Below are 288,358 nucleotides of genomic sequence, written 5' to 3' on the forward strand. Positions count from 1 at the left end.
TACCGTGTGATGTAATGGTCAGCTAGCTGATTTTTAGAACATATTGTTTACCCTTAACCTAATTGAATTAAATAAAAATCTGAAAATGTGACTAACCTGTTAAGAATTTTCAAGGGATCATTTATACAATTCAGTTAATTTTACAAAATATGGACTACGTAAAGAAAAACCCACCAGTGAGATGCATAGTATGAGTTTGTTTAAAATATTTTCTTTTCAGAATCTGTGATTTACTGGTTCTGGCTGTTTATGGAACTACAAATATGTGTTCTTTGACCCCTGTATAATTAATTTAAACTCAAGCTCGGTAACTGTAAATGCAGTTATCATCACAATACTTCAAACAATGGTCAGCGATCTGTGAAGCTGCACTGCACTGTCTCATTAAACCAAAAAACCCCCAACAGTCTGAAATAAGCACAGTCTAACTGCCTAACAATTAGATATGGTATCTTACAAAAATGTGTGCCACACAACCATGAACTTTGTGCTTAATTAAACCTCCCTGGCAGCCGACTCTCCTCCACACACACCTCCTTAAGGAGTCTTGAATGTCAAATAACATTATTTACAAAGGCAGTGCTGTCAAATACTGACTAGCATGCTATTTTCTTCCCAGAAGATCTGGCTGTTTTCTGTGGCAGGCTTTGTGCTTGCAGCTTTGATTTTTTTTAAGGAAGATGTCAGAGTCAGGCAGAAGCTGAGATATGGGAATTCCAGAAGAGTCACAGCATCAGAGAATGATAAAGAATCATGCCAGGAAGTGGTACTCTAGGTGTGGCCATGGAGAGATTTGAGCAAAAATGGAGATATGTGAGTTGAGGGCATAGAGATATGAGCTGGCAGAGAGACACAATTTGAATGCTTGGCCATGGTTTAATCCAGTTCTAAGATTATCTAATTTTTATACTTGGTAGATATTTATTAAACATGTAACTATGTACAGGCACTCTACAAACTGCTGAGAACACTGTGTTTAGCAAACAGAATTGTTCATCCCCCTGACAGACATTACTATTGAAGGTACCTAGGAGCAAGAGAGGAGACTATCAGTTCAAATGCAAGGTAAATGAGCACATTCAGTAACTATTGGTGACTTCCTACACTGAGGGCCTCAGAGATGAGCATGAATTATAGGCGGGGAACTCATTATAGAGGGGAACTGATATGTAAGTGAGAAACATATTTAGAGGTTTCACTTTGTGTTTTGCATTGTGCTGTGTTGTCTCTGATGTTCTGCTTCTCTGTCTTTAACTTGTGATCTCTTGTCTGTCTTTCTCTTAAACTGTAAATAGTGGTTTTTATATAGATGTCCTGATATGTGGTCTCTAGATATCAGTGCATAAAGTCCATTGAGTAAGTAAATAGTAAGTTGGTAAGGTCAACATAGATGTCTAAGAAAATAAGCTCTGTTGCGTGGAGCAACACCACACTGATAAAGAAATGGGAGCCATGGAGCAGGCTACATAATGAAGGATGCTGCTGAAGAGAAAGATCCTCGTCTTTTTATTGATCAGTTGAGAGGAAGGAGGACAAAGAGAAAAGGGAGGGGTGAAACTAGAAAAGGTGCTCTGTTATCTATAGTACTGGTTGTGAGTCTCCCCTCTAGGCACTTCTCATCTGCTTGATGACTTGGTATTGTGATTGAGATCAAACCCTAGATCCCCAGCCATGATTTAAAATCTCATCAACAAGGCTTTCCACTGATCAGCTTCTGGAGTCCCTTGTTATACATGGGTGCTTGGCCCCCTGGGTGTTCCCAGTCATACCTCTTGATGTATAATTTGGGAAGTTGGAAGTACCTTAGTACCTTTTACGCATCAGTTATCTGCTCTCTCCCCACTTCTGCCCCCCGGGTGTTAAAGATCATACCTCCTGATACATAGCCTTCCCAGAGTGATCCAGCTTTGTGCACTTCTTTGATTTAAAAGGCAAATTATAGGGGTGGGCTCTTATACCTAACTGAATGGGTCATTTTGACCTTGCTTAAGATTTAGAGCTGTAGGTAACAAAATGGTGTCCGAACAGGCCGCTTAGGAGTAGCAGACCCACAAACCCCAACCTTAGTGATTAGTTTTTGAAAAACTCTTAGAGTATCCTGGCCTTGGACAGAAAAGGTATTAGGTTTTAGGGGACAATTGACCTGTGCTGAGATCTTGTCACCCAATAGCCATGTGAGATAATGAAGCAGCATCATTAATACGTAAATTTGGTGACTGTTTTCTAGAGAAATTAAGGTAAGTCCGAACTGGATTCTCTCGTGCAGTACAGCTTTTTACCTTTCTTTTTAAGTAGTAGGCCCAATGAAAACTAGGCTTGAACAGCTGCAAACAGCAAGTCAGATAAAGGTAAATAAATGTCAGAGTTATTCAAATGTACCTTGTGCTTTAGTATTTGGCATTAGTGATGGGAAGAGTCAATCTAAGAGCCTTATAGTCTTATAGTCATGAATCAGATATAATAAAGACACAGCATATAAAAGCTATAAAAAAGAAAAGAGCCCTTTTATTTTCATGGGGTCTGGCCTTTGGAGCAGCTTCCTGAGAACTATCATTTCAGGCTCTGATATCAAACCAGCAGTTTCATAAATGGCTAAGATTGTAGGTTAAATAAAGTAGTTGAATTTATGATGAATTTCACACCAGGGGACTGTCCCTATCACTCTTAGCAGTTTCAGAAATAGCAACACACACATGTTCTTCCTCTCTAAGAGGTGCCAGAGTGCAGACAGGCTGACCTGAAGGGCTCACCAACAACAGCTGGAAATGGAAGAAATCATGTGCACATCTAACCTAGATTTCAAACCTTTAATTTTCCTTCAGTTTCAAAGCTGTTTTGTTTTGATACTGTACCTTTGATTTGGTATAAGAAAGAAAATTTTTCAGATGATTCTCTTGTTTCCTATCTATCGTTTAGTATATATCAGGGCATCTATTACATACTAATGCTCTATACAATTGGAAGAGGCACTACAATTTAATGGAAATAACAGGCATAGCCCATATGAAGTTCTTAGTAAAGTACATGGCACAAAATGGGCAGTGAGTCAATATTTGTTGTTATTATTAAAGACCACAAGGAAATTTGAATTTTGTGACCTGATTTTAAGTTCTGGCTCTTTCTTCTAATTGGGTGACCTTATTTATATAAATATATATGTATTTTTTTTTCAGATTTACCTTGGTTTCCTTATGTAAATTAAAAACAAAAATTGAAAGTAAAAAAGTGAAACTAGAACATGCAAAAAACCAAACTAAAACCATGTGGCTAATTGTATTTTTAATTATAACAGCTAATAAAGATAATACAGAATTAGTAAGAAAAATCAGTCTATGAAAAAAAATCAACTCATTAGGAAGCTATGATAATTATAAACATGTATGAATCAAATAAAATAGTCCCAGCATAAATAAAACAGAAATAGATAAACTTCAGGAAGACACTGATAAATATACCACCATAGTGGGAGACTTCAACAACTCTCATTTATCAGGACAAATGGCTAAAAAAAGGTGAAGATACTGAAGATCTGAATTATGCCTGGACAAACTTGAGTTAATATTGATTTGCTAATAATGTAGTGCTCTGAACCGAACAATTTGTGGTACACTTTTATGAGTCAGGGGGTGCTAAATTATTATATAAGGACAATAAGCAATAATGAGATTCACCTAGACCAGTTGGTCATATGGAAACCCTACTTCTATAGAACCTGTTATACAACAATTATTAGAACAATTTTAGAAACAGAAGAGAACATTAACACCATTGACTTAGCTACAAATCAAGTATCAACATTTTATTTATTTATTTTTAATTTTTAATTTATTTTTGCATACAACTGGGGTGTAGGCAAGAGGTGTGGGGGCGGGGTTTGTGAAATGATTCACCAGAGACAGAGTGGGGAGCAGAACAGGTGGAGCTACTGAAATTCACTGCTGAGGGGAGGAGGGGGTGAGACAGGAGAGGTCTGCTGCACCACATGAGTAGCTCCCTGGCCGTCAAACTCTGTGATAGCACTGAGACTTAACCCGTAGGCCACCAGGGAGGCCCCAAGCATCAGCATTTTAAAAAACATTATTAAACTAGACCAAACACTGAACACACTACAATTAGTTTGAAAATCAATGACAAAACATAAATTTTCCCTTCCCTTCTATATTAGGCTTATTAAAATATACAACCATTTCTAAATTATTCATAGGTAAAAGAAGAAATCACAATGAAATTTTAAAATAATTGTAACTAATGAGAAAACATATGAAAATATGAGGACAGAGAATATTATCTAAAGAAAATTTCCAATTTAAGTACAAAAATTAAAAAGGAATTGCTAAAATGAATGTGATATCTGAATTAAGAAATTAATGAGAAAATTAACCCAAATAAACCCAAAAAAGTAGAAGCAAGAAGACAATGAAAGTGAGGATGAAAATTAATGAAATAGGACAAAGAACTAACAAAGTGTGAAAAAGACAAAATTTGTCTCTGAGAAATTTTAAAATAGACAAACTTTATGACATTTCTCAAGAAAAAAAGAAAGAAAACACCAACAAAATACTAAGAATTGAAAAAGGGCAGAAATACAAAGATAGACAAGATTAGAATATCATGACAGCAAGTATGACAAAACGTTTGAAACAACAAAAATTACATTTACGGAATTTAAATCTACATATTTACATAAGAACATAATTTTTAAGTAACAAATCATTGCATGAATTTCAGCTTAAAAAATAAGTACTAGATCATAATGGAGGAAAGAAGTTTTATTATAGAATCTCCCTTAAATGTAATACTTAAGTAATGAATAGAAATTAGTAAAGCAGGAATATCATTTAGGATCAGTATATCCAAATAGAAGTATATTTAAAATGTTCTATTTATTTTCCTCTACATAAAATCATGCTGGTGGTTTCATAGAACTGTGAGTGACCATGTCTTACACCAGCTTTTGATTCCTTCCTCACTAGATTGTGATTCTTGTCCTGATATTCTAAGTTAGTAGCTAAAGTTCCACTGATCACTACCTTGTGTCAGGCCAACTGCAAGAATAATAGAAGAGAAAACAGCAAAGGAAGTATGTCTGTTATCATTCAAGGAGGGCGAGTATAAAGTGCTAGAAAATATCTCTGCCTGTGTTATAGAAACTAAAACTTAGTCATGAGCCTATACTTACCAACAGAAGATGCTAGTAAATGTGATTTTTCTCACAGCAAACATGTATACAACAATAGAAAAATGTTCTAACTCAGGAAGAAAGGAAGAAGACATAATGAAGGTAGACAACACTATTCTCTGACACAACCAGCAGTGAGTTCACTAGCTACATTCAAATACGCAAAGTGATTCAACCTCATAAATTTTGAAAAGTGGCTGATTCTGGTATGATGCAGTTTAATCCTTATCCCTCTCTGCACTTCTCAAATGCTTTCACAAAGAGAAAAAAAAAGGATGAATTGAGAATTTTCTAAAAATTCTTCGAAAAACAGATTGAGAGGATAATAAGGCGGCCTAGAGAGAAATCTGAGAAAATACTCAGAAAAATAGAATCTTCTCTATGACAACAGCAGTATCCAACTTTCAACAGAGGCAGGAATTACCACCAGGGGTCACTGTGTTCCAGGAGAAAGATCCAAAATCCAAGGGGGATACTTCCACATGAATAATATTCAGTTGAATTCTGTGAAAGAACTCTACTAGAGACTCCTCACAAAATCTCAGAAGAGTAGACCTTGTTTAAAGACTGCACTCAAACACAGCTTCCCTTCCTCACCTTCAAAATACCAAAAGTACGTATAATAAAAAATTCCCTTTCTTTCTTTTCTTTTTTTCTTTTATTTTCACTTCTTTTCTTTCTTCTTAGGCAATGTTTTACAACACTATGTATGTTTTAGGGGTGTAGATTCACACTTCTACAAATTTAAATTACCACACCATGCCTACCACCATAGCACCAATAATCTAACATAGTTCATTTAGCCTCCTCTTCCCTTTGCTCCCATCTCTACCTCCCCATGCACCCTTCTTCTGGTAACCTCAATTCTGCAGTCAAATTTCCAGGATTTTGTTTTGGTTTTGTCTGCTCCTTTACTTTGAATACTACAATTCTTAAACTGTGGCTTGATTGGATGCCAAACAGCTATAATTTAATGTGTGAGCGATGGCAACAAAAATTCACCCATATTACATAGGAGAAAATAGAAATTCCTGACAAAGCTGATAATATAAAGCCTGAGAGCTAAGAATATATGTAATCTAGCAACTAAAAATTTCCAGAGAAAAATAAAAAGAAAGCCAACAAAAATCCTAGAAGATAAACATTACCCAAATAAAAGAAAAAATTGTGATTTTTTTTTGCTAATAGATGTAATAGAAAATTGTTTTCATTAATAACTTATTGCTATAATAATATATAGGAATCACTTCATTATAAAACTAGCATATGTATATATATCCTATGTATATATAATACTATAGTACATATATGCATTTGTATAGAGAGAAAATAGAGATATGTGGTATTGCTCAAAACTGAATCCCTAATTCAGAGTTAAAGAGATTACAGTAGTTAAAGAAAAGATAGAAAAGTCAAATAATCGGTATCAGAATTCCCAAGGTAGAAACCAAAAATAAAGAAAAAACATTAACAAAAACATAATGATTTATTTAAATAAAGGGAGAACTAAATTTGAAAATCAAAGGAACTATGTTGTTTGAGGAAATCTTAGCATAGAATGAGCAACTTTAAGACATATCCTCCTTAAATTATTGATAAAGAGCTCTTCAGGCATCTAGATGGAACAAAGCAAGTCACAGTTAAGAGAGTAACATAGCCATACCAGTAGACAACCAAACAATTTCTACATTGAGATAAAAAGAGCTAATTTTTGTTCAATTATAAAGACCGGACCAAACTATGAAAGAATGATAGAATAGAGCATCCATGATCTATTCTTGATAAAAGAGGTCATCAAGACAATGATAATGTCAGATTTGACCAAGGTGGTAGTACTGAATATGGTGAAAGGAGTCAAATTCTGGATATACTGAGAATGTAGGATTAGGGGGCCTTTTCTGATATACTAGATATTGGTTATGAAAGAGAAGATTGCATTGGTATCAGAAGTTTGTTGTTGTTTTTTATTCAGCCTGAGTAACTGAAAGGATGTTATCTTCAATAGAGGTGTAGAAATCAACAAATCACCATGTACTTTATAATTACTTATTCATTCATTTATTGTTTGGTTTGTTATTTGTTAAAAATTAGTTTGGGGCATGTTGGATTGGAAATTTCCGTTAGTTATCCATATAGAAGTTAAGTGAACTATTTGATATATGAGTTTGAAGTTCAGGAAAGACCATAGGTCATGATTTATTGGGAGCCCAAGAATATTTGGCTTTGAAGTTGTGTAAGTGGATGTGTGTAAACAGAAAAGAGGTCCAAAAACTTGAGTCTTGGAGCTCTACAATGTTAAAAGGTCAAAGTGAAAAGACTAGTACAGGAGACAAAAAAAGGAGTGCCTTGTGAAGAAGGCTTTGAAGCAAAGAGAGGAAAGTATTTCCAGAAGGAAAGAATCAGTTCTATTAATACTGCTGTTGGTTCATCTAAAATGAAGACAAATAAATTGATGATGGGATTTAATAATGTGGAGATTAACAGTGGGATTTCAGTAGTGTGGTAAGAATGCAAATTTTATTGGAAAAGATTTTAGAAAAAATGTGAGAACATTTATAGACTAAGTACTTAAAAATGTATTTGGATGGTAGACTGTATGTCTTACAATTTTTCTAATAAAAAGCTAATACTGTTTAAAAGGGAAAACTGTTTAAAAGGGAAAACGTTTTAAAATACAAAGATTCTGTTTATTTGTTTTTATTGAAAGTTTTAGATCTTTTAGAAAAAATCATTTTTATAAAGAAATAAGTATTACTAATTCTATCTAAAATATTTTCTGAATTACAAGATTATTCTTCTCTGAAACTCAAGTGAAATTAACAACATTCAAAACATGATACCATTTACAAATTTTTATAGCCTAGCTGTTTTCTGTCTCTATATTTACACCAAGAGGTAGATAAGTTCTATTCCCTTTAAGCTCACGTATATTTATGATATACTACGCAACTCCAAATTTAACAAATAATGTATTATTTTTATAAAATTATAAAAGTAGGTTAGTCTTTAACAAAATTCCTGAAAAGAAGGAAATATGGTTATGACTCTTGAACAACTTGGGATTTAAGAATGCTGACTCCTACACATTTCAAATCCTTGTATAACTTTTTAACTCCCCCAAAATTTAATTACTAATAACCTGCTGTGGACCAGAAGCCTCACAGAAAACACAAACAAACAATTTTATATGTTGTATATATTTTATACAATATTGTTATATAGAAAGGGTATATAATATTCTTAGGGTAATATAATCAAGAGAACAGAAAATGTTAAGAAAACCATAAGGAAGAGAAAATACATTTCCAGTACTGCACTATATTTATTGAAACTATAAATTTACCTTACAAAATCCACTTACAAGTGAACCCTTAGAGTTAAAGGGTCAACTGTATATGTTATTAAATCCTGTTATAAGGACTATTATGTGGAGTGTGATTTACTATCCTCCCATCTGCTTTTCTGCATCCATGTCTGTATGTTAACCACTTGTACCCTATTCAAAACACAGTCAGGATTATGCTCTTGGTTCAGCACTACTACATTTTAACTTTTTATCTAATACTTGCCCAGTAGCAGCAGATGCTGGATAAGGGCTTAAATTGCCAGAATGTTATTCTGAAAAAGGAACTGATTTATTTATTTTTTTTACCTGAAAGAACAATTTATTTATTTATTTTATTTTATTTTTTTAAATAATAAATTTTATTTTTATATTCCCCATACAATTTCAACCCCCCCATTCTGACCCCAATCCCTCCCCTCCGGCCCCCCACCTCCCAAAAAGTGTCTCTGGTTCATAGTTTTTTGTTGATTTTGATTTTCACTTTCTTACAGTTATTCATTTTCCTGGTCCCTTATTTAAGTTTTCTAGATTCCTGCTATGAGTGAGACCGTCTGGTATTTTTCTTTTTCCTTCTGGCTTATTTTGCTGAGCATGATCCCTTCCAGCGCCATCCATGTTGCTGCAATTGCATGTGTTTTTCTTTTTTGAATGCTGAGTAATATTCCATGGTATATATGTACCACATCTTCTTGATCCAGTCATCTATTTTTGGGCATTTGGGTTGTTTCCAAAGCTTAGCTATTGTAAATAGAGCTGCTATAAACATAGGGGTGCAGGTGTTCTTTGGAATTGATGTTTCTGTGTCCTTTGGGTAAATACCTAGGAGTGGAATTGCTGGATCATATGGAAGCTCTATGTTTAGTAGGTCCAGAAATCTCCACACAGCTCTCCATAGTGGTTGGACCAGTTTGCATTCCCACCAACAGTGCAGGAGAGTTCAAAAGGAACTGATTTAAATAAATCACATTAATTTTGGAATTCTTTGTAAGTTACACCTAACTCCTCCAGGTATATTGACCAAAATATGTAATGATAAATATATATCTGTGAGGGTGAAATTTCAGTGTAGATATTTTGAAACAATATATTCTGCATGGGAGGTAAGGGGCATCACTTGAACAATATCATTTTTGTTAAAATCAGCCTATCTTAGATTCTCCCTCACTTTGTTATTCTATGAAAGTGCGAGTAAGCCCTTGACACATTTTCATGTTAAGAATCTATGTCTTTTGAGTGAATATAAATAGCACTGTATTTATAATTTCCCATACTGAATGTGAACATGGGTCCAACTGTAGAAATCATTAAGTATTAAACAATTCAATAATATTTTGATATAAGTGAGAACTGGCTTTTCTCTGCACCACAACTCTGTAAGGCAGAGGTGGAGGAGACACTGAAACTATTTCAAAATCATAAGGGACTGTAGAGAATCATCACTGTGAACACAGTTGGCATTCCCATCAAGAGTACCATGAACAGTCCTACCACCACACAGTATGCCAAACATATATACAACTTCATCTTGAAGACTGGAGCTCTGTGTGCAACATTGATTCCCGAATGACCTCACTTTCCTTCATTTCACCTCAAGAAAAATGAAATTATGTTTGTACCAGATAAAGATTATTTTCTGATTGTGATTCAGAATATAACAAGTTAGTCTTTAGATACTCGGTGTCATTCCTTAATTTAATACTCCCAAAAATAATCATTTTAATCATGTTATCCAACTGACAGTTGGAAATCATCTTAGAGCCCACTCAGGCCGATCCCCCACAAAGTCATCCTTCTACTGCCAGTCATGCTTGAGCCCTTGAAGGGCCCACTTTCCTCACTTCCAGGTTTTGGAACAACAGCTTTTGAGAAATCTGTAACCTGCTACCTTCTGACCTTCAGTTAACTTTGTCAACCTTGGAAAAGGCTCTATTTCTTTGAAAATAATCAAAGTACTTTAAAAATAAAATAAAATTCTAATCTCAATATTAACAATCCCATTTTTATTTAAAATATATCAATCTAGGAATCAGATAAATATCTTCCTATAAAATATTATTACAGCAAATACATTTGGAAAATTTCTAAATCAAGATTTTGAAAGATTCAAGAGTACCTTAAATCAACAAACCATGTAGTCTTGAAATACTAATGGAAAACTTAAATAAAAAAAATTAAAAGGATCTCAATAAATTTGTAGATATAATCTTTTTTTCTATTAAAAATGTTAGCTGAACTGGAAAAATATATGATTTAAAATAAAAATTACACAGAACTTTATTAACTGGTTTAAATGAACAGTCAGAAAAATAGTAGTCAACTGACTTGCCATTTGAATAAAAATTGAACATAATAGAGTTGATGAAATGTAACCACTTGCCAATAGAGACCCAACAGTTTCCTCTTGAGGGATCAATAGCTGAAGAAAGAAGTTTACAAAATTATAGATGAATGTTGGTGGCATTTCAAATACTCTATATATTGATAAAGATAGGTTTTCCAGTTTACTTTGGAGAGTAAATAATTTTAGTCCCAGTGTTATAAAGACATCATGTTGTGCTGGAACTGAATTATAACTCTAAATTCCACTCATGCTGAACTTTTGTATTTTTATATGCTTATGCTAGCCATTAAGCCTGTTTCCCAACAGGTTAGGCAGGCTATAAAGAAGAAAAGTAAGCTACTGACAAGCTTCAATAAATTTTCAAACGAAGAGCACATTTTCATATGCCATATATCATCAAATAAATAAGTTTTCCTCTTACCCCCAAATAATGTGTCACATATTTCATGTAATTTAGAAAGACAACCTGAATCCCAACCAATAATGATGATTGAATTCTCAGCGAGTTGCTTTTTTGTTTTTGCTTATTACTATTATAGAAACTAGATACACAATATTGAAATAACAAAAGTGCCAATGATATCTCAGATATATGTGTCAAATGCTTAAAGTACTAGTAAACTATTGTTTGATCACTTCAATTCTATCTTATCTAGTTACTTTGAACCTTCCTGCATCCTTCCCAGATTAAAATTCTAAGATTCTTGTTACATGATATACAAACTGTTGTTGTTTTTCCCCACAACATAATTTGTTCACAAGGTAGTATTTCATATCATTTCTTTTGATACTCACATCCCAAATACATGCATTCTGGTCAATGATCAAAGTCTGTTGATTTCAATTTTAACAATCCAAGGGGCACACTACTATGTTTGCTCAGAAAAATTCAGGATAACATTTGCAGCCATAAGGAGAGTAGTCTTATTAAAAAGACTTGCTTTTGTAATATCATTTAGAATATTGAAGATTATAGTCTCCTTGTTACATATTTCTTACAGATGAATTTTTTTAGTTAAAAGCATAAAAGTAAATTTATGATTTGCTGTGCAGTTTTTCCTTCTGATTGAATTCTCAAAGAGATTTTATGTTTTCAGAGGATTTTTTTTTTGTCTATTCATGTAGAACATTTTATTTCTCATGATAATGGATTTTTTCCTTGATTTTAAAAAAGAAAGACATTCTGCTCTTTCTGTTATAAATGCATTCTAGTTTGACATCTCTTGGGTACATAAAATTTTGAAAGTATCAATGACATATCTTTTAATCCATTTAAATCTTGATAATATAATTTGTTTGTTTCTCAGACAATGGGGATTGTTGAGGTTGAGTTAGAAAATCCACTTTTCCCAAATGAAATGACAATTTGAAAAAGAGCACATGAAAGAAATTCTTCGTTCACATGAGCATGCTTATTTATCAGGTTATAGTCTCTAAAAACTTAGGCATTAATTAACATCTCTTAAAATTGTCTAAATATTGCTGAAAAAAATAGAATTCATGAGAAGTGTCTAATGAATCTCCACAGGTAAGAAAAACAGATAAAAAGTAGTTATCTGAATTGATAGCCCACCTCCACTAAATTGTGTACTCTGTCAAACATCCTTATTTACTTTTCTCTTAAGAGATTTATGAAATAATTGCATCTGGTTACCATTTTCATGATATGAATATTTAAATTATAGTACTTACATACCCAATGTGCACTGTGATTATTGGAGAATAACTCTGATACCTTATCATTATAAATACACATTTACAATGCATTATGAAAAAAATTACATGGATAAAATGATGTTTATATATCATTATGCATTTAAGAAACTTATACTTGAGTTCTAAAGCAAGACATACATAAAATAAGCAAAAACAATTAGGGTTATCTCATATAGCAACATAATAAGTGATAAATAATGTTGACAGAATTTTAATAAAGTATTAACCTTTAGTTGTGGAAAATTGAAAAATGGATCATGACAAGGATTCTTGAAAGATGTTTCAATCTTAAATATCCCATATTAGTAGAGAATATTCTAGCCACAGATATATATGAAAATTTTGGAGATCCAGAACTGTTGGCTGGTCTGAGAGGCTCTTTTGAATCCCTGCTTCCTTATTATAAAATGATATTTATGTGTTAATTTATATAATGTGTGTGAAATGTTTTAAGGTTGCTGAGCACAGAGTAAATACTCAGTACATAAATTATTGTCTACATTGTAATATAAAGTTGTAGGTGTAGTTTGGGATTATACCAGCGATGGTAACCAATGCCAAGTTTCAGAGTTTTAATTTGACTCTTTAGGAAATAGAAAGCCATTATGATTTTTGATCAAGGAGTAAATATATAAAAAAACAGGTATCAGGAAAATTAATTCATTCTACCCTATTGACCAGTGCTTATTAAATTGAAAGCAAAAATAAGGGTATCAGTTGAGGAAGTGAAAGCAAGAATAAAGGCAAATTCGGATCTGTGAAATCTGAATAACATAGGTTAGTGGATAGGGACAGATAGTAATAACCAATTTAATAAATATTAAGTGAGTCCCTTGAGGGGGCCATGCACTTTCTATACCCTGGGGATAAAATGAAGAAAAAGATGTTCTTCCCAAAATGTCCATCGAACCACAATTATGGGTTTCCTAGGACAATTAATTTTCAGTGTTTCAGTTTTCTCATCAATGAATTGGGGATGATGATAATCTTTTTCATTGGGTTACTTCAAAAACTAAATAAATTGTACCATGAAAGTATCTAGACAGTGCTAGACATAAATAAGTGTTTGTAGCTATTTTTTTTTAATTATACAGAAAATGAGAGCACAGAGTATAAAAACCCACCAAAAAGAAATGGAACTGGGGCATCATGGGTAGTTGGAAAAGGAAAGCCTCACCCAAGAGGTGATAAACAAGTACTGTGGAGTCAGTTTAGTTTAGTATAACTGTGGGATCAGGCCAAAATTAAATTTGAATCTTTACCAATATTTAGTAGTCAGTCTCTATAGCAAGGTTTCCAAATTTATAAGATAAGAATTAATAACGACCTATTGCAACAGTTTGTGGTGAGAATCTAATGGGTTAGTATGTGTACACAGTGCCAAATACTCACTTTAAAATATGAAAAATACTGTTACTAATAACAAGATTTTCAAGAATTCCCAAACTTTTTGTAGCCACACCAGTAGGAAAACACATTCTGACAGATGAGCAGCATTTGTAAAAGAATTATAACAGGTTCAGAGGGTGTGGAATTGCTTGCAAACTGTAAGATTGGTAGAAGAGGACCTGGATGCATGAAGTTTACTTTGGAGAGAGAAGGACCCTGCTCATAAAAGAGGTTCTTGAACACATGCTCAAAGTCTTGCTCCATCCATGAGGCAATGGAGCGGTAACTGCGGGGTGTATAATGAGCAATACATGATGTCGGCAAGCATCAGTTTGCTGGCACAAAGTGAGTGTATTGCAAATGGAGAATGTATGTATCAGATGCAAGAAAGATTTGAGATTAGGAAACTGCTTATCAGATAATATGTGTTTTAGGGGGAGTTTTTGTTTTTGTTAATTTAGTATTTGAGTTGTGAGATGAGAATACCTGAATTAAGATTGGAGATAGATAAAATTGATATTAAGGAACGGGCATGAGTCAAGAGAGTCAGGTATAATAAATTTTATGGTTTTTAGCTTTAGTGGTCAAGTAGATCGTGACTTTGGCAGTGTATTAGGGAACTTAAAAGGATCTACAAGTTTATGGAAGTGTGGGATGATAGATTTATAAATACTGAGTGTGAAATTCTTCTAGGGCATCAGGCCCGGTAAAATACAAAAATAGGCAATTTTTTTATGATTATTCTTATTAATATCATAAGCAATAAATTTTGTTTGAGACACTAGTATATAGCAAAGACTTCAACAATCAGTGGATGATATGAAATTGAAGTTTATGAGAGAGTACAAAGGTATAGTTGAACTATGAGGAGTTTCATGTCCCTTTAGGAGAGACTACATAGAGAATATCAGACATTTGAAGACTGTCTCTGACGTATGACTCAATGTCAGAAGAAGTAAATGAACTCATCAAGAAAAGACTCCATAGACTGGAGCAGCCCACAATAGGAGAGAATATGGACAATGTAGTAGCACAAAAATGGAGAGAAAAGTGATTAGTAGAGTACAAACTTCTACAAACTCCATTTCTATTTCTGTTTTATCTCTAAGGACTAAGAGAGAATTATTATTTGCTAAGTTGTTGAATGTGTAGATAATGGTTTGGAGATGGAAATAATCATACCTCCTATGGTCCGATATATGAAAGAATTTTGTTAGGTACAGTAATTCCAACAATAATGTTACATGGCACAGTTATTCCAATTTCACACACAAAAAAGTCCATAGTGCAGAGGATTTAATATAAAAGTAAATATTAGAATGAGGAATTGGTTGTAATTACAAAACTCAGGTCATGTGTTCTGAACAATGCTGTCTCAATAGCATGGCATAATGACAGCATTGGACCAAGAATTAACAGACACAGTTATAGTCATGTGATTTTGCAGTCTTTTAAAAGTAGCCTGAAATTAGCTACTCCAAGGAGAGCTCTTCAAATAAGGATAACTTGTGTTTTGTTAGAAGATATTATCAGAAAAATGTATCTGATCAACTGTGTCACATGCTGTAGAGAACTCGAGATAAGGTCTAAGAAAAGGTCATTGCATTTCAAGATCAAGAAATCATGGGTGATTTCTAAAAGTGAAGTTTGGTTGAAGAATGGGGACAAACTTTCGAAGTAATGGATTAAAGAATTTGTGGGGTAGGAATTAAGAGATGGGGGCAGTGAGAGTGTTCATTTTAAGAAGAGTAATTGTAAGAAGGAGAATACTTAATAAACAGGCCAGCAATTTGTGGGCAGATAACAAACTTAAGGAAAAGTTTTAAAGATAGAATTTTGAGTATTTGTAGATGGAAAGGAAAGAGACAAAATGTGTCTGAGGATTAAAAACTGGGAACTGTGTCACAGAAAAGATTTTGGCATTTACCTTAAATATATAGACTAAGACTATGGCCTTAGTCATATTAGGTGACAAAGATAAAGGTAGAGTGAAAACAGGGAGAATTGTGGCAATGGTGATAAAGGAAAATGATGATGCTATGTGTCTGCCATGGTTAAAAACCAAAATTCACAAATTTAGAGGCCTCGTTGAATTTATTAATGGATTCATCTTGATACTACAAGGGATTACACAATATTGAGAGTATTTGTAGACAGAAAAGAGGGTAGGACAGATATTTAGCAAAATAAAAGATTATTTCAGGTAAAACTACTTCCCCTCATGGAAAAGCAAGGGGTTGGAGGTGACTGATCTTGCAGATGACCTCAGTTGGTGCTGATTTAGAAACTCCATATTGATTTGGTTTAGGATTACGCTTTTGGGAGAGGCTGAAACTACAGTGAGATTAAGAATTAAATCTAGGTGAAAAAATGCAAATGGCCCAGTATGAATGATTCCATTTGGAGCCATTTGCGTTTTTTCATTTTTACCAACATCTTTTGTCACTTAACTAAAACAAAATTATTTTGGCTGAAAATGTGCTTGTCATTTCATGTTATTTAAATTGTATTACTATTTCATGTGATATCTATGAATTTTTAGGGTCAACTATGATGTCAATGCATTGCTGAAAACTTTTTTCTTCCTCAGTTGGCATAAAGGATATCAATTTTACATTGGGCTTTAATTTCTGGGACAATTAGACATAGCTATTTAAATGTAAACATAATACATTTACCAGGTGTCAGCACAAATTGCTTTTGATTTTCATTAGCTTATCCTTCTGTTCATCAACTTTACTTGTCCATTAACCCACAAAATCAATTTCTAATTTCATATTTCTATAGAGACCATTTGCACTGATTGTGGGCTTGGTGTGATGCCTAAACCTTGGAAACAATTTACAAAGTCATATGGTTTATTGAAGGGATGGATAAAGAGGATAGTGGGAGCTTTCTATAATTAGTTTTGTATCTGAGATCTACAGATACTAATGTGAATGCCAAAGGATGGCGAAAAGGACTTGCAGAAATGGGCAGGAAATAGAAAATAAAGTCAACGTTAAAATTGAAAAATGTATAATACCATTGGTAATTCACCATCTTTTGAAAGTATTTGTTAGAGGAACAGTGAGGCGCAAGCTCCAAGCCAGAGAATGTTCTTCTAATGAATTCCACCCATCTCCATGTCAACAAGATCACAGGTGCCAAAGACTATAACCTAGTATGCCATAAACCTGACATCCTGAACAAGGACAGTGGGTAGGGGTGGGGGCCGGGGACTGACAGGGGAGTCGATGTGAGCCAACATATTTGACTCAAAAGTCTGACTATGTGCATGCACATCTCTTACTTTTCTAGGTTCGGCTTGCATTCTAGTCTCCGTTCAGAGTAGCTAGCAGGGCATATTGACTAATCTTCTCTCTATTCTCCCTCTCTTACTCCCTTTGTAAATTGTATTAGAGACTGTAGAGCCTAATTTTGGAAAACATTTGGGTTTGTTAAGATTTCTCCTTGGTCAAAGATCAATGATTGTAATTTGACTCCTTAAATCCTTATGTTTTATGCTAAAGTATCAACTCTAGGACTTACTAAGACAACCTCAATGTTCCAATCCACCTAACTAGACTTTATGTAGTCTTCTTCTTGACACTGGACCTTCACCTCCCTTTTCTTATAGCATTTTACCTTAGAATATATTAATTTCAGATCCTTTCTCTTTACCTTGGAGATGTATATAAATCTCATATGTAAGTCTCTTGACAGTTTTATCTTTCTCTCAGTTGTTGAGGAAGGGTAAGTACTTAACTTCAGTGAACACCTTGATGCAAATTGTAAAATTAACCTCCTATCATGAAGATGCAAGAAATTCACTTTTCCTTTTGGTAAAGCCAGTTAACAAACATATAACTTAACATATAACCTTGTTTTCCCTTTCACCCCAATGCTTTTAAAAAGTCTCCCACTGTTCATTTCACCAGAGTGGAGTTCAGACTTTACTTTTAGTTGCTCTTCCCTATTGGAGTAGCATTGAACAAATTATTCCTTACTTATTTAACATTATTTGGTGTAGTTTTTGTTTTTTTGATGTAGTTTTTGGAGTTGATGGGTTTAGAGAACAGGGTCCTTGGGTTCACTCTGGGAAAGGTTTCACCAGAGCTCCCATTTCAGTGGCATATGGCAAGTTTCCCAGGTAAGACAGAGATGCTAGCTATATTTAAAAAGCCGATTTATTAGGAAAGGGACAGAAAAATAAAGGACACTTGCATAGACAGCAGTTAGAAAGAGCTACAGCTGGGTTAAGGGTCATGTTATCCCCCTCTACCCCCATCTCCTTGTGTGAGTCAGGTTTTAGTCTTGTGATGCCTCCTTTAGGTGTTCTGTTCTCTCCATCATTTTGACAGACCTTGTCGGCCCTTGTATAATATCTAATATCCTCTGTTATCCTTATGTTACTGGAACCCCTTTAAGTTTTAATACTGTAAGTATTTCTTAGTCAAAACCATATATCAGTAACTTAGAAAGAACTTCAGAACCAATAAAAATTGATGAAAATAAACCCTGATTCGTATATCATTGAATCTTGGAATGATTGCTGAAATGTAGAAAACAAAATCATTTCCTAAGATTCAGTGTCCTCAAATTTATTTATTATAAACATACTTTTTTTCAGATCTACCTTTTTCTTTTTTTCCCAAAGATTCATTCATTCATTCATTCATTCATTCATTCATTCATTCATTTATACAAGAACCAGGGTGCAGGCCAGATGTGAGGGAGGGTGTGAGAATTCACCAGAGAGCAGGGAACAGAACAGGCAGACTGACTGAAATACACTACTAAGGGGAGCAGCGGGCGAGACGGGAGAGGTCTGCCACTCCATGTGGGACCCTTGCCAGCCATCTGGGATTGAATTGGCACTACAGAGGTTGCGGACAGTTTCACAGCACTGCGCTCTACCGCCTGCGCCACCAAGGGAGGCCTTTCAGATCTACCTTTTTCTTGCTCAATTTATTATGTATGCTTTTATACAAACATACAGAGAAAACACATCTTCCTCTCTTTTTCTGTTATCTTTATTTTTGTTTAACTAATATATTGTAGTCTGGAAGATTGTGGCAAAGTGATAATGCCAGGCTTGCCTCTTGCAGAAAAAGCCAAACCCCCTGAAGAAACACTGATTATCAGCATACTCAATAGGAGCATCAGTCCAAGGGGAAGGGGTTTGGAAAAACTCTAAGTGAATTTGTTTAAAGTAATCATAGGGCAGTGCACCCCAAAAGAGAGAGGAATAACTGCAGTGCACAGCCCCATATATTGGGGCTCATAAGACATAGCACTACACTGGATAAGGGGGCACATGAGTAGGCACCGGGGATATAGGGTGCATTGTGGGAGAGCAACAGAGGTGAAGCCACAGTCTGAGGAATACTGACTTGAGTCTGAGATTCATAACACAGAACAGCTGTAATTTGAATCGGGTCAGAGCAACTAGATTTCCTAATAGAAGAGAATCTACTGAAATCCACACTGAGCTATCAAAACACTGGCTACTCCCCACAAAGAAACCCTTTACAATAGAGCAGAATCTCAAATTCCTGAGTCTACTGGAAGTGATCCTTTCATGCCTATTGCCCTGGTCCTCATTTAAACTTACTACCCCTCACTGGCACCAGTTCCCTGACTATCACAACAACTAAAATACATAGAAAATCAAAAATGAATATAAAAATAAAATAAAAAAAATTGAGGAGGCAGAAGATCATAGTACAAATGCTAGAACAGAAAGCCCTGAAAGGAACCCAGCCTCAATAGCGTTGCAGAGAATGGCAGAAAGGGAATTCAGGGACAGGCCTGGAGACACTGATGGAACATTAACAACAACAAAAATGGGGTATATAAAACAACAAAAGAACAACGATAATGAAAATATGAACAGCTACTTCAGAAATAATGGATTTAAGAAGCACTGTAGCTGATTTGAAAAGCATAATTGAGGGCCTTAGTGGTAAACAGAAACAATGGAGAGAATACATGACATTGAAAATACAATACTGTAGAACACCAGAATAGAACAAGGTAGATAAAAAAGAATAAAGGTAATAAAAACAGTGTAAGAGCTCTCAGACAACTAAAGAGAAACACTATCCATATCATGGGGTTTCCAAAATGAGAAGGAAAAGAAAAAGGCTTAGAAAACCTATTTAAAGAAATGATCACTGAAAACAATTTCATTCTGGGAAATAAACCAGAAGTGGTGACCCAAGAATTCCAAACAAAATAACACCAAATAGACATTCACTAAGATACATAATAATAAAACTGTCATAAACCAATGATAAGAAAATATTACTAAAAATATCAAGAGAAAAAAGGATAACGTACAAGGGAACACCAATTAGATTATCAGCAGTTTTTCATTAGAAACTTTATAAGCATGAAGAGACTGGAAAGAGGTATTCAAAGTACTTAAAGAAAAAGACTTCTTCCCAGAATCTTCTACCAAGCAAGATAAACAATGAGACAGAAACAAGGATCTTTTCTGATAAGCCAAATCTAAATTCATTAACACCAAGCTGCATATGAAAGAAATCCTAAAGCAGTTATTATAAAGCAAAAGAACAATAGCAAGACAAAATGCACCTAAATGATGTAACATAAAGGAGAAGGAATGTAACATGTGGCCCATTAGAACCAACCAGAGGGTCACACCAATAGTCGATTATCTACTAATCTCAGTAAACCTCTCAAACAAAAAATAAAAGGGACACATAAAATGAAGGAAGTAGGACCTAAAAATAACATAATAGTAAACCTTCAAAAATAAAAAAGGCAGACAAACCAAAACCAAAACAAAACAAAACAGCAATAAGCACCTATCTCTCAATAATCACCTTAAATGTAGATGGCTTGAACTCACTAGTTTAAGATACAGAATGGATAATGAATGTCAAAACAAAGCCCAACATTCTGCTGTTATAAGAGACTCACCTTGCCGACAAACACAGACATAGAATTAAAGGTTGAAAGACAGTTAAAAAAGCAAGTAGCCAAAAAAAGCTATCCTTATATCTGATAAAATAGATTTTCAATTAAGACATGTTAAAAAAAAGAACATTATATTTTGACTAAGGGCCTAGTACAAAGAGAAGAATAACACTTTTAAGAATATATGCTGCAAATGATGGAGTACCAACATACATAAAGCAATGATAGAACTAAAGAGATATTGGTAACTATACTATAATACTAGGGGACCTTAATACTCCACTTACAACAATGAACAGATCATCGAAATAAAGTATGAATAAGGAAACAGCTCTAAATGAGGAACTATACCAAATAGGTCTAACAGACATTCATAAAACACTTCACCCAAAATATTTTTCAAGTGCACATGGAATATCTTCAATGTTTTGGGACAGAAGTCAATTATCAATAAAAACACAAAGATTGAACTAATACCCGGTACCTTCTCTGACCACAGTGCCATAAAACTTGAAATCAATGGTAAGAAAAAAGAAGGGAAAACTGTGAATACAAGAGGATTTCAAACTTGCTCCTTAATAGCAATTGGATAAAACAGGAAACCAAATTAGAAATTATAAATTACCTTGAGATGAATGAAAAGGATAATATAAATTACCAGAATCTATGGGATGCAGCAAAAGCAGTCTTACGGGGGAAGTTAATTGCAGTAAAGTAAAAAATAAAAAAAGAAAAAGCAAGAAAAATCCCAAATGAGCAACCTAACATCAGACAACCCGAGGAAGATGAAAAATTAAAACTTAAAGTTAGTATAGAAAAGGAAATAACAAAGAATGGAAATAAATAAAATATAGATCTAAAAGACTATACAAAAAAGAAATCCATGAAACCAAGAGCTGATTCTTTGAAAAAATAAACAAAATAGTTAAACCTCTAGCTCTGCTAGCAAAAATAAAAAGAGAGAGAGAAAACATTAATAAACAGAATCAGAAATGAAAGAGAAGTCACTACAAATAGCACAAAAAATGAAATAAAATTATAAGAGTTTACTGTGAACAACAGTCAATAAATTCAAGTACCTTGAAGACATAGATAAATTTCTAGATCAACATAATCTACAAAACAAGCATAGAAAGAAACAGATAAACTCAAGAAACCATCAAAAACATGAAAGTTGAAAAAGTAGTAAAAAATATGATAAATAAAAGCCAAAAAGCAGATGACTTTATAAATGATTTTTATCAGACTTTTATTTATTTATTTATTTATTTTTTTTTATAAATTTTATTGTTATATTCCCCATACAATTGCAGCCCCCCATTCTGACCCCAATCCCTCCCCTCCCGCCCCCGCCCCCCTAAAAGTGTCTCTGGTTCATAGTTTTTTGTTGATTTTGATTTTCACTTTCTTATAGTTATTCATTTTCCTGGTCCATTATTTAAGTTTTCTAGATTCCTGCTATGAGTGAGACCATCCGGTATTTTTCTTTTTCTTTTTGGCTTATTTCGCTGAGCATGATCCCTTCCAGCGCCATCCATGTTGCAGCAAATTGCATGTGTTTATCTTTTTTGAATGCTGAGTAATATTCCATGGTATATATGTACCACATCTTCTTGATCCAGTCATCTATTTTTGGGCATTTGGGTTGTTTCCAAAGCTTAGCTATTGTAAACAGTGCTGCTATAAACATAGGGGTGCAGGTGTTCTTTGGAATTGATGTTTCTGTGTCCTTTGGGTAAATACCTAGGAGTGGAATTGCTGGGTCATATGGAAGCTCTATGTTTAGTAGGTCCAGAAATCTCCACACAGCTTTCCACAGTGGTTGGACCAGTTTGCACTCCCACCAACAGTGCAGAAGAGTTCCTTTTTCTCCACACCCTCGCCAACATTTGTTGTTGCTAGTTTTTTTAATATGTGCCATTCTCACTGGTGTAAGATGGAATCTCATGGTAGTTTTGATTTGCATTTCCCTGATGACAAGTGATGTTGAACATTTTTTCATATGCCTGTTGGCCATTTGCATTTCCTCTTCAGAGAAGTTTCTTTTAAGCTCTTCTGCCCATTTTTTGACTGGATTATTTTCTTTGTTGTTGTTGAGTCTCATCAGCTCTTTGCAGATTTTTGTGATCAGTCCTTTATCATTAGTGTTGGGTGCAAATTTTTATCAGACTTTTAAAAGAAAAACTAATGCTCACCTTACTCATATTGTTTGAAAAATATGACAAGGAATCCTCCCTAATACATTTATCATGCTAACAATGCCCTAATACCAAAAGCAGATACAGATAGTGCAAGAAAGGAAAAATATAGACCAATCTCCTTTGATGCAAAAATTTAATATATCACTTATTAACCTAGTATTGTGCATCATGTATCCTGAAAACTTACCGATTAACCGAAGTGTTCACTTTCATCCAGATGTTGGAAGTAACATCTATATTTTGTTGCTAGTATGTCAGAAAGTCAGTATTTAAGGGTTGTTATATTATTTTGAAAATATTCTTTCTCACAATTTGCTCATTTCTTTTGCTATCACAGTAATATACAAATGAAATGAACTTTGAAACAGAAATCTGTCACTAACATACTAAATCTAGCTGCACACTAGGGTAAAATATCTGATTCTTATACAGTCTTGCTAGCAGATATTTAGAGGTTATTTTCCTTTAATGTTATAATGCAATGTTTTTTGCTTTTCAAATTGAGCTATTTGTACCTTTCTAGGCTTTATTCCAGAATTTCCAATTTGAAGAAATGTATCTTAGTCTTTTTATATGTGTGCCCTCTATTTGCTTTCATTTTTGTCGGTGAAAAAGATTAGGCTCTTCTGAACTTGCAGAAAGAAAAGAGTTACAATAAACATTTCTAAATAAACTCACTGACACACTATTTTTGAGAAAGGTGTTTCTCTGAGTCTTTACACTTTAAGTAACTCATTCATGAAAGTTATTATTTTTTATGTAATTTAAACTAAGAAAAAAGTAATAGTTGAGTTAGAAAGTTTGGATATCAATAATCATGGCTTCAGTTCTTGCTCCACAATAACCTATTATCTGCATCACTTTGGAAATTTTCAACTTCTTGACTAGAAGTTTCTTTATTTGTGAAGGGGTTGTTGAGGAGGTCTTTTATGAAAAACACTTAGCAGTATGGTTTGGCTTTCAACAAATGTTAATACCTCCTTTTGTTGGAAAAAGATAACTAACACATCTGAGAAAATAAACTGATTTGATCTGCAAATTATGCATCCATCGCTTCCATATTTTAATGATAAACACATGGAGAAGTGAGAGCTGGTCAACCAAACTTAAGATTAAATTTGAATGACAGAGGTGTGTTTTCTATGTATCTACCCAACAAGTGTATGACTTGTAACACAGCTCTGGATCGATGACTATGTCACCATTAAATATCAGTTGTCACAATGAGTTCATTAGAGAATTCCCCAGGGAGAACCTAAAGCTGCTAAACCTTTAGCAGGTCACAAGTAGCTCCCTCCTGAGGAAGCTTTTGGCTGAGAGAGAGGAAATACTGTCACTGCTCTGAATGGAAATGACACCCAGTAAATTACTTACACTGAGACTGCCAGGCCAGCATAATCTAGTGCAGTGATGTGTCATCATCACTCCTGGAAAATTAACCACAGCTCCACACTTCTGTGACCAAGAGCAGGCTACTCACTCTCCAGAGAATATTTTGGAAAACATAATTGCCTTTCCAACTACTGTAACCATTTTTGTTTTCCAGAAGGAGAAATAGAAGAAAACTTCTGAGAAAGACAGTGAACATTTAAAATAGAGTATTATTGGGGCCTCCCCGGTGGCGCAGCGGTTGAGCGCTGGGTTGTGAAGCTGCCCACGGCCTCTGCAGCGCCGGTTCGATCCCCGGCTGCTCCCCGGCCACCGGAGGAGGATCCCACATGGTGCGCAAACCTCTCCTGCCACCCGCTGCTCCCCTCAGCAGTGTACTTCAGTCCTTCTGCCTGCTCTGCTCCCCACTATGGCTCTGGTGAATTCTCTCACCCTCCCGCGCTTCTGACTGTCCCCAGTGCATGTATAAACCAAACAAACAAACAAATATAATAAATAAATAAATAAAAGCATGCCTCTATAAAAATAAATAAATAAATAAAATAGAGTATTATTAATCCTTTCTTTCTAATTTTATTACTTTCTTATATGCTTCCCCACCCTGTCCCCAACTTCCAGGATCTATTTTCTCCCTCTTTACATTGATGGATAGAGCAATTAATTCAGAAAATTAGAATTAACACATATGAACCCAAATTTGTTCAATATTGGTATTCATTTTTTGTTAAATTTGGTGATACATGTCAGAAGGACAAACATTGGATGATTTCACTCATTTGTGGAATATTAGGAAACAAAATAAAGGAACAGACAAAAGTAAATCAAAACAAACTTTAGAATTCTGACTGTAGAATTGAGGCTACCAGAATGGGAAGGTGGGAGTTGGTAGCAAAATGAACCCAGTGGACTATGATGGGGCATTATAGGTGATTTGTAGGTGGGCATAGTGTGGTAATTACACATCTGAGTGGTATGAGCCTGTAGCCCCTTATCATGTACAGTTTCTTAAACCAACATTACTTTAGTAAAAAAAAATACAATTTAAAAAAAATAAAATTACAAAAACAGAAATACAAAAAGAAATCTTTTTATATAGGCAAACATTTATATTTCATTACATGTATGTTCTCCAGATAAACAGTAACTAATTCTCAGATAAGAAGATTTGCCAGCATCATTTATCAAATATAATTTACCTCAAATTGACCTAGTTATTAGAACAAGAATCTGTGTTAGTCAATTGACTTGATCCAAAGGAAAATAAACTCTTCGTATCTCATGACAAGAAGTAATTTTGGAACTTAGGGATAGGCTCCCTCAAAAGGTAGGCACCTACCTGCCCATAGAAACTGGGGAGTAGAGTCATTGTCTTCCTTCATGATTGCATTTCAAGATCATTATGAAAAAAAAAAAATGAACCGACAAAACTAAACCAAAACAAAGCCTATTAATAAGACTGCAGTATTGAGGCCATTAAAGGGAGTGGGTGGGTGTAGGTAGGACTAAGGAGGGAGAAGTCTCATTGGTGTATGGTAAAGGACTATGGGTGCTTTGGTGGTGGTGTGGTGTCATGACATACATCTTGAGGACATGTGAATGTATTTCCCTAAATCATATACATGGTTTAAACCAGTTATCTCAATAAAAAGTTAATTAATAAAAGAATAAAAAATCGTTATGAAGTCGTCCTTAGCAAAGATAATAGTTGGTCCTAAATTTGTGATGAAGGTTATTTAGATTTTAAAAGAAGTTACAACCATCAGGGAAATGAAGTTAAAGGGAAATGAAATCAAAATGACAACAGGATATCACCTCATACCTGTTAGAATGGATGGTATCAAAAGACTAAAGATGTGATAAGAATGGAACCCTAATGGATTATTGGTGGGAGTATATATTAGTATAGCCATTTATTTAAATATGTATTTTTTTATGCATACAAGAACTGGGGTGTAGGCTAGAGGAGCAGGGGTTGGGGTGAGAGGATTCACCAGAACAGAGTGGGGAACAGAACAAGCAGATTGACTGAAATACACTGCTGAGGGGAGCAGCGGGCAAGACAGGAGAGGTCTGCTGCACCATATAGGTAGCTCCCTGCCTGGCCGGGGATTGAACTCATGGTGCAGTGGCTCCAGGTAACTTCATACTGCTGAGACTTAACCCCTTGCACCACCAGGGAGGCCCCAGGATTGCCTTTTTTTATAAAAATCGTATTTGTTTATTTGAGGTAACATTGGTTTACATCACTATATGTGATTCAGAATAAGTTCACAGCTCCTGAGATGTGCATCAACACACCACACCCACCCCAGATCACCCATATCCCTTTATCATACACCATTGGGCATACTCCTTTCTGTGCCCCAACCTGCTCTCTAGTGGCCTCAATTCTGCGGTCATTTCTAGACTTTGTTTTGGTTTAGTAACATCAGTGTCAATTCCTTTGTTTTGTTTCTCGTTCTTCCTCATATGAGTGAAATTATACAGTATTTGTCTTTCTCATTCTAGCTTAGCACAATCCCTTCCATTTCCAATCATGTTGTTGCAAATGGCAGGAGTTCATCTTTTTTTAAATAGCTGAAATAGCATTCCATCATGTATCTATGACTCATCTTAATCCAGTCATCTGTTGTTGGGCACTTAAGTTGTTGAAGAATTTTATGTATGTTATTCAAAAAGCTAAAAATAGAAGTAGCATATGTTCAAACAATCCCACTTCTGGGCCTGTGTTCAAAGGAAATGAAATTAGAATCTGGAAGAAATATCTGTGTGTTCCTATGTTCACTGCAGCATTGTTTACAATAGCCAAGAAATAGAAAAAAAAAAAACTAAATGGTTTTCATCAATGGATGAAAGAATAAAGAAAATGTGGCATATACGTATAATGAAATACTCAACCTTACAAAAAGAAGAAAATTCTGCCATTTGTGATAACAGGGATGGACCTAGATTACGTTATGCTAATCAACTAAGTCAAATACACAAAGAAAATACACTATGAGCTCACTTACATGTGGAATCTAAAAATGTTGAACTCATGTATATACAGAATATAATATTGATTACCAGGGGTTTAAAATGAAAGTAATCAAAGTGTAAAAAGTTTAAGTTATGCAATTAAGTAAGTTATAGAGTTGTGCTATACATCATAGTGACCTTAGCTACCAAAATTATATTGTATAAAGTTTTCTAAGGGGTTAGGTTGTAATAATGATAGTGCTAACAATAATGATGGTGCTAACAATAGTAATAATGATAGTGCTAACAATAGTAATGAAGAGATTGAAGAAACTTTGGGAGGTGATGTTTATATCTATGGCCTAATGATGGTGATGGCTATACAAATTTATGTTTATTCCCAAACTCATCAAATCATCTATATTAAATATGTACAGTTTTTCACGCATCAAAATAACCTCAATAAATTAGTTTAAATTTTTGTTAAAGATTTACATAATTTCTTAGAGACAGAGAAAGAATTTATAATTACATTTAAAAAGTTAATATTGTAAGAAAAAGTAATGGGGTGGGAGTTATTGTCCCTTATTTTCAAAAGGGAAAATTAAGTTTTCTATTTTTGATTTATAATTATCCTTACAGTCTCTTCCCTGTATTACTTATTATAAAATGGAGACATTACAATTTTTAATTATTTATATTGCTGCTTCTACCTTTGTACAAGTTGCAGCTGTCTAAATATTCAGCAGGTTGTGTGGAGATTTCTGGACCTACTAAACATAGAGCTTCCATATGATCCAGCAATTCCACTCCTAGGTATTTGCCCAAAGGACACAGAAACATCCATTCCAAAGAGCACCTGCACCCCTATGTTTATAGCAGCTCTATTTACAATAGCTAAGCTTTGGAAACAGCCCAAATGCCCCAAAATAGATGACTGGATCAAGAAGATGTGGTACATATATACCATGGAATATTACTCAGCATTCAAAAAAGATAAACACATGCAATTTGCAGCAACATGGATGGCGCTGGAAGGGATCATGCTCAGCGAAATAAGCCAGAAAGAAAAAGAAAAATACCGGATGGTCTCAATCATAGCAGGAATCTAGAGAACTTAAATAAGGGACCAGGACAATGAATAACTATAAGAAAGTGAAAATCAAAATCAACAAAAAACTATGAACCAGAGACAGTTTTTGGGGAGTGGGGGGCAGGAGGGGAGGGATTGAGGTCAGAATGGGGGGTTGCAAATGTATGGGGAATATAAAAATAAAATTTATTATTTAAAAAAAATAAATAAATATTCAGCTGGTCCATTGAAAAGCCAATCAGTTATCATAATTACTGTAGAACAACAGAATCATTAAATTATTTAAAAGTCCGTATTTTCTTTTTTTTGCCTTGGAGGAATATCTTTTGAATCTATCTTATCAATTGTGAATAGTGAAATCAGACTCTTGATTAGCAATGCACAAATATTTTTCTTAATCATTCATCACTTTTGCCAGTTATTGTGGTATCTTTATTGCTTGTACTTTCAAATAATCAATGATCTAAATATTATTTGGTAGTTCCTTATGAACCCTTTCCCAATCCAAGCCTACGAAGTATTTTAATTCTAGACACAGATAATCTAAAATTTTAATTAAGAAATCCCCCTGCAAAATATGGTATATATTTCCTAAGTTTCCATTGTGATCCATAAGTAGGATCACATTTATATAAAATTTAATTCTTTAATAATAATTCTATCTTCCCCAATAATTTTGTCCAAGTATGAAATATAAAGAGATCTATGAACATCATGTAGTGTTAGGGATTTATTACGTGGTATCCACTGAAATATACAGATTAAACTTCCAGTGTTTAATTTATATGTTTCTAATTGTTTCAGTATCGAGGACGAACCTACTCTAGAGGACATTTTTTGTTGCATCAATGTAAATAAATATGCTATTATAATACTCAACCAAATCTCCTTGAATAATAGATACACTGGGGTTACAGAGAACATATATTTCAAAGTTGATCAAGTAATAATTTCTATCTGGGCCTCCCGTGTGGCACAGGTGGTTGAGTGCTGCTCTGTGAGGCTGTCCATAGCCTCTGCAGCACGGGTTCGATCTCGGCCAGCCCGTGAGAATCCCACATGGCGTAGCAGACCTCTCCTGTCTCTCCCGCTGCTCCCCTCAGCAGTGTATTTCATCTGTTTGCCTGTTCTGTTCCTCACTCTGTCTCTGGTGAATCCTCTCACCCTCCTGCACATCTGGCCTGTGCCCCAGTTCTTGTAAAAATAAATAAATCTTTAAAAAATATTTCTATCTGTAAATGTTTGTCTGTTAATTAGTTTTTTTTCTACATCCTCCTTTGCTAATCAAACCAGTTAGCAAAACATTGTGTGTGTGTGTGTGTGTGTGTGTGTGTGAGCGAGAGAGAGAGAGAGAGAGAGAGAGAGAGAGAGAAAGAAACAGAGAGAGAGAGAGAGAGAGAGAAAGATAAGGTATGAGTACTTGGGGGCATATTAGTTACTTTTGTTATTACTGAAAATTAATGAAAATGGGTTTTTCTATAGTTATAAAATGTGACTTAGTCAACTTTCTCTAGTCACTAGTATTCTTTGATGTGGTAGTCTGGCTCCTGACATGCTGACTCCTTCAAAGGAAAAAAATCTGCTGTTTTCAGAATTCCATAAAGCAATAAGTGCTCCTCTCCACGCATGGGGTTTTAAAATCATGCTTTGGAGTGTATCTACAAAGCTCTGTGGAGCAGAGAAAAGTAGACGTTAGGAAGGACTGGCTTTCCTCACTGATGTAAGAAAAATGTAAATTATATGACATTTTGGTTTTCCTGAATTCTTCAGTTTAGCAGCTTATTTGTTTTTTTTCCCAACAATTAGTGCATCTATTCTCTATCATATTGCCTCCATACAGGAGCACAATCTTTTATTAAATTTTCAGTTATATTCCAATCAGGTTTCCTTATCATGTCTCCTTCCCTAGCTATACAGTGTGTCGATGATAAAGTACTCTTAGAAATGGATTTGGAATCAGACTTGAAATGGACCCAGGGCTAGGCTACCAGGCACCTGTATTCTTAAACAGAACAGGTGATTCATTACAAGCTAACAAAGTTGTTCCCTCATTGTTTTTTATGGGAAAATCCACTTGACATGAACTACTGATTAAATGACAATTACCTCACCCTTCACCAAAATCAGTTTCAAACAGGAAGGGATAAAGGCATACAGGGGAAGAGAGGAAACAGAAGAGGAAAGCGGAGGAGACTGCGAAAGGCAAAGAGCCTTTAATTCTCACATTTCCTCTTCCATCTTTCAGCAATACCAGTTATTTTTAATACTTTTCTTAAAATGTTATTTATCTCATTAATACCAGTACTTAATTGTTTGGAATGAGCAATAAGAGCTCGAGAAAATACATTAAATTATCCAAAGCAAATGAACATCCTTAGATCACTGTAATACTTGATTTTCATATATCCATACCCACTTGACAGATATTACCCCTTTAAGAGAAGGACACACAGGGAATCTTGGTTTCTTATATTTTCGAACCACATGGTGATTCTGAAAGGATTTTAGAGGCCATATTACCCATGCTTATTCAGAGGTAAAATAATTTGAATTTGAACAGTTTAAATTTGGAAAGGATGGTTCATCTGGCTAGTATTCCAAACCAATAGTAAACTGGATGGGAGATTTTGTAATTGATCATCTCTCTCTTTTTTAATGTTTTATTTATTTTTGAATAGAAGAACTGGGGTGTAGTCCAGAGGTGTGGGAGTAAGAGGATTCACCAGAGACAGAGTGGGGAGCAGAACCGGCAGACGTACTGAAATATACTGGTAAGGGGCATGGCGGGCAAGAGACAGGAGAGGTCTGCTGTGCCATATGTGGGCTGGCTCCCTTGCTGGGGATGGAACCCAGGCCTTAGTGGTGACTGCTTTGAGACTTAACCCCTAGACCACCAGGGAGGCTCTGATTGTCTCTTATTTGACTTTGTGTGGACACAGACCTTCAAATGGCCCACTAAATTCAGGAATTACCAGATATCTAAGATGGCTTGCACGACAACAGTTCTGTTGCCTCAGAGAAGGCGATCCATTTCAGATCAAGAGATTGGGTGGGACAGTCCCTCTTTTCCTTGTAAGCATGGTGTACTCCTCCTTTAACCCATCTCTACATATTGAATATTGTTCCTTCAAAGTTGTGTGTAAGTGGATTCCAGTTGTGAGTGTTATGCTAATCCAAACACAACTATTTAACATCCAGAGGCTGGCAAACTGCCCTTTTATCACTAATTTACAACCATATTATTAAAGCTTCTAATGGTTTATTTGGAGTAAGAAACATGCTCAGTTCTCAACTGTGCATTGTGTAGTTTCTGTCTTGTCACTGTAGCTGAGCCATTAAGCTTTGTTGCATTCTGCCCATCCGGAGATTTGATCTGAACATTACCTTCACTACCAGCAGTAAACTTGTGTGATCTTATGGTTTACCTTATTGTTATTCTCTCAAGGCAGTAATTATCCCTGTATTGCCTTCAAAACATTATCTATCATCTATCTATCTATCTATCTATCTATCTATCTATCTATCTATCTATCATCTATCTATGTGTATACATACATGTATATGTGTATGTATGTATAGATGTACACATATATGCATGTATATGTATATATGTGTGCATATATAGATATATGTGTGTATATATAGAGATAGAGATATATATCTCTGTATATGTGTATGTAGATATATATATATATTTTTGAAGATTTATTTATTTATGCATATAAGAGCTGGGGTACAGGTCAGAGGTACATGGGGTGGAGAGGATTCACCAGAGACTGAGTGGGGAACAGAACAGGCAGAATGACTGAAACACACTGCTGAGGGGAGCAGTGGGCAGACAAGAGAGTCTGTTTTGACATGTGGGTTGTTCTCTAGCCTCTGGGGATCCAACTTGTGCTGCAGATGCTGTTGATTGCTTCATAGTGCTGTGCTTAACCCCTTGTGCTACTAGGGAGGCTCCTATATATATTTTTTTCCTTTCTGACTTGCTTAGGGTAGAAATACCCAACTACTATTACGCCATCTTGGTTGATGACTGTTGATATTTTATTGGTAAGTATTACAGTCTCAGTAATATAGAAGACTTTTCTTAAAAATAAAAGGAATCATATTTTCTTAGTGAATAAATTTCTTGAAATTAAGTTAGTGAAATTCAAAAAGTTCTTTCACAAGAGTCAGAATGTACTACTTAGCTATTACTTGGATTAAAAGTTAACCTTGTGTCATTTCTGCTTATATATTTGTAAAATCTAGTTTAATAAAGTCATTTATACTATTTTATTTAGAATTTTTTGAAAATTATTTTAAACTTTAAATATTATTTCCTTTTTTCTCAAACTAATTCAAAAGGACTATAAACACATTACTGCACTACTCTCAATGGCTAAAAGTCCCCTATTATTAATGTAATTTAAATGAAAGAAATATTCATTAACTTTTATAAGGAAGACCTTAATAGAAAAGTACCTGGAAATGGGCACAAATAATATCCATTTCTAAAATAAGTTCTGGAATCTTGTGAGTCCATTCATTTCCTATACCATATTTTTGTTTAATAAGAAATATAGTCATGGAAAAAGCAACACTGAAGAGTAAACTAAAAGCATAGTTCAGAGGAAGACAAATCTCTCCTGCTGTTATAAAAGTACCTCTTAGCATGATTTTGCTTAATTCTGACTCTTATGCTTAAGCAGAAATTCCAGTAAAATAAGTGATTACATTTTAATTATGACCTACTTTCAAACAGAGTAGATTGGCAGAACTCCATGCACTTAATAAGTAGCTGTATCTCCTAAAATGCATTTGGACTAGCAATGGTTATTGCACACATATTCAATGAATACTTCAAATTAAAACAGCTTGCTCTATGGATTTGTTAAGTAAAGATCAATTTACATTTTTCACTACTTTTCTCTTACAATCCTTCAAGGTAGAAGAAAAATAACTTAATTTCTCACTATAAGTAAAACAAATTTTGGTATTGAGACCCAAGCTATTCCAAAGACTTGTCCATTCTTTTGTAGTCTTCCACTGATTTACAAATAGGTGGCTTACAAAGTCATCTTACATTTTAATTTGCTTGTTTATGTACAGTTGGGACAAAGGGAATAAATCTTATACCTGCCTTCTTGTTAGCAGTTCTGACAATGAGCAATTCATATTGGAGGAGTTATAACTAAAATAATATGGTTGTTTTTATTATTTTTGAATGTCAGTGACCCATATAATTTCTCTTCTCATGGTGGATAATTAAGATCTGATTTTCTTATAATCAGGAAAATTGCTTGGTGCATGAATAAACCAAGATTATGAAGAGAAGTAAGATGAAGTGTTGAGTAAAAACTACTTAATGTGAAATCCATATCAACTGTTCACTAAGTTCAGTCAACTGAACTTTTAAGCTTGGGAATATACAATAACTGGTCAATTATACAACTATGATAATAAATATTAGGAAAATATTTGGCATGCTATAATTAGGAACTTGTCAGAAATAACATTTAACTGGATCTAAAGAAAAATATGCCTGATGTTTTTCTAAGCAGATTTTTCTTTTTTCAAGAAGTAAACTAAAGTTGATATTCAATTTTAATTTAATTTTCAAACTAATAATCAGACCTTAAAGGTGACATAAGTTGAATAACCTCATCATAGTTCAGTGTTGAAAATAGTTTTAGCTTCACCTACAACAATACTTTCCAAAATATATTCTATGGTATGCTAGATTAGCTGTTTATGATTCAAGAAAGAAAGAGCTTCATGGTTAAGGAGGCTTGGGAAATGCTAGTTTAAATGTATTTCTTTACAATAGGGACCTACTTATTCTTATAATCCCAGCAAATGTCCAAAAAGGGGAATACAGTATGCATTTTCCCCAAACTGATTTTGCCACAGAATTCATTTTGTGGCATATACTATTTAGGGAATAGATTACATATACTATTATTAGTTTGAAAAAAAAAATTCAATACCATTTGGAAAATTAACTTTTCCAGCTTGAGAGGAAAATACTTATCTGAAAGGACAAATTGAGTGATTTATATGTATTACCTCAGAAGACCTGATAAAATTTTTGTGATTATTTTAATTTCTGAAGTGTATTATATGTCTGAGAAAGCTGTTTTTACCTTAAACAGTGAGTATCTTTTCTCATGAACATATTTTGTCAACTTTACTGATATAATATTAAATTAGCATGTTTAATCAAAAATTAATTTTTTGACGTAGCTGGTACAAAATTGGAAATCTTCTTTTTCCTGTCTCTGCCAAGTGTCACCATGTTGGTCCTGTGAGAGTCATTTCCTTGTTGAGATTGTCTGAGAGGTAGATGAGAATCTCTGATTCTTGACACAGCAAGAAATTGCATTTTGTAGTGCTTTTGATGAAATCTGAGCTCTTTCCTTCCTTGCAGAAATCTGAAAGTTACTCTATAATTATTAACAGTCGGAGCTCTGTGGAGTTATCTTTCCTTCTCCTAGAAAAGCAGGGATTAAATGCAAATTTCTTTCACATTTCAGGAAAGAATAATTTATTTTCTCTGTATTGTCAACTTTGAATTTTTCTCTTTACCGATTTTTTTTCTTTATTGTCCTGAGAACACTTCTGACCCTCTCAAACTTTATCTTCCAGTCTTGCTTTTATAGGCTGTAGTTATTGCCCTTATTTATGAAAAATTCTTTCTCCAGACACAATACATGCTTATATAAGAGGGTTTGGGAGCATGTAAATGGGAGATCCAATCTCATGTATTTTACTGAATAAATCCCATAGTAGTCAGGTTTCTACTCTGTTTCAGTTTGACAGTCAGCAGTCTGGCAATAATGCAGGCATTAGGTTTCTGGTGTTTCTCTTCAAATACTTTATATTCCCACAATCTGCAATTACTTTATACATTTTTTTGATTCTTAAGGTATCATTTAATTTCCTTCTGAATTTCAGTATTCTTTTGAATTTAATGTATTGAAATCTGTAACAATTAACCACCTCATAAAATTTGGGCATTACCTCAAAATCTTACTATTGAGAGAGAGAGCTCTTCAAATCAAAGTTTGTCAGTTTTTAAGTCAAATAATTATGAGAATACCAAACTGTCCTTGTATTTCAACCTGCAGTAAATTGAATTCAGGGCTGATAATAATTTTGCACATAGACGGCTGCTTCTTGGAAATAAACATCTTTGAAGCATCTGCAGTCTCATTTGAGAATGACAACCCTTTCACTTTGCCTCTAGTTCTTGCTTATCAATCTAATCTCAAGATATTGCCACAGTATTGTACCCTGAGTGGCATTTTAACCACAGATTCAAGAAAATAAAATTATTGTAATAAAAAATCTCACTCAAGAACTCATTTAATTCAATCCATTCTATTTAAATCTTTAGAATATTGAAGGTATGGGAGGTGAATAGGATGAAAGGAAGCTGGTAAAGTGAATAGTCTTTTTTTTTTCTTGCCTTGGTTTGCAAGGTTATATTTTGACAGCAAGCCATTGACAAATAAAAGAGCAGAAATAGGTTTGGAATGTGTGTATCTGCACAGAGAGAAATAAGAAAGCATTACAAAAAGCTAAATTGCAACTGACTTGGTACAGAGAACAAAATTTTTAGCTTTAATTAAATAAAAACATGTAGCACTTTTTGTTTATTTTCAGCACACATAGCTCATAGTTGAAATTATAATTTTTGTCTTTGGTGGCAAAAATAATTTATTTCATAGAGTAGGTATAAATTAGCAAGAGAGGTGAAAGTCCTTCAGTTTCACAAGGCTCAATCTTTATATCAGGACCCTGATTTTGTTACCGAACAATCCTAAACAAACAGAACCTGAACCAACATTTAATGCTTTATTTTTCAGAAAAACTTGGTAAGTGGTAATAAATAACCTTCATAAAAATAACTTTTATGACAAATGTGACTACTAAAAACATTCTCCCAAGCAGATACTTAGATTATTAATTGCCATGTAACAGTAATCTTTGCATCAGTCTGTGGGATTCTTCCCCTAATACTAGATTTCTCTTAACAAGAAAAACTACATTAAAGATCATGATTATTTTATCATAACTTATATTTTATGTGCATTCATACTCTGATATTTCACATTTAATGGCAGGCAGAAAAAAGTCCTCCTTTCAACCCAGTCAGAGATGCTCAGATATCTAAATTTCAAGATGGATTCCTTTAACTTTTGACTTTGCCCCTCATTTATAGTATAGGTTTATCCTTGTTATTGTCAGCCTATATTATTACAGATATTCATGATCAAAATGACAACATATTGACCAATTTATTGATATTTACTACTAAAAGTTATTATAATTAATAGTGTAACAATAATTAAAGACAATATTAATGATAATACTAGTATTTGGGAACACTAGTATGTGGATGGCTACAATGTGGCAAGCACTATACTGGTTATATTTGATGTCTTATTTAGCCCTCAAACTGATCCTATGAAATAAATAGTATTTCTTTTTTTCAGATTTGCAAACTGAGAACTAGAAAGGTTAATTAACATGCCTAAAGCACTTAGCTTGTAGATCACTATACATGATTTAGATGCAGTTTTATTCATTGAGTTTCTGCAACTCTTTTCAGATTTTCTTGTAAAAGTCTCATAAAATGGATAAAATTCCCTGCTTTTATTTTGCCCTTATTTCCAGCTAATTTTCTTAATTATTTAATTAATTATGCTGAAAATGACAATAGAACAAAAAAAATATATCAAGAAACAGTTAACCAGTCTTTCTTTTCTCTTTCTTCATGCTCTGTTGAGGGATATTCCTCCATACTAGTCTCTGTACTCAAGCAAACATATAAAGTGCTCTGTGATTTTGACAGGAGCCTTCATTCATCACAATATTCTTTGATGTAGATGATTGTTGTTTCCTAATTAAATAGGTTGAAACTGAAGAAAAGTGTTTCCATGATGTTTCTTTGAGAAAATGGTGTGACTCAGCCTTGTGAGATGAAGACCATGTCACTCGCTTGGAGGTTTCCAAGTCCCTTGTGAAAAGAGCCATTTTTGTCTGGAGAAACGCAGTGACTCTGGCTAATTGAGCCTAAGTGTGAATCAGGAAGGGAAAACATGGACTTGATGTAATTTTTAGCCTATTAGCCATAAAAAAATCCTTTGAACACAGAATCAGCTTTGCTACCTATGCTACCTTGGCACAGAAATTATACTGCACTATTATTTGACACTGAAAGATACCCTAAAAATACATTCAGCCTAATAACACAATTCATTTTTATTTGTAATAAGAATAAGAGAACAACACTCTTGAGTAATATTTTAAAAGTTCAAATATGTAACTGATTTTTCAGAGCCTTCTATGTGTTAATAATAGTTGTTCCAAGTTTACAGCATAATGTAAATATGACTGTGTGTTTATATTCTGCACACAGTGTCTATATCTGTAATCAAAGGCTCTGTCTAGTCTATCAGTGAGAAATGCATTCTTCACTTGGGCCAGTGATATCAAGATTTTTAAACTGTTTACTACATACTCAATGCTTGCTTTCTGCCCTCTGTTATAATCAGTCAAAAATTTCTACCTGGTGTTAAAGGTATTTACTACCTTAATCTACATATTTTCAAACACAATTTGGTTTATACATATTCAGTTGTTCTAATACTCAGATAGCTTGTCTCCATAATATTGATTTACAGGTGCACGGATAAAGAAATATGTGCCTGAATGTAAATCAAAGTAAAACACGATTTAAGTTTAAATATCAATTTTGATTACAAGTTTGTTTTCTAGTAGCTTTCCTTATTTAATAGAAACATGTAATTTACAAAATGATAGTGTACCTGTGATTTTATAAAGTTCAATCAAGGATAAGTCAAAAGAGATGCATATAGGAATAAAAATTTCACTATGTTAAAAATAATCTTGGGAAAATGGATGTCTATATAAGATGCAGAAAGAACATAAAACAGAAATTATAATGACTCAGAAGCTTAACTTCAGTCACAAAATTCACAGATTAGAAAACAAGAAAGAATAAGTAGGACATTGAGAGGCAATGAAAAACAGAATATTAATAAGACCCATGTAGCAAAGATCTACAAAAATCTTTATTTCTGTTATAGGTAGAATGAAATTTCTTAGAAAGCATATAACAATATTATCATGCCAAACCCTAATTACCATTTACTACTCTTCATTATTTAAAGAAATGTTAAATTTTAAATAATGCTGCATTTACTGACACATCTTGGGGATATGCTGTCTGTCTTACCCATTTCTCATGATTCCTCACCAATACCCACCTCTCTGTGTCCTCCTTTCATTTCTTACCTTTCCATATCTCTGTCCTTCTTACTAAATGCCTAGATCCCTGCCACTCACCACTTTCATAACAGGACACCTCCATCTTCAGGAGTCTAGTCCTTGCCTTTCTCAAGTCATTTCAAGAGGCCCTGGTAGGGTTGCTAAAAAAAAGACAAAAATTTATTTATATATAAGACATCAGTTAAATATGTTTGGGCTATACACATACTGAAAGTATGTATATATTACACTTCTGAAATTCAAACTTAGAGTCCTTTTTTTTAATCTGTTAATCTTAGCAAGTTCCAGCCATAACATATATTTATGAATGACTGCCCCAGGGAAGGATATTTAAGATGATGATCATTATTATGTGGAGCAGGCTAGAAAGGTGACAATAGTCAAAGAGCACCTTCATTCAATTTCCCACTAGTGGTTCAATCACTTTGAAGAGTTAGTTAATTTTCCAGCAACTTAGATGAAACTTATTGTAAACTTAGTAACTCATATTTAGGGTTATTTTTAGGCTTGATGATCCTTATTTACAAGAATGTAAATAAAATGTTTTGATGATCTTTATTTACAAGAAAAGCAGCCTCAGTTTGGTAATTACTATGTCAACTTAGAATAATGATCAAATGCCTACATTTAAATTTATGGCATTTCTCCTTCTCTAGCACAGGCCTTCTGAGGACTACCCTTTTGATGTGGAAAAGGCAACTTCTCCTTATGTCCACCTTTGCATTTCATTCCAAAGGCTGCCTTTGACTTCAGTTTGAGCATGAGTGGAAGAGGAGCACTGAGGTAAGGAGTGAAACCTTTATCAGTTTTCCTAGATTCTTGGCTTCATTAGAATTAGCAGATAAATTTTCTGTATTCAGATTCAAATTTCAATTTGTTTCCAATTTTGGAAACAAACTATCAATTGAGACAAAGTCCTTTGGCACAAAGCAGATTTTCACTGATTCATGATTTAGTTGAATTAAAATATATATGATATCCTCAGCTTCATTTCTGAGTTGGTGGCTTTTATAAAAGTAATGAGGACAAAAATATTTTAAATATTAGTGCTTACATGTATACAGACTGCTTCTAAAGACAGGATACATAGATGGGGGGAGCCGTGGGGTCATAATATATAGGTCAAGTCTTGATCCATTTGCCCTTTATTCTAGGAAAGGGAAAATTCAGTGTAAAAATATCAAATAGTACATTGGCATTCGTGGCAGGTACCAGCATTAGCAGAATTTACAATGTTTTTGAAGAGAAGTAATGAGAACTTCTCTGCAGCTTCAGTAGCAATGTTTAACACAGCACAATGAAAAATGGTATTTTAATTTTCATGCATGACCTCCACCAAAGGTGTTAATCCTGTTCTAGACCCTATAATTCTCCAACTATTTGAGGCAAAAGAAAAATTATATTCCCTGACTTTCACAGATAGGTCATATATTTTGGGGAGTCTAGATGCTAGGAGAATTTATTCATGTGTTAAAAAGCAGGGACCACATGGCAAAATCCAGCTATTTTGCAACTGAATAGGGCATTAAACAATAGATTATTCAATCAAATTCTAAATTTAAGAGCATATTCTACCTATAAATAAAGATTAAGATATAAAATTATTAAAATTTGATCATATTTACCTGAGATATTTTTGCAGTGATTATTTTTGAAGGTACTTAAACTTGTCAAAGCATTTGCCAGCAGTCAGGTTTTTACAAAATGTGACTTTAAGGGCAACTAGGGGTTTCTGTGTAGTTAGGAAAGTCAGTTTTAAAAATAAGAACTGCTAGTGTTGAGAGATCTAGTGAAGGACTTGGAGAATGCCTGTGCCTAGTATTATTATTATGAAGACAATAAAAGGACAGATAATAGCTATTTTAGGAATTAGTGTAGGAAATCAAATAGACAATGGGATTATTTCAAATTACTCTTTTTTAAAAGATTTATTTATGCATACAAGAACTGGGGTACAGGCCAGAGGTGAGGGGAGTGAGAGGATTCACCAGAGACAGAGTGGGGAACAGAACCGGTGGATTGACTGAAATACACTGCTGAGGGGAGCAGTGGGCGAGATAGGAGAGGTCTGCTGTGCCATATGGGCAGCTCCCTGGCTGGTCGTGGGATCGAACTCGTGCTGCAATGGCTGCAGATAGCTTCATAGGCTGTGTCTTAACTCTTTGTGCCACCAGGGAGACCCTATTTCAGATTACTCTTCATAGCAATAAGTAGAATGGGCTATAGCAGTTAAGAAGGGCCTGCCATGTAAAGGGCAAGTGAGAAGGGTAACCTGAGGAATAAGAAATTAGGACAGGTATTGTGTGGAAAGGAATAAGATACTGAACAAAATGTGAGATCTCAAAGTTGAGTTCTTGCTCTCTCCTTCATGCTTGCACATGAGACACCTGCCTGATTTGGCAGCAGCAACTTTTCTAAGAGGTTGTGTCTTCATTACTCCTCCCTGAAATAAGGGTTATCTAAATTAGTAGCTATCAACCCTGGCTACTTGGTAGATTAAACTGAGACATTTTCTAAAAGTTCTGATGAATGTGTCTTTTCCCAAATATTTTGACTTAATTTGTTTGTTAATTAAGTGAAAGTATTCCAAATGTGTACTTAGAGTTGAGAATATCTGCTCTAGATGAGAATAAACATGGATATGAAAAATATCCTTCCTTGGAATGGACATATAAAACAACTCAAATTGTTGGCTGCCAAACCATTGACTGATATACCTAAGTGTCCTCTTTCCTGGAGATGAATTTTGATACTATATCCATGCAGGAAATGGCTTAGAGAGACACTCATACTCACCTCAAGCTTTGTTAGCTTAAAGACATTCTTATGTGAAAGCCAGAGGAAGTTGAAAAACACAAATGTTCCCTGATACCATTTAGGGTAAATCATGAAGCAAGCTGTCTATGAATTGGTGGGATGGTGCTATCTCTAAGCCTGAGTGCTAGGGGAGCTATAAGGAACTGTGCATCCTGGAAACCACAAAAGGGGGCTCTAACCACTCAGCCCTGCTGTGACCATTAGGCTGGCAGCACAGCATTACCTTTAATCCTCTGAATCTTAAAAAAAAAGCCGTAGAGATTGGATTTTTATGTGAAAATTTGCAGTGGTTGATCATTAGGAAAGAATGCATAGCTTTTTTGAACACTAATGAGCAAACAAAACACCTCCATGGGCTTGGTGTAACCTGGGAGATGCTAGTGGGAGACTGCTATTGTACATTTATGTGTGTCTCACAGTGTGGTCCTTTGTTCATATGCCTCAAAATCTTCCCAGATCTCTGAATCTGCTGAGCTTCTCTTTATAGTTACTACACTTTTGGTATGAGTCTCAAGCAAACTTTTTAGGAGTTTGTAAGTCAATTATGTAGTTACTGTCTTTGTAGGGAGAAAATATGTCCTTGTATATGTCTGTTGCAAGTGATTGTAAATAGTGCTGCCATTCACTCTCAGAAGAGAAAGATGAGAAAATAATGGTTATTCATCTAGAAATGATAGCTCAAATGATAATAGCGACAATAACGACTAATTATGAGTTTGGTGTTTATTGTTTTTCTACTGACTTTACTAAATTAGCTAGATTTTGTGTATTTTCTAATAGTATAGAAAATAAAAGGTAACCTTTCCCTGTTAGGAATACCAATAGTAAAGCTATACTTTTTTAGGAAAAGGACATAGCCTTGTGGTCAACAGAGAAGTTCTGTTGAAAACAGAGCAATCTAATCCTTTCCTTTTTTAAGAAAGCACATTTTTTAAGTTCTTTATATTATATAAAGACATATTACTAAATACAATTTAAAAAGCAATCCCCCGGTAGGAGTGGAGCTTAATTCAACTCCCCTTGGTCATGGGATGGACTTGGTGACTCCTTGCTACCAAATAGAATATATAAAGGAAAAACTTGTCATGTATCACCCTAACCAAGGTGTCAAGGTTAAGTTTACCAGTACAAGTAATGTTGATATCATCTGCTCTCTGATACAATGGGATGAGAAGAACATCTGACTTCTATAGCATGTAATCATGAGAAACTCTACAAAGCCAAAATGATGAACACTCTATAAAAATATCTAACTAGTAAACTTACACTAAGTGTTGAAGAGAAGGTAAGAATGAGAAATTGTCACAGATCAGAGGAGAGGCTAACGTTATGTATATTTCAATGTGGCACTGTATCCTGGTTTAAGTCCTGGAAGAGAAAAATCAGAAAACTGGTAAAATGTGATTACATTTTTTTTTTTTTTGTGGGACCCTCGCCGGCGGCCGGGTTACAAATATAGATGCTGCAGAGGCTGCAGGCAGCCTCGCAGCCCAGCGCTCAACCGCTGCGCCACCAGGGGAGGTCCATGATTACAATTTTTAACTTAACCAACAGGATTCTACCAGTGTTAATTTCTTAGTTTGATGAATGAACTGTGGTTGGTTAAGTAACATTCTGGAAAGCTGGATGAAGAGGGATAAAGGAATTTTCTGTGCTATCTTTTCATTTTTTTCTATTATTCAAACATTCCAGAATTAAAGTTACTACTGAAAGATACTATCTCAACTCATTGTTTTTAAGTATAAGGATATGCTTAAAATTTATATATACTTGATATACAAGATATATACTTGAATTTTATTCTACCAATAACTTAACCTTCAGTAAATAGAACGATGTTGTGAATTCCTAAGCTCAACACTTTTCTAGTTCAAAGTAGCTGCTAATAAATACTTGTTACATGAACAAATGGGTCATGTTTGGTTTAAGTTGGGTTTCTTTTCATGCATTTATCCCTCTAATCTGGATTACCAGTCTTCCCTCAAAAGGTGGGAAAAATCAAAAGTCGCCTTTTCACATGAATTACCCTTCCAATATATTCATAGCTTTTGTGAAAATAAGCAAAGCAATATAATGTCAAGGTCCTTTATGCTTAGAAGTTAATATAAAATCTTAGTATAAGATTTAAACAATGATTGAAGTATTATAGGAACGTTTCTACATAATCTATGCTAACCACAGATTTATTCCCAGTCATGAAGGAAGTGATTATTTCTAATAATTTTATGATTATTTTAAGTTAATGATTCTCGTCCCATGGAAGAATAATATGCCTCGGACCAACTTGATATTAAAATTATTCTCTGTGATTTGGTCTTGTATAGCAACAACTTTCTTTCTTTGAGCTGTCAAAGTGAAGCTTTGAATCTTAATTTACCTCTACACTTGTTCTCTTTCTGAATGAAAGAATTAGGGAGTTTATAAACATATAATATATCAGCAATGGGGCTTCCCCCCATCACTGTTTCATTGTTATTGAAACAGCTATGATCTTAACTTTTCTGGAAGAAATTAATAGAACCTTTTTCAAACCTCCCTACTTTTTTAAATCTCAGTTTTCTTTGTTTTTATAAAATGAACTTCATAATTTTATGAAATGAATTTTTCAATCTTCTTTGAGACTGCTAATAATTTATCTGCAACATAATTTGAAATTTTAAATTATGAAAAAAAATTCCCACAAGTAATTTGTATTTTCCCACACCATTTTTTAGTAATTATGAGGAAATTACTGCTTTATATGTTTTCCTAAGTTTACAAAAAGTTAAAATTGCTAGGCTGACAGCAGAAAGAAATTTATTAAATAATAATAAAACTATTAATTAGCAAGGTAAGGAGCTCAGTAGTGTGGACAGACTAAAGGGAGCTATCATTTCACAAATGTGCAGCTTCATTTTAACTAGCAACTGGATCTTCCAGGTAACCTGTTCACAGTTGGAAGTTGAGATTCATCAGATTAGAATTGAGAAGGTAGATACTAAGCAAGAATGTAGTGCTTGGAATTCTTAACTTATGAGCAGGGGATTTGTCCCAAAAGAATTTGTTTATCTCACAAAGATTAAAACCCAAAAACAAATCAACCAATGAAGAGAGAAGCAGAAGAATGGTGTGAACACATGAAAATCAGTTTTCAGAAAGCTCTAGAAAAGAGAACCCAGAAAATTAAATCTTAGGAAGAGGTTAGCCCAGCGAACTCTCTGGACTCCTGATGAAGAAAGCTGATGTTGCCCCCCACTTACTCCGTGAAGGCACCTTGTCCCTTTGACTCCAAAGACACCACAGAGGACTGACTGGCTCCTACTTACCATTTCATTTTATAGTCCAACATACTATTTTGTATACTGTGCTCCTTGTAATTCCTCTGTTTTTTTTTTTTTTTCTGTCTCTACAACTGTTACTGTCGCTCATATTTCAGTATCTTGGTGCCTTTTTTGAGGTCTTCCAGTTCTTGAACATTCCTTGATTTTCAAACAGCCTAGGAAATGGGATCATAGTTATATGTTCTGCATATTAAAATTATAGCTTGACAGGTATTACATATTATGTATGGATATCATATATTCACATTGATATGAAGTCCTTTTTCCTGTTTTATAATAATGTGATGATTTGATAAATAGTAACCAGCACTTTGTCATTCATAAGTATTGATTCCTATTTAGGTGATTTGCATTTATATGTACTTGTTTCTTTTTTTCTCTCTCTATCGACCCTTTACCCCCCCCAATAAATTGAATTTCAGACAAATGTGGAAATATGCAATACTAGGGGAAAGTTATTTCCTACATCTATTTCCTGTGACTGCATTTCATTTTTAATATAGCAGCTATAAAATATGGACCTTTGAGTGTGAAGTCTGTTTTCGCATTTCAATGTGACGGCACTATTGTTCAGCAAGTACCTATGAAATCAAATAAAAGACTAAAACTCCCATTCAATTAGCTGGAAAATTACATTGGCCTCCTCATTGCTTTAAGTTTTTACACTGTTGTCTAAAATATTCTGGTATCTAAGTACTCATATTTTAATAAATAGAAGAAAAGAGACTAAAAACAGTTAAAAAATATTCATGGAAAACATTTGTCACTAAAAATATGTAATAAATGTTAATACAATAAGTCCATACCCACTCTAGTTTGATCATATTTATTGGTAAGAGAGAAGTGTTGAGAAAAGATCCTGAAACAATAGACATAAAGATATGCATTTGCCTATTCCTGGGTCATGGGAGAATTATAGACCATAATTTATTTATTTATTTGTTTGTTTGTTTGTTTGTTTGTTTGTTTATAAGATTTATTTATTTATACAAGAACTGGGGTACAGGCCAGAGGCACAGGAGAGTGAGAGGATTCACCAGAGACAGAGTGGGGAACAAAACAGGCAGATTGACTGAAATACACTGCTGAGGGGAGTAGCAGGTGAGACAGGAGAGGTCTGCCGTGCCATGTGGTATCTCCCTGGATAACTGGGAATCAAACCTATGCTGCAGAGGCTGCGGACAGCTTCACAGTGCTGCACTCAACCCTCTGCACCACCAGGGAGGCCCATAGACCATAATTAAATAGGCGCTTTTTAGAAAGAGTTAATTACAGATGACAACAGTAAGTATATTGTTGTCATCTGTAAATAACTACAGTAAAGTATTTCATTGGTTACACATACATAACAAACAGCATTTGCAATTAAAGAGAAGGGAGAAAATCTGAACAATCGAAAGACTGATTACTTAGCTTAGTACCCAGTGCAATACTCTGAAATCAATATAAGAACTTCTCGTAACTTTAACTTCATAATTTTGAAATATTAGATGTTAAAGGATATTTAATGCACTTTCCACTATTTACTTCATGATGGGGAATAGGTGTTTTGAAAACAGGGAACCAGGATGGTTAAGTTAATGTTGGTAAGAAAAAAATGTAAGAAAAGCAAAAGTTTTTAAGAGTGGTGTCAAGATTTGTTGAGGCAAAACTCAGTCTGAAAGATAATTTCTCCCACTAAATTCAAAAAAGTCTTTAATATTCTTTGCATTATCTTCAGAACAAAAGATATTGGAAATTTCAGGTTATTCAAAGACTGAAGGGATTTTTGCAGAGCACATTTGAATCTAAGGTAGATTTTGCATATCTTCAGATTTTAACTTGCTGCAGATAAAAAAAAATAGAAAAAAATAACTAAGACCATAAAATACAGCTGATCAAAAGCTATATTCAAGATACAAAGTCTTTATATTATAAAGAATATATATGGAGGAATTTCAGAGTCTACAATTAGCATATAGGTTCTGATATTTCCACAGGGCAGTAAAGTCCAACATAGAAAGGAGAAATAGAGAAGAAGAATAAGAGGGAATATAGAACTAGAACAAATAAAGGAAAAGATCTTGATTACCCTGTTTATGTGTTGTGGGGATGATAGTGGGTGAGTGTGTTAGTAGAGAGAGTGAGATAAAGGCCAGAGTCAGAGCTGGGAAGGGAGACTGACTATCCATAAGTCTATGACTAGAGACCTGTTCAACTGTCCCCATTGTTACCAGATTAGCATGCACTTATGCCCAATTTTGAGACAATCTACTTATGTTCATATTATCGGAAGATAATTTAGGGCTGAACCAAAACTGTAATGGTGTATAGCTTCCAAGAGAATGACTTTGAGATCATTAGGATATAAAAAAATCAATGGAACTGAATGACTAACTGAATACTGAAGAAGTCTGCTATGATTTCCACATTCTATATTTTAGAAATGGTGGCTAGGTGGATGTTTGTTTCACATGTTTACAATGTCCTATTCTTAGTTCACCGTAAATAGGTCCAGGTAACTAGACAATGAGCTAATTATTTAGCAATGGCTGTGTAGGTGTCCCTCTTAAATTGTAGACTCAGGTTCTAGGATTGTTCTAAAATGACACCTAATGACACCTTAACAAAATTACTCATGAGAGTGGGAAACAGAATTGTCTCTCTCTAAGCTTTAATTCCCTTCTACAACTTTTGAATCTTGAATTCACTTCTTAACATTCTAGTTACCAGAAATCATAAGATTTACTTGGAATATTGGAAAATGGGGCACTCTGTTTTTCTTACACTGCTCAATCGTCACTAATGAATTATTTTTGCCAGGCCAAGAGAAAAATGTCTTTATTTTTAAAATGTATTTTAAAACAAAATCTTAAGCTAAATGAGTGAATTGTCAGCTGCTTAAAATTTCTCCTTTGTGTTAAGATAATTTTAAACCTCTACTTAAATATGTATATGTATGTGTGTGTACATGTATATATATGGTTAATCATTATTGGTTAATTATTATTGAATGAAGAAATTATGAAGGAGTTACCTTACTTAAAAAAAATTATTTGGCAGCTCAATTTGTATTTGTGGTATTATAGTACTATATATATATAGAGAGAGAGAACAGATAGTATCAAGAAAGGCAAACTGAATCATCACTATAAAAAAGAAGTTTCCATCCTTTATTGATGAAACTTATCTATTTTCCTGTGAGAAAATGATAAACTAAGTGGGAAATTGTTATTTTTTTTACAGTGATGAACATTTTATGATCTAAAATTCTATTAGCAGAGTGAAAGAAGAAAATTGTGACTAAAATTTAATGGTTCAAATATTTCCTTCCTAGTCCCCCCAAATAAAACCAATAAAATGAAGTTATTAAGGAGATTATGAGACATTTCCTAAGCAGTAGAAAATTTCTCATGAAGAACCCCAATTTGGGCCTAGGAAACACATGTATAAAATAGTACCTCCCACTTTTAAGAAATCAAATTCTTATTACTGAAGGCTAAAAGATCACAAACATTTTATGTCTATAATTTAAAGAAATCTCATAAAGATTACATTGACCTAATAATGAAATCAAGTATATAATTTGCCCAAATCAACTTTGGGCAAATTATAATAATATAAAAATAAATAACTCTGCATCAAGATGACCTACTTTGTATTTCCCTTGGTTATAATGATGTATATATAGTGAAGCTTCTTTTTTTTCCAGTATGTCCTTTGTCGAAGTTACGTTCTCTATGATACTTTTTCCCTTTTTTTCCAAACTGAGTTTATTTCTCTATGTAAAATCATACAATCAGAAATTTAATGATGTACTATCTTGTGTTGTTCATTCTGTTTGGATTTTGGTGTTTGTATTTTTCAACCAAATTAAGTCCCTTCAGAATATGGAAGAAATCATACATCTTCAGGCTCTTCAGAGTACTGAGCAAAAAATAGGTACCCAGAAAATGCTGTTGATTTATCATCTTGAATATTAAAAATTCATCAGAAGTAATTGTTTTCTGATACTAAAATATCACTGTCCTAAATATCAGGAGAATATTATAAAGTTAGAATGTAAAATATTAGAAGCAGACGAACTCTGTGGTTAGAAGATTTCTAAAGCAAACCTTTACCAGATGTTCATGTATTAAAATATGAAATGCTAAACAGGAAAATAACTTTCAGAGAGCAAAACAGGTGTTAATATAAACCCCTGAAGGTTGACAATAAACTGTAAAAAAACAAAAACAAAAACAAAACAGATGCACAACTAATAAAAAAGGCAAAAGATAACTTTATAGGATATTGCCCATTTCAGATTAACAGATTAAATTCCTCAAAATAGCACTCTCAGTAATCACTTTCTGTGGAAAACAAGCAGGTGTGAGATAAGTAAAATTTACATGCTCATGTGATTCTATATAATTTACATCTGTCTATATGGACTAGGCAATTTCTTTAATAGATTTTAAATTTAAGATTTTATTATAGCCACTGCAGAAATTTTTTAGAAATTTACTATATTTCATTAACTGAGATTATTTACCATCATTCATACATTTTTCTGTCAGTCACTAAATATGTTGGCTATTCTTTTCTATTAACGGTCTTTACCACCAGGCATTTTTTTTAAGATTTATTTATTTATGTATACAAGAGCTGGGGTACAGGCCAGAGATGTGGGGAGTGAGAGGATTCACCAGAGACAGAGTGGGGAACAAAACAGGCAGACTGACCGAAGCACACTGCTGAGGGGAGCAGCGGGCGAGACAGGAGAGGTCTGCTGTGCCATGTAGGTTGCTCCCTGGCTGGTCGGGGATGGAACTTGTGCTGCAGAGGCTGCGGATTGCTTCATAGTATGGTTTTAAACTCCTTGTGCCACCAGGGAGGCCCAGTACCAGGCATTTTATTTCACAGCCAATATTTCTTTTCTATTAAGTTTGATAGTCTGCCATTATCTTTCAGCTTCTATTACATAATTTTTGCTACCTGTGGTATGGCTCAATTAATTTTCTTAAAATAGCACTTTTATCCTTTGAGTGGCATCTCAAATTTGCTTCATACATATACATATCAAACATATTGATTCTTTCTCACATATTGCATCAAATTTTTATACTGTGACTTGACTTAGAAAGATCTCAATAACATGGTACTAATTACCGGTCCACACTTGTTTATTGTCTGAATGCAATATTCTATGAATGTGTCATTTTTTTCTTCATCTCTGTGAATTAACTCAAAATATTTTATCTGAATTTTTAAATTCAGATATTTTAATTTTATTTTAATTCCATGATGCTGAGCATGCATGCATTAGAATTAAGTACTGTGTATAATGACTTCAATTATATCCAATAGACATAATTTTGTATTCCTTTTCTGACTTGTGGTTTTGTACATTTTTGACTGCTTAATCATTCTATCTTCACCTAAGCTATTTTTTTAAGATAGGGATAATTGCTCATTCATGTTAATACTTAGAAGTGTTGAGTGCATATTATGTAATATGTAACATAAATTACATACATTTCATATCATTCAGCAATGAAGTATCTGACTGTACTTCTCATACATACTGCCAGGGCAAGCATTATGTAATAATCTATCCTCACACTTTTTTTCTTCCATTGCTAACAAAAATGTATTATACATATTGGCACATAAGATAAAAATTCTTCCCCTAATCAGGTAATATAAAAAAATGTAATATACTGATATAATCTGGTATCAAAGTCCTCAAAATCTATATTTAAAGACAATTAGCTATCAAGCTAAAAGAATAGAGATTTATAAGCATACCTGAGAAATTACTGGTGCCCAGTATCTAAAATGAACCTCCATAACTCAAAAGTAAAAGACAAATAGTCCAATAAAAAATCTAATAAAAAATTGATGCTTGGCATACAAATGGCCAATAATTGCATGGCAAATGGATAAGCATCATTACTTGTCAAAAAATTATAACTACAAATATACTAAATCAAATATGTTATAACAAAATAAAATTTTAAAGACTTTTGTCACAAAATGTTGGTAAGGATAAGCAACTTTATCCAATTCTAATTGGTGAAACCACTTTGAAAGCTTATTCAGTTTCTTATAAAATTAAATTGCCCTACTCTCCATCATAAGATGCAAAACTATATTTTTAAAAAGTCCTGGTATACCTCAACATGAGAATTGATAAATTTTGATCAATTGATACCACAGAAAACGATCTCGTAATAAAATGAAACAAACGTACAACACACAATAACATGGATGAGTCTCAATAACATTACGCTGAATGAAAAGGTCTTATGCAAAATGTCAAATACAATAAACATTTATAATGTTATGTCATTCCAGAACAAACAAATATTGTTCTTGAAAGAGGGAAAAAGTAATAGATATTATCTTGAAGTAGAGAGGGAGGCAAGTACACACTGCAAAGAATGAGTAAGTGTTGTGAAGATGTTAATGTTTTACGTCTTGGTAGCACTATGGATTACATCACTATAGACATTTGTCAGACTCTAGTGGATTTTTACTTAACATGTGTGCAAATTCCGGAATAGTGAAGTGATTAGATGTGTAACAAAGCAAACCTAGTATATTGTTAATAGTAGGATACAGGTGGCAGGCACATCTGTATTAACTGTAAATTTGTTTTAAATTTACCTTACAATATGTGTATTTACCTTACAATACATGAATCTAAAGCAACAACTCAGAAAAATAAGAGTTAAATCTGATGCCTTTCCTGAGAAAATCTGTTAAACCTGAGAACTTGGGGCTTCCATTTTATAAAGAAGAAAAGGGCAGAAGAAAGTCTAAGCATACACAAGATGGGCGGGGGCTGAACTATACTGTCAATGAGAATATAAATCAGAAAAAAGCCTGCTCGCGCGCGCACACACACACATACACACCCCTTGCATAAAAGGAACTAGCAAGGAGAATTACCTGCTTTGACATTAATTTATGTGAAGGAAGAACAATTTTTGAAAATTGAAAATAACAGACTCTCCAATAAGATTGAAGCTCAACTTTATACATTATTTGAAACCTGTGTGGCTATTAATGAAAGGTCCACTGGATTAAATCAACTTTGTTTAAGGACAACCAGGAAAGCAGACATTTAATTTTTTTTTTAAAGGAGAGAAAGTACATTGAACTTTATTTATTTTTTAATTTTTTAAATTAATTAATTAATTAATTGAAGCACTAGGTACAGTCAGAAGCATGGGAGGGTGAGAGAATTCACCAGAGCCAGTGCGGGGAGCAGAGCAGGCAGAAGGACCGAAGTACACTGCTGAGGGGAGCAGCGGGCGGCAGGAGAGGTCTGCGCGCCATGTGGGACCCTCCTCTGGTGGCCGGGGAGCAGCCGGGGATCGAACTGGCGTTGTAGAGGCTGCGGGCAGCTTTGCAACCCAGCGCTCAACCGCTGTGCCACCGGGGAGGCCCCAAACATTTAATTTTTAAGGTCTTGCAATGGTGATAATTCCCAAAATAACTGTACCTTGTTTTTCATCCTGAGGACTATATAAATTTGCAATATCTTCTGTAATGAGGATTCTTAATGAAGAGTTATGAAAGAGTGTTTTCTAGAGACCTGCACAATCAATAGAAAATACGTGGATGAAAATAACATTATTTAGGACTCACATTATTATTTAATTTAAAAAACATCCAACTTACAAAAAAAAAAAAACCAGGAATATAATTATTTTTTAAATCCCTGATTTCTGTGGTTTCCAGCTAGAACATGTAAAGCTAATAGAGCATAACCACCAACCTAACTACAAGGAGAGCTAGATAATCTACAAGATTATCATTTTTCTCAAGCCAATCAGAACAAATGTTGTATAGCCACCAACTAGACTGAAATTTAAGAAGGGCTAGAACAAGAACATTGGGTCACTTATGACAGAGTTTGGTAAAATAGAACACTAGACATAATACAAATGAATAACAAAATGTAGCTAAAATTTTCAATGAAGTACTGAAGACTCAAGGTGGGATAACAAGAAAGTATAGAATTTCTAAGACATAGGGTAGTTAATCATTTCCTGTAGGCTTTTCTCTACCAGCTGCTCACAGGGGAAGAATTGGAGGAGCTTCCCATCATTGAGCAGACCTGGAGACAGGAAGTAGCACCTGCTGTGGGAAAGATATGAAGTAATACTGGAACCCATTGTCTTAAAGAGCAAAACCTTCAGTCATTAAGGGAGAGCAGCAACCCTTGTTGCTCCAAAGCACTAATGAAGACTCACTGGGGTTCAAAAGGCACAGATAAAATTGCCTTTAACTTTGAGAAGGATGGAAATAATCCTAGACCCAGGTGATGAGATATCTCCTCATTGTAGAAGCAAATAAAGGACACTGAGAAAACCCCATAATTGAGACATAAAGCAAAGTGCCTAATAAATATAAAGCAATAAATGTGATACTTCACCACCAGCCTACTAAGTAACATGCTCCATTCTACCCTTGGGAGAGGCACAGGAACATGGACAAATACCTTCTCTGAGGATCAAGAACCCAGGGAGGGCTGAAAGTTGAGAATGGAGCAGAACAATATGCATTGTTTTACACTTTAGGAGGATAAATGGTATTTATCTCAATCTCTACTCTCCTACATTTGATGTCTGTTTTCAAAAGGAAACCTATATATGTCTTTGTTCCTTTTTTCAAAAACATTTGATTTCATAACTTACTATAAAGATAATATTTAAAATAGTTTATTGTTAGTGGAAGTTAGAAAAATGTAACAATGAAACAGAATAGATTATTAGCAATACACTCAAACATGTGATCAATTTATTTTGGACACTTGCAAAGATGACATAATGAAAAAGGTATAATCCTTCAGTAAATGGTCCTGTAACAATTATACAATCATATGTACTAAGAAGAAATGCATTCAAGTTCTTTCTCAACACACAAAAACAATCTCAAAATCTATCATGGCCTTCCCTGTAAAGCTTAAAATTCTAAAAAGGAATATAGCACAGGCGAAAATATTTGTAATTTTGCATTAGTTTATCAAAATTAAAAACTTATGCAGTTTGAAAGGTAGTTAAAAGAATGAGAGGACAAGTCACAGATTGAGAAAAATGTTAACACAATATATCCATTAAAGTATTTGCATTCAGATTATATAAAAATGGTCTTCATGTATATGAAGAACTCTCAAAATTCAGTAAGAAAATAAGAGTCTTAATTAAAAATAGGCTAAGGATTTAAACATTTACTTTACTAAAGAAGTCTTGTTTTCTGGGAATATCTATAGTCCCTACTAGGGGTTTGTTTTTTTGACATTTTAATGATTCAAAAGCAATACATATTCAGTAGAAACTATACTTCAAGATTTGACTTCCTGGATTTGTGAGATGCAGTAGGACTCTCATGTGATGTTGGGCAGTCACAGTGAGCCAGAGCTCCCATCAGCCACATGAGGATAAAAACTTCTACCAGTTATTCTCAAGTCTCATCAGAAAAGAGAGAAATTGATGACTCTGTCAGTATAGCATCACCATCATCCAGCAATTAATTTTAGTTCAGTGCTTCAAGCATTCTTTAGGCCTAGTGTGCTGTGTGTTAATGATGTAAATTCATCCAACCATTTTGTTTTTCATTTTCAGTACAAAATTTAATAATTACATGTGCTATTCAATACTTTATTATCAAATAGGTTCTGTGTGAGATGACTACTCAACTAGAGGCTAATATAAGTATTCTGAGCATGTTAAGGTAGGCTCAGCTAAACTATGATGTTAGGTAGGTCAAGTGCATTGTATATATTTTTGACTTATGATATTTTAATTCATGATGGATTTTTTGGGATTTAACTCCACCATAATTGGGGGTAGATCTGTATATATATAAATAAAAATAAATGATCAAATGCAAATTAAACCACTTTGAGACAAAAACATACACATACTACCTTGGCTAAAAAAATAGCTATACAAAATGTTGCTGAGGATACAAAACAGCTCAATTTCAGAAACACTGCTGGTGAGAATATAAAAATGGAGTTTTAAAAAACATTTTTTGTAGTTGCTTCTAAAGCAAACATATAAGTACTATCATATACAATAATTCTACTTAGAGGTATTTCCCAAATAAAATGAAAACTTAAATATATATAAACGTTTTTGCAAATATTTTCAGAAATCTTGTTCATAATTGTCCAAAATTGTTCAGTCTCAGTAACTGGAAATACAAAAGATCCAGGGCTTTTATTTTTTATTTTAACTCATGGAACAATTATAAGACTTTATATGATAGTAGAGCCATGAAACAGATTACAAAAACATTTTTTTTTAAAGATTTATTTATTTATTTATACAAGCACTGGATACAGTCAGAAGTGGGGGAGGGTGAGAGAATTCACCAGAGCCAGAGCAGGGAGCAGAACAGGCAGAAGGACGGAAGTACACTGCTGAGGGGAGCAGTGGGCGCCGCAGGAGAGGTCTGCACGCCATGTGGGACCCTCGCCCGGTGTCTGGGGATTGAACCCGCGCTGCAGAGGCTGCGGGCAGCCTTGCAGCCCAGCGCTCAACCGCTGCGCCACCAGGGAGGCCCTACAAAAACATTTTAAAGACTATTTTTTGCAGACTCAAACTACAAACTGGAGAATATGAAGCTGCAATTACTAACATGACAATATCAATATCTCTACATATAGAAGTTAAAAAGGCCCTTGTAAATAATTCATGAGTCAGGTAAAGCATTTTATATATATATATATATATGCATATATATGCATCAACATATACACATATATATGTAGATATCATTAGTTGGGTATTAGTATGTCATAAAACACAATCTTTTAGTAAATTTAAAGTTATGGAAGTTAATATTATCATCCAATTTGCTTTTAACAGTTTAATTATTCCTGATTCCTCTTAACCATTTTCACTCAACATCTATTCTCACTCTCGGGTAATCACTGATTCACTTCCTGTCTATATGGGTTTGTCTTTGGCTTATACAAAATGTGCAACTCGCTTCCTTCATATGATTCATCCATGCTGTAGCACATAATAAGTGTTAGCAAATAAATAAACAGATGTGTTCATATATTCCTTCTAGCAATATAAACTGGAAAAACCAATTTTTCTAAAACCTATTTTGACAGTTTCTTAAAAACATATAAACTTATATGACCTGGAAATTCTACATCTATGTAGCTACCTTAAAGAAATTTAACCTATGTGCACACAAAGCATTGCACTTAAATATTCATAGCAACATTATTTACAACAACCAAAATTGGAAACAATCCCAAATGCCCATCTATTGGTGAATGGAATGTACCATAATTATCAAACGAATTATTATTTAGCAATAAAATTGATTTATAGTTTTAAAACTGCTACCACAATCAGATCCTAAAAAGTCATTAAATTCATGAACTATTTTTAATTCATTGATAGTCTGTAATGACAAGCTCCTATTTCTATAAATTATGTATTATATTATTATTTTATATTATCATCAGGATATTTAAAAGACTTTATCAGTTTTAAAATGGGCAACTTTAAGTTTAAATTTGTCATTATTTTCAGTACAAAAGAAATTTCTAGAGAATCATTTAGGCTTCCAGGTAAAAGTAAAGTCTACCTTTAAAACTTCAGAAAATATATAAGGAAGATGGATAATATATGTCTGCTTCCCTTTATTTTGTACACAAAATATTTTGTACACAACGTTCTTGTGATAAGACCTAAGTCTCAGCATTTACAATGGTGAGATATGGAAAACTGAACTTAATCTTGGTGCTGGCTGAAATTCTTAGGTACAAGTTAACTATTTGAAAAGCATATGACTCACCACCATTCCATTAAGTTACTGCTAGAAGAGAGGTTCTTACAGGTACTACCTATTAGAATCTTCTGGTGTGTTTGTATAAAATGTAATTTCCAAAACATCACCCTCAGATATTCTGATGAAGTGTTTAAATATAGAGACCAGCAAACTGTGACACTAATAATCACCATAGGTGATTCTAATTTAGTCAATCCATGGCATGTGGGAGCCCCTTCTCTAAATGAAAACCCATCGCATAAGTGTTTCCAGTGAGGACTACACAGAATCCCAACCACAGGACTCAGTCAAAGGCTATTTAAAATATACTGTATGCATTATGAAGGAACACTGATTACCTCCAAAGAGTTACTATTATTTTAAGAATTATATATTGCATTACTAGCTATAGAAAAAGCACCACACAGCAATTCAGTTTTATGAATTTTCTGCACAATAAGGGGTAATTACAGTTTTCCCATTTCTAGAAAAAACACACTTAGAGACAAAGCTTCATTTTGAAAAAGTGTTCTTTAATCAGTGCAATCAGACAAGTCAACAAATATTAATTCAATTCCTTCTTTACATAGAGTGTGGAACATGATCAGAATAATGTATTTTCCTAGATTTTTAGGAAGCATATAACCTTTTGTAGTTTCAAGAAATGTAGTCAAATAAATATAATATTAACGAAAGCAAAGTTTAACGATTTTGAATAATAAACATTTGAGTACTGATTATGATAGTGATCACTGTATCTGGGAAGAGCATGTATTCTGTTTGATTTTCATAAGAAACTGATGACATAAATATAATCTTATTAATTATAATTTTATAGATGGGAAAACAAAGGTTCCCAGAGAGTGAATGGTGGAGTAAGGTGGGGTACTAGATTTTTCTGTCTTCATTTCTGGAAAGCACTCTTCTATGTAAAGAGATGTTTCAGAGTCTAAATTAAACTTAGATTAGAGTCAATAATTTTCTTTGGAAGGGGATAGCAAATAATGGGGAAATAAAAGCACGCTAAAGAAGAAATATATGTACTTGAGATTTCTATATTCTTGAAAATTAGAGGACATTCAAGCAAAAGAAGGAGATGTGAATGAAAATGCCATGATAAGAGGGATTGAGTAACATTAATGTGCTGGTTCATAAGATGTTTGGTATAGGTTTAGGAGAGAAGGGGATCAAGTAAAGATTTAGTTGAGCCTTCACTGCCCTGCTAAATACTTTGAAATTTAGCTTATCTGACGTTGGAAACCACTTTTTAACTTTAGGAACAACATAATATACTTAACCAATTTCTGAGCTGCTCTTAAGTACTAGGCTCCTTTTGCAGTATTGAGAGCACAGTGATGAGAAGATGGACACTATCACTAAACTATGATAATTCTTAAGGAATACAAACAGTATTTTTAAATAGCAAATAACTTAGAACAAAAGAACAATACCTGTGCCATAGATAGGGTGGACATGGATGACTTGCCTAAAGAGGTGAAATATAATTGCAATCTAGAGAATAAGAATAAATTAGTCATGCAACCTGAACAGATATGGTTCCTATAGAAAGCTTATAGGGTGATGGAAAGTTGGGTAAAGGCCATGAGTAAGGAAATTCATATGAAATTTGAAGAAAGAGAAAGCAATACCAGGTGACTGGAACTAATGAAGGGAAAAAGAGTGACGATGAATGTAAAAGCATCAGCATGGATGAGCCAGATTTTTCAGTTTTTATGTTAATAAGAACTTTTTGCCTCTCTGTGAAGAATGACATAGCATGGATAGGGCAAGAGTAGAAGGAAAAAAGAGGTTAGGTCAATTCCTGATATGGAGTGGTAGTGGACTGGTTTAGATTGGTGGTAAGTAATGCCGGCCTTGAAGTCTATTTTCCAAGTGTACCTATGAAGTTTATTTTCCAAGTGTACCTGTGAAGTATATTTCCCAAGTGTACCTGTGAGTAACACTTTATTCCTTATCCACTGAAGTTTCTGTTTAAATGTCTGATCATACCCACACATGATAGAAGACGTAACTGGAATTGCATTCACTTATGTGCTAACATATACCAAGACAATGGTTATTCAGAGGGGTCTGCAGTTTATATGTTAGGTACAAGTTCTGCTTCTCCACTGAATTGTGTAATCTAGGGCATGTCACCTAATCTATTTTGGCCTTATTATCCTCTAAATCATATAATAATAATAATAATAATAAGAGCTATGTGACTTGTTTTTTTTATGAATGTTAAGTGGAATAATACTTAATTTACAAAGTACCTTTCACCTAGTAAGAGTTTAATAAGTGTTGGTTGAGGCTCAACACAAGCAAATGCTATTTTTTAATGAATAAGATAATTATATGTACATTTCTTCTGAAATTATCAGAATATTAATAAATAATATTCCCTAACAAAGCATGTGACAAAGTGTGTGTTCCATTCTGTGAAATTCTAAACTGATTATCTGCATCTCGTTTTAGCAAGAACAAGACAACTATTTTAAGTCCAAATACCAATTTTTTTGAAGATACATTGTTTCTGCTATTGAAGTGTGAGAGTTCATGTAACCATATTTTTATTTCCCTGATAAAATATTAATTTTAAATTCTGGAAAAGAGAGTGTATTCTACTTATAAGCAAGGCACTAGTGTAGACAGGAAAATGTTTTTTGCCCTAGGTTTGCAGTTTTAGTCTCCTAACCTCATCATAAATAGGTCTCCCCTTCCATAGAACAGAACCATTAGAGCTGGAGAGAAGACCACTGAATCTTTGCCATTAAATAAAAAGGGTAGAATTTCTATTTCATTAGATGGTTTTCCAGTTCAGAATCACCACCAGAGCCAAATGAATAGGAATAATGTTATATGGCGCTTCAGGAACAGATTAAGAACTGAACTGAATCCTATATGATTATCTTTAAGATTAGTCAGAAGCAACAAATCCAAGAAGTTGTTATTGGAGTAGTAATGTCCACAGCTGATATAATACCAAAAAAAGCCATATTTATAGAAATTACATGGGATCATGAAAAATAACATTCTTGTGATAAGACCTAAGACTCAGCATTTACAATGGTGAGATATGGAAAACTGAACTTAATCTTGGTGCTGGCTGAAATTCTTAGGTACAAATTAACTATTTGAAAAGCATATGACTCCGCCTAACTTTACTTCCTTGTTTTCTTTTTTAACAATGTTATCTATAGCTTTTCCCCTTGGAGTTTATCCCCCCTCAAGACCGGAGTTGGGCATATTCTCTCTCTCAGACTTTGCTGTCTCCAAAAACAAACAAAAAACCAAAATCAAATATAAAATTTACTTATTCAACAAATATGGAGCACCTACTATATGACTGATACTGTTCTCAATTCTAGTAATGCAATAGTAAACAATAATAAAAATATTTAACTTAATCAAAGTTACATTTTAGACAGGTTAGGAAAAATGAATTAACTAGATAAATATTTAAAATACATCATGTTTGAATGTTCCAAAACTAAGTAAGTGGGAGGGGTACATGAAGTTTATGTTTGGCCAGCAGTGGTTGGTATATAGATAACTAGACCTGGAGTGATCTAACTGAGAAGTAGAGGGGTAAAACAATCCAGGCAAAGGAAATAGTCAGTGCTAAGATCCTGCAGAGAGTGTACTTTGTGTGTCCAGATAGTATGGCTGGGGCACAGATGTATTTGGAGAAAGGTTATTGTAGTAGGAGGAAAGAGGAACACTTCATAAAATCTGGTAGGCTATCTTAATCCATTCAGGTTGATATAGCAAACTATCATAGGCTGGAGGACTTATAAACAATAGATATTTATTTCTCACACTTCTAGAGGTTGGAAGTTCAGGAGCAGAGTGCCAGTATACTTGGATTTGGGAGAAGTCTTTCATTCAGGTTGCAAACTACCAATCTTTGGCTGTGTCTTCACATTGTGGAAGGGACAGTGAGCCCTCTGGGGTCTCTTTTTGAAGGACTCTAGTCCTATTCACAAGGTATACACTCTTATGTCCTAAGTGCCGCCCCAAAGTCTCACTTTTTTATTATACAAGCACTGGGTATAGTCAGAAGAGCAGGAAGGTGAGAGAATTCACCAAGGCAGAGCGCGGGAACAGAAACAGGCAGACCAACAAAATACACTGCTGAGGGGAGCAGCGGGCGCAGGAGGAGAGGTCTGCGCGCCATGTGGGACCTTTGCAGGTGGCCGGGGATCGAACTGGCGCTGCAGAGGCTTTGGGCAGCTTCGTAGCCCAACTCTCAACCGCTTCACCACCAGGGGAGGCCCATCCCAAAGTCTCACTTTTTAATACAATGATCTTAAAAGTTAGGAATGAATTTTTTTTTAAAGATTTATTTATTTATTTATACAAGCACTGGGTACAGTCAGAAGCATGGGAGGGTGAGAGAATTCACCAGAGCCAGAGCAGGGAGCAGAGCAGGCAGAAGGACCGAAGTACACTGCTGAGGGGAGCAGCGGGCGGCAGGAGAGGTCTGCGCGCCATGTGGGACCCTCGCCTGGTGGCCGGGGAGCAGCCGGGGATCGAACCGGCGCTGCAGAGGCTGCGGGCAGCTTCGCAACCCAGCGCTCAACCGCTGCGCCACCGGGGAGGCCCAGGAATGAATTTTAAGAAACACAAACCAGACCATAATACTGCCATAAAAAAATTTTAACTTTCATTTGATGTAATTGCAGCTGTTTATCTTTGCCTTCACTATCATTGCTTTGGGTGATATGTCTTTAAAGATGTTACAGAGGTGTATGTCATGTAGTGTTTAGCCTATATTTCCTTGTATATATTTTATGGTTTCAGGTCTTATGTCTAGTTCTTTAATCCATTGTGAGTTGGTTTATGTGCATGATGTGAGGTAGTAGTCAAGCTTCATTCTTAAAAGGGCACCTGCACCCCTCTGTTTATAGCAGCACTATTTACAATAGCTAAGCTATGGAAACAAGCCAAATACCCAAAAATAGATGACTGAATCAAGAAGATGTGGTACATATACACAATGGAATATTACTCAGCAATCAAAAAAGTTAAAGTCATGCAATTTGCAGCAACATGGATGGAGCTGGAAGAGATCATGCTCAGTGAAATAAGCCAGAAAGAAAAAGAAAAATAGCGGATGGTCTCACTCATAGCAGGAATTTGGAAAACCTAAATAAGGGGCCAGGAAAAAGACTAATTATAATAAAATAAAAATCAAAAGCAACAAACAACTATAAACCAGAGACATACTATGGTGGGGAGAGGGAGTAGGATCAAAACAAGGGGGTGGGAATTGTATGGGGACTATAACCAAGATGAAAATGCATACATTGTGCAAAAATGAAAAATAATGTAAAATATATAAAAATTACAATAATGTAATAAATTTAAATAAATAAATAATTTGCATGCATTGTGCAAAAATGAAAAATGATGTAAAATATATAAAATTAAAATAATATAATAAATTTAAATGAATAAATATTTTTAACTTTCACTTAAAAGTCTTTTGAAAGTATTCTTGATTCCCACAGAGAAACAAACATATAAAATAAAGCAACCGAAAACTAATAAATCTTACAGAACCATTGTCAAATTGTCATTGTCCTTTTTTATCTCTTAATTCCTAGAAGATCTCCTTTTGTCCTTTGATTTCCTGTTAAAAGTATGTGAACCTGTAACAAATCAATAGATATGAATTCATATTCATTTAGGTACTTATGAATCAAATGCAAAATTTGTGTTACTAAAGCTTCTTGGATTAAGTGATTCCAATGCTGTCAGTGAGTATTCTGTGACAAGACTTTTCTTTACATCACGTGTTGTATATTTCAGGATGGAAGTTGAAGCTTGAATTTCCTCATGGACCACAGCCCAACCTGTAGCCTCTTTCTACTTCCAGTCAGGCCTCTAGTTATAGACTAAAAAGGTACAGTTGATTTTTTTTCTTCAAGGTAGTGTGTTCTGATTAGTGTATTTTCAAGTGGTAATTACGTATTGATCTTCTGTCCGAAATTTTTAACAGGCATAAGCTATTTGCCAAGGCATAATCTTTTCACAAGATCTTCATGCTAATTAAGGGCAGGCTAGGTTTAAATGCCGTATCTCCATGAATTCTATTTTAGTGTGGGGATCAAATGCAACAAAACAGCTTTTTGCAGCAATAACATTTCCAAAGGTTTATGAGAATCTTAATTTATGGAATTTTATTTTAAAAATTGCATTGTGTGTGGAGACTGTAAAGTATGTTTCCAATATCCCAGTGGAAACATAGAGTCAGTGAGGTTTGAAATATCTAAATCTCAAAGAGTCATAAAATGCCTATAGCACAGGGACTGCATAAAACAACAAAGGGGAGAGAATTTCTGAAATAGTGAAAGTCATAATATTGACTCCAATAGAAAGTTAGATAAAAGAACATCACAATTTTATGTTCTAATTCCTAGAACACCAAGCTCAATGGGAAATATATGGTAATAGAGTCACAATTAAACCACAGATATTTTCCAGAAAATATACTTTTGAAAGATTTTATTTTGAGGATGTGGATTATAATTTGGGGGAACCAAGCCATGCTTTACATTGAATTCACTGAATAGGCATTTTATTCTAATGTCATGCTTTGGGGAGAAGATAGGTTATGTGAGGTTTTCACTTCTTTTTCAAATTAAAGGTGTCTCTATAAACCAAATATTATTTGAATAAAAATCTTGACTTAGCATTGACTCTGACATACATAAGATATTAACTTTTTTTTGTGTGTGTAGAAGAGCTGGGATATAGGTCAGAGGTTTGGGAGGGGTAAGAAGATTCACCAGAGACAGAGTGGGGAGCAGAACAGGCAGATTTTTACTGAAACACACTGCTGATGAGAGAACAAGGTGAGACAGGAGAGGTCTGCTGTAAAATATGTGGGTTAGATTCTTGGCCGGGATTGAACTCAGGCCATAGGGTGATGGTACTGAGACTTATCCACCACCCGGGAGGCCACCAGATATTTAAATTCTTTAACTATTTAAATGTCGAGTATTACTGTATAAGCTGTTTTCTGTGTTCAGAATTGTACATGAAAATCTCATGTTTATTAAATCAAGATACTGAAAATTACCTTTTTCTGACAGCATGTCTGATAGATTTGTTGTAAGTTTCCTGAAAGACCTAGTTCTACATCTATTTCAATGAAATTAAATACTCATAATTCCTTTATTAAAATGTGTCCAAAATGTATATAGTACAAAAGAAACTACCATGTTAATAACCATGTTAATATATCAAAATTGGATTTTGTGTCCAACAAATATTTATAGAATATTAGATACCATAAATAAAGTAAAAAAATAATGTTTAAGGAAAACATAATTATTTCAGTTTTACTATTTTTATCTTTTAGAACACATAGTTTTGCTCCATTTTTTTTTCCAAATAGTGATTGCCAGGCTGAAGAGTAAATTAAACTACAAATCTATAGCTTAGGCTCATATCCAAAGTTTGGTGTCCAAATCTCTTCAATATGTATTTAAAAAAGTTTATCAGTTTATCAGTACTGAGAAGCAATAAGCCTTGTTAACGAAAGGAGCAGCAATGTCCTCTCTCAAGGATAGTTTACCAAGGAGCCATAAAAGTGAGATGGGAGATACAAGAACCTTTAGGAAAGGTGAAGGTCAAGAGAAAGCATTGATTCTCATCAGGAAGATAAGACTAAACATCAGGTAGCACATAGGCTTTGAATGCACTTGGGAGGCCTTGTGAGGGGACAGAGGATTGAGATGGATAGTAATTAAGGTGAGATAGTTCAGAAAGATAATATAATGCCTTGGGATAAGTTTCTCTGAAAGACAAAGTAGGTTATCCTTTTTTATAGCTAAATCGTATTCCATTGTATGTGTGTATGTATATCTCACTCACATTTTTCTGACCTACTACTCTCCTTGGGCACTTAGGCGGTTTCCATGGGTAATCTATTATACATATGGCTTCAGGAACATGGGAGTATACATAAGCCTTACAATTAGTGTTTTTATATTCTTTAGATACCTAAGAGTGAAATTGTTGAGTCATATTGTAGGGTGTGTACAGGTTTGAATGTATATAACAACTGGAGCAAATACAAAGATGGAGATGTACTTTATCTCAATACACATTATTTGGGGAAAAAAAGAAAGTAGGAATGAGGCATTCTTATATGTTTAAACAGTTAATGTCTGACTGAAGAGATTTGAGTGATACTTAGTTTTTGGTTTTTTTTTTTAGATTTATTTATTTATTTATACAAGCACTGGGTACAGTCAGAAGCGCAGGAGGGTGAGAGAATTCACCAGAGCCAGAGCAGGGAGCAGAGAAGGCAGACTGACGAAATACACTGCTGAGAGGAGCAGCCGGTGGCAGGAGAGGTCTGCGCGCCATGTGGGACCCTCGCCCGGTGGCCGGGGAATCGAACCGGCGCTGCCGAGACTGCGGGCAGCTTCGACCCAGCGCTCAACTGCTGCGCCACCAGGGAGGCCCGATACTTAGTTTTTAATGGAAGAAGGAGTCTTACTCTATAAACATGTTAGAAGCTAGCAATACACTGGTTAACATATGCTTTGGTTTTTCATATTTATCACTTTCCTTAAGGTTTGCAAACATGTTGTTTTTTTCATGAGGTGAAAATCTAGCAAAGCACTTGGGTTTCTTGTGCATTGCAATGTAACTATTTTGACACAAATTTATCTGGCCTTGGAAGTGTAAAAATCCAAAACTCTTCCTCTTTGGTTACTAATTGTCACTGCTCAGTGCCCTTTAAGGTATATTAGTTGCAAAGTAAAATCTTTTAATAAGAATGTTAGAGGATTTAATTTCCTTTCAGAAAATAATTCATTAACTGGAGTCCTAAAATATAATATTTATTAAAGTTATTTTTATCATTGAGAAATATATAATGGCTTTATTTTATAATGACAATGGGAAACTATAAATATTCCCATTGGCAAAACTTCCTTAGAATTTACAACATATTCATCTGTATAACTGTGATTAAAGTAGAGTTAGAGGTGGCTTGTAAGTCTTGATGATTTGTGTGCAGGGCTTCAGGCAACAGGGAATTTCAAGTATTTTTGTTCATTCCAGTTGTAATTTTAGCTGATTTTCTGAGAGTGTATTTTCCTTTGACCTTCAATTAACATAAGTTTTCTGGCCACACATACATTAGCTAATAAGTCAGAAATTTGCTCTTCTATTTTACACTGTTTCATTCCTTTTTTCCTTTCAGTTCACATTTTCCATCTCTCTCACTTCCAACCAAAAGATTTGAACACCTTTATCCCTTTATTTATCAACCCAGAAATATACTTGTTTTTAGCCTAAGTTCTTTTCTCCTCTGAGTGGATTTTACTGTCTTTCACAAAGTCCAGTTTATGTATGTGTACTCTGAGTCTCCTCTTTCCTCCTTTGGAACCTTTTGTTTATGCATAATCCCGTTTATCTCTATTCTCTCATCAGTTTCTCTGACCCTAAGATCATTCACATAAACAAAAATCACATTATTTCCCCATCTTATATAAAAATACAAACAAATAACCTCTAAGTGCCTCTTGCTGTTCTTTCTACATTGTGTAATCTGCTTTGTCATTAAGCTTACAAATTGGAATATTAACATTACCCCTGCAAATACCAATGTATTCTTGTTCTTATTCCTTGGTATCCCTGCCACCAGGTTAGCTGGTAAGGAAACCATCAGGGTAGTCCCACGTTACTTATAAAGTGAGGAGTGACTATTTATATACATGAAAAACCACCATCCTGTTCAAATATTTCTGTCATTCTGAAAAGATCTCATATGTTCTGTCTAGTCAAATCCTATATATGTAACTATTATTCTGATTTCCCTCACCACAACATAGTTTTACCTCTTCTCGTACTTCATATAAATAGAATCATAAAAAATATATATTTTCGTATCTGGATTATTTTGCTCAACACAATGTTTTTTTGAGTTTTGTGATTTAGAGAGTATCAAATGGTTATTCCTTTTTAATGTTTTTGTTCTCTCATCTGTATATATTGCAATTTTTTAATCTATTCACTTAATGATGTATATTTTTTCCTAGCTTTTGATTAATATAAATAAACTTTCTGAGAAAATGTGTACAGGAATTTGGGGGGAGTGCATGTTTCATTTCTATTGAGCAAATAAGTAGAATGGAATTAGTAAGTTATGGGTTGTTTGCACTATAAAATACTGTCATTGTGTTTTTTCAAACGGTTGTAAAACTTTTTAAATACTCCCCATCATTGTATGAAAATTTGAGCTAGTCTACATCTTCACTAGCATTTAATATTTATAGGTTTTAAAAAATATATCTAGTCTAATGGATAAGTGTTGGTATATATTTTTATTTCTTTATCTCTGAAGAATAAATAATTAAATATATTTTGAGTGCTTATTTAGTATTTTGTGAGCAACAAATTCAAATTTTTATTCTTTGAAAATGTTAATAAAATAAACTAGTGCTTTCCAAATATTTTTAATTATTAATACATCTAGAAAATTATGTAATTATTTAGCATTTAGGGTTGACTGGAAAGGCTGCTCAAAACTCAAGGGCAAATGACTCACTGGTACTGGTTTTCCCAGCCTCCAAAGTATGTGGAGATCTTTATATAGAGACTTGAAAGAATAATAAAATTCTATAACACTGTGAATGTTAAAGGAAATTGTCATAGTTATAAAGATATATAACTAAACAAAAACTTGTTAAAACAATGACAGAAATTGAATTAGAAGAAATATTTCACAAGAATATTTCTAGATGGAGTCTGCATGGGGTCATTGTAAGCCTATAAAATTTTCAAGTCAAGATGCATTCCAGTCCTTTATGAACGTTTCAAAGAGAAGGAGTAGAAATAGTCTCAGTTTTCTGTGAACAACATACAATGGATATAAAATCCAAATTTGGACAGAACATAAAGGAAAAAGAAAGGTTGATTCCAATACTCCCTAATGAAGCCCTGTATTAAGCTTTTAGAAGCTCAAGATTTGCCAATAATTTAACTACCTGCTAAAAAATATAAACTCATATCTCTCCCAAGGAATACAACAAAACCCAGAGTTTCTAAAACAAATAACCTATAATGTCTAGTGTACAATAAAAACTCTAAGCATTCATGAATAAAAAGGACAATGTACACATAGTCAAAAGAAAAATGCTCATATCAACTGTTCTATCACATAGAGAAATTAGAGTACCAATTTAAACTCTTCTGGAATTTCTAAGGCTTTATCTAAGATCATTAGTGATTTTTTTTTCTAATTTATTACTAGGATTTTAGTTTCAGATAATTATTTCTAATTTTGATTATTTGTGGAAGTTCCAATTTATATTAATAAGTCAAAATAGAACAAGAAGTCAGGTAAGTCAATTTTTTCCCTCCCAAAACACTTAGGAGGAGCCAAAAATTTAAAAAAAAAAAAACAACTGAAAATAATCTGTACTTCAGTATTATTCCATATATTTAGTAAACTTATAAAATTAAAGTTGATTTATAATTTTCTCTAGTACATTTTATTATGTATTTGAATGAGTGGTAGTATATTTAATGTAAACTATGTGGACAAATAAGAGGCTTCAGCCAAAAATCCATTAAATTTATTCAAACTAAAATGATTAAAGAACTAAGGCTTTAAAATGCTTACCTCATTACTTTGCACTTTTCTGATTTATTGATATTCTTTGTGTTGTGGAAAATTAATGTATAGTTTCTAGACTAATGTTTTCCCTGATACTGTGATCTATGCCAAATGGCATATTAGCTAAATATAAGACAGTATTGAACTTAAGTTAAATCATATTACTTTTCACAACCTGTAATAATGGCATAAGTTAATCATAGTTATTTTATTTTTAATAAATCCTTTAAGAATGATTTTAGATTTACTGACAGTTGTGTTACTTCTGTACAACTTATCCTCAAATATTTTAAGGAAATAAAAAAGTACAAACTAAATAGAAAACAAAAAAACAGATTTTTTACACATTTAACCCCTTTCTGTAAAAAATAAAAGCAGTTATTCATATTTTTTTATGTAATACACCAAGGCATCAGAAAACAGGCCAAAGGAAATGGAAATTATGGCAGTTACTTGTGTCATTTGTCTTAATTTTCAAATATAAATGATCTAAAATAAGTGATAAAGCATATGGCTGTAACTAAGAAAATGAAAGAGACATAGTCTAATGAAAATGGCATTGCCTATACAACATTAATACAGTCATTCAGTTGAGACACTTCAAGTAAATATACTTTCGAAGTAAACTGAACTGTGTATTAAATTGACTTCAGCTCTTGGTTTACTTATAGGAGTCACTGCTTTCAACATCAGTAGCCTTGCTATTCTGATTGACAGTTGGAGGAGACTCTGCTTTTTTCAGAAAGGATCATAATATAAGGTATCTAATGATTTGAGTATACTTTCCAGACTTTATTTTAGATAAATTTGCTCTGGGCAACATAGAAATTCATAATGTAAATTTTCTCGTGAATCTATTTCAGATTGGTTGTTCTGCATTATCCATAATCTACTATATAACATATTATGATCCAATCATAAGGTTAAACAAAATATATCTCTCACTGATTAAATGCAAGGATCATAATACTTCCTATATGTTTTTTAGCACCCCATTTCATAGAATACATTCATAACTTGAGTGTATTAGTTTTGAGTGAAAAAAATCCCTCATTTTTTCCTACAGACATCTGATATAGAACTCATTGCAGTAGCTGACATATCACATGTTTATATGGAGAAAGTGCAATGGCTCAAAAAATTTTTTTTAAAGCACAGCTGTTATTAGTGTCTTTGGAAGTTTTAATTTAGATCTGTTAATTTGACATCTTATAAACAGCTTCTGTTTTCCTGTAAACTAGGCCACCATATTTAGCAACACAACAAATTGCCCAGAATTATAAATCAACAGAGCAAACATTTATATTTTCATTCCCTTTCATAGCAGACATACTGAGTTTTAATATCGAGTAATTTAGCAAAAGATCTCCAAACATTTTTACTGATCCAATATAAGCTCAGTACAACATATTACTTCATGTTATTTATTTTTAATAAATGAGGTAAAGATTTTATTTATAAAGAAATAAATTTTTATTGTACAGTTATATCTAGAACTACCAGTAGTGTTATGAAATGCTGCTACTTATAAGTCAGATGTTTTCAGACATAGAAAAGTATGCATCTTAACATTGCTTGGTTCATGTTAATTTTTAAACTTTGTAAAGTATTAATTCCTTTTAAGGCCATCACTTAAACAACTTCCATATTTAAGGATTGTGCTAGAAATTACAAACAATATAATAATGATCTTTACTTGAGTAATAATTACACTTCAGAAAGTCAACAATAATATAATTTATTTCACATATATCTATTGTGTTCTATTGTGTGCTAGTGATAATTATATAAATGGGAATGATTCTTGTCATTAAGACCCAGATATGGAAAGGAATAGAAGAAGTAAAAAAAAAAATACAGCCAAAAATAGTGTGAATTTGCCATAATAATATAAACACAGCTAAAATGCTGAGTAAATGTATTAAATGCTATGTAAGAGAAGCTATATAGACACTAAAGAGATGAATAAGAACAAGGTAACATAGGAATAAATCTGACAAAAGATGTATGTAACCCATGCATTAAAAGTTACATAATATTCCTGAGAAACATTTGGAACAAAGACCTGAGTAAATGAGTATGAATATTGTGTCCATGTCTGGAATGACAAATTATTTTTAGTGTCAATATACTCCAAATTTATCTTTAGATGTAGTATAATCCCAGTCAATGTTATGGTGACACTTTACAAAATCGATAAATTTATTTATCAAAATTCACATGGAAAACAAAGCATCTAGAAGAGTTGAAATTAATTCAAAGAAAGAAAAAAGTTGGTGGATTTATACTACTTGACTTCAGAGCTCGTATATCTATAATAGTCATAAGAATATAGGAGGCATCAAGATAGACAGGAATAAGAGTCACAGATATATGCTTAATGTTCTTTTTTTAAAAAACAATTTAAAAGAATAGGTTTATTAGGAAAGGAGAAACAAAAAGAGCAGCCCTTGCATAGCCACAGGTGTGCAGGAGAGATGCCTCTGGTATTTTGCAAAGAGAAAAATTTTGTGAAGAGATACTTGCTTAGTCACACAGGCAGGAGTGTTACCTCACTTTTCAATAATACTGCAAGGGAATTCAGTGGAGAGAGCTTATGTTTTCAACACATGTGCTAGAACTATGAAATATACATATGGAAAAATTAAGATGTATGCATTCCTAATATCCTATGGAAAACAACTAAAATTTGATTATAGATAATAATTATCAAACCTATACAACATTAGATGGGAACAGAAAACAATTTTTATAGATTTGGATTACACATAGATTTGTTACATATGAAGAAAAAAAAGCCCATTATAAAACAATTGATAAATTTATCAAAATTAAGAACTGATCATCAGAATACACTTAAGAGAATGAGTATAGAACCAGTGATTGAGAAAATACTTGCTAATCATGTATCAAATAAACTGAATATAATTTGCATAACTCTGTAATAACTGAGAGAATGTTTTAAACAGATAATTCAACAGAAGAAATTTATAAATAACTCATGGTGGTGGGAACCCAAAACTCTATACCATAAATCATGGGGTGAAACAAATTAAAACAATAATGAAATATACCCATATATCTATTATAATGGTGAAAATTTAGAAGACTGATCATGCTAAGTATTAGTAATGGGTTTGAGGATAAAGATGCTTATGAAAAACATTGCGTGGGGGGAAACTAGAGAAATTTAAATATATAATTGATGATACTATTAAATGAGTATTAATTTAGTTGTGAAAATGGTAATGTGCTATATAGAATACCTTTATTTGTATGCATTGCATGATTTTTAGGAGTAGTGTTATAACTTTCAGATGATTTAATGAAAATAAAATGGTTAGATACATAAATAAGGTAAATGCTACAACTAAAAAGTATTTATTGTGCTATTGTTTCAAGATTCTTGAGGTTCCTGAATTTTTACACTGCTCTAAAGTTGCAGTGAAAGAAAATATAGACTACTTTTGTTACTCCTTTGGAGAAGTAACTTGACCTTTTTTTGTGCTTTGGGGAATCTTTAAAACAGGCAATGGTAGTGAAACCCTTCCCACAGGGTTTTGGTTGAGATATAAATAACATAATACATGAAAACGATGAACACTGCTCATCACATAGTAACTTCTCAATAAATGTCTGTTCATATTACTACTTACTAGTAATATTATTGCCAGTTGGGGTTTTATTGACTGAAGATTTATGGATAATGAGGCTTGAAAGTTAGTATTCTGAAATCACCCTTTGATGTTATAAATATGGGATGACTACCAATATCACAGCTACAGAAGAAAATATAACAGCACAGAATTGATTTTACATATAAGTCTATATATGTTACGATGTCTCATATAAGGTTGCCAATGTAAGATTAAATCATTTCCAACTAGCCAGCTAAGTACTCCTCATAATCTTAAAATGAAATTTAATAATACAAGCGGTGAAACCATTGCCATTGCTTTCTCAGAATCTGTGAAGAATAGAAGGGCACTGTCAGCAACTTAAGAAACCACTTGCAAAATGACCCTGCTTAGATGCTTTGAAGCCAAAGGGTAATTAAAGTCGGGCTCTGAGCCACATGTGAAAAGTCTATTTTATCCTTTTAATTAATGGCAGCATTACTACCTCATTCTGCTGTGGCGTGGGACCTCACTAGAATTAGCACCACTATAAACCACATTAAAACAAGTTTCATCAGCAGCATGGATAACACATAGTTAGTTTAATTTTACGAGGCAATAAATATAGACCATAACATTATGGGGTATCAACATTGACATTTTCACTGTAGAGCAAGGAAGCAGTTCACAAAAGAGGTATTTACAACATGCTTGGAAGAGCTTCAGCTCCAAAGATGTTGATAACTGAGTAAGCTTCATGCTGTGCACCACCAATTTCTATGACAGAGATCCTGGGTAATTTAAATTTATGTTGCATAAAATTTGTCCATGCAAAATAAGTTTTTACATTATTGAAGAGTAAGGTAGGGAATCTGGAATTTCTCTAAACATTTCATTTTTAGTGGTTTCATTTGATTCATAACCATTCATATTATCACAGAGAAAAGCTTTGGCATTATCTCTATGTAGATAATTCAGGGTTATATTTATTAAAAGACAGTTCTGTGGTTTTCATTTGTTTGGTTCATATTAGATCCTCTCAAGCATATTGAACACTGTGTCTTTATCAATATAATTTAATAAAATTTTTAGTATTGTTTGCATTTCAATTTTAAATGACATTTAAGATTTGATGTTTCATTTGAAACAAAAACTTAGGACAGGGCCTCCCCTGGTGGTGCAGCGGTTGAGCGCTGGGCTGCGAGGCTGCCCGCAGCCTCTGCAGCGCCCGTTGGTTCCCCAGCACCGGGGAGAGTCCCACAAAAATAAATAAATAAATAAACAAACAAACAAACAAACAAACAAATAAATAAATAAATAAATAAAACTTAGGGCAGCACTCTACAAAAACTACAATGTGCATACAGTTCCACAAAATTCATACTTGTTTTGAAGATGTGTATTGTTCCAACAGGATTTATATTTTAGGAAATAATTTAAGCATTTCTAAATTTTCATTTATTTATGTTCCATTTTGTCCAGAGGAAACACTGGCTAAATGCCAACACCTGAACCCAGTACAACCAACCTACTTAGGATTGTTCAAAATGCACATGGATATACACCTATAGCATCTACCAGGTACCTCAGTTCACATCATAAAGGTAAAGGGGTGTGTGTGGTGGGGAGGGAGGTGTTTTGTTTAAGGTGGGGAAGAATGGAATGTGTATAACTACTTATTGAAAGAACATAGTAAAGATTAGAAGGAAGTAGGAGAAAGAGAAGAAAGAGTGAATAGAGAGGGACAAGCATTCAGGAAGATGACTGGATGTGTGATTCAGATCACACAGGAGCAATTAACTTTCCATTGGAGAACACTATAGCAGGAGGTAAGGAGGGATAGTATTGGAATGATTTGTCAAAGTTGGTGGACAATATGATGGTATAGTTTGCTTTACATTTTATCTTTTTGGAATAGAAGTTTGAAGAGTGAAGCAGGTCTGAAACATTGCAAAAATGATTAGAGGCAGAGTATAGTGAGTGCCCAGCTAAAATTGGTGAATTCATGGAGGTACCAGTAGGTTGGGATCTATTACTATTATTTAAAATGGTATATGTAATAATTCATATAACATTTAAAATAATAAGTAGTCACATAAGGAATATAATAGGTAATATGAAAATAAAATTAAATAATATATAATCTGAAATAAGAATGATAAATATATAGAAAGAACTTTCTATGTCGTTATCTTCTAACATATTTAAGTACTGCATAAAGTTTATTTAAATGAAACTTCATTGGTGATTTAAGTTGTCCTCCAAATTTCCCTGTGAAGGCATTTAGATAAACATCCTTATATCTCTGCCTATACATACTTTGCAATACTCTTAGGATAAATTTCTACAGAAGTGTAAGTTGGGTCAAATATCATGTTAATTTGCATTTATAGCAAAGAGATATATGTACATATTTAAAATATTTTTATGATACTATTTTATGATACTATTTTATGATAGTAAAATAGTATGATAGTATGATACTATTTTAGGGTTTCAAATGAAAAACTGTATTGTTTGCCATTAACCTTCGCCATCTGAATTCACCCTTCCTGAATTGAACTTCTATTCTTTTATTTTCTTCTCTTCATTTTTTTTATATTGCTCTGTATTGACATTTCAATTTAGACATTACTTGTTACTTCTTAAAATAGAAAACAAGTGCTTGGTTCACACACACACACACTCCCAGTGCTTGGTTCACACACACACACACTCCCATACTTATATATAAATACACAAATTTCTAAAATCAATAGTGTCTTTCCCATTAAAATAATAAAGTATTGCTTTTTTTTAAAAAAAAAAGATTTATTTATTTAAGCATGCAAGAGCTGGGGCACAGGCCAGAGATGCAGGGTGTGAGAGGATTCACCAGAGACAGAGTGGGGAGAACAGGCAGATCTACTGAAATACACTGCTGAGGGGAGCAAAGGGCGAGACAGGAGAGGTCTGCCTCTCCATGTGAGTTGCTCCCTGGCCGGCCAGGGATCAAACTCTTGCTACAGAGGCTGCAGATTGCTTCATAGTGCGATGCTTAACCCCTTGCGCTGCCAGGGAGGCCCTAAAGCATTGCTTTTAGACACATATTGTTACCATGATAACGTTTTCTTTTTAATTGCACTATATTTTTTTCCAGAATAAATTTATTTCAATTCCAGGTTTCCTTTAAGTCTTAAAAAATTTCAATATGATTAAATCAGTCATATTCAGTATACACCCCTCCTCTTTTCTCCTTTTATTTTCCTCTTGGAGGTTTTCCTATGGCATTTTCTGATTCTCTGTTTTGTCCTGCTGTGATTGATGTCTTCATTGCTTTAAACCAAAAACATGAGTCTTCAGCATTCAAAAGTTTTCTTTAGCGTTGTTCTCAACTTGGGGACCTGTTTTCCTTTGGCTCCTTGCAGAGAAAGGGTGCGTTAGAAGAAAATATTCTGACTTCTTGCAAATCTGAAGAATCTAACCTCATATTTGATGTGGCAGTTCATCATTTGACTTTTTTTTTTAAAGATTTATTTATGCATACAAGAGCTGGGGAATAGGCCAGAGATGCAGGGGATGAGAGGATTCACCAGAAACAGAGCAGGGAGCAGAACAGGCAGACTGACTGAAATACACTGCTGAGGGGAGCAGCGGGCAAGTCAGGAGTGGTCTGCTGAGCCATGTGGGTTGCTCCCTGGCCAGCCAGGAATCGAACTCGTGCTGCAGAAGCTGCAGATTGCTTCATAGTGCGGTGCTTAACCCCTTGCACCACCAGGGAGGCCCTCATTTGACATTTTAAATAATATTAATCTTCCTCATGATTTTTAAAATATTACTTCATTTTATAAATAGGTTTTGGTGTGGTTGTGGTTAAATCAGATACTTTTCTGATAATTAGTACTTGGCACATGTCCTTTCACTCCCCTCCTATTTGTTCCTCTAGTAGATTTTAGGATATGTATTTTTTAAACCTAGATTTTTTTTTTTTAATGTCATGTACCTGTCCTGAGCTGTGAATCTTTTAACATTTATTGAGCTAAGCAATGACAATTCTTTATAATGCGAACACTTGTTTCCCTAACTCATAGGACATTTTTTGGTATCGCATTAATTTAAATAGTTTCTCCCTTTAATGATTATATACAAACACTGTGTATGTCTATAGCTTCTGCTTTCCACAAGTATTTTCAACTTTATCTTTCCAATTTTTGAGTACAGTATTTATTTCAACTTCTTCATTTTTCCATTCACCACTCTGGGTGCAGTTGCTGTCAACTTCCTGTATTCTATCAATATCCTACAAATTTCTTCTCTTTTTATAATTCTTAGTTGTATATTATGTTTGATATCAAGGCACTGGAAATAGGACTGGGTTTGTTTGACTGAAAGTATCATGACATGGAGAATCACAAGCTCAGTTGATGTAATTTTATGGCAAAAGTATGATTTCTGATATTCAGGTGTTAAGTAGATGCTACAAAATTGTATCATTTTTGCTCTGTGTTATATTGTACCACATTTCACTCCTTTGCTTTTAGTTTATATTTTATTTTTGATTAATTGGTTTATTATTCAGCATTTAATTTCCCTTTCAGGTTTTTAGCACAATTAGTGCATTACTTTCACTGATTTAGGGATAGAAAAAATGCTGTCTTAACTTTCCATAGTTCTATTTTATACTTAATTTTGTACCAATTTATGAAAAGGTTAAGAATATTATGACTATTTTCCTGTAGTCTCTAAACATATTTTAGGATAAATATAAGGTCTATAAACTTTACCATGTAAATATACATTTTTCTTAAATTAGTAAGTTTTCAGAGAATTCAAGGAAACTATACTTCTTTATACATTCACCACTTCTGATGCCCTCCAGTCATTTCTCATAATCAGTCTTTTCATTTAGTCTTATTTTCTTTCAAACTGAAGAATTTCAGTTGACATTTACTTGATACACTTCTGCTGTCAACTAATTGTGGTAGGATTTATTTACATGAAAATGTCTTGCTTTCAGTTTTGAAAGTTAATTGTAGTTAGTGCTTATATTAATATGCAAGAGCTATCTCAAATAGATAATTTAAAAACTAATACTTAAAGCTACTTGATAAAGAAGAATATGCAATGCCAAAAGTTAGTAGAAGGAGAAAATAAAAAAAAGAGCAGAAATAAATTATATCAAAATTAAAAAGAAAATACAAAAGATCAATAAAAGTAGATGAAATTGACAGACCTCTAGGTAGGTCACAAAGGAGAGAGAAAATTTTAATACATAGAATTAAAAATGAAAGCAAGGAAATTAAAATGGGTAGAATAGAAATACAGAGAATCAGAAAAGACTAATATAAACAAGTTTCCACCAATAACATGTAATCTTGATGTATTTATTATCTTTTTCAAACTATTTTCTTTTATAACTATTTCCTAACTATCACCTTGATGCATGATGGATTTTTAATAGAAATTCCTTTAATTAAATAATGTGTGCCAAAGTGCATTATGGTAATTCATAAGCTTATGAATTTTGGTTAAAAATAATTCTTTGATATTTGAATTTTTCCAAATCATACATTGGTCTAGAATATAACTGTACACATTGTATTGTTTTCTTTATTTTTAGTTGTGTTATAGCTTCATGAAAAAAAGTATTAAAACAAATTTTACTAGATTAATTGAACTGAGTTTCATATTAAAATGTTCAAATCCAAATTTACAATTCATAGTATGTAGCTAGTAGTTTTCCTTAATCTATTTCATTGCTTTTTCAAATTAATGAATATAATTTATCTTTGTAAACATTAATTACTATGTAGAATGTAAGTCGTCTTTTAACATATATTTTCATTTGGTAATTTAAGTGTCCCTAGAAACTGATATATCAAGTTCTATTTGTTTGAGGTCAATTGCCAAACCAAAGGAAAGAAGAAAAAATAATATAGCTATAAAGTCCTTCATCAATTAACATAAGTTATAAATACTAATTTTCCCACAATTAAACAAATATATTTTATTTAAATTACAATTATCATGTCATTTCTCCCTGAGAAATCATGAGAAAATAAATTCTATAAAGAAAAAACATCTGAAGTCATAACGTCAATCATTTCCCAAACAGAACAAAAGCATTATAAAATTGATTTAGCTAGTTTCTCATCATTAGAAGCAAAATATCAGTGTTTAATATATTGATGATTTTATTTACTCTTCATAAAAACTAATGGATCCAATGCTTGGTCTAATCATGCAGTAAGAAGTATGTACTTCATAACATTGCTTTCTTCTCTGCAAAATTCATCCATTATTGAATGCATTAAGATAAAGATAATGTAATTTTTTTCTTGATTTGATAATTATACATGAACACACACATACATAGTTTTGCAAGACAAAATAATCAGTCACAGTTGTTGGCATTACTTCTTGGATATATTTTCTTCATACCATTTTCATGTTAATAGTGGTTGAGAAATTCACTTATTTGACCTCTATTCTAAAAATTTCCAGTGTTGATTTTATACTTTAGAGTAGAGAGAAACTTGGTTTAATGGCAGTTTGACAGCTTTTCTCCTGGTGATAAAATAAAATTGATCAAATGTACATTAGAGCTTTTAGACTCTGAAACATTCAGTAACCCCCAGGGAATTCTGCTTGAATAGTATATGATTTATCAAAACTACTTTATGTAGAGGCAGATCATTCATACTAAAACTCTAATCTATTTGGCTCACATTGTATTTCTTTCTTTTTACAAAGTGGTTGATAATGCTTCTGAAGTGAAGTTCTCATCTCATGAGAATTTGATGATTTTACTCAGCAGTGTGCAGGTGCCAAAAGGTCTGTAAGGCAGGATTTTCTACCCCAGAAATCAGGTGATTCAATTTTGTTTAACAGTAGTTCAACTCTCTAATAATTTCTCTTAGACTTCACCAATCATTACTAGTGAATTACTCAATAATTACTCAGACAAATAGAAATAAAGAAAAACTATCCAGTTGTATCTAATGATTTGCAGATGCAGTTGGCATTATTGCTAGGGGGTTGTGTAAACTTACTTGATAATTTACAAATAACCTACTTCATTCATATAAATCCTCACATTTCTAGCAAATTGCCATACACATTTTAATAATAAACAAGAAAGTGATAACAGAATTAGATAGGAACAATATTTTTTAAGTCTAGGTATTACTTTTATTATTATTTTATTTTATATTATGTATTTTTTACATCATTTTTCATTTTTGTACATTATATGCATTTTCATTTTGGTTATAGTCCCCATGAAATTCCTACCACTCATTCATTCTTAAGATTAGTTTTAACACTAATTTCTGTTAATAAGATATTATTGATGTGAAATGATAACAGTATTGTTTTACAGGGTATGTTTGTAACTTACATATTTAATAAACACAGCCTTTGAAGGAGAGATGAAATGTCTATTTCTTTGAAGATTTCTTCCATTTATACAGTCACCTTAGTATTTTTCCTTCTCATTATGCTGATGGAATCACCATATTAATACAATAATCTGCATTATGATGACAAAATTTTGACATTATATTAGTAGATGGTGAAAAAAAAAGATTCTATAAGAGAAAGCATGTCTTTCCGCATTGGGTTCCTTTATTACCTTCTATAGAAAGGGTCTATTAGGTGAAAATCTTACAAAATACTAAATCTAAAGATAGTCTTTACTAGCATTTTATTGAGTGATTATTTCTGTCACAAGAGTAATGATAACATCCCTTCTGCATTTATAACCTTATAGTCAATTATTTGTGCCCAGTTTTAAAGTTGACACATCAATTGTGATATCATCCAAAGACAAATAGTCTTCTGTATTTTCCTCTCCAATATCTCTCTCACCTCCCTCAAGAGAAATATTTAAGAACATTGAAATACAATAATCTTGGATATGATTGCATTGTGGTCCTTAGAGGACACACAGAAAACATCTGATTAAAAAAAATGACCCAGAGGGAGAGAGTTCCAGTGTTGCAATTTACAAGTGAATAAAGAAGTCTTTTCTTTCTCAAAAAGATTATCCATATTCATATAAAAGGTAGGCAATGTAGTTAGGTACAACTATTCCTAAAGATCTGAATATACTACTCTAGAGTGAAGACAGGCAAGAATATTATTTCCTGAGTTAATTTCAGCTCACCTCATTCAATTTTCTACATCTGCAGCTGCACTACAAATTCTTTGTACATATGTTTTTGGTTTACAGCATGTCAAAAAAATAATTTTAAGAATTTTGCAGTTCCAATTGGTAGCTGTTCTGAAAATTTCACTCTTGGTTCTGTTTGACCAGTATGTAGCCCACATTCTGGTAAACCAAGCTGTGATTTGGATATCGGTAAAACTGCAATAAAATAACTAATAATCATCTTTGATTTTTCCCTCAAATTATAGTAGAGTGGTGCTCAATTAACAATGCCACATGTCATTAAAATGTGGTTTTTCAAGTAATAATTTATAATGGGAGAAAACTAAAAAATAAACTTACTTTGGCAAAGCAAGGGATTTTTGGTAATGGACTAAGTAATCCTATTCAAAATTGAGTAACACAATTTTTTTTTAACTTTCTAAAGATGTAATGAAAGCACTCAAGGCATTGCACATAATAAGTTGAATAATAATTACATTGTGTGTTTTAAAAGTTTCAAAACTGAATGCATTTGATGTTGTCTAAATTGTTCCTAAATTATTCTGTTAGATCCCAGACCCTTTTGTTAGATTTATCTAATTCTGAAAAAAATGGATGAGCAGAAATACGATATTGTTGATACCAGTTTAGTATTATTTGTTATTACATTTACCTCATATATATGTCATATAGAGATATAGAAATATGGATATATGTATTCTAATATTTAATAAGCATAATATTGTGTATTTGGATATGTAGATTCAAAAGACAGGATTCCTAAAATTTAGGAATTCATAATTCAATGGGAGTGTTACATATATTAAAATGTTTGTATTAACGTAATAATTACCATTATATAGTATACTATAAGTGAAAGAAAGATTTATTTCAACACAGAAAGTGTGGAAAGGCTTATTTGAAAATAAGAGTTGAATAATGAGCTGTAATTCTAAGTAATGATAGATTATAGGTATGAATCCTTGGAGAATATAGTTTAAGTAAAGTTAGAGTTATTCAGAAAATGATAAGGAGAATGATGTGGCTAAGGCATGCGTTTCATAAGTGATGTAACGTCTTTGTCAAGATGCTACTTTATATTTTAATAAGAGTCATGCAAGTCTGGTTTTATGATGACTAGCAATTCAATGAGTTAGATATAATAGGTGAACTGTCATCAACCCTGTTCCTCCCAAATAAAGTTCTGTCTTCCTCTTTCAAACATTTATTTGTGAGATAACAGTTGTTTTGAAGTCTAGATAGAATGATATAATTAACATGCAAGTATTACTTTGTTTAGTTTTTATTATCGGCTTCCATATATTCATCAGTAAAACCAGAATTCCCATATTAAAGATTTTTTAAGTAGGAGATTTGAAGTTATATGTATGTGGGCTACTACCCTGATTTTATCACTTTTCAGGCAGGTGATCTTGAGTATGTTACTTGACATTGTTTAGCTTTAGTGTCTGTATCAATAAAATTAGGAAAATATCATTTGCTTTCTTTGGTTGCTTAGAGAACTAATTAAAATTTATTATAAGATTTATAATATTAACATTCATTTTTTAAAAAAAACCAACATACAAAGATGCTTTCTCCAATCCTTACAAAATTCTTATGAAGGCAAGCCTTAGTAAGTCTATTTTGTAAAACTGAGATTCAGGGAAATTAAACAACTTACTTAAGATTACACAGACGTCAAGGGGTACTGCTGGAGCTCAAAATAAAGTTTACCAGTGCCAGGAAGCATGTTATTTCTACATATTAGTGCTGCTGATAATAACCTCTTATGAATTTGAGTTTCCTATTCAAGGTCTAGAGTTTGAACCTAAAAAATGGTCATGCAGTCCAATGCCTTACTTGTTTATAAGAGGTTGGGGTTGGGGGAAGAGAAAAATCCATTGTGCCTGCATATCTAAACCTTGGGTCTTTGTCATACACCAATATGTTATTTATTATTGAATCATTTGAACTTTTTTAGATATTTTTTATCAAAGGGTGAGTAATAATTGTTTATCCCTCTACTCCAGAGGCTGCAAATGTGTTTTGCATTCTTCATTTGCATTCATAAATTCTGCAAATTTATGAGACCTGTGAATATGTCATTTTAATTCATGTAGTTAGCCTGACCCTTTTGTCATTACAAAATCCAGTGCTATCTGTAATAAAAGGGACTGTAGCCAGACTCATGTGATATGTTCCATATGGTACATCACCAAATATTATTTGAACTTGGCATCATGATTTCTTGGTAAATGAAAGTTAATATTATTTCTTTAATACAAATTATTCTGACTTTGTTACATTTCCTTACAACCTCAAAATAAGTTTGATATTCTTCTTTACTTAATATTCACTTTGTTTTGGATATTTCCTTTTACATATCTTTCCTTGAAGAGATTTCTTTACTTATTTGTAATTCTCAAATGCTATTTGTGAAGTTTCACTCATAGGTACTAAACAGCACAAAATAAATAGAAAATGACTAGACATTTAAAATATAAACATTAATAATTGATTCCATTGAATAAAGAGCCGTATTCTCTTGTCAAGGAAATGTTACCTGTCTGATAGCTACTCCTGAGTAGTAAAGAAGAGTAAATGAAGAGAGGGAAAAAGAGAGGTGGTTGGTATATCTAAGTTTTCAGCTTAAGTGCCATAAGAGGATTCAGGTGCTTTTAGAATACACTTAATGTTTTATAATATTTAAAAAATAAAATATCAGAAATCTTACCACCTACACAAACTTCCTCTTAAAGGTAATTTTATTTATTTATTTTTTTTTATAAATTTTATTGTTATATTCCCCATACAATTGCAGCCCCCCCATTCTGACCCCAATCCCTCCCCTCCCGCCCCCGCCCCCCTAAAAGTGTCTCTGGTTCATAGTTTTTTGTTGATTTTGATTTTCACTTTCTTATAGTTATTCATTTTCCTGGTCCCTTATTTAAGTTTTCTAGATTCCTGCTATGAGTGAGACCATCCGGTATTTTTCTTTTTCTTTTTGGCTTATTTCGCTGAGCATGATCCCTTCCAGCGCCATCCATGTTGCAGCAAATTGCATGTGTTTATCTTTTTTGAATGCTGAGTAATATTCCATGGTATATATGTACCACATCTTCTTGATCCAGTCATCTATTTTTGGGCATTTGGGTTGTTTCCAAAGCTTAGCTATTGTAAACAGTGCTGCTATAAACATAGGGGTGCAGGTGTTCTTTGGAATTGATGTTTCTGTGACCTTTGGGTAAATACCTAGGAGTGGAATTGCTGGATCATATGGAAGCTCTATGTTTAGTAGGTCCAGAAATCTCCACACAGCTTTCCACAGTGGTTGGACCAGTTTGCACTCCCACCAACAGTGCAGAAGAGTTCCTTTTTCTCCACACCCTCGCCAACATTTGTTGTTGCTAGTTTTTTTAATATGTGCCATTCTCACTGGTGTAAGATGGTATCTCATGGTAGTTTTGATTTGCATTTCCCTGATGACAAGTGATGTTGAACATTTTTTCATATGCCTGTTGGCCATTTGCATTTCCTCTTCAGAGAAGTTTCTTTTTAGTTCTTCTGCCCATTTTTTCACTGGATTATTTTCTTTGTTGTTGTTGAGTCTCATCAGCTCTTTGCAGATTTTTGTGATCAGTCCTTTATCATTAGTGTTGGGTGCAAAAATGTTCTCCCAGTTGGTGGGGTTTCTCTTTGTTTTTGTTATTGTCTCTTTTGCTGTGCAGAAGCTCTTTAATTTGATGTAGTCCCAGCTGTTTATCTTTGCCTTCACTATCACTGCTTTGGGTGATGTGTCTGTAAAGATGTCTTTGATGTGCAAATCACGTAGTGTTTCGCCTATATTTCCTTCTATATATTTTATGGTTTCAGGTCTTATGTCTAGTTCTTTAATCCATTTTGAGTTGATTTTTGTGTATGGTGTGAGGTGGTGGTCAAGCTTCATTCTTTTGCATGTAGCGACCCAGTTTTCCCAGCACCATTTATTGAACAAACTTTCTTTGCTCCAATGCATATTCTTTGCTCCTTTGTCAAAGATTAGTTGACCATAAATCTGTGGGTTTATTTCTGGATTTTCTATTCGATTCCATTGGTCTGTATGTCTGTTCTTGTTCCAATACCATGCAGTTTTGATGATTATGGCTTTGTAGTATAGTTTGAAGTCTGGGAGTGTGATGCCTCCATTCCCTTCTTTTTTTTTCAGGAGAGCTTTGGCTATTCGGGGTTTTTTGTGATTCCATATGAATTTCATCAATAATTGTTCTATTTCTTTGAAGAATGACATTGAAATTTTGATTGGAATAGCATTGAATCTGTATATTGCTTTTGGAAGGATGGCCATTTTAATAATGTTTATTCTTCCAATCCATGAGCAGGGGATGTCTCTCCATTTCTTTGTGTCTTCTTCTATTTCTTTTAACAGTGTTTTATAGTTTTCTTTGTATAGGTCCTTTACCTCTTTTGTTAGATTTATTCCCAAATATTTGATTTTTTTTGTTTCAATAACAAAAGGGATGGTCTTTTTGATTTCTTCTTCTTCAGATTTATTGTTTGTGTATAGGAAGGCTACTGACTTTTGCGTGTTGATTTTGTATCCTGCCACTTTACTGAACTGATTGATGAGTTGAATTAGCTTTTCTGTGGAGTTTTTGGGGTTCTCTATGTATAATATCATATCGTCTGCAAATAGTGATAGTTTGACTTCTTCTTTTCCTATTTGGATTCCTTGGATGTCTTTCTCTTGTCTTATTGCCCTGGCTAGGACTTCCAGTATTATATTGAAAAGCAGTGGTGAGAGTGGACATCCTTGTCTTGTTCCAGATCTTAATGGAATTGCTTTCAGCTTTTCACCATTGAGAATGATACTGGCTGTTGGCTTGTCATAGATGGCCTTTATGATGTTGAGGTATGTTCCTTGTATCCCAAGAATTTCAAGGGCTTTTATCATGAATGGGTGTTGCACTTTGTCGAAAGCTTTCTCGGCATCTATTGATATTATCATATGGTTTTTATATTTCTCTTTGTTGATGTGTTGGATAACATTGATTGATTTTCGGATGTTAAACCATCCTTGTGCCCCTGGAATGAATCCAACTTGGTCTTGGTGAATTATCTTATGGATACATTGTTGGATTCTGATAGCTAAAATTTTATTGAGGATTTTTGCATCAGTGTTCATTAGGGAGATTGGCCTGTAGTTTTCCTTTTTTGTGTTGTCCTTGTTCGGTTTTGGTATTAGTGTAATGTTGGCTTCTTAAGCCAACCTACTGTCTGTTTTCTAATTTGCCGTATGCGTTGGGACACTGTGTTGTTGGGACTGGCTGGCATCTTGGGTGGGCTTCTTTGTTCCCCTCTGGTTCCTCCAGGAGTCATCTGGCGGCTGGGGCTGTGTGCTGGTGCTGGTCTCCTCCTGGGGGGCGGGGCTCTCTTTAATGGCGCCTGGAGCTCACCTAAGGGGCGGATCCTGCAGGGTTCTCCACAGCTCCCGTTCACGGGGTGTTGTGGCTGAAATAGTTCCTTTCCACTCACAGTCCCACTTGCTGCGTCCGTTTTTCTTGTTGGCCGTTTTGGTTTGTTGTTTCCCTCCTCTCTGCAGGTGGGAGAGTGCCGACTTTGTGGGCGGGGGAGGGGAGCAGGGTTCTGCGCTTCCCTCCCTTCTGGTCCTCTTTTATGTCAACTTTCTTCTTTGGGCAGTTTGCTGGAGTCGTCCGTTTATCTTCCGTGTCCCAGTTCTCACTGGGACCTGCCGCTTTTCCTCCCTATTAACTTTTTTTAATCTTAAAGGTAATTTTAAATTCCATTTTTCTCCATTAGTAATTTACATTGTGGGTTTTTGAAAATAATTTGAATCTATGACTCAGTTCTTTCCTACTCACAATATAGAACAAAAGCCATTTACCCAATCATAGCACTAAGTTTAATTTTGGCTTAATCAGGGTGGAGATAGCTCTGAAGATGTGGTACCTTAGGAGTAGATCAACCATGAAGCGGAATGGAAATCTGAAAAACAAATAATATGTAAATTTGGTACTGATAATTAAAAAGATTAAAAAATATTAAAGTAACATTTAATCTTCTAATCCAAGAGGTCTGAGGAAATCACTGTGAAAATGAAATTTAACTTCAGGAGTAAAAATAAAACATTTTATAAATGATACCATACTAATCCCAAACAATTGCTTGAAATTAATTTCAAAGTATCCCCTTACCTATGTGATTTGAAAGGGTATTATAATTATTATTGTTATTATTCTCAACACCAATGCTGTAGGGAAAAATAACAGATAAAAGTAGATGAGAACAAAGTGTGTTCTATTGAGATACAAAAAATTTTAGAGGTACAACTCAACAGGCCTGTGAAAGAAATATTTAGGATTCCTAGTGCCACAATTTCATTTCAATTTTTTTTCCATTTTGTGTGTACAAAAGTCTCATCTTCTTAATATTCATAGTCCATAGAAAGAGAAAGGAAATGACCTCCTTCCTTCAGGAATATTTGTTAAGAAAGAACAAAAACAAAACATACTATCCTGAAGAAGTTGATAACAAACTTCTCTGATATTACACAGTTTGATTGACTATAGAATGATTTGACCAAATGTCCTTGTATTTCCTGTACAATTTCATACTGCAGTAATTTTTGTATGGCTTATAATGACAGTAATGGGTAAGGATAATGTAACATTAAGTTATGGTTTACTCCCATAATAAAACTAGTGAAGGAAACATGCTACATACCTCATAAAACATGAACATAAATAGTATCTTCCCTTCACTATCTTTATTAATGGAGTAAGCCATAATTTAAGGTTAGTACATTATTCTTTTTTTTAAAAGATTTACTTATTGATGCATAGAAGAACTGGGGTGTAGGCCAGAGTTGTGGGGGGTGGGGTGCAAGGATTCACCAGAGATGAGGTGTAGAGCAGAACACGCAGATCTACTGAAATACACTGCTGAGGGGAGCAGCAGGTGAGACAGGAGAGGTCTGCTGTACCATGTGGGTCAATTTCCTGGCCAGGGATCAAACTGGTGCTCCATAGTGCTGAGACTTAATCCCTTGTGCCACCAGGGAGGCCCTACAGTATTCTTATTATAGGAAAATTTCCTTTATCCTCTTTGTTAAGGGAAAAATATTTTTTCACCACTCTACAGATGAATCATTGCAATGAGCACAATACCTTCTGATGAATTACAAAAAAGGTTCAACAGTCATTGTCATGGAATTCAAAGTTCCACAAAATCTAACCTTAGATTTCTTTTCCAATGATGCTCCAAATCTACACATTCCATTCACTATCTTTGTCCTCTTTCCACTAGCATTTCTTTTCCTGTAAGACTCAGTAAATTTTTCTTGCTTTATCATTCGCAGAAATGTACTTCTTTCTAGGGTTCTCCTATTAAATTCCTCACTCAAGTTTGATATCCTCTGTGCTATTCTCTCAGTTTAATCCTTCTGTATTTTGTCTCATAGCAATTTGTACTTAAAGCACTCTTTCTGTATGGTGATTTTTATCTTTATGCCTGTTCCATTAATATAATAAGCACAGCCTGTGGGTAAAGAATGACATCGATGGTACTTAGCACAGTTCCTTTACCTTTGGAGATAGTAAGTGAATTTATTGTTCATTTATTGGCAATAATCAACCAATAATAAAGATTCTGGACACCCAACCTTGGGTGAGCTTCCTGAGTTAGTAATAATCTCTCTATATTATCATTTGTAAATATGAGAGTCTACTCTGTCTTGAGGAAGACAGAAATTTCAGGTTTGGAATCCACTCAGATCCTGGCCTATGCATCTCTTCTTTTGACTACTTCTAATTTGTATCTTTTCCCTAAATGTAACTTTTCTTAAAATAGCTTTCATTGGGTTCTGTGAATATTTCTACAGAATTAGCAAATGTGGGGAGTGGTTTTAGGAAACCACCCAACTTGTATTTGGTATCAAAACTGAGGCTGATCTTTAATAGACTTTTCCCTCTAACTTTGTACCTGAACCCTAACTATACAGTTGAGATCAGAAGTCTCAGGAAGGACTTTATCCTTAATCTGTAGCTTGTTTAGCCACACATAAATTTCATAGAAACAGAGCATCTTTTAATTGCAATGCTCTTGCAAGATTTTGTCTTTCATTTCCCCTAATCAGCTCATTTGTTTATCACATATGATCTTTTGTGATTTATCTGTTAATATCACTGTACATCCCAATAAACTCTGAGTTCTTTAAAGCAAAAGATAGTTTCATATTTATTTCCATATTGAGTGCCCAACTGAAAGTAGGTAGTCAACATGTTTTTACTAAATTCACAGATTATTGAAAATCTATAATCTCCACACAATTTTAATGTAATTTACTCAGGGTTATCGCACTTAGGCTCTATCATTTGCATAGGGTGTTGAGATCTTATGGATTTCACACCCAACATACCCTCTTAAATAAATAAAATTATGTCACATAATACTTATAGAAAACTACAATAGAGCTAAGTATCATCTTTTAATTAGAGGGTACTGACTTGGGATTCAAAACAATAGGGGATATACTGAACTCTTTTATTTAAGTATATAGGTCTGAAAAAATCATTTCACCTATTTAAACTGCTTTCTTATCTGTAAAAAGATTATTAGTTGCAGATTTTTTTAAATGTCTGAGATATTAACAGTCTATTTTACTTTCCCCTAATTACTAAAGAAGTAATTTGAATATACACATGCATTATTGAATATGCAGTTTGAATATATATGTAAGTTTAAAGATTTAGTAATTATGTATTTATGCAAAATCATTTATTATAGTAATTATTGTAATGAGAGTAAATAATTGGCAAAATATTTAGTAGGTCTCATCAAGGACAATTGACTATTTCACTATTTTCTGGTGACCTCTTATTAAATTTGAGGAACCATTACCTGTCCAAAATATATGTCTGAGCAAGACCTTTTATCATGAACAAGATTAAATTTATTTCCGCTCCAGATAAATCGTACTCCTAGTAATGTAAATTATTAGGTATATTAGAAAGTACAGACCTTTTATTCTTATGGATTATATAGTATACCTATTCATTTCTACATTAGCTCATTTGTACGTTCATTTATTCGTTCATTAAACAAAAATATATTGAGCAGCCACTGTGCCTTAGGTATTCTGCTAGGTGGTAAGGTTGCAGAGATGAATTAGATGGTTTTTAGCTTTAGGAAGTAACCAGTTGCAGCTCTCATTTTGTTGACTTTTGCTAACTTTGTATACATAACAAAAATTTTTAAATACATAAATATAACTTATACCTATGCAAATAAACCTGCTTTAAAATCTGTACCCTTTGCAAACAGTTTTTGGGAAGAAAGACCAAGAACAAATGTACAAAATTACAAGACTCAAAGTTGAACTTTCTTGAGCTTGCTGAAATCTTTAGTTGTCAATAAGTATTAAATAGGTGGACACTATCTATGAGACCAAGTTAAAATGAAAGTGTATCACTGATATATGAATAATTCATGAGTGTGTTCTCCAAATGACCTTTAGTAAAATCTAATGAATTAAGCTACTTTACTAGCTGACTTCTTAGACCCTGAATGTGTGTTGAAGGGAATGTACATTCTCACACATGTGACCAAAAACAACTGCAGACAGAGCACTGGTGAAGTAGAATTGAGATAATGGAAAAGCCTGAGAGGGCATGTGGGAGGGCAAATGATACCCCCCCCCAAAAAAAAAATCACTTCTCTATTTGCTTTTGGCCTGCCCTTGAAACTAATACCAAACTATACAGCTAGGAGAATGTGTCATTATACATAGCAGAGATATAGTGTTGGATTTTAACTACACTAGATTTTTTTTTCACCCTGTCTCTTTGAGATACTTAAATTCCAGTTTCTAAGACAGTATCTATAGCTCTACATAGATGTCTATATCTAATATCTATATATAAATATGTGTCTGTATGTATAATATGTTTAGCTCCATGCAAATATACATAAGTAATGTTTTTAGAAACATATAATGGTGATGCTCATTTATATTATGACAGTATAAAAGTATACTATTTTGGGGCCTTCCTGGTGGCACAAGGGCTTAAGACACAACCTATGAAGCAATCCGCAGCCACAGCAGCACAAATTCAATCCCTGGCCAGGGAGCAACCCACATGGCACAGCAGACTTCTCCTGACTCACCCGCTGCTCCCCTCAGCAGTGTATTTCAGTCAGTCGGCCTGTTCTATTCCCCACTCTGTCTCTGGTGGACCCTCCCACCCCCATGCCTCTGGCCTATACCCCAGTTCTTGAAGGCATAAATAAATAAATCTTTTAAAAAAGTATATTATTTCACAAATTAAAATTCATTATGTAATTATTTTTTTTGACAATTCCACATTTGTTATAATACATCAAGCCAAAACACTTATAGCTAGAGAATTTGAAAAATATAAGTTACATGAAAAGACTTGGCTGATATTTGAATGACCATGAAGTTAAGTATTAGCAAGTTATAAGCACAGTGGAGTTTTTATTTTTAAAGGAAAGGAAAATATAAAGGTTAACCAGATACATTTGATGTTTAAAAAGCTTTGTGGAAATTTTTAAATTGCTATCAAAACTTTCACAAATATAATTAGGTTTTTGGGAATGTATTTTGACATAATTGCTAAACTGTAAATATGTTTCATAAAAGGTAACAAAGGAAAATATATCCTTTTTTATCTCATTTCATATATAATATGGGAGCATAAACACCATGCCTTGTTGCTTTGGGTTAGAAAAATGTAAAGTTTTTTTCTCATCCAAAATTTAGAAACAACTCCAGGATCACATTTTATTTACCACACAAATATTATGTTATATAAGGTAATATGCAACTCATTTGTCCTTTTTAAATAAACAGTAAAAGGTCGGTTCCTTTATGAAATCATGGGTTTTTAAAAATTTGATAATATAAAAAGTATCATGAGAAAATTTTCATTATCTAAATTCAAGATACCAGTGAAGTATTTTACTAATTAATAGAAAGTAAGCTAGTTTTATATACTCATTAATGAAATTCTTTCAGGCTACAAAATAAAAACTTACAAAGAACTGAGAGAAACTGACATCTCAGATTATTTTTATTATCACAGGATAAATTTTATTCTAAATCAACTCTTCGGTTTTTTATTGAAATACTAATTCTATTATTATTATTTGAATCTAGATTTGTAGACAACTAGATAATTGCTTTTCATTATCATCTATTGCTTATTGATGTAGAATGTCATATAAACTTTCCAAATCTGACTTTCTTTACTATAATAATATTTATCTGACAGGTTCTTTATGAGTAGCACAAGAAATAAAGAAATAGAAAAAAAATCCCTGAAACTTATGATTTTAACAAATTCATTCCTCAAAATTATTTCAAATAATTTAAATATTTATAGCTCATATGCCTACAAATGTGATTTAATATTGTCTTACCAGAAAAGCTACATAAACAATATAAACAACTCAATAAATATGCTAAATATGGTGAAGGAAAAATAAATGTATTCATCACCTAGTTTGTATGATTTTAAATGTTTAAATTTAAATATATCTTATTATTTCTCAGAATTTAAGGTGATGGAAATTCTCCTTCCAGTTTTTTATGAAAGACTGTTTCTTGCTCTTCAAACATTTTACAGATATTACATTTTTTGTTCATCTGACTACTTCCTATTTGGGGTATAGCATTAAAAATACCACCCAGTGGAAGAGTTTCTGTAGAAATTAAGTTAATAAATTCTTTAAAGGCCATGTACTTGTTTTAGTTTGATGAGAACATGTTACATTGGTAGCTGTCTCTCCTCACTAAACAAAACGATGTTTCTACTCTCAATGGGACTTTAGATAATTCCCTGCTGAGCTCCCAGGTACTGTCTATCTCCTAATTACAGTGCTTTTAATGTTACATCCTGCCTGCCATTTTATGAAATATGAAACAAATGAACATACAACAAATAACAGTATTTGATAAAGGAAAAAGGATGTAATGGTAACATCATATCATCTCAAGTACAAAGTCAGAGTCAGCAGGATCTTGCAAGTCCAGGTCACATAAGTGGCGATGAGATTTCGCTGTGAGGTGGCAGTTGAAGTCCACTCAGAGACCCCAAGACACAGAGACTGTCAGTGCTCATCCTTTTGCTCACCAAGTTTCCTTGCTCAAGTCTCTCCTTTATGTGTTTTTTACTGACAGAGTAGTGGAGTGGAAGTAACTTAGGCATGTCTAGCTGAGCCTTCCTCTGAAGCTCCAGTAATTCAAAGGCACTTCCAGAAAGCCTTTTACATGCAACAGGGCACCAGTAAGGGCACAGTGGAAAGGTATTTTTTTTAATTAATTTTTTAAAGATTTATTTTATTTATACAAGAGCCAGGGTACAGGCCAGATGCACAGGAGGGTGAGAGGATTCACCAGAGACAGAGTGGAGAAGAGAACAGGGAGACTGATGAAATACATTGCTGAGGGGAGCAGCGGGCAAGACAGGAGAGGTCTGCTGCGCCATGTGGGTTGCTCCGAGGCCGGCGGGGATCGAACCGGCACTGCAGAGGCTGCAGAAGGCTTCACAGTGCTGCTGTGCTCAACCTCCTGCGCCACCTGGGAGGCCTGGTTTTTTTTTTTTTTTTAATTTGTCCTTTTTCGGTGAGGAAAATTTTAAGGTACGCTGGAATACATTATTAGATTTTAAAAATTAATTTTTAGGGAAACAACTATAGAAATCAGAATGTAGGAAGAATAAAACAGTTGGACAAGGACAAATGTAGAATCTGCTATATCTCCTGCGGAATGCACACTGTGGTCATCCATGTCAGGGAGAAAGTACAGAAGCGATCATGACCACTCTGTCAGATTTCTAGATATTTAAACATTATATATCAATTGACACCCATGTTCTTGTCCTTATTTCCAGAAGGACTCTCTGATTCTAGCCCTTGCAATCGGCACTAAAAGGAACTCTTTCGTGCTGCCTGAGTCTGAGTGAATTGGATGTGCTGGAACAGATAGGAAAATCTGGATTCAGATCCAGTTCTCCAAGGCAGCGACTTAACCCACCTGAATTTGATCTAGGGGACAGAAGAGATGGACTTTTCAGGCAGCCAAGGTCAGCAAGTATGCCATTCTTTTCTCAGCCTCAGCTTAGGATTTCCAGATGATCTGAAGTGCCTTCCACAACTAAACCATCAAGACAGAGGAGGACACCACACACATGGGTTGTTGGCAAAACACAGTCTGCCAAGACACCTATCATTTGATTTTTAAAGACTTTTCATTAATATATATTCATTTTTTAGCAATGTGTGATTTTTTTCACTCCCGAACCAAATCCTGCCCTTATGTTTAGGCACTCAACCTTGCATTCCCCAACCTGGGATCTCAGTTCAGATTCAGTAAGCTCTCAGTCTATTAACCAGTTACTGAACTAAAAACAAAACAAAACCCCTAAAAAATAATAACAAAATGAACTCATGAGATGAACAGAAATGTGTTTGTGTGTCTTGTGTGTTTGTGATAAGGGAGTACACTGAAGTGCAGGCACAGGAGGCGCCCTTCTTATTCACATCTAAGGTCAATGCTATTGTGGCAAAACATTCATCTTTAGTTTCAATTTGTTCTTTTTACCTTGTCTTATAATGCTGATATATTTCCAAGACACCTTGTTGTGAGAATGAAGAATGCATTTGCTCCCTTGAAGAGAAGTGACTTTATGCCACGTATTCTTTCACCTGACAAGCTTGCAGATTTGAGCCCTTGCTTTTTGTTATTTGAGGCCAAAAATAATAACTGTAAGAAATTGGACCTAATCAAATTCAAGATATTATTTAATCCTAATCCCATGTTTGAGGTTGGAGACCTCAGATAATCATTATTAATAGAAAGGAAACTATCCTTTCAGTTTGTAAAAGTATTTTATATATAGTTTTTTAAATTTATTTATTTATGCATACAAGTGCTAGGGTACAGGCTAGAGATGGTGGGTGAGAGGAGTCACCAGAGACAGAGTGGGGAACAGAACAGGCAGACTGACTGAAATACACTACTGAGGGGAACAGCAGGCAAGAGAGGAGAGGTCTACCATGCCATGTGGGTAACTCCCTGGCCAGGGATAGAATTAGTGTTGCAGTGGCTGTGGATTGCTTAATAGTACAATGCTTAACCCCTTGCGACACCAAGGAGGCTCCTATGTATAGTTATTAACATTATTGCTTGTTTTTTTTCCCTCCTACTGCCAGTACTGAAGAAAGATGAATAAGGAAATGAATATTGCTGGAAACCTATCTTAATTTGAATAATATTACAGTTAAGAGCTTTATCATTAATTATTTCATAAGAGAATTTTTGTTAAATTTATAGTCCAGTATAAATATAAAAGTGTAGAATTCTTTTATTGTTTCTTTATTCCTAAATTCTCTTGCTTCCTGGTAATCTTCACTGTATTTTAATAATTTCCCTCTTACTGGTTTATATTTTAAAAATATTGTAGTAAGAACACTTAACATGAGGTCTAGCCTCTTAAATTTTTAATACACAGTACAGGATTGCTTATATGTACAAAGTGGTATGGAAAAGCTGTAGAATTTATGCATTTTGCATAACTAAAACATTATACTGATTGAACAGCAGCTCCCAATTTCCTCTTCCCCCAGCTCCTGGAAATCACCATTCTATTCTATGTTTCTATGAGTTTAACTATTTTTGATTCTTCGTACAACAGGTATACAGTATTTGTCCTTCTGTGACTGACATTTTATTTAGTATAATATCTTCCAGGTTTCTCCATCTTGTCACAAATGGCAAGATTTCCACCTTTATATGCATAAAACAAATTTTCTTTATCCATTCATCCCTTAAGGGACATCTACTTAATATCCATAATTTTGACTATTGTGAATAACTCTGCATTGAATATGGGAGTGTGGATATCTCTTTTTTTAAATTTTGATTATTTTATATATATACTCAGCAGTGTGATTGCAGGAATAGAAGGGTATTTTTAATTTTTTTGAGGAAATGCCATGTGTTTTTCATAGTGGGTGCATCATTTCACATTCACACTGTGTGCTATTGTTCCCTATTCTCCACATCCCTGCCATTTGTTAGCTTGTTTTTTAAATAAGAGTCATCTTTGTAGGTGTGAGTTAATATCCCACTGTGCTTTTAATTTGCATTTTCTTGATGATTTGTGATATTGAACATCTTCTGGCTGTTTGTATGTCTTTTTTGAAGAAATGTGTATTCATCCTTTGCCTATTTTCAAATTGGGTTATTTATTATTATTATTATTAATTGCCATGCAGATTTAGGTATTCCTTATGATTTTCATACTGGTCCTTTTTCAGATATATCATTTGCAAGCACTTTTTCCTATTCTGTATATTGCCTTTTTCATTCAATAATTATTTCTTTTGCTGAGCAGAAGCTTTTTAGTTTGATGTGATGTAATTTGCTTATTTTTGGTTGTAAATGTGTATTCTTTTAGTGACATATCCGCAAAAAGTTATCGAGATCAATGTCAGGAAGTTTTTCTTTATGTTTTCCTTCCAGAAAGTTCACAGTTTCAGGTTTTGCATTTAAGTCTTGAACTGTTAGGAGATTTTCATGTATGGTATATTATAAGGATCCAAATACATGTACACGTGAATGCCCTATTTTACCAGCATCACCTGTTGAAGAGACTATCCTTTTCTCTATGTATTCTTTAAACTCTTAAAGAAAATCAGTTTGACCATATTTGTGTGTGCTTATTTCTGGGTTCTCCTATTCCAGTGTCTATATATTCCAATGGTACCATACTATTCTAATTACTGTGACTGTACAATATATTTTGAGATCAGGAAGAACAAAGCTGGATGCATCATTTTCCCAATTAGAAAATTTAAAATAAACATACCAACATTCTGAACTTTACCAACACTGAAATCTGCTGAGTTTTGAACTAAATATTAAACTAAGAATATCACAGAATATACTCATTTTAAAAGAACTTATTCCAAAGGCAACCAATCATTTTGTAAAAATAACAGTTTCTTAAGGTTTTTCAAGGAGTGTTAAAGCAAAATGGTGGACTTTGTAAATTCCTAGTCTCAAAATATGTGCTTTTCTCCTAGTAAGTTGTGTTTAAGACTAATGTGTTCCTTGGAGGCAATGTGTAAATGGGGAGAATCTATACCATACACTGGGTATGTCGATGATTTATAGCTACATTAATCTTTTTTTTAAAGATTTCTTTTTAATTTATACAAGAACTGGGGTACAGTCAGAGGCATGGGAAGGTGAGAGACTTCACCAGAGAAAGCGGGGAGCAGAACAGGCAGACGGACTAAAGACACTGTTGCGGGGAGCAGCAGGCAAGGCAGGAGACGTCTGCCTTGCCATGTGGGTTTCTCCCTGGCCGTCCGGGAATCGAACCCGTGCTGCAGAGGCTGCGGACAGCTTCACAGCACAGAGCTCAACACGTTGCGCCACCGGGGAGGTCCAGCTACATTAATCTTTAAGTTGAGATCTGAATTTAGTCACTTGGAAGTAAATGCTCTCTAGAGAGATCATCATCAAGAAATAAATAAGCAATTGTTTAAAACTGAAGGCTGTTTTCTAAATTAATGAAGTAGCTTTCATTACGGACAATCTAAAAATTGCAGGCTATTTCCCATTTACCTGTTGATGCACTTTGATGAGTGTATAATAACCTGAAAGAAGGGAGGTTTTTTAACTTTTAAATTTGCCTAAAATCATGATCACAATAGCTATGTCAAAATGAGTCAGTTCCTTCTGTCTGCTAATTGCCAATGTTAGAATTTCAGTATTTTTTTCAAGCACTAGTTTATGTGTTACTAAAACGAAGCATACATTTAAACTCTAGTAATCAAAATTTATTTCTCTAAATGTGTGCTATTTCTAGGTGATTCTTCTAATAACCACAAAATACTTGTCTATATTGAATATCTTTCTTCCTTTACAGAATTACTTTTCTACTTTTTATTCTTCGTATTCAGATTATATCTATTTCACTTGATAAACGATTGTGGACATAAAAGTAGCTTTAGTCTTCTGTTAAAATTCTACCTTTTCATCTTATTTTTCTGCCAATAATAGATCCCTTATTTAAAACATTTATATATTTATCCGCAATTCTTTCATTTTCTACTGATAAAAAGATATATGTCTTAAAACCCAGTTAGAGGAAAAACAATACTTCCCCCCCAAATTTGTAATTAAATAGTGAAATAGCTTCTATGTTACTAATATATTTAACATACTCTTTCTAATTTATATTCATAATACATGAATACATTTTAAATGTTACCAACATTATCTTGCTCTCAACTTTGGCTACATTATTTTGCTTAAATTATTTATTACTCTTTTTTTCATTGAAGTAGCATTAGTTTATAACACTATAAATGATTCAGAGGAATAGGTTTATACCTCCTCAGATGTCTGTCATCACACCACACCCACCACCAAGCACCTGTAGTCTTCCATCATAGTCTTTTAGGCCTCCTCTCCTTTTTCTTCCCCATGTTTTCTTCCCCTCTGGTCTCAGCCTGCAGTCAAATTTCTACAGTTTGTTTTGATTTAGTCTTGTCTGATCCTTTGTTTTGCTTCTCTATATTCCACATATGAATGAAATCATCCAATGTTTTTCTTTCTCTTTCTAACTTACTTTGTTTAGCATAATCTGCTCCAGTTCCATCCATATGATCCCAAATGGCAACATTTCTTTTTTTTTAAGATTTATTTATTTATGCACACAAGAGCTGGGGTACAGGCCAGAGGTGTTGGGGGTGAGAGGATTCACCACAGACAGACTGGGGAACAGAACAGGAAGACTGACCAAAGTATACTGCTGAAGGAGCAGCGGGTGAGTCAGGAGAGATCTGCCATGCCATGTGGGTTGCTCCCTGGCTGGCCAGGGGATCGAACTCATGCTTCAGTGGCTGCAGATTGCTTGGTAGGTTGTGTCTTAACCCTTGGACCACCAGGGAGGCCCAACATTTTATATTTTTTATCGCTGTGTAGCATTCTCTCATGTATCTATACCACGTCTTCTTCATTCACTTATCTGTCATTGGCATGGAGGTTGTTTCCACAGCTTGACTAACGTAAATAGTGCTGCAGCAGACAAAAACATAGGAGTGCTTATATCCTTTCAAATTAGTGTTTCTTAACTTTTCTGGGAGATACATAGGAGTTAAATACTTTGTGTCTTTTCTTTCCTTGTTTCTAAATTTCCTCACACTTTTCACGAACATACTGACATTTCTTCATAAAAAAACTATGTTAATGCTGTGTTTTTGTTATAATATTTCTGAAAAATTATACCTATTATAGGAAATACAATGTGAGCATAGAAATTCATGTCCTAATGTAGCTCTTTATGTGAATCACAACTTTGCCTCATGAGGACCCTCTAGATTCCAAAATAACTAGTAAGTAAATAATATACTGATGTTGACCGATTCCTTTTTCCCCCTCATATCCATTTATCAAAGATTTGGATGATCTGTACAGAACTTCCTGTGGCTTTTTAGTTTCTTTCCACATGTGATGTGTGGGATTTGTCACAGTTATTTTGTTCAAGTCTATTTTAATTCCATTTTACTGCTGCAAACTGATCAGCAATGCATACTTCAGAGTTCTGTGTTGGTTTTGATTAAACAGATAAACACAGCTAGTGTGACAGAAATTAAATTGTAAGAATCCTGAATTTTTCTCCTTTCTACTTTCATCATAGGAAATGTTTGTGAAGTAGAGAAAGCGAGAAAAAGTTGAGAGCTTTCAGCTTAACTTTGTGATTGAAATGGAAAGCCATGTAAAATCTCCAAGGATGTGTTCTTCCAAGAATGGCAGAGAATTGTAGAGACACTTTATGATAGGATATATAAGTAAGGCTCTGGAGGTCCAGATGTGAAAGCAAACTACTGGAATTAAGCACTTAGCTGAAAATTGCTTTCTATCATGTGAGCTAGAAGTAATCAGAAGCCATGCATGAAGGATTAAAGCAAACTAGTTTAGGTGTATACTTGGCTTTTGAAAGTTACAATTTTTTTTCTGCATTTTAATGTTGAGTCTAAATAACACCTGACTCTCTTCCAAATATGTGAAATTAAAATGTTCCCATGATCATTTATTTTTAAAGTCAGAAAAAGGAATGCATTCTTAATAGAAGCAAGTCCCAAGAACTAGTTGGGCTATTTTAGAAGAATGTAATGCCAAGATATTTTCATTTTATCCCAAACTATCAAGTGATAGATGTAAAACATGAGACCTAGAAACTTAATTATCTTGCCCAGTAACAGAAGTTTTTATGTTTTCAATCCTGTGGCTATAATAACTCTTCAAATAATGCTATTAGGGAAGAAATACAAAACCATAAAATGAGATGCTGCCTGACAGGTCATGATAGTAGATACCCTGGAAGGCTAAGGCAGCCAAGTAGTTTCTTAGTCAACTCTGAAGTCTACTATTTGTCTCTGTTATCATTACAGTAGTGTCATAATAGTTTATAATAAGTAACTTCACTCTTGAGTATCATGACCAGATGATGTTGATTTAATAATACCGCATTCACTATTATAGGTTCTGCTTTATCCTGTAGCTTTCAGTTTTTATGATCCTAATTTCCTTTGGAAAAAATACTACTCTGCAATATAATTGGCAAATTGCAACTTATCTGATTAATGATTCATAGTACATATTAGGCTTTCCAAAGATAACTATCATAAGTCATAGTGGTAATATGTATCATTTAGTGGCCATTTAGGAAAATACTAACATTTTCTAATGTGTTACAACAATCTTATGAGGTAAGCATTATTTTGCCCAATTTTCTGATGATAAGATTAAGACTTAGAGAGCTATCATAAGATTTATACTTTTTTTAAAGGACTTTTCCCTTCAATTCCACATGTTTTAGATTAGATTGTCATTGAGCTGGTCTAAGCTTCTTATTATGGAGCTGGACACATGATCCTATGTGGGCCATAGGAGCCTTCTGAGAAGAACTGATTTGGGTGGAAGAAGAGAAGGGATTTGCTAGTTGTAATTACTATATAAGCCATGAAGTTGGCTAGTTCCACTTCTCCTACCTGACTTGAGAGATAAACAGCCAACTGAGAGAAAGATATATCAAAAGAAGAAGAAGAAGAAGAAGAAGAAGAAGAAGAAGAAGAAGAAGAAGAAAAAGAAGAAGAAGAAGAAGAAGAGGAAGAGGAAGAGGAAGAGGAAGAGGAAGAGGAAGAGGAAGAGGAAGAAGAAGAAGAAGAAGAGGAAGAAGAAGAGGAAGAAGAGGAAGAAGAGGAAGAAGAGGAAGAAGAAGAGGAAGAAGAAGAAAAGAAAAAGAAATGAAATCCTGATAATAGAATTTTAATCCCTGGTCTAAAACCCATTTTAATTTTGGTACATCACACACACTCAGATGAGAACAAAAGTCAAAGTCCCAATGATATCTCATTACAAAGTCCCAATGATATCTTATCTTAGTCAAAATACCATCTTAGAGTCAATGAGAATTAAAGCCAAAGTATCGTAATGGTTTAATTTACCCCATACTGTGGGCTCACCAGTAAACAACTCTCTGGTCTTCCTTGATCACTCTGTAATACTGACTCTACTATGCTTCAAACATGCCAGAAGTGATCCTGAATCAAGTGCTTTTCACTTTTTATTTATTTTGCATGAAATACTCCTCTGAAGATATTTCAATACTCATTCTCTCACCACCATCCCGACTCAAGTATCAGCTTTTCTGTTGACTTTCCCCAACAACCCAGTTGTCATTGCAACCTCTTTAGTTCTCACCAGCTTCTACTGTCATTCTTGTCCTCTGTTTTAGTTATTTCTTCCTGCACTTATCTTTCGTTATTTATCACATCTATTTCTCCCTTTCTTACCACCATTCAGTGCAAGACTTAAGAGGGCAGGGATTCTGTTTTCTGCTAAATCCATTGCTTCTAGTACATTGCCTGATACATAGTAAATATTCAATAAAAGTTTGTGGAATGAATGAATAAAATCCAGTAAGTCAACTGGTTGAGGGGAAGGTGGAGTGGTTAAGATAGTTTGAAAATAGTTTTTGATTAGGGTCAAAATAAGGGGGGGTGACAATTGTATGGGGAATATAACCAAGATGAAAATGCAAAAATTGTGCAAAAATGATGTAAAATTATGTAAAATAAAATTTAAAAATAATAATAAAAAAATAAGGCATGTTATGTGCTGTTAAAATAAATAAATAAATAAATAAATAAATAAATAAATAAATAAATAAATAAATAAATAGATAGATAGATAGATAGATAGATAGATAGATATTCCTGGCTAATAAGCAGACATTAATGGTGGATCCAAGATTCAAACAGATGTTTGATTATAAAATTATATTATTCTAAACCATTGCTGAACATTTTGAAGATAGCAATTTTTACAGAAAACTGAATAATTTGGGATTACAGCGAAGCCTTGAAAAGATATTTAAAGAGCATTTAAATATAATTATATAGGGCCTCCCCTGGTGGCGCAGCAGTTGAGCACTGGATTGTGAGGCTGCCTGCAGCCTCTACAGCGCTGGTTCGATCCCTGGCCGCTGGCGAGGGTCCCATAAAAAATATATATATATATAATTATATATTATTGCTGATATTGAAACATTATTGAATGTTTTGAAATATTATTGAATTATTGAACATATTGCTGTATTTATACAACATTGAGATTACATATATTCTATAATGATCATATTTACTATTGTCTACAAATGCTGCTGAAAATATGAAATAATTCCTTGAAAGCACATTATCTCTCTCCCCAAACAAGTTCTCTTTGAGAGTTCAAAACCCACATTAAACAGATTTACTTCTATTTGTAGTATTTATAAATATGAAATTTTTGGTTCAAGTAAAAGAAGACTGCCAGTTGTTCCACTTGAAATTATTTAGACAGAGAGGAAATTGTGTACTGAGAATAGAAAAGGGAAATATCATGAATGTTAAGTCATGATTTTTCATTTGATTTTTGAGGAAGAGTGTAAACAGATGTGTAAAGGGATGAATGAGGTAAATCTAGAGGCCAGAAAAATCTGAAATGGGGTCTAGAGGAAAAAGAAAGCACAGAGGTATTGAAGAGGGACTCACAACAGGAGTTCTGTGAAATTACTTACCAAGAATTATCTGAAAATTATATACTGTGAGTGCTAGAGAGGAAGATGATGTGTGCTTAGGGGGCTCTAACAATGCCACCAGATTATAAACAGGGTGGTTTTTGAATTACAGACATTTATTTCTCATGATTCTGGAGACTGGAAGTCCAATATCATGTTGCCAGCATGGCAAGTGCCCTTTTCAGGGTTACAGAGTTTTGTATCTTCACATGTAGATGGGAAATGTATCTCTCTGACATCTTCTTTGTTATGTAAGTCACTAATCATTTTTATGAGTGTTCCACCTCCCAAAGATCTCATCTACTTATACTGTCACTCTTGATATTAGATATTAGGATCTCAACATATGAATATTAGGAACATGAGCATTCAGACCATAGCAAAACTGGACAAAGATTATGTGAAATTCCCTGCCTCTAACATTTATTCTACATTGATATCTGAAGACATGGTGGAGCCATGTCTTTTAAGGTCCTTCCAGAAAACAGAATAACAGTGAGACAAGAGTCAATAACTCAAGCAAAATACAATTGTTATTAACTTTATTATTTTTTATTTCAGTGGATAAAAGTTTTATAAAAGGTGAATATGAAAAAAAATCATTTTTTGCCCATTCTTATTTACCCCATAAAATCTTACATTATTTAAACTTAAGTAGGTTTAAATAAGAAAAACAGTTCACAGTGTCTGAATGACATGAAAGGAAAGGGACATTATAATAATGCCACCAGGTTATTCCTTGGTATGCTAGAATCCAGAGGCGGGAGACTTCCAGGGTCCAGGTTGACATAGTGACAGGGGTTGGGGAGTAGTTAGAATCATGGATGCAGACCATGTTTCTAGTTCTTCACATCCAATTGTTTGTTTTTTATTTTTCTCTAAACACACCAGCTTTCTCCCCTGATTTTCCATCTTCATAGTAAAACAACCACCCTTCTGCTTCCCAGAATACATGTTAAAGTTCTAGCTACATGCAAAGTCTACCATCTGTTTGCAATTTCTGTTCCAAAATTTTTGGACTTGATGTAATCATACATAGTTGGGAAAGTAGTGCTTCAAAGTACGTGGCTGGCAGTCGTAGCCCGACTCTGAGGGGTATGAAATTCAGATCACTGAAGTCCTTGTAGACATCTCACATAGCATCACAGCAAAAGTGTTCAATTCTTCTTCAATATGATGACTTTTCAGCCTCCTAATTCTTCCTTATTAGGTGAGACCTTTAATGTTACTATGCATGTATTTCTTCAAACTATTAATTTATTTAAAAACTAGTTTGAGAGTAGAAGGTAATTATTAGTGAAATGTATTTCAATTGAAGTAATAAAAAATTTGCAAATCAGAGTTCAGATAATGATCAAAATTGAAGTTTTATGTAAGCAAATGTTCTTGAAGCTAAAAGTTAAAGAATTTTATAACAATAGCAAAGTTACCGTCACTTGATGTAACTTTTTTTAAAAGATTTTATTTATTTATGTATATGAGAACTGGGGTACAGGCCAGAGATGCGGGGTGATGAGAGGATTCACCAGAGACAGAGTGGGGAACAGAACAGGCAGACTGACTGAAATACACTGTTGAGGGGAGCAGCTGGCGAGACAGGATTGGTCTGCTGCACCATGTGGGTTTTTCCCTGGGTTTCTCTCTTGCTGCAGAGGCTACAATTCCTTCATAGTGTGGTGCTTAACTCCTTGTGCCGCAAGGGAGACCATGTAACTTTTTTTTAATGTAAAACACACAAAACACTCAGTTGAAGTTTATTAAATTAGTACATTATGAATGTGTATGTGTCTTAATTTAACAAATATTTTAAGTATTTATTAGTCATATTGATTATTTATGGCTAGTTTATGGAACTGAAAATTCATATAAATGCTCAACCCACATTTTAAAATACGAATTCTGAAAACTATCTCTAGCTATGGGAGTAAAGATTTACCAGAGTTTAAGGGTCTCTTTTATATTATACTAATGTAAATTGCCCAAAAGTGTCATGTATCAATACACAAATCCCTTACTCAAATACTGGTTCTGAATTTGCATTACTAGTGCAAAGCTTAGTGGTAAGCTTGTATAGCTGAAGACCTAGGGTTCTTTTAAAATTAATTTGTTTTGTTAAAATTAATTTGTTTTGTTAAGATAAATCTTAACTTTAGAACAACTATATAATTAATGAAAATGTATATGTGTAAGTTTCCCTGTTTGCTAAAGGAAAATTATGATTCAATTAAATAGCATATGCTTCATTAGTTCTTGAAATGATCTTATTTAAATATTGAACATCTTTTAAGAATATTGAGATGGCAATTTCCCCTGATTAAAAATGCTATCTTCATTCTTAAAACTTTAATTTCAATCATCATACTATTAGCCCTTTTCTCTTCAGGAAACAGCACAAAGTTTAAGAACAGCTCAGCTAAAGCTTAGATTCCATGAGGTCGCTGTGTCTACCAGTCCTGTAGAACCAGTATTCATGATTTTCAATAATTTTTCACAGGAGAAAATGTTCTATGAGAAATAACATAGATAGCCCATCTATTCTATCATTGCCATTATGTATAAAGAGGGGAACATCATAGATCTACATGGCTTATTTATAAATAAAACAAATAGTTTCATTCTGACTCCAAGGCAATATTGCTTGGTGATGCTGATGATGACCAATATATTCCCAGTCTAAGGAAACTTTTGAGATAAGCAAGAATACAAATATATATGTAGTTTTCATTTTCACACATCCTTTTCTTGGGCAATTTGGAGAAAGTAAGGTTGTTTTATATTTGTTTCTTATTTTCTTCAAAAATGATTCTCTTTCCTCAATTTATGTCTTAAGTGCCCTCTCAGCAGCGTTTGCTCTGAGGGTTCTCATATTGTACAGACTGGGCTGTGTCCCTATGTACCTGGGAAAGCCAGGAGGGATGAAATCCTTCTTCAAACAGAGCAGGCTCTAGGTGCCCCTGAATATCAAGGTCCAAGAAGAAATTTTAAGCTTCTTTACCACTTCATTCTAACCCTTGAATGCCCCTTAAACAATTGAAGTGAGGTCATCTTTTATTACAGAATTAGACACAGGATTTTAAATAGAGCTATGTTAACAGGGCCAACATTTGAGCTTAAATTCACAACAAAGCATGGATGACTGATAATAGTTTTTTCCTTAAGATTAAAGGAACAATATGTTTAATCACTGATCAAGGTGTCCTGGACCAGTTCTAAGGATAATGCTCCCAGATATCTGAAACTAATTTTTTATTCATTCCACACAAATGCATTAATGGTTTGTTTGTTTTCATTGTGAGTCTTTCCAAAAGCATCAGAATCTTCCCAGGGGCTATTTGACTTGCTTTACACTAGCAGAGGCTATGAGTTACCCTTTGAGGTGATCACCACCAGACTGTGCTATTGGCTTATTTTTGATTGAGAGAGTGGGCTCTTCACTGAGAATCCAACCAAAGGTGGCACTGTTATTTCCATCACTTAGATACACTGGGCTTCAATCTCTTGGAGCCTCAATTTCTTATTTTGAAACAGAGATAGCAACACTCACTCACTTACCTTATAAGTCTTATTGTCATCATTCCCTAACAACATGTATGTGAAGCAATATGAAGTAGAACTTTAGTGGTGAACATGATGTATTGTAGTATATACAGATGTTGATTTACAATGATGTATACCTGAAACCTGTATCATACTATAAACCAATGCTACTTCAAAAATCAGTTAAAAATATAAGGAAAGAAACAGTTAAAGCAGCTGAACAGAAATAAATTCACTCACATTACAGTAAGAAATCTTCAAGAATAAAAGGAAAGAAGAAAGATAACCTGTTTGTTTTCTTGTTATAGAACCTCCGGGTAAATAGACTAATGATATTTGCTAGAAGGAAGACACCTTGTCTCCAAAATGCTTGCGGCAGAAGTCCCTAGATAAAATTACCCAGAGTAAATAGAGCACAAATTCTGTGAGGCAGGTCTCCTTACAGAATGCCAGACAGACGCTACAATTCTCTGGAGGATATAAAATGGAAATATTACATAATTAAGTCCTCACTATTGGTTTCCCTGCAAACCTCATTGACAGGTTTCATCTATTATGGATCAGAGGCACATGCCCCTCCACAAAGAAAGGTGTTGGGAGAGGCTCTTTATGTCCCAGACCCCTCTCTGCTTCTTCTAAAACATCTGTCTCCTTGTGTTCTTAAAATTATTGATAAACTTAACGGGTACTGTCTCTTGTGTGATTTTAGTTTGAAATGCTATCTCATGTTGAGCAATATATGATATTGCTATAGTAGTAACATCAGTCTTTATATGATTGTTTATTACATAATTATAAGAATTTGAAATTTTATATAGATAACATTTAAAATAAGTAGAATTTTGACCTGGTGCCCCCTATTTCAGGTCATTAGTTGGATTTTTTCCCAGGTACCAGTTTATATCAACACTACTTTCTGGACTTTTAGATATGGGCCATTCTCACAGATGTGAGATGGCATCTCATTGTGGATTTGATTTGCATTGAGTTGTTATTTTAATGCCATTTAATTGGCCAGAAAACTAAAGCTCACAAAAGTTGTAAAATACTTAAATAAGAATAGGTTATATAGTGAGACCAAGAATCAAGCCACTGAAAGTTGGCTTGAAAATCTATGTCATTTCCATTAATACTACCTATTCCTGATTTTTTTTAATATCTGGGGAGTAGATTGTTCTTCAAAAATAATAAGCTAGGGCCTCCCTGGTGGTGCAGCAGGTTGAGTCAGGGCTGTGAGGCTGTCTTCAGCCTCTGCTGTGTGGGTTTGATTCCCAGCCAGCCAGGGAGATACCCACATGGCACGGCAGACCTCTCCTGCTGCGCCCGCTGCTGCCCTCAGCAGTGTATTTCAGTAGATCTGCCTATTCTGTTTCCCACTCTGTCTCTGGTGAATCGTCTCACACACACCCCCCTCCCCCCCCCCCCGCCACATACACACACCTCTGGCCTGTACCCCAGCTGTTGTATAAATTGAAAAAAAAAATAAATCTGAAAAAAATAATAAACTAAAGAGGGAAAGGTCATGTTGTTTAAAAACTGGATTTTTACATTTTTAAGTTTTCCTAATTTTATTTGTAAACACAATGTTTCTTTCATCTTTTGAGTAAATTATCAGCTAGAGATACTTTGGAAATCAGATTTTGAGAATATTAACTTCCAAAATTAACCATGAACCAAAATTCCTCCCTTTGTAGTAATCAATCTGTCCGTGTATGTAAGTGGGAATGCAAGGTATATACAGAATCGTCATCAGTTTAGGATGGTGAGTTATTCTCAATGACAGAGTCTTTTAGACCTTATGGAGCTCTGAGAAGGCTAGGCCACTCCTACTACTACTCCTGTGTGGGATCTACTGGTGATGATGGATCATGGAAAATGGTTAGATCTGACATTGGTATTAGAAATAAATGACATCTAACCTATCTGTCTGTCCATCCGTCTACTTATCTCTTTGTCTATCTATCCATCTACCTGTCATCTGTCAATCTGTCTACGTATTTATCTGTATTAATCACATTCCTGCTTAGTCACTAGAAGAGATTTTGTTAGTTGATTAACAAAAGGAAACCTGTGGGAAAATGATAAAAACAATTTTTGGCATAACAGACCTCACAAGGAGTGTCTTGTCTTCTTAGTATTGCCTCCTGTCCTCCAAGTGTGTAGTAAAAAATGGATATAGTGAAGAGAGGAAATCGTAGTGCAGTAAGGCTCTGGAATAAGAACTTCTTCTCAAAGTAGCAAAATCAGATTGGCATTTAGCCACTCTGTCACTTCAATATAATGCCAATCAATATTCGTTCACCTCAATTCCCTGATTGAATACTCATCAGTATGTCAATTCTGAAGAAGAGACTCTGAGAAATTATATCTTTAGAAATCAAAAGTGAGAGAAAAATCCTATTTTTATGCAAAGATGAGCACACATAGCTAGGGGATAAAAGATGTGTACTAGTAGTTGCCTCTGAGTAAGTATTTAAAGAGATCACTGGAAACAGAAAAGTAAGAGGCTATCAGACATTAGAAGGTGAGAGAAAAAGTGATTTTGCTTTTAAGATCACACTTATAATCTTGGAATTAGAAAATCTCATAAAAAAAGAAGGAAAATCTAATGGATGTTACAAAGAACAAATGAACCAACTATGACATTTACTTTGAATTTTAAAATACGTTTTCTATACCTTGCCATTATAAAACTGTAGGTTATATTTTTAATACATTGCTAAATTGAATAATTAATAAATTACTATACCTATAAAAACTCTGTTATTTATTTAGGGCATTTTTAACAGGTGGGTAAGCAATTTTATCAGAAAAATGCTGAAACCTAGCAATATTTATAGCTATATCTCTCTAGATATTGTCTTTAGGCAAGTACCAATTACTCTTGGTCTATCCTGAATGACCTGGGGGTTCTGTAGCTTCCTCAGGTAGTGTGTTCCAAGATGAATCCTGAATAGACCTCAGAATATAACTGAGTGTTTTAGAGTTTGTGACTCTAAAACTAGAAAGTTCCATGTAGAATATCTGCCCCATTTATTCCTTTTCTCTTTTGGCTCTCTTTTTCTTCACCCACTCTCCTCCTTATCCTCTTCTCATAAATTATTTTATAGAAATCCTATAATTTCTCAATCAATAATATGCTGAGGCCCTTCCTCCTTACCTCCAAAATTATTTCCTCTGAATATTTTTCAGGTATTGACATAAATGACCTATATTCAGAGACTCGATTTGTTCTCTTCTTTGTAACCTAGACTATATCTCTATCTCTTTTCCCTCATTTTTCAGTATACTAACTTTTGTGCAGAAAGCATAAACTTATTTTCATATATATTTTTGATTTACTCCAGTAGCATTTTTATGAATCAATCTACTATCTTCTATTTGTTTAATGGTACTGCTGTCATAAAGCCAAAACAATCTTATGGCTCTTTATAAGATATATAAATGCATTAAAATTCAACTTTTTCTTCATCTTTAAGGAGCAATTACCTTAAAAAAATTATAAAGGCTTCCTTTCCAATGCAGCCAGAAGAAGTCACAGCTAGTGGCCATATTTGCATGAAATAAATGAGAGCCATAATGGATACGATCTTTAAGAGAAAGAACAGAATAGCAAAAGGGAATAGGACCCAAGATGAAATTATTTTGAATATGTACAAATAGACCATGAAGAAAAAGAAAAAGTGGTAAAGAAAACAGACAAGAACCAGTCTAAGGAAGAACAGAACATGGGAAATAAACATGTTCCAAAAGAGCCACAACAGAGTTTTCAGTTTAAAAGCAAGCAAAAGGCAACACACACGCACGCGCACACACACACACACACGTACACACTTCCTTTTACAAATATATTGAACTCCCTGTGAGCCAACATTGTGCAAGCCATAGAGAAAAGCACAGAGGATAAAATAGGGCTTCCATATTCAAGGGCTTGACAATTTAGTTCAGGAGACAAAAGTAAATGCCAAGCAATGCAGATTACCATGTAATTTAATACTAATTTATCTGTAGTAACTACAAGTGTTAAGAAAGTATAGAGAAGATTAATGAATATTAGTTACACAGGTAAAATAAATCAGTTAAGATTTTTTTCTTTAGTATCTAGTAGAACACTAACAAACTGAAGAGTTTTAGTAATAAATATTTATCATAAGGAACAGTGCCTTTGGATAAATCAGGGTTTGTTTAAAAATGTAGCTTTTGATGATTTTGTTTCTTTTCTGGTTATAAGATCACAGGAAAAATTCATTCATAAAATCCTGAATTGTACTTTCTTTTAAGAAATGAAAGACATGAGGACATATTTCTTGAGTTAAAGACAGAGAAGTCTTCCCAGAAAATTTTCAGAGGACTTTATCCTCCACCTCACTGGCCATGCACATGGTATCCTTGGAAACAAGGGAGACTCTGACAGTGAATAACTAGCAAATAAGGTGCCATGTTTGGCTTCTATAAATCGTAACCATTGCCTGAGGGTTTATGAGCACCCTATTTTCTCAGAGATTAGGGGGTAACAACGGGGTTACCTAAATACAAAATGAGGAGTCTATTTAAACAAGGGAAAGGTGGTTGTCCTCCATTGTAGTGGTGGTCATTTTTCCTATCATGCTCTATAAAGAAATAACTATCTTTAGTAAGAATCTTTCAGTATATATTCAATATGAAATCATCTATATTGCTATTCAATATTTATAAAACATAGTTCATGATATAAGTGAAGATGAGCATCTGCCTAGATGAATTTTAGTTCAGCAAAGTAGAAAAATCACAAATATGACTCTTCAAAATTTTTTTTAAATGTATATTTATTTTGTTGAAAAAGGTTAAAGCTACTGAAGGGTATAATTTTTCCAGTAGAAAAAAATAAGCAGAGACAGATTGTCAGTCCTAAATGGTATTATCAGAAATGAATAAAATTGCTACAATGAAAATCCTCAATAATACAAATAAAGGATAATCAATAGGCATAAAATTATAGTTTTCTTTTGATTTTTAAAACACTTGTGACTTTTAAGAAAGTAAGACAATATTTTTGTAGAAATAAAAAAATATTATTTCTTGTTGAGCCATTATGGTATTTGCTGAAGGACTAGTAGTGCATTTTTTATTAATTTGCCTCCATGGCTCTGTGGGTAAGCCTGCAGAGGCTGGAACAGAGTCTAGATAAAGAACAATAAATTATAAATAACAACAATAATAATTTGCATTTCTCCAACATTCTCCAGCTGTGGAAGTCAATCTGGTTCACAAACATTAATTAAGTTTTACAAGATTCCAGCAAGGGAGGCAAATAATGTTGTCCAGATGGGGAAAATGAAGAAATGAAAAGTTAAAGTAACTAGGTCAGGGTCACACATAAGTTAATAACAGATTTTAAATATTCCCCTTAGTTTCTCACATCTGAATCTTTTTTCAAAAACTTTATTATCTTTTAATTGATTTTTGAAATTGTTTCAAACATTGATCTTCCAACTTTGAAGGAAAAAATTTCCCTAAACTCATCTGACTGTTGAAATCACTGAACTACTGTGTGAAGTAAACCAGAAGGAGAAAGATAAAATACCAGATGGTGTCGCATTTATATGGGGAATATAGAAAAATCAAACAGAGGGTCAAATAAAGACAAATTTTCAAACCAATCCTTGAAAGCTGACCATAGATTTGGTGGCTTTTAGAGGGGAGGGTGAGAGGTGGAAAGAGGGGGTTGAGGATAAAATATGATCAACTGTGGTGGAGGTCTGTGGGTTCTTCGGAAGTGGGAAGGCTATGGTGACTATACATGGGGGAGGAACAGGATTCCTATACTATACTGTTAAAACACCTGCATAGATGTAAAATAATGGTACTTCAACAACAATAAAAAAAAAAAACTGAGGATTTAATTTTGTTTATAATGTGCTATGTACCAGTTTTCATCTTTCCTGTAATACATTGTATTATACCATGATTCCCTACTTTGTAGGTGGTTGACTCTGAATTCACAAGGAAACCAATGGTCGGAAAAGATAGATCACATTTGCTATGTTACTACTGTCAATGAAAACAGTAGTTCTAAAGGTGCTGAAATTGATAAGAATACAACTTAGTTAAGCTTTCAAACCCAAGGAGATATTGAATAATTTGAATTTTCATTCACCTGATAACTAATAATATATCATTCATTGTTTATACTTTTCATATTCAGGTACTAATATTCTGAACTGACCAAAGCTAAATGAAAAATGTCAAGTGACATATTCATATATTTCAGAAAGCCATTTACTTGCAATGAAGGAAGTTTAGTTGACAATTTTATATTTTTAAATTATTGTATCTTGAATGTTGGGATTCATCTTTAAACAGAATTAGTGTGTAAGGAATATGGTTTGGGAAGTAAGAAACGTGGGTATATTTCATTATGCAATTTTCTTTTGTTATTTTCAATGCTAAATAACAACACAAATATAACAAGAAACACTAAAACTTCAGATAGAGCATACCTTTATGTTTAAGTGTTTTATATTATATAGTCTAGCTAGTCAGCTATTTTATATTATATAGTCTAGCTATTGAGCTAACTTAACAAGAACATAATTGTTCTACAGGCCAATTTGCGTATTCCAATAAAAGACTATCCTATAACCAAGCTCATTTGAAGCCAAACCACTCATGTGAGAAGTTGGTGTCAGGAGTCTAACCAAATGTATGAGGGGCGTGGTGAAAACAAAATTTGATTCACTATAGCAATTTCCCTATATCTGAAATATCTTTATTTTCTTCAAAGTAAAAAATCATGATAACAGATAAAGAAAATGAATATTTTTAAAAGTTTTTTTCCCCCAGAACAAAGGAGTTTGGGTTGGAGAGAACTTATCATGTTTTCAAGACAGAGGTAAGGGCTGTGAAATGGATGAGAAGAATAGCAGATAGTTTAAAGAAACAAAAGTAAAGGAAGTTAGCAAGAAAAGTTAAGTTAAAAAAGAGTTCAAATAACACATGCATTCTTATTCAGTCTTCAAATCTTTTGCTAATAATGAATCTTTAATCACTGTTTCCTGTACTAAACAAATGCATATAGGGCTTTCCTGGTGGCTTAAGAGTTAAAGACAGCTATCAAGCTGTCACCAGCCACTGCAGCATGAGTTCCTTTCCTCAGCCAGCCAGGGGTGTGACCCACATGGCACAGCAGACCTCTCCTGTCTCACCCGCTGCTCCCCTCAGCAATGTATTTCAGTAGATCTGCCAATTCTGCTCCCCTCTCTGTCTCTGGATCCCCTCTCATCCAGTACCTCTGGCCTATACCCCAGTTCTTGTATGCATAAATAAATAAATCTTTAAAAAAAGTAAACAGATGCATATATATTCAAACTAAAAACATGTATATGAGTAAACTACAGATGTCTTTAGTTGTTCAAAAGATTTTATTGGGGACAGTTGACCTGAAATTTTATGTGCTACTCATTCTTGTCAGTGGTGATAAATATATGAAGATTTTCTAGACACTTTCCCTAATAGTAAGTAAACAAGGGAACAAAACAATATTTTCATTATGCCCTCATAAACACACATAAATATCCTCACAGCTTTAGCAATTAATGCATATCTAATTAAGAAGAATTGAAATAAACACCTGTCAAATGAGATTGTTTAATATTTATAATTACATTTCACAATTTTCTAAAAGATGTCATAATATTTTCGAAATGGGCGTAAGCACTAACATGTCTAATATTCCCCAGAAAATAAATACCTAATTCCTGTAGATATCATTGAATATAGGTTATCAAGAATTATTCAGTGTAAGCAGGGTATTTCCCACTGACAGTGAGTAATTTCATTAATATAACTTAGGCCAGGTTTGAAAGTTACATCACTCTTGCTGCTCTGCTGAACCTTTGCATACCTGTTTCAGCATTGAAAACCTTTGAATTAGTTAGAATTATTTGGCCATGTATTGTCACACTTGTAATTTATACTGGTAAAATAAGTAGATATTTTTGAAATTCAGTAATTGCCAAAAAATGCTTCACAAATTGCTTAGTACATTTATAATATTTAATGATGTACAATATTCAGATAGGTGTTCAGATATACTTAATAGATATACTACAAAGAACATAAATACACAATTAATAATAAATGCATTGATTTCTGAAGTTGAGAGGGTACTATTGACTGAAGAAGTTGCCAGCTCTAAAATTCTGTTTGTGGAAGGCTTTTCTCACTTTAATACTTAGAAAAGGTTATATGCAACACAATGGAGTATTTAAACTTTCCAAAGTGTTCATCAGAAATCTTGCATACCTGCTAATTGAGCCAGTGGATTTCACATCTTTTCTGTGTTTTTTATGCCCCAGACTCTAAACATTGCAGTCCTTTTTCTGGTCCCTAAAAGCTTATCTTCTTCCCTAGACACAGTGGGCCTGCCTTGGTGACCTTGCAGCTGCTCACTGATGTGATCACCACTGAGCTCTTTTCTCCAGTTCACCATGTCCAATTAACAGCACAGCAAGCACAGCAATTTTCAAAGTGAGGTAGTCTGCTCAAAACCTGTGCGTTCTGTTTTTAATTACATAAAATTTGAAATCCAGTTGCCTTAAATATTTTTATATTATCCTGGAAAAAATTAGGAGTGCTTTCCTGGGTATATAGAAATCAACATGTCTTGTTTTTTTTAAAAATTAAGACAATATATACTCAGGGAAATATTGATTGACTTCAAATAACTTGAGAATAACTGAATGATCACCCGAAGCACAAAAATCTGTTGATGTTTAGGTTCTGCTCACCACCTAAGAATCCTTTACTCATTAAAACACCTATTTGTGTCCTATAGATACCTTTTGACGTACCAGTATTTTCTGTGATAAACAATAAAGCAGCCACAGAAACTAAAGCAGTCTTCAGTGGAAATAGACACAAATCAATGCATATTTGTTGATAATTCAGTAAAAAGTCTTCAGAAAGTAAGTGTTTATTTAACTTTATCTTGCAACAAAAGGCAACTGTACAGTTGCTGATGGATCTGCTTAAGGAAGAACCTGGCTCATTTGCCAACCTGGGTCTTGACCTCAAAGAGCTAATGGTTGAACTATCATATAAACTATAAATCTTCAGATTTAGAAAACATTCCCTTTCAATAGGATTAATAATAAATAGATCCACCTCTAGTATACCTCTAGTATAGTCTGTAGTACTAATATAAAGTCAACATCTTATAATGAAACGTGAAAAAACATGTTTTTAACTGTAACAGGGTGGTCCCCAGGAAAAGGGGAAGTACCCTGCCCCACCCAAGGGAGGGTGGAGCTGAGCAGGAAGAGGAGAAGCTGCAGAAGGGACTGAGGAAGGAAGCAGGATGGAGCCAGGAGACCTGGAGGAGGCGCATGGAGCCTAGAGACACGTGAAGAAACTGCGCTTGTCTTTTGGTCGTGGACTGGGTGACACAGATGTGGGTGAGACCCATGGGGAGGTGACAATGGCAGCTTTTATCTTGATGTTGATTTTGCTCTTTTCCTTCCGGGCTTGTCTGGTTGTTTCTGACTCTTTTCTGTGGGTCCCCACTGGAAGATGCTTTAGACTTGTGGCAGGCTTTGGGGCCTTGTTCTGGGCCGATCCCATATGGATGGAATTTTACCCACGAGGGGATGGGTAACTTTGGGTGCTTCATTTAGAAACTAGATTCTTTGCCTTACCTGTATTGTTTCCTAACTGTATTAAAGTTCCTTCCCATTAAAGTCTCATATGTTTTGTGTTGATGCGGCGGATGGCAGAACCCATTTAGAATAGGCAGGTCTGCGGGGTTTGGGCTGCCCCTCTCCCTGTCCTATAACATAACCAATAGAAAATAATTAGCCTTTCAACTAATTTTAAAATAACAATAAACATAGGGCTATTTTATAATTAACATAGCAAAACAATAATGTCAATAAAAATTATTGCTAACAGCAAGAACATTAGAGTCCACTAGAGTGTTAATATCCCAAAAGCTGTGAAAAAGAACTATCAATAACTATCACTCAAAAATAATTAAAACTACAAAAACAATAAAACCAAAATAACAATCTAAAATTACATATATCAAAAACTATTCAAAAACACATGACTAGATAAAGAAATTGTGGAATATGTATTCAACTATTTAAAAAAAAGATTAAGTAGTGTCTGAGACAAAATTGATTGATCTTGAGGTGATTATGCTGAATGTAGTAAGTCAGAATGTAAAATTACTCGATGGTTTCACTTATTTGTGGAATATATATTACCAAAGGAGACAAACTGGCAAAAGACAGCTAATATAATTCTTAGACTCTGTGAAAAATATACTGGCTGCCAGAGGGAACTGGGGTGGGGGAGAGGCAGGCTAGGGGGAGGAAATGCGTAACACATCAGCACTGCAGTTTTGATCGAGGGTAAGTGAAATGTGTGCATAAATGAAAAGTATGAGGTTGTATTCCCAAAATTATATAGTTCTGTAAATGACTGACAAATTAATAAAATTTAGAAAAAAGGAAATTTCTCTGTTTCTATTTTAATAGCAATCAAAAAATAAAAAATATTTGAAAATTAAGATGTAAAAAATAACATCTGGTTTTGGAGGTACAAAAGCAAAATGAAATGGAACCAAAGCATTTTAAGACTTTTTGTTATTTATGAGTGATATACTAAGTATATTAAGATGCTGTTTAAAAAATAAATTGTGCAAGTAAAACTGTGACTATAACCATTAAAATCCTTTATGTAGAATGTTTAACTTCTAAACAGTCAGCAGATCAAAGGAGCAGTAAATATATTTCCCTCTCAAGGTTTTCCATTTGCTGACCTCTATAACTGGATTGTCTTTTCTCCAGAATCTTCTTAACAATCAGTGTCAATTTAAATATTTTTTCCTCAGAGAGACTTACTCTTATCTAGCCTAATTAGAGTAGATTCCCTGGTAGGCAGTACTCTTTGTTTGTATGTTTTTATTCCAATCTGTAATTATGTGTAATGTTAATTCATTTGTTTATTGTTTGTTTCTTCTCAAGTCATCCCCATGCAGGATAGGACTTTGTCTTGTTCATTTCTAAATTCCCAAACCTTAAATACTCCATTTAAGAAGTATTAATTACTAGAATATTATTAGTGAATATACTATAGTCTCATATTAAAGAATGCTTCCTCCTGAATCTAAGAGGAAATTTTTCTAAAAGGTAGAAGGGGAGATTTTGTCTTTTTCCCAAGCAGAAACCTACTTAAATATTGGAAAACTTCCCACAGTTTTATCACAATATAATGGACATATGAATTAGGTAAGATTAAGGTATAAATATGATGATACATATTGCCACAATAAGGTTAGTTAGTATCTTTATCACCTCATATGATTACTTTGTGTGTGGTGATAACATTTAGTACATATCCTAGTAACTGTCAAGTATATAATACAGTATCATTAACTACCATTACTACCCTGTAATCACAAAGTTATAACAGGAAGTTTATACTTGTTGACTGACATCTTCACATTTTCCCATCCTATTGCCCCTGGTAACCACCATTTCACTCCCTATGAGTTCAGATTTTTTATATTCCATATATAAGTGAGGAAATGTAGTATTTGTCTTTGTCGGACTTACATGACTTAGCTTAATGCCCTTAAGGTCCATTCATGTTTTCAAAAAAGACAAGATTTCTTGATTTTTTTTTTATGGTTGAATAATCTTCCTTTGTATGCGTTTGTACATATCGGAATATTTATCACTTTTTTTAGATGTTGGAATTAAAAAAAATTGTCTCTATACTTATTTAATAAGGAGATGATATATCTATCATTATATTTTTGTTGTTATATTTTGTCCTTTCTACTTTATTTTCCCCATTGTTCTCTAATTTTCTGTAATTATACCATCTTCATTGCTTTTCAAGCTTTTATTTTGTTTAACACATGAATTATGGCAAGTATTTCTCTGTACTGATTTAGTTTTATATATCAGTAATGTGAATTTTTTATTAATTTCAAAGTATCCTATAACATTTCTGTTGATCTATATTTGTCATATGAATTGCAAAAAAGCATATGTATTTTTGTCCAAATATATGTATTTTTGTGTTACATTTTGATTATTATTTACTGTTATACTGATATTGTATTCTACTATCACAATTTATGTGCTATTAATCCATTGATAATCCCTTTTTTACTCCTTCATATGCTTTAAGCCCATCCATAGTGTTCTTAAATACAATTTGTGTATTTTTTAATATAGTTGTCTTAAAATTTATATTGAATATTGTAGTTAAAACACACATGGACCTATTTATCATATTGCTATTTTATTTTTATCTTTGTTATCTTGCCTTCCATATTTCTGGTTACTTTTAATTATATATAGTATGCAAGGGAGTAGGGAGAAGTAACTTGGATCTCAGGATGATGTCTTCCATTCAAGATTTACTTTTGACTCTTCCATAAATTTGACATGATGATAAAGAGCAGGAGCTAATGAAATGAAAACAGACAAACCATAGAGGCCTTTGCAACAGGATGCTTAAGTTTGCTTTTACTTGTATCTGGACTTCTAGACCATAGTTTTGCAAAATCACATTGAGGTATTTGGGAATCACATTATGATAATCATGTCAGCATCACACTTTGCAATTCAATGTGGAATGCCTACTTACACTCCCTTAGTAGTTACTCTTCACAGCAAAACAATACAGTTTAATGAATTTTAGTCCCAATTCACTTAAACACTAAATTACAATCAGCAGCAATAATATGTGAAAATATAACATTTTGAAAATAAAAATAGTTTTTAAACAACTGCAAGGAACTGTTTAGACACAATTATTGATTGAATGCTATGACAAAAAAATTAGCATTTATCTCACTTTGCCTTCAGAACTCTTGACTATTTAAAAAAATATGTTATTGACTATCTTCTCTGGATTAGTATCCAACAGTGTATTCAAGCATAATGAGAACATAATAAAATAAACCTTAAATGTTACCTAACTGAATAAGGGTTGAAAATAATCAGACGATATAGATGGTATCTACAAGGAAAACTTTCCATCAATAGCATCACTTATCTGAGTTGTCTGCTCATTACCTACTAAATAACATTAAGTTGAATGCTCAATAAGAAAATGAGAAAGAATGATCTCATAATGTTTAAATCACATAAACCAAATAGAACTTTGCCTTCTGAGCTGTGATTCTCAACTGTCATGTCTCACATGTCATTATGAGCTCTTTTTGTTTGTGCCATTAAGGAGATTTAAGTTAGTAGTTCTTCATTAAGAGGACATTTAAAACTATAAACAAGTATTCTTTGTATTGTTTTTATATACATATGTAGAAAATTACTGTATGAACTGACACCAGTCTCTCATGATTCTCTCAACTCCTGTAAAGTCATGTGATTCTTTTAAGGAATTCTTTTTATGCTTGTCCCTTATGTGCTAAACTCTCTGGGATATATTATTGTCTCTCTTTTCCCTTCTCTGTAATAATCTCCCTACCAAATTTTGTCCATAAAAAAGGCTTCAATTAATGACAGTGTATCTATCTTGCTTGACCCCTCTTCTGAGTAGTAGACTTCATTTCTGATTGCCTCTAGTGTTTTTCACCCGCATGACCTATATGTACCTCAAAATTATTAAGTCATATTGATGTATTTGTTTTTCCTCTCACTAAACAACTTAAGCCAGTTATTTCTCCCTGTTATGTATTTTAGTGAATGTCACCAACATTTACTCAGTAACCCAATAGTCAGTCTGGAGTTATTCTGAAACATTCTTCTCCCTCATATCAAATTAGTAATAAAATCTGTCATTTTTATCTCTTAAATATCTCTAACTCATCTTTTTCCTAAGCCTACCACCAGTCTTCATCCAATTCTTTCTCCTCTATTACCTGCATTACCACAATGGAAAGGAAATTTTAAAGGTGCCAGTTCACTCATTCACACACCTAATACTTGTTGAGAACCTTTATTCCATTCCTGAACAAAGTCTGAGAATAAAATAAGGAAACCCACTCTGTACCATGTCAATACTAGAGTTTCCTATGACAAAATAATAACTAGAAACTTTTCTGTCCACACAATACAAGTTAGGCACATTATATTTAGTATCACTAAACATCGTGATGATTTTAAAATAAGCATGGTGATTATTAATCTCTTTGTAATGCGAGATGAAAAAATTTTCTCGGTTTCAAGGACAACATTCAAACATGAGTCTGGCTCCAAAGACTTTTGCTTTCCCACTATACCATTCAAGCCAAAATTGAATGCTTTCTTATGCTTTTGTATATTGTATTAACCATTCAATCAAATGTTTACCACATTGGTCACCTGATGAACTCAGATTTGTCCTTCAAAGCTGAGTCTATGTGTTATGTGCTTTAATTAACCTTCTACGATTGCACCAGGAAATTTTACACACATTCTTCGAAGTGTGCCCTAGCTGCTTGTGCTTATAGCTAGAAAAAAGTATCAAAATGCATTACAATTATGTTCTTAATCATCTCAATCTCAATACTTTGAACTCCAGGAAGGCAGAGGCATTTACTCATTAAACTATCTGCTATTCTGGAGTGGATCCATAATAAATTATTTCAAAAGAGACTGAACCAAGAAAGCAGTCCCAGCATATATATGATCTCCTTTCATCCATTCCATTGTGTCTCTCTGATCTCATTTCCTGCCTCTATTTCTTCAACCTTACTCAGATCAGTCACATTGACCTTATTGTTCCTCTTCAAAAATGCCAAATACAATCCTGCCTCACTAATGGTCACAGTGCTGGCCCTTCTCACTGCCCAGAATATCCTTTTCCCATTTGTTTGCATGCTTTTTTTTTATAATCACTCATTCAGGTATGTTCATATGTGTCCCTATTAGAAAAACTTCTTTGAAATCCCTATATATTAAATCATGCTCATGGCTGTCCTTTCACTCTTACCTTGCTATAATTTTATTCCTGTGGTTTATAATTATCTGATATGGGCTGTATTTATATTCTTATTCTTTCTCTTTCCAACTAGAATATAAGTTCCATGTGGCAGGAACATTATTTCTTTAATATACTCCTTTTCGCCAAAATCAAAAATAGAATCTGACACATAGTAGGTCCTCAGTAATATTTGCTCAATGAATGTTGAATGAACATGCATGATAATCAGGTAGTGAACATATATGTAACCACATACACTTTATATGAAGGATTCTGCTGCCTTAGTATGTTGACATTAGAGGTCCCCTTATACTTGTGCAGTATTCACAGATAAGGATCTGTACTTATGCTCCCTGATTCATTCACCAAGATTCTTCTAAGAGGTGCAGTCTTACCTGTGAGGTCCAGGAAAACTTTCCCATCTGACCAAACTTGGGCATCTTATCATGGACCATGTGAGACAAGTTTTACTCAAAATACTGATTTTGGGAATTTCAGCAGAGACAAATATTTAAGAAGACAATTGAGGAGGCAGCTGAAGGAGAATAAGTTACCCATTCCCTCATATTAATAAGATATCACATCAGAAGTAAAACTAATTTGAGACTAGGAAATGTGGTAGTTTATGGGCCTTACTCTACCTTCTGGTCCTTGCTTTTTGTTATGATTCCAAAGCCCCACACTATATATGATTCCAAAGCCCAAATGATTGCAGAGTACGAATGTTTAAAGTACAGACACTGTGTTTTTAAAATAACTGTATGTTATTGGAGGAGCTATGATATGGTTCTTCATGTAAACAAAACAAAACAAACTTTGTAACTCTAAGTACTATAGCAGTTGCAATCTGCAGTCCATAACTGATACAGTCAAATACAACCATTGTTGATATTTGTTATATTTAGTATGTGCCTTATTTAGTTTACCAGATTATAAGCCTCAGTTGGGAAAAATTTGTGATTTTAAACCTCATTGCTATATACTCTACTCTCCAACAAACAGAGCAGCACTGTATCTCATGTACCTGCTCTTTGTTCCTAATTCTACTTCTGGCATAAAGGGATGGGCAGAAGAGTTTATGAATACAATCTGGGGTATAAAACTTGTAATAGCTCAGGAAAAGTTCACACATAACTGGTCTTTAAATAAAATATATGTAGCTTAGTATTTGTTAATTAATTCAGTCATCATTCTTAATAATTACATATAATTCTTATTTGTCCCTATATCCTTCAGTCTTGTATCAGTTATAAACAATTTTGATGATCCAGCTGTAAACAATTTTGGTGCTTCATTTATTTAAATTTTCTCAAGTTGTATCATTATTCATAGTTTACACAATTGCAAGTTTTCGGTCTTTTTGAGGAATAATCTTCACTGATCTTTCCGAGAAAACAAAACTTATTCTGAATGAGCCTCAAACAAATATTCTGTAGCATAAAAATTATCTCCTGTTTGAACAGTGCCTCATCCCTGATCCTTCTTCAGGTGCAGAACCTTAATAATTACAAGGAATGATCAACACATTTTTTTCACCTTTGGATTCTCCATTGATTACTGCAATACAAATTAGACATTAATAATAGATTCTCATAGTGCTCGTTCAACTGGCTCTTTTGGAACAACTAAAGAAATGTGTTACCACTTGGCAATACCACTTCATTCACCATCCCATTGTAAGTGTTGTGTACTGAAATGCTTTTTTTGTTCTAAAATGCTGGGAGAGGGCCTCCCCGGTGGCGCAGCGGTTGAGCACTGGGTTGCGAAGCTGCCCACGGCCTCTGCTGCGCCGGTTCGATCCCCGGCTGCTCCCCAGCCACCGGAGGAGGGTCCCACATGGCGCGCAGACCTCTCCTGCCGCCCGCTGCTCCCCTCAGCAGTGTACTTCGGTCCTTCTGCCTGCTCTGCTCCCCACTCTGTCTCTGGTGAATTCTCTCACCCTCCCGCGCTTCTGACTGTACCCAGTGCATGTATAAACAAAACAAACAAAACAAATTAAAAAAAAAAATGCCTCTATTAAAATAAATAAATAAATAAATAAATAAATAAATAATGCTGGGAGAGATAAAGGGAGAATTCCTTTTAATAAAGTAAATAAAACATGCCCTCTTTAATGGATATTCTGCTAAAAGCAAAGATGGATGGCCCACTTTATAACTCAATCTTAAATGCATCTCATAGCACAGTGTAGTATGGTGATAGGAAGACAGCACATCAGGAGAGAGAAATGGCAGAGAAGGCAGTGAGTGTGCTGACCTATTGTCCATGATAACTTCCCTGGAGTCAAGAAGTACTCATGTGAGAATGCTTTGCTCTAAGACTCAGCACCTTCTCTTTGCAGTCAGAAGTGGAGAGCGCTGATCATGCTGGGTTGAAAAGCATTCACACTGGCTGCTTTCTTCATGTTCTTGAAAGTGCTATTCATTTTACTCTACAAGCGATGAATTCCCTTGACTTGATATCAAGGAAAATGTGAGTAGCTAAAATTGCATGAGTACTAAAAAAAACTTAAGTAAAACTAACTTGTCTTTTTTGATTTCAAAGATGTATTTAGTTGGCGTAAAAAAAGTACCTCGGAAATCTATTTTGTTTGTCAAGGGTGGATGCAGTTTTTAAATGTTCAAAACAGCTGTTTTCCATCTTCCTTCCTAAAAAAAAGGAAAGAAAGAAAAGGAAAAAGCTTAATCATTGGAAACCTGACATGACAAAAGCAAACCAGGTGGGAGTTTTCATTACTCTTTGCCTCGTCCTTATACATGCGCACCTGGGTGCATTGTAAGAGCTGTTATAGACTTGAACTAAATATAGAAATTGCTAATTACATATGTATACTGACCACTCTAATTTTTTGTTTGCCATTACTCATTTCTCCATGATAAATCTAGAAATTAACAATTTTATGGAACCAGTATTTTTTTGACATTTAGAACACAGTCAGAAGATCTGGAAATAAACCCTTCATTTTGAGGGCTTTGCTGAAGATCTTTGAAGTTCTTTGTAGTCTTACACATTGAATACCATATTTTAAATATACTGTAAAATGGTATCATAAAAGCAAAATGCAACAATAACCATATGTTCTGTAAATAGCAGTGCCACATCAAGAGGAAAACCTTGAAGCTATTCTACCACAAGTGCAAGCAATTAAGGAACTGAATTGACTGTAAGGAATTTAAAAACAGTAGTAAAAGTGATTAAAATCAGTACTTTTTATTAGCAGTATTCACAAACAATTCTAAAATATGCCAATGATAAAACCCTTATCCTTCCAAATTTTTGTTGATGGTAATAGTTCTAAATTATGAACAACTGCCTGACCCATAAATGGGCTCCCCAATGCTGACATCACCATAATCCTGAAAGAATCCTAGTAAACCACCACATAAAGGATTGCATTATTAAGATTAATCCTGCTTTTCAACATTCAAGATTTGAATTATTAAGGTAAATACTTTTCAAAATTTTTTGTGCAGACAATGCATTTGCTGTTAATATACAGTTTCAGATTTAGTTGGACTTGGGTGGGAGCAAGATTCTGCTTTTCGAAGCTTACAGCTTTGAGTAGCCAGTCTTGAAAACATTCTCTAAGAACATTAGTGGCGTGACCATTTAAAACTTTCAAAAAAGCATTGAAAGAAAACATTGGTGCCAGCATGCTCACGGTTCCTAGCCTTTTGAATGAAAAATATATATTATCTTATTACGAGTGTATCCAAACCAGCATATCAATTATTTTGCACTGGATTGTAATGGTATGAGATTTTTTTCCAGCTTTATTGATATATGTGTATATATTTCACAAATAACATCATTGTGTAAGTTTAAGGTATACACAATGATTTGATGTACATTTACACAGTGAAATGATCACCAAGATTAGGTTAGTTAATGAATCCATCATCTCACATAGTAACCTTTTTTTGTTGGTGTTGTGAACATTACAGATCTACTCTTTCTGCAAATTCCAAGTATATCATTCATTTGGCATGATCAACAATAGTTGGCATGATCAACCTTAGATTACCAGAATTTATTCTTATAACTAGGAATGTGGATCTTTGACCCACATCTCCTGGTCTTCACTACCCCCACCTGTTAGCCATCAATTTACTCTTAGTTTCTATAAGTTTGACATTTTTTAGATTCTACATATAAGTGAGGTGGTTCAGAATTTGTCTTCACCTGTCCAGCAATTTCACCTAGCCTAATGCTTTCAATGTCCATCCATACTGTCAAAATGGCAGGGTTTTCTTTTTTTATCCAGATAGATATACATTAACAGACACTTAGATTGTTTCCATATCTTGGCTGTTGTGAATAATGATGAAATGAACATGGGAATGCATACCTCTCTTTATGATTCTGTTTTCATTTCCTACTGATATATAAGCAGAGGTGGGACTGATGGATCATCTGGTAGTTGTTTATAGTTTTAAAAAGAAACTCCTTACTGTTTTCCACAGTGAGTATACCAATTTATCTTTCTGCCAACAGTGCACAAACATTCTCTTTTCTCTGTATCAACACCAACACTTGTTCTCTCTTATTATTTTGGTAACAGCCATTAGAAAAGCATGAGGAAGGGCCTCCCCTGGTGGCACAGGTGGTTGAGCACTGCGCTGTGAAGCTGTCCACAGCCTCAACAGTGCCGGTTTGATCCCGGCCAGCCGGCCGGCGAGGGTCCCACATGGCGCAGCAGACCTTGTCTGTTGTGCCCACTGCTCCCCTCAGCAGTGTATTTCATCAGTCTGGTTGTTCTGTTCCCCACTCTATCTCTGGTGAATCCTCTCACCCTCCTGTGCATCTGGTCTGTACCCCGGTTCTTGTATAAATAAATAAATATAAATCTTTTTTTTTTTAAAAAAAAGAAAAATATGAGGTAATATCCCATTATGGTTTTGGTTTACATTTGCCCAGTGGTTAGTGATGTTCAGCACATTTTCATATACCTGTTAGTCATTTGATTGTCTTTGTTTGGAAAATGTATGTTCAGTTCTTCTGACTATTTTGTTTTACATTTTTATTGAAGTAATATTGGTTTATAACCTCTGACCACTTTTTCGACTGGATTGTTGAGTTGTTTTTTGTTTTTGTTTTTTTTTGGTTTTTTTGTTTTGTTTTGTTTTTTGCTTTTCAGTTCCTTATATATTTCCAATATTAACCACTTATCAGATAAATGTTTTGCAAATATTTTTCTCATTTTCTAAGTTCTCTTTGAATTTTGTTGTTTCATTTGTTGTATAGAGCTTTTAGTTTGATGTAGTCCTGCTTGTTAATTTTGCTTTTTTTAATTTGAGCTTTTGGTGCCATATCAAAAAAAAATCACTACCAAGACCAAAATCAAACAGCTTTTTCCCAAGTTTTCTTCTAGGGTTTTTAAAGGTTCAAGGCTTTAAATTTAAGTCTTTATATAGTTTTTGTTAGCTTATAGTGCAGAGATCCCACTATCTTCTTTTACATGTAAATATGCAGTTTTCCTAGCATAGTTTATTGAAGATATTGTTCTTTCCCACTGAACATTCTTGGTTACCATAGCAAATATTAGTTGACCGCATATTCTTTTATTTATTTATACAAGCACTGGGTACAGTCAGAAGCACTGGAGGGTGACAGAATTCACCAGAGCCAGAGCGGGGAGCAGAGCAGGCAGACTGAAGTACACTGCTGAGGGGAGCAGCGGGCGGCAGGAGAGGTCTGCGCGCCATGTGGGACCCTCACCTGGTGGCCGGGGATCGAACCAGCGCTGCAGAGGCTGCGGGCAGCTTCGCAACCCAGCACTCAACTACTTTGCCACTGGGGAGGCCCTATATTCTTTTTTTTTTTTAAGGATTTTTTTTTGTTTGTTTATTTATGCAAGAACTGGGGCACAGGCCAGAGGTGCAGGAGTATGAGAGAATTCACCAGAGACAGAGAAGGGAGCAGAATAGGCAGACGGACCAAAAGCACTGCTGAGAGGAGCAGGGGGTGAGACAGGAGAGGTCTGCCACACCATGTGGGTATCTCCCTGGCCAGTTGGAAATTGAAACCACACTGCAGAGGCTGCAGACAGCTTCATAGCACTGGGTTCAACCCATTTTGCCACCAGGGAAGCCATGACCATGTATTATTGATTTATTTCTGGATTCTTGATACTGCTCCATTGGTCTATATGTCAGTTTTTAAAACTGTACCATCATTTTGTGTCAGTCTCAGTTTATTGCTAATAACAATAATAGGTAAAAATCCCAGGAGGCAATTCAGTTTTCCACAGGCACCTTTTAAGCCAATATTATGGCTGGGCCAGATCTTAGGACTATGACTGCAAGATGCGCTTCAGCCATAACCTTCAGGAAACTGAGAGACTGAGGCACATTGGTTTTCAAAACTGAAAATTACATTGTCCATATGGGTCACAGCAAGATTTTTGTGTTGGGGGTGATGGGGGAAGTAGAGAACTGGGGTCCTGCTTTATAGGATCTACGTGTGAAGAATATAGAATTTCAAGGGGTTAACCTTTATTGGTAAATTCAAATCATAAGAGTGGGATTTAAAATGTGAAAGAGTCAAAAGAAAGAAAATGGAAAATGAAAAAGACAAGTCAGTTTCAACTAACCAATTAGCCAAATCTGACAGGATCTGTAAATCAAAAAAGTGGCTCAACTGGGGAAGAACTGGCTCTTACCTTGTTCTGTGGTTGCAATGTGTTTGAATTACTCTGCTTTGAAGTGGTTGACCTTTTTGATATGGATGCCACAGCTATCTCTAGACTCTTATTCTAACTGTAAAACTGTAGTACAGTTTAAAATCAGGAAGTTTGATACCTTCAGCTTTGTTTTTATTTCTCAAGATTGCTTTGACTTTAAGGTCATTTGTGACTCCACATGGATTTTAGGATTGTTTCTTCTATTTCTGTGACAAATGTCATTGGGATTTTGATAGGGATTACATTGAATCTGTAGGTTACTTTTTGTAGAGTGGACTTCTTATAAGCATTTGCTCTTCTGACACTGGAATTCTTCCACTTATTTGTATCTTGAACAATTTCTTTCATTGATGTCTCATAATTTTCAGTGTATAGATCTTTCACCTATTTGGGTAAATTTATCCCTAAGTATTTCACTGTTTTTGTTGATACTGTAAATGAGACTATTTCCTTATTTCATTTTGAGATTATTAGATTTTAGTGTATAGAAACATAACTGGCTTTTTGAATATTGATATTGTATCATGCATGCCACTGAATCCATTAGTCCCTACAGTATTTTGGTGGTCTTTGGGATTCTTTATAAGATCATATTATCTGTAGAAACAATTTGACTTCTTTCTTTCCAGTTTGAATGGCTAACACTTCTTTTTCTTGCCTAATTGCTCTGGCTAGAATTTCCAGTGAATAGGAGTGGTGAGTGAGCACCTTTGTCTGTTCCTCATCTTTGAGAAAAAGCTTTCAGTTTTTCACCATTGAGTGTGTATTTAGCTGTGGGTTTATTTAATATGACTTTTATAATATTGAGGTATCTTCTTTCTGATTCAATTCATTCTGAGGATTTATCATGAAAGGATATTGAATTTTTTAATGCCTTTTCTGATCTATTGATATGATCACATGATTTTTATCTTTCATTCTTTTAATGTCATGAATCATATATACTGATTGTGTATGTTGAACCATCCTTATATTCTTGGGATAAATCCAGTGTTTTTATGATTGATGATGCTTTTAATGTATTGTTGAATTCAGTTTACTAACATTTTGTTCAGAATTTTACTTTTATATTATCATGGATATTAGCTTGTAATTTTCCTTTTCTTGTAGTGTCCCTTTCAGACATTGGCATCAGTATAATGCTGGCCTTATAGAATAAAATTGGGGTGTTCCTACTTTATTGGTTTTGGGGAAGAGTTTGAATAGGGCTGGCATTAATTCTTCTACAAGAATTCACCAGTGAATGAATCTTCTCACCCCCTGCGACTCAGGCCTGTACCCCACTTCTTAAAAAACAAAAAACAACAACAAAAGAACTACCAGTGAAGATATATTGTCCTAGGCTTTTGTGTGTCAGAAGACTTTGATCACTGATTCAGTCAGTTTACATGTTATTAGTCTGTTCATAGTTTCTATTTCTTCGAGTTTCAATCTTGAAAGGATTGGCGTGGTAAAGAGGAGAGGAAGGCCAAGTTTCTGACAGGCAGGAACTTTATTGTGCCCAGGGGCAAGTTTCGCCAACCCCCATGGGGGTTGGAGAAGTCGAACAGTTGTTGGGGGAGATGTCCTTTTATAGGATGAGGAAAGCTTAGGTGGGAAACTGGGTATGCAGAACTGAAGTTGTTAATTTTTGGCGGATTCTGATTGATCACTATCAGGTTCTGTTTGTGTCAGGTGGAGGCCTCTGGTTCCAGGAGCTGAGGCAAAGGTGGAATTTCCTTTGTGGTTTCAAGGCCCCTCCTTGTACCTGCTGCCTGGGGTCCTCACCAGGCCCCCTGCACCAACCTTACAAATCTCAGTAAATTGTATACCTCTAGAAATCTCTCTGTTTCTTCTAAGCCATCCAGTTTGCTTGAGCATAATTGTTCTTGGTATTTCTTATGATCCTTTGTATTTCTGTGACATTACTTGTAGCTTTTTCTCTTTAATTTCTTATTTATTGGAGTCCTCTGTTTTTTGGTGAATCCAGGTAAAGGTTTGTCAATGGGAGAAAGAAAATCAAACTTAGAAATGGTTCCAAATTAACAGATTTGTAAGTTTGTGCTCTAAAAGAGCTATATACTTTATGCAACTTTTAATGAGTAACTTTTGCAATAGAGTACTTTGAGTATTCTTCTGTAGGAATTGAAATAATATTTATATAATAGAAAATATCAAAAAGTAAAATTTGAGCCCTAATTTATAATCTTTAACTCTGTTATAATATTAATTCCTGTGTCCTCTTTTTCCTATAATTTCTTATAAATTACACAGGATAAAATGACATTGGGCTTTCTGCACTTTAGCGTGAAGATGTGGCATTAATAAAATAAAACATGCAGATTTACTTTGGAAAGTTAATAAGACTAATAAGAAGATGAAGCATAGCATATAGAAATAATATTTTCACTGGTAAATAGCAGAAAATAAAGCTAACAGTTTTCAAAATAAGAGTTTCTTTTCCTCATATACTATGCACAGAGGTAATGATGGAAGAGACAAAACAATGCCATTAAGTATCCAATTTTCTCTAGTCATCTGCTTTGTCACTACCTTTGACATATTTCATTTTTGCTTTTATTTGTAGCCTTATAGCCATGCGCCCACTCTATTCTAGGCCTCATATCCACTTTCCAGGAAGTAAAAAGAGAGAAGGAGGAAGGTAGTTCCAATTAAATCCTTTCACACCTCAATGACTAGACCATGTCACATGATCAAATAAAAAGCAGGGTAGAAAACTGAGTATATTTAAGACTTGTATAACCTTCAGAGGAAAGGCAAGTAAAAGAGAAGAAAATTGGATAGGTAGTGGAATTTGCAACTTTTGTTGCCTGTTCTAGAGACATGCAGGAATGTGGGCATCTCTGAAGTTGGATGCTTTGAATAGATGGGGAGGGTTATATAAGGCAGAGGTAGGAACATGTCCTCCATCGATGGAGGTGTCACATGGGAGGTATAGCAGAAAACACTTAAAGAAGCCTGACAACACATTATGATGTATAATTACTTTGACTATCTGCATTTTATTGACTAATACTGCTATCAATTACAAGAAAAAAATTCATTTTGCAAGGATTATCCCCAGTTCCATTCTTTTCTTTGTCTCTTTCTCTATATTAATGGTGAAAGTATGATACTCTCAGCATAGTACACTAAGGTAGTGCAGTTTTTCTTCACCTCTTTACAGATGTGTAAATAATTCTTCTAATATATAGTGTTCCATTTACATAAAATAGACTATAAATAAGTCCTTGCACAAAGCATATAACATGGATTTGGACATGTAGGAAGTTTTTGCATTGTGTGTAAGGATAACAAAATCATAAAAGAGAAAAAGCTAGTACAATATGCGTCACATTCCTGGGTGACGTGTAATGTGGTGGCTGTGAATATGACACACATAGATACTTCCCTAAGGAAACAGACCCTTGCTTTTCATTTCAAGAATGTTTGTGTTTCCTGTTTGTTCAGTTCTTGTCATTTGCTATTATTTGTGTCACTTCTTTTTTATATTGCATGATAATTAGCACTAGAAAAGAAAGGCTAGAAATCTGTTCAAACACATAATAGAAAGCATAGTAATGCTAATACAATGTTTCTGAATAGCCCTGGGTTGTTTTAGGGATTTAGAGCTCATGCTCTATTTTTAGAATAAAAAAGTATGTGGTGCTGTTGCTTGTGCTGCTGTTAGTGGATGTTTATTTCTGAAGTGCAGTTCTCTGAAAATGCCTTTCAGTCACTTTCATATATAACAAATGTTGCTTCTTTTCTGGTTTCAAGAAATGTTTAGAAAAGTGAATTCTATTCTGGACACTGCAATATTTTAAATTTAAAAAAAATCTTGAAAGTAAATAAGACATAGTCTCTGAACAATGGATTACTTAAAAAATTATATATACAGAAGTGAATTTTACATAAGTTGATATCTTCAAAAAGGAAGTAAAATACACAATTAGGGACAGAAAGCATCAGGGGCAATAATTTGAAAAATGTATAAAAATTAATTTCAGTAGAATAATTAATCATATATATATATATATATTCCTTATCTTTCATATGCTGTTAGAAGTAAGTGGAGATCACACAAATTCTTATAAACACTTATATGTCATTTAAGTCATGAACTTTATCAAGTTTTAAAGCTGTAATAAAATTCATGAGCAATCCCCACTATAATTTTACATCATTAACTCACTTAACAAATTTTTTCCTCCAGTTATGGTTATTGAGGTAATGATGGTTTACATCATTGTATTTGTTTTAAGGGTTAAAAGGATCAAACCACTACATATGTGTGTTTCCACACCATGCCTACCTGTTTGGGATTAAGGTTTCTGGAAAACATACTCTAAGATAAAGATTTTTGTGCAGAAATTTATTGAGGAGTCATCTCATGTTCAGTACCTATTGAGAAATGAGGTGGGTGAGATTGGGTGATCTTCGACAGTAAAGGGATAATTATAGCCCATGTTCATCTTCTAATTCAAGAAAGTTTCTTTATTTACATATTTTATTTTTAGTTTTGTACTTATTAATCTAGGTTTTTTCCTTCATTTTTTGAGATAATCATCTCTATTGTTTTCTTTTTTCTCATATTTATTGGCATTATGAAATAGTTTATATCCAGTTCTTATATTTAATAGTATCACAAAGTTTAGCCTGGTCCTGGAATATAGGTTTTTATTTTGTTATTCCATTTAGGGTTTTCATATACTTTTCCTTTTTTTCATTCTACATTTTTGCATATCAGTCTATACACTTAATAAGCCCCCATAGTCCTGTTTTAGGGAATTTGATAGAAGCTTTTGATATGCTCAGATAGTCTATTAAAATAATCATCACTTCCTGGCAGTAAATTTTCATAAATATGCCCTTGATGTGTCAACACGTTTTATTTTCTTTATGTTGTACACATTTAGGGAAAGATTATGCTTTTTTTTACTTTGCTTAGTCACTTTGAGCAGAGATCTATTCCAACTTGATGGTTGCTAACCTCACAGAGCAGCACCATTGGTAGTAGTACAGGATAAGGGAAGGATTACTCAAAGTGCCTGTGGAGCAATGAGAAGCCTAGAAGGACTACACCAAGAACATGCAGCCCCCATCTAAGGGCAGTCTTGTATTTATTAAAAATCAATTTTAGAGGAGATGGGCAAGCTCATGGGGAATATACATGCATGGGGATGCATTATTGGAGATGCATTATTAGGGACCCAAGCTAGGGAGGAGTGACTAGGGACTATTGTCTGGGGGGCTCCATAGTTCCTGCTACTCAAAGCATACTCTATTCTCTATTCTTCCCTAACTTTCTGCTAATCTTTATAAGTAAGGCATTTTAGCTGATCTTATTAATCTGGTCATAACTGCCTACTGTTTTCAGCAGATACTGATTGCCCAGTATATTCCTCACACCAGGACTTTTGTCCCTGATGAGAGGCCTCTTGCCTGACTGTATGGTTAGCTGACCAGCAGGGACTCTGGGCACTGAGACAATAGCCCCGAGAATAAGGAGGACCACTGATCCCACAGATGATTTTCATTTTCTAATACCTAACACTCATTCATCTACCATGGCCAGTTTTTTTCTGACTTGACTATAGAGTTTCTAGAGATGTGGTTGGTAGTTCTCTGTGAAGATAAATGAAGACTTTCTCTGTATCTATTCTGGTTTCAACACATTTCCTTAAGCAAGCTGGTATCCAAAGATAAAGTGCTTGGAGTTATCATGACTTGAATGGATGAATGTTTAGGAAGAGGAATGACCGAACAGGTTCTCGTCTTTGCTTACAGAAATGAAGAAAAAGAAGAGAATACCTTATTCTAGATAGATACCCTGGATGACTTTGAGTCCATCCTTTCTTTTTCCACTATTATCTTGTTCTGAGGCAGTAGTTCAAGTGTGTCCAAATACATTATTCTCTTTACATTATAATTTACAGTGTAACAAGTGGAATTTTAAACTGGGCTTTTAATCTTTATTTAAGCTTTCTCAAATTTACCTGTATTTGGTTTTATGTGTATCTTCATGAACTTTTCAAATGTTCATTTTGGATTCTGCCTGAACACATGCTCTAATTTTGATAAAATATCTACCCAGTGAGGGAAACATTGTTGACAAGCAAGTTAAGAAAACAAAAGAATATATCTTATGATCTCTGTAGTGTTGACCATAGATATACATCCTAGTCAGCCTCTCTCAATATCTTGGATTAAAAAAAAAAAAATCAGGGCCTCCCCGGTGGCGCAGCGGTTGAGCGCTGGGTTGTGAAGCTGCCCGCAGCCTCTGCAGTGCCGGTTCGAGACCCGGCTGCTACCCAGCCACCAGAGGAGGGTCCCACATGGCGCGCAGACCTCTCCTGCCGCCCGCTGCTCCCCTCAGCAGTGTACTTCAGTCCTTCTGCCTGCTCTGCTCTCCGCTGTGGCTCTGGTGAATTCTCTCACCCTCCCGCACTTCTGACTATACCCAGTGCTTGTATAAATAAATAAATAAATAAATAAATAAATAAATAAATAAATAAATAAATAAATCTTTAAAAAAAATTAAAAAAAAAATCAGGACTGAAGCAATGTTCCTTAATTTATTTAACTTTCTCTGCCAACAATATGTTTCTTTCACTGGGTAGATAATTTGTATCAGAATCAAAGCCATCTGTCCACACGGAATGGAATTTTTTTGACAGGCAGTGCCTAAAATTTGTTTAATTGATGGCATTTATACTTTGTAAATAAATGACTAATATCAATGTTACAAAATAAAATAACTAAAAATAATATTATTGTGGAAACAAAAGCACCTGCATTTAGTTAATATTTTGATCCATGAGATTACTTATAATTAATAACATGTTAGAATCATAAAATCATTTGCAAGAAAATAGGTGATACTAAAGTTTAATAATAGATTTTCAATTAGATCAGTGATTTGGAGAATCTCTGTTTAATATAAGGTAGTTGAGAAAAATGCAATTGATCACCATTTTTGTTCCCAGCCTACTCTAATCATTCTTGAAATCCTTTATCTCTTCAAAATATCTATATACATATATTTTTAATCTGTTTATAACTCTCCATTTCTATTATAGCTCCCATTCAGGCTCTGATTACCTAGTATTCAGACATTCATCATTATATCTTACATTTCTGGACTTTTGATTATGTCCTGTGCATACTGCCAAGAGATTCACTTGTATAAACACATTTTGATTATATGCTTTTCCACTCAAAAGTCTATGGTAACTCTCCTTTCTCTTCCTTACTATGCATTTAGTTTCCTGAGAATTCCTTTCCTTTCTTTTCTCATTTGTTGATCTGCTGTTGATAGGGTAGTAACTGAATTTCCTCCAGAATTAATCATACATACTTTTCCCCAATGTGGTTTATGCAATCTATCCATTTGGTCTCCCCCTGTCTACTTTTTGCCACCTCTAGAAGTTATTTCTACTTTTTCCCAGTGGATATTAGGCATCACTACCTGATTTAATTCCCTGCACAATTGAAAATCTTTCCATTGCTCTCTCTTCTCAGTTTCCTACTTGAGTCAGCTGAGGTTTCATCTCATCTACCAAACTTTCCCTACTATTTATATGTGAGCTATTTCCTTCCCTGCTTTCCAAAAATGCTTTCATGCCAGTAGACCTAACTTTAGTATATTTATAATATACTGTATTAAATTATAATTAATTACATTCTTATTTTCTCCTCAAGCAGAGTAAAATCTAGCAGATAAGAGTTATGGTTAGAATTATTTATCCTCCAAAATTCAGTAAACACATGAAATCATGCATTGTACTTCTCCATGATATCTTATAAATATATAACTACTAGAAAAAGTAGTAGTAACATAAAGAAGAAAAGAACTTTTAATACCATTACTTATTACAGAATAATATATTTTAATAATTAAAAAAAAATATTTTTATTGATTTTTAAACAAGAACTGGGGTCCAGGCCAGAGGCGCGGGAAGGTGAGAAGATTCACCAGAGAGAGAGCGGGGAGCAGAACAGGCAGATTGACTGAAATACACTGCTGAGGGGAGCAGTGGGTGAGACAGGAGAGGTCTGTTGCTCCATGTGGGAATCTCCCTGGCCAGCCAGGAATCGAACCGGCGCTGAGGAGGCTGTGGACAGCTTCACAGTGCTGCGCTCAACCCGCTGTGCCTCCGGGGAGGCCCTATTTTAATAATTTTCTAATTATTATTTATGAATTTGTTAGACTAGTGATAGCTGCTAAAACAGACCCACATTTTAGAAAGTCTAACACATTGAAATTGTATTTCTTGGTCACATTCCATTCCAGTGATACTCATAATCTAGGATAGAACTGGAATGGGTCCGTTTACTATGTATCTGCTCCTTGCAGTCTTTCAGTGACCCCGAGTGATGGATGTGGCCAATTTCAATGCAGGGATTCTAAAGTTTCCTTGGAAATTGACTGTGGAAGAGGAAAGAGAATGGAAAAACAAAACTTGGAGGAAATATTTATGAGTCAAGCCTAGAAGTGGTTTGCAGAAATTCTCCCCACATGCCATTGCTGCACAGCTGCACATAACTGTAATAAGTATTTGCTATGTGGCACCTTTCTGGACATGCACCTCCAGAAAAAAAGCTCTTCATCTAAGTTAGATAGAATTCAGCTTTTTAAGAGACAACTTTCTCTACTACAGCACCCATCCATAATTTATGTTAAATATATACTAAAATATTTGGAATAATCAACTAATCTAAGATTAGAGTTTTTAAAACAATTCCAGGTATTATTAAAAATTGATTTAACACCCCCCAAAACCTGAGATCATTCTTTTTATTTGCAGTTTCTCTTATTAAAGACCTTTGGATTATAAAAAATGCTTTAAGTTCTTAAATAACCCAGAGTTAGGCAATTAAGAGTATCTTTAACCTATTCCACATATTCAAAATTGAATGGAGCTGTTCTGTAAATTTTGCTGAAATAAAATTATTTTCTGTTGTATTTGGTTATTTAAGAGTATAAAATGCAGTCAGCCTCCCTGTCCCCCTTTGCTTTTAGACCAGCTCTCTAGGAATCATCCCAAATGCTCTGTAAACAGCCAATTCCTTTCTGTACTCAGTGGGGTCTCATTCCTTCACTTCTCAGGAAATTACTTTCCTGTTCCAACCTGACTTCTTAAACTTTGCTAAACTTAAAATCGTACATGGTTTCTTTAGAAAAGGAAATTGAAAGTATAAATGAAACTAACACCTAGACATACTTAATTTACTTCTATAATGGTGATTTGATATACTTGGCAAATAATGTGAGATACACTTTATTAGATTTTTGACTTATCAAAGCTTGCTAGACACATAATCTCATGCAACAGCACAGGGAACTTGCTTTTTAATTTATTTTTTTAAAGATTTATTTATTTATACAAGCACTGGGTACAGTCAGAAAGCAGGAGGGTGAGAGAATTCACCAGAGCCAGAGCAGGGAGCAGTGCAGGCAGACTGATGAAATACACTGCTGAGGGGAGCAGCGGGCATAGCAGGAGAGGTCTGTCGCGCCATATGGGACCCTCGCCAGTGGCCGGGGATTGAACTGGCGCTGCAGAGGCTGCAGGCAGCTTCTTCGCAGCCCAGCGCTCAACAACTGTACCACGAGGGGAGGCCCAGAACTTTGTTTTTTAATATGCAACACAGCCCTTAACACACAACTAGAGGTAAATGATGAGTTATACAGTCTTTATATTCACACTTGACAATAAATATGATTGTACCTTATTTGAACATTTCAACTAGCTAGATACTAATATCCTAGGTTGAGACATGTGCAGAACTAAATTAAACTGAAGAGGATTTGGTGAGGCAGATTTGGTAAGAGTTTGTCTGTCTATAGTCAGGAAGGAAGGAATATTACTTAAGGTCCTTTTAAATACTGTACATACAAATTTGTCTGAAATGGTGATCCACAACATGCTGAAAATTCTAATAGGTTTATTGTTATTCAGTTCAGAGCTGAATAATGACAGTTTTACTTCTTTTATTTTCCACTGTTATATTTAAAAACACAAAAACTATTTATATTCACAACATTGTAGGTCTAGGTTTGTTGTTAAATCCTGACTCTACAAATTACAGGTTGCAAGTTTTTAGACAATTTACCAGTTTTCTGTACCTAATATGAAAAATAGGAATAACTTTCATGCTACGTGCTATGTTTTCAATGCATAGAGTATTTAGAACTATTTCATAAATGTGCTCTCTTAACGTTAACTGGCACTGGTTCTAAGGTAAATTTTCTATATTGCTAAACATACTTTTTTTCTAATTTGCTGGACAGGAAACTAATGATATATATTTTTTTGCTAGTATTTTTGTACCCTTCTTTCCTTAATTTACAGGATTGACCCTCAATAACAATTTAAATTACTGAACCCACATCCAATTCCATTCTTCTTATTGCTTCATTGCTCTAACGTTCCTTTCCTTGAAATATAGAATCAGAAATAAAATATTGCACTTTAGGTTTAAAATGGTTTTTCCAAAAGGAAATTAAAAAAAAAATTAAAGGAATAACCTTTTGTCATATATTCTGATTGAGTGTAGAGTTGGGCTTGATGAGTAAGAAAACTGCAGTAGTTATTAAGGGAGAAAAAACAGAAAGAGCAAGGGAAGAAATTCCATGATTTTTAAGATATTTAGTGTTCTGGCCCTAGTTTATATGTGAAGTTAGATTGCATTTCCCCCCATTTCTTTGCTATAATATCATTTGGAGAATTGGTTTCTGTAACTTGCAACATAAAGTTCAAATTATGCTGTATCATCCAACAAAGTTGAAAAAATGGGTTAATAAAGATAAGTTCTTCTCCAAGCCCTGAATAATCTAATCTATTTTATAAATATCAAAAGAAGGGATTAGCTTAACTGTTTATCCCAAACATAATTGTTCATAGAATTTTAATTTCTCATTTAAAAATCGTCCCCCAAAGGAATATTGGTCCTTAGCATGATTGCACTTAACACCACTCTATAAAGAACCTATTTGTGACATTTATCTTTGGTATAGCTCAGAAAGCTATGCTTTGGTACTGAATAGGTCAAGTCTTAGAATGTCCACAGTGCCTTCTGAGAAAATCTGACTCTAATTCATCCTCGGATGCCTAAGAAATAATATTTTGTGCCTCAAGATTGCCACAAGACCTGTCAAATCATAGATGGGCTAATGCATGGCCTAGCAACTATAAAAAATAAATGTTCTGAAATGTCATTCACTTCCTGGAATTTGAACTAGAAATACCAGCTTAATTGTTGGAAGCTAAGAGATTCAAAGCTGAGGAGTCCTTGGAAAAGAGTTGGGCCATCAGAGTCACTGCATGCTGATATCTGCCATGACTGGCTTTTCTGCTCTGCCTCTATCTCTTAGAATTACCTCACCTCAAGGGTGAGATCCCAGCAGCCATGTTTCATTGAGTAGCCTTCTGTTTGCTCATATTTTTAATTGAACACTTCTCCCAAGATGGAATTGCAGTCATCTATTTTTGGGCATTTGGGTTGCTTGCATAGCTTAGATATTGTAAATAGTACTGCTATAAACATAGGGGTGCAGGTAATTGGATCAAGAAGATGTGGTACATATACACAATGGAATATTACTCAGCAATCAAAAAAGACAAACACATGCAGTTTGCAGCAACATGGATGGAGCTAGAAGGGATCATGCTCAGCGAAATAAGTCAGAAAGAAAAAGAATAATACCAGATGGTCTCACTCATAGCAGGAATTTAGAAAACCTAAATAAGGGACCAGGAAAAAGACTAATCAATACAAAGTAAAAATCAAAATCAACAAGCAACTATAAACCAGAGACACACTATGGGGGGGAGGATGAGGAGAGGGGCAGGGAAAGGAAGGACTAGAGTCAAAATAAGGGGTGGAGTGCAATTGTATGGGGAATATAACCAAAATGAAAATGCATACATTGTGCAAAGATGAAAAAAGATGTAAGAATTATATAAAATAAAATATTTAAATTAAAAAAAGATGAAATTACAACTAAGAGATAGGCAGGTTATTCATGTCCTCGAAGTCTTCCTTGTGCATACCTTTAATATCTGTCCTCCCCTTGAAATTAAATTGTCTTTGTCTTAAGTTGTCTTATTACATGTAATCAAAATTGTTAAATATAAGAACCACAGTTTGTAGGTAAGGAAGACCATAAGTAAGAAAAGACTAAGAAATTAAGACCAGAAAGAAATGGAATGTTATTATTATTTAGAAGAGAATGGAGAAATTCTGCCCAGAAGCAGGGATAGTATAAACCCCAAGGAACTAAAGAGAAAAATATAATAATTGGTTTTCAAAGCTGCATCATTCTATAATATTTTTCTATGGAAATTCCAGTCCATAGGCTTTCTAAAATTGTTTGTCATTCTTTTCTTTAGGTGATTTCAGGAGGGAACTATCTTACCCAATCCAAAGAGATAAAAAATTTATTGACCACAGGGTGTTTAAAGAGGAGGAAAGCTTGTTCAAGTGCATTGATGCGCTTATGCTTGCTTGAGTGGGTCAAATCGAATAAACCACAACAGCTTGCATGCCTGATTAGCAATCTAGAAGTAAATATTATGTTTAGATAGTCTCTGGGCAAAGTATGTTACAAAACATTCTTATAAGAAGAAACACTGTTAGATTAAGATAGAAGAAACATAAAATGTGTTATTTCAAATCTTGTTCACTGGGAATTCATGTTATGTATTCATTTCTCAGTTTCTGACTAGTCAATGTGTAAATAATACTATCAACTTTCTTCTGATGTTAGAATAAAAATGCAGTGGAATTTTTTTAGAGGAATATAAACTCCTTTGCCAATAGTCTATATTAGTAAATAAGTTAAAAAAATTTTTGTATTTTTTTCTCCCTTCTACATTTAGCATTGTATAATGTCAGTTAGCTGATAAAAGAATAATGTTTTGTATGTGAGACAGATAATTGTATCCAATTGTATTATAAAACAAAGTTAATTATATTCTAATTGTCACAGTATCTATTTTTCTTCCCCTAAGTCTATTTTCCCCCTCCATTATCAGTTTAGAGTTTGCTAATAAAAGTTTGCCTTTTGTTGGTAGAGTAGCTTGAAAATATAGTTAGCCATTTAGGATCACAAAGTTCAGGATTTTTTATAGAATTTTTAAAATCTTGCTTTATAGAGGCAGAACACACGCAATTATTACTATACAAATCAGTGGGTTTTTAAAAATTGAACATATGTTCAGCCAGAACCTAGCTCACATATAGATCATTACCTCCCAATCCTTCCTTTTATTCCCTATCAGACACAATTTAGCCCACTCCCCAGAGTTAAGAACTATCTTACTGAACAACATAGGTTAATTTTCTCTGATTTCTTGTTATATTGATGCAGTCATACTGTTTGTATTTCTTTGTGTCTGTGTCTTCCCTCACTATTCTGTTAGATTCATCCATGTTCTCGTATGTAATTGTAGCTTGATCATTCTTGTTGCAACCACTCCTGATGTAGCTCTGCCAATAGTGTGACTATCCTGCAGTTTTACTATGTCCTGATGATGGAAATCTCTTTTATTCAGATTTTAAATCTATGTGGGTAACTGTGCATGAATGTTCATTATTTTCACAGGGGCCAGAATCTCATGTTTTAGCTCTGTCTAGAGCTTTTCAATTTTTCTGAGTGACTAAACAATTGTGCTCCACCTGTTAGGATACCATCAGATCTAGTATAGATTGATATATCAATGAATGGATCAGAATCAACACACTAACCATCTCACCATAGCTGTCTCTTCAAACTCCCTTTTTATTAAGAAAAAAAAAACTGGAATTAAAGGCTTGTTCTGACAATTGTTGGTTCTGCATTTGAAAATTATATTATACATTCCCTAAAATTCAGAGATTTGAACTTACTTCCTCTTTCAAAGAACAATTGCCTTTTACATTTCAGGTTAAACTTTTGATCCATCTTGGGTTTTTGTTGCTTGGAGTGTTTTCATTAGCAACGAGGTCACCCCCTTAAGCTGCCCTCCAGGTAGTACCTCACTGCTTGCTGCTGGCATTCACACAGTGTGCAATAAGCTGTGGTCACCACTGCATTGGAGCTGGTGAAAAGAAAATTTGGTTGGGGCTTCCTTTCCTATCACACTCTTTCTTTATGCAGCAAATGAAGTTCTTCTTGCAACAAGTAGGTCAAATTTATTGAGAAATTGTATAAGGAAATTTGTAATTTGAAGAGGAAGGGTTTGGCAAAAGTGGTTAGGGAGGTAGGGTCTGTAACGTAAGGAAGGTACTTGATTTTGAAACCATGCTCTTCCTTAAGTAACTAGTTTTACCTCTTTGTGCCCCAGATGATTTTTTTCACTGTCTCAGTGTATTTATTTACTGAGGTGATATTGTTTATAGCACTGTATATGATTCAGAGGTATGGAATCACACCTCTTCAGATGTAAACACCCCACATTCGCCAGGAGAAGGCAACTGAATTTCAACCCTTTAATAGGAAAAGACTGGCTTCAAGTACTCCTCTTTTTAACAAGGCACAGTAGCGCTCAGATTCCTGTCTGCTTTCATGTGAAATTCTCCTTCATTTGTCTTTTTTCTTCAGAAAATATTTACTCTTTCTAAATACTTGGGGGTGGGGAAAACCACAGCCATCAATTTAATACAACCTGTTCACAAGGAGGAGCTCACTTGCTGAATCTATTCTGTAGACCCTTTATGTTGTTAATTATGATTCATTCAGTCTGAAGGAGTTTTAAAGTCATAGAGGGCTAATGATGAGTAATACTCATCATAGAGGGCTAATGATGAGTAGTACCATGAGGGAAGTGACTAGTTGGCTCTTGAGTCAAGGGTGACGGTGACATCTTGTTAGATCTCACCACTGGTAGTACATCTGTGTGTGCTCAGGCAAAGTGGTTCTGTTGTTATTTTGTTGTAGTAAGCACATGTCATCCCCATAGTTGTGTAATTTAAATCCATTTAGACAAGGAATATGTGTTTGTTTGTTTGTTTGTTTAACAAGGTAATCCTTACTTTCTATTGCACTAAATATTCCATGCTTATTGGGAAAAAGTAGTATTTTCTGTTTTGCTTAAGGAACAGGCATCTACCAAAAAAGCAAAGGCACCAAAATATGCTTCTTTTTCTTTTCTCAGGAAAAATTCTAGACTTTTATCTGTAAAGTTCTGTACTCTGGTTACCAATTCTTGTTGCATTTTAAACCATGTTGTTATTATTAATCTCCTATATTATCTAATATTTGAAATGTTAATGATCAAATACACACAAGATTTAGAAGTTGTGGATCAGTTTTTAACTACTATATTTTTTAACTACTATGTATACAAAGTAGGTACTCAATATCTACTAGTTGATTGACTTATTCAATTTCCTTTTCTTACTAAGTTGGGAAACCCCCCCTCTATATAGATATATAGATAAATAGCTAGCTAGCTAGATATAGATATATCTACATTATAAATATATTATAGTATATATACTATATATATTATATAGATATATATTATAGTAGTCTTCCTGAGAACAGTAAAATAAACATACTTTGCTGTTTTGTAATTTTAGTAGACATCTGTTTTTATACACACACACACTCACACACACATGCATGTGTCATCCCTGAAAAAAGCATTATTTTGTCATAGTTGTATATTTTGAAATCCATTTAGAAAAGAAATATATTTTGTATTGTTATTTTTTTACACTGATGTCTTATTTGGTTCCCCTATATTCCTGCTATTAGTGAAACCATCTGATATTCTTCTCTTTCCTTCTGGCTTATTTCACTAAGCATAGTTCCTTCTAGCTCCATCCATGTTGCTGCAAATGGCATGAGTTTATCTTTCTTGATTGCTGAATACAAAGCACAACACAGAAAAAACAGACAATTATAAATCAGAGACATCCTGCAGGGGAGGAGAAGGGAGAGGAATCAGAAGGAGGGAGGGAGGAGAATAGGGGACTGAGGTAATGGTGCACGGGTGCATTGGTGAAGGAAATTCTATGGGGACTACACCTGAGGTGGTGGTGGGAAGCAAATATTGCTTAAAAATGAACAATGATGTAAAAAAAGTTATTAAAAAAGAAAAGAAATATATATGTATATATATATAATTTGGGTATATACAAATATATACAAAGTATATAAACTTATAATGATATAAATTTATATATGTGTGTGTATATATATACAATTTGTTTATATACAAATATACTGAGGCAATACCCTACACCAGCAAAAAGATTACAACTCATTAAAGGCTCAGATGATGATTAGTATATTTTAGCTATAAAGTGTTCTTGAATTAAGGTTTGTACATTTTTCTTTAGGTATAATGTTACAATTTTCTTTAGGTATAATGTTTTATTCTGGAGGTTTCCAATTGAAACTGCAGGATCTCTGAGGTGTACCTGTGCTTTATTTCAATAGTTACAACAAAATCTGGAGAGAAGATGGTGATAGGGCTTTTACTATTTTAAATTCTATACTACATTTGTTGCAAGTACATTAAGATATAATTTTACCTTTTTTATTTAAAACTATTCCTTATCATTCATTTTCATCTTTTCCCCACCTAACAGTTAAACAGCATGGTGGTTTAGAAAAATGTGTATCATGTGTTGTGATAATTTATTCATATATATACATAGACTATCTGGCAAACATACTTCTAACTCATTAGATGCTCTTTTGAGTCATCTTAGATAACATAAGTACAATAGTGCATCAATGATATGGCCTTAATATCCCTCTCCCAGAGGTAATGAAAGTAGTAATCCGTCACCTACATTCATTTGTCCCCCTCAGAAACATAATTTCCCACTACAAGTGAGAGTGGTTTAATTTCTTTCCTCATTGATCCGTTGTTCCTACAGAAAATGCATTTAACTTCACTGGAAGATAAGTCATATATTTCAATTGTGATTTTTATTAACTATATGCTATTTTAACTTTTTTCCAATTTGAACACAGACTCTTTTATGTCTTGGGTTTTGTTTTTAATCGCAAAGAAATCATTATTTCATTTCATTTTCTTCTCTGCTTTCCTCATTGGTCAAAATCTGTAACAAATACAGATGCACAATAGCAAATATGGATTGGATTATGCTATAGTGTTGTTCTGTATCATAACCCTTATTAAAGTTTTTTATTTAAATTTTAAGTTGAAATTATTTTTATTCTTTTCAGTGAGTATGCTCAATTTATCAGCACTTGACTTTGCCTACAAGGTTGATCTTTCTAAAGTGTAAGATTTGTTTTGGTGCTAACTAGTTTGCAGTTTTGATTTCTAGATTACTATATGTCAGTTTTAATCATAATGCTGTCAGCTGGTTGAATGGCTCAATTCCATTTTTCTACTTCACTGATTTTTCCTTCATTCTGTCTTAAGTTCTCAGTCCCTGTAGGGGATTTGACAGACTAATTCTAGAAGTAAGCATTTGCCTAAGTCATTATTTCTGTGTCTGTTTCACAGATGTGCCTCAAATGTTTTGAAATACATATATGGACGATTTTTATTACTCATGATTATGGTGTTTATTTTTTTCTTGCTGATTATTTAAAATGATTTGGAAAAAGCAGAAATTCTTTGGTAAGTTTGTTAATAAATTTCAAATCATCATCTAACACACTGACATAAAACAAGTGATTTTGGGCCTCCCCAGTGGCGCAGTGGGTTGAGTGCCATGCTGTGAAACTGTCCACAGACTCTGCAGTGCAGGTTCGATCCCCACCGGCTGGCGAGAATCCCACATGGTGTGGCAGACCTCTCCTGTCACTCCCACTGTTCCCCTCGGCAGTGTATTTCTGTTGTCTGCCTGTTCTGTTCCTTGCTCTGTCCCTGGTGAATCCTCTCACCCTCTTGCACCTCTGTGTACCCCAGCTCTTGTATAAAAATAAATGAATCTTTTATAAAAAAGTGATTTTTGGAAGTCATTGAGGGAAAGTTGTGATTTTTCAAACTCTTTTTTATTTTATATATTTTTACATCATTTTTCATTTTTGTACAATGTATGCATTTCCATCTTGATTATAGTCCCTGTAAAATTTCCACCACCCTTGTTTCGATCCTACTTCCTTCTCCCCCCTGTAGTGTGTCTCTGGTTTATAGTTGCCTGTTGATTTTGATTTTGATTTTATTACAATTTGTCTTTTTCCTGATCCCTTATTTGTGTCTTCTAAATAAATTACTTTTGCTTGCATATAATGAACAGCAAGGAAATCATAATATATTGCTTGTAATTTGGTACCTATTTAGAAGACAATCAATTTTTTTTAATTAATGATCTATAAAGAAGTTTTTTCCAACAAAAGAACAAATTTTTATTTCTCCCTCACAGAATCATAGAGCTTCAGAACTGATAGAAGAAAAATTTTGATTTATGGCCTCTTTAGAATATGTGGGTCTGTTTGTGTGTAATGCATGTAATGAATTACCTTCAAACACTAAAGAAGTTGAAAGGATCTTAACACTTTGGCATGTACTCATGCAGATGGTCAGTGTATTTAGCAACTCAGTTATCTATATGCTTTTACTTGGAGGAATATAAAGGAAAATAGAAGGTTAAGTGGTTTTGGACATAGCAATGGGAAAAAGGTGAAACTCTAACAGCTGGCAGCTTGTGTCTGGTAGTGAAAGTGCATGTGTTGGAGGCTTTCTAACTGCATGCGTCCTGAGTAATGATGTGGTATATTCTAAGCTGTTCTGCCTCTCTGAACTCTTGGACATTTTCTGCAGTCTTTTGTTGGTTCTACAAATTACCCAAAGCTTTAAGATAAATCCCTTTCTACTTGGGTAGTCAGAGTTGGTTTAGGTTGTTTTCTAGTCAAAAACCCATTCTGGTAATCCAATTACCCTGTTTCCTACATGTGTATATAACCCTCTGAATATTCTCTCTCATGGGCTGGCCTGGCATCTTATTCTTATCCTTGACTTTCTGTTTTAGCTGCCTATGCAAGATGCTAACTATACAGCATATGTTTTATTTTGTGCTGTTTTTTTTGTGTTTTAGTATACAACCGCATTATCATTATGTTAGTTATAGGAATATAATGTTTCAGCCAAGTATGTTAGATATTCACAATACCAGATTTCTCAGTTACCATTACACCTAAGAGTGCTCATGTGTTTAAGTGTGGCCAATAAAATATAAGTGGAAATGATGTGCACAACTTCTGACTTCTCTTGAAAGGGAAGGCTTGCTGTTCATTTTACCTCATTCCCTTTGTCACTTACTGGAATGCATGTGTAATTGTAAGTCATCTTGGAAATGTGTATGAATCCAACAGATTTATAGTAAAGCAAAAAGTGCAGCTTGGCTACATCTTATCAATTTAGCAGAACAGAGTTATCACATCTACCCAACTTTTGAATTGATAATTTATTTTCATTAGAAGCACTCATAATAAGTAATATGCAACCTCATCAAAATTTTTTTCACCGGTGTTGACCTCTGATAAAGACTTTCAACTCTCCTCTCCAGGTTAATGCCATCTTTTTGGCATTAAAAAAACACTTTCCTATGTGTTTTCATTTGGTGCTACAGTTTAGACAATAAAGCTCTATGTAGAAAGGATCTGTGGTTTGTAGGTGTTAAAAATCAATGTCACAGCAATTAAAAATTAAAAATATAGCACAAGATCTTAAAGAATTATGACAAACACAGCCTAGCCTGATATTATTTTTTCGTACCCTTACCAACTTATTTTGACTTATCTTTTTTTTTTTGCTTTTTATTTTTTTTTATAAATTTTATTGTTATATTCCCCATACAATTGCAGCCCCCCCATTCTGACCCCAATCCCTCCCCTCCCGCCCCCGCCCCCCTAAAAGTGTCTCTGGTTCATAGTTTTTTGTTGATTTTGATTTTCACTTTCTTATAGTTATTCATTTTCCTGGTCCCTTATTTAAGTTCTCTAGATTCCTGCTATGAGTGTGACCATCCGGTATTTTTCTTTTTCTTTCTGGCTTATTTCGATGAGCATGATCCCTTCCAGCGCCATCCATGTTGCTGCAAATTGCATGTGTTTATCTTTTTTGAATGCTGAGTAATATTCCATGGTATACATGTACCACATCTTCTTGATCCAGTCATCTATTTTTGGGCATTTGGGTTGTTTCCAAAGCTTAGCTATTGTAAACAGTGCTGCTATAAACATAGGGGTGCAGGTGCTCTTTGGAATTGATGTTTCTGTGTCCTTTGGGTAAATACCTAGGAGTGGAATTGCTGGATCATATGGAAGCTCTATGTTTAGTAGGTCCAGAAATCTCCACACAGCTCTCCACAGTGGTTGGACCAGTTTGCACTCCCACCAACAGTGCAGAAGAGTTCCTTTTTCTCCACACCCTCGCCAACATTTGTTGTTGCTAGTTTTTTTTAATATGTGCCATTCTCACTGGTGTAAGATGGTATCTCATGGTAGTTTTGATTTGCATTTCCCTGATGACAAGTGATGTTGAACATTTTTTCATATGCCTGTTGGCCATTTGCATTTCCTCTTCAGAGAAGTTTCTTTTTAGCTCTTCTGCCCATTTTTTCACTGGATTATTTTCTTTGTTGTTGTTGAGTCTCATCAGCTCTTTGCAGATTTTTGTGATCAGTCCTTTATCATTAGTGTTGGGTGCAAAAATGTTCTCCCAGTTGGTGGGGTTTCTCTTTGTTTTTGTTATTGTCTCTTTTGCTGTGCAGAAGCTCTTTAATTTGATGTAGTCCCAGCTGTTTATCTTTGCCTTCACTATCACTGCTTTGGGTGATGTGTCTGTAAAGATGTCTTTGATATGCAAATCATGTAGTGTTTCGCCTATATTTCCTTCTATGTATTTTATGGTTTCAGGTCTTATGTCTAGTTCTTTAATCCATTTTGAGTTGATTTTTGTGTATGGTGTGAGGTAGTGGTCAAGCTTCATTCTTTTGCATGTAGCGACCCAGTTTTCCCAGCACCATTTATTGAACAAACTTTCTTTGCTCCAATGCATAGTCTTTGCTCCTTTGTCAAAGATTAGTTGACCATAAATCTGTGGGTTTATTTCTGGATTTTCTATTCGATTCCATTGGTCTGTATGTCTGTTCTTGTTCCAATACCATGCAGTTTTGATGATAATGGCTTTGTAGTAGAGTTTGAAGTCTGGGAGTGTGATGCCTCCATTCCCTTCTTTTTTTTTCAGGAGAGCTTTGGCTACTCGGGGTTTTTTGTGATTCCATATGAATTTCATCAATAATTGTTCTATTTCTTTGAAGAATGACATTGAAATTTTGATTGGAATAGCATTGAATCTGTATATTGCTTTTGGAAGGATGGCCATTTTAATAATGTTTATTCTTCCAATCCATGAGCAGGGGATGTCTCTCCATTTCTTTGTGTCTTCTTCTATTTCTTTTAACAGTGTTTTATAGTTTTCTTTGTATAGGTCCTTTACCTCTTTTGTTAGATTTATTCCCAAATATTTGATTTTTTTTGTTTCAATAACAAAAGGGATGGTCTTTTTGATTTCTTCTTCTTCAGATTTATTGTTTGTGTATAGGAAGGCTACTGACTTTTGTGTGTTGATTTTGTATCCTGCCACTTTACTGAACTGATTGATGAGTTGAATTAGCTTTTCTGTGGAGTTTTTGGGGTTCTCTATGTATAATATCATATCGTCTGCAAATAGTGATAGTTTGACTTCTTCTTTTCCTATTTGGATTCCTTGGATGTCTTTCTCTTGTCTTATTGCCCTGGCTAGGACTTCCAGTATTATATTGAAAAGCAGTGGTGAGAGTGGACATCCTTGTCTTGTTCCAGATCTTAATGGAATTGCTTTCAGCTTTTCACCATTGAGAATGATACTGGCTGTTGGCTTGTCATAGATGGCCTTTATGATGTTGAGGTATGTTCCTTGTATCCCAAGAATTTCAAGGGCTTTTATCATGAATGGGTGTTGCACTTTGTCGAAAGCTTTCTCGGCATCTATTGATATTATCATATGGTTTTTATATTTCTTTTTGTTGATGTGTTGGATAATGTTGATTGATTTTCGGATGTTAAACCATCCTTGTGTCCCTGGAATGAATCCTACTTGGTCGTGGTGAATTATCTTATGGATACATTGTTGGATTCTGATAGCTAAAATTTTATTGAGGATTTTTGCATCAGTGTTCATTAGGGAGATTGGCCTGTAGTTTTCCTTTTTTGTGTTGTCCTTGTTCGGTTTTGGTATTAGTGTAATGTTGGCTTCATAAAACGTGTTTGGTATTGTCCCTTCCTTCTCAATTTTTTGGAAGAGTTTGTGAAGGATAGGCACTAATTCGTCTCTGAATGTTTGGTAGAATTCATTTGTAAATCCATCAGGTCCTGGGTTTTTGGGGAGGTTTTTGATTACCATTTCAATTTCGCTAATTGTAATTGGTCTGTTTAGGTGTTCTATTTCTTCTTTATCTAGCTTTGGGTGATTGTAGAGTTGTAGGAATTTGTCCATCTCCTCTAGATTGTTAAACTTGTTTCCATATAACTGTTCATAGTAGTTACTGATTATTCTTTTGATTTCTGCTGTGTCCGTTGTGATTTCTCCTCTTTCATTGATGATCCTGTTTATTTGTGCTTTCTCCCTTTTTTCCTTTGTGAGCCTGGCTAGGGGTTTGTCTATTTTATTGATTTTTTCAAAGAACCAGCTCTTGGTTTCATTGATCTTTTGGATTGTTTTTTTAGTTTCAATTTCATTTATTTCTGCTTTGGTTTTTATTATTTCTTTTCTTCTACTGGTTTTGGGGGTTTTTTGTTGTTCTTTTTCTAGATCTTTGAGCTTCGAGATTAGGTTGTTTCTTTGCGTTCTTTCTTGTTTCTTGATGTGAGCTTCTATTGCTATATATTTTCCTCTTATTACTGCTTTTGCTGCATCCCATACATTTAGGATATTGATGTCCTCCTTGTCGTTCAATTAAAAAATTTTTTTAATTTCTTCTTTGATCTCCTCATTAGTCCAATGGTCTTCCAGTAGTGTGGTTTTTAATCTCCATGAGGTAGGAAAGTTCCTTGCCTTCTTTTTATGGTTTATTTCTAGTTTGATGCCTTCATGGTCAGAAAAGATGGTTGATATGATTTCAATCTTGGTGTATCTGTTGATGTTTGTCTTGTGCCCCAGTATGTGATCGATCCTGGAGAATGATCCGTGTGCGCTTGAGAAAATGTGTACTCCGTTTTTTTGGGGTTTAGTGTTCTATAGATGTCTGTTAAGCCCAATTGCTCTAGGTCCTTATTTAGAGCTTTGGTTTCTTTACTTATTTTTTGTCTTGTTGCTCTATCCATTGTTGATAGTGGTGTGTTGAAGTCTCCCACTACGTATGTGTTTTCTCTGATGTATTTTGACTTATCTTAAGTGTTTTATTTCTTAGGATGACAACAGAGTTACCTTAGTAAGAGAAATTTAAATCTTTATGTAAGGAGAAGATGTGGACTCATTGATTATTCTTATTGTCTCCTTATTGGCTAAGAACTACTGAAATGTCTTCTTAAGATCATTAGTTGATATGTCCCCCAGGTGATATCTTTTCTGGCCTGATCTTTGACTAGAGTATTGATGAGAACCATCCTGGAGAGGTTTTAATACTTAATTATAAGTCCCCAACATTACTATAATTTGGTGTTGGTGATTTTCAATATTATATTGTGCATTAATTTAAGTGGTTCTGGTTACACCCAAACAGATGGAGGGAATGGTATAGACAAATACTTGTATTCCATTAGAAATGAAAAGTCACATTTTAACAGGAGGCAGTCTTCATCTATTCAGGTCAAAAGATTTCCTGGATACCTAAGGGTCATTATCTAATGAACATTTAAAAATGAAGAACTCTAACAGTTTAAAAGATCCATAGTTATTTGGTGACAGTCTCTGATGAAGTTTGAATATGGCAGAGAGGTTTAATTTTTCAAGATAATGGTTAGCATGGATAATTCATAATAAGTTTAACAATTCAGAGCTTAAATCTGTTAAATAATTGCAACTAGATTGCCAATTGGCTCTTCTCAAATCTAGAAGGGACCTTTAATGTACTTAATATTTTGCTGAAACATAATTCAGTCTCAATGACTTTGAAAGGGACTTTAATAGTTTTCTGAAAATATAACCTTGAAATTTAATTCATTATATATTTCCAAGATTATAGATGAAACTATTCTGTCAAATAAGTCATTATATTAGCATAATGAGGTATGAGGGGGGATATAAGTGAGAAACAGCAAGTAAAAGGTACTTTGTGCCACAATTTGCTTACATGGAACCAAAATGACCTTTAAAAGCAGAGCTGAAGGGTCAGGTTTATCATCACTTTTCCAGCCTTCAGGTAATATATATCTATTTAGCAGAACAATTTGCTGAAAACTGCTGTAGTAAGAATTATACTCGGTTCAGCTCCCTCCCTGCAATACACAGCGTTGAGGGGAAACAACTTCTGAGAACAGCAGTGCGCCAGCCGTCCCTTCCCTAAAGCAAAACACCTGGAGTGCACCACGCTACCCCTCCTGCTATAAAGTAAGCAAATCCAAAAGCAGACAAGTCATTAAAAACTTATTCTTTACATATATTTACTGAAAAGGGAATCAGCAAAACATTAAAATGCTAAAGAAATAATGTGAATGCTGTGAATACATCTATGACACAGAGGTTAGGAAATGTCAGCTTGCCTGGTCATCCAGCTTTGGAGCTAATTTTTAAGATTTTTGCCCAAAGATCAGTGTGTATCTAAAATCACATGAAAAAAAAAATGCTTGAGGGAAATAAATAAAAATTTCAGTTGCATTTCTTCATTTCTTGTATTCAAATGAGAATTCCCTCACACACACACACACACACACACACACACACACACACCCACACACACCAATATTCTTTGACTGGAGAAATTCTTTTCAGTTCAAAGACAGCTGAAGGAATCCATGCCCAGCAGAGTGTGTGACCCACAGCAGGCATGAGTTATCTTTGAGTGAATATTGAATGTATACATACTGCTTAATTGGAAAAACAGGCCTTCCTATTCACATATGGCATTGGTTTAACAAATGATTGGAAGAATCCTCTTGGACAAGAATTTGAAATTCTTTTTTAAGATTTCTTCACTCTATACAATGTTCCGAGTGTCTTTTCTCAAGTTTGGTCATTCTGGTTGCTATGCTTGTCAAAACATCAGTTTCTTTGCTGTGTCAGTGACTTTTAAAAGAGGACAAGAATGAAACTGAATCAGCACACCATAATGGTGTTGATGATAGGGATAAAAGAGATCCAGCGAAGTTGTTTTCTTTGACTTTTACTGGCAGAGTTTTCAGCTAAGAGTTATTCACAATGGGAAGTGATAATATCTAAGTCCACTCGGAGCTTATGATCAGTGGTGGCAGGACCCAGATTGTTTATAGATATATTGCACCAATGTGGGGGGGGGGTGCATCTTATTTAATTTGTTCTGGAATTTAAAATTGGTACTGAGGAGATGGATTAAAAGAGCTAAACACAAACTTTAAAAATGCAATATAAACCGGATAAGGATACAAGACCCTCAGGATCTAATTGAAAGTATAATTCAAAGGAGTTATCATTAGATGCCACTCTTTTCAGTATAGTTCAGCCATCTAAATGGCTTCAGGTAAATGGGTTGTAATAAAGTCAGAGTATATAATTCCATAAGCTATAAAAAAGCTGCAATTTATAAGCTATGATAAATAATAATAATGAAATGATACAAAGAGTAAGATTTCAAAGTTACATGACAATTTTAATAAACCTTCTAACCTTTAACTGTGGCCTCACACTTCATTGTGGGATCAATCAAATAATACTGTAATAATTACATTTAAGTTATTGAACTATAAAATGTTTTTTATTGATTTATAATTAGAATATTTAGAAGGTAGTCCATATAATAGTCCATTTGCTACTAAGAGGAAGAGAGAAAATGAGATTTCACATAACTTGTGATCCTATGCTTATTTAACATTTTATAATCTGGTGAATTCATAGAACTGTTTTGCACATACGTGTAATTTTTGGTATATGTGTTATAATAGAAAAATAGTTTTAGAACTGCCTGATTTTTTGCATATCTATTTTCTCTGCACTATTATATTAGTCAAGAAGTGGACAATGCCAAGTTCAATTTGAAATTCACTGGCAAGGCAGGTTAAGGATTATCAACTTCCTTGTCTCTGTACTTCATGGCTCCTGAAATCACTTCCTTTCCTTTTAAAATTTACCAGCCTCTTTTAGAAAGAGCCAGTTGTGTATCTGAATCTAGTCTATCAGAGCACTCAATGCACTTTAATGACAAAGTGGTTAATTACTGTTAAGAAAAACTCATGTTATTTATTAATGTTTTTTTAAAAAGTATGTGCCTTTCTCTTGACTCCGTGCTAGTCTTTTCACTTTTAAACCATCATAAAGATTCCGAACTTAGGTTTATCCAACATCACACATGCAAAAACAAACAAACAAACAAACAGACTTGGTACTGAAATTTTAAATTGATTATAATTGATAAATATTAACTTAAATGATATTTTTTCTAGGTTGTAAACATTTAAACAGAATATTAGTCAGTTTTACATGATAGAATGGATCAAAATAAAGGACTGTTATGATATCTTGTTTTCCACCTGTGACCAATTATTTTTCCTGACAATTAAGATGGTGATAAAAATAAATAAGAAATAATGTAAGTTCAAATTCTTTTAAAAATTTATGAGTAAAAGTAAAGTTATTTATATGCTAACTCCTTCACAGATATTAAGCTGATCCGACATTATAACTGCAGTGGTTCTAATAGGATATTACTTGCTAGAAATATACAAAAAAAATCCACAAAGAGATCAATAGAAATTCTTAAAAGAATTATATAGCATTTTCTTTTCATTACCCCAAAGTTATAGATTTAGTTAGGGTTTACATCTTATTGGTAGAAAGAAGAAAAGTAAAATACAAATAATACAAGCAGAAGTAATTATCATGTACAGACTGTGGCTGAAATATGATAAAATCTTCCAAAATAGCATTTCTTTGTATTTTTTCAATTTTATTAGCAAATAAATGCTGCTTTGTAAAAAGTTAAATCATAATTCAATTCTTAGTGTGTGGAGGGAGTGTGTGATAAGATAAAACAAGTGCTTTTCATACTTTCTTTCACATTGAATGCAGCTATAAAACCTGGACAGTTATTTGGGGACTCTGAATAACAAATAGGAGCAGGCAAAGTGAGGAAGATGATCAGAGTTCGAAGTAATGCCGTATTGGAACCACTTTTTTGTTTCAATATTCTCCAAACTGAACACACTGCAGAAGAAACCCAGAAGTAGCACATGGGTGCAGACAGGGCTGTAGGATAAGTAATGTATGTTTTACTCAAGAAGTGGGAATTGGGGCCTCCCTGGTGGTGCAGGCAGTTGAGCGCAGCACTGTGAAGCTGTCTGCATTCTCTACAGCACAGGTTCAATCTCAGCCGGCCTGGGAGCTACCCACATAGCATAGCAGACCTCTCCTGTCTTGCCAGCTGCTCCCCTCAGCAGTGTATTTCAGTCAGTCTGCCTGCCTGTTCTGCTCCCCACTCTGTCTCTGGTGAATCCTTTCACCCTCCTGAACATCTGGCCTGTAACCCAGTTCTTGTATGCATGAATAAATAAATCTTAAAAAAAAAGTGGGAATTGAGTTCTTATTAGGATGGGGCACAAAACCTAACCCCCTTCACTTAATTATTAGACTCCATTCTTTTACGTCCCAGCCCCTAAGCAATTTCAAAGCATGGTGGCAAAGGTGCAGAGCATAGTCACAGAAGCCAAACTCTGAAAGAAGGCCACTTTTGTCTTGGTTGCTGAACTAAAATCCAAAAAATGTGGGGACACACCCATGTTGCCTTTTTTCTGTTTTCCGATGATGTCTTGCTTCAGATGTGATGCATTCATAGAACTATGTGCTAGAGCCCTGTAAATAAACCTGTCTCTGTCACTAAAAGAAAATAAATGGAATCTCCAGGGCACCATAAAATACCAGGCAGAGCATTAAGAGGGAGAAACTCAGGCATTAAACCCCAGGAAGTTTTCTGTAAACTCCTGTGTGGTACCCCAAGCTGCACATGCATTTTGAGCCTAATCAACAAACTAAAGAAATGAAATCCTCAATATGAATGCATATGTTTGCTTTAAAATATTAAAAACAACTGCCAAAGCCGAGATGAGAAATAGACTAATCTTCAATTATAAATATAGAACTCTTCTTTCCACTGTTTATAGGATTAGTGAACAGAAAATCAAAAAGGTTATAAAAGAAATGAACAGCTCATCCTGCACCTAAATAAACTGAAATTTAAAGAACAAAACCCAACCACCACAGAATACACATACTTTTCAAGTATCAACATAGACCATGTCCTGCATCATTGAAACCATAACTGTTTTAGAGGAATAGAAATTTAATTGAACTAGAAAATGATACTAAAAAAGAATAGAAAAATTGCTATTAATTTGGGTATTATCAGCACACTTCTGTATAACTCATAGGATCCAAAAACAGAATATCAAGGGAAATAAAGTATTTTGAACTAAACAAAAATGAGAATGAAACATACCAAAATTTTGAGAGATGCAACTAAAGAAATGCATAGAGGGAAATTAGAGCATTAAGTTCTTCTCCAAGGAAGATATACAAATGGCCAACAGACATGGGAGAAAATGCTTATTATCACTTATAATCAGGGAAATGGAAATCAAAACCACAATGAGATACCAACTCATACCTGTGAGAATGGTGTATATTGAGATGAACAAAAACAAGACTTGTTTGCAAGGATGTGGAGAAAAAAGAACCCTGGCAATGTGGACTAGGCTAGGCCCTATGAATAATAGCATGGAATTTAAAATTAAATCACCATATGATTCAGCATTTCCACTCCTATAGGTCTACTGGAAGAATCAAAAACATTAATTTGAGGGGATAAATGCACTTCTTGTTCATTACAGCACTATTTATAGTAGTCAATAATGGAAACAACCTAAGTAACCAATGACAGATGAGTGGGTTAAGAAGATGTGGTATATATATTTATACATGTATACACACACTATGGAAAAAATATACATATGATAAACTCCTGCCATTTGCAACAACTTGGATGGAACTGGAAGGGATTATGCTACATGATATAAGCCAGAAGGAGAAAGACAAATACTGGGTGGTTCCACTCACATGTGGACTATCAACGAAATAAATAGTCAACCAAACCAAAAACAAACCCTAGCAATTGATTGTAGATTTAAGGCTACCAGAGGGGGACAAGGAAAGGGGTAAGCAAGAAAGGGAGAGTGCTGAATAGACTATGGTGTAGGACTCTGGGTGTCTTGGTGGTGGGTGTGGTGTGGTAACATACATATGAACAGGGGTGATCCTATACTTCTGAATCACGTACAGTGTCGTAATCCAATGTTACCTCAATAAAACAGCAAACAAAAACAACAAAATAAATAAAATGCTTATATTAGAAAAGAAGCTTTCAGATCAATAATCTAAATTTCTTCTTAGATTAAAGGAGAAAACAAGCAATATAAATCCAGATTAGTAAAACAAAGAGTAAAAAATCAATGTGATTTAAAATAGACTTATATTAATGAATTAACAATGAAACCAAATGCTGCATCTCTGAAAAGATCAATATACTTAATTAACCTCTAACAAGACTAACAAAGGCAAAAGACAAGACAGAGATCACAGTATCATCAATGAATGGTCATCAGAGTGTATGGTGAAGATATATAAGTAAGGGGACATGCACAACTCTAGGCACATACATTTGGTAACTCAGGTGAACTGAATCCATTTCTTGTCAAGCACAATAGAATACAATTCACCTAGAATAAAAAAGAAATTCTATAGTTATTCTAGAATTTTAATTGGCAAAATTGTCCTAAAAATAATCATTAGCTCAAATGAATTTACTGACAAAATCAATCAAGTACTTGAAGAAGACATTTTTTCTACACATCATTTTTCATTAGAAAATATAAATAAATATATCATGAGAGACACCACATATGTATTAGAATAGATAAAATAAAAAAATGTTAATCATACAAAATACTGGAGAGGGTACTGATGAAACAGCTTTGTCATCTGTTACTAATGATAATGCAAGTTGGTACAGCCACTGTGGAAAACAGTTTGGCAGCTGCTTACACATCCATTTACTCTATGACACAGCAATATCCCTTCTATTTACTCTAAAGGAATACAAATTTATAATCACCAAAAAATAAATAAACTGGAAATAATCTATATGTCTTTCAATGGGTGAATGGATAAACCAATGTGGCAAATCTGTATAAAGGAATATACTCAATAATTAAAAAACGCAACCACAACAAAAAAATAAAATAAAATAACTTGATGTATGAAACAGCTTGAATGATTTTTTGTTTTTTTTCTGAGGCAAATTTTTTTATTATCAATTTTTATTCAGCTATGTTGACTTATACTACTATCATTTCATGGACTAGGTCACATCAATTTAGATGTATGTCACCACACCATGCCCACATCATGGCATCAATGATTAAGATGTTTACATAATGTATGATTTGATTTGATTTGTATAATACTCTTGAACAGGTAAAATTCTCTATAGTGGTAGAGAATATATCAGCAGGGTAATCAGGCATATGAATGAATATAAATGGATACGAGAAGATACATTTTTAGGTTATGGAGTTGTTTGGTATCCTGATTTTGGAATTATACCACAACACTTTTATTTTAATATACAAAACTAAAACTATAAAAATTAAAAGCAAGGAAGTGTCTGCAAAGTAATACACACTGGTAACATTTTTGAAAAAGAATATTATAGGGCTACTTTAGAAATACTGGAAATTACAGTATAAATAAAAGAGATTACTTTTCTGTTGTTCACCTAAGGAGACACATACTCTATGTAAGATCACTGTAGAAATTATTGCAGATTAATTTCAAATTTATATTTGAAGAGTAATGCCAATATTTGGTTAATCCTATAAAAAGGAGATTCTGGATTGCAATTCTTTTCAGTAGCTTTCTTTTATTTTTTAAAGATTTATTTATTCATACAAGAACTGCGGTACAGGCCAGAGGTGTGGGGGTGGGGTGAGATGATTCACCAGAGATAGAGTGAGGAGCAGAACAGGCAGACTGAGTGATGCACTGCTGAGTGGAGCAGCGGGCGAGTCAGGAGAGGTCTGCTGCACCATGTGGGTTTCTCCCTGGCCCAGGATCGAACTGGTGCTGCAGTGGCTGCATTTAGCTTCATAGGTTGCATCTTAACCCTTTGCACCATGAGGGAGGCCCTCAGTAGCTTTCTTACCAGCATCCTGCCTTATAGGCCATATCCAAATTATAGATGCCTTTAATTAGGTTTCCAGCTTGGTTCTAGCTCTTTTGTGGCTTGAAACTATTCCTTACAAAGGCCAGGAAGCATATTCATATGACCTTTTTTTCCCAAAGGAGACATGTTAAATAACACCGTTTAAATTGCTGGTCAGTACATGCAGAATTGCAAAATATGGGCTTGGTTCCTATGATAGAGTTTATTTCATTTGGTATTATATTGACTCTTCCATTGTATTAATCTGAGACTTTTCATTTGTCTAAGTCTTAATTCATTTCTAAATTTTAATTAATTTAAGAACAGGAATTATGTATTACATCTTTTCCAACCTCATAATTATGTGCCCTGTAGACAGCAATAAACTTATTGAAAGTAAGGTAAAGTTGAAAATGGCCTTTCTGAAATTTACGAGGGAAATTCACTATTTCTTATGTTGAGAGTTCTAAAATGCGGGATCTGTGTGGTTGTTTCCTATTTTTGTTTCCTGTGACACTTAAGGATAAAAGACAAAATATTGTCAAATTATATATATATTTATGAGTATCATAGAATTATGATACTTTATGAGTATCAAGGTATTACAGAGGTAAATAAAGGTTAACGGCTAGTTCTTTGATGTGGGCCTAGCTTCTGTTATTCCAATAGCTGTAAGAAATAAGAATATGTAATTAATGTGTTAACATTAAAATGAAAATCTCAGTTTATAATTATCAATAGAGGTCATCTTAGTATTAGTAATGTGAAGAGGAAATAAACTAATCCAATTATTAACATAAAATATTAACATATTTTCTTCATATTATTCTTATCTTAACAGAACTGTTTCCAGACCCATATTTCAAAAGGTTCAAGGATACTTAAAAAAATCAGTATGTTTTTTGAAATATATGGTGCAAGTGAAAATTCCCAGAAAGTATATTTACCTTAAAATTTAATCTGACCTTAACCGAGTTAGCTCTACCAGCTTTGCAGAACATAGAAGAACCTATATCAAAAAAGAAAAGTAATACATGGTTCAGTTTCAAAGACAATAAATAGGTACTATGCTCCACTTTTTTCACAGATCAATTTTCCATTCTCTTCTATCCTCTTGTAAGACCAGAAGTCAAGTTTTTTTATGCTGTTCGTCACTCTTGCTTCTCTTTTGGTCCAGTCATGGAAAGTGCCGTTGGCCATCACAAGGAGACAGGAAATAGAATTTTGTTCTTTTCTCCCTCCATCTAGCCATAGTTTGGCTGTGTTTATGTTCCTTGACTTGCAGTAAAAACTCCTATCATGAGATCTCTCTCTCATGGTTACAACGTTGACCCATTTTTAAATTAAAGCAGTTCTTTCCCTTTAAACCTAGAAATGTGGATGGTTTCCCACTGATTTTTGTCACTGTCCACTTTGTAGTATCTTATTCATTCTCTTGTTCTTGTTCACACCATGGTAAATAGCTTTCTTTACATTTTCTTCAGCTAACATTTTGAGCATCCTGTTTCCTGGCTGAATCTAGACTAACAGAAAGGCATCTTTACCTTATTAAAGATTTCTTCCTTTATACTTTAACACTACATTTAAAAATTAATATAACTCTATTTGATATTTCACATCTATTTGATGGGAATATTATTGCAACAAATCTTGAATGGGAAATACTTCTAAGCAGCAAGAGTGGCTTGACATGAATCACGAGCATAATCTTTTACACTGAGGCAAAACTGACCTTTCCTCAAGCCTCTCTCAAATGGATGACATTATGAAGAAAGGTACCTTCATCCTTAAAGGGCACTGTGTGGCCTGGTCTTTGTTCAAGAGTATAGAGTCTAAGATGAAAGTAAACTGGCACTTTACCTAATCAATTGGGGAAAGATGTTATTTAATCTATTAGATAATAATGGGAAGAAGTCCCAGAGCCATTTCCTAGAATTAATGAGAAAATTACATGAGGGCAAAAGTAGTTCCTCTCCTTTTATATTGCTTAATTGGCACACATTTTGTTTGGGGGACTTTACAGAGAAACTTGGCAATAGATATATGACCGCATCAAAGACTAGAGTTTAGATTGCTTACTCTTCCATGAGAGTTAAAGCAGGCAAAAGTACTAGATTTACTTTAATGCAATTAGTTGAAGTCTAACAAAGAAAATAAACCTTGCTTTATATCTTTCCAGTTTTGTGTGTTCTCCTGCTAATGAGTCTCAAAGACAACCATTACCTTCAGGGTAAAAACATAAATGTTTAATTTATGTTATTAATTAAAATGCTTAATTTAAATAACATTTAAATTCTACATGAAGTATACAATAATATTTCTGAGAGTGTGACCTTAATGTGATATTTCGGTGTGTTTTCTTATCGAAGTGTTATCCATTTGCTAAGGAAAATACATAGCACCTTATTGATGCTCAGCTCTTCAGTAGAAATCAGGTATACAATTGCAAAGAAATTAATATAACGTTACATAATATTCTAAATATATGTGTACAAACAGGTAGGTTTTAAAATTATTTTCTTAACGCTGTATTGTGAGCATATTCAGGTGTGTTCTTTAAAAGAAGACAAGAATGTAAATAATTATCAACAAATTTTCTTTAATGACCAAAGTTCTTCTCTTATATATCTAACCAAACTAATTAAACTCATAAATATGTGACTGGAATAATAATACCATTGGTTGAATTTTCTCCTAGTGTGATTAAAAAGTTCTATGAGAGACTAACCTTCAGATATTTAGCTTGGGACAGCCTTTCAAAGAAATGATAGCGATAAGACTTTGAGAGACAAAGACAACAGTCAAATAAAAGTTCAACATGCCCCAAAGGATTCTGCAGAGCATGATGACTGGAGGTCTAAAAGCTAATAAAAGATAAACTTTCTACAAAAGTGCTGTCAAAAAGAGAAAAATAAAAAAGGAAAAGGTGACTGAAAAATAGCCCCAAGAAAGAAAACTTGGGCAAGCTCTCTTTTATAGCAATACAGACAAAAGATTAGAACAAAGATATATATAAAACTATTATACAATTTTCTGCTTTTTAAAATGCATTTCCTAGAACTGACCTTTACAAAGTTTATTTCTAGTTCTGGCAAAGTGAAAGAATGAAAGATCACTGATAGAGCTATCTTAATCCTTCAGTCTCTTGTGAAAGAGGGTATAATGAGAAAAGTTTTTATACCATATTTGGAAAACAAGTTTTTATGAAGCCATAGGTAATGATAGGAGAGTGGGTCAACTGTGTGGGTCGGATTATTCTTTATTTCAGCAGTTCTAACACAAACAAGACCTGACATTAGGGGTGAATGGGCTGTCAGCCCATCTCATCTATGCACACCTGATAGGAAAACTCAAAGTCTGTTTTGGTTGCAGGAGACTTAATGGAAAGGAGAGAATTACTTTGGTCACAAATCTGGGACATACCAGTTCCATAGGAGGAGGGTGTGTCCTGTACTGTTAGAATGGAGGCACACACAGAACCTCAGCAAAAGTCACATCAGAGTTGAATGAGTTACACTGCTCTGTCACTCTCAGATTAGTGAAAGTCAACATTAAAAGATGGTGGGGCTTCCATGGATGTACAAACAGTGCAGCTGCACAAGACCCCACATGCAGAAGGGTCGGTGTAATTCAGAAGACTTTAATTTTCTGCTCCTTCTCACTCATAGCAGGAAGTTAGAAGATGCAAATAGGGGATCAGGAGAAAGACTAATTATGATAAAGTAAAAATCAAAATCAACAGGCAACTATAAACCAGAGACACACTCATTGGGGAAGAATGGAATAAGATTAAAACAAGGGTGGTAGCAATTTTACAGGAGCTATAACGAAGATGAAAATGCATACATTGTGCAAAAAGAAGTAAAAATATATAAAATAAAATAATAATTTTCTGCTCTTGATGTCTTGAAGTTCTTAATATCTTTTGAACAAGAGACCTGCATTTTTATTTTGCACTAGGCTCTACAAATTTTGAGGCAAGTTCTGTGAGGGACAGGTTATAAGTTTTTCTTAATTTGTCATGTTGTAAAGCATCTCTCAATGCTAAAGAGATCTTGCCTTCCTTCTTGCAAATATAAGGTTCTCTGAACCACAGGATTTAGAAGAATGTGGCCAAAATCACTACTAATGGTTTTCTTCAATATTTCACTAAGACGCCAATATCTACTTAGTATTGCTTTGGCTAGAGATGTTTTGGAAAGTAAAATCTCTCGCTTAGAAGCTAAGCCATTTGCAATGGGGGAATGATGAGAATCTGATAAATTACAACATCCTCTATGGAAAGTCACATACCTTTTAAAGCTAAATAAGAGAAGAGGTAGTCATTAAGATTATTGATCCCAAGAGCTAAATAAGTGCTCTTTCTACCTGTACTGGGGTCGTTTTCCCATGGATGCTTTATATTTCCACAAAGATCCCAATAGGTAATGAGGTGATATGGTACACTGGTTGAGAGGATGATTCCAAATTAACTAGCGTATAATTCTTTGAGCCAGCATTTCCTCACTGTGCAAGTATGAGAAAGTACTTTCTCCTCTTTGTCTCAGGTATAGAGGAGAATAAATATCAGAACCTGTTTTACAAGTTTCTTGTGAGAACTGAATGCATTACCGCATTAGTAGCATTTAAAAATGTTAAGTTTTACCTGTTCTTACCATTTTCTGTGTTTTCAAACAGGAGTTTAACATGTTCTTGATTCCCAAGAACATGCAGATAAGACTACAAATAAAAAAAAATCTACCACTAGTGATGAGAATTAGAGTTAGGAAACATCACAATTTTTAGCAGCTTGTTGTAATATTAGAAACAACCATATATCTTGAACTTATTAGTAGCTTCAGGCCCAGAAACAGTAGAGGTATAGTTCAACTGTAAAGTTAATTCATTGGCCTCTGCAACAGAAAAAAAATAAATAAATAAATAAGTGTCTCTTTCACTGCTCTGTGGCCTATAATTGATTATAATTACCAGTTTGCAGGGAACTGTATTGGTAGGAGGGTCAAAGATTACAAAGGACTTTCCCATTGCTCAGTAGCTAATGAGACACAGCTGCAAGGGAAATAAAACAGTATAATTAAACTTTAGTCTCTTTTATTCCTTCTTTTAAGCAACATAGTGACAATTTTCATGTCACCAAAGAACTAGAGAAGAAATCTTCATATACTATAGGGTGAAAAGGTCTTTGTATGATGAAATCTTATTTATCTTGGGCACCTTGGATAGTCTTTACTATCTTCTTATTGATTAAAATCTGACCTGGTCTAACTGTTCCTTGATTGGGGGATATTCTTTTGGTACATTAATACTTAAAGGGACTGAAAAATATCAAAAAAGGGAAAATATTAATAACCAAATGAATCTTCCCTTTACTGTTCATCATGAAATTTTCATGATGATTTATATCTATGATTTATAGGATGAAGAGTAAACCACCCCAATACATTTCCAAGTATTATTTTAACCTAATTTGTCTTAACAAGCTCAATTCACATTTTGGAAATTTTTTTTCATATAGTAATACAAAATTTTCTCACAGACATTATTAATTAAAATACCTATGCTAAAGTAGCAAAAATTACACAATTCATCTGTGATCTCTGCAGGCATATCTTGCTCTTATAATCAAACATAAGATTACAGAACAAATCAGTTAATATCTAAACTTTTTTTCAACAGTTGGCCACTTTACAACAAATATTGTTTATAATAAATTTTATTTTTTTACTGGATGTACATTTTATAATCTTCTGACTCTACTAGTAAAATATATCCACTTCAGTAAATTCAGAAGTTCTCTATTCCTTACCTCAAAAAAAGAAAAGGGTAAGAAAAATTATTTATGACTTCCCTACTTGGATAAAACTATTTTTATTATTGAATAAATTCCCTTACACACATATACATGTATACATACACATGCATACTTTAAAGGTTTATAGTGGGTATATGAAGTAAATGCATATATATATTTCAAAAACATTGTGATTTTATTGTATATCCTGACTTGATCATTACAGATTATACTAATTTTAATATATTAAATAAAAAATATACAGAAAAGAGAGATCTAATTTTTCTCTATGAAGTTATGCAAACAAGAATAGCAGTTACATAACTTTTCATTCTTAGAATGGAATATCACACATTGTTAACTTGTCTCAGTAGAACCTCGAACAGTTTATCTTCACTTTGCAGGTCCAGGGGTTCAGGAAAAACTTATTCCCCAAGAGAATGAGAAAATTTTGGTGAAATTTAAATTTTTTTTTTGCATCCTTTGCCTAATATTTGAGTCCATTCTCTTACTTTCTCCCCTTCTTCCTTCCTTCCCCTCTCCACTCTCCATTCTTAAAAACACAAAGGGTTATTCAATCTCTTGCCTTCTTTCTCAAGATCCAAAAAAGATTCATTCCTGGCTTCCCACTGATTTGTTATTTCAAATCTACCATCTCTATGTCAGATAGACTTACATGGTCATTTTATTAGCCACTTGTCCACTAGTATATTGTCATATTTTAATATATCTATCTCTTTTTTTTTAAAGATTTAGTTATTTATTTATGCATAGAAGAACTGGGCTGTAGGCCAGAGGTGTGGGTGGTGAGAGGATTCACCAGAGACAGAGTGGGGAAAAGAACAGGCAGATCTACTGAAATACACTGCTGAGGGGAGCAGCAGGGAGACAGGAGAGCTCAGCTGAAGCCAAATGTAGGCTAGCTCCCTGGGCAGGCCGCAGCAGTGATAGCATGATAGCACTGCGACTTAACACATATGCCACCAGGGAGGCTGGTAAAATATGTGTCTCTTAACAGAATTAACAAAATGCTTGGTCAAATGACATGGGGGTTACAGAGTTGAACTATGCAGTTCATCATTCCTTCTTACCTCCCCTCCAGTGAGTATGTTTTCCACCATACTCAGCTTCCTTTTCTATTATCCCTTAAATTTAATTTCCACTAGCTGCATGCTCTTTATAATTTTCAATTTTCCCATTTCCATAACTTTCTCAACTACTTACAATTTTTATCTCATGCTGTCTTGTTCTCCCTCTCCAGCAATCTTTCTTCACTAAGCAAACCTCTCATTGTCCCGATCACTGCCTTCATCTCCCTCCTGTCCATATTTCCCTTTTTACACTTATATCCCAGGTTAAATCAGTCAATAAATATAATCACAGCTTTTGTGCTCTTATTTTCTTGTGCTACTCTCACTTCCTTTTACTTATTTGGAAAAATCAAAATGGATTGAAATAAAACTCTGCTCCTATATTTTGTCTAAGTCTAGCAGTTTAGATGAAATAAAACCTAGCACTACTGACTGATCTCATTCTAAATTCATGACCACTCTCCTCAGGTGGGCCATAAATACTACCTGGCATTGGACTATGGTTCCCTCATTGGTTGACTTTACCTCTCCCCTTACAGGATATTCCCTACTTACTGGTCAGATCTCAAACTCTACTTCTTCATATACTTACGGTTGCCCTGAAATTGAGACACTAGAGAATAGAATCTCCCAATGCTGCAGGAATTACCCACAACTACCTTTCTACCTAAATCTTGTGTCATAAATGTCATTTTCTCTCTCATTGATTATGAATTAAAAGCTTGTGGTCCTAGCCATGACCAGACCTCTCACTTGTTGACAATATCCCATTTCTTCTCTCATCTACATGATATTAAGCCTTTAATTCTTTTCCTGCTCTCTGTGTCATCCATTTTTCCTCTGTGATGAAACATTCTCATTTCGTATACAAACATTATTTTTCCCATCTTAAAAAAAGATGTCTCCTCATTATAAATCTCCTCATATTCCACTTCTTTCTTCTTACCACAAAACTCCTAAATAACTTGCCTGATTTATATCCTTATATTCATTCCTTTGTATTTTCAACCTACTGAAAGCAGGCTTTAGCCACTATAAATCCATCTAAACTGTTTAATAAAGTTATAATGACCTCCATGTTGCTAAATCCTGTAATTGTTAATCATTGCTGATCTTGTTGATCTTTCAGCAATGTTTGCCTTAGATCAGTGATTTTTCTCTTCTTCATCTGCACACTCATTCTCTGGTGATGTCATTCAGCCTGAGACTTTGAATATCATTTATATAGTCACCTCTCCCAAATTCATATTTCTAGGCTGGGTTTCTACACTGAATTATAGATTTGCATTTTAGCTCTATCTGTTAATTTTCTGTTAGACATCTCAAATTTAAAATGTTCAAAACTGAACTCTACCATCTCCCTTCAAACATGTTTTAGTCACTGTCTTCTCATCTTAGGTAATGGAAACCCTATTCTTCCAAATAAGGTCCAAATCATCCTCTTTAATTCTTCTCTTTATTCACAAGTCATATCTTATATGACATGAAGTTTGTTGGGTTTAGCTTCAAAATCAATGCAGAATAATTAGTCTTTTTCCTGGTCCCTTAGGTTTTCTAAATTCCCGCTATGAGTGAGACCATCTGGCATTTTTCTTTTTCTTTCTGGCTTATTTCGCTGAGGATGATCCCTTCCAGCTCCATATGTTGATGCAAATTGCATGAGTTTATATTTTTTGATTGCTGAGTAATATTCCAAAATCAAAATCAACAAGCACCTGTAAACCAGAGACACACTACGGGGGAGAGGGGGGAGAGAGGAGGGATTAGGGGTCAAAATAAGGGGAGGTGCAATTGTGTGGGGAATATAACCAAAATGAAAATGTATACATTGTGCAAAAATGAAAAATGATGTAAGAATTATATAAAATAAATAAGGACACAAGAAGAAAATCTATGCAGAATATGCTCAGCTTTCCATAACTCTCTTATTCATGCCACCACTCTCTCTCACTAGACCACTGCCATAGCCTCCTAACTTCTCTTCTATCTGCCCTTATTCTTAAATCAGTGACCAGGGTAATGCCCAAAATGAACTTGTTAGAAGTTGAGTCATATCACTCTTCTGCTCAAAACTCTCCAAGACTTTCATCTCGTAGGAGTGAAAATAATCTCTGTACAATTTCCCTCAAGGTCATTCATTATCTATCCATCATTTCTCTGACCTCATCTACTACAAGTCTCCCCTCTGCTCAGTCCATCTCAAACTATAAACACGGAAGGTTGGTGTTCACCTCAGAACCTTTTCAATTTGCATTAATTCTCTACCATGTTCTCGCAAACAAACATATGACACACTCCCTCACTAACCTCAAATTTTCATTCAAATCAATTTACTCCAAGATGTTTCCCTTATCACTATAATTAAAACTACAAACTTTCACTTTCTTTTCCCCTTCCCAGCTTTATTTTTCTTGATAGTGATCAACATCATCTGGCATACTATACTGAATAGAAATTATTTGTGCAAGTGTTTATATATTAATGAAGAAAATGTATACACATTTATATAAATTATAATCTCAGAACTGAGTTGAATCTAAAATTGATACATATAGGAAGATGGTTGCACATAGAAGATGTTTGAATACAATCTGAAAAAGATTATGAATTAAGGAAACTTAAATGATTTCATTTAATAGTAACTAAGGATCAGTTATATTTTGTAGGATGGAATTGAAGGAAACTTTCACTAATATGCTACGTTATGAATATGAGCACTTATCTCCAATAATATAATAACTACAAAATGATGTAATATGTCATTCTTCCAGAAGTGATTTACCTGAACTATTGAGAAAAGGACTAGTGGTTATACTTGAGTTATTTTTATGAGCCGGTGTGAGAGAGAGTTTGAGAAAGAGCTTTCTGACATTCTTCAAGTCGTAACCTAGTTGAGGAAAATGACAGAATAATTAATTTTTAGGTTGACAGAAAGAGGGAGAAGGGTTTTCACCTGGTGTGGAGAACAGCCTTGCACAGCCATCTACATTTTATCTTTGCACTTAGCCACTGTGAATTGTTCTAAACATGTTGAGTTGATGAGGCTTTATTCCCCACAGGAACTGAAAACACATCAGGCCTTCCGTAAACACAATGCCATGTTCAGCACTACCCATTCTTGATGCTATTTACTTTGTAGGTGTTAGCAAAATCAGTTTCTATAACTCACCATATATTTCTTTGCATTTATATAAAATGGCGACTTTCTCATTCTTACTAACTCATCAGTGTTATTCTGCTGAATCGTCATGACTTCTGCAAAGGGAAAATCACCTTTGAGTATTTAATTAATATAAATCTAAGGGCCTCCCTCATGGTACCTGGGGTTAAGTCTCAGTGCTATGAAGCTATCTGTAGCCACTGCAGCATGATTTTGATCCCTGGCTGATGAGGTGACCCACATGGCACAGCAGACTTCTCCTGTCTCGCCCACTGCTCCTCTCAGCAGTGTGTTTCAGTAGATTGCCTGCTCTGCCACTCTGTCTTTGGCGAATCCTCTCACCGCCTCCCCCCACCCCCAACATACACACCTCTGGCCTACACCCCAGCTCTTGTATACATAAATAAAATAAATCTTTAAAAAATGTATATACACCTAAGATTCATTAAAGCAAAACTGAGAGAATGGAATAGGTGGTGAGGGAGTGGGGCTCTTCTTGTTAGTACCTTGTAAGAAGCTCTAGAACTTAGATTTTGAGTCATATCACTCACAACTTGGTTGTGATATGACTCATAACCAAGGAGCAGGTCTTAACAAAGATCATATTGCTAGTAAACACAGAATGTTGGGATTGACAGGATTTTAGGAACCATCTTTTTCAGCATTTCATTTGAGACTCAAGAGATGTTAGATGATGTTTAAGGTCAGTAATGATTTGGTTTCTTACAAGAAAGAGCTGAAAAACAATGGCTCATCTCTCTGAAATGCCATCTTTTTCTGACCCTAATGTATCTTCCCTTGAGATTTAGAAAACCATTGCTGCAAAGACCTGATATATTTTTATGGTATCAGAACACAGTGGGTTTTATAAAAAAGATAAAGGATTCAGATTTAAGGGACTGGTTTTATTGTCTCAGTTGCTATTAGAATAATAAACCGCCTCAAGCCTTTATGACCTATTACCACAAGCATTTATTTTTTTTTAAAGATTTATTTATTTATTTATACAAGCACTGGGTACAGTCAGAAATACGGGAGGGTGAGAGAATGCACAAGAGCCAGAGAAAGGAGCGGAGCAGAACAGGCAGACTGACGAAATACACTGCTAAGGGGAGCAGTGGACACAGCAGGAGAATCTGTCGCGCCATGTGGACCCTTGCCGGTGGCCGGGGATCAAACCGGCACTGCAGAGGGTGCAGATTCGCAGCCCAGCGCTCAACCACTGCGCCACCAAGGGAGGCCCACAAGCATTTATTTTTATTGTATGTGTATCTGTGGATCAGTTGGAGCAAATATGTTTCAATATGGGACCCAATTGAACCTTTGGGATATATGCGGTCTGTTGCAAGTGTTTCTTCATTCTCTTTGAATCAGATGCTATGAAGTACCTATTCTTCCATAGCAAGTGTCAGGAACACACAAAAAAGTGTGAAAACACATTGCATCTTAGGTTGTTGATTTAAAATTAGCATAATATCCACCTGTATTTCACTAGAAAAATAAGTAATGTGGCCAAAGAAAAGGGACATAGGTAACTATTTTGCAGTATTCCAATCTTTCCAATTTGTTTGCTATTTGAAATGAAATAACTTTATTAAGTTTGTATAATATCTATTCTTTAGGCCTTCATTTCTTCCAATTTAATTACTTTATTTACTCTTTTTTCTCCTGAAGAAACTTACTGGTGGCTTTGCTTACCTTTCTCCCTCATGTGGTTTCCTCAAGAAGTTGGTTATTTAAATGGGTTAGGACATAGGATTAAGGAGGCCATAATTGTATTTAAGCCTTTACATTGAAGAATAAAACTCCACTTTGTACACCAAGAACCTAGCTCTTGGTGATAGTCACCCACACTTTTGCTTGTATATCACAAATGATTTAATCTTCACACGAAAACAATCAAAACAGTTGGAAAAACACACATTCTGTGAAAATAGATTAAAACTGTTACCTGTAGACAAATTGACAGTTCATTTATTACTCCTAAGACCATCCCTTGTAACTTATAATGGAAATTTACCTCACTGTGAAAGTCAGAGTAATTTTCTATTTGAACTCCATGGAGCAAATCAAAAGAGTTTTGTGGCCAATACTGTCAGTGCTCTGCATATATATCCTCAAATGCCTCAAACATTTTTATTTGCAATGCACAATGGGACTTCCTTTTTAAAAGCCAACATCAGTAGCTTTTTGATCAGGTTGCTAGAAACCACTTTACCTTTGCTCACAGAGCATCAAATTTGTCTGGAAATGTACATATTCTTTTTGATTAAAAGGGGCAGCTTTACTGATATCTGAAGGCCATAAAAGTATAAATGCATCAGTACATTTTCCCTCTGAGCAAACTAATTTGAAGGTGAGATCTATACTGTTTCCATGTTTTTTCAGTCACATTGAGCCAGAATTAATTTCAGCTGCACTATGTTTAGTAAAGTATCTTTCTTGTCCTCTTCCCTTCTTGGGCCTATTTCTCTTTATGAGAAAGTTACTTTCAAGACCCATTGTCGGTCAGGCTCTGCCATTCTTTCTAGCTGTCATGTAATAGGTGCTATAGCTCTTTCTGGTAATGATTACTTTATTCATTTATCAAGGCCTACAATTCCCAGCTGATATTGCTACAACTTGACCTAAGTTTAATTTAATAGCCAGGGGAAGTTGATGTCAGATCTTGAGGAAGAAAACTATCAGTTTACAAGGCATCCACTGCAAGTGAGTGTTCTGTATCATCCTCAGACTTATCCTATCCTTACTGTATTATCCTATAGCAATTAATTACTTTTTAAAAAAACTTTTTTATCCTTTTAATTACAATTCTATCAAGTGAACAAGTTTAAAGAGACTCTGGGATTCAATGGTCTTGAGTGAATCTACTCAGATGTCCTTATCCCAACTCTAAGGGTACTGCTCTTCCCTAACTGACCTGTGACTTTAGTAAAGGAAACCAGCTGAGACTCTGAAGTTAGACCTTTTGTCTTTCAATTACTATACTTACCAAACTTCTACTTGAGATATTGACATTGTCATAATAATTAACTATTAGGTTGACTTCAAAACTTAGAGAAAGTCATGGCTCATATTAAGTGAAATAAGGTTGCCAGATATGCAATGTTGTGAAAGAGATATAATGATAGCCTAAAAGAGATTATCCTAGATGGATCAATTATGAAAGCCCCAATAGGGTCTTTGGTTTACTTTGGATTACTTTGGTGGCAAGGACACTGGCATTGTAAAGAAGCTGAATCTGAGTTGTTCTCTATAAATTAGAGTTAAAATAGAGTTTGATTTTGTGAAGCTTTCTAATGGTAATGCATAGCAAGATTTGAGAACAGCAGGACTAAGTGGCAGCATTGAATTTTTCGGTAAAAAAAAGGGACACTGAATTTACTGTATTGCAAATATAGGCCACTTACCCCTTGGTAGCTCCAAGACAAGAACACATACCTTACAACAGAATATGAGTGTCCCTGAAAAAGGACCTTATAATATAATGATATTTTATGCAGTAGAGATTATTACAATCTTTCCCCCAAAGATTCTATGCCCATTTACTTCAACTGCTATTTTGGATGCGGTATCTTTATTAGAACAGATCAACAGGTCCTCTCATACTTGGTATGCAAATTGATGCACAAATGTTTGTTCTTTTTAATACTTATCAGAAAAAAAGATCAGAATTAGTTTGCATTCTGTATTCAATGGTATATATTTATACTTTGCTTGATATTATACTCTTATTTATTCTTACTTTTTCCAAGAACCAATTTCCCTCTTTCTTACTTTATTTTTCTTGAGAACAGTTCCTAGTATTCACTTTCATATGAATATTCTTCTCAAAATGCTTTTCTGAGTAACTCGATTTAAGATATGTTCCATTTCATTTGGGTCTTTTTACAAATTGACCTAAATCAATTATGAAAGAATTTGGGCAATGATGAATAAATGAAAAATGGAAGACAGCAAATATTTTCCCTGGGATGTTTCTGCTCACAAAAAAAGATATATTCATTGTGTTTTTTAATATAAAAATCTTCCTTTGGTTCTTCTTCTACCATATAAAATGACTCTAAACATACTCCCTGAGAACTAAATATCTCCTAGTGTACCTTAGATCTAAAGAAAACTCTTTTCCTGGGTGTATACAGGAAACAAAATAGTAAACATAATAATTTGTCTGTGAGTTATTTTAGGAAACAGCAAAAATTCCCAGATTTAAGAGAGGTCACATTTGTTTAATGACTGGAATGTATTTCTTGGGCTCTGCCAGCTTTATCAAGCTTCATTTGTCAGAATTGACATAGCTCTCTGAGTATTTCTAATTCTAAGGTGAGAAAGAAGGACAACGTACAGAAAGGGGAATTTGCAATGGTATCTCATAACCCACAACTGTTATTTTACATATGCTGAATCTGAACAGTTTACTACAATGTCCGGGCCAGCTGGGCAGATAGACGTGGTACCCGGGGGAGGAAGCAGGGGCTAGGTAGGACCGGGGTACGCAAGGAGTGGATACCAGGCCAGGATCATTGTTAGTCTCATTTATTCAGGAATGTGTACATTGTTATATAGGCTCAGAAGAGGAGGTCTCTCGTTATCTCAAACAAGGAGAGACCACCAATACAAACTAGCCACAACAAGCAAACAGGGGGCAGGGTTTAATCTTCACAATAGGAAACTTGAAACTTAACTTGGGCTAATATTCAGTATCTGCTTCAGGCAAGAACCCAGATGTTCAGGTCTGGGCCCCTACACTACAAAATGGTGTAGTGCACTTAGAAACATTTTAAATGCCTCCAACGCTATCTTGAACAAAGGATACTAGTTGGTCAGGAACAAGAACCCAGTAAATGTGCAACTTGTCCCTCCTCATCATTTTTTACTTCTGCGTTGCCTTCAGACACCCCCTGAGAGAACTTACTTCTTTATTTGACCTAACAAAAAAATGTATAGGCCTGTTTGGATTTGCTAAAATGGATTTGCTTGAGAAAATTATTTGTTGTATTATTTAGAGGCCTTTATAAAAAGATAATTGTACTAAGTTTTTATTATAAAATATGATTAGATGAGGATTTCTCCAGACTGCTCTCGAAATACTAATCTGCATATTATAACTAAGATTAATTGACAGCATTGAATTGGGTGGTTTGTGGGTATTAAAATAAGGTAGTTTTACTGCTTTCTTCAAATTTCAGGAAAAAAATGAAGTTGCAGTCATTATTATAAACTAAAGCAAACCGTAAAGACTGGGCATTATTGCTTTGTGCCTGAATGTATTCTTGTTGTTTTGTAATGACTTCACTAGACTCCAAAGAATGTTTTTCAAAAGAAAAGCAGACTTCTTTCTTTCCTTTTTGCTTTATTAGCTTCTTATGAACCTGCTGATCCAATGTACACAGACCTTCATGTCCTTGTTCGTGGAATTTGTGGATACATTTCTACTGAATCAGAGTTCAAGCTTACATAAAAGAGCTCACTCACTTTTTCTGTGACTTGATGGTTCCTTTTTGGTTCAAAAGAAAAATGTGAAGATTTACTGGGTACAGCAGTGACAGTAGTAAATCCAGATTAAAGCTCTTTCATCCTTTTTCTCATAAAGAATCATTTTCTCACAGAAAAGAAAATCCCAGTGTATATCCAGCTTTGATGCACAAATGAATTTGGGTCACACTTCATATTTACTCATGTTCAGAAATATGAAATACTTGTAATTGAACATGTGGTTTTCTTTGACAGTAGCAATTCTATCTTCCTGGGAACTATTTGTTACTATTTCATTCCACTGTAAACTTAGAAAGGAGAGGGTTTCATGCTTTTATCCATTAGTTTTGAGAGTAATTATTAGCAGAGGACAAAAAAAATCTTTACTAGTTATTGATACAACTTAAGTTACAACCTTTATTTGACTAAATGTTCATTGTGTTGGAATACATCAAAAATGTCAAAACATACTAAAATATTCTGATTTCATGATCGTGCAATATTTACATTCAGACTTATTCTAGTTTTTGCTTAAGGTAAAGAACATTCCTTTGCATGCATTATCTTATTCTCATAACCTTGTATTGAAAGTAGTTACATCCATATATCAGAAGTGTTTGTGTAAGGCATGCTAATCAATCATAAAACACAGACAAGAAAGAGTCATAGTATGTAATATACTCACATCTTCTATCCAAAGCAATGTGCTGCTTCAGTATGAAGTAGAGCATCTGCCTCTGCCACAAAATGAGTGAAAATTATCAAGCAGAAACTCATCTTTGTTTTCCTTGCAGATTGCACAATTTATCTCAAATAACATACACATTCACCACCACTGAAGCTCAGTGGAATAATTATGAGTATTTACTGAACAGACCTTGCAAAGCCATATGTTGTTGGTGGAAAGAATATGGAAGAGATACTGAAAACTGGCACAAATAATAAAACTTCAAAGTCAGCCACTTAAAGTTGAGTAGCATTTGAAAGTCATATATGCAATGAACATGGCCTGTGGCTATAAATAAAGTCATGGATTTCCACAAGGGAAGTGTGTTTGGTGGAAGATGATAGGGACTCCAAAATTTCTGAATGTTCAAATGTAAATTAAAACTCTTAGCTAGATAGATAATAGGTAGAGAGAAAGACACCGATGTGTGCGTGTGTGCGTGTGTGTGTGTGTGTATCACTGTGTCTTCATTAAATCTGCAACGTTTAAGAACTTAAAAGAAAGCAAGAGTCAGAGGACTTAATGGAAAAAAAGGCAAAATAAAGCTTATTAGCTGCATTAGTGTTAAGAATCACAGGCCATTTTAAAATGAGATTGTGTTTCTTTTGTTATTGAATTTTATGATTTATTCATCTATTTTTGTTATCAAGTGTATGGGTTGCAAATCCTCCTCATTTTGATGGTAGTTTCATATGCATAAACTGTTTATTATGATGTAGCCCTATTTATTTTTGCCCTTTTCCCCATGTTGTTGGAGTCATATTGCAAAATTCTCTGAAGCCAATGTTGAGGAACATATCTCTTTTAAGTACCTTACTATTTCATGTCTTACATGCAAGCCTTTTGTCCAGTTTTAATTTATTTTTGCATATGTTATGAGACAGTGGTCTAGTTTCAGTCTATTGCATATGGATGTCCAGTTACTCCAACACCATTTATTGAAGAGATATTTCTTCATTCATTGTATGCTCTTTGCTTCTTTTTTTAAATAAATTATTTGTTCATACAAGTTTGGGTTTATGCTGGGCTCTCAATTTGTTCCATTGATCAGTGTATCTGTTTTTATTCCAGTACCATGTAAGTTTGATTATTATGACTTTTCAGTACAGTTTGAAGTTGAGAAGTAGGATACATTGTTTGTGTTTTTTTTTTTTTCCATCAATGTTGTTTTGCTAAAAAAAAAAAAAAACAAAAACACACAAACCAATAAAAAACAGTCTAATTAAAAATTGCATAGAGGATCAGAATAGACACTCTCCAAAGAAGACATTCAGATGGTCAACAGGTACTTGAACAGATGTTTGTTCATTGTATTTTATTGTCAGGGAAAGGTAAAACAAAATAAAAATGAAAATATCACCTCACCCATCTGAGAACGGCAATTTTCCAAAAGACAAGAAATAATGTGTGTTGCAGAGGGAATGGAGAGAAAGGAATCTTTATATACTATTGATGAGAATATTAGTTGGTGGAGCCAGTATAGACAACAATTTTTGAGGTATCTCAAAAATTAAATATTGAAATTTGTGGGTACAAAGCAATAATGTCCACTCTTTACAATTTGCTTTAGTTTATAATAATGACTGCAACTTCATTTTGTTCCTGAAATGCAAAAACACTAATATCAAGAGACATAAGCACTCTGAGTCCATACAATATTTTTTACAATAGCAAAATATTGCAAATAACTTAAGTGCCCATTAACAGATGATTGGAAAAATAAGGTGCATCTTTCACACAATGGATTACCACTCAGCTGTAAAAATGATGAAATCCTGCCACTTGCAACAACATGGATAGACCAAGAGGGTAAAACTTCTATCTTATTTTAATATCCACAAACCACACAGTTCAATGCTGTCAATTAATCTTAGTTATAATGTGCAGATTAGTATTTCAAGAGCAGTCCGGAGAAATTCTAATGATATTTTATAATAAAAACTTAGTATAATAATCTTTTTGTCAAGGCCTCTAAATGAGACAATAATTTTCTTGAGTAAATCCATTTTTGCAAATCCAAATAGGCCTATATTTTCTTTTGGAGTCTTTTTTGTTAGGTCAAAGAAAAAAATAAGGTCTCTCAGGGGGTTGGGATTAGTAGCCCAGAGAATCAGATTTAATGAGAGAGAGCATCGGTAGCCTGAAGCAGTATCATTGGAAGGAAGCTTATTTTCATGTTAATTCACTAACAAATTACAAATCTTAATTGCCTTTGATCTTTCTTAAATTTCAAACCAATTCAAATTTCTTTCACTGTTTTAGACCAAATTGTATTTAAAAGAGTGTATGCTATATAAAAGTATATTAACATATGTAAATATAACATGCATGTTATTTATATATTTATAGTTATAAAATTACTTACACTAACATGCATATTAAAATTTTATTTCCACATATTATCATATAGCTATATCTATGAATATAATACATAAAATATAAACATACATAAATGCTATATAAATATTATATATAAATTATATTTGAAATAATTATATTAAATAAATAAATCAGAGATTTTAAGAAAAGCTCCTATTTTCTGAGACACTTATGCTATATTTATTTTCATTACTATCTTTTCAAATACATTGCATTTTTTACTAACCAACTTATTTTTATGATTACCTTTAATTTGTCCTTTCAATCATGCAAAGCATTATAAAGATTGAAAATTTTCTTTTTCTTAAATCCCTACTATAACCTTGACACTCAGAAGAATGCTCAGCATGAAGTAGGAATTCATTATTTCTTGAATTTATTAACAAATAAGTAATGGGATTGTGATTTTTCCCATCTCTGTTGCTTGTTTCATCTTCAACTCCTTTACTATGGAAATTCTATGAGACTTAATTGTATGAATTTTAGTCTCAAGAGGTTTTTTTTTTTTCTATTTTTTGCCAAATTTAATTCATGATTAATTCTACTGCATTTCATTTGCAGTCTCTTTCCCATTTCCACTATCTACTTTTAGCCAAAATACATGTCCCAGGACACAAATTCCTTATTTCTTTTCCTAACGTTAATGTCCCTGAATATTCAATGCAGTATGCAACTCTTTTCCACATTATGACATCTCTATTCCTTGAATGTCATTTTAAACGGCCCACTCCATTTTTTCCCCCAGGAATAGCAGACAATGATGGAATAATTAAAAAATAAAACCATTCCATAAACTTGTTTGAGTACAGACAAAAACAAGAATATGGTTCACACCACAAAAATATCAATCATGTTTTTGTTCTAGCGCATGTGAAATGTCTCTCATGAGATGCTTTATTAACTTTCTTCTACTTCCTCAGTTTCATATACATATGGAAAAATCCAGACATAATTGTTTTTCTTGTTTAGCACTACTTAGTTCATACAAAACCACATTTCATTGGACTCTCATGAAACACCTAATATAAGCCTAAACTCTCTGACAAGACCCTCTTTAAAAAAAAAAATACGCTTGGGGCCTCCCCGGTGGCACAGCAGTTGAGCGCTGGGCTGCGAAGCTGCCCTCAGCTTCTGCAGTGCTGGTTCAATCCCTGGCCACTGGGAGAGGGTTCCACATGGCGCGCAGACCTCTTGTGCCACGCCCGCTGCTCCCCTCAGCAGTGTACTTTGTCAGTCTGTGTGTTCTGCTCCCTGCTCTGGCTCTGGTGAATTCTCTCACCCTCCCACGATTCTGACTGTACCCAGTGCTTGTATAAATAAATAAATAAAAAAAAAATTCCTCTTGTTTACATACCCTGGGTATCCTGTTCTGTTCAGTCATCCTCTTTGCAGGAAATAATAACCCTACATTTGGTTAACAACAATTTGGGCCTCCCAGATGGCACAAGTGGTTAAGTCTCAGCACTATCAAGCAGTCAGCAGCCACTGCAGCATGCGTTCGATCCTCGGCAGGGAGGTGATCCACATGGCACAGCAGACCTCTCCTCTCTCTCCCAGTGCTCCCCTCAGCAGGTATTTCAGTGGATCCACCTGTTCTGTTTCCCACTCTGTCTTTGGTGAATCCTCTCACCTCCCCCATCCCCGCACCTCTGGCCTGTACCCCAGCTCTTATATGCATAAATAAATGAAATAAATCTTAAAAAAAAACAGTTTCATGGTTCTATATAAGTAAACACTGATCCTATGAACACTATTTTAACTCTACCACCTAATATTGCAGATTGTCAAGTGAAAATATGTATGAGAGGAAGTAAATAAGCACACATGACAAGAGAAGGGAGAAAGGGGTGGGAAAATTGGTAGACAAAAATTTAAAATTGTAGATTAAAAAAAGGGAGACAGAGACAGCAGCATTTTGAAGGATAGATTTGCACTTTTGGAGATGAGCTTACTGTGATTTCATCATCAGTGATGAGTACCTGGAATTTATATAGTATTATAATGAAGTATTACTTCAATAAAATAATTAAATTACATCAAGTTAATAAAAGTGCTATTCAAAGATAAATTAATAACAACAACAAAATAGCATGCCTTGCATTGCAACCAAGCTCTCTCTTGTCGTAGAATTACATGGAAACAGTTGTTTCAATAAGAGAGATAGTATTTTCTCAGTCATCATCACTTCTCACACTTAAAATCCAATTTCTGCCTGTGAAAGATCATTCATTCCTTTGAATTTTCAATTCTCTTTGGAGATCTTGAGAGCCCTTACTGCTTTGAAACATTGAAGCAATTGGGTTAATTGTCTTCTAATTCTGTCAATCAGAAAGAAGTTAATGGTACTAAAACCAATACAATTCCATCCCACAACCTTTCTCAAAAACTCAGTGAATATAAAAACACTAATTCTAAGGTAAACATGCACTCCTGTGTTCACTGCAACACTTTTTTTTTTAAAGATTTTATTTATTTTTATACAAGAACCTTGGTACAGGCCAGATGTGTGGGAAGGTGAGAGGATTTACCAGAGACAGGGCAGGGAACAGAACAGGCAGACTGACGAAATACACTGCTGAGGGGAGCAGTGGGTGAGACAGGAGAGGTCTGCTTCGCAATGTGGGATTCTCACCAGCCGGCCTGGATCGAACCCACACTGCAGAGGCTGCGGACAGCTTCACAGAGCGGCACTCAACCGCCTGTGCCACTGCAACACTGTTTACAAAAGCCAAGCTGGGGAAACATGCCTGAAACATAAGTGGATAGAGAAGTGTGACATATATACCGTGGAACAATATGCAGCAGTCAAAAAAGAAAAACTCATGCCTTTTGCAGCACCATGGGTGGAAATGCTATGCTAAATAAGTCCAAAGGAAAAAGATAGAGAATGGTGTCACTAATATGTGGACTATAGAGCAACTTTTGAAACTAACCCTTGAAAGCTGACTATAAAACTGAACTATTCACAGGTAGGAGGAGTTGGGAAAGGGTAACAACAAAGAGAAGGAAGCACAGTGGACAAGGGTGGTGAACTATGAGTGATTTGTGGTGGGTGCACTATAGTTGCAGTATCTGTAGGAGATACCCAAATATTACCTTAATTAAAAAGAAAAAAAAAAAGAACTGAGACTTTCATAAGAGAGAGTGAGACAAGGGTCAAGAACAAAGTGGAAAGGGAGCATACTGTGGTGCTGAACTATAGATGTTTAGGTGGTGGGTGCATTATGGTAATAATACCTGAAGGGAGGATCCTATATTTCCAAAATACAAACAATGATGTAAGCCAGTATTACTTAAAAAAAAAATCAAAAAACCTCCCTCATTGTCATTATTTTTTAAAGATTTATTTATTTATTCATACAAGAGCTGGAGTAGGGCCTCCCCTGGTGGAGCAGCGGTTGAGCGCTGGATTGCGAGGCTACCTGCAGCCTCTGCAGCACCAGTTCGATCCCCGGCCTCCGGCGAGGGTCCCACAAAAAAAAAAAAGAGCTGGGGTACAGACCAAAGATGAGGGGAGGGGGCTTAAGAGGATTCACCAAAGACAGAGCGGGGTATAGAACAGGCATATTGACTGAAATACACTGTTGAGGGGAGCAGCGGGCAAGACAGGAGAGGTCTGCTGTGCCATGTGGGTTTCTCTCTGACTGGCCATGGTGCAGAGGCTGTGAATTGCTTCATAGTGCAGTGCTTAACCCCTTTCACCACCAGGAAGGCCCCTCCCTCAGTGTCTTAAAGGACTTTGTCTGTTAGTCTCAAAGACATAATTTTTAGCTCCTCAGTCTCTATATCAACTTTCTGACTCCCTTAAAACTTAACCACAGAAATCACAGTCATGGTAATCCTATTTCTGATACTACATGAAATATCAGGTAGTTATGAATTAGTAAGTATGGGACAACAATCATAAACCCTGAATTGATGCATTTTATCTGTTTAATTGAGCATATAAAACCTTATCAGAAGGGTGTTAGCCACATCAGACAAGAACATATGAATAGTAGCTTAAAATAATTTTCTTGGTCCCTAGAATCACTGAAAAGGTCACACAAAAGAAACCACTTTTAATGTTATTGCTCTTTTATGTTACATCAACAGCCACATATTATCTTATACTTACCACCTTCCATATGAGGAAATGTATACAACTATTTTATACTCACATTATCATCAGAGGAAAAAAACTGAGATGATTCAATGACCAGTGATTGAAAAATGAATTTCTGTTATCTTGAAAAAATCCTTTATTCCTATAGATCCTAATTATATAACAAATCTCACACCATTCTCTCATTTAAGTCTTAGTTGTATCAACTAAACTATGCTGGGTATATAACAATAGTTGCTTAATAATGATTGACTGAACAACCACATTCATTTTCTTACAATTTAAAATTTGAATGGCCAGTCATTCTAAGAATTTTGAGAAAACATGGATAAGTAATATTTCTTAAAAACTATGTAAAAATTAGCATATAAATTTAACTTCTTAAAATAACATGAAAGTATATTTATTTTATGCATATTGCTATATTATCTATCCTTTCAAGGGCAACAAACAAAATTTTCCAGATCAAACAAATACCCAGATTAAAAAGTAATAAATTATATATGCACATTTTTTATTAACTTCTTTAAGAAACAGTAACACACTGATTAAGCATGAATGAAAGGAATATCTTTAGAAACCAAAAAAATGACAAGTGGTACAAAAACTAAAGCATTAAATGAAAAGTTCACTGTAGCTTTTTGTCCACGTGATCCTGGGGGCTCAGAGCAGGAATCTTTAAATTGCATTGTATGTACTCAGAGTCACTAAAATTTTCCAGAGGATGTGGGCACAAATAACAGCTTAAGCAAATCAATTTCCACATTCATTTCATCTGTATGGTTTTACTAAAATCCATCTGCTTGAGAATGTGCCTGTGGTCAGAGTTCCCAGGAGTGTTGCCATTTCTAGTTCTTCCTCCAGCTCTTTCCTATTGAAATCCTCCCACTTTCTAAAAGAATTTTAAAAGTCAAAACTTTATTCTACTACCTTAATTTGATTTCATTACATTTCTTAAATTAGTAAATAAAAATTCTGAAGTGCTTTATTAACAAAGAGAGAAAAAGGTCAAAAAATGAAAATGGAAAGAAAGAAGAAACCAAAACATAAAAATATAAATTAAAAAGGAAAACCCAAAATAATCTTTTCTGCAACCTCTTAAATCAAAGAACTGCCTTACTTGCTTCTTTTGTATGATTTCAAATTACAGAAGGTAAGAAATTTCCTTTTTTTCCTTACAGATCAAATTTCATATTTGATTATGAAAACCATGTCAGAGAGAGGTTAACAAATATTTACTGACACTTAAAGACAGAATTTTTATTAAATTTTGGACACTGAAAACATATTGGACACTGAAAAACATATTCTTTTTCCTCAATGAATGTAAGTTGACTGTCCGTAGTCAGCTACTTGCTTGCTTCTTGTGCATTTCATGCACTTATTTATTATATATTAATCTAATTAGAATGCATTGAAGAATCTACTGTAAATAATGTACTTAACTACAGTGATTAATTCATCTTTGTTAAATCCTGAATTTATTGATGGTGCACATAGTCTCTCTCCATTTGCTGTTAATTTCCACTGAACTTTGTTTTATTTTAGCAATAAGTCATATTCACCCAGGAGTACATGAATCCATCTCATTAAGTAATGCATTTCCAGTAAAATTTTATTTTCATGTTTTAATCAATTGTGTACTATTAATAATTGTGTAGTAATTTAAAACAAAGAACTTTGCTAACATTTAGAACTTTATGGGGATTGAAAAATCAATTTCAATTTATAAATATAATTTAGTTGAGGAGATGAATGATAGAGGGCCATTGAAAAGTTCATGCATAAAAATATGGCATAAATTTCTGTGTAGGAAATGCCATGCAAATATGAGTTGGTGAAGAAAAGCACAAGGTTGACTGAAAATTATCCAAGTTACACAGGATTGCTTGGCTTCTGAAGTAAGATGGATTCTTCTATTTTTTTCCTCAGTAAGAGAGACTATATTTGAAGTGAGTTTCCAATGCAATGAGAGGCTTTTCTAATCCTCAGAGGAATCTACAATTTCTCTCTTGCCCTCAAGACTTCCAGGTGATAAGTAGCTGATATTTCACGTATTTTTTGTAAAATGCTTTCAAATCCAGATTTGCAAATGTGTAAGCTTTTGTTGTGACTCTTACTCTGACAAAGTAGCTCTCTTATATTTTCTCTATAAGGAGAAAAATGGGAGGAAATTCCATTCATTGCAATCCATCCATACTGCATGTCCAGGAGAACACGCTATCCTTTCAATTGGTTGATTGATAATAGGAGCTGATGCCTTTTCTTTTTCTCACTTTGGCCTTGATAGCTTCCCCAAACCATAGATTGTGGAATCTGCACAATAGATTGGCCACATAGGGGACCATTTTAACACAGAAAACAATGTAAGATATATGAGTGTTAAAATATAACATAATAATAGTGGGTATTAACTCAGATTCTATGAACTCCTTTAAGTGTAAGGTTTCTTTAATATTAAAATACTTTTCAATATTAAAACACAATCTTGTGTAGTTTTGCAAACATTTAAAATTTAGATTGAATTTTTAGATATTGTAGATGTGCATCTTATCAAAATTATTTTAGGGGGCATACAAATAAAAGAAAAACTTGATAATCAACAATTCAGATATTTAATATTCATTGGCTATGCAAAGCAGGAGGCATAGGTATGGAGGGTTATAAACCCTGCAGAAAGTACCATGTTTAGTGAAAAGATTAATCAGAACAAAACAGGTATGAAAAGGAACTGTATGGTAACTTGCCTGTACCTTTCATGTAGTTTGACACAAAATCATGCTACCAAAATAATCCCCATCTCCAAACTGAATATATTGCTGGAAGCATGGTGGTACTCTAGACATTCAAAAAAGCAAAGTGAAACACTCTTTAGAGAAGCATATTTGAATCCAGTCTCAAAGAATTTATTCTTATAAGTCTCTAAGGAATGTGGACTTTGAATATGAAGAGGCAAGGTGCTAAAATCAGGAGCCAATAGAAACAACTGAAAATGGAGTGATCTTTAAAAATGAAATTATTGGTATTATTAAAAACCAAGATGAAATACTGTTTATAATTTAAAAATAAATCATAATCTTGAAAATATAATATGAAAATAAATGACTATATTTTTTAAAAATGTATGCTCAAAATTAATAATTCTAGATAGGGGCTATATAATTATTGAAATCAGAAATACAAAATATGGATTAAAAGAAATCTGGATCACAGGTATGAAAAAATTTTCCAGAGACAAAGATATGAAAAATCAGTTGGGATATATGAAACGCAGCCTGATGTTTATATCTTTATAACTGGTATTTCAGAAGAAGATAAAAGAAGAAGCATAAAGAAGTGACAATAGTCAAAGAATTGACTCTCGGGATGTTCCGGAATTGAGAAGGGACATCTCTTTTCAGATTCAGGAAGCCCAGTCTTTCACAAGCAGGAATTGAAAATAATGACAATAAAGGACAGCGTAACAAAGAAATTCTTACCTAGAGATATTATTATGACATTAAAGAATAGGAAAGATAGCTAGAAATTTTTATTAACTGCCAAAAAGAGAAGACAAACAACCTTCAAAGAAATTAAAACTAGAATGACTGCTTATTAGCAGCAGAGTTGGATACCAAAGACTAGAGTAAAAGTTTCAAAGAGTGGGAGATTTTAACTATTAATGATTAATGTATAATCACCTAAACTATTTCAGGAATGCAGTGTAAAAAAATGAGAAAGTTGACTACAAACAGAATCTAAATAAGGATGCATCTAAGGAAAGCACTGCATGAAAAAGGCAAAAAGGAAAGAGGTCCTTGAAGAAAGTAAACAGAATGATCAGCAACAAAGTGATGTACATGAGACATTTTAACATGTAATGTTTAAGGAAAATCAATGCTTATTTCTGGGGATGAAATACCAATGTCATATTACTAAAATAAGTGTGTGTAGTAGATTGAAGTCTTTCATAAAATGACTCCGTGAAAGGATTGGTGCAGTAAAGAGAGGAGAGCCAGGCTAAGTTTCTCCCAGGCAGGAACTTTATTGCATCCCCTGCGCGCCAGGTTGGCGACCCCCATGGGGGTCGGAGAAGTCAAGCAGTCGTGGGGGAGAGATGTCCTTTTATAGGGTGAGGAATGATTAGGTGGGAAAGTGGCTAGGCTGAACCGAAGTTGTTATTTTTTGGCGGATTCTGGTTGATCGCTATCAGGTCCTGTTTGTGTCAGGTGGAGGCCTCTGGTTCCAGGAGCTGAGGCAAAGGTAGAATTCCCTCTGCGTTTTCAAGGCCCCTCCTTGTTCCTGCAGCCCGGGGCCCTCATCAGGCCCCCTGCACCGACATTACACTCTGGGCAAAATTTGAGCGCAAATGGTTTGGGAGACACTGTGAGGAAATGGTGGTAGTTGAATGAGGAGCTGAGACAAGAAAGGAGAGTGATTCACTATGTAGTATAATGAGCAAGTAACTACTGTAGTAACTGGTTCAGTGGCTATGTGGCTCTTTGCGGGACTCCAGAAAGCTTGCCTCAAAATCTGTGTACCTTGAAGTAGTATGTGGCTGCAACATTAAACCAATATTTGAGTCAGTCTCAAGTTTTCAACAGAGTACCAGTTTACTCATACATGTGAGAACTCATGAGGCTAGAGAAAGCAATGCCTTGCATTCCAGAGCTAAGGTCAAAGTGACCAGTTAATAGGACAGAGCATTAGCAGCTTGAATTAACTAGTTTGCAAGGCTGAACCATCCAAGATCAATATATAAAAATTGTATTTCTATAGTCTATCAATGAACAATCAGAAATTAAGTTTAAAAATATAAGTGCAAGAAAATATAGGCTAAGTGTGGGTAATTATGACAAAAGATTTGCAAGACTTATACTGAAAAGCAATTAAATAACACCAAAGAAATTAAATAACTGGAAAGAAATTAAATAATACCTAAGTAAAGAGAGAGAAGCGCTATGTTTGTAGGTCAAAAGGCTCAATATTTTTAAAATGTTATAAACTGATAGTACCTAATAAAATTTTAAAATTAAAAAATACCAGGAAAACAAAAACAAAAATTTAAAAATAGTGTTTTTTTTTTTTTAAGGAAATTGACAAGCTGATTTAACATTTACCTTTAAATTCAAAAGTTATGGTTAGATGACATGCATTTGCAAAAGATGAAAATTGTTGCAGAACTTAAAACTACCTTACTAAAAAACTTAAAAAGCTGAGGTAGTAAAGATTGTGTGGATAGCATATAAATATGAAATATCAATGGATATTAAATAGATAGAACTATTCTCAAAAAGACCTCATAAAAACATCAATTGATTTTTGACAAAGGTGTGAAATTAATTCATGAGAAAAATAATCTTTCAAATCATGTTTGAATATTTACAAGGCCTTGTGCAAAAGTGAAACTAAGCAAAACTAAGATATATAATCAGAAATTGACTCAAGGAATCATATGCCTCAATGTAAGATTAAAATCTCTAAAAATTCCAAAAAATATAAAAATATTTAAATCTTGCATTTTGAAATATTTCTTAAATATATACAAGCGGCAGGATTAATAGAAAAATAAAGTAATTTAAATTTTTTCACTTTAAAAAAAATGAAAAGATAAACCATATCCTAGAAGAAAGTATTTGCAAAACACATCTGACATAGGATTTGCATCTAAAATATATGAAGCAGGGCCTCCCTGGTGGCGCAGCGGTTGAGTGCTGGGCTGCGAAGCTGCCCACAGCCTCTGCAACGCTGGTTCAATCCCCGGCCGCCGGGCGAGGGTCCCACATGGTGCGCAGACCTCTCCTGCACTGCTCCCCTCAGCAGTGTACTTCGTCAGTCTGCCTGTTCTGTTCCCCGCTTTGGCTCTGGTGAATTCTCTCACCCTCCCACGCTTCTGACTGTACCCAGGGCTTGTGTAAATAAATAAATAAATCTTTAAAAAAATAAATAAAATATATGAAGCAGTATTACAATTGATTAATTAGAAAATAAGCCCAGTAAAAATAAATGGGCACAGAATTTGAACAGGCATTCACCAAAAATGTTTTATCTGTGGTATTATAGACTGGATTGTGTTTCCCCCAAAATTCATATGTTGAAGACATAACTAGCAGTGTGACCTGAATATTTCTTTGAAAGAAAATACACAATGACCAACAGACACATGAAAAAGTGTTCAGCATCACTAACCACCAGGGAAACGCAAATCAAAACCATAATGACATCTCATTTCATATTAGAATGTCAATTACCTAAAAGACAAGGTATTTATATATAAATTATAGTATATTAAGTATATATGATTTTAAACTGATTAATGGATGAATGTAACATAAATATTTAATAAGTTAGATTGTTTTTGAAATATCTTGCTAAAGTGAATAAACATTAAATATATTAAATAGTTAAAATATAATCTTATTCAAATATATTGCTTTGGCTTACTATAAAATATTAACTTAGTACAATTAGTCTTCTTCCTATCTTTTAATTTTTTTAGTCACTTTATTACAACTATTATTTAAAATATTTTAAGTATTTTTGAAAATAATTCCCACAGCTGTTTGATCTTAGTTCTATATTTTATGATTTGGTTTCTCATCAAATGTCCTCATATGATAGTGTGCCTTAATTATGTATTCATTTTATGCCCCTCTTTTTTTAATTGAAAAGTTTTATTACTAATACTTCTGAAGGCTCTTATGGGTGTTCTGCTTTAAATTATAAAATTTCTTGTTATTTGAAATAAAACTTGGTTCACATTTTCTTGACCTCTTGTTTTAAGCATAAGATACTGTTGTGGCAAAGACTTAAGCCAGCTTAACTCAATTTTCCTCCTTTATACATGTTTTGGTTTCACTACTATATTATCTTTGTATTGAAATGAAGCTTTGTTATAATAAGTTGGGCAGTGTGTTAAGAGAATAGGAAGTAAAAAGTTTTTAAAATTAATTGCCAAGTCTGTCTCTAGCAACTCAGCCTCTACTGCTGAAAAAAGAAACTGATTATCTTGGTTTCTGTTACTCAAATCATAATTGAAGTAGCAATGTGAACATCACCTGGGAACTCATCAGAAATGCAGAATATCAGGCCTACATCACACCTCCTGAATAGGAATCTACACTTTTTTGGATAGTTAATTTAACTACATACAATTAATTCTTATTCATATTAAAGTTTGAGAACCATTGACCTAAGTGCACTTTATTTGGATTCCTTCATCGTCTCCTGAATTATAAATTCGCAGATGCCAGCCCAGAGCAAATCTTCCAAGCAGCCTTTCAGGGACAGCAGTCTTAGTCCTACAGTGTTAACTCTTTTCTGCACATAACCCAAACCCAAGAACAAAAAAAATCAGTCAAGTAGTTCATGAATTTTACCCATAATGGCTTGTGTAGATTAATGTGTTTCTATTCCAAGGTAATTTTATACATGATAAATTATGTTAAATGCTACTATCTTAATTTATCACACTCAACATTTTACTCTTTAAACAAATGGGGAAGCAGAGATATAAATAAATTAAAAATGGAAGATATTTAAAAGTTCATTTATCTTTTTCTTGGATTTTGGCGTTTTCACTTGTGAATTTTTTAAGTATTACTACAAAAATTTGCACAAAATCAGATAGTTACAAGAAGTTCTACAGGGAGCCTCCCTGGTGGTGCAAGGGGTTAAGCACCGCACTATGAAACAATACACAGCCTCTGCAGCATGAGTTCAATGCCCAGCCGGCCAGGGAGCAACCCACATGGCGCAGCAGACCTCTCTTGACTTGCCCGCTGCTCCCCTCAGCAGTGTGTTTCGGTCGGCCTGCCTGTTTTGTTCCCCACTCTGTCTCTGGTGAATCCTCTCACCACCCCCTCCCCGCCAGCCCCCACATCTCTGGCCTGTGCCCCAGCTCTTGTATGCATAAATAAATAAATATTTTTTAAAAAATGAGTTCTACAGTAATTCAAACACAATCTTGAAAGCAGTTAGCATTTTATCCTGTCTTTCCCCCAAATTTCCTCTTAGCTATATCATATGATAGAGAATAATGCATACTTTTCAAATATGAGAAATTTATCATTACTTATGATAGTGTGTCAAATACCTGAATTTTTTCTACACATTAATATTGTTTTCCCCCTTGATGGGAATGGTTACCAAAAAAATTATTTATGAGAGTCATCAAATTCTAGGCTTTGCAGAAAAATTGCCAAACAGGAAACAGTTGCATTATTAACTAACTTGATTATTTTTGTTAATGAAAGTAGAAGGAATATTTTACTGGAAAAAAATTGGAATTTGCCATAAATAATAGTGAGAAGCTCCACATGCACTACTGTCATGATTTCTACTCTTTCAAAAAGGTCAAAATACAGGAATCACTTTATGAATATTAAAGGTAATTTAAGTCATATGAGGAAAAATGTTTGTATATGTTCTTTTCTATACTTAATTAGGTAAAATTTAACTCATAGATGTATATTTAAAGAGAAGATTTAATCTGGCTTAGAAATTCCATCTGGTAATTTAAGATGTTTAACAAATAAGGCATGTGGTCTGAATATTCCAAACTATGCATGATAACTAGGAGTTACTGTCTTTGCACATTATATTAGTGTATGAAAACTTGAGAGACAGGGCCTCTCTGGGGTGCAAGGGTTAAAGTCTCAGTGCTATCAAGCTCTTGCCAGCCACTGCAACATGAGTTCAATCCCTGGCTAGGGAGTTAACCCACATGGTACAGCAAACCTCTCCTGTCTTGCCAGGCTGCTCCCCTCAGCAGTGTACTTAGTAGATCAGCTTGTTCTGCTCCCCACTGTGTCTCTGGTGAATCCTCTCACCCTCCCACACATCTGGCCTGTGCCCCTGTTCTTGTATAAATAAAAATAAATCTTAAAAAAAAAAAGTCTTAAGGGCCTCCCTGGTGGCACAGGTGGTTGAGCACAGCGCTGTGAAGCTGTCAGCAACCTCTGCACTATCAATCCCTGACGACTGAGGAGAAACCCACATGGCGCGGCAGACCTCTCCTATCTCACCCTTTGCTCCCCTCAGCAGTGTATTTCAGTCAGCCTGCTTGTTCTGTTCCCCGCTTTGTCTCTGGTGAATACTCTTACCCTCCTGTACATCTGGCCTGTTTCCCGGTTCTTTTGCACATGAATAAATAAATCTTTAAAAAAAAATCTTAAAAAACTTGAGCGCTGTATACTCTAGACATAAAGCGTGCTGTGGAACACAAAACATTTTTTTTAAAGATTTGTTTATTCATGCATACAAGAACTGGGGTACAGGCAGGAGGTGTGGGTGGTAAGAGGATTTACCAGAGACAGAGTAGGGAACAAAACAGGTGGATTGGCTGAAATACTCTGCTGAGTATGAGACAGGAGAGGTCTGCTGCGCCATGTGGGTCACCTTCCTGGCGTGGGATCGAATTCGTGCTGCAGTGGCTGTGGATAGCTTCATAGTGCTGCGCCTTAACACCTTGCGCCACCAGGGAGGCCCTGGAATATAAGACATCTTATTAATAATAAAGTTGATACATGTGACAAATTACATTGCATACATTTTGATCATAATAAATCCTTCCAGTAACACAATTACAAATTAAAATATATCAAAAATCTGTATGTATTTGTAAAAATTAAAATTATTAAAACAAATATTTTTAAATATACACAATTTTCTAGTCAAAGTGAAAATCATGTGTATGGTAATAGTGATTGTAAGCAATATGGTATGTTGTTTAGTTTTTTAAATAAAATTAAGAATAAAATTAATCTCCATATGTCTTACTAGTTTAAAACTTCTAAAAATCAACTGATATACACAATATAAAATATTCAGTTAAGTTTAATTGTGTATTTGATTATCTGAAGGAGTTTGAGTGGGCCTGGATTTAACAGAACACATCTTTAAGTGTTCATTCTTTCTCAATGACTAGTTTAAACTAATCAAAGTAATTCCAAAAATTTTGATATAATCGTATCAGTTATTCCAATTAAGAAATTTTTCCATTTTATTTGTCCAAAATATGTTCATGTTAAAGTGTTTGTATGCTTAAAAGTGTTCAGAAGCAGTTTGTTTACACTTTCTAACACAGATGCTCATAACTTTACCTTTAACAAAAAATTGGCAATGTTTAAATACTGTGTATTATTTTGAAAATTATTTTGTGAGAAGAAACATAATTTCTTCAAAATGGTAGGTAATAATTGAAAGTGTGGTACTTATCAGTGAATGACTGAACTTTAGAAAATAAAAAAGACAAAGATAAATCTGTAAAAAAGTTTTTTAGAATTGCACAAACTTTTAATGCAATAAATATTGGAATTCAATCAAGCAACTTTTAAGTGTTAAATAGAATAGGGTGGATGTTGGAGCAACCTCATAAAAGCATATAATATTTAAACATCTTCTTAAGGTTACTTATCTTTTTTTAGAAGATTTGCATTGTGGAAGTATGGAAATATCTACAGGATTTTAAATCAGGGACTGCTCACTTATTGATGGTAAGTCAACTTCAAAGATTTTTTTCTGTCATTAATTATTTTGGAGTTGGCTGAGGTCATTTAAAAAGTCACATTTAAATCCCTGGTAAGCTTTAATTAACTCTGCTCTCTCTATTGTTGCACTTTTAAAACATATTATTATCACTGCCTTTTATAGTGCTGTCATAAAACATTGTATCCACATCTAAAATGCTGTAATGAGAGGGTAGATTTATTGTTTCAGTTTAGCAAGGGATTTCATTTTAAAATTATTTGATCCCATCATATAATTTCTAAATTGCTTTGCACACAGTTCCAGCAAGTGTCATGTCATGATGCTATCTTGTATTTTTAAGTTAAAATAATGCAAATGGCAGGTTGAATGCTAAATGGGAGAAACTTCCAGTGGTCATCAATAGTTTGGGCTGTGATCTATAGTCATACAATTGAGCCATTTAAATTAGGTCTTTTGAACTCATGCTAAAGCTATCTTATTAAATGGCTACAAATAATGTGGCTATCATTCCTCCCAATAAATTGTTGGTTAAATATGACTGACAAGTAGATTAGAATAAAGCCACAAACAGAAATACCTAACAAATAAGAACTATTATTAATGAATAGAATTATGTAGTTTTCAGGGTACGAGTAACCCAAGGACGAAAAGAACAGATCCAGATTGGTGAGTAAGAAGTTCATCATAAAAGCTGTCATTTTGTTATTGCATCTGGAAGCATAAGCCAATTTTTTCAATGACAGTATCTCTATGTAATGTGAAATATTATATAGTAAAAATAATAAATCGCTCTGTTGTCTTTGTATCGCTGGGTAATTTAGCAAGAAATAAAACCAAAGAAGACCAAGTCAAGAATAGAAACCATATTGTTCCAAAGGTCAGTGTAATCTCTTTCCTTTCTTTTAAAATTGCTCATATAAAAACAAAGTTGATTTGTATTATAGTCATAAATTTCCTCTAAAGGGGAGATTAAAGCTAAATTGAGGCTGCTAGTTTGAGGATATGCAATGCTTTACTTAATATTCAGATGTTTTATTTCTTGATTAAATTCATATTATTTTCATCATTGCCAATGGTGTTTTCTTTTGAAAATGGCTTTGAAAATGTCAATAAACTAAAAAGTCAGGGCAGCATTTTCATTTTTAACTCTTCAAAATCACTCTATAGAACAATTAATAATTTATAGATATAGTTTTAAAACCTATATATCATGCATTCATAAATTTTTATTAGTATATCTTAAATATATGAATACATGGCATGCACATATTATATATGCAGCCTAGAGGAAAATAAAAATTCATTCTCAGTGTCCATGTTCTTTCATTTGTTTATTTGTTTGGGTTATCATTTTTATTTTCCCATTCCCTGGCACATTTGTTCAATAAATGTTTATTTAAACTAAATCATATAAAAACTAATTATGAAATCCCAGCATGTCTATATAGCAAGACTAATATTTGTATGATGCTATATGGCTTATAAAAATTCATTTTCAATGCTTATTGGTAATTCAGATGAGAATAACAACAATTACAATGTCTTTGTAGCACTTATAATAGCTCTAAAATAATTTGTTTAAATTGATTGGCATGTACCTGCCCCTTAGATTGTAAATCTTATGTATGCCGAATAGTATACTATCCACCACAATATCCACATCACATGTCATTGTATGGCAGTGCTTGTTATTAAATATGTCCTCAATAAATGTTTATTGAATTAATGAGTGAAGAAATTGTTACTATAAATTGAAGCCTCATTATAAGTAAGCTTACTAGTCAGTTCCAACTTTTGGTTCTCAGACCACACATTCTAATTTTTGTGGACACAGCATTATTTTATAGTTGTTAAGTTTATAAAGCACAGAAGTTGTACAGGGTCAGATAAATGCTGAGAATCAACCAATTATGCTCACCTAGACTTTAATAATAGTAAAAGGATGTGAAACAGCACGAGGGAAACAATACGCAGGCAAACACGGGCCAGTGGAAAAACTTTTGAGCACAGCAACCTGGGAACTTTGTTCAGAATGCAATTACTCTTCAGATTATGAATCAAGATGCATACAAATTACTTTGTTCTCAGGAAAACCAAGGCATGAGTTCACTGAGGGATTTTTCTCCCTGACTGGTCTAAGTGACTAATTAAACCAGGTGCAGATCACCATTCAGTAAATTTTAGCTAAACAATGTAACAAGCAAGTATAGAATGACTCCTGGGAACTTTCTGATTTTAAAAAGATCATTATAAATCACCAAAAGGCTACTTTTCATTCTTATTTTGGCTGTCTGTGTAGACATCCCAGCATAAGCATAGATACAACAAGGACCAGCTTTCTTAGACCAGGTGTACATCACAACCAGAGGAGAGATTCCTCTGCTTGCAGGGTGTCCTCTCCAACACCGTAAAAAATCTGTTTCAGAGCCTCCCTGGTGACACAGGGGGTTACGAAGCAGCACTATGAAGCTATCCGCAGCCACTGCAGCATGGATTCAATTCCCGGCCAGGGAGGTGACACACATGGTGCAGCAGACCTTTCCTGACTCACCAGCTGCTCCCCTCAGTAGTGTATTTCAGTCAGTCGGCCTGTTCTGCTCTCCATTCTGTCTCTGGTGAATCCTCTCACCGCCCCTCCAATCTCTGGCCTGTACCCCAGTTCTTGTATGCATAACTAAATCTTAAAAAAAAAAAATCTGTTTCATTACTCACTTATTCTGGAAGCTTCTGGACTGTCTATTGAGTCCAATAGACAAAGGTGCCCATGGCAGTGCAATTGCTATAAACCAAATACTTGTTTCTTTAGTCCAAGAGGGGTATGTGGTGAATCAGATACTCTAAGTTCTCAAATTGTGTGCTAACTTAACACACTTGAAATTATCCTCAGATAAATTTGATTGGGTTTTCACTTCTCTTCAAAGACTTTAGTCACATATTTAGATAATCCTGTGGATTTTTTCTATTACTGGCCATTAATCTTACTTAGCATACATAGATCTTTTTCACTTAACTCTAGGAGAAAACTGTTATATCTCTTATTTATAGAACCTCATTATAATGTGCTTCACTGAAACATTTTCAGATTTACTTAGTGAGAAAAGCTCCATGTGTCAGTATTGTGTCTAGCTTTTCAATAATAATCATGTAAATATATTCTTTGATTTTTAAATTACATATTGAGAAGACATATTTTGTTTTGCTTTGTTTTGTTTTACATTAAAGATAGTCTGCTCCTGGTGTATCTTACATCTCTCCATCTCACAAATTTAGTTGTTATTTTATTGACATTGTTATTTGTTTATTTATTTATTTATTTTTTGCAGGGACGGGGGTCCCCTAACAAACCATTCATTCAATAATTTGCTAAAAGGGTTCACGGGACCCAGAAGTGGTTATTCTCAAGGTTTTAGTTTATTAAAGTTTACAGAGCAGGATCAACAAGGGAAAATGCTGAAAGTAGTAGAGTCTAGAGGAAATCTCCTGCAGACTTTTGAAGTTCACTCCCTTAGGAGTCATGCAAGACACAATTACTCCTCCAGGAATGAACTGCAACAACACATATGAAATGTTTCTGCCTACAGAAGCCATCTTGAGCCTCGGAGCCCCTGCTTTATACAGAGGGTTGCTTATGTGAGCACACCATCTATGGGGCCACCAGCCATGTTTACTGAAACTCGTGACCAACAAGGAAAGCAGTGTCCACTATATATCCTATTGTTTTACAAGCTAAACAGACAAGCCTGTACAGCATGATTGAGTGCCACAGACTTTGGAAACAGTCTTATCAATTAGTAACTGGGAGTTTTCCAATATGAAGTTTCCATAGTCCCCCAAGCAAGCCCTCTTGAAGACACAAAAGAAGTGAGCAACATCAGGGCTGCTGCGTTAACACTTTTGTGCCCCCAACTCCCTGTACCATCACTCGACCTATTGAATGAATGCAAATTAGTTTATTGGTTGAAGCTTCTATTTCTCCCTCGACTACAGCATTAGTGAAGTTATGATGCTAAATGCCAAAGGAATGGATATATTTTACTTCTGCTTGGTAGGATTAAACTATGAAACAATGAAAGACAGAAAAAGAATACAAGGGTTGCTGAAGATGGATATGTTAGTACTGATGTTTTATAGTTATTGAGGATGAGATATGAACCGTTATGTCTCATTTGTTCAAGAAAGAAAACTTAAGGATAATGGGTCACAATAGTGAAATTCTAGGAAATGCAAGGTTATCATAAGAGGGGGAACAGCTGTTCACTATATTTTTCTGAAATGTGAAAATGATCTTTAATTGTGAATTAAAGTCATATATGACATAATAAAAAGGTTAGGCATGTCAGGCAGTTAAAGTACTTACTGTGAAAGACTTTGAAATCTTTACAGAAATCATCAGAAAAAATAAAAGATCACTTTTTGACCCTGAGTATGTTAGCTTTGGTTTTACCACATAATGGAGCAGTCTATTCTTTTCAAGACTTCTTCAGATTATAGGATTATTGCAAAAATATTTCCATTCTATCCTCTGATATGGCTCCATATATGATGCATGTTATTTAGGAATATATGAAATGTAAAAAAGCATGAAGCATGTACTTTCCCATAGTTTGAGATTAAAAAACAATTTCAAATTTCATGCAGACATTTCTTTGCTGTTTCTAACTCTAATAATTTAAACTTACCAAGACTAAATCATGTCTTTGCTGGATTTTGAATTCAAGGTGTACACTGCACCGTAAGGTGTAAGTGATGGAATAAACTGAATGATATAAATAAAGGTGGAATAAAGAAGAACGATTATTCAACTCCCAAAGAATCACATAATTTAAAAATAAGAAATGACATAATGGGGACTTCACCTGAGGGGAGAAATCAAATATTGTAAGAAATAAATGATATAAGAAATTAAAAAAAATGATAATAAAAATGCAAATATTGCAAAAAAAATAAAAGTCTGTCATTTTTATAGTTTAAAAATATGTCATATAGATAATTTTCATGTACCCAATAAGCATTTATTAACATATTTTTATTTATTTTTAGTCTGTATAAGCGAAGTCAGTGACATTTTCCTGAGTTATTTGAAATAACCTATAGTTAAATAACAAAAAAAGCAGGTTTTAAAGCATCTTTAAGTATTGAGTTTTTTTTTTATTTCCCTGTTTGGAGACTTATTTAATAATAAACAAAAAATTCTACAAAGGCTCTGTGAACCCTTGACAAAACATGCATTTAGGTGATCAAAAACAAAAATCTCTCAGCTGTTTGGAATGCATCTCTAATCTCCAAACACAATGAAGCACAACAAATGAACTCTCAGCCTTTCCTCAGAAAGAATGAATGATCAGTGATAAGCAACATTTCACAGAAAGTTCCTGAGTAAAAGCAAAAATTGCAAGTCTCCTAGAGTCCTCAAACATTCTCTTCCCAGCACTTTCCATCCTTTGTTGCCTCTCTTTTCACCCCCTTCAGTCACAAATACAATTTAAATTCTCTTTTCTTAAAAAAAAGCACAGAGTCTAAGAACACACAAAATGAATAAATATAGATTTCTCCAATTAGCAAATCAAAAGCTTCCCTTTATTCTCTCCAAAGTGATATATTTTATAAAGACTGGGTGATTTGTAATCACTGGTGTATATTTTCTGGCTACAGGCTGTCTCTTAAATGTTAATCTGAAAGAAAATACTGATTTAAAAACACATAAAAGTTTTAACGTATGTTTTATGCAGCCGTGCTCATTAGGCATTGTGTTCTGCATGTGCCAGTTCTGGTCAGTTTGGGGATGAAATGTCCTCAAGAAAAACCAGAGTTATTAGACAAAATCACTGCATTTATTTGCATGCTTCTAGTACAGAAAATGCTGTCGTGGGAAAGAACTTATTATATAGATGATGTGGAAAACCTATACACACTTGATTGGAATCATTAAAAACACTGTTGGCGTCTCATGGGAATAAAGGTTAGGCTCCTGGTCTGAGTCTAATAAGGATAATTAAATTCTGCATACCTAAAATCCTCTGATTCCAGCTTGGCAAAGTCATTTATTTTCTATTATGTACTGCTGTTCTAGATTCTGAAACTCTAGCTGTCATTCAGTTCAGAGATAATTGCGTTTCAGTGGTGGAAAAAATATTATGCTTCATATGCTACATAGTAAAATGCTTTCATGTGATAATTTTTTTTCATAAATTCGTATCATTAAAAATCATTTGGTCTATTTTCTGTGTTAATATAATTGAAAATATTCTGTATTTTACGAAATCTCAAGCAAATAAAAATCAACTAAAGTAGCATAACTTTCAACTAAAGTAGTGTAACTTTCATATTTATTTGCTACAATTAAAATAAGTTATATGGAGAACCACATCAAATATGAATCATTTTCCTAAATATTTGCTATATTAACCTGTTTTATTGCATTTTTTTTCTAAAGGAGTGTTTAATAACAAAGTCTCACCCCTCAAATGTCACTGGGGTAGCATCCAGTTCTCTCCTAATGATTTGTATCCATATTTCCTTCCTTTATTCAAATCAAGACTGATTTCAAGAGAGAAATAAGTTTCTCATCCCAATAGACCTCTTTCTCATTTTTATTTAAAGCAGAAACCATCATCTCCACAGTGTTAAAGAAAATGAACAGTGAGAAGAATCTCGAAAGTCTGTTCCTTTGTGCTTACAAAAAGCAGCTTCTGTCATTAGTGCCTTGTCACCATTCAGCCTCCTATTTCCTTATGCTACCATTTGGTTATGAGGTTTACTGAAATCCTTGATATTATTGAGAATACAGCTTTTGTCTGTGAACATTTTAGTGTTGCTCAATTACTTGACCAGGTGCATCTCACTAGGATGATTGGCAGATACATGATGAAGCTTTGGTAGAAACAATAGTAACTGAAAAGACCAGAAACCCAAAAAACAATTCCCCCACTTTTATCTTGCCTCCCAAAGGGTTCAGTGAGCAGGCCAGTGACAGACATGTCTGCCTACTGCTGGAAGGAAATGCTACATAGGTTAAAACATGGATAGATTTTTGACTGCCAAAATTAATATATACTTTGGTAATTTATATAAATATAATTAAATGGAAGCTTTGTGATTATACTTGCTCTTCTCCCCAAAAATATTGCCCCATGCTATTACAAGTCTGTTAAGTCACCACACCATGCATGAAATTATACTCCATTTTTAATTCTACAAATGTATATGTTGTCCAGCTTCAATTCCATTTTGCTCTGATTTTTACTTTCAGCTAAATCATAGGTTAAAGGGGACATTCAAAAGCAGGTTTATTATATTTCTAAGTTTCCAATAAGGTTAATGCAGTTTAGTTGAATCTGAAAACGAAGGGAAAAAAAAAAAACATGATTATTGTCGTTTCATCTCAAAACCTGCTGCAGAGACTGAAAAATCATTAAAATATCAATAGTCTATGAACAAACACATTGTAATTATATGAAATCCTTTCCTTTAAAAAAAATTAAGTATACTTTTATTTAGTGCCTACTCTCCAGGGGCAAAGCAGTGTTGAATGCAAAATATTTTCTAGAATAAGATACATATTCTCAAAAAAGTTACTCAGAATAGCAAATAATTGTCCTTTGCTATGTTTATTTAAATCAATTTCTAATGGGGGTCTGCAGTTTTCCTACATTTATGGTAAAATATATTTGCAATTAATGTAACTATGTTTTATAAAATAATTAGAAAGTTCCTTTACCTACTGCTAGTGCTATACAATGTGAGTGGGAAATAATAATTATATTCAAGTTTTACCAACTCTTTATGGAAAACTGTGTAGGCAGTGGGATTCAAAAGTGTGTTCATTAAAACTATTTATCTCATTCAAAACCCATATTTTGAATTTATACCCAGTACTAATCTCAGGAGCAAAGAAATTGCAGAAGGGATAAGCCAGTTTGCATGCTCTAGTTATCAGCAGAGTGAGTTCCCTAAGTGTCATGATTCTGTCTGTAAAGCACAAGCAGATGCTCTCCTTCTATCATGTTCTAAAGTTACTAATCTAGACATCAGTGGGACACTAGAAATTTCACTACAAATCCCTGACAACTATTATAACCTAGTCTGAAAGTGGATTCACAATGATAAAAGTTTTTCATAAGTTCTGCTCAAGGGGCAACCCTTTCCCATGCATATACATATGACACACATCCTATTTCATTCTCTTGTGAAATAGTAGAATGAGACAAAATCTTAAAGTCAGTCATATCTTTGTTTCTTGCTTTTTAGAAACTGTACAGTCTTGGAGCAATATTCAATACCCAGTAAGTTTTTAACTTAAGTGATTGTTCAAATAAAACATTGGTAGATCAGTTCTGTTCTTGTGACCTGGTTGATACATTCTTTTTGCTGAAACATTTTTCCATTTTATTTTCCTAAAAAAAACTCTAATACAGCCTGAAATATTTACAATGATATAGTATGATGTTTGGGATCAGTGTCTAAACAATACAGGATGGGAGAAGTGAATGTCAGTAGATTAGACAGAGGAAGTCATGAACTGATGTTTGTTGGCTTCAAGGAAGTTCTTAGACTGTTTTCATTTTTATAAAGGTTTGAAACCCTCCATAATACACATTAAAAAAAAAAATCTACTCTAGCGGGGCCAAGCTGGTAGCTGCAGGTTAGAGTCAACATTTTACTTCTATAGTGCTTGAGAACTGGGGAAGAAGAATAATAATCTGATTCCAGGTTTTCTTGAAAAGTGAGATGTGGCAACATTGAGCCAGTATTCCCGTTGAGTAAACAGTGCAGAATAGAAGCTGCTAATGTAGAAAGGACAACTTTTTGCTGAAACCTTGGAGCACCCTACTGGGTTATGTCTGGTGGATTTCATTTCTTTCCCTCGCCTCCCTCTCTCTAGCAGCCATTTGAATTGTGGAACTTACACAGTGGCTTTCACTGTATTATTGAAAAATAAGAACTACTAAGAATGATCCAGTTATTTATTGCCATCTTCTAATTTTTCAAGAAAATCTAGAAGCTCAAGATTCTATAAATTTTCCATTTTACAAAACTATCTGGATCACAGATCAGTCACAAAAAGTGACCAATAAGAATATTTTCCAGCATTCTTAAAGACATGCCCAAGCCAATTTGATTGCCTATGGAAAGGCTAATATAATGACAGTGGAGAATACAAAGACATTTCAGGTCCTGAAATACAAAAGGAAAAAAAAAGTCTGTCCTCCTTAGTGCCCAAGATTTACACTTCGACTTCTGTGTGACTTATTTATCCATTCAGGATCTGTGATAATTGAAGCATTTTATTCCTAAACTGCAATGTAAATCTTGCTATGCTCCAGCCAAACTCTAATCAGCTACTCTGATTACAGTGATATATAATCACATACATATACATATGACATGTACACATCTTACTGCACAGTAAAATGTAGTTTCCATTTCAAAAAATTGTAAATCAAGCAATATAAAAGTGAAAGGATAATAAGGAAATATACCAGTGTTGCAGTGAATAGAAGTAAAACAAGAACAATGAGTTATGGATGTCATTACATATCATTCATGTTTAAAAGAACTTTTTGTAGCATGAATATTCAATTTACAAAGCCTTGCTATAAATCAACATCATCAGTGAGAGATTTATCTAGCTTGCTTGTGTGATATCATAACTCATTACTTTATAGGAAAAAGACCATAGAGTAAATTGCTAAATTCATTAAAAACTTATATATTACTGTCTAGGAAAAGACCAATCTTTTAAAAACTATGAAACCATCTAATCATCAGTTCGTATGCATAGAAATACTTTATGAAACTTCATTAGAATGGTTATTTCAAATGAAGATAAAGGACATAAAATGATGCCTTTTCAGGTTAATAGCTTGTTAATTGTTAGCAATACTTGCAGCAAAAACTTTTTGGGAGTTCAACATTAAAATATATTCTGAAATCTGGTAGTGGAGATTTTTTTATCCCATCCAGGCTGAAAGACTTTTACCACTGAGGAGATATATAATATACAAAGAATTTCAACACTGAATCCCAAGTTTACAGCAATTTCATATTTGGATTAAACCTAACAACAGTATATTTAAGTTTTGTCCCCTGGCCTTTTGGGTTCAGGAAAACCCATTAATAGCTTGATGTAGAGGGGAATGAAAGAGCTTCAGGGTAGGTTTCTTTGTATTCATTCAAATAAATGAATGAAATGCCAGCCATGAAAATATCCCCTCCCAGTTTGTATAGTACAAATGACATTTAGATGCAGATATGAACTCTTTTGAATGTCATATATATCCTGAATAGTTTAAAAAAAAGAAACCTTTTTTCTACACCATTAAAGAAAATATTAAACATTGACTTACTGAACTATAAATGACTATTTTATGTTCATTTGGAATTAAAGAATTAATACAGATTTGCTTTGCCTCTGCTTAAATCAAAAGACTGGAAAGAAACAACTAGAAATATACCTTTCAGGGTTAGATTAATAAAACAAGACTTTGCAGTGTAGCAAAGATAATAAGTGGGTCACATGCTCTTTTTGGTAGCAAAGTTAGTTACCTTAGCAAGATGTAGATAAATCTGCTAGGTACATCCTATAAAAGAAATCAGTAAGCGGGCCTCCCTGGTGGCGCAGTGGTTGTGCTCTGGGTTGCGAAGCTGCCCGCAGACTCTGCAGTGCCCACCGGAGGAGGGTCCAAAATGGTGATAGTGCACAGACCTCTGCTGCCACCCGCTGCTCCCCTCAGCATGTACTTCAGTCCTTCTGCCTGCTCTGCTCCCTGCTCTAGTGAATTCTCTCACCCTCCCGCGCTTCTGACTGCACCCAGTGTTTGTATAAATAAATAAATAAATAAATATTAAAAAAGAAAGCAATCAGTAAGCAGTTAATGTTTCGTGAGATATAGTTTCAAAGCTGGAATTTTTTCCCTAGAAGTTCTGTCTTCCCTCTTTACCCCCTTTGAAGATGATATTTTTATTATTAGATTCAGTAAGTGAAGAACTACAAAGTAAATTGCCTTAACAATTAGCTATGAAGTTTCTCATGCAGTTTCCCCACAGAGTCCAAAGACAGATAACTGAAACATCTTCTGTGGGCAGCAGGATCGTGAGATGTATTCATAGTTGTCAACTTCTCACGTTATCGTTGCAAGCAGTGGCTCTTCACAATTTGCTAACCCCTGTGTCTGAGAGCACAAGATTCATTTCTTATGATAACTCTTTCCTATCCTCTCTTGCCATAACATGAGATTTCTTCAAAGTAAGAAATTCTTTCAAATTAAAGAAATCTAAACGGGTGGGGGGGTGTGGTGCACTATATCCATAAAGCCTTATATCCTGAGAATCAGCACTTAACCTCCAGACACTAGAAAACTGGGAGTCCAGAGATTTTTTTTTTAATTTGAATGTACTAGTAAGTGCTAGAAACATACCTGAGTCTCACACTTATATATCATTACTAAAAGCCTTCCTTTTCATCCTGTAAGACTAATGAGAGCAGCTGGGGATACTAGTCTAAAGAAGATAAAATGTTCCTGTTAATAGGCCACATTTTGCTTTCTTGTTTTTCAGGGTAAATTCCAAGGTAGTGATGGCATCCACCTCATTTAATTCTGAAATTCTTTTGCTCCTGCTTTACTTTCTTTAGTCTGTTAACTTTTAATCCTTGTGGTTGTGTTATGTTCCTCCCCGAAAAGATGCTGACATCCCAGTCTTTATACCTCAGAATGTATTCTGACTTGTAAACAGGATCATTACAGAAGTAATCACTTGGAAATGAGGTAGGATTTAACTCAGGAAACAACAACTATGTATATGGGAAACCTGGATATAGACCCGCAGAGGGAAGCCAGTGTGAATGGAGACTGGAAGGAGACGGCCATGTGCACAAGCTGCTAGGGTAGATCAATGAGCAGAACAACCTTGGTGACACATTGTAGGTAAGGTAAAAATATCAGGCATTTCTGCCCTCCCGTCATCAGGATAGATGATGGAACCCTGTGGTCCCGAATGAATGCCTGATGGCGGGCACCTGGAATAGGGTGTGGGCATAAGTAGATGGGATTCACCTGGACTAAGACTGGGCTTTTTAAGGGACGCATCACGGGGACGCCAGCAGAAGCAGAACAAGAAGCCCAGAAAGAAGCAGAACAGAAGCCGAGAGAGAGAGAGAGAGAGAGAGAGAGAGAGAATGCTGGAGAGCCCAGATAGAGTGAAGACTAGCTGGGGATTGGGAGGCCTGCCAGCCTTCTGGCCCCCCAGCACCCCTACCTGCCATGTACCCGGTAAATCCCAATTAAAGCCTGAAAAGCCACTGAGGGCTCCAGGACTCTGACTCCTCCTTTACCCCGTCTTCATGGGATCATAGAAAGCCTGCACTGTGCCTTGTTCCTGTCCCTACACAAATTCACAAGCCAAGGAACACCCAGCATGACAGGTGCCAGAATCTAGAAGAGGCAAGAGGCATTTTATGGCCCTACTGGCACTTGATTTCAGACTTCTGAACTTAACTGTGAAACAATGAATTTCTTTTAAGTTACCCAGATTTTGGTGCCTTGTGCAATGTAAGACTTTTGCACTACTGTCTAGTCCTCCTGCTTCCCCTTTGATCCCCATTACAGCCATCCTCCATGCCAATCTCATTGAGATTTCACAACAGCAGTGAGTGTTCTTTCTAAATCTAAATTGAATCATGTAAATATATTGCTCCAGACCTTTAAAATGCTTCCCATTATTTTTTGAATAATAGTCAAAATCATCCACCTAACTTTCAAACCTCAATGATTCTTTGCCCCTTCCCATGCACACTCTGAACTAACCTTGCACAAGTCTCCATCAATATAGTCATGGGGGTCTTTCTGATACAGTCCTTCATACAAATCAATAACAGCCCTCTCTAACCTCCCTAATTTTTTTTTCCTCATGCACAAACCTCTCTGTTCCCAGCATGAGGAAGTTGGATCATGAGATTATAAGGCAAGAACCTGTGGTGCAACCATTAGTAAATGGACTGACTCTGGACTCACTAAGATAATGACAGAAACCTGGGAGAGACCATTTTCCTTAAACCCTTGCTGATTTATGCACTTAACCAAAAACAGCTCAATTCTTTCCCCAACGCCTGCACTTGAAACCCTGAAACCTCTTTGCTCTAGAAGGTGGATTTGAGCTTGGTCTCCCATCCCCTTGGATGGCACCATTCTGGTAATAAAAAAGAAAAAAAAAAAACAAGATAAGCATTTCCCTGTTTCAAACACTGTTGTTCAGTGCTCAGTGCCTGCATATCTAACATGGGAATCTCAAAAATAAGAAACATCTTGATTTCTTGAAATGGCTGTCTCAGCCTTGTCCTTAGAGTCTGGATGAATTCCCTCCTGCCTAAAATGCTTTTAGTCACCCACTGCTTCCTGTGTTTCTTCACCTAGCTAGCTTCCATTTATTTTTGTATAATTCTTTCTGAAATGTCATTCTCAAAAGCACTTCTCTTGTCTCTTAAAACTTTGGTTAGGGTTCTCATATTCTTTTCATTCCCAATTATAATTATATTTTTATTGATTGGATCATTTAAAATCTGTCCATGCCATCAGACAGCTATCTCCTTCAGAACAATCGCCAGGATTGTTTCATTCATTGATATATCCTGGCAATGTCCAAATATAAGACTGGATGAGTACATGTTAAATGAAAAAATAAAAAAGGAAAGCTACATGAATTATTTGGTGGCTTCCCTGGTACTATTTATTCTCAGTAACTGCTCCTGACGACCTACCTGTTTTAGTATCATTACATGAGAGTTGCTAGGTTTTTGTAATAAAATGTGGATTACCATGCGCCTGGCTAGCCTACTGTCTGGGACTCTGGCACAGGGAAGGACAGTAAAGAGGAGATGGTGGCATGCCTCTTACCTTGTGAAATCTCTCAGTTAAGCAATGTCTCCAGTAGTCATGACAAGCAACACTTCATAAGCTCCAAATTCAATCTCTTCACAGAAGAGTGGGTACATATGAAATTATCCAAGTAGCCTCTATAAAAATATGAATAATTACTCGGCTAGGTGTGTCGATGCAGAAATGAAATCTAGGACAAATTTACCTGGCAAAGATAAACTATCAAATTAGAAAGACTGATAGTCAGACAAATTACTATACATTGAAAAGTATTTTTTCTGCCTGGAGATGTAACATTTAGTCCTGATTAGAAAGCATGAAATAAAAACTTTGGGATATGAAGATACCGATTTGACGTGAGTCTTCATAGATGAGGAGAGATAAAGGAAAATTTCAAGAATATAAAATAGTTCAGAGTTATGGAGTCATGGGCCTCCCCAGTGGCACAAGGGGTTAAGCACAGCACTATGAAGCAATTGGCAGACTCTGCAGCATGAGTTCTATCCCTGGCCAGGGAGCAACCCATATGGTGTAGCAGACCTCTTCTGTCTCACCTGCTGCTCCCCTCAGCACTGTATTTCAGTCAGTCTACCTGTTCTGTTCCCCATTCTGTCTCTGGTGAATCCTCTCACCTCCTCCCACCTCTGGCCTATACCCCAGCTCTTGCATGCCTGCATAAATAAATAAATCTTTAAAAAAGAAAGTTATGGAGGGGCATCCATGGTGGCGCAGCGGTTGAGCGCTGGGTTGCAAAGCTGCCCACAGCCTCTGCAGCGCTGGTTCAATCCCCGGCCGCTGGGTGAGGCTCCCACATGGCGTGCAGACCTCTCCTGCCACCCACTGCTCCCCTCAGCAGTGTATTTCATCACTCTGCCTGTTCTACTCTCCGCTCTGGCTTTGGTGAATTCTCTCGCCCTCCCGCACTTCTGACTGTACCAGTGCTTGTATAAATAAATAAATAAATAAATCTTAAAAAAAAAAAAAAAAAGTCATGGAGTTGTGAAAGAGCACCACTGCCTCAGGAACCAGTCATAATACTTCAGGGGTTAGTGTGTAAAGGGCATGGTAAGCCAAACCAAATAACTTAGATATGAAAATTTTAATCAATATGGTAACATTTACAAAGACAATGACACTGCCTTTTACGACATTAGTTGATTTCAGAAAGTTGTTTTTCCTGTCAACTCTGACACAACTACCATGTTGAAAAACATTGTCAACAAGAACATTTTTCATTACTCTGTATAGGAAACTGAAAGATTCAGTATCTAAATTCTCTATTGTGAAAACTGTTGGAATTTAAATTGATATTTAAAAACATCTATACAATATGTATACCATGTATTTCTCAAATTTAAAATATAATTTATTTTATTAAACTGCTATCTAGCAATAGAAAATGCACATTTGGTTTTATTGACCTAAAAATGTGTCATAATTGTTAACTGAAAAATATTCTACAAACAACAGAAAAGGCATTCTTTAATCAATGTTCTCACCTCTACTTACACCTAAAACATCTAAAAAACTTTTAAAATTGTTGGTAGGTACTCAGTATTACTTTTTCTGTTTTTTTTTTTTAAAGATTTATTTATTTATACAAGCACTGGGTACAGTCAGAAGCACGGGAGGGTGAGAGAATTCACCAGAGCCAGAGCGGGGAGCAGAGCAGGCAGACTGAGGAAGACACTGATGAGGGGAGCCGTGGGCGAGACAGGAGAGGTCTGTTGCGCCATGTGGGACCCTCTCCGGCGGCTGGGGATCCAACCAGCGCTGCAGAGGCTGAGGGCAGCTTCACAGTCTAGGGCGCAACCGCTGTGCCACCAGGGGAGGCCCCTCAGTATGCCTTTAAAGCTGAATTGAAATTCCCTTATTGGGCCTCCCCCGTGGTGCAGCGGTTGAGCGCTGGGTTGCGAAGCTGCCTGTGGCCTCGAAGGCGCCGGTTCGATCCCCGGCTGCTCCCCGGCCACCGGAGGAGGGTCCCACATGGCGCGCAGACCTCTCCTGCCGCCCGCTGCTCCCCCCAGCAGTGTCCTTTGGTCCTTCTGCCTGCTCTGCTCCCCGCTCTGGCCCTGGTGTATTCTCTCACCCTCCCGCGCTTCTGACTGTACCCAGTGCTTGTATAAACAAAAACCAACAAACAAACAAATAAATAAAACATGCCTCAAAAAAAAAAGAAATTCCCTTATTAGTTTAAGAGACAACAATAAGTAATTAAAAATCTGTAGTCAGAATGATATTCTGTTAATATCAAAGGAAAGAAAAAGATGACAGAAAGAGAATCTATGTTAATATTTTCTTAAACCTAAGGTTGCTCCATCAAGACCAAGCGCAGCATCCAGTTTGTGGACTGGTGCCCTACTGGTTTCAAGGTTGGCATCAATTACCAGCCTCCCACTGTGGTCCCTGGCGGAGACCTGGCCAAAGTGCAGCGGGCTGTGTGCATGCTCAGCAACACCACAGCCATTGCTGAGGCCTGGGCCCGCCTGGATCACAAGTTTGATCTGATGTATGCCAAGCGTGCCTTTGTTCACTGGTACGTGGGTGAGGGCATGGAGGAAGGAGAGTTTTCTGAGGCCCGTGAGGACATGGCTGCCCTTGAGAAGGATTGTGAGGAAGTTGGTGTGGATTCTGTTGAAGGAGAGGGCGAGGAAGAAGGAGAGGAATACTAATTGCCTTTCGGTCCTGCAGCAATGTCATACTATAATTCGGCTTCAACGTTAGCTAATAGGCACTGAGGCATTCTGGTTAGATTGTGTTTTAACTGTGAATCATGTCTTTTTCCATGTGTATCTGTTTTCTTCATGTGTCAAAATAAAGGCTTTAAGAAAAAAAAAAAAACCCTAAGGTTGCTCTAAAAGTATACTATTTGTTTACTTTTTTTTTTAAGATTTATTTATTTATTTATTCATTTATACAAGCACTGGGTACAGTCAGAAGCGCCGGAGGTTGAGAGAATTCACCAGAGCCAGAGCGGGGAGCAGGGCAGGCAGAAGGACCGAAGTACACTGCTGAGGGGAGCAGCGGGCGGCAGGAGAGGTCTGCGCGCCATGTGGGACCAACCTCATGTGGCCGGGGAGCAGCCGGGGATGGAACCGGCGCCGCAGAGGCTGCGGGCAGCTTCGCAACCCAGCGCTCAACCTCTGCGCCGCTGGGGAAGCCCTATTTGTTTACATTTTTAATTAGCCTTCTTAAGCTGGATAAAATCAGTGAGGCACCTCCATGATACTATTTGAATTTCTAATTCTTATCGTTTAGGTAGAAATATTTGTGATTATTTTAAGAATTGTAAAGAAATTTATTTTGTGTGCCATATTTGCTCTTGCTAAATTATAATTTTAAAACTAATCTCCAACATTTTTCTTTTTCTTTATATTTTTTGTGCACAAATGTCAGCATTTAGTATTATAATGAAAAAAAAAAGAGGATCATTGATGAATGAATTCATTTCTATGAGAATGATGAAATTCAAAGTTTGCCACACATGATGGTTCTGCCTTGATGTAATATGTGAGCAGCTTATTGTGTGCTGGATTAATAGTCACCCCCGAAGAACAAAGTTTAGACACGCTTTCCTGCTCAATTGACCTGCATTCTAAAAGTGATTATAACTGACTAGTCAATCCTTTGAGCTTTATCCCCTTCCAAAACTACAAGCAGTTTCCCATCTCTGACAGAACTTAGGCATTTTGATTAGAGCACCTAAAAAGCAATAAAGATGGCAGAAACATGTTTCCTGCTACAGTAAACATGGGATAAACCAGAAGATTTATTTAAATTCTACGTGATAATAATTAACTATATATTTCTGTATACTCCCGTTCTAGATATTCCTCTTCTGCTGAATGGGAATGATATTTGCCTTATTAATTTACAGAGTAAAAGTAGTTACACTGATGTTGGGAGCCTGCTGCCCTAAAGAGAGCTGGAAGTTTTGGAGAATACCTGTTTACTCTGCATATGGAGCTTCAGGACATTAGTTCTGCAAACAGAACTTCTTCCCAGAATTGACTCCTGTTCTCTGAGGATGTGCTGGCTTATACGCATGTTCCCTGCTAACCAGGAAAACTTGTTTTCAGCAGTAACTTATTAATCTGTATAAGCAAAAACATAATTGTGTGCTATTTTCTTGTTCCTTTGTTCATATCTTCAATAAAAGCTTGGGCTGCGAGAGTGAAAGGCAGAGCTGCTCTTGATGGCACTATCCCCAGCCTCCTCCCTTTGCAAATTCATTTAGACTCCGAGTTTTCGTTAATGGCAGAGAACTTCATCGGCTGTCCTGTTTGCAGCACACTGAACTTTACACATAAGAAGTAATATTAAATACAGTACCTTCAGCCCCAAATCACTTGCTAGCCATTTATTCAGTAAATAATTTTTGAGGATTTACCATGTGGTTATTTTATGATCATTAAAATCTATGCCTTGAACTTTACTTACCTCTTCCTAGTTATAAGAATTTTGGAAATTAATTTTCTCTCCAATTCTCAGAGTTCCAGAAGAGTAGTAGATGGACCTCAAAAAGGCTGGTGGGAGAATTTTATGGAACATGTATTAGACACTTAACTTAGCACTGTATTCTGAGTGGGGATTAAATAGTGACAGATGGAGTAGTTTAAGGAGTTAGCAAGTCTGATCCTTAGAAGGCCAGTTTGCAGAGTTGGCTCTTCATTGGTTTCTGGAACCTTGGCTTTCCAAGGTTCTGTAAATTAATCAGGGCTCTCTTAACCATCATGTTGTTTGTACAGACCAGATGATTAAGGAAAACATCTGTCATTCCTCTGGGGATCCTGAAAGTGGTAGCTACACCTTGGAAGAGTGCCTGTGTGACCAGTCTTCAATAAAACCTTGGACTCTGAGTCTCAAATGGGTTTTCCTGTACAGAAACAGTACACGTTGCGCTGACAGAGCAAGGAATTCACTGCCTTCCACCCTTTTGAGAACCACACAGAAAGCTTGTATCCAGACTCTGCTAGATGAGACTTTTTTCCCCTTGCTGATTCTATTGTGTATCATTTCTGTGCAGTAATTGACAGTCATGAGTATGACAGCTTTCAAGTCTCCTGAGTTCTAGCAAAACATGAAGTATATATATGGTCTTGTCACTGGACAAAGGAGCTGGCCTGGGGTATCTCAGCCCAACCCCAACCTCCCTGACAAAACAGGTGGATGATTTAGCAAAGACTGTCTCTGCCCACTGCTCCAACCCTCAGGAGTCAGAGCGGTAGACCAAAGTGTCCTGTTCCCATCTGGGGAAATGAGCTCGCACGAAACCACCTGGTCAATACTGAGACTATGACTCAACAAACACTGGTGAGGGCAAGCCAGGTGTCGGTGTTTATTGATTAGCAAAAGAACAAGGAAAGCGTATTCTGGGAAGATCTCTCTGGGCATGTGAGAGAGACTCAAGGAAGTGCTGGGGTTCTCAATGGCGGCAGACAAGAAAACAGGTTACGAAGCCCTTATGTGGGGAGCAGGGACAAGTCTTTATTTTGAAGCAGCAGGAGACACACATCAGTAGTGCCCAGCAGCAGCAGCAGCCCACCTAGGCTCCGTGAGTGGCCCATGAGTGGCCATGAGAGGCCCCTCCAGAGGAACCCTATTAGCTTTTATGTGATTTATAGACAAAGGGCCAAGTTTAGGCCTAGTTTACACAAGTATGTTTCATGCATGCAAACTGCACATCAAGGTTACATATTATTTACTGCTCTCAGCACAATCAGACTGCCTCTCAAGGCTACATGTTATCTACTACGCCACCTATGCTGGAAGGGCTCTGTGAAAAGCAGAAAACAGTCTTAGAAACTTGGAGAAAATGATGTTTTGCCATAAGCACTACACTCCATTCGTTCTCAGACTTTTTTCGCCACATAGTCTGTGTGTCATTTTTTTTTTTTTTTTGTGAGGGTCCCTTGCTGATGAGTATAGAGCACTGCATCAATAACTCACAACAATAGTATCAACTACAACAAAATGCTACTAAAATGTGGCAGTCTCCCTCCAAAACAGGCAGGGATGCTCACCATTTTTGACAAAGGATCTCCTTTGTGAGTATTTTACCACTTTGTTTTCTTAGCTAAAGCTGCCCAACTTGACTAACATTTTTGTGCTTATTTTGGATACATACACAGCATTTAGAACCTACAGGAGCACTGACTCCTGTGAGGCAGTCAGCATGCATGTCAAGGGCTCAGTCTACTAGGATATTGGTGCAAATCAACCTAGGAGCAGAAAGACAAAGGGGTTAACTGCACAAGCAGTAGCAAGTCTCTCCCCTTTTGGCAATATACAAGGTAAATCTTTATTAGAAAACAGAATTGTGGCTGGCAATTGTTGTCTCCCGGCTGGGAGTATCACACTCTCTTTGCCAGCAAAGAAGCGTAAAGGATTTTGCATGCAACAAGAAAGGGAAACTCATAATGGGCCAAAAGGTCAGTGCAAACCTCCCTTTTAAAGTCCTCTTGATCAGCAGTCCCTGGATGGGCTACTCCCACTAGCAGGCCATTGCCCTTTTACCCAAGGTGTTGTTTACAGATTAGCCTCCAGGTCCCAACCCCGGAGGCTATTAGGGCTACAGTGCTCGTGGGGGCCCTTAGTCTCCAAGGCCATACCTCGTCCACAGTTTATCTCCAGTTGGTCCAGTCTGGTCTGGCCAACAACAAAACATTGGCCTGTTGCTCAAACCCAGGCTTAATCAAAGCATCCCTAGTCTGTGCTTGCACCTGGATGGGGCTGCTGTACCACTTAGCAATGCCTTCACAGGGCTCAAATTGCCCCTTTTGCTCCTTTCATTTACAGTCTGTAACATGTACCACACATGTCGGCTCCAGCAAGTCAGCTTCAACGTGGAGTCACAGCTCACAGTCCTTGCTTCAGCAAGCCACTGTAGCATTCTGTGATGTCCTCTGCCATGGGATTGTATGGCTGTCAAAACTCCACTCAACATCCATGTTGTCAGCCCATGGTTGCATAACTGTCCACCCATTCATGTACCAGGTGGAAATCCACAAAGTCAGGCCCCTGTACATTCTCCAACTGTCTGTGCAAACTGAAAGGTCCATGCAGGAGGCCGGAATGCAAAAGCCCACCAGGAAGCCCACCTGGGGGCAGGAATACAGAAGTCTGCCTAGAAAATGCAGACAATGAACCCCTCCCCACCCTACAATCTTTTCCCACTTTGCAAATCCAGTCTCTCACCTGACCTCTCCTCACCCTATAAAAGCCTGCCTCCCCCTGGCAACTTGCACAACTTCCCAACCCCCCCCCCCTTGGGTCCGTGAATTCTGCCCGAGGCACAATAATTTTTCCCTTTCTTTGAGAAAGCTTGGCCTGGCTCTTCTTTTCTTTACCGCCTCAAACCTTTCACAAACCACCAAGGGGAAAGGCTCATCAAAAACATATACATGCAACATTGAGAGTTTACAAAGGTGCAAACCTTGTCTCATATACTGCAGTGTCTGTCTCTGGGTACACAGCAACAGTTGTCCACGCTGCCAGTTGGCTCTAGCTACAACCGGTATCTGCCCCTCCTTGGAAGGGCTCTGGGCAGCAGGTGCAATGCCCACCTTTAACTCTGCTGTTGTGCCCGTGACCACTTTATGGCCGCCCAACAACCGATACTGCCAGGTGTTGGTCACTTGCCTAGAGATTGGCAGCTGGGTGGGCAGATGCTCAGCATGTCCACACAACACTGCCTTTACCCCACATTTTTTTAAGATTTGTTTGTTTATTTATTTATTTATTTATACAAGAACTGGGATACAGACCAGATGCATGGGAGGGTGAGAGGATTCACCAGAGACAGAGTGGGGAACAGAACAGGCAGACTGATGAAATACACTGCTGAGGGGAACAGTGGGTGAGACAGGAGAGGTCTGCCATGCCATGTGGGACCCTCGCCAGCCAGCCGGGATGGAACCGGTGCTGCAGAGGCTGCAGACAGCTTCACAGTGTGGCGCTCAATCACCTGCACCAGCTTGGGAGGCCCAGCACTGGCCCTCAGCCCACCAGTGGGTGACAGGCAGGAAGTCTGTCAGTCAGTCAGTGACACCTCCCAGGAGCCCTATTACTTTTATATGATTTATAGGCAAAACCAGCACAGGACCAAGTTTAGGCATGGTTTACAGAAGTTGGAGGTGCTGCAGAAACAACTGAGACCTCACATAGACAAGGAGAGGGCTGGGAAGGACCAACCCACTACCTCGAAAAATGTTTTCATACTCGTGAACTGTACATCAAGGTTACATTATTATTTACTGTTCTCCTCACATGCAGACTACATCTAAGAGGCCCATGTTAGCTACTAGGCCACCTCTGCTGGAAGGACACGGGCAAAAAAACACTTTGAGAAAATGCTGTGAGGTTTGAGAACAAAGGAATTAAACTTTATTGGCTGAGAAAACAAGGAGAGTGGACTTGGCCAGAGTTCATTATTTTTGCTGATCATGGGCACTGAGCAGCCGCAGCTTCGTGGTCACGCAGGGCACGCCATCATCTCCAGGTGAGCAGCTCAAGGAGGCTGCCCACACAGCTCCACTTTGAACTGGTCTGGTCTCACAGTCTGTGAATATTTCTTCTGGGACCGCAACTCCCTTTTTTCCATAGCAGCCATCTTGTTAAGCTATGGAAAGGTAAGTCAGAAATGGTCAAACAAATACAATAAAACAATGAGCCATGGAAATTCACAGCCGGAACTGTCTAAGCCTAGAGTTACCAGCTTTGTAACCCCTTGTTTATAAGAGAACATGGTGTAAGGTCAGGACTGGATACAGTGCAGGTTTTCCTGATCCCATGCAGACCGGGTAAAGGAGGAGTCAGAGTCCTCAGTAGTTTTGCAGGTTTTTTATTTGGGGTTCACCAGGCATATGGCAGGCAGGGGTGCTGGCTGGGGGGCTGGGAGGCTGGCAGGCCTCCCAGCCCCCAGCAAGTCTTCACTCTATTTGGGCTCTCTGGCGTTGGTTCTGCTGCTTCTCGGCTTTTCTTTCAGCTTCGGCTTTGACTTTTACTGCTGCTACTGGTGCTGCTGGCGTCCCCCCGTGACGCTGCCCTTAAAAGCACAGTCTTAGCTCAGCTGAATCCCATCTACCTATGCCCACACCCTATTCCAGGTGCCCGCCATCAGGCATGTATTCAGGACAAGGATCCATCATCTATCCTGATGGCGGAAGGGCAAAAAAGCCTGACATTTTCTTTACCCTACACATGGGAATAGCAAAATTCTTGTCCTTGATTCAAGCCCTTCCTCTTTTAGGACCTGCCCCTACTAGTGGCAATGATATCATTTGTTAGCATGAGCTCCATTCACTGAAACATGACCTCAGTGTCATTTGGGGAAAAGGAAGAGGGAGAAGAGGAGGAATTCAAGTCCTCATGCCTGGATATCTATGGAGCTACCCCTATATGAAACAGAATATAATCTATTATAAAAGAAGTTAGCAATAAAATCGAAAAATGTAAAATCTAATCCCAGGAGAGTTGGTTTCTTTTCCTTTTTTTTTTTTTTTTTTTTTTTTTGATGAGCTGGCTAATGTGGGGGGAAATAATACAAAAATTAAAAAAAAAAATAGAACCTAGAAATCTCCATCTCAGAGATTATAATATATATTTTAAGGTCACAAAAGTAACTTAAATATTCTAAATGCCTGCAATGACTCTCTATATATCATCATTGTTAATACATTTGCTGAAACTAAAACCTCAGCATGAGGAGCAAAATGACGGTGCAGTGTTGCCTTTTAAGGAGATTTCTTAACCCCTTTTCCAGGCAATCTTTGTGTAGTCGCAGTACAGGCAGGTGCCACACTGATTGAGATCAAACAAGGAGCAAAAGTCCAAGAGCAAATCAGCTCCATCCTTCTGCCATTAGAATTTTTCATGGCTCCCAATCAGTCCTTGCATCTACCAGGTGAGACCAGGTCTTAGAAACAGCTAGTACTTGATCTTACAGGGAAAACTTTAGAAAACTTTCTGGGAACAGTCAGGAATTGAAGATGCCTTTTCCCATACTCACTACCTGTGGCCTCCAAAATCACCCTACCCTACTCTGCCCTGCCTCTCATGGACACCAGAGGCTCACTGAACCAGAGTATCTGAGGAAGCACACATTTCTGGGAAAGACACTGTCTGTGGAATTTTCTGGGAACAAATGGCATACCAAGGCATTGCTATCAGCTAGCCCCAATGACCCTCAAAATACCCATCCTTCTGCAGGCTGGGATTTGCAAGCTTCTTGGCAGCTTACCTGCTATTAAGACTGCAAATATTCAGGGAACCTGCTTGTGATCTTAGTTCACAGCACTCCCCTCTTCTTCCCTCCTCTCCCACCACCCATAACGCCCTGCTCTTGCCTGAGCCTCAGGGAGAAAACCTGCTCGCTTGCGAAATCTGCTGAGGTCAGAGCTGTTCTGCTAATGAGATGAGTAGCAGTCAGTCTTCTGGAAAAGCTCTCTGGTGGATAGTGATTGCAGAACCCTCCCTCAGCTCAAGCAATTACAGTACCCAAAGAGGCCTGTGCTCTGGGCATGTTACAGTAGCAACCACCTTGCTTCACAACTCCCAGTTCCCCTACCCTGCAGGAAGGGCTCTTGGGTCACCACCCCCGCTGATTCTTGTGCTCCCATCATCCTCATTGTTGGTGAAGCTTCAGCCTTGTAGTGGCAGGAAAGCCACAGGGCAGGATCTCTATGATCGAGCAGCCAGATGAAGGAGGAGTCCTGGAGCCCTTGGTGGCTTTTTCAGGCTTTTATTGGGATTTACCAGGTACATGGCAGGCAGGGGTGCTGGGGAGCCGGGACGCTGGCAGACCTCCCAGCCCCCAGCAAGTCTTCACTCTTTCTGAGCTCTCCAGTTCTCTCTGGTTCTCTTCCATCCTCTCTTTCGCTCTTTCGTTCTGCTCTTTTAGTCTGCTGGAGTCCCCATGACACTGCCATTATAAGCCCAGTCTCAGCCCAGGTGTACCCACTTTTATATGCCCACACCTTACTCCAGGTGTCCACCATCAGGCATGCATTCAGGACTGCAGGTATCCATCATCAATCCTAATGGCGGAAGGACAGAAAAGCCTGATACTTTACCTACCCTACAAGCTTATAGGACAGCAGAAAGCTAAGCATCCCAGGCCAACACTCTAGACAATACACTGCAACCTTCAAATGCTAACACAAAATCATTACAACAAGGTTAGGAAGGAAAGCTTCTAGCCTAATCCATATGAATAATCACAGAGCAGTACACTTAGTTAGGAAACAGAATTCACCCCAATTGATGGATCAACACAAAACCTTGGGGAAATACCTAATGCAACAAAACTAAGTTTACCAGAAAAAGTATTTTAAAGTGAGAATCTTAATGATGCTCCCTGAGATTATAAGAACAATGGATGAACAAAATGAGAACTAAAACAGAAACAGAGAAAATATAAAGTTCTAAATGGAGATCATAGAGCTAAAGAAAGTAATAGTTGAATTTAAAAATACAATAGAGTGGCTCAACAGTAGACTCGCTAAAACAGGGAACCAAATCAGTGAGTTTTAAGAAAGGGAGATAGAAAAGACCAGTAAAAAACAACAACAAAAAAAGGAATTAAAAAATAAAATAAAAAATAGAAATATTATGGGACAGTATCAAGACGAGCAATATTAGCATTGTGGGAATAAGAGAGGAACAAAGAGAGGAACAAAGAGAGGAACAAAGGAATGTAAATTATATCTGAAGTAACAAAAGCTTAAACCTTCCCCAACTGAGAAAGGAAATTGAGATACAGAAATCTGAGAGCTCTGAATGAAATAAATCCAAACAGAAGCACTCTAAGACACATGATATTAAAAGGCAAAAAATAAAGTTCCAAAAATAGCTACAGAAGAGCAAGCAATCACACATAAAGGAATCCTCATAAAACTATCAAAAAACTTGTAGGCCAGAATAAGCATATTACCAAAGAGCAATGAAACCAAGGTTTGGTTCTCTTAAAAGATAAACGGGCCTCCCTGGTGGTGCAAGGGGTTAAGACAGCACTATGAAGCTATCTGCAGCCTCTGCAGCATGAGTTAGATCCCCAGCCAGCTAAGGAGCAAACCACATGGTACAGCAGACCTCTTCCGTCTCGCCTGCTGCTCCCCTCAGCAGTATATTTCAGTTAGTCCACCTGTTCTGTTCCCCACTCTGTCTATGGTGAATACTCTCACCCCCGGCACCTTTGGCCTGTACCCCAGTTCTTGTATGCATAAACAAATCTTTAAAAAAAATCTTTATTTTTTTAAAAAAAGATTTATTTATAAATTTATTCATTTATTTATATTTATGCATAAAATTAAAAAAATTGTTTATATCTTTTTTAAAGATTTATTTATACATATAAGAGCTGGGGTACAGGGTAGAGATGTGGGGGGGTGAGAGGATTCACCAGAGACAGAGGGGGGAACAGACAGACTGAGTAAAATACACTGCTGAGGGGAGCAGCGGGCGAGACAGGAGAGGTCTGCTGCACCATGTGGGTAGCTCGCTGGTAGGCTGGGGATGGAACTCATGCTACAGAGGCTATGGATAGCTTCACAGTGCTTAGCCCCTTGTGCCACCAGGGAGGCCCTAAACAAACAATGACAAACCTTTAGGTTGCCTAAGTTAAAAAAAAAAAAGGGGAAAAAAACTAATAAAATAAAAAAAAAAGGCATAGGAAAAATTACAACAAGCAGCTCAGAAGTATAGTGGATCATAAAAGACTACTATGAAAATCTTTATGTCAATAAACTGGATAATCTAGAAAAATGGACAAGATCTTAGAATAAACAAATTTCCAATATTGAATCAGAAAGAAAGAAAAACACCTAAGCAGATGAGTTACAAACAAGGTAATTAAAAGAGTAATCAAAATTCTTCCAAAAATATAAAACCAGAAACAGATGGTTTTGCTACTGAGTTCTACCAAATCTTCAAAGAAGATGAATCTTAAAATGAAAATCCATCCTGCTGAATGGGAGAAGTTATTTGTATATCACTCTTATGACAAAAGGTTACAAATTTTACAAAAGTCTCATGTAACTCAACAACAGAAAAAAAAAATAGAACTCATCAACAAATTGGACAGAAGTTGTAAATAGACACTTCTCCAAAGAAGACATGCACATGGCCAATACCACATGAAAGATACTTATTACCATTTTGTTATCAGGGAAATGCAAGTTAAGCCCACAATGAGATGTTACCTCCCACTTAAGAGAACGACCCATATCAAAAAGACAATAAACATCAAAGAAAGGAACAGACAAAATCACATCAAAATAAATGTTGGCTTCTGACTGCAAAACTGAGGTTACCAGAACAGAGTAGGGGTTGGAATAGAGGGTGCAGGTGGAACAACAGACTGTGGTGAAGGGTTCTGGGTGCTTCAGTGGTGGGTGTGGTGTGATGATATGCCTACCACATTTGAAGAGAGATGACCTGTACTCCTAAGCTTACTGTTATATTTTTTAAGCAATATTACCTCAATAAAAAAATAATAAAACCTTAATGTACTTTTTTTACAAAGTTCGTATTTCATCGATTAGATGGAAGTAATATATTTATATTTAGAACTAGGCAAATATTAAATCCTGGCTGCAACTCTTTAATAAGTAACATTTGCATAGGACTCAGCAAATTACCTCCAAAAACTTTTAACATTTTCAACCTTTAAGAATTTTGAGAAATTTAATTAAGATACGTTATCCTCTTGTGCTATAGTTACATGAGCATTCACGATCTGAACCTCATGAGGCAAGGTAATTTGGGGTTGGTGTGAGAGGAGCAGTATGTGTGAGATATACTCTGGCTCAGACTCATAATGAAACACCATTCAGAATGTGACAATTTCTTCCCTTACAAATCATGCAATTTCCAGTGTCATCCTTCAGGTAGATGACACTGCTCGGTTGGATTATCACTCATGCAGCTTTCTGCTTTAAAAAAAAAAAAAAAAGATTGGTTCTTGAGACATGTAAAGTTCAAGAGGCTGGAAAAAAATATAAAGGAGGAAGAGAGGAAAAAGAAAAAGTTTTAGAGTGTTTGTAAAGCCCTTTCTAAGCTGCTTGAATGTAGTCAGAGTAAGAACTGTGCCCTTTACTATGATTCAGGATTAAAGAAGGTTTTTCAGTAGTTCACAGAAAATGTGTGCATGGGTAGGGTGGAATGCATTCAGCCATACTGTAATTACTAGTTCTTTAGCTTGTCAAGCTTTAATTTTTAATATTAAACAGATTTATAGAACTATGTTTGTACTAAATAGGCTAATGAGGCCCTCCCTGGTGGCGCAGCGGTTGAGCGCTGGGTTGAGAATAAATAAATAAATAAATAAATCTTTAAAAAAAAAAAAAAAACAAATAGGCTAATGAATAAAATTCATGTTTGAAATCTTTAGGATCTGGCAATATTTGGGATCTGGTAATACTTCAAAATACCACATAGATAAAGTCATGTAAAAAGAAGTCTGTAACTTTTATTTATTTTTTAAGATTTATTTATTTATACAAGCACTGGGTACAGTCAGAAGTGCGAGAGGGTGAGAAAATTCACCGAGCCAGAGCGGGGAGCAGAGCAGGCTGTAGGACCAAAGCACACTGCTGAGGGGAGCAGCGGGAGGCAGGAGAGGTCTGCACGCCATGTGGGATCCTCCTCTGCTGGCCGGGAAGCAGCTGGGGATCAAACCTGCACTGCAGAGGCTGTGGGCAGCTTCGCAACCCAGCGCTCAACCGCTGAGCCACCGGGGAGGCCCAAAGTCTGTAACTTTTAAATACTTCTATTAGAAAATAAATAATCTCAATCAGTAGCCTAAAATTCTCTCTTAAAAAGTAAAAAAAGAGTGAAATCAACCAAGAGATGCAGAAGAAATGGAATATAAAGATTAAAGTGGAGGGTGCCTTCCCGGTGGCGCAGCGGGTTGAACACAACATTGTGAAGATGTCCACAGCCTCTGCAGCGCAGGCTCGATTCCTGGCTAGCCAGGGAGATACCCACATGGAGAGGCAGACCTCTCCTGTTTCGCCTGCTGCTCCCTTCAGCAGTACTTTCTGTCTGTCTGCCTGTTCTGCCCCCTGCTCTCTCTCTGGTGAATCCTCTCACCATCCCACGCCTCTGGCTTGTACCCCAACTCTTGCATAAATAAAAAATAAATCTTAAAAAAAAAGATTAAAGTGGAAATCAATGGGACAAAATGTATAATGGAGAGAAATTCAGTGAAACCAGTATTTGATGCTCCAAATGATCAACAGATTCAATCTATCTTGTATAAAAGAGAAGACATATTATCAAAATCAGGAATAGGGACTCCCTGGGGCCTAGGGCCTAAGTCTCAGCACTATCACCACTATCGCTTGAGTTTGATCCCCCGCCAGGGAGTGAACCCATATATGGTGCAGCAGACCTATCATGTCTCTCCAGCTGCTCCCCTAAGAAGTATATTTCAGTAGATCCACCTGTTCTGCTCCCTACTCTCTCTGGTGAATCTCCTTAACCGCCCACCACCACCTCTGGCCTACACCCCAGTTCTACGCAAAAAGAAAAAAAAAAATCAGGAATAAAAATGTCAAACTCCCATCATTTGTAAGAGCTTTATATTTCAAAAGGGAAGCTCAATCATGAAAGGGTTGTGCCCCTGAGACAGAAAGAACCTAGATAGAAATAAAACTAAGGCTAATACCAAGCATTCGTGAGCACTTTTGTTGCCTGATGAGGAAACAGTGAAGGGGTTGATGGCAAGAACTAATAGCCAGCTCAGAGGACGTTTCCTAACACATTTAGTATATAACATTACTTTACTCAGGATTACGTTCTAATAAATTCCAGGCATATTTTAGACACATTTCTTGATTTCAGTAATAAATCATTGAAAAAAATGTGGTACTTTAATAAAATGTGATTTAGCTAGCCAAATATATTGTTGACATTTCAAGTTATATTAACTATGTACTGCTGTGCTTAAATTCTTTTATTTCCTGAGAAAGCTGACAAGTTTTAAGAAAGATATGATAAACTCTGTGATAAGTAATTTAAAGCAACTTAGAACACGGAGAACTAATAAATTTAAAAAGTGTTAATCCTAAGCATTTGGGAACTTCAAAGCAACAGTCCTACTTGCCTTGGAAACTTCCTATTGGAGATTTGCCCCCCACCCATCCAAAGGAGTCTAAAATAAATCTGTTAACTGGAAAGAGGCGATTAATGCCTAGGTTTAGAATTTGGTGCCCATGAAGAACCAGGCTCCTCTGCAGAATCTATGTAGTATCCAAATGATAGAGGAGTTAAAGGCAAAATGAAAACTTAAGTTCTCCCAAGAGTTCTCTAATGGTTTATATTCAAATGCTTGTCTTACTGATACAGTGTGTGATTGTGCGAGCATAATAATGGGAGCCCCCTCTGTTACATACCGGATAAATATGAAGACATTGCTGAGAAAAAAAAGAACTGAAGTCTCAGCCCAGTTTCACTGCTTGTATATTATACCTACAGTCATGACTGGCTCAAAATTCAAAAGTTCTTATCAGACAGAGAACTCACTCTCCAAATTTAAAAGCACCCTGATTTCACTAATTGAAAATACATATTCAACAAGAGAGAAGATAAGGTTGATCCAGGGCTTGATAAAGTTTGTGAGCAATTCAAAGTCAGGCTTAATATTATGTTGGCTGGTGCAACCCAGTATTCAGTAAATACTACTTTACTGAAGAGAATGAGTAAGTATATAAATGAATAAAGAAAGAATTGTGCTTTTATTTCTTGCTGATTTATATTCATGTGTTTTAAACAGTTTTTTGAAGTGTATCTTCCTCTGATTTTATTTTAGTTTCAACTAATCTTAATACCACTTTAAATGCATATATGCATATACATGTATTTCTAATAATCGTGCTTCAATTTCTTTTCTATGCATGCATTTAGCCAGTTTTTGATTACACTAGATATCAAGGTGAAAATAAAATATTCTCTCTGAGTGTTCAGAAATAACTGAATTCAAGTATTTGTTTGGGATTGTTCAGGAGTATTAAATTTGGGACTTAATCCTTGGACCAATTTTCTATATTTATCATCTTTGTCAGCTAAAGAACAAGTTCTTACTACACATTTTCTGGCTACTTTTTTTTTTTTTTCTGGCTAGTTTCTTAGGCCAGCTGTGAGTACATATTTGCTTTGATATTGGTCTTTTATGTTTAGAACTTTCCAAATATCACCAAATTGGCTAATACAGATATGGAAAAAGTTCAGTTATTTAAAATGTACATTTATGTGATCCTTTATGATGTTCAACTTGGGTCCCAAGCTCTTGGCAAAAGCATGAACCTGTCCCCATTTTATTCCAGAAACTGGGACTAAGAAACACCTGAATCTACCATGCTCACAGGGGACCCGACAGAGCAGCATATTGGATCAGTTTACAATATTTCTAAAAATATTTATTTTTGAACCACCATCATTTTACATCCTTGTTCATTTTTTACTTATATACACTGTCTTTCCTTATCAGTACTGACTGATTTAGATATTAGGAGGAAACCAAGTATAAAAAAGATCCATATAAGTGCCAGCATGTGTTCATAGCAGGCTTAGGGATTTAGTTACTAAATGAATGGCAACATCTATTCAGACATTGTAATAAAAGATTCTAAATACCAAGTAAATTTGTGCTTCTCTTTCTACTATTTGATTTTTCTCTTTCAAATCTGCATATTTACAGAATATGCATTGTAACTTGTTACTTTATTGGACTTACACCAATCTAAGATATGTAGTCCTTTTAGTGTTCTTCCACACAAATAATAATTTAGTACAATTAATAGATGAATCTGCATAACTATACAATTTTTATTTTCATAAAACTAACATGATGTCATAATATATATTTTCAAACACATGCTATCTTTTTAAGAGATCAGGTTTGAAATTAATTCAGGTCATTTTTAAAACTTAAAAATAAAATGTCTACACTAATATTTTATGAACAACAGAATTCTAGTAACATTACTTCATAGTTATACTGACTTTTGTAGTATATTACCAAGTTTAATCATCCATGTGATGATTCAGTCTTAATTTTGATGAATAATCAAATTTCTTATAAAGTGACAAATTTGTCCTCATTAAAAATAATCCTAAGACATTTTCACAGCCTGAAGGCTTTTCCAAAAGTAAACCATTATCAATTGTTTCTGTAGCAATTTTGTGAATATTCTCATGACCCATTTAAATGTAATAAGAGATAATTCTTCACTTTTGCCAGTTTCTTCTACTACTCCTTTGGGAAGTGTTGCCATGAAAGAGAGAAAATTTTCCCACCACATTTGCAACAATAATTGAGGTCCTAATTCCCCTGTCAGATGTTTTGGGAATGGTCTTGCTATTAGACCAGAGTCTGAACTTGCCACTCCTCTTCCTTACTTGTGTTAATCTCTGTTAGTCTTAGATGGTTCTCCAAGTTAGATTTGCTGAAACAAGGATCTCACATACCTAGTCAAACTAAGATTCTTTTCTGTCAGATCTTCTTGTGTAACTGTAGATGTACATAAATTCAAATGACATTTAATACATATATATATCAAATATGATGCATCTAAAATTAGAGTAAGAGTTTCTGGAGCCAAAAAAAAATATCACAAATAAAGTCAATATGTCATTGTCTTTTGAAATCCTCTCATATCAACTGTCTTAAGTAAATTGAAAATGCAATGTATTTAATTTTAAAATGTTAGCTTTAGAGAGGGGCGGAGCAACATGGCGGCGAGGAGACGCTGCGAGTAAAATCTCCCATTAAAAAAAGTTAATAGGGAAGAAAAGTGGCAGGTCCCAGTGAGAACTGGGACACGGAAGATAAACGGACGACTCCAGCAAACTACCCGAAGAAGAAAGTGGCCATAAAAGAGGACTAGAAGGAAGGAAAGCACAGAACCCTGCTCCCCTCCCCCACCCACAGAGTCGGCACTCTCTGACCAGCAGAGAGGAGGAAAACAACAAACTAAAATGACCAACAAGAACAAACTACGCAGCAAGCGGGACTATGAGTGGAAAGGAACTATTGCAGCCACCACACCCCGTGAACAGGAGCTGTGGAGAACCCTGCAGGATTCGCCTCGGCGGTGAGTGAACGGCTCCCGGCGCCATTAGAGAACAAAGAGACTCTGGAGGAGACCCGCACACAGCCCCAGGCCTGCCGGTAAGCTTGCGCGGAAAAGCAGCGTGCTTGGCGCACTTGAAAAGCAAACGCGGATCGGGATCTCGGCTACCCAGGTCCCCACGCCTGCAGGGAGACGCGCGGAGGCCCTCACTGAGGTGAAAGTCCCTCACTGAGTAAGCAGGAACCAGGCGCCCAGGCACGGGAGAGGGTGCAAAAGGCGCCATTCCCGCGCCACTGAACTGGGCTACAGCCCGCGTCCTGGACCTGAGGGCTTTGGAATTGAGACCCGGGGCACAAAGTTCGGGGTGTGGGTTCTCCATGACGGTAGGGCACAAGGCAGACACAGCACCCCAAAGCCGTTGAGGTTTACCCTACCATTCCCGCTCTGTTCCCTGTCCCACGGGGTGGGGGGGGGGCGAAAAACAGCCCCCCAAGGACAATAGGAGAGCTCTCTGGCGCCACCTAGAAACCAGAAAAAAAAGTCACTAACACCCCATAGAACAGGGAAATTTCTTAAGACTGCTTGAAAAGGGCAGAAGGCTCCTGGAGGAGACAGTGGCCAGCTGGGAAGTTAGCCCACGCCAGGCCCCTTCCGACCAGCAGTATGAGCCCACAGAGGGAACAGGCACCCACGGCCGGGGCAGACCAGGCGTGCAGAAGAGTGCCTGAGACTGGATGCTCAGGGACTGATCCCTTGTTGCCATTTTAGAACAGGGACATTTCTTCAATAAAGACTTCCTGAAACCAGCAGAAAGCTCCCTCAGAAGCCAGAGATGGCTCCTGGAGGAGCCAGAGGGGAGCGGAGAAGTTCACCCATGATGCCGGCCAGTCCGAGCAACACAGTGTCCCAATGCATACGACAAATTAGAAAACAGATAGTAGGGTGTAGAAGAACCACACGCAACCTAACAACTCCTCAGGAAAAAAGCACACCACAAAAAGAAAACCACCCCCCAGATTGCAACGACAGTAACTTGGAAGAACTTCTGAGACTTCCAGAAAGAGAATTTAAAATTGCCGTGATTAAAAAAATGACAGAACTCATAAAGGAAAACAATGATCAGAAGAAGGAAATTGAGTCCCTAAAGACGGAAGCAAAAGAAAAGCAGGAGATCAAAGAATTAATGGAGGAACTAAAGAACTCTGGGAAAAGCAATGAAAGCAGAATAGATGAAATGGAAGAACGAATAAGTACTCTTGAAGACACAGAAATAAAAAAAACAAAAACAGAAAAGGAAAGAGAAGTACGAAGGAAAAAGAACGAAGAAAGACTTCGGGAACTATCTGACTCCATGAGGAAAGGAAATATAAGAGTTATAGGAATTCCAGAAGGAGAGGAGAGAGATGTAGGGACACAGAAAATATTCCAGGAGATAATTGAAGAGAATTTCCCAAACGCGAAGAAGGAGCTGAAAATTGATATACAAGAAGCAAGAAGAACACCAAACTTCCACAACGAAAGGAAAAATACAACAAGACACATAATAGTAAAGCTCCCAAGAATCCAGGACAAGGAAAAAATAATGAAGCTGACAAGAGGGAAGAAACAGATAACATTCAAAGGAAAACCAATCAGGCTCACATCAGACTTCTCCGAAGAAACACTACGGGCAAGTAGAGAGTGGAGGGACATAGTCAACAGACTCCAAGAAAACAGATGCCAACCAAGAATACTCTATCCCGCAAAGCTCTCCTTCCTCTATGAAGAAAGAATAAGGACCTTCCCAGACAAAGAGAAACTCTGGAATTTCATTATGACTAAACCCCCACTCCAAAAAATACTACAAGGAATCCTAAAGCCAGAACCTCAGAGGGACGAATAACAATGAAAGAAGGCCAAAAATAAAAGTTATTAAAAGAATAAATAAATAAAATCAAAGGAAAGACAAACACAATGGCAAATACAAATGCTAACATATCAATATTAACTCTAAATGTAAATGGACTAAACTCTTTAATAAAAAGACACAGAGTTGAAGCCTGGATTAAGAAACAAAACCCAACCTTTTGCTGTTTCCAGGAAACACATTTAGCTACAAAAGATAAAAATAGGCTCAAAGTTAAAGGATGGAAAACTATCCTACAAGCAAATGGACCAAAAAAGAAAGCAGGAACAGACATACTTATATCAGATAAAACAGACTTCAAACTCAAAAAAATAAAAAGAGATCCCAATGGTCACTACATTATGATCAAGGGGACAATACTTCAAGAAGAAATAACACTCATTAATATATACTCACCTAACAAAGGAGCACCAAAATATATCAGACAACTGTTGTCCTCTCTGAAAACAGACATCAGAGAAAACACATACGTAGTGGGAGACTTCAACACACCACTATAAACAATGGATAGATCAACAGGACAAAAAATAAGTAAAGAAACTAAAGCTCTAAATAAGGACCTAGAGCATTTGGGCTTAGTAGACATCTATAGAACACTAAACCCCCCAAAAATGGAGTACACATTTTTGTCAAACGCACACGGATCATTCTCCAGGATTGATCACATACTGGGACACAAGACAAACATCAACAGATACACCAAGATTGAAATCATATCAACCATCTTTTTTGACCATGAAGGCATCAAACTAGAAATAAACCATAAAAAGAAGGCAAGGAACTTTCCTACCTCATGGAGATTAAAAATCACACTACTGGAAGACCACTCGACTAATGAGGAGATCAAAGAAGAAATTAAAGAATTCTTTGAATTGAATGACAAGGAGGACACCAATATCCTAAATGTATGGGATGCAGCAAAAGCAGTAATAAGAGGAAAATGTATAGCCATAGAAGCTCACATCAAGAAACAAGAAAGAACTCAAAGAAAAAACCTAATCTCGAAGCTCAAAGATCTAGAAAAAGAAGAACAAAAAACCCCCAAAACCAGTAGAAGAAAAGAAATAATAAAAACCAAAGCAGAAATAAATGAAATTGAAACTAAAAAAACAATCCAAAAGATCAGTGAAACCTAGAGCTGGTTCTTTGAAAAATCAATAAAATAGACAAACCCCTAGCCAGGCTCACAAAGGAAAAAAGGGAGAAAGCACAAATAAACAGGATCATCAATGAAAGAGGAGAAATCACAACAGACACAGCAGAAATCAAAAGAATAATCAGTAACTACTATGAACTGTTGTATGGAAACAAGTTCAACAATTTAGAGGAGATGGACAAATTCCTACAACTCTACAATCACCCAAAGCTAGATAAAGAAGAAATAGAACACCTAAACAGACCAATTACAAGCAGCGAAATTGAAATGGTAATCAAAAACCTCCCCAAAAACAAAAGCCCAGGACCTGATGGATTTCCAAATGAATTCTACCAAACATTCAGAGATGAATTAGTGCCTATCCTTCACAAACTCTTTCAAAAAATTGAGAAGGAAGGGACAATACCAAACACATTCTATGAAGCCAACATTACACTAATACCACAACCAAACAAGGACAACACAAAAAAGGAAAACTACAGGCCAATCTCCCTAATGAACACTGATGCAAAAATCCTCAATAAAATTTTAGCTATCAGAATCCAACAATGTATCCATAAGATAATTCACCAACACCAAGTAGGATTCATTCAACGAACACAAGGATGGTTCAACATCCGAAAATCAATCAACGTTATCCAACACATCAACAAAATGAAATATAAAAACCATATGATAATATCAATAGATGCTGAGAAAGCTTTCGACAAAGTGCAACACCCATTCATGATAAAAGCCCTTGAAATTCTTGGGATACAAGGAACATACCTCAACATCATAAAGGCCATCTATGACAAGCCAACAGCCAGTATCATTCTCAATGGTGAAAAGCTGAAAGCAATTCCATTAAGATCTGGAACAAGACAAGGAGGTCCACTCTCACCACTGCTTTTCAATATAATACTGGAAGTCCTAGCCAGGGCAATAAGACAAGAGAAAGACATCCAAGGAATCCAAATAGGAAAAGAAGAGGTCAAACTATCACTATTTGCAGACAATATGATATTATACATAGAGAACCCCAAAAACTCCACAGAAAAGCTAATTCAACTCATCAATCAGTTCAGTAAAGTGGCAGGATACAAAATCAACACGCAAAAGTCAGTAGCCTTCCTATACACAAACAATAAATCTGAAGAAGAAGAAATCAAAAAAAACATCCCTTTTGTTATTGAAACAAAAAAAATCAAATATTTGGGAATAAATCTAACAAAAGAGGTAAAGGACCTATACAAAGAAAACTATAAAACACTGTTAAAAGAAATAGAAGAAGACACAAAGAAATGGAGAGATATCCCCTGCTCATGTATTGGAAGAATAAACATTATTAATATGGCCATCCTTCCAAAAGCAATATACAGATTCAATGCTATTCCAATCAAAATCTCAATGTCATTCTTCAAAGAAATAGAACAATTATTGATGAAATTCATATGGAATCACAAAAAACCCCGAATAGCCAAAGCTCTCCTGAAAAAAAAAGAAGGGAATGGAGGCATCAGACTCCCAGACTTCAAACTCTACTACAAAGCCATAATCATCAAAACTGCATGGTATTGGAACAGAACAGACATACAGACCAATGGAATCGAATAGAAAATCCAGAAATAAACCCACAGATTTATGGTCAACTAATCTTTGACAAAGGAGCAAAGAATATGCATTGGAGCAAAGAAAGTTTGTTCAATAAATGGTGCTGGGAAAACTGGGTCGCTACATGCAAAAGAATGAAGCTTGACCACCACCTCACACCATACACAAAAATCAACTCAAAATGGATTAAAGAACTAGACATAAGACCTGAAACCATAAAATATATGGAAGGAAATATAGGCGAAACACTACGTGATTTGCACATCAAAGACATCTTTACAGACACATCACCCAAAGCAGTGATAGTGAAGGCAAAGATAAACAGCTGGGACTACATCAAATTAAAGAGCTTTTGCACAGCAAAAGAGACAATAACAAAAACAAAGAGAATCCCCACCAACTGGGAGAACATTTTTGCACCCAACACTAATGATAAAGGACTGATCACAAAAATCTGCAAAGAGCTGATGAGACTCAACAACAACAAAGAAAATAATCCAGTCAAAAAATGGGCAGAAGAGCTTAAAAGAAACTTCTCTGAAGAGGAAATGCAAATGGCCAACAGGCATATGAAAAAATGTTCATCACTTGTCATCAGGGAAATGCAAATCAAAACTACCATGAGATACCATCTTACACCAGTGAGAATGGCACATATTAAAAAAACTAGCAACAACAAATGTTGGCGAGGGTGTGGAGAAAAAGGAACTCTTCTGCACTGTTGGTGGGAGTGCAAACTGGTCCAACCACTGTGGAAAGCTGTGTGGAGATTTCTGGACCTACTAAACATAGAGCTTCCATATGATCCAGCAATTCCACTCCTAGGTATTTACCCAAAGGACACAGAAACATCAATTCCAAAGAACACCTGCACCCCTATGTTTATAGCAACACTGTTTACAATAGCTAATCTTTGGAAACAACCCAAATGCCCAAAAATAGATGACTGGATCAAGAAGATGTGGTACATATATACCATGGAATATTACTCAGCATTCAAAAAAGATAAACACATGCAATTTGCTGCAACATGGATGGCGCTGGAAGGGATCATGCTCAGCGAAATAAGCCAAAAAGAAAAAGAAAAATACCGGATGGTCTCACTCATAGCAGGAATCTAGAAAACTTAAATAAGGGACCAGGAAAATGAATAACTATAAGAAAGTGAAAATCAAAATCAACAAAAAACTATGAACCAGAGACACTTTTAGGGGAGCGGGGGCGGGAGGGGAGGGATTGGGGTCAGAATGGGGGGCTGCAATTGTATGGGGAATATAACAATAAAATTTATAAAAAATAAAAAAAAAAAACCATATGATAGTATCAATAGATGCTGAGAAATCTTTCGACAAAGTGCAACACGCATTCATGATAAAAGCCCTTGAAATTCTAGGGATACAAGGAACATACCTCAACATCATAAAGGCCATCTATGACAAGCCAACAGCCAGTATCATTCTCAATGGTGAAAAGCTGAAAGCAATTCCATTAAGATCTGGAAGAAGACAAGGATGTCCACTCTCACCACTGCTCTTCATTATAATACTGGAAGTCCTAGCCAGAGCAATAAGACAAGAGAAAGACATCCAAGGAATCCAAATAGGAAAAGAAGAAGTCAAACTATCACTATTTGCAGATGATATGATAATATACATAGAGAACCCCAAAAACTCCACAGAAAAACTAATTCAACTCATCAATCAGTTCAGTAAAGTGGCAGGATACAAAATCAACACGCAAAAGTCAGTAGCCTTCCTATACACAAACAATAAATCTGAAGAAGAAATAAAAAAAAAATCCCTTTTATTATTGAAACAAAAAAAACAAATATTTGGGAATAAATCTAACAAAAGAGGTAAAGGACATATACAAAGAAAACTATAAAACACTGTTAAAAGAAATAGAAGAAGACACAAAGAAATGGAGAGACATCCCCTGCTCATGGATTGGAAGAATAAACATTATTAAAATGGCCATCCTTCCAAAAGCAATATACAGATTCAATGCTATTCCAATCAAAATTTCAATGTCATTCTTCAAAGAAATAGAACAATTATTGATGAAATTCATATGGAATCACAAAAAACCCCGAATAGCCAAAGCTCTCCAGAAAAAAGAGATGGGAATGGAGGCATCACACTCCCAGACTTCAAACTCTACTATAAAGCCATAATCATCAAAACTGCATTATATTGGAGCAAGAACAGACATACAGACCAATGGAATCAAATAGAAAATCCAGAAATAAATCCACAGATTTATGGTCAACTAATCTTTGACAAAGGAGCAAAGACTATGCATTGGAGCAAAGAAAGTTTGTTCAATAAATGGTACTGGGAAAACTGGGTTGCTACATGCAAAAGAATGAAGCTTGACCACTACCTCACACCATACACAAAAATCAACTCAAAATGGATTAAAGAACTAGACATAAGACCTGAAACCATAAAATATATAGAAGGAAATATAGGCGAAACACTACGTGATTTGCACATCAAAGACATCTTTACAGACACATCACCCAAAGCAGTGATAGTGAAGGCAAAGATAAACAGCTGGGACTACATCAAATTAAAGAGCTTCTGCACAGCAAAAGAGACAATAACAAAAACAAAGAGAAACCCCACCAACTGGGAGAACATTTTTGCACCCAACACTAATGATAAAGGACTGATCACAAAAATCTGCAAAGAGCTGATGAGACTCAGCAACAACAAAGAAAATAACCCAGTCAAAAAATGGGCAGAAGAGCTAAAAAGAGACTTCTCTGAAGAGGAAATGCAAATGGCCAACAGGCATATGAAAAAATGTTCAACATCACTTGTAATCAGGGAAATACAAATCAAAACTACCATGAGATACCATCTTACACCAGTGAGAATGGCACATATTAAAAAAACTAGCAACAACAAATTTTGGCGAGGGTGTGGAGAAAATGGAAATCTTCTGCACTGCTGGTGGGAGTGCAAACTGCTCCAACCACTATGGTGAGCTGTGTGGAGATTTCTGGACCCACTAAACATAAAGCTTCCATATGATCCAGCAATTCCACTCCTAGGTCTTTACCCAAAGGACACAGAAACATCCATTCCAAAGAACACCTGCACCCCTATGTTTATAGCAGCACTGTTTACAATAGCTAAGCTTTGGAAACAGCCCAAATGCCCAAAAATAGATGACTGGATCAAGAAGATGTGGTACATATATACCATGGAATATTACTCAGCATTCAAAAAAGATAAACACATGCAATTTGCAGCAACATGGATGGCGCTGGAAGGGATCATGCTCAGCAAAATAAGCCAGAAAGAAAAAGAAAAATACGGATGGTCTCACTCGTAGCAGGAATCTAGAAAACTTAAATAAGGGACCAGGAAAATGAATAACTATAAGAAAGTGAAAATCAAAATCAACAAAAAACTATAAACCAGAGACACTTTTTGGGGGGTGAGGGGTGGGAGGGGAGGGATTGGGGTCAGAATGGGGGGCTGCAATTGTATGGGGAATATAAATATAAAATTTATTATTTAAAAAAAAATAAAGATTGAAAGGATATAAAAGTTAAAAAAAAACTTTATATAACATTAAAAGCAAAGGCAATAAAAGCATGTGACTTCCTAATTATTTTACATGAACTATTATCTATGCCTTTGAACTAATTTGTTCCTATTGTAAAAAAAATTAAAAAATAAAATGTTAGCTTTATATAAATTATAGAACAGTTAATTTTTTCATAATATAGTAAAAAAGATAGATTCCCTCATCCCCAAGACTGTAATTAAAAAACGTCTGTATTATTAAGATGGATAATTAGAAATAAGTCAACATTTCCTTATATAGTTTAAACATGTTCACAGAGAAATATTTGTGGTTTTAAAAAATACTGTTGAATAAAGATGCTTTCTCATAATATACATTTTATGTAAAGTAGTATTTCTCACATTCAGAATGTATCTATCAGCTATTAGTCTTATGGACAGAGATATGTCATATCAGTGGTAAAATTCTGAATATCCATCCAAAAAGTGTTATAAATTAAGTTTTCCAAGGAAAATTGCCATCAAATAAACATATTTATCAGCCTTTCCAGTGCCACAAAGAAAGCAATTACTACATTTGTTAGACAAATAAAAATGCCTCTCTAGATCTCTCACTACTTAACTGCCATTTAGAAGAGTTTTATGTGTTGCTACCAACACAAATTTTTTAAATTCTTTTATAGTGTTTACTCTTATATTGACTATATTCTACTTTTTACTTTTTAATAGAGAAACGTGGTCATAGTAAAGCAACTGATATAAATGGGGCAAAAATGTCACAAATTCACGGTTCATAGATTAAGTTAAAATATTTCCTTATTTGCAAAATTGCAGTAAAGCCGGTGTGCACTGTTTCGGTGATTACAACTGCTGCTGCTGCTGTTGCTTTTCAACCTGGTAATCCTCAAACCACCACGAGTTCTTGTCTTGTGAAGCTGTAAAAAGGAATTCACAGACTTTTCAGATAAGTAAGCAGAAAGAAGCAAACTTTGTTAAAGAAAGTAAAGTTTATTTAGGGGGGGAAAGGACAAAAGCAAAGAATTCCAGGTCCCCTCGTGGGTAAAACTCCATCCAAATGGGATTGACCCAGAGCAAGGCCCCAAAGCCTGCCATAAGTCTAAAGCACCTTACAGTGGGGACCCACAGAAAAGGGTCAGAAACAACCAGACAAGCCCTGAAGGAAAAGAGCAAAAATCAAAATCAAGATAAAAGCTGCCATTGTCACCTCCCCACAGGTCTCACCCACATCTGTGTCACCCAGTCCACACCAAAAGACAAGCACAGTTTCTGCACGTGTCTCTAGGCTACATGTGCCTACTCCGGGTCTCCTCCTGGCTCTCCATCCTGCTTCCTTCCTTCCTCAGTCTCCTCTTCAGCTTCAACTCTCCCTGCTCAGCTCCACCCTCCATTTGGGTGGGGCAAGGAACCTGGGACCTCCCCCTTTCCTGGGGACCACCCTGTTACACCATCAGTCTCTGTGATTGGTTAGTTCTCAGCGGTCTCACTTAATCAGCTACTGTGCTTGGAATCTTCCTGCAACACAGCCCTTCTGTAAGGGCAGGAAGACCACAGTGCAGGTTTTCTATGATCCAGCAGACCGGGTAAAGGCGGAGTCAGAGCCCTCAGTGGCTTTTGCAGGCTTTTATTGGGGTTTACCAGGTACAAAGCAGGCAGGGGTATGGGGGGCCGGGAGGCTGACAGGCTTCCCAGCCCCCAGCAAGTCTTCACTCTCTCCTCTCTCTTCTCTCCTCTCTGCTCTCTCTCCTTCTGTTGCTTCTTTCTCGGCTTCACTTTTGGCTTCTACTGGAGTCCTCATGACACCGCCCTTAAAAGTCCAATCTCTCAGCCCAGGTGTACCCACTCCAGGTGCCCACCATCAGGCATGCATTCAGGACCACAGGGTTCCCTCATCTATCCTAATGGCGGGAGGGCAGAAAAGCCTGATACTTTTACCTACCCTACACCTTCCCAGAGAAACCCCCCTTTTTATTGCTCTTCCAGGAACATCTACTGTGCCCGGTTCTGGGGGTATTTATTTGTTTAACCCCTTTTGGAATTTGTTGCCTTTATCTCTGGAGCTTCCCTTATTCCTTTTGTTGCCCTTATCTCAGAAACTTCTTGAACTCTCCCAAAGTCCCTGCCTGCACTGTCCCTGAAGTTGCCTAATTAACCCTAGCTTGCCCTACGACTCAGTAGCGGTAGTTTCCTTCAATTGAGAGTATATTTATCTTTTAGAGTCATGAGATTTTAGTGCTAGACTGCAAGGAAATTCAGTAACAATCTAATATATCCATTTTGCAATAAAATAGGTAAATACACGAAATTTGTGAGAGATGCCAATGTCACAAAGCCAGTTTGAGGAAGCGCCTGAACTGTCGTCTAGATGACTTGATATCCAGTTTTGCGCTCTTCCACTAAAGGACACTTAAAATGTGAGCACAGAGAGGGATGCTCTGGGAGTTTCAGAAAACCCAGTGATTCCATGCGAGCTTCGTGGCTCTCAATCATCAATCTCATTTATTGCCAAACATTTCAAGGCAGTTATGCCAACTGCTATGCCGACATTTACACTAAAAAAAGAAAAAAGCCAACTCTAACTACAATTGCTTTTTGAAAGGAATAGAAACAGAGAGCATTCCCTCTACATGCAGCCATTATCTAGTATGATTTAATAATTGTGATGTTACCAGAACACTTCCTGACTTCCCAGAAAAGCTTAAGCACTAAATAAATTATGTTTCCTATTAGTCATATTATTTATCATTATTTCCTCTTGAGATATTTACCTGAAAGAGTCAAAGCTGTCAATATAAGAGAGGCATTATCTAATTAACATGTGATCATTCAATCAGACACCATAATTGTTTTCTCTGTGTTCACTTTTTGGGAGCAGAAAACAGGATAGAAAAAAGGATAAATATATCCTTTATGTTAGGAAGTTAAATCCAGATATTTGATTTCCTTATTGGCAAAATATATTTGTTAATCCTTATGGAGAACTATTGTGATTTCATAGGTAGTATACAGATTGGGATTCTTATTATTTTTAATTAATTAAATTGATAGAACATAATTTTTCAGCCAAGTACTATTTTTCTACTCCTCATTGTGCAGCACAATATTCCATTAATTTAAATATGCTGAATTTATCACAATACTATTAATTTTAAAGTAAGTATTTTCCTGTCCTGTAATAGTAATGGAGGAAGAATTTGAAATCTAGGGCACTAATTTCCCAAAAATCTGTATTTCAGTCAACCCTTCTGGGTGGAATATATAGACACCAACACACACACAAACTAACATACTCAGAGTTGCTTTTTTTTTTTTTTACATGATTGGAAGTTTAATACTTCTTCCAAATTATCATTAAGAAACATTCCCTGATATGAAGGCAGGAAAAAGAATGAAAGCACTCGATAAAAGCTGATTTACAATGGAGTGGTCAAACAATCTGAAATAGTAATAGAAATGAGAAATGATACCAGTTGAAAAGAATGAACAAAACAGAGAGAGATAGTCAAAAAATAAATTGTATGGGGACTATAACCAAGATGAAAATGCATACATTGTGCAAAAATGAAAAATGATGTAAAAAACACATAAAATTAAAAAAAAAATCATAGCTTATTTGTAAAACAGGAAAAGACCACCAGGTTCTCAAAGCATTCCACAAGCACAATTCAGGACAGATGATTTTTATTGACAGAAGATCTCACTTAAGTTTTTCCCTAATATTAATATTTTTATAAAGAATCATGTTGTTAACATAACTCACTGAATGTACGATTTTTGTTCCTTTTTAATCTATGAAAATCTAATCATGTTATTCATATGGGAGCAGATCATTTTAAAGTCTTTATTATACGTAACTAGCCTACAGTAAAGAAAATTTTATTAATCCTTTCCTTTTTCAAGCCACTAAATACAACAAGGATGTCTTGGGGATGCTTTTCTTTTATTTTAACAAGGCAAATGTTATTATAACTCTTGAATTCCAACTGTTTTTATTACAAAGTATTAAAATGTCAAGACTTCTCATAAAGAAAATATTTAAATAAGATGTCTATTGATGTCTGGGAAGAATTAGAGACCCTTATCTGGTCCATTCATCCTCTACTTTATTTAAAAGATATTTACTGATGGCCTAGCATATATACACTATTGTGGAAATGTTTGTTATAAATAGAAATGCTGCATTTCTTTGTATAATAAGCTATTAAAAATGAAAAATTAAAATACACACACAGAGAAGGAGTTGGGATGATTATAGTTAGAAAAACAAACATTCCTGATGATCAGGAATATTTTAAATACAGCAGAAAGTAGAAAAATTTCAAAAGGTAAAAGTAAAGATCCCAAGTGCATTAGGAAAAAAACAAATGCAGTTAATATGTAGACAGGAATGATTAAATTTTGTAAAGAAAATGACAGGGCATGCAGGTTGTAGAAAAGGGAGACTATGTTAGAGTTCTATAAAACATTAAAGGATCTTCGTTGACTATGGAATGTCTAAATGTGAATATTGTTTTGTTATTCAGTTTTAAATAATGTTCCATCTTGATGAATTTCTTCAATATCCACACTGAGATTTTTCTTCAATTCTTGCAAAATTTCAAATATCATAGAATATTTCCTTTCCACAGTTTTATAAAGCTGTTCCTCATAAAAATCCTCTTAGACAGATTATAGGTTTTCAATGTGTCCTTCATACTTTTTATCTTCTAATATGTGCTAAATATGTTTATTTCTGTCTGAAATGCTCCATGGCACATCTTCAATTAGAAATTCTAATAATTCATTTTCTCTTCAGGATTGTGTCCTAGCCTGCTATTTATTTCATATGCTAGCATATCTTTCAGATGTTTTGTTTTCATTTCCATTCTCTTCATGAAGAACAGATGGTGTATTTTTTGTCTCCACTTTCTTGACTAGAACCTCTCATTGACATTTCAAATAAATTGTATCTTTGCTCTAGTTATAAATCGCAACTACTCCTACTTAGTAATTTCACATTCTGTAAAAATCACCTGCTTTGTGAAATCACTATGAATTATTGCCCTTGTCTTCTGATTTGTCACCAAATATCTTCCACATTAGTTTCATTCATACACTGATAAGCAATGTTTTTGTTTTAATGTATGAGAAACATAACAACATATAATGAGCTGATATATGAAGTTATTCAGCATGTCCCTATCACATTGATGTTGACATTTTAATAGGCATTATGCCCATCTGTCTTTATCAAGTTTATGCTATCAAGTAATCAAGTAAATTAAATTACAAAGAAAAAATCCAAACTCCTGAAAGAGATTTCTTATTCTCTAAAAAATACTTCATAATTATATGATAGGCAGTGAACTCACAAGCAGAGTTTAACAAAAAATGACATTCTATAAAACTTGCTACAGTATAATCATATTCAGTGACTCATACTGTTATGTCTTCTAACCTCTGCTCTTAAAAAACAAGCCCTTAGAAGGTCATTGCAACCTTAAATGATGTTGATTTTCTTCAGTTTATGCTGTAACTTGACAGGAGCCATAAAAAGGCCACATTATAAATGATATATCTTGGTAACTAATGTTTTTTTCTGCTGGCATTCAGACAGCCCTTGTCAAAACTCTTAGATCAGATAATGTTTCCTATTCCTTTAAAGGATAATCTGAAAATGCTACCCATATCAAAGTACCCAGATTTTTTTTTTCTGTAGCTAGGTCATGTCTTGGGGTTAAAAAAAAAAAAACTATGAAAGATTTCCTTTTTACTCTCTGGTAATATCTTGTTCACACACATACATTATAAAAGTTAAAATTTAAAATTTTTTAATATCAGAAGGATGTTTGAAAATTTTTCTTCGTTTTTTTCCTTACATAATCTATAATAATGTAACTACTCCTGAAGATGTAGTACTATTTTTCTTGCTGAAAATTAAGATTTTTGTCAAAGAGTGAGTGGGAGTGAGAGGTTAACATTTCTCTCTAGTCATGGCAAGAAATAAGTAATGTTGACATATATATTACTGTGTCAGGTTAATCATCTGTTCTCATTCTTGATGTATAATGAACTAATTATTCATAGATTTTAATATTTATGTTCACAGACTATAATAAGCAAAATGCTCAAAAGCTAACATTTAAATACATGATTATTGAAAAATCCCTTACTGCAGAAAGCACTTATAGTCTATGTTGACAGGACACATCTTTGAGAAGTTTTCTCATATTGAAGGATGACAATTGATGCTCTTGAATACTTTAAGCTTTCATGCTTTGATGGTAGTGATGGTCTCAGTTTTGTGCACCCAGTACAGGAGTAGGTAGAGTTGGTCCAAAATAAATTCTAATTGATGAATTGAATGAGGGGATATACTTTCAGTTTATTCCATCATTCAAATATATTAAATAAAACTATTTCTTAGGGAAAAAGTAAAAAAAAGAACATATCTGTATAATTTTAAGAGGAAATTAAGGATCCAGTAATATAATCAATTGACACTGAAGAGGTACAAGCTGAGTTTTGCAGAAGGAATATTAAATTCATGGAAAGCTTACAGACATTTTAAAAGGACATGCCACAAAACTACATCTTCTAGGGTTATGAAAAAGTAATAACACCATTTTGGAGATAAATGAGTCTATAAGGAACTTTAGATATCGTCTAGTCCTATTTCAAGTACCTGGAAGATTTATCTTTAATTTGAACTGGCACATAAATTGAGCATTTCTGAGAGGTCAAATTACACTTTGGTGAAGACAGAAAGAATGATGAATAATAATAATGATTGCACTTTGCATTTATAGAGCAATATATGCATTTTAATTTCCTTTTATATCCATAGCTCTAGAACAGAATGTAAAGATTTCATAATATCAGAATTATGATCCAGCTTCATCTTCCGTATAGCTACCTTATGCAGCTTACATGCTTTCCATACTGAGTATCTGCTTTTCCTGGAAACAGCAGGAATTCTCAAAACCTAAATTAGTGCATGACTCAAAAATCTGATGTACAGTTATAAATGATACCATCTCTGAAACTAAATATCATTTTTCAACATAAGCAGTGATCCTCAGATTGAAGTAGTTAGACATATTTCTATTGATTTTTATAGTGATGGAAAACCAAAGGAAGGACCATTCAAAGTTATACATGGAATGGATTCCCTTAAGTAGTCCAAAACTATACATAATATTATAAATGTAACGTTTTAAGGTCTTTCTCTAAAACTAGAACTATAACAACAATTGTTCTAATACATCTATGCTTCTGCCAACTGCCAATATTCAAGCAAGTGTGCATAGTTACTGCTCTCTATGTTGTGGTAAGAATTCCAGAAAGGAAAGTGATAGGAGTTAGAAACAAAAGAACAAACAGCTATGCATTATTCACTCATTTAAGAATTTATGAAATGAGTAATCATATTGTTAATAGAAAAAAATCCATAATCTTACACACGTAATGTTTATGATGACAAATAAAATAATCTGTTTTGTTTTATTAGATTTGTACTCTGAGTAACACAAAGCATTAAAATAAAAGTTTACTACACAAATACTAAGACTTAATGAAAAAATTGTCTTTTTTTATATCCAAAAGGGCAGGTTTATTATAAAAAAAGGGAGAGAAAGTAAAGGACACTTGCATAGGCACAAGCAGACAGAAAGAGCTGTCCCCAAAAGGGACAGGCTTGCTAAAAGAGAGGCCTGCATAGTCACAGACAGGCAGCCTTGGGAGGAGCTGCCTCTGCTGTTTTGCAAAAGGAGAAGTTGGCAACAAGGAGCACCTGCATAGGCACAAGTGGGCAGAAGGGCTGCTGCCATGAAACTATTTTCATTATTGTGTTAATAATAACTAGATTAAGTCTCTTTTGATGTATGTACATTTAAAATATTCCTTCAATTTCAGAATATTCAGTAATCTAAAACAAGGCCACTTAAGACAATATTGGTGAAAACAGAAAGAAGTCTGTCTAAGAGACTATAAAAGAGGCATGTTTGTGATGGAAGATTAACTGCTGTTGCAAATGCTAATGAATTGGTGACATGAATTTTTGAAAATAAATAGCTAGGGAAATTAGTTGTATAATTTCCATTTTTTGACCTAGACAAACCAGATCATATAAACTCATTCTTAGGAGGTGGCAGGAGTGAAGAGAGAAGAGCCTTCAAAGTAACTAAGGACAGGACCTCCCCAGTGGCGCAGCAGTTGAGTGCTGGGTTGCAAAGCTGCCCACAGCCTCTGCAGCCTCTGTAGCCTCTGCAGCGCCGGTTCAATCCCTGGCCACCAGGTGAGGGTCCCACATGGCGCGCAGACCTCTCCTACCACCCGCTGCTCCCCTCAGCAGTGTACTTCATCAGTCAGCCTGCTCTGCTTTCCCTTCTGGCTCTGGTGAATTGTCTCACCCTCCCGCGCTTCTGACTGTGCCCAGTGCTTGTATAAATAAATAAATAAATAAATAAATAAATAAATAAATAAATAAATAAATCTTTTAAAAAAATAAAAAAAAAAGAATGGCATTTAAAAAAAAGTAACTAAGGACAATGGTGGCTGCCTAAAGAATCTTCATACATCCTCTCAAATAGTACACAGCACTATGAAAATGATATAAAACAATTCCACATAAGTAGAAGCCAAACTTTGTTTAACTGGAAGTCCAAGCATACCTCCAACTACAAATAATAGGTAAGTGTTCAGCGAGCAAACGCTCAAACCTGGTAGGAGCTCTTTCATGATATTGTCATATATCTCTTACCTTTAGTACACCAGACAACCTAGGGAGGTTTGGGGTTCACTATGAAAAGGACGCTGCCATAACAAACACCCATACCTTTAGTACACCAGACAACCTAGGGAGGTTTGGGGTTCACTATGAAAAGGACGCTGCCATAACAAACACCCAGTCAGGAAAGCTTCTGTCTCCACAGGTCTGAAGGTCTCTTCCCTCATGGAAGGCACCAATGCAGGCAGGTGGAACAGACACAGGAAGCATTTTCATTATTTTGTGTAAGAGTTTCCAGTTCCCTACAAAGAGACACTCTGGTTCTTTCTGACATGACACTCTGGTTCTGTCCATCTGTCATATCAGAAAATGCCAGCAGAGACCAGTGAGACCCACAACAGCATTACATAAACTAACCAGCACACCAAAATAATACTGCAATTGTCTGAAAATTGAGATGCAATTGCAACCACAATCTACCAACAAACTCTAACACCATCAGCTGAACCTCACCAGAGTGACTTTTTGTGAAACAGAAGACACAATTATGAACCAGAACCTCCAACATAAAATACAGTGTTTAGGATGCAATTAAAAATCACTTTTCATACTAAAATCAAGAAAATTACACTTTAATCAGAAAAGACAATCAACTACATTAATAGCAAGTGAATCAGGTGTTGGAATTATCTAACATGGATTTTAAAGCAGCTGCTATAAGATTTTTCAACAATTATAATTTTTTAATAAATTAAAAATTAAAAAAATGATCAGCAGAAAGAAAAGCTATAAAAAACAAGTGGGAATTAAAGAATAGAGAAATATGATAAATGAAATTAAAAACATTATTAAATGCACTCAACAATAGAGTGAAGATTACAGAACAAGAATAAGTGAACTTGAGGACAGCACAACAGAATAGACTCAATCTGAACAGAGAGAATATAGACTTAAAAAAAAAATGAATAGAACTCAGGGACCAAGAGAACAATAACATAAGTTAAACATGTCTCTTATAAAATGAATGATAAAAAGACTATAGCTGAAAAATTCCCAGATTTAAAATATACATGTACTCAAATATTCATATAGCTATTGGCCATTTATATGTTTTGGAAAAATGTTGATTCAGTTCCTTTTCTCATTTTTGATCAAGTTGCTTTTTTGTTTGCTTGTTCTTTTTTTTTTTTGCTATTGAGTTGTATGAATTTCTTGTGTGTTTTGAATATAAATACCTAAACAGGAATAGAGTTTGCAAATATTTCCCTCTAGTCACTAAATACAAATTCAATACAATCTTTATCAAAATGCAATAGAATTTTTTCACAGAAATAGAAAATACAATTTTATGATTCATATAGAATCACAAAAGGCCTGGAATAGCCAAAGCTATTTCAGAAAGATGAACAAAGTTGAAGGCAAAAAAAAAAATCTTAAAGTTAAATTATATTATAAAGTTATAATAACAAGAACAGTATGGTACTTGCATAACAACAGACACCTATACCAAAGGAAGAGAATAGAGCATCCAGAAATAAACTGAAATTAATTTTCAACAAGGGCACCAATGATTAAATAAATGGTGTTCTAAAAATTGGATATACACATGCAAAAGAGTGAAATTGTGAAATTGAACCTTTATATAACCCTTATGTACACACAACTTAACTCAAAATGGAGTAAAAACTTAAACACATCACCTGCAAGTATAAAATTCTTATAAGAAAAATTGGGAAAAACTTCCTTGATGATGACTTTAGTAACGATGTCTTAGATATGACATCAAAATTTCAAGCAACAAAAGCAAAAAATACATAAATGGGACTATACCAAACTAAATTTACTTTTAAACAGCAGAAGAAACAATCAGCAAAATGAATGGCAATTGATGGATTGAATAGACATTCCACAGGGATATAAGGATTTCACACACTCACTATGACTCAATCATTGCATTTGTTTTTTAAGTAGCTTTTGTTATATTTTCTCAATGAATCATATATGTGTGTTTGTTGCAGCATTTTTTTGGTAAAAAAAAATAGACATGACCTATCTATAGGAAGGAAGATTGACTGATAAAAGGTGATTTATGTAATGATGACATGGTATATATACTATTATTGAAAACAAACAAGCATGTTATATGTATCAACATGGATATGTCTAAAATCTAATACAAATAGTAAAAGGTTGTGAGATAATGCATACCATTTATTATTGCTTATTTCCTCAAAAAAATGAGCTGGTAGACAAAGCATGCAAAAAAATGAGTATAAAATACATGATAGTGCTTATCTCTTGAGAAAGTAGAATACAATGGGAATAGAAGAGATATATCCTGAGGAAGGAGAATACAATGGAAATAGAAGAAGTTATAACTGTACTTGTAATGTTTCTTTACATTGAAGGAAATAATTGCATCAAATATGCCAACAGTTGAGAAAACTAGTTGGTGCATGAAGAGGTACTAATTACAATGCTATTGTTCACATGTTTAAACTCTCATAATTAGCCATGTTGATCGTATTTTTGGTTAATTTTCTTATGTTGGCCTGCTTCATTCATTGATGTTAATTTCTTGTGTGCATTTGAATTTGCAATCACTTCCCTTCAACATGAGGCTAAAAGCATTTCTTAGGACCCTGACCACTGATGATCATTTTAAACATGTGGTTGATTCTACCTTTACCCTTTTTTACTTCTGTTTTTGCACACGTGTTTATTACCAATATGGCTGCTAACACTGCACCTGGGCTTTCACTCCTGTGACCTGTTGCTCCAGAACTCCAGACTTTCAACAGGATGACTCTTCTCTGTGTGGCTCCTTTACTTAAGATGTTGTTTCTCTATTTCCCTCCAGGTTCCTGAGAGAGAGATTGGGAATAAACTGCTAAGGCAGTTCAAGGAGGTAGATTGTCTTATCTCCTCTTGTTATAAGGATTTTCCTGCACATTAGAGGGAAAGTACTCTTTCTGGAGTGGTTTCTGAAGGTTTGTGCAAGTGAAACTGTTCCTGCCAAATTGTGGAAGCTCTTCAGGGACCTCATCCACCAAATTATATTTCACCCACACTCTCCCTGAGAAATCTTATCATGACATGCAAAAGGGGATCATTCCTAAATCATCTCTAAAAAATAAAGCATAGTCCTGCTCTATGAAAAGAGGCTGCATCTTTACCAAGTACTTGTATTTTGTTGACATATACCTGCAACCAATCTCTTTTCAACATTAGTAAAAAACATATACATATATATATATATATGTATATATATAAAATATCCACCCTGAAGGATCTGAGATAGAGTATTTGGCTGCTTAAACAAAATGGAACACATTTCCTGGCTTATAAGTCCGAAGTGATCTGCTCATTAAATTACTCTTCACTTTGTAGAAAGTAGGTAAAATTAATGAGTCCATCAATATGAGGTTCACTTAACAAGATCACTGTTATTAAAACAACCAAGTAATAGGTCCTAGGAATAAGTTAATAGAGCATCAATATATGTGGTAAAATGGGAAACTTTTCACTTATGCCAGAAACACTTATGAAAATGTGTTTGAAAGATATTTCAGAGTTTGGGTGAAGTTAATTAGCATCTAAGCACCACTTAAGGAAATGCTTCCTTACAAGAGGCTACTTCTGTATGACAGCTTTACAAAATTTATAACATGGAGAGATTCAGACTGAGCTTATCTTTTAGCTCAAGTAGGAAAGAAACAGGCTTCCTTCTTTTTCTAAAAAAGATGACTTGCCTCTTAAAAACACTGTATTTTTAAAAATCCTCTGATAAAGACTGTTTTGTTTGTTGGGTATTTTAAGTAGAGCTTGTGGATGCTAATTTATTTCATAAAAAATAATCTGTGGGGCTTCCCTGGTGGTGCAAGGGGTTAAGTCTCAGCACTATGAAGTTATCTTCAGCCAGTGCAGCACCAGTTCCATCCCCTGCCAGAAAGCTGACCCACATGGCACAGCAGACCTCTCCTGTCTCACCCCTGCTTCCCTCAGCAGTGTCTTTCAGTCAATCTGCCTGTTCTGCTTCCCACTTTGTCTCTGGTGAATCTTCTCACTCCCCTGCACCTCTGGCCTACACCCCATGGACCTCTGGTCTACACCCCATCTCTTGCATGCATAAATAAATAAAATAAATCTTTGGAAAAAAATAATCTGTGTGCTCCTTAACATAAAATTTGGGAGGTGTTAACTTCTTTCCTACCATGAACTTATGCCTTTTTGTGTTTATTGCAGTCTATTTGTACAGATGTGTGTGTATGTTTGTATGTGTATGAAGTCTTTATGTGACCACATTGCTGCTACTGACTGAAGGGTTACTTTTCAGATAAAAATCTTGTATTCCACAGACCTAGCATCCACCACATATAAAGGACAATTAATAAGATTTAAGGAAAATTCTGTTTACTCAATGAGGTTGAATAAAAGTAATACTTTGTGTGTGCTTATGTGAGTTCATGGTATACAAAGTCCTGTCCACACAAATGAGCTCAAAGAACATTATTACTTTGATGAAACAATGCAAACTGCCATGGACTGGGGAGACTTGCCTTCCCATTTCTTCCACTAGTTGGCTAACTCTGTGACTGCAAAGAACTCACTAAGCATCTATGTTGTCATTGTTGTTGTTTTGGTTATATTTTTAAATTATCAGTTACTTGAGGATGATGATATTTCCAAGATGTTATAATTAAAGACAGTGTCTTTAAGGTTCATGTATGATAGCTGTAGCAGTACCCTGTGTATACAGTAATTTTTAACAGTTTATTACTATATAATTTTTGCACAATAAATGTAACCCTTTTAAAATATATAATTAAATGCTTTTCAATAAATATTAAATGGATTTATTATACATACACACATACATATACACAGAGCTGAGCCATCACCTTAATAAATTTCTAGAATGGTACTCATCACCCCCAAAGCAAACCTTGTGCCATTATTAGTATCTTTTCATCCTGCCACCCTGCATTCAAATCCTAGGAATTAATCTACTATCTCTATATATTTAGATATGCCTATTCTGGACATTACATATAAATAAAATTATGAAATATGTGCTTCTTGTGACTGACTTCTTAACTTAGCATGTTTTTGAGATTCATTCATTCACAATATCCATCCATGTATAGATATTCCATATTTTGTTATCAGTTTGTGAGCATTTGAGTTGTCTCGACTTTTGGGCTCTTAAGAATCATGACTTACATTCAGAGAAGTAAAAGGGCATATGGCAACATGAAAAAAATCACACTGGCAAAGCCACATGAAAAAAAAAATCTAACAACAATGGAAAAGAGAACCCCTGAGTTCTGAAAACAGCCAATTATGAAGGTGCTACTCTAGCCTCTTCCCTACCACACTCACCATACAGGAAATGTGTAGCTATCGGTCTAGGAAAAGCAACATATTTGATGATAAATTAAAATTATTATGTGACCATATAAAGATGTTTAGAATTCGAAAATCAATTTTAGTTATTCTGTCATAAAATCTTTCATAAAACACTCTAGTTACATGATATGACCAAAGAATAAAACTGAGGCTGAACATGTTCATATCTTATAATTCACAATGTTCATTTATAAGAATGTTCCCAACAGAAATTACTATAATCAGAATGTTTACAGCAATTTTTAATGTAACTAACTGGAAAAATCTACATGGTGTTTAACAAATAATGGTATAAATACAGCAAAGAGAGTGAATAATCATCAGAAAGAGGAAAGAATATGTATTAACTTTATACATATAATATTGAGTTAAATTAACCAGATTTTAAAAATATAAAATAAATATTTCCATTTATTGAGTTTCAAAAGCAAGGCTAGATTAATGTGCAAAATCAGAAACCAGGGTAGTAGTTAAAACTAGAGGGAAGTAAAGAGAATAAGTTGCCATGACCAGAAGACTAATGTATTTCCTAATTTATCTGTAGATCATGTGGGTATTTTGTTTGGAAAATATCAATGTGATGTCTACTTATCATGTATTTATGTATGTATGTGTGTGTGTGCATGTGTGAATGAAGTATATATATATAGAACTCTATTAAAAAGTTTTAATTTTTGGGCCTCCCCGGTGGCGCAGCGGTTGAGCGCTGGGTTGTGAAGCTGCCCGCGGCCTCTGCGGCGCCGGTTCGATCCCCGGCTGCTCCCCGGCCACTGGAGGAGGGTCCCACATGGCGCGCATACCTCTCCTGCCGCCCGCTGCTCCCCTCAGCAGTGTACTTCAGTCCTTCTGCCTGCTCTGCTCCCTGCTCTGGCTCTGGTGAATTCTCTCACCCTCCTGCGCTTCTGACTGTACCCAGTGCATGTATAAACAAAAAACAAACAAACAAATAAATAAATAAAACATGCCTCTATTAAAAAAATAAATAAATAAATAAATTAAAAAAATAAAAAAAAAAGTTTTAATTTTTAACCAAATATTTGCAGTAAATATCAATACTTATCTTTATGAGAAAGTCCACGCAAAGGAAATGCTAGGAAAACAAAATAAGATCATGAGATAAAGGGAGGAGACATTAGAATGTGAGTAGGAAATATTCAATCAAGAATTTGAAGCACAAAAATAAATAACATAAATGAAGGAAATATTTCAAGTAAAAATGAGAGTATGCGTTAAAAGTTTCAGGAGGCCCATAATCATTAGATCAGAGTAAGACAAAGGGGACAGAAAAAGTACTTAAAGTTATTGAAGACAAATTATCTATATTAAAGATAATCCAAGGAGAGCCAACATATACATAACTGGAATCACTAATATTGAAAAAAAAGTAAAAGAACTAGGATATTTTAAAATGTATATTTTTAAGTATTATGTGACAAAACTCAAAAAAGAAACAGGAAACTCTCAATTTTGAAAGACTGCTTATATTCCTCATAGGCCCAGGAAAATACAAATATGAAACAATGAGGCATTGCAAAGTAGAGCTACATACAGCATTTCATAGAAGAAAAAAAGAAAAAAGAATTACACAGTTAAGCAAAGGGATGTGGGAATTGCTTGTATTCTGTTCTGATTTATTTCTGATCCTTTTCAATGGTATCATTCTTCTGTAAAAGAGGAATAGCATTCATAATATCCTCCAAGAAGGAAGACATGACCCAACAACTGAATATTCATCCCACAAGCCCTGGAATTATGAAGGATACATACAAACCATAAACTGTACTAGTGACAACATCATTACCATGAGCACATTTTGAGAGGATTAACTAAGGTGACTGGGCCTAGTCACTGTGGTCCTTGTATATATTCCACCATAAAACTGGAACTGGAATAAATATATTCACAATTTATAATACTTGCTTAAAATAAAGTAATGCAAAAATGCATGAACAATTCAGAAGATGCTGTTTTTATTATCTCTGCAAATGTAAAGATGATACAAATTGGGAGGAATAGAGAATGATTTGCTGATTTCTTCATTTGCAATAAAGAGAAGTCAAGCATGTTTTAGATTGAAGCTAACACCAGAATGGAGCTTGAGATATAAGAGAGTTTCAAGGGGATTAGTGGGCGTGAAATGGACTAGAAGTTCTGAAAATCCTAAGCTTACTTGGCGAAGATATTTAGAGATGATTTTGTCCATTGGAATTGCCCTGCATCAGCATTCTATTATCTGGACTTTACATCTTACCTTGTTCAGTACCAAGATGTGGTGACCTTGAAAGTTTTGACCTCAGGCAGCACAATTGTCTGCAACTGAAATCGATGCTGAAGAGCCCCTGACAAGGACAAGGACATGTAATCTACTCTAGTAAAACCAACACATTTGCCACAGCAACTCTGACTGGAGGTACTGCTTGTTTGAAGTTTCAGTGGCCTACAATCATCCTTCAGGATCTGCCCAGTTTCAGCAGGGGCCAGACCAATAAATTAAACAGCTTTAATAGGGACCACTTTGGTATCTTTTTTTATATCCAAAATAGTATGTTTATCAAAAAAATGGAAAGGATATTTGCCTTTAAAAGGGACAGGTTTGTGAAAAGAAACACCTGCATACTCACAGGTGGGCAGTTTTGGGACAAGAGATGCCTAATTTGGCATCCTTTATATATTCATAATTCACTGATGTGTTTCATCAACCCCCATCTCCTGCTTTTCTCTTCAGCACACACAGAATGCAATGTTATTTCTGATTTACTAACACAGTGTGTAGGATGGAACAGTTTCAGAGGATGGTACTCAGCTTTCTTCAGTGTGAAACCTCTTACCTCACAGCCAAGGATTCCATATGGAGGCTATATGAAGTGCTAAGCACTTAAATTCCAATCAGGTATATGGAAATCAGGGAAATTATTATCAGGTTGGTCTGTGGATTCAGTGGAATGCTGTATGATCAACTTTGGCCAGAACGCCATTCATTATTTGACCCTATGTTTGTACTCTAATGGAGGAACCACGGTCTCTAGATAGCAACAACAACTTAGAGTTTTTGTTCAGAAGTCCTCAAAATGTCTCAGTATTTACCTTTCCTCAGTCCACTGAAACTTTGGAAAAGAAATGGGATAATTATTACCATGGAAAATGAATAAAAATAAATAAATACATAAATACAAACACTTGAAAGAAATAATAATGATTTATTATTATTAATGCAATGTCTATATTACTCTTTTTCCCCCCTGGTTGTTTTTCCCCCTTGGTTATTTCCCCCCTGGATACTACATATGTTACAAGGTAGAGGTAAAGTGCCAAAAGGTTTCTATTAACTTTCAAAATAGATTAGTACATAAAACTTTAACAATAATGGTATACCTTTCATTTCCTACAATTAATTTCTTTTTATAGAAACTACTGAATGCTTAATTGCTGTCATTTGTTTATCCACATTAGTAAAGCTGTGTTATTCTAATTTGATCTCAGTAACTATTAGTTGAATTGAACTTAAACACATCTATTAAAAAGTAAAATTAGAGCCTTCCCTGGTGGCGCAGGCAGTTGAACGCCACGCTGTGAAGCTGTCTGCAGCCTTTGCAGCAACGGTTCCATCCCTGCCAGGCCGGCGAGTGTCCCACATGGCGCTGCAGACCTCTTTTGTCTCGCCCACTGCCCCCCTCAGCGGTGTATTTCGTCAGTCTGCCTGTTCTGTTCCCTGCTCTGTCTCTGGTGAATACTCTCACCCTCAAGCACATCTGACCTGTACCCTGGTTCTTGTATAAATAAATATTTTTTTAAAAAAAGTAAAATTAAAATGGTTTTCTTTTGTCCTTGTCCTTCATTTCCCTCATTCTTTACAGCTCTGATTTCAAGAAACTTCCATAATTTACCTACCAGTAAGATTTTTTTAAATTTTCATACTGTTTGAAGTAAAACTTTATGATTCAGATCATTTTATAGAAAGGCTGTCATATATTGTGCTTGCTTTTCTGTATATGGTATCTGAGAAATATAGTTTAATAGAGTTTTGGAAAATTTTTGTTACTCTTCCTGGCAGTCATGCTGGTGATTCTTTATATTTGCTGACTTAATTTTCTCTGCCTTTGCATTGACTTTATGGCTTGGGGTGCTGTGATGAGAAACAAAAAGAATAGGCAAGGACTCAAAGCAAAATTTTTAAAGGTTAAAGAATCCCAGCACTCATTTCAACTTCCTGTAATGTATTATCAGACATGCTAATTTAGAAGTTCTTACCCTGGTTTCAGACTTCAAAATTTATATGTATCATTATGAACAACCATGGTTGAATTGAGAATGGCAGATTGCATAGCCTTCAACTTTTTCAGGTACTCAGCTGTGCTTGAACAGCCTTCCTTCATTGCCATTACTTGAAAGATCAATTTTGAATGACCCATCATCATTTCTTTTAAGGTTTATAAAATGTTTATAGAATATAGATGATAGGATGTTCCATCGACTCTGTGACTTACAAAAGATAGTTTCCACTCATTTAAACCTTTCTGAATGAAGTCAAAGAATACTTTTACATAAAGAGACAACAGGAAAAAGCATGTAAGAAAAACTCTCATGGTAAAGTAAAAACAAATCTCTTTGGCACTAGAAGGAGGTAGGAGAACTCATATTTTTTTTTTTTTCTCCTACTTAGGTTTTTAGGTCAACAGTTGTCAACTATGCACATATTCAAAGTAATATGTTCAGGAAATAGGGAGGTGAAGATGAAGGGATTTTTAGTAGTTGTGCCATTAGTTTCTTCCATTTGACTTACTTCTGTTATTTGAAGATAACTGTTTATTTACTTACCAATGACATAGAGTCAACATTCCTCATACAGTAACAGATAAAGCAAAAATAAATGTCTTGTGTTACACATCCTTCCTATTGAATACCATTTAAGAACAAAGATTGCTTTCTAATACATGAGCAGTTAATTTTTCAAAGAAATCTACAAAAAAACAGAAAATATTTCATTCATCATATTAAACAGGTATTTGTGATTAGAGGTAGGCTTTGATAGGTCATTACTAAGGCCATTTGTGAAATAGTTGAATTTTTTTCTAGAAATGGTGATAGAAAAACAAATCACCATATGTTTGTAGCTTGTAATTTTACCTACTAAGTCAAAATACTCTCTTAGTGAGGTAAACAGTAAAATTGCCAAACATTCTCAACATGTAGACTTATATGCAATATTGCTAATATTTTTAAAGTAAATTTTATTTATTATTTTTAAAGATTTATTTACGCATACAAGAACTCAAGCATAGGCCAGAGGTGCAAGCGATGAGAGGAGACAGAGCAGGGTACAGAACAGGCAGACTGATAGAAATACACTGTTGAGGAGAGCAGCAGGCAAGACAGGAGAAGTCTGCTGCGCCATGTGGGTAGCTCCCTGGCTGGCCAGGGATAGATTCATAATGCTGTGCTTAATCCCTTGTGCCAGCAGGGAGGCCTAAAAGTAAATTTTACAAATATTCAGAACTATAATTACATAGTAAAAATCGTACTAGGGTTAGTCAACACATTTAAAGCAAATTAGAGTAGCAGTAAAATATTCTCCACTAAGTTACTGATTATACAACTTGGAATGTCCCAAAAAAAAAAAAAAAAGGCATAATTAAGTATGGGTTTCTGCCTTACATTTTTCAAAATGTAAGGAACAAGGTTTCCTCCCTCGTTTAAAGTTAGAATTATGACATAATGTAATAGAAAAATCCTTTTGGCATTATTATGTCATCTCTACTTATGTAGGTTACACATAGTATTAATTTTTTGGTTCTAGCAATGGCAATAGTTATCACAGAGAAAAAAAAGTGAATGTGGTGTTTTTCTGTAAATTGTTTCCTAAATAAGGGCTTTAATACATTTTATTCCTAGTTTTTGTTTTATTATCATTACTGCCATTTTTTTTCCATCCACACCCTCTATAGATTATTTTACTGTTTGTCACTAATGCTTATTATTTCTTTTTTAAAATATATCTTCACTTACATACTTTCAGCTTCCATTTTAGCTTCCATTGGGGAATCCTACTATTATATCTCCTCAGAAAATGATTACCACCATTAAGTCAATATTCATGAAAATAATACAATTTTTCTGTTTTGAGCACTTATTTATTTTTCTTTCATCTACTCACCTGCAGACAATTGTAAGCCAATGGCATTGTGTTTTAAAGGAGTAGGGTTTTTTTTCTTATCTATTTGCAGAATTTACAATTTGCTTCTCTGATGACTTTGACAGTGAGCTGCTGCAGGCTCACAAATAAAACTTGCTAGAAGCTCTAGCAGCCCTCAGACCAGCTCTGCCCAAGTGGGAGTTCTTTGTCAATATAATGCAGTAATGCATGTAGTTTTTAATACTAGTTTTTTATTTGTTGCTAAATACATTAAAAATGTCTTAGAGGGGGCCTCCCTGGAGGCTCAAAGGGTTAAGCACCACACTATGAAGTAATCTGCAGCCTCTGCAGCACAAGTTTGATCCCCGGCCGGCCAAGGAGCAACCCACATGGCACAGCAGACCTCTCCTGTCTTGCCCACTGCTCCCCTCAGCAGTGTGTTTCATTCAGTCTGCCTGTTCTGTTCCCCAATTTATCAATGGTAAAACCTCTCACCACCCCCACATCTCTGGCCTGTACCCCAGCTCTTGTATGTATAAATCATCTTTAAAAAAATTGTCTTAGAGGTTAGTGAAAATAATAAACATGTGACAACAAAAATGGAAGTTTCTTCAATATGTAAGATATTCAACTGTATTGAATTCTCTGGCATTAAATATAATTTAAAATGTTTTATTGACATTTACTGCTACTGAATATTATATTATAGATTACAGTACTCTGAGAAATTATTTCAAAATAAATTGAATACTATATTGTGATTTAGAAATAATAAGCAATAAGTCAAGAAAACATTAATGCAATAAATATAGTCAGCAAAACAGGGAAAAACTGGCTAGTAAGAGAATATTGATATGATTTTTAAATGTCTAAATATGCTATTTTAAGCATGTGTACTCTATTAGAAAGAGTGAAGACTTCTCAAATATTATACTTTCTAAAATTTATCTCAACAAAATATAACATTCAATCCATTTATCTGCTCAAGTTATTAACCTTAGAGTACAAAATGAAGTAGCCAATGTTTTGATCAAAGTTCAATCATCTATAAACAGAAATTTTCATTTTTCCTTACATAATTGTAATCTGTTTAATTGTTTAAAAGTCTTTATTAAAAGTATTTATTGAAAAAACACATAGGGCCTCCCTGATGGCACAGCGGTTGAGCACTGGGTTGCGAAGCTGCCCGCGGCCTCTGCGGCGCCGGTTTGATCCCGGCTGCTCCCCGGCCACAGGAGGAGGGTCCCACATGGCGCGCAGACCTCTCCTGCCGCCCGCTGCTCCCCTCAGCAGTGTACTTCGGTCCTTCTGCCTGCTCTGCTCCCTGCTCTGGCTCTGGTGAATTCTCTCACCCTCCCGCGCTTCTGACTGTACCCAGTGCATGTATAAATAAAACGAACAAACAAACAAATAAATAAATAAAACATGCCTCTATTAAAAAAAAAATAGGCTACAGTTTTATACATTTTATTTATTTAAAAACTTTGAGGGCCTCCGTGGTGCGCAAAGAGTTAAGATTCAACTTATGAAAAGCTGTCTGCAGCCTCTGTAGCACGAGTTCAATGACCCTGTCAGCCAGGGAGTAACCCACATGGCACAGTAGACCTCTCCCGTCTTGTCCACTGCTCCCCTCAGCAGTGTACTTTGCTCAATCTGGCTGTGCTGTTCCCCACTCTGTCTCTGGTGAATCCTCTCACCCCCCACAGCTCTGGCCTGTAACCTAGCTCTTCTATGCATAAATAAATAAATCTTAAAAAAAAAAAACAACAACTTTGAAATGACAATCATGTTATAAGAGTTTTACAACTATTAGTATCTTTGCAGAAAGATTTTTATTCTACATCCAAGGCAACTTCATAGTTCCTAATTTTAAAGGCAATTCTATGTTGAAATTAGTGATAACCACATCTGTATCTTTATAGAGAAATCTTTGTGTAAAAATTAGTCATATTAAGAGGTATCTAGCCTGCCTTTCCTAAGAATTCTTTCCACAAACAATTTCATTTAATATATCATGACAGTGATTTTAGCCCCAAATTTTCCTCAAATGCTTGGATCATTAAAATGGATTTAGTATTCTGTAAAAAAAAAAAAAAATCAGTAATTTATTTATTCTTATGAATCTTAATTATAGTTGTGGTTTTGTTTGTGTAAAAAAAAGCAAGCTTAATTTATTATGATAAAATAGAATATATATGGGTAATGTATTTTGATTCATACAATTAAAATGCTAAATATAAATATTGTGGAGACTTAAAGTTTAAAAAAGTGACAAATTCAGCCTTTTAGAAGTTGGTGAAGCAGGGAAACTTTAAATTATTTACAATTTAAGTTTTTGAGTAATTATGGAATGGTAAGTTTGAAAACTAACCATGATTCATTGTTGTTAGACATTTTAGTCTACAGACATGGACGATAGCTATAGTCAAATTAGACATTGCCTCAAAATGATTGTGTTTTATTTCTTTTGGATATTGAATTTTAATAAATAGTGGTAAAAATTGTAGATCATTTTTTCCTGCAACATAAAGAATAGGGAAATTCTCCATGTTTTTCCATTTCCAACTTATTTTGATACAATCTTTTTTATTTAATATGATATATGATCAGGTGACTAACTTTTCATTCTCTACTGTTAAAAGTGTATATTTGTAATAGTATTTTAAATTATTTTATATAGTCTCAATAAACCATTCTTTTTGATTTACATTTACATTTGTATTCGAGGTAATGTTGGTTTACAGCACTATATATGATTTAGAGGTGCAGGATCACATTCATAAGATGTAAATTGTCGGGGCCTCCCCTGGTGGTGCAGCGGTTGAGCACTGGTCTATGAAGCTGCCCGCAGCCTCTGCAGTGCTGGTTCAATCCCCGGCTGCTGGCGAGGGTCCCGCATGGCGCTCAGACCTCTCCTGCTGCCTGCTGCTCCCCTCATCAGTGTATTTCGTCAGTCTTCCTGTTCTGTTCCCCGCTCTGGCTCTGGTGAATTCTCTCACCATGCTTCTGAATGTACCTAGTGCTTGTATGAATAAATAAATAAATCTTTAAAAAAAAAAGATGTAAATTGTCACACCAACAAACACCCACAGTCCTCCACTATAATCCATTGTGTCCCCTCCCCACTCACTTTGCTCTTCTTCTGCCCCTTTCCCCACCGATAACCTGGATTCTACAGTCAGAATTCAAGAGTTTGTAATAACTCACTCTTATTAATGTAAGATTATAAATAAGCAAAAAATCTTGAGAAAAAGTAGTCAAATAAATTATTTTGATATGCATATATATCTGATATATAAACATAATAAGTTCATAGTAGTTACACAAACTCAAATATAATAAATTATCCCAACAAGTTTGTTAAATAATACTCTGCCTCCAAATAACATGTAGTTACATGATTTATCATTGGGATCTTGACTCACTGGAATATCATCACCAATCATAATCTCACACTATGCACAACTTTTCTGGATAACCAGACACTACCACAGAGGAGACTAAGCAAGATACAAACAATAATAAACATAGTGTATCATGTATAATTCTACAAGTACCAGTGTACTATTTATAAGAATACTTTATACAACGATTATAATGAAGTATCAATGTCTGCATTGTATTGATTAAAATGTCAGACAGAGACACCATTATGGCAAGTAGTAATGTTTATACTCATTGCTTTGGTGGTGGGTATTTTTTTGTTGACATCCACCTGCGGAGATGTGAATCTGCTGTCCTAAATCATATTTAGTGTTGTAAACCAATTTTACCCCAATTTAAAAAAAAATGCATATAAAAAAAGAATTCAGAACAAAGTCAGTGCTTTCAGAGCATCCTCTTTTTCTCATGTGAGGCAATTTACAAAATGGTATCTGCATATGAGAAGAGCTGCTGCAGGAGCAACGAAAAAGGAAAGTTTTCCCAGAAAGCCAAACAGGAACGTTCTGATGGACGAGTCATGGCATATGCTCCATGTAATGGAACAAAATCTCCTTATTTCTGAACTATCAGTATGCTTTGATCAGTACTATAAACCTATTACTACTGAGTTTTTCACATTGTCCCTTTCTCTGAATTGGTGTTTTTGTTGCACCAGCTTGGAGAAGCTGATTTTGAGCTTCTTTGTATTTGTCATGGGCTTCACTGTATAAATGGGAGAGGATGAGAGGCAAGAGGTAACAAAACAGCTGCAGGTTCTACAGGAAACTCTTATCTTAGTCATGGATAAACATGCAGTGATATGGCAGAAGACACCAGAGAAGACACAAGGAACCATTTTATGAATGGATTGAATTATTTCATAACATACCTTGCTGTGGGGGAAAGATTATAAAAACAAAGTGCCTTTACCAATATTCCTATAAACACAGAAGAAAAACCACATATATAGAAAGTTATCACCAACAGAAATATAAAGACAAATTACATGTTTTTCAAAATTTCCTGTGCACATAATACATATTATATAATGCCTAATGCATATACTTTTATGTAACTATTACAAAAGAAAAAGTAGTATGCAAGTCTAGTAGCAATGCTTACCCTTGAGAATTTTATTCCATGAAATACTTAAAATTTTGCTGCCCATAATTTCTAACATTTGTAATAAGAAAATGGTTTAAAATATATGAGTGCTTCTACATAACATTAGGGCAATCTTAGTTCCAAGGAACCAACTTTAATCTGAAGATTTTGCACTGTGCTTAAAATAGTGATAAACATTCACAAGAAAAACAGGAAAATGTAAGATTAAAGCTGAAACTTTGCAACAAAGGCAGAGTTAAGAAAAACCCATCCTGGGCCTCCCCGGTGGCACAGCGGTTGAGCGCTGGGTTGCGAAGCTGCCTGCAGCTTCTGCAGCGCCGGTTCGATCACTGGCTGCTCCCTGGCCACCGGAGGAGGGTCCCACATGGCGTGCAGACCTCTCCCTGCCGCCTGCTGCTCCCCTCAGCAGTGTACTTCGGTCCTTCTGCCTGCTCTGCTCCCCACTCTGGCTCTGGTGAATTCTCTCACCCTCCCGTGCTTCTGACTGTACTCAGTGCTTGTATAAATATATAAAATAAATCTTAAAAAAAAAAGAAAGAAAGAAAACCCATCCTAACCCCTGCAATTTCATTTTTGTCCCCTTGTTAGGACATGGACTGCCAGGTTTAGATCAGCACATAAGCAGTGACACATATTAATCAAATATATGTACTTAGAGGAAATTTGAATAAGTCTAAATGAGTCTGTACGTTGCTAAAATACTTAATTTCACAGTTATCGTCTATAGTTACTGAGCTGAGTTATTCTAAGAGGATGTGCATTCACTTGCATTTGTAACATTCATAGAATTTCTATCACTTTGTGTCCTAGGCATCAAAGATAAAATGAGGAAACGAATGTCTGCTCTAACAAGAATTTATCATCTATTTGAGTATTAACATTTAAAAATGTAATTTAGGTAAAATAAAAGTAAAATAGATGTTTATGCAATGTGACCAGAAAACTCTGAGAGCAAATAGATCTATACTAATAATTGAAGAGAGAAATTTTTAAATTTTACAAAAAAATACTGCTTTTGACTTTATAAGAAATGTGATATTTTACATGTTTATAAAGTATTATATGCAAATAATTTTGAAGTTGTATGGATCAGGATTAGCAATAGATTTATTGGCATAGAGGTCTATTGTTTTATATTTGCATAAATAATGATTCTCTAAGCAGTTGGTTTTTTTTTTCCCAATGACAATTAGAGCTTTTTAATGGTGATTTGAAGTTCTGTAGATAGAAGAAATGAAACTCAAAGCAAGAACATGTTTAGTTTCATTGTTTGACTTAATCTAGATTTCCAGGTGCCATTATAACTTCATTATCAAATGAAGTGATAAATAAACATGATTAATGGACTAATCATTTAACTTGATTTACTTAACTACTTTTTAAGTGGTCGCAGGTGCATTTTGCTTTGTTTTTAGCTACCATTCATAAGGAGTTGAATATAAGAGAATAGCAGTTTTTCATTAAAATTCTGATGTACATACATGGATTTTAAGTTCAGAACATAGTTGAATCTGTTTCTGAAACTGCCAATGCTAAGGGGGTATTTTTCCTGATCTTTAATAGTAAGTTCAGCTATAAATGTATCAATAAGTAAGATTTCAAGAAAGTAAGAGTTCAAATATTAATTGAATATAGAATTCCTCATCAATAAAGTTATCCATTAGTAAATGACAGTTCTTGTCTAGTTGATTCTTGATGGGCATTCTGACAGCATTTAGAATAACAAAAAAAAAAAAGATATGATTTACATGACTATGCCCTTAAAACAGTGATTTAAATAAAATAGTGACTTAAATAAAACACTTTAAACCGGGAAACTGTATTCATAGTCATGAATGAAGAGATTTCAAGAATCCTAGAGGTGGGCCTCCCTGGTTACGCAGGCAGTTGAACGCAGCGCTGTGAAGCTGTCCACAGCCTCTGCAGTGCTGGTTCCATCCCTGCTGGCCTCGGGGCAACCCACATGGTTAGCAGACCTCTCCTGACTCGCCTGCTGCTCCCCTCAGTGGTGTATTTCATCAGTCTGCCTGTTCTGTTCCCCGCTCTATCTCTGGTGGATCCCCTCACCCTCCCGCGCATCTGGCTTGTGCCCTGGTTCCTGTATAAATAAAATAAATCTTAAATTAAAAAAAAGAATCCTAGAGGTGATCTAGTCAAATCCCCTTATTTTACACATGAGGAAAGTAAAGTTCAAGGCTTTAAGTGATTTCAACTGGGTAAATTACACTGGACTTCCAGTCCACTGTTGCTTCGGGGACTAGCATTAGTAAAACCATATCCCAGGCCCTTGTAGGAAGGGCCAGCTCTATGGCCCATTCCAGCAGGAAGCAGCTACAAAAAATGGACCTCCTCCCTTCAACTCCCCAAAAGATTTTGGGCTGCGGATATGGTCGGTGGGGGGCGGGGATGATGGAGGAAAGAATAGAAAACCTAAAAGAGGCATCACAAGACTAAAACCTGGCTCACACAATGCCAAGAGCTGGAGGTGGGGGTAGAGGGGATTAATGTGACCATTAACCCAGCTATAGAAACTAGGATCATTAGGCTCCAGAGCAATATTGCAAGGCATAAGATCCAAGTAGAATCAGACTGCTGTAGGGAGTCAGGCGCATAGTCAGCGGAGGCAGATCTCCTCAAGGCCGCCAGCCTGCAACTATGCAGGCCTCTCTCAGCAAACTTGTCCTTTTTGGGGCAGCTCTTCCTGCCCACTTGTGTCTATGAAAGTGTCCTTCATTCTTCTGTCCCTTTTGTAATAAACCTACTCTTTAAATATAATAACATCTCTGTCTCGTGGAGAAACTCACCTGGGAAACTCACTGGTGCCACTGAAATGGGAGCTGTGGTGAAACCTTTCCCAGAGTCAACCCACCAAGGACCCTACACTACAAACCCACTGACTCCAAAAATGACATCAACTTGCATCAATCTGTTTCCACATTTGATGACAAAAAACTTCCATCATTTAAAATAGCACTATATAAAAAGGTATATTTTAAATTGAAATATAACGCAAGCATGCAGAAGTACTTTAGCAATATTGTTGGTGGTTATACATTGTAGCACCTATCAAGAATAAGCCTTTTTTTTTTTTAAATCAGTCAGTCATCATTGTCTTTGGATTAGATCAAAAAGTTCTACCTTATAGTAACCCAAAATTTCTAAGTTTACCTTGGCAAAAATTATTATATAGCACTACCTTGGCAAAAATTATTATATAGCACTTCTTTGGGTTACAGTTATCAGTGTGATTCTTAATTTTATATGAACAAAGCAAGTCAGAGAGGTGAATTAACTTACAAAACATTACATAAATTGACAATAGATCCAGATTTAAATAGTATTCTTCACTATTCTTTGATAATCAAGTCTCTGAAAAATCTACCCTAAGTTTTGTAACACAGACCTCTGTCTACATACTGAGGTGGCTGCCTAAGCCAATCCCATTCTTTACTTTTGTCAGTATTTCTTGGTTTTAGACTATACTATTATTATGCCAGGTGATTCCTCTATGATGCTGGTGAGGATATGAGGAAATTAAAACCCTAACACATCTTAGGTGGGATTATAAATTGGTACAATCACTCTAGAAAATCATTTTGGCATCTCCAGAAGACTTTAAATGGAATAGTACCACGTAATCTAGCAATTTCTCTTAGGAATAGCTTCTCAAGAGAAATGAAAATATATGTCAATATTAGAAGTGTCTATAATTGTCCTGAAGACATTAAAAAGTTAAGGAAATATTGTAAAAAAAATACTCAAAATTTGAACTTAGAATTAATTAAAAAATACCAGAAAAAACACAAAGTATCAAAATGCAAAAAATGAAATAGAGAGCACAAATAGTCTTGTAACAATGGAAGAAACTGAATTTATAAATAAAAAGTTCAGAAATAAAAATCTGTAATGGGCCTCCCCTGATAATGCAGGTGGTTGAGTGCAGCACTGTGAAGCTATCCGCAATCTCGGCAGCACCAGTTTGATCCCGGCCAGCCAGCGAGAATCCCACATAGCGTAGCAGACCTCTCCTGTTGTACCCGCTGCTCCCCTCAGCAGTGTATTTCATCAGTCTGCTTGTTCTGTTCCAAGCTCTGTCTCTGGTGAATCCTCTCACCCTTCCATGCATCCTGCCTGTACCCTGGTTCTTGTATAAATAAATAAATAAATACATACATACATAAATAAATAAATCTTTAAAAAAAAATTAAAAAATTCTGTAAGCCACATAATTTACTGGTTAATTGCAGTGAAAATTTAATAGGAATTTTACACAATTTCTCTAGGAACAGAAGAAAAAAAGAAGGAACACTTTAAGTCACTTGATGAGGTCAGTGATACAAAGGCAGCACAAAACAAAACAAAATACTGAAAATGTATAGCTTTCCTGAGTTTATGCAAATGTTCTCATTTGCATTAACATATTAGCAATCCAAATACAAAAATGTATTAAAAAGGGCAGAATAACAATAATGTAATTTATTCCAGGTTTGAAAGTTTATTTCAATATTAAAAAAAATCAGAAAATTTAATCCACCATATCTACACACTAAAGTAAAAAGAAAAATCATGTCAGTCCATTATCTGATGCAGAAGAACACATCCAGTAACTTCTAAAACCTATTCAACTACCAAGTTAGGAAGAAAGAATATGGGAGAAATAAGAAGAGAGTAAAATTATCTCAATTTGATAAATACCACATACAAAATCTACAGCAAACATCATATTTAATCATAAACAACTGGACAATTTCTCCCTAAGTTCCAGAATAAAATAAAGCCTTCTGTTCTTACCACTGTTATTCAGCCTGGTTCTGGAGAGACTAACCACAGCAAAAAGGGAAAGGGAGGGAGAGAGGGAGGGAGGAAGGGAGGGAGGGAGGAAGGGAAGGAAGGACGGAAGGAAGAAGGGAAGAAGGGTAGGAAGGAAGGAAGGAAGGAAGAAAGGAAGGAAGGAAGAAGGAAGGAAGGAAGAAGGAAGGAAGGAAGGAAGAAGGAAGGAAGGAAGAAGGAAGGAAGGAAGGAAGGAAGGAAGGAAGGAAGGAAGGAAGGAAGGAAGGAAGAAGGAAGAAGGAAGAAAGGAAGGAAGGAAGAAGGAAGGAAGGAAGGAAGGAAGGAAGGAAGGAAGGAAGGAAGGAAGGAAGGAAGAAAGGAAGGAAGGAAGGAAGGAAGGAAGGAAGGAAGGAAGGAAGGAAGGAAGGAAGGAAGGAAGGAAGGAAGGAAGGTCATCAAAGCAATGTAGCATTGGTTATTGGTGGAGACACATACACCAGGGAACAAGGACATAGAAGCCAGAAATAGACTAGTGTAGATACACCCAATTGATTTTTCACAAGAATATAAAAGCAGCTCGATGGCGAAGAAAAAAATTTGCTTTAATAAATGATGCTGGAACACTTATATAGCCAAAGAAGGGGAAATATAATTGACCTAAGCCACACATGTTTAATTGCAGACCAAAGTAGTTAAAACTATTGGCCTCGAAGAAAGGATTGGAGAAAAGAACTGAAATTTATGACAAGGCAGAGCCTTACAGTCATGCTGAAAGGAAAACTCATAAAATGGAAGAACTACAAATTGGGTTTCATCAAAATTAAAATCTTTGACTCTGCAAAAGTCCATATAAGATTAAAAAACAGACTACAAAGACAGAAAAATATATATGCAAAGTACAGAGCCCCTGAATATCTAAGAATATCTAAGGAAATCCTAAATAGAATATCTAAGGAAATCCTAAAAATGAACAGTGAAAAAACATGAAACCTAATTTAAAATGGGCAAAATAGGGCCTCCCCTTGTGGCGCAGCGGTTGAGTGCTGGGTTGCAAAGCTGCCCCCAGCCTCTGCAGCGCTGGTTCTATCACTGGCCTCCAGTGAGGATCCCACATGACGCGCAGACCTCTCCTGCCATGCCAGCTGCTCCCCTCAGCAGTGTGTTTCGTCAGTCTGCCTGTTCTGTTCCCCGCTCTGGCTCTGGTGAATCCTCTCACCCTCCCGCGCTTCTGACTGTGCCCAGTGTTTGTATAAATACATAAATCTTTAAAAAAAAAATAAAATTGGCAAAAGAATTCAATAGACTTTACGTCATAAAAGATATACAGATTATAAGCATGCAAAAACATGTTAAACATCATTAGTTATGAGGGAAATGCCAATAAGAACCACAGAAATATTATGTACTTATTGGAATTATTAAAATTAAAAATAAAAGTAAGAACATAAATTCTGGCAAGAATATGGAGAAATTGGATCATTCAGACACTGAAGGTAGGAACGCAAAATGGCACACCAGGAAAACTGATGATTTCTTTAAAAACTAAGTATGCAACAACATTGTCACCCTGCAACTGTAAACTTGGACATATATTTTGGAGTAAAGATAGCTTATGTGTTTGTTTTGTTTTTTTTTTAATGAGGAGTTTCTTTTTGTTTTTGTTTTTAAAGATTATTTATTTATTTATACAAGCACTGGGTATAGTCAGAAGTGCGGGAGGGTGAGAGGATTCACCAGAGCCAGAGCAGGGAACAGAACAGGCAGACTGACGAAATACACTGCTGAGGGGAGCAGCGGGTGGCAGGAGAGGTCTGCGGGCCATGTGGGACCCTCACCCGGTGGCCAGGGACCGAACCGGTGCTGCAGAGGCTGCAGGCAGCTTCGCAACCCAGCACTCAACTGCTGTGCCACCGGGGAGGCCCCAAGATAGCTTATGTTTTACAAAAAAAAAATTCTATGCAAAAGTTGATAGAAATTTTATTTATAATAGCTCAAACAGAAAAAAATATAGATGTCATCCAACATGTGACTGATTTTACATTAAGCCCACTAAATTGTACACTATTTTTTATTTTATTTTTTAAAAAGATTTATTTATTTATGCATACAAGAGCTGGGGTATAGGCCAGAGCTGTGGGGCATGAGAGGATTCACCAGACAGAGTGGGGAACAGAACAGGCAGACTGACTGCAGTACACTGATGAGGGGATCAGTGGGCGAGTCAGGAGAGGTCTGCTGTGCCATGTGGGTTGTTCCCTGGCCAGCTGGAGATCGAACTCATGCTGCAGTGGCTGTGGACAGCTTCATAGCTTGTGTCTTAACCCCTTGCTCCACCAGGGAGGCCCCCTAAATTGCACACTTTAAATAGATCCATTGTATGATTTACTTATTGCATGTCTATAAAACTGCTAAAATCAGAAAGAATTGTGGCATATATTTTTTGTCAATATTGTTTTTCTTCTCCCAAGTTTGTAAAGGTTTTCCAAATACAGGGGATTTTTTTTTTTTGCTCCCACTTTAACTGCCTTTTCACTTTTTAGCACAATCTTTGATGTTAGTGAGTGAGCGGACGGAATTGAATAAACCTCTTGGAGTCAATTATGAAACCAGCTGCTCAGTATATAAGAAACTGAAATGGCTCACATATTAACACATTTCAAATCACACCTCCACAACTGGCCCAGGCTTTTACCATAGAGGAACTGTTGAGACTGTATTATTTAGTTCCGCTAAGTTTTTTTTCTCAGGTAGATTCTCCTTTAACTATCTTGTTGACCTAACCCTGTTATTTCAGGTTCCAGAAATTTCCAAGCATATTTCTTGTTTTCCAAAATAAATCAGTGTTTTCTAATCTATTAGACATCAAAGTGGAAGTGCTGGTTAGGCAAGTCAATATCTGAGATCCAATCTTGACATGAGAGTTTTTATAACATCATTGGTATTTAGATGTCTACACACCTTTGTTTAGTGCACTCTATTTGCAAAAAATAGTAGAAATGTTTAAAAAAGACTTATAAGGAGCCACTGGTGAGTTTAAAGGAAAGACAAGCGTAAATGCTGCCCTTGAATTAAGTTGAAAAATGTTCTTTCTGAACAGAAATAATTGTGTCATGTTGATAGGTAAGCTGATATGCAGAATAGTATATCTATGACCTTCACATTGAGGTTGGGGTTGAGAATGTGATGACTATTAAACAGTTAGTGCTAGTGACCAAATTCCTGCTAAGGCACCTGCACTTGTACTCACCATCTGTTCTTTTGCACCAGTAATACAAATCTTAACACAATAAAAGAAGCAATTATGAAATAATATCTAGCATTATTTTGAAAAATATTTTGATTTCACAACCACCAGAAAAAGTCTAAACAATTGTGGGTTCAATAGATCACCATTTTGAAACACCTCCTTTAAAATACATGGAATTCCATTAAACTAAATATAAGGCAAATATTTTCAAAGAATAAATAACAATTGACTTTCACAACATTATATTATTTATATCAATGAAAATGAAATATAATAAATTCTTGTCCCAAAACTAAATTATAAGGACATTTATTTTTCACGATAAAATGAATAATAGTTACTCTTTAGGAGGTCATGTAATTATGTAGAACAATATCTGAAGAGTCACATCTTCATTTGCCTTTTAAATTTTTTTAAAGATTTATTTATTTATACAAGAAATGGGGTACAGGCCAGAGGTGTGGGAGGGTGAGAGAATTCACCAGAGACAGAGCAGGGAACAGAATAGGCAGACAAACTGAAATACACTGCTGAGGGGGGTAGTGGGCGAGACAGGAGAGGTCTGCCACACCATGTGGGTACCTCCCTGACTGGCCGGGAATCGAACCCATGCTGCAGAGGCTGCAGACAGCTTCACGGCACTGCGCTCAATCCACTGTACCACCAGGAAGGCCCTTCATTTGCCTTTTAATCCACTATAATTTAAAATTCAAAATGATTGTTCCAATTGTATTAAAAAATTAATGTAGTTTATTATATAAGATGTATTAACTTATGCAACTTAAAATTTACATACAGAATTCTTTTGAATAGTATTACAAAACATATCTGAAGATTTGAGCAACGAGTATTTGCTATAATGTGTGTTAAGTTTATTGTTTCAGCTTTTCAGAATTTAATGATGTAAACAATCATAAATTAAGAAAGGTAAAATAATTGCCATTATTTAGCTTAATTTTAATTTTGCTTTATTTGTAGGATGGACATTTACTAATGACTAGCTTAATAATGAATATCTTAAAGCCTTAATTACCTAAATTCTAGTTATAGCTATTTCTGATATAATCTAATGAGTTCATGTATATTTAAAAGAACTCAAATAAACCAAATAATACTGTGTTTGAAATTTTGTTAAGAATACTTTGCTTGCTTGGTATGTTCCCCACATGATAACCTCAAGCAGAGGTAGCTTCTCTTTGGAAGCATAACGAAAGAATCTCAGCTAGAAAAAGACTGTTGATTACTGGAAACATGAAGTAGAGAGCCAAAGGATGCTTTCAGGTAGAGATGAAAGTCATAAAGTGTGTGAATTAAAAAGAACAGATTCATTTATCTTTGTCTTTTTACACCTGGACAGAATGCTCAGAGCCATCTGTCAAAACTGCATTCAATTCAATAAAGGGCATTTTGTTTATCTGTGAATAAATTAAATGAACATGGATGGGATTTTAATGGACCTATGTACAGTTGAGATTTCCAAACAATCAAGCTTGGCATTTCCTTCAACAAGCTTTTGATGGACCTTTTTAGAGGGCAATTCTCAAAGAGAATTCTCCTTTTCCATTTCTCTTCTTGTAATGTGGCTATTCAGCAATTTTTTTTTCCTTTTTAATATTTGACACATTTTGGATCAATAGGAAATTAGAAAAGAATTTCAAATATTCTCCACCATGACAGCTTTGTCTTGGGATGAATAAATAAATGAGGTGAAAAACATGGTTTTATTTAGAATGCAAAGGGTGCTTTTCATCAAAATTAATGGAAATAATATTTATATATTTTTTTTGCATAGAAAATATGAGGTGTTGGTCAGAGGTGCCAGGTATGACAGGATTTACCAGAGACAGAGTGGGGAGCAGTACAGGCCAATTTACTGAACACTGCTAAGGGGAGCAGCAGGTGAGACAGGAGGGGTCTGCTGTATTATGTGTAGATTAGTCATGTGTAGATTAGTTCCCTGGTTGGGGGATCAAGCTCAGGCCATACCAGTGCTGGTGCTGAGACTTAACCCCTATGCCACCAGGAAGGCCATTTTTTTTTTTTTTAATAAACTAACACATTGTTTAAAAAACAAATTAATTCTCACTGGAATATTATACCAATTTTTGACTCTCTTTATTTCTGTTACCCTTGTACTTCTCTCCAGTTCAACAGAAATCTTGTAAGTCTGATGCCACTTAGTAGATATGGAAGCTGTGGTTTGGAAGATTAACAAAAATGCCCAATATCATACAGCTAGCACTATTTTTTTTTTTTAACATCTGTGCTTTATTTATTTATTTATTTATTTGTTTATTTAAATTTATACAAGCACTGGGTACAGTCAGAAGAACGGGAGGGTGAGAGAATTCACCAGAGCCAGAGCTGGGAGCAGAGCAGGCAGAAGGACCGAAGTGCACTGCTGAGGGGAGCAGCGGGCGGCAGGAGAGGTCTGCGGGCCATGTGGGACCCTCCTCCGGTGGCCGGAGAGCAGCCGGGGATTGAACCGGTGCTGCAGAGGCTGTCGGCAGCTTCGCAACCCAGCGTTCAACCGCTGGGCCACCGGGGAGGCCCACAGCTAGCACTTTTTAAAGCCAGTTTGCTCCAGAACTCAGGTACTTATTTTATATTGTCTTCTTCTACAATATAATTATAGTTTTTGCACTATGAACTTAGACATGGGCAACTGTAAAGATTTAATCACTGAGCTTACTGTTTTGGCTGGGAAGAAATGAATTGTTTAACTATATAAACTTTGAAAGTCTAAAAATATCATTTAAGAGGATTTTTTTTAAGTAATAATTAATATACTTTACAACACCTCATTTTCAAATGAGGGTCTCTAACAACCAGGAAAACACTAGTATAGTTATCATTATGCTACTATATTATTTTGGTATTTCTCTGTACACTCTATTTTTTCTGTCCAGTTTATAGTTCTGAATTCATAAGTTCTTGGGTCATTTACTAATTTTTATGATCACAGAATTAAATTATTAAAATGTTTTTGAATTCAATCTATAATTATTTTAGATTATTTTACTGAATTAGAACATTAGGAAAGATGCTGTTTACTAAATCGCTACACTTACCTTAGCAACCCTATACTATATTGTCTATTTTGACATGGCAAGTTTAGTTTTAGCTCCTAAGAAGAATTAATTTCTCTAAAATTAACCCATAAAATTGCTTACTAGGAAAATCAATATTAAACATAAAATGATATAGAGAAAAAAATCTAAACTTAGTTGAATTAGGAAATAAATTTTTAAAATCCTGATCAAAAAATATGAAGTAAAGTAACTTATAAATTTTGAATTGGTTAAATATTACTGTCTCAATAGAAACTTTAAAAAGTACATTTAAAATTTTATTAAATTGATTTTATTAAAGTTTAGAGTAATTCATTACCTATTTATATATAAATCAAATACATGAATTTACTTTCTATTAAAATTTATATTTAAAACTCTATAAATGTTTTATAAAAAACTTAAAAGTATTCTAATACATTTTCTTGGAGTCAAATTCAAATAAAAATCATTTCCCTAATGAATGTATTTTCACTCTAAATTTTTTTTTCTCTTGGGATATTTTTGTGAGTGCACAGATCTATGAGATCTCCAGCTCAATACTGGGATAGACATTAGTAAATGCTCATTATATTTCAAATTCTACACTCAGAAGGGTAAGTGATCATTCCTGCTATCAATGTTGCCTATACTACCAATGTGAAGATATTTCAACTAGAAAAAAAAAAACAAAACTGTGACTTCCTTTCTACTTTTATCATATTAACATTAAATTTCTCTTATGGGGAACTTTTTTTTAATGCTATGGCTATAAAATTAGAATGAGTTAAGTGTCCTAAAATTAAAATTGCAAAGTTCATTAATATACTTTTAGAGGGCCTCCTTGGTGTCACAGAGGTTAAAGACACAGTGCTATGAAGCTACCGCCAGCCACTGCAGCACGAGTTCAACCCCTGGCCAGGGAATTAACCCACCTGGCAAAGCAGACCTCTCCTGTCTTACCCATTGCTCCCCTCAGCAGTGTATTTCAGTCAATCTGCCTGTTCTGCTTCCCATTCTGTCTCTGATGAATCTTCTCACCTCCCATACCTCTGGCCCACACCCCAGTTCTTGTATGCATAAATAAATAAACCTTTAAAAAAATAAAATACTCTTAGAGAAATAATCAATTTGTATATTATGAGCTTCCTAACTCCTATATATATGAAAAGTTTAAATGCTTCTCTAATTGCTCACTTAATTCCTAGTAATGGTATATTCTCTATAATTAAACAAGATGTCCAAGTCAATTCCCAAAGAGTACTTATTCTCCCTGTTGGTTCTTCTAAATGTGACTTTGATAGTTAATTAAGGTGTTTCGGCTCATGATATAGTTAATGTGTGTACAGAGCCCTAGAAAAAAAAAAAAAACAGGGAGCATCACTAATTATCTATCAGTAAATTTTGCATATTTTTATTTAAGACTTTTATTATTTCATCAAAATCTTCTAGAAAGGATGTGGGAGGGAAGCTACTCTCTTTTACCTACCAGAAGATTTGCAAGATTTGTTTTCAAAAATGAGTTAGTTCTAACAATCTAGGAATTATACATGGACACATAGGTTTAGGTTATTTACCAAGACAGACTGGGGCGGGGTGGTAAAGAGGCAATATGCTGTACAGAAATGACCTTGAATTTACTATCCCCTCAGACAAAGCAGAGCTAGAAATCAAGTGGGAGTGAAAGTCAGAAGAGAGTCTAAAATATGGCTGTAGATTCTGAGAGTTAGACATTTCAGATGAGAATTTAAAAATGTAAAATGTATGAGGGGGGTGCTAAAGAAATAATTTTAAACCTTGGATAAAGATAATAGAAAATTTTCATGATCTGCCCTACAGTGTACTGTTTCTTCTTATGAGAAAAGTGCTCACACTACACTGCGTGAATTATAACCATACTTAACATTTCCTGACATATTGAGGGTAAATTAGAATGAATTCATAAAACTTATGGTAAAATCTCTTCCTTCAAATTTTGTTAACAAAAGCATTACCTCCTGATGGAGATGCTGTGTCTGTCTACCTAAAGGCAAAGGGATGGACTAAATTATAAGCTTATTACACTAGGAAAAAAGTAATAACTTAGCAGAACTGCAATAGATTTAGAGTAAGGAATACAGTTTCCTAAATTTGAAATATGCCAGGCAAAATTTCCATTCCCATACTCAAGATCTGTTTTCAAGGGTCATTTGAGAGAATAAACCACTATGGGTATTACCAAGAAGGCTGAGGTATAATTACACATATTTTGCGTCTATGAACTCTACAATGTCAAATAATGTGGACACAGGGATAGAACATATTAAGAAGATATAGAAATTTCTATTGTGCCAGCTTTCACCTGATAAAGAATTCATGAGAAGCTGGATGTGCTCAGATAACCTTTTGATTTTCTGATTTGCATTACAGGTCACTGTATCATAGACTATCTGCTTTATGTTTTTGGGTCTGTAAGGACTGGAAATCCTCTTCTATTGCATTACAACTCTATTTTCACACAACAAATAATAAGCTGATTTCACTTTATCTTTTGAATTTCCAAAGATTGGAGCTTTCCTCCCTCCCCAGACAGGTACGTTTTTTTTTTTTTTTTTCCAAAGGAATTAAGTATTTAGCTCCAGCAACCATTCTTTTATCCATGTGTTTGCAAAATAGAGCAGAAAAGTTGAGACATAATATTTCTTTATACACTTTCTCTTCAAAAGAATAACTAAATTTGGGACTCCTGTAGTTCTGAAAGGCATGGATTGATCAGCTTAGGCTAATGTCATTCTATAAATACTTTCACCTCTGCCTTGTTTCTTGCTCTTTATTTTCGTGTTGTGCTAATATGTTTTTTCTTTTCCTTTTGCACTCTTTTTTTCTTTATACATTTATTTTTCTTCCATTATTCTATAAGGGTAAAACTCACAATAAGAAATTAGGATTCAAGTAAGTGATGTATAGATTTAGACCTGACCAAATAGTTCTAGATCATTTTAAGCAGATATATCCTAAGTAAAAGACTTCTTCACAAAGTTTACTACATTTCATTATAATTGTAGATTGAGTCCAGTCAAAAATGAGATAGACCTTTGCTTGTCATGATCTTATGCATGTTTCTCTCTAAGGAACCTTATGTAGAGACATAATTATTATTCTGAGACTACATTTGTGGTATCTTTAATATGGGCACCAAATCTTATGAGTAGAGGAAACTGCTGAGTTTGGAAGAAATACTAGATTTAGTCATTTTCATTTCATAACTTATTCTAATTTGAGAACATATACTAATATTTATACTAATATACTAACATATACTAATATTTAAGGTGTAATTCAATCTTTTGGAAGATAATTGCTCAACCTTTTTCAGATTTTATATTCTATCTCCTCTCAGGGAGAAGTATCATCATCTGACCTCATAAAGGCAAAATAAATGAACCTTCTTTCCTCAAGATATCCTCTAAATCCTTCAGGTACATTGTAAAATGATTGATTTACCTGTGGGGAATGGCTAGTCTGATTGCATTCTTGGGCATACTGCTATAGCTTGATGATGACATTTTGTGATTAGAGTTCTAAACTTTCTAAGATGATCAGGACTTGGAACTAAAACCTGCTGACATTTTTTTACTGAATATCTACCTTAACCTTGTGTGTGTGTGTGTGTGTGTGTGTGTGTACACACCAAATTACAGATTCTATATGAAGGAAGAGACCAAATTAGAGATTCTAAAGATAATGACTACAGTGGATTTAATAACATAATAACTATTGTGGATTTGTCAATGTGTCCTTTAAATTTTTCAGTTTTTCCTTCACATGTTTTGTGTCTCTGTGGCTTGTTGATGAAATTAGTATTGTTATTTCTTTTTGGCAGAATGAATTTTCATGATTATACCACTCATTGTCTCTGGTCAATTTTTTTTTCACTACTATTATCTGTTGTTAATATATCCAGTCTTGTTTCTTTTTGATCAATGTTTACATGATATATCTTTTTCCATTCTTACTTTAAAAAAAAAGATTTATTTATTTATGCATATAAGAATTGGGGTATAGGCCAGAGTTGTGAGGGGGTGGTGAGAGGATCCACCACAGACAGAGTGGGGAACAGAACAGGCAGACTGACTGAAATACACTGCTGAGGAGAGCAGTGGGTGAGACAGGTGAGGTCTGCTGTACCATGTGGGTATCTCCCTGGCTGGGGCGCTAACTTGTGCTGCAGTAGCTGCAGATAGCTTAACACCCTTGTGTTAAGACTTGTGTTAAGGCCACCAGGGAGGCCTTTCATTCCTACTTTTAATTAGCCTCAATAATTATATTTGAGGTTTTTCATATATGATATTCCAATATTTTTAAAATTTATGATAAAAGTTAGTTTAAAATATTAAGTCAAGATTAATATTAATGTCAGGTAGCATTTTATGATGTAATTCAAATATACATACATACTCAATCCCATACATTTTACAAAATTAATAGAATTTTAGTAAAATAATTTAAAACCACACAAAGGCCTCCCCAGTGGCACAGCGGGTTGAGCGCAGCACTGTAAAGCTGTCCGCAGCCTCTGCAATGCCGGTTCAATTCCAGCCGGCCAGGATGATTCCCACATGGCCCGCCAGACCGCTCCTGTCTCACCCGCTGCTCCCCTCAGCAGTCTTCTTCAATCTGCCTGTTCTGCTCCCCATTCTGTCTCTGGTGAATTCTCTCACCCTCCCATACCTCTGGCCTGTACCCCAGCTCTTGTATAAATAAAAAATAAATCTTCAAAAAAAAAAAAAAATAAAGGGCCTCCCCTGGTGGCGCAGCGGTTGAGCACTGGGCTGCAAAGCTGCCCGCAGCCTCTGCAGTACCGGTTCTAACCCCGGCCACTGGCAAGGGTCCCACATGGCACAGCAGACCTCTCCTCCAGTGCCCGCTGCTCCCCTCAGCAGTGTATTTCATCTGTCTGCCTGCTCTGTTCCCTGCTCTGTCTCTGGTGAATTCGCTCACCCTCCTGCGCTCTTGACTATACCCAGTGCTTGTATAAATAAATAAATAAATCTTAAAAAAAAAACAAAACTACACGTGAAAGTATCTGAAGTATTTGAAAACAGAATGAATTATGCAAATGAATTCTTCAGTTTTCCTCATCCCAGGCCCTCTACTAAACAGATGATATATGTGCATATTAATTACAATGACATACTTTCTCTTTGAAAACCTCTCAATTAGAGCCACTAATGGGTCATCTATATGCTCATTATTCAGTTTTCCTTCTATAAAAAAAGGACTGCGGTAATTTCTGCAAATTTTCTTCATCCGTGCTTCCATCATCCTATTTCACAAAGTCTAGACACGTTCATTTACCCATTTTGTAGAAGCTTCTAAAAAGTTTAGTCCTTATTTTGATACATACTCAGACTAAGAAAAAATATATCCCAGAAGTCACCAGCCAAAAAAACGCTGAAGAAGGTACATGTGTCCATTCACATGTTTACTTTTGAAGAGCATAGTATGTTCTCCAACCATAAATGTACACTAGAGTTGATTTTGCTACACTTAGAGAATGCAGATGTACTTCCTCAGGCAACAGCTTACCTGTTCTGAAATTGTCAACTGTGGGGTAAATAGTTCTGACACATTCTGCTTAAATATGTAAATGCTAAGAGGTAAATGCTTTAAAATCTACTATTTTAGTGCACTTTTCAACTATTTAAACAAGTATCTCAGGGTCATGATTTATTTATTTTATACTTTGACATGCAGTTGCTAAAACTATTACTATGTTATTTTGCTCATGTAACAATTGGAAGAAAAAAGAAAAAATCCTATGTGAGATAGGTATCTGTATCTTCCAATTTCACTGTAGGCACAGAAAAAAATCATGGATAAAATGTACTTTCCAAAGATATAATTTCATGATTTCTCAACAAAAAGTACAATACAGTTACTCTTTTTGTGCATTTGAAATATCTTCAAGACAAAGGAAAGCAATGTAATTTTAGGGCAAACTTTAAAACCATAATATCAGCAAAGACCCTCTTGAACTAAATACTCATTATGTGCCATTTAAAATCACTCTCATGCTCCTACTTAAGTCGTGAGTAATAATAAGTAGGTCATGGAAAAAATTTGCCTGTGTGCCAAGTAAAAACTGGAAAACTGAGAAGAATATAAATGATGTAAGGGGTGTAAAACAAAGGAAGAGTTATTAATCAGAATCAACAACCCAAAGTCCTAAAACATCAGTCAAAAAGTCAGAAGGAAGGTGAGTGCTAAAAAGAAGGCCAATGCTCTATAGTTCTCTAGTAGAGGACTTGTCAATGGATAAAAACTTGCTATGTTTGATAATTTCAGTAAAATGGATATAATGGGCCAGCAAGATCTTTACAAATGTGTAGGGGAAGTAAAATAGTTATTAAAATATTCTAATTAATATACACAGAAAAATTTAAGGTGACATTATTCATGTAAAATATAAACAGCATGAGCATGCTCAGAATGAGAAACATTCAGAGATAAAAAAGATCCACTGAAAAATACCTATAAAATGTATGATGTAAAAGCAAATAAATGGATAGAAAGATGTTAAAGAACCTAGAGAAATTTCTCTTGACTTTTTTTTATTTTATTTTATATATTTTTACATCATTTTTCATTTTTGCACAATGTATGCATTTTCATCTTGGTTATATTCCCCATAGAATCCAACCCTTCCCTTATTTTGACTCTAATCCCTCCTCCCCACCTGCCCCCGCCGGGTATCTCTGGTTTATAGTGCTTGTGGATTTTGATTTTGATTTTATTATAATTAGTTTTGTTTCTTCTAAGTGCTAATATAAATTTAAGGGACTATTGACTAAAGGAAAAGCTAAATCATTGGAGGCTCTCAAAGTGTGATATTGGGATACTTATTTCAGAAACAAGAGAGATGTTTAGTAAATGAATATAATTTCATGAACCCAAAAAAGAACTACTAAATCAGAATTTCCATAAGTATATCTAAGATTACATGCACTTTAGTAAGGCTTCCCAGGTGATCTTAAGGTTAGTAATGTTTGAGAAATATTATACTAAAAACATTTAAAATATTCGAATATTGAGTCTTTTTAGAATTTAATGAATACTTTCAAAAGTGTATATATATATATATATATATATATATAGAGAGAGAGAGAGAGAGAGAGAGAGAGAGAGAAAGAGAATTTTTGTTGTTGTTGCTTTTTGGACTGGAAGGAGTTTCTTTGTGCACTCATATCTCTAATGTTGTACTTAGTCTCGATGAAAATAATTTTTGTCCTCTCTGGGCTATTTGCTAACATCCAAATTTTAAAATTCAGAATTCTGCTTTAATTTGGAGTTAGCTGAATATGTATCTCAAAGTGTGTTCATTAAATGTTTTTTGAACTAGAGCAGAGGTTTACTTTTCAACACAGTCTCCACTGGTCACATGGAGGTTAATGATACGTGTGGGTATTGAGCACATATGTAGTCAGAGTTCCCAGGACATAAAAAATGTTAAATACTTCACTAATATTTTTCTACAGTTATTGCATATTGAAACAAGTTGTTAACAGGTGACAAAAAGAAAACATTTTAATTTCTACTTCTAAATATTGTTAGTGAATTTTCCTATTCTCTCTAGGCTAAACTGAGAGATGTATTTAAGTTTGTTTCAAAAACATTTTCTAATCAAAGAGACATTTTTATGAAGCATTAGGTCCCCTGGGTTTTAAGCAACAGATTGCTAAGAAACACATGTGAAATGATTAAGAAATGAGGAACATATGAATATTTACCTACTCATTCACCCTTTCATGTCTCAAAAGTACAAAGAGAAAAAAAAAATCTATTAAGGACTAAATTAATTCCTGTCCTAATTACATAAACTATCACAAGATTATCTGTGTAATACTTTGTGGTTTGCTTTTAAAACTAACTAAATGAGTTTTGGGCTAGCATTCTTACATGAAACCATCTGTATTTAAAAAAAAAAATTATTTCAGGGCCTTCCTAGTGGCACAGGGGGTTAAGTCTCAGTACTGTGAAGCTATCCATAGCCACTGCAGCGTGGAGTTCAATCCTCCACCAGGGAGCTGACCCACATGGAGCAGCAGACCTCTCCTGTCTTGCCAGCTGCTCCCCTTAGCAGCATATCCTGTTCTGCTCCCCAATCTTTCTCTGGTGAATCCTCTCACCACCTCGAACCTCTGGCCAACACCCCAGTCTTTTATGCAAAAATAAATCAATCTTTAAAAAAATAAAATAAAAATTACTTCTAGTAAAAAGAAAGATATGGATTGTACAGGGGAAAAATATAGGAAAATAAATATTGTGCTTATTTGTTTTATCACTAAATATCTACTTGTATTTTAATATAAACATGAATACCAATTTTATTCATCCACAAAGAATAAATTTTCACAAATTGTAGGTGGACAAGCAAAAATGACTTTTTAATTATAATATCAATTAGTTTTCGCTCCCTTTAAGTTTACCAAATCTATTTAATTCATTGTATTATACAACTTCAATCAGCAAACACACTAAGTCTTACAAGAGATTAAAATCATGTATGTATTAGTAAACATGATCCCTCAAATATCCAGGCTATGAATTGATGTTGATAGGTTTTCACAATGACATTATCATTATGTATCAGATGAGAAAAATTCGGACTACAGGTAGCCTTAATCCATTAATATCATATACCAATATTGAATTTTATTCATAATCTTATCCTTAATGTACAGGAGTATAAAATTATGTAATTGAATGAAATTTACTTTTTCTGTGTAGTCATTGTACCATCTTTCAATTTAATGCTTGAAAATAACATTATTATATAGCTTATCTTCTTTCTATCTCTCTCACACACACAAATTTATTTCTCTCTCTCTAACTTCCCTGAAAGATGAGTTCTTTCTTTTGGCATTTATTTTTAAGCAGTAAGTGTGATGGACAATTAATATTTTTTTGCCTTTACTCTGCAGGAATATTTATTTGCTGTCCTTTTTCTTTGATAATTTTGGAAGAAAGGTTATTTTAATTATAAATAGCAGATTTAAGGGGAAAAATTAAAATTATAACTATTATAACTAGTGCAGAACTTAGAGAAAATACATTTGAAGAAACAGAAGAGACACACACACACATATATAAGCCATGCTGTTTTTGGAAACTGGAATATAATGTAAAGATATGATTCAAAGTATAATAATGCTATAGCATTTAAAAGTTAGTTACTAAAAATGAAAAAATATTGCAACAGTATCATTGTATATTTCTGAGTACTGGAAAAGTTATGATCTGTAAAATTTTGTTTTGTTTTGTTTTGATGTTTGAGGAAAAGCTCTCAATACTTCCTAACTTTGTAGATTTAACTTTATAAACTAATGTATGACATTTTAATGATTCACTTTATAAAAACTGTCAATAATTATTCAGAAATCAACCAAAAGTAGATTCCACGTAATTATTTGACCAAAGGAAATTTGTACAAAGTGAAGAGAACTCAAAGAATACCTTAATATTTTATTTCTCAGATAGTATTATGGAAGAAAAAGGTTTGTTTTTTTTTAAATGCCTAACTTGTGATTGAATTTTCAGTAAAAACAATCAAAAACAAAAACAAAAGTTTGATTGTGCTTTTGATAGCATATAGAAATTCTCATGACCTATCCAACCTTATCCACAAACCAAACCAGACTACAATATTATATTTTCTCTCATTAGGGAACTGTGATTCTAACAGCTCAAAATTAATCTATCTAGAATTCCAAAAAGTACCTAGGAAAGAAGATAGCCAAGGTTTCTTTTATTCTTGTTAAAGATACATGAGGAGGAAGGATCTTCAATAAATACTGGTAAGAAAAGAATTAGAAGAAAATGTTAGATTTTTAACATCCATGTGTGAATTGGTATAACAAATGGAAATTTTCAGGAATTCAAGTCATAATGTTGGTATTGATCATCTGAACTTCCCCAAATATCATGTTTGACTTCATGAAAATAATATATCAAAGGCTGTGGAAAAAGAACTGAGAGAATACCCACCGATTTCTGCAAAACCTAACAAAAGATGCAGACAGGACCAGATTGCTGAAAGAAATTTTTCCCACCAATTCCAGAACTACTGAGAGTGAACCAATGGTTATTTCTGCTGGTTTTTGAAGAATGAATGCATAAGAAGAGACCTGAATGAAATCACCTAGATGTCCTCTGAATATACTGAGTGTACTACAGAAGTCTTTCAAAGGTTGGAGATTGGGCAACAGAGTAGAGAGAACTAATGTTGGGACTGAAATTATAGTGCACAAGAATTCCATGTCAACCTCCTAGCAATCATGCTATAAAGGAAAGCAAAACGGATTCAGAATGCTAACAGGTAGGCTAGAGAGGAATAAAATATCTCCAGAATGTTGTTAGTATTCAGATATCAAGCCAAGCTAAAGTACAGATTCTACCTTCAAACTTTGATTCAAATGAGGAATAGGTGCTGTGTTGTTCAGTTTCAAAGGAGTATTCAGCTCATTACAGATTAGTAAGCATTGAGAAGTAGATGAATTCTCTTTTTTCCAGTTTTGAAGTAGCTGAATCATAAATCAATGGTGTGCTTTAGACCATCTGCATTTTTTGATGCCTGTTTGGAAAGTTATATTTGAAATTTATTTCTGTTACATTTGAAATATTTTTTGTCACACCACAGAGATTAATCGAGTAAGCAATTGGATGCACTTGTTTGGAATTCATGAGAAAGTTCAACATTTGGAGTAAAAAATTAGGAGTAGAAAGCATACAGGTGGTAACTTACTGTGTTATATCTAGATTAAAAATGTCAAAGAGATATTATATAGGGGAGATTTTCAGTACCCAAGTTCTAGCAAGCCAACACGTAGCAATCTAGCAGAGAATGAGACCTGGCAATGGAAAACAAAACGTAGATATGGAGAAAGTATTTTGGTTTAAGTCAAATAATATTAAATAGTTTCTGAAAGTCCATCTAGGCAATTTTGTGAATAACAGAAATACATACATGTTACTAATATTTATTTACAAAAGTAAGAAATAATACTTTAAGAATCTGAAAGATTTAATATCTATTCAACATTGGAGAATAATTCATTCCTAGAAAAAGTGGTTCATGACTATTTTGCAAAAAAACTGCCTTTCAGTTATTTTTCAGAATATTACTTTATTCAATTAAGTTTTTCTTAATAGAATGTTCTTGCTTTTGACTTTCTTGTGACTCTAGACCTAGAGGTCAGCAAAGTTCTCTCATTATAACAGTCATGAATATTCAAAATGTTCATGCATATTCAAGTGCTACAGAGCTTTTTGCTTACACAAAAGAATTTCCAAAATGATAAAGATTGATCTTCCTCATGTCACTTTTGAATGTCACTTGGTTTATGTTATGCTTACATAAACCCTTTGTTTTACAGTAAACTTTCTAAGTATGTTGATCAAAGGTCAATTCTGACAAGGTGTGTAAGTAAAAAATACAACTAAATTTTCCTTTAGTAATGCTGAGAAATATTTAGCAAAGAAACACATTTGGTGAGCTTTAGTACTGCGTTATGATTTGTGATCATAGAAGCAAGTATATGAAAAACCTTAGAACTTCATGAAGTAAGTATTGGTTTTACATAATCCAGTTTTGTATTAGAGCCTTCATATTGGTAGTTTCTCCTAAAAAGTTTGAACAAGGCTTTTCGCAGTATAAACATATGTGCCCCCTTTCTTGATACAACATCCATCATCTCTGGTTTTAGATTACAATGTTATGGATGATGCTTTGGAATGAATTGTGTCCCCTGGAAAATTCTTATGTTGAAAACTGTAACCTTCAATTTGACTATGCTTGAAGATAGAGCCTTTAAAGAAGTACTTACAGTTAAATGAAGTCATAAGGGCCATAGAATTCAGTCTTTCTAGAGAGAAAAGAAAAAAAAAAATGTAAGTAAGATGGTGACAGTTAAAAAGCAAGCGCGTGAGCAAGAAAGAGAAAGAGAGAGAGAGAGAGAGAGAGGAAAGGAGAGGGAAAGAGTTCTCACCAGAAAATAAATCTGCTTGTCTCTTGAACTGGCACTATCAGAAAACAGATTTTTGTTGTTTAAACTACTCAGCCTGTGGTATTTTGTTAGGCCAGTCCGAGTAGATTAAATCAAAATATGTGGTGAACTGATGACTGAAGTGAAATTTGTCTATGTTTACAAGAATGAGATGTTTGTTTCAATATATTTCCACCAAGTTTTCTCTCATTTTTAATATCAAACTTAAATAAAAATAAATTAAACAAAATTTAAAATTCTGTTCTGAAAATAAATGCATTTATAAAAAAGTTTGCATTTTATGATTCTTTGTGATTTTTATGTTATCTTCTTACATGTTTATTCATTTTTGTTTTATATCCTTTTGACATCTCTGTGGTATAGTCATGAATTGAATTAGTGATGTACTTTTATATGGACATTGCATTATTCGTTAAAATTGTTTTATCCAATTTGATAAATAATTTTATTTCATTGATTTGATTCTAAATGACATTTAGTAATTTCAAAGGAAATAAAATTTATGTTTTAGGAGAAATGTTTATAAAATTTGATAATATGGAAGGTAAGTTTTTTGTCTTTGCGAATAAATCCAAATGAGAATTTCTAAACATGTTTGGGCAACAATAAATGTTAGGAAAATGTTAAAATTCATGATAAGTCTAAATTGTAAAATTGAGCAGCACCTTTAAGACAGAGAAAGGAAAGTATAAATTACTTTGTCTAGAGACCAATACATCAAGATAGAAGAGAGGAATAATTCTTAACTTGATTATAAGAGACTACCTAGAGAGTCAAGGGTCATGTTTATACAAGAAGAAACAGGAATATGTTATTATTGAGCTCCATGGAGTCCAATCCTATCAGCAGGCTACTACGTTGGAGAATTTTCAGGTGTGAAGAGTCTAATGAATAATCCTTACTCAAGAATATTTTAATTTTAAAGATATAGCCATTTACTTATTATTATAAAATTTCCTTGAATGTTTATAAAGTTCCAATTAAATTCACTGAATATAAACGATACAATCTTAAAAACATACCTAAGACTCAGTCTTATGCTCAAGTAACTCAAAGGCCAGTGAAAAGACAGGTAATTATAATACAGTTTTATAAAAATAAGCAAAGTAATTATCGGGGACACAGTAACATATAGAGGGGAAGAGAGAGAAGATTCCTGAAAGAAAGACAGTATAAGTGAGCTTCGAGATAGAGAAATTCAAAAGAAGGAATTTGACTTTCTTTGAAAAAAGCTAATACTAACATAGATATCAGTGGTTGTCAATTGAGAGGGAAAGCACCACCTTTCACTGTCAGAATACACAGTGGGACAGATTTTAGTGGAAGAGTTTACATGTGTAGTCTCTTCTCTCTCTCCTTCTTCATTTCTAGATAAAGGAATGTATTCAGTTGAGCTTGGATATGTTATCTAGCCTAAACAAAAATTATCTTCCAGGAGGATTAATAAGAGCTGGAATCATTAATTGATTCCATTGGAGAGAGGGTGTGTGGACCAGGTGCAAATAGAGGAACATGATGAATAGAACCCTTAGTAGAAGTCCAGTCTCATGCAGACAGCTAAAATAAATTTATAGAAAAGGGTGGTAAAGGTGTGGAATCACTATTTGAGGCAACAAAGATGCCTGGAATTTTGTTAATGAATATATATTTCCTTATTTTGTAAGCTTAGAGAAAAACAATGGAAACACAACTATTATTCTGGTTAATGATGTTTGATAGGAAAGAGTATGGTTTATTATGTTTTTTTCATATCTGAAACAACCTTCTCTGTGTTATATGAGGCTAATTTATTTTTGTTGATAACTTGAAATTCCTTTCTTCTTGACTTCTCTTTGTGTTTATATAACATAAAGTACTGGTAGGAGATTGATGGGTTGGAATAAAGGTTGAGGAATTTTTTGTTCTCACTGGTATGTGGTTGAATAGAGGCATCAATTACCTACCTGTAGTCATAGCTTCTTTTGGCCACCTTCTTCCAAATTTAAATACTCAACAGGTTTCATTTACCACCTTCTTGTCTTTCTTGAAGTCTATAAATGAATTTAACATTGTTGTTAATTACTGGGTAGTCTTCTTTTATTTCACTTACTCCTACCCACACCTTTGTATATGATCTCCTTAAATTTTCACTTTGAAAATTCCAGGAACTGAACCTACTAGAGTAATAGAGCTATCTGTGAGTCAGCTTCCTTGTTGGAAAAAACAAATGGGACAGTAATAGCCCATAGAAGGCATTGGCACTATGATTACTTAAGTTGTTGACAGTAGTGACATGGGGTAGACAGCGATGTAGAAAAATTGGTTGTAGTTCTCAAACTTAGGACAACAATGGTAATTACAAACACTATGGGGTAGTCTGGAGCATACATTGTAAATTAAGTCCTAATAAATCCAATAAATCTGATTAATCATTAAAAAGACTAGAAAACTTTTTGACAATTTTAAAGTAATTCCTTCTCTGATGTAGCTAAGGTCAGACTGGACTGAAGTTAAGCCTAGAAGATGAATGCAAAGCATGTAGAGTAGAGACACCAAATAAATACATAGCTCTGCTCTGTTCCTTTGTTAAAGAAAGGGTAATGATAGAGAAGGATTGGAACTTGTTTTGACAAAATGAAACTTTTTAATAGAGAGAGATAAATTTGATAACATTGAAACCAATGATATTTCATGAAATTTGTTGAAAGTAGAAACAACATCCTCTAACCCCGCATTCACAAATATATGAAAGAACCATTTTATCAGGCACAACATGGGTCATTGTCTCACAGGGGATGTTTTCCTATCTTGAAATAGTTCACCACCCCTCATAAGGAAAGCTAAATCCATTATACTTGCCTATGAAATTCATTTGATAGCACATAAATTATTCACCATGAAGTTGCAGGATTTACCAATTTTTTTAAGATTTATTTATTTATGTATACAAGAACTGGGGTACAGGCCAGAGGCGTGGGGGGTGGGAGGATCCACCAGAGACAGAGTGGGGAACAGAACAGGCAGACTGACTGAAATACACTGCTGAGGGGAGCAGTGGGTGAGTCAGGAGAGGTCTGCTGAGCCATGTGGGTTGCTCCCTGGCCGGCCGGGGATCGAACTCGTGCTGCAGAGGCTGCGGATTGCTTCATAGGTTGCGTCTTAACCCCTTGTGCCATCAGGGAGGCCCCAGATTTACCAATTTTTATTGACAGAAACTTGAGAAACCTGTATATGAATGTATTCTATGGATGAAATGCAAAGAAAAACTGAGTTTAAGAGGGTTATGAATATGAGGGCCTCCCTGGTGGCCTATGGGTTAAGTTTCAGCACTAGCACTGCATTAGCCTGAGTTTGATCCCTGGCCAGGGAGATAACCCACATGGTGCAGCAGACCTATTCTCCTATTTCACCCACTGCTCCCCTCAGCAGTGTATTTCAGTAAACCTGCCTATTCTGTTTCCTACTCTGTCTCTGGTAAATCCATTCACCACCCCACTTCTGGCCTACAGCCAAGTTCTTCTGTACAAAATAAATAAAATAAATAAAAATCTTTAAAAAAGGATTATGAATATGAGCATATTCCCCCAAGGCTTAGGGTTTATTATGTTGTATTACTTGTATAGTTATAAAAGTTTTTAAGACTCTTCAAAACAAAGATGGACATGTTGGAAACTAAGACAAAGAAGAGTTTCTTCATGCTTAGGGAGTTTATAATCACCTTCAAATAAGCTTGTGATCACAGAGCAAGGTTAAATCTCTGTGTCATTATGTATATAATATGTACACAGTTCACTATGCAAATAAATCCCCAAGGATCAAGTCTGCCCAATTTTATTCTAATATTTAATATAAGTTGACATCAATCAGACATCTAAATTAATTTTTCTAATTAAATTAATGTAATGATGAATGAAGGGGGAAAAGTAATGTGCTATTTAAATAGGATTCCTTAGGCATAAATGTATTGAATCTTTTTAATTATAAATTAAACTTATAACAGGTATTTGCCAAGTGTAGGAATGACTCCTATATCTAAACTTGGAGAGATATTTAATTAATTAAAGAAATGGAAAATCCAGGATATTGGAACCTATTGAAAAGGCAGAGATTTATCATTCTTCTTCTTCATGATCCACTAATTTAACAATAAAGACAAAGCAAAATATTTATAATTCCACTATCATCAGAGTTTTTGACCTTGTTTTTGAGTTTTGACTTAATGCTATTGAGTGGAAACTTTGCCAGGTTGATTTTTTTTTTTTCTGTCTTGTGCCTAGACTTTTAATTTTATTTTTATTTTATTTATTTTTTATTTTTAAGGATTTTATTTATTTATTTATTTATATAAGAACTGGGGTACAGTCCAGATGTGCAGGAGGGTGAGAGGATTCACCAGAGACAGATCAGGGAACAGAACAGGTAGGCTGATGAAACACACTGCTGAGGGGAGCAGTGGGCGAGACAAGAGAGGTCTGCTAACCCATGTGGGACCCTCACCGGCCGGCAGGGATGGAACTGGCTCTGCAGAGGCTGAGGACAGCTTCACAGCGCTGTGCTCAACTGCCTGCGCCACCAGGGGAGGCCCTGCCTAGACTTCTTAGAATTCATTTTGTAACCTTGAATTTGAGTCACTTCACCAGTATGAGTCTTGGTTTAGATTGGTATCAATTTTTGGGAGGCAAATGATCTTTTTATCATTTGAGTTCTTGGAAAAAAAAAAAAACAATGAGTCCTTTAATTCTATATCCTAATCTCTTAAAACACTATTGGAGCTCACTCCAGGTATGAAATCATAAATTTAAAAAAGGAAGTGAAAAGGTAGGAATTTATAACTGAAAAGAAAGAGGCAAAAGGATTTCCAAGGTACAGGTAAGTTTTTATATTTTTGGTGTGTAGTGAGAACATCTGTTATTATTATTAGTATCATTATTAAACTGTACATTATACAAATATCCATGGTAAACATAAAACATAAAAATATAATAAAATATGAAAAGAGATGTGTATATATTCTTATATTTCACATGCGAATTCTCAAGTCTTGAGGTATTTCTTCCTTCAGTACTTGAAAGTGAAAACAATTAGGTTTCTCATACCAGCTCTGACCTTCACAGAGAGACAAAGACAAATCATTTTTATCTGTAAGTTACATACTCTTTCCATATGTAATTAATATATGAGTATGTGATGTTAAACCTTTTAACTGTTGCATCCTTGTCCTCTGACATAAGCTACTGACAGTCAGGTTGCTATCCCACATGCTGCATTTCTGATTGTATCAGTGATGAAGCAACTTTTATCCTCTAATAACAATTAATAATAATAGGGGGAATTGCAAGGAAAGACTATCAAGCCTCTTGATTTTATGCCAAAAAATTAATGCTATATATTATTGAAGGAAAGGAAGCAAGATGTAACAAGAAATATTTGAAGAAGTTACTGGATACAGAAACAATGGCAATGTACATTTCTATACAATTGGATAGTGGAATCTTGGATTCTAAATGAACCCTTCACTTTAAAATTATAATTTATTCAAATATGTGAATAATAGGTCTTTGTTAACATGATATATTTCTATTATTATCAGTGTGAATATAACTTAATGATTCTTTAGAAAAGTATTCTCACTTTGACCTCTATATGTCATTTGATATTATTTTATCTTGTTATCACAGTGAGAATTTACTCTGTTCCAGCAACTGTTTGAAGTAATTGGACTATAAATCTAAAAAATACAAGGATTTATGAAATATGGAATATTCTTCCTTAAATTTGAAATATTAAAAAGAGAAATAGGAAGAATATTCAGGGGGTGAATGTCCATAATTTATTAATCATTTTGGAAAAATATAAATACAGTGAAAATGATATAATTTTAAATCAATTTTTTCACAATTTGCATGCCATATACCATGAAGTAGGAGATCAATGACAAAATAATTCAAAACAATAACAATAAATAAAATATTTAGGCAGAAAATGTTGTAGTAAGAGAATTTTAAAAGCAATAAACAAAACAAATAAGCACTACAGTAAAAATTTGAAAAGCAAAAACAATCCATGGAAGAGGAAAAATTGAGATGACTCAAAAAATTTTCATTATTAGGAAAAACCAACATTAGCTATCCTACTTTAATCATTTGCTATACTTGAAGCTTAACAAGAAAAGTTAGAACAGAGAAATCTATAGGTTTCCCTCACTATCCAAAAGTAGAGTGTTCCTGTGCTGTTCAGCTTAAGATCTTTCTTAAGCTAAGTGTCATAAAGTGAAGAAGCTATTGCCATCAATTTATATAGAAAACTTTTGCACATTCCTAGACCCCAAAAATAACCTATCAAGTTATATCAACTAACACATAAAATTTAAAGTAACATTAACATATAATAAAACCAGAATGATATGATAAAGATGTAGTAAGTACATAACCTGCATAAAGTATTTCCAAGGACACAGCTTGGGGGTGACTCTCACTGCCCCTTTATAACTGCTGCTGCAATACAAACACTGAACATTATTTTCACTTTTCATCTGTTGTTGTAAAGGTGAAAATGTTCTTTGGATTTGTTTAGTGAAAAGATAAATGAATGTAGGACTGTATAAAAGTGAAGTGACATGTGTGAGTTTTTGAAAAGTGAGGATATTTGTTTTTTTTTTTTTTATCAGTAGATATGAGAAGAATCCAACAGCATTGTTTCAAAATTGTGTGGTATCTTTCCACTATAGACTGAAAGTGATAAGAAGCATTTCAAAATCATTGAAATTCTGATTTCAACAGGAACAACAGAATCCCAGAGTGAAGATAAGTATTAAACTTCAGGCACAAGGTGAAAATAACTGGCATAATAAGCTACTCACTTCAGGGTCCCAAGGAATTAAACAAATAGGCACGCTATTAACTGACTGGAATTATTGTAGGAGGGATTCATATTTGTATACTCAGTTGCCAAATACAAAGCCAGTTAACGGATCCAGATCCTCCTTGTTTGAAAGACCCTTTATCAGAAAAAAACTGAAATATTTTGAAAGGGGTTTAAAGATACTTGGGTATACTTCTGTGAAATATGGTGTTAGCTATATTTTAGTGCCTCAGCTACAAGCTTGCCTGGTTATCGATGGCAGCAGACAAGCAAGCAGGTCACCAAGCCTGTTTGTTCAGAGCTGGAAGGCTTCATTGTGAGAGATGGGGAGGTAACACAGGTAGCAATAGCGGCAGCATCCAGCAGTGGCAGCCCACTGGGTTCTGGTCAAGGCAGTAGCCTTCAGTCTATTAGTGGGTGACAGGCAGGAAGGTAGTCAGTCAGTGAGGCAGTCAGTCAGTAAGTAATTCAGTGACCT

General features: G+C 34.9%; 1 protein-coding gene and 1 pseudogene across 2 annotated transcripts; both read left to right on the forward strand.

Moving 5' to 3' along the window:
• The first annotated feature begins 7,613 nt into the window (after positions 1 to 7,613).
• Positions 7,614 to 10,188, forward strand: LOC311186936 (dynein light chain roadblock-type 1-like; annotated as a pseudogene). The gene is made up of 2 exons: positions 7,614 to 7,681; positions 9,867 to 10,188. The product of its transcript is annotated as a dynein light chain roadblock-type 1-like (transcript).
• Positions 10,189 to 14,237: 4,049 nt separating this feature from the next.
• On the forward strand, positions 14,238 to 208,522 carry LOC311186948 (tubulin alpha chain-like; the record flags this gene model as incomplete). The annotated part of the gene is made up of 2 exons (XM_084258156.1): positions 14,238 to 14,316; positions 208,161 to 208,522. 2 exons carry the CDS (start codon positions 14,238 to 14,240, stop codon positions 208,520 to 208,522), a joined length of 441 nt encoding a protein of 146 aa, XP_084114282.1.
• Positions 208,523 to 288,358: the final 79,836 nt, after the last annotated feature.

The sequence above is a fragment of the Talpa europaea genome (genome assembly GCF_964194135.1).
Source record: "Talpa europaea genome assembly, chromosome: 2".
NCBI lineage: Eukaryota > Metazoa > Chordata > Mammalia > Eulipotyphla > Talpidae > Talpa > Talpa europaea.